This window comes from Marmota monax, unplaced genomic scaffold, assembly GCF_021218885.2.
Source record: "Marmota monax isolate L192 unplaced genomic scaffold, Marmota_monax_Labrador192_F-V1.1 WCK01_AAM20220418_F8-fsc00201, whole genome shotgun sequence".
NCBI lineage: Eukaryota > Metazoa > Chordata > Mammalia > Rodentia > Sciuridae > Marmota > Marmota monax.
This window is the reverse complement of record NW_026695150.1, coordinates 78599-343339: the sequence shown is the minus strand read 5'-3', so window position 1 is coordinate 343339 and position 264741 is coordinate 78599. Positions and strand designations below refer to the sequence as shown.

The 264741-nt window shown below is 41.2% G+C and overlaps 1 protein-coding gene and 2 long non-coding RNA genes across 4 annotated transcripts; 2 read left to right on the top strand and 1 right to left on the bottom strand.

Annotated features, from left to right (window-relative positions):
* The first annotated feature begins 49607 nt into the window (after positions 1–49607).
* Positions 49608–58670, top strand: LOC131423566 (uncharacterized). Its single transcript, XR_009225291.1, has 3 exons — positions 49608–49984; positions 53572–53741; positions 55012–58670. It is a non-coding gene; the product is annotated as an uncharacterized LOC131423566 (long non-coding RNA).
* Positions 58671–108333: 49663 nt separating this feature from the next.
* Positions 108334–202295, top strand: LOC124081829 (uncharacterized). The gene is made up of 4 exons (XR_006848151.2): positions 108334–108642; positions 183020–183177; positions 200285–200913; positions 201855–202295. It is a non-coding gene; the product is annotated as an uncharacterized LOC124081829 (long non-coding RNA).
* On the bottom strand, positions 200378–258294 carry Cdh20 (cadherin 20). 2 transcript variants are annotated; one of them, XM_046428191.2, is made up of 11 exons: positions 257886–258294; positions 249084–249378; positions 248436–248555; positions 245603–245770; positions 238217–238404; positions 222816–223069; positions 213929–214065; positions 211722–211843; positions 210335–210452; positions 205149–205400; positions 200378–200883 (listed from the first exon to the last, which is right to left on the bottom strand). In XM_046428191.2, the coding sequence occupies exons 1-11, from the start codon at positions 258129–258131 to the stop codon at positions 200378–200380; spliced, it is 2406 nt and encodes an 801-aa protein (XP_046284147.1). In that variant the 5' UTR covers positions 258132–258294. The 2 variants fall into 2 exon arrangements, with proteins under 2 accessions (XP_046284147.1, XP_058429838.1); XM_058573855.1 differs by lacking the exon at positions 205149–205400.
* Between the last annotated feature and the right edge of the window lie 6447 nt (positions 258295–264741).

The following is a 264741-nucleotide window of genomic DNA, read 5'->3' as shown; positions in this document are numbered from 1 at the left end:
TAGGGGACACAGCAGAAATGAAGACCCTGGGCTGGGTGTCATTCAGCAGTGGAGCATGTGCCAAGCCCTGGGTCCCTTCCCAGGGTTGGAGGGGGCTGTGAATGAGAGCCCAAGGACCCAAGGAAAACCTCGGGTGCTGACAGGTAGTCGTGCACAAGTGTGATTGTAGGAGAGAAGGGAAAGCACTGGTGGTAACAGGAAAACACAGCACGTTCTGATTAGATCCCTCCTGGAGACCTGTGTGGTAGGTATAGGCTGGAACCCTGTCACAGAAGGCTCTTCAGAACGCAGGGCGAAGGTCAGCGTGACCTTCCAGGTTTTTTTTTTTTTTTTTTAGAGAGAGGGAGAGGGAGAGGGAGAGAGAGAGAGGATTTTTTTTTTTTTTTAAATAACATCTTTGTTTGTATGTGGTGCTGAGGATCGAACCCGGGCCGCACACATGCCAGGTGAGCGCGCTACCCCTTGAGCCACATCCCCAGCCCCAACCTTCCAGGTTTTATGGCCCACTTCATGGAAGAGGACGAGGGGACTGTTTCCATGGCTGGCTGCAGGAGAGTGGGTGGGAGAAGAGCAAGACACCCTCCTGCTCCTGCCGTTTCCTCAGCTTCCCTCGGTTCCAGAACACTCAGTATGCCACGGGGTCACCTTTGGAGCACTATGTTCTGAGCGATTCATGGAGGCCTTAGAGTCTGGCGGGAAATGCAGGCATCGGTGACAATAAACAGATTTTCATCCCTGCACAGAGCTGAATGCATGCACAGGGAAGAGGCCCACTCCCCTGATTCGGGTAAGGAGTATAATCAGAAAAGAATTTCTGGAGGAAGTGGCTTCTAGGATAAGACCTGAAGGGTGAGTTGGGGTTAGGACTGTTTCTGGAAACATGTTCAAGAGGGAAAATGAAGAAGGCATGTGCTGTCTGCTTCTCCTGTTAGGCTTCCCGTCATCCATACTTTGTCTTGTGTAAATGATGCGCCATTGAAGTTTCACCATTGCTCCGGGTCCCCAAAAGTACCTGTCACTCTGGTCTGAATGTTTGCTTCTGCCCCCAATTTACATTTTGATTAGATCTTGGATTCGTGCCCTTATACAATGGGCCCCGCAAGCTGCCTCACCCTCTTCCACTATGTTGGGATGCTACTGAGAAGGTGCCATCTGTGAACCAGGACAGGGCCCTCGGCCAGAGACTGAATCTCCCAGCACCTTGATCTTAAACTTCTCAGCATCCAGAACTGAGAGAAATAAATGTTTTGTTTATAAGCCACCTAGTTTGTGGTATTTTGTTATAGTAGCCCAAACAGACTGAGGCATCCATAAAAAAAAAAAAAAAAAAAACGTTTTACTAAAGCGCAGCCACGGGGGCTATTTCACAGGGAGATACTATATCATAATGCATAACTGCCTGTGTAACCGGCTCTACAACAGACATTTTGCCTTATATAATATGATCTTATATCTTTCTGACCATGTCCTGAACAGAAGAAAAGAATGTGTGGAAACTTGTCCTCTTAGTTTCTGAATAAAACAGACTCAGGGTCCAATATTGCTGACATGGGCTACAGATAAATCTTGAAGGTACAGCACTTTCCAAGCTGTTTTGAGGTAACATATTATATAAAAAAGTGTTTTGTGGTTAAATAAACTGGGGAAATACTGGGTTGAACAGTTTTTTAAATTATAGAATTTTGCAGAGTCTTTAATTTTGTATATTAACTAGTGTTCTCTAGAGAAAACAGTGGGCAGGTGTGTGAGGAGAAAGGGAGAAAACAGGGGTGGGGGGGTAAGATTTTAAGGAATTGTTTATGAAATTGTGGAGGTGTAAGTCCAAAATCGCCATAAGTCAGCAAGCTGGAGACTCAAGGAAAAGATGACGTTGCAGGTGGAGTTCAAATTCTTCTAGTCTCCTGGAAGACTTCTCTTCCTTAAGGGAGATCAGTCTGTCTTCTTCTTAAGGCTTTCGACTAGTTAGATGAGACTCACCCACACTACCAAAAGTGATTTTCTTCACTCAAATTCTACTGATTTAAATGTTAATTACATTTAGAAAATATCTTTACAGCATTTCAGACCAGTATTTAACCAAATTATCATATAAAATTAACCATCATGGGGGACTAAAGATGTAGCTGTGTGGTAGAATGTTGTCTAATATGTGCAAGGCCCTGAGTTTGATCCCCAGCACTGAACATCAAACAAACAAACAAACAGACAAAAAATTACAATATACTAAAGGCCTAGCAAATCTATAGAAAGGGAAAATAATAAACATTGCTTTCTCTCAATTTATTTAAGTAAAAAAATCCACCATTTTCAGAATGTCAATTAACATCTATTAAAACTTAGTTGGGGGAATCTTGATGTTTAATGATGATTATTCAGTTTTACCCCATTTATTTTTGTGCTGAAGCAATCATCAAAGCCTTGCCCCAAACAAAAGAAAACAACAACAATAAAAACACACATTTTCTTTTTTAGGAAGTAGGATTAAACCATTAGCTCATGTTTGCTTTTTTGATTCCAAAACAATATCATGTAAATATAAAATAACCCAATAATTGCATTTGATTTACCTTGATGGTATTTTGTAAGTAATTTGCAAGTTAAAGTCGTGCATTGCACGAATTACCAAAGAAGTGTTGTCACATAAGAAAATTATGGGGGGAATATACATACATCTGCTTTAGCAATAAGGGTATGGATGATTCACACTTGAACACATTGCATGCATATCAGAGTCTAGTTTTGGAAAATTATAGCCTAAAAATTCATAAATATTCATTACTACATATTGTGGGGTTAAAAACAACCCATAACAAACTAAATTGATTATGATGAGCAAAAGCAACAATTTGTTATTAAGCAGCAAGAAGAACAGCAATTAAAAAACAGGATCAATTCAAAGCAGTACTACTAATAAGTGTCTTTCCCCAAATGATGGGAATGTCAACTATTTGCATATGCACTTATGCAGGAGAATTCTTGCAATGTCACTAAAGCTATGAATTAGTAAAATACTGAATTAGAGCCATCTCTATACTCCATAAACATTTTTTTTAAAAGCACTAATTTGATTTTAAAAGTGCCAAATTTAGCAAAACATGAAGGCAGTTATTAACAGGTTGATCTCATTCAGGCATTTAAAAAGTTTGGGGATTGGTGGGCAGTCCATTAGGCAGAACCTTTAGCCCCCACCTCCACCCCAGTGAGCAGACAGCCATACTTCAGAACCACTGCCCAGAGGATTAGGTGAACAAGACACATACATTTAAAATAAAGCAATTTTCTATTCCTTTCTTTTTTGCTGTAGATGGACACAATGCCTTTATTTGTTTTTATGTGGTGCTGAGAATTGAAGCCAGTGCCTCACACATGCTAGGCTAGTACTCCACCACTGAGCTACAACTCCAGCCCTCTATTACATTTTAATAGGAATAAATTTCACAGAATGAAATCAATAGTTGTAATATTTACTTTCAAATATGGGCAATATATGGGCAATATAAGGACTATCTATGCTTCTATAAATTCCAATCCATTTTTATACCAGTTTATGAAAACTCTCTCACACACACACATACACACACACACATTATGGCCTGAAATGTAAATTACTTTGAACCTATCCATTTTTATGTGTTTTAAGGATGTAATCTCTTACAGAGCATTGGTTAAGTACCTTCTTAAATGACAGCCCCACCCCACCATCCAGGGCATACTACTTTTTTTTTTTTTGAAAAAAATTATTTTTTAGTTTTAGGTGGATACAATATCTTTATTTTTATGTGGTTCTGAAGATCGAACCCAGTGCCTCATGCATGCTAAGAGAGCACTCTACCACTAGCCACAACCCTAGCCTGCATACCTCCTTCTTAACTTTATGTCAGACAACAAGAAATGGTCCCAATTTCATTCCATACCATCCATCCCTCAATCTTGGGAAAGATAAAATTCACTCCAAAGGGAAATGATTGTGCCTTCTGAAGTGTCAGCCCAGATCCACTAGCCTTTTACAGAGAAAGTGGCTGGTGGTTTTGATCTGTATGGAGATGGCTATTAATTTCAGGATGACTTCTATTTACACAAAATGGAAAAATGGTGTTTTGCTTGAAAAAAATGGGACAGACTGAATATATCAATGTTGGAGAGCCACAGAGTTAGTGAATGTAGGGTTAGGGAAGCCTTCCTGCAAGACATGTGGAGCTAGGTGCCACTCTCAGGAGGACCTGTTGTCCTTCCTGCCTGGCATCTGTCCCCAACAGACTGCATTGGACCACACTTTGTACTCACCATTGCACCCCACAGCCTGCTGCTCAATGAGTCTGAGTTGTCTTGTCTGCTGAGCTCATTCAGGGACTTCAGGCTCCCAGTGCACTGACAGTTTTGGAGTATGAGGCTTGGTTGGGCTCTCTTTGCAGATCTTATCATTTTTTTTTGCACTTAGAGTCTTGTTTTTGCTGTGGAGAGTAGTTCGCTTTCTCCTTCCTGCCCATCAAACCCATTTTAATAAGCTGTTCCTGTTCAGCTGTCTTCTTGCAATAAAGTCATATCCTTTTCTCAAAATGTTCATACTCAAGGCTGATCAGCCGGGCAACTCTGCCTGTTAATCAGAATTAACTGATGTCAAGATCTGCCGACCCTCTGGCTTTGACCACCTACAGGTGTGCATTTCCCAGAATCCATAGATTTGAACACAGAACCACACTCCATCCTGTTATGTTAGTTATGGTTTGTGTGGGGTGGGGAGGGAGGGAGGAGACAGGGCCTGGACTATGGTGAAGCAGGTAAGGTACCCAGGGTGGAAATCTAGAGGGGAGCTCAACCTCTGAGAAGCCCGCTGTCCACACCCTAGTCTCAGCTCTGCCAGGGAGTTCAGGATAGAAGTGTCAGCATGCATGTTGTTCTTCCTGAAGCTGGATCAGAAGTAAGATCAGCTACACCTCATTGGTTTCCCTAATAATTGCCAACACCGTCTTCCAAACTAGTGGTGCTCAGTGAATACCATATATGCCAGAGTATCAAATGACCCAAATTACAAGGTGATCATCGTAAATTCTCAGATCTAAAAGAGGAAAACGTGACTTAGGCCAACTTGAGTATATAAACTTGTAGAGACAGATGCCACATGTCCACTTTAAATAGAACTCACCTGTGTGTTTTAAACCTTCTTTACGTACTTCTTAAGTAAACCAATTCTATCAGATGACCTCTATAAAAAATCTGAAACTAGCAGTTTCCTCCTATTATAGTGGAACCTGATTTATAGGGTTGTTGTGAGGATTAAAAAAGTTAATGCAGATAAAGAATTAAGGTGGGGTATAGCTCAGTGGTAGAGCAAGTGCTTAGCATCTGTGAGGCCCTGGGTTTAATCCCCAGCACCAAATGCAAGGAAGGAAGAAAGCAGGCAGGCCGACAGGCAGGAAGGGAGACTTGGGACAGTGCCTGGTAAGTTGTGAGGTCTCAACAAGGATTGCTACATGACATTGTGTGTGTGTGTGTGTGTGTGTGTGTGTGGTGATGGTGGTACGCATGAGCACATATTTGTAGTCCCTGTGTCCAACCTGAGTAGAACTTCATTGTTCAAATTTAATGACCCTCACAATAGGAAAGGCAAAAATGATGTGAATTGGGGCTGCTTGCTGCTTTCTTTTTATGTGATTTTTTTTTTTTTTTTGTGGTGCTGGGGGTTGAACCCAGGGCCTTGCGCATGCCCTCCAGCAGTGCTCTACCACCAACGAGGCACTGCCCAGCCCCTGGGGGGCCATACTGGGAGGGCATATACAGAGTAAACAGTATTTATCCAGTAGCAAACTCACTGACTCCACTTGAAAGGACCTGCTTTCAAATCTCAACGGAGGTTCTGGGGACAGAGGCTGAAGTGAGGCTTCAGAAAAAGGCAGTGGGGAGACAAAGCCTCAAGAACAACAAAGCCAGTTCTCTGCAAATATGACTCTCTTTCTTGAATTTTTCATGCCTTTTGAGTGCGTTCCCCCCCCCCCTTTACTTTCCCTCAAATAAAAAGCCCGTTTCTCATTTCATTACCATCTCCACTTTACTCTTCAAGACTGAGTGACTTTAGAAACGTCTAATTCAACTGGATTTATTTGAGACTCTCAGGAACTAATTTATTTATTCCATTTATTTCTACAGCATGCCCATTACCCAGGGATCCTGGGCACATATAAATGATCTGCTCGGGGCTGGCAAACAGGAGCTGGTGATAGATGGAGAGTAAGCCCAGCCCAAAACCTCAGTCAGAAGGGCTCCTCCCTTCTAGAAGGGCCTGGCCGAGCAGCTTGTGCTGGCGGATTCGAGGGTTGTGACATCTTAGGCTCACGGGCTGCTGGCCCGCTCTGCAGAGGTGTGGGTTCTTTCCCTGGAGGGACATTAGTGATTCACAGAGGGGAAAGCTCTGGGGCTGATAATTGGGTGTCCTTGAAAGGTCTCTAGGAGTCTTGACCTGGATTCAAGGAGGAAAAAAGAAAAACTGCTAGTTCCCACGAAGGAGGGAAAACCGAGTGGAGGGGCTTCGGATTCCCCCTGAGGAGGCCACACTGACTTGGAAGGGATAGAAAGGACCAATGCTGTTGCCCCTCTTTCTTTGAAGTCCCTCCTCAGCTAAGCTGGAGGTTTTGGTGGCCTCTCTCTGGGTGGTTCAGGGAACAAATGATGACTTGGCTTTCTTTAAGGCTGTTCCCTCTGCCAGGTGGGTCCACAGGCTGTTCTCTGGCTTCACCAGTTCGATGGGATGAAGTAGCTGGTTTTTAAGAGCCTCCCTCAACAATATGGCTTTGAATGGGCCTCTCAGCCCAAAGTGCTTTCCAAATGGAAAATATTATTACAGGACTCATCTCTTTACAGCAGTAAAATACAGACCCGGTCTTAAGGACATGGGTGGAATCAGCCAGATTTAACTCTGAATGGAAAATATTTTTTTGGACAAGTAAGCCTGGGAGCAACAAATAAATATGTACTTAGCAAGAGGTGGGAGATGTGACCTTGGCCTTTTAGAAGGCGCTTGTGTTGGGACATGGGAGAGTGGAGGCACCAGACAGAGTCACTGCCTGATAACAGTCTGAGAGAGCGCGCACCTCTGGGCTCCCACGGCTGCAGAGAAGCCTAAAAGCAAATTAAGCCTAAATAGGTCACCAAATGCTTTTTGGTTTTCTCAGTGATGGAGACAAAAATCGTCATAGCACTGTTAGCCCTTCCATCCGATGCAGAAATTTTATCCAGGCTGTGGGAGGAGGCAAAGGCCTCCGGCCAGGCCCCATGAGTCCCCCTTATTCACTGTGTCAGAGTCACGTCTGTGTATAAGTAGACGCACCGCTTACTCAAAAACAAACCAGAAGCCGGGTGACTGGTGAGGCTGAGGCAGGGGAATTGCAAGTTCAAGGTCAACCTGGGTAACTTAGACTCTGTCTCAAAATTAAAAATTAAAATGGCCAGGGATATAGCTCAGTGGTAGAGCGCCCCTGAGCTCAATCCCCAGTACCACAAAAACTAAATAAATGAATAAGAAAAATAAAGATAAACTAGAAGCAGTCCTGAGTTCTTTCTAGGTTGCCAGGCCACTGTGTCTACATCGAAAACTCTGAGAATTCTAAAGTCTGCCAAAATGTGGGCTTTCTTTGAAAATTTTCATTCCCATGACTGACGACCCCCCATGTGGAACCCACTCACATTTCCTGGGGCGGCATAAAAAGGGAAGGTGTTTTGAGCTGAATGATAGCAGTTCAAATGGGTGGGGAGTGGGTATACCTGGGCCGGAGTAGGAAGATTGGGGTCGGCATAGGCTTTGCTGACTATATAGCCATGGGGAAAATGAACTCACCTCCCTGAACCTCAGTTTCTTTATGTGTAAAAAAGGGACAATAAAGCCTTCTCTTCCTGACATTGCTACTCAAGGGATCAAGCAAAAGAATGAAGCCTGTGCAATGCTTCAGGAACTGAAATGTATAACATAAGTTAAACGAAATGCTTCAGTTAACTGCCAGTGACATGAACCACCCTAAAGACTGATAAAAGAATCGCTATCTTTATTTCTTTTTTCTATGTTCTATGGCCACTCCCTGGTTTAGATGCTCGTCAGAAGGTTTCAGTCACTCTGACTAGTGTCCCTGCCGCCTGCTGTCTCTCTACCGCCTGATTTTCACTAAAGCTAGGGTGTTCTTTCAAAAACCACAGATTCTGAGCATGCCCCTTCCTTGGCTCCTACTTGTCGGTAACACCAGGGATGCTCATGAAACTCCCCCTACCTACCTCTCCAGTCTGTTTTTAGGTGCCAGCAGGGTCAAAGGGTTTTAGTGCCCCAGAGTGCGTTTATCCACATGCCATCTCTCTCTTGCTGTGAGTCTGGTCTGACTGGGAAACTCCCATTCAATTTTTGAAATCCAGCGCAGAGGTCACATGCATACACTAGGAAGCTTTTCTGACCTAATGACAGAAGTCCAGTCGTCCCTCCTCTGTGGCACCCAGGTATCTCTTTTTCTTTTCTTTCTTTTTAAATTATTAGAACTTTATAGTTATCCATAGTAGTTGGGTTCATTCTGACAAACTCATACAAGCATGGAGATCAATTTCAGCTCCTGATCCCCTCCTCTGTCCTTCCTCTCCTCTCCTATTCTCTGTCCTCCACTCTACTTGACTTCCTTTCACTCCTGTATTAATTTATGTTTGACTGGTTCTTTTTATCACCCTATCCTTCTCACCCCCTTTCCTTTATTTTACTCTAGCTTCTGCATATGAGAGAAAGCCTTCGACCTTTGAGTTTCTGGGTTTGGCTTATTTCACTCGGCATGACATTCTCCATTCCCATCCATTTGCCAGCAAATGCCCTAATTTCATTCTTTTTTAATGGCTGAGTAGAACTCCAGTTTCTTAAACCACTCATCTATTGATGGGCATCTGGGTCAATTCCATAATTTAGTTATTATGAATTGTGCTGCTAAGAGCATTGAGGTGGCCGTATCACTGTAGTATGTCAATTTTAGGTCTTTGGGGGAAAATACCACGGAGTGAGATAGCTGGGTCATATGGTGGTTCCCTCCTTAGTTTTTTGAGGAATCTCCATACTGCTTTCCAGAGTGGTTGTACTAGTCTGCAGTCCCACCAACAGTATTCAAGTGTGCCTTTCCCCAAAATCTTGCCAGCATTTATTGTTGTTCGCATCATTGCCGTTCTGACTGGAGTGAGACGAAATCTCAGTTTTGATTTTTATTTCCCTGACTGCTAGATGTTGAACATTTTTTCATAGATCTGTTGGCCATTTGTATTTATTCTTTTGAGAAGTTTCTATTTGGTTCTTTTGCCCATTTGATTTTGTGTGTGTGTGTGTGTGTGTGTTAATTTTTTTGAGTTCTTTGTACATTCTGGATATTAACTCCCTATCAGAGAAGTAGCTGGCCAAGATTTTCTCTCATCCTGTAGGCTCTCTCTTCATGCTCTCAATCCTTTTCTTTGCTGTGCAGAAGCCTTTTAGTTTGATGGAATCCCGCTTATTGATTCTTGGTTTTATTTCTTGCTTTGGGGGAGTCTTGTTAAGGAAGTCTGTGCCAGGCTTATATGATGGAGTGTTGACCCTATGTTTTCTTTGAGTAGTTGTCAAGTTTCTGGTCTAATTCCTAAGTCTTTGATCCATTTTGATTTGAGTTTTCTGCAGGGTGAGAAGGGTACACAGGTATCTTAAGGACTCCTCTTCCTGTATTTATCACTCGCTTGCCTTCCCTCTATAGCCAGGGACAGGGTCTTATTTACCTGCTTTCTCCCACTGTATCACCTTGCACAGTGCTGGGCCTTTGAACAGGGTAGGCTCAGGGTCCCCAGGTTTGTCAGGATTTCTGGGGCTGCCCTCAGCGGCTCCATGGTTTTCCGCTCCAATTCCCACTTTGTTCTCCCCTCTCCCTCTGTTCCTCTGTTCTTTGCTTTTCTCTTTCCACATCTTTCTGCCCAGAACCCTACTTTGAGCCGTCACTGTGATCCACTGGTGTGAGGGTACTCTGCTCCCAGGCGCCTATGGGTGGGGGCCACTGCGGAGCTCACAGGGCAATGTGCCCAGGTTTGCTGCAGTTCGTTTTCTTACCACTCAGTAAGTTTCTTTTTCACCAATCAGTTCCTCATTATAGTTAATAACAAGGACTTATTTGAATGTATTTGCATATTTAAATAGATAAATAATCCTTTATCATATAACCAGTCCCCAAAATAAGTTACTAAACGTTTTCTGAATAAATGGGTGCCACCCTGTTTGTGTCTGTCCAGGTTACATGTGACATTGGACATTAGCATTCCAAAGGATTATTATTATCCTGGCTCTTCAGATAAGGATGCTAAGCCTCAGCAAGGTTAAAGAACTTTCCTAGAGCCAAAGAGGTAGTTAAGGGTGGAGCGAAGGTTCAAATATCGGCTGTCTGAAAATCATAGATTTGGATAATCAGGATCCTTTTAAGAGAATTGAAGCTTTGCATGAAGTATAATTAGGCAGCTTCTATGCTAAAAATATTATCCTTCTTGTATATATTTACAACTAAAATAGAGAACAAGGTAAAAGAAACGTGGGAGAAGGGAACAACAAAATAAGTAGGATACCCACTAAAGCATGGGTGACCTGAGGCGTCACGCTGAATGAAAGAGGCCAGATATGGGACAGATACAGGGCTATTCCACATACATGTCAAGAGTAGGCCATTCTTAGAGATGGACAGTGGAGGTTATCAGGAGTGGGTGGAGGGCACAGGTGACGCTGTGCAATGGATACCAAGTTTCTGCTTGGAATGATGAAAAGGTTCTGGAAATGGTGTGATGGTAGCCCAACACTATTAATATGCTTCATGCTAATAAATTGTGCACTCAGAAACAGTTGGAATGGAGGTTGTATGTGGTGCATTTCCCACAATAAAAGTAGATCCATATATAATTTATGTATCTATATGCACATAGATACATAATTTTAAAAAATATTATGTGCATATGGCTATATATATTTATGTGTATATATACATAAATTATATGTCTTATATAGGTAACATATATATTACGTGTGTGTGTGTGTGTGTGTGTGTGAAAGGAAGTATGGAGGAATGCTTTTTCATTGCAGTGGTTTTGCAGTCCCCCCACCCCGCTGCTCTCCCAGCCTCCTCCTGAGCAGCTACAGAGGCCTGAAGTGTGATTGCAGCCTCTGCCATTTGCTCTCAGTAAAGAGTGTGACTCGTCAGGGCCAACCCCTGTTCAGCAGCTCATCCCAGCATGCCAGAGGCTCAGGACAATTACTGTGGATGGAGTGAGATCATGTGGAGGGGGGACAAAAATCTTCAACTTCCTATTCAAAATTAAGGCATTATGCAAAGTAAGTGCACTGTATCTAATATCACCTTAACCAGGGTTAAGCATATTCTGCAAACGGGACGACCAGAGTCCTTTGAAACGTGAAGGGTTGAGTGCGAGAGGAAAAGAAAGAGCTTCTCTCAGGCTGCCCAGCTCATCATGGATCTGTGTCAGAGCTGCACAGGGGTCGTCCAGTCCCATCTGGACACTGGTTTTACTTGACCTGCAATGATGTTTCTCTCAGTTGACAATTTCTAAAAATCTGGCTGTTTCTTACCATTATCTGGATTTCTAACTTTTTTTGCGGGGGGGGGGGGATCAAAAAGTCTGTGTTACCAGTGACATTGACCCCTCCTTCCCACCCAGCAGATGGGTGGTGCAGGCACCCCCGTGCTGGGTGTGTGGAGTTAATATTTCTCTCCTGTACTTAGTTTCACTCATTGGTGTTCTCTGCTTGGCCCCAGGGGACACCTGGGTTCCCTGTGTCAGCTGGAAGTCTTACCCTTCCTTTATCTCACCTCCTCAGCACACTCTTCCCTGCCTCCCAATCCCCAGCTCGGCAGCTCTTTATTCCTGGAGCACTGGCTGTGTCTAGACCATTCTTGGTCTGAATCACATATTACATTTTAGAATGTAGTAGGCATGACAGCGCTAAACTTTTCTGAAATGGAAAATTTAATTATTTTCCCCATTCTCTCTTTATTTCTGCCTCACAAGACATAGGCATTAAATAAATCTGTCTTATGACCCCTAACTAGGTTGTGAGACTAAGTGCACAGACCACCTTAAAACACTTGGTTTTCTTAGATCGAGCATGGGCTGGTGTCAATAATGAATCGATATGTTTGGAAGGGTTTTAAGAACAAAGATGACTCATGAATTCCAGGGGTTAGAGCTGAACTAATGCTAACGTAGCCAAGAAATGGACTTCATCCCTTGAAAAGTCAATCCATTTATCGTATCTGGTAATCATGGGTCATGACTTATCCTCTCCTTGTTCAAAGGGCAGAATGTGTGATAAACTCACCTCCTTCCTTGGTCTTGGGGAAGGGGGCTCACGGCTCCTGGATTGGCCTAATGACTTTTGCATGAGAACATTGTCCCTAGAATGGCAAAGGCCATTTGTTTTTTAATGCTCATGATGTAGTAGTCTGAGTGGATTGATGCTGAATTAATGATTATAACTCAATAACTGATATGACTGATAGGAAGAATCATGGTTAGGAGATGAAGAGACTAGACAGTCCAGGTGCTGACATAAAGAGAATGAAATTCATTGTTACTGAGAAGTCACAATCACTTATTGGAAAAACATTCTTGATCTTTAAAGAAAAAATAGAATCAAAGAAAACAGGAAGTTGGATTTCCGTGTCCAGCCTTTGCATAGTTTAGTACTTTCTAGTAAAGACAAATATCAGCAATCCTTTCTTTGCCTGTACTATGTTCATGAACACATGTGTATATTCCAATAGCAACTTCATTTGTGAGGTTCCCTTACTCACAGCTAAACAAGGTACTCTATGAACGAAGCACAGCTGGTGAAGTCTAGTAAATTTCCCGTATCTATAAAAATGTGGGACGATCAAGGAAGATGAGAGGGTATTTCGTGATCATTTGAAATAAAGCAGTGAGTACTCAGAGTGATGTCAGACCGACAGGTTAGTTTGCATTGGTAAGTTTGTTTGGACATGTCAAAACTCTGCCTCTCTTCCTTCTGGCTTTTTACACAGCCATAGGAGAACACTTTGTTTGAGTGGGGATGGCTCAATTATGTTGTAGCTATGAACAGCCCCTAAATTTCACGGCTGAGCACCACCATGTTTATTTCTCATGCTCAAAAGTTGTTTGTGGATGCAGGTGACTTGGTCTAGAACAAATGGCTTCCATGCAGCATCTCAGGATCTAGGCTGAACAGAGGGTCCACTGTCTCATTGCCACCTGGAACATGTGGCTTCCTCAATATTAGGGGAAGCTGTGTGAAACACTGACTGTTGAATGGTTTGATTTGGAAGGGGCACAGTTCACTTCCACTCAGGTTCATGGTTAACTGCAAAGAACTGCAGAGCCCTTATCCTCTCCTGTGCCCCAAAGGCAAGCAGACAAAGTTATGGGCACACACTGGAGGTAGCCACTGCACATGTCCACTCATAGTCTGAGTTACTTCAATGAATACTTATAACAAAAATTATCTGGTAAATATTCCAGTTTTTTTTTATAAACTAAAGAATATTTTTGTTCTCTATAAACTTAACTTTGAGCAGTAGGCAATGAGTATCATTCTTATCTAGAGATTGCAATGGTTTGAATGTGTCCCCCTAAATTCATATTGCAACTTGATCACCAGTGCAAGAGTGCTAAGAGGTGAGACTTCGGGAGATGGTAAGAAGGAATTAATGGCCCAATAAAAGAGGCTCATGGAGCCTTGGGTACCTCAACCTTCTGCACGTGAGCTGTAGCAACGAGGCACCATCTTGGAAGCAGACAGCAAGTCTTCACCAGATACTGGATCTGCCAATGCCTGGATGTTGTGCTTCCTAGCTTCCAGAACTATGCAAAATCCATTTCTATTAATGGTAAATTACCCAGTTTGTGGTATTTTGTTATAGCAGCATGAATGGTCTAAGACAGAGAAGCAACTCAGGGAAAACAAAAAAAGAGTTCTTTATCCATCCAACCATCCATCCATCCATCCAAGATTTGTTTGTTTTGTTGCTTTGTATTTATTTGTTTGAGATAGGGTCTTGCTAAGTTACTTGGACTGATTTTTTTTGGGGGGAGTGGGTACAGGGATTGAACTCAGTGGCACTCAACCACTGAGCCACATCCCCAGCTCCCAACTCAGGGTCTCACTGAGTTGCTTAGTGCCTTGCTATTTCTGAGTGTGGCTTTGAACTCATGATCCTCCTGTCTTGGCCTCCCGAGTTGCCGGGATTATAGGTGAGCGCCACCTTGCCTGGCTTCCAGGCTGATCTTGAACATGCCATCCTCATGCCTCAGCCTCCCCAGTATCTGGGATCACAGGCCTGCACCACCACACAAATACTGGTTGAGTGCCCATCATGTACAAGGCATTGACCTAAGTGCTGTGATTCAGCAAAAATCAAAACACACAGAAGAGGCTCAGTCCTCTTGAGCATGTATTTAGTGGGGAAGAGAGACAATGAACCAAACAAGTCACAAAACAGTAGGTATACATTGTAATTTCCATCTTAATTATGTGACACAGAAAGTAAGGCCCAGTGAAGAGATTCAGGGTCTTGGGGGGCTGGTTCATTTTCAATAGATGGCTCACAGAAGGCCATGTGGAGTGTGGTTTTGTAAAAGAGTCCCCCCATTCAGAATGTTTTGGGTGCTAACCACATGGAAGGCAGGCTGGAGGGCGACTGGGTAGGATTATGATATACATTTTGCCCCCAAAGGATTTACAGCGGAGAAAGGAGCTGCCGAGTATTCAAAGGGAATATAATGCAAATTAAATGTGATGTTTTAAAAATAAGAGTTAAGCCAGGCACGGTGATGCATCTTATAACCCCAGGCTGAGGCAGGAGGATCGCAGATTCTCAGCCAAGAAAACAGCACAAGGACTGGGCTATAGCTCAGTGGTAGAGCACTCCTGGGTTCAATCCCCACTACCAGGGTGTTTGGGGAGGACAAGTAATTTGTCTTTGGCTGGAACCGGTGAGTAGGAAAGCTGGGAATAAGCTCAGAAAGATTTGAGGTCAGATCTCAAGAAGGTCTTAAATGTCAGACAAAGGAGTTTGAACTTCGTTGGGGAAAAAAAAAAAAAAAAGCAACAGTCACTGTTGAAGCTTTTGAGCAGGGAAGTGGAGTGGAGAAAGGCTGCTGCTTACCATAAATAAACCGGCCAGCTGTGCAAAGGCGGATGGGATCAGAGAGACCAATTACGGGCCCTGGAAAGGGCAGGATGGAAACCGTGACTTGAGCAGCGGTTTGGGAAGTGCAGTGGAGAGCATCCGTAATGAGCCTGGGAGAAGAGAGTCTGGGAAGAGGGAGGGAGGGATAAAACATAAGTCTAGATAATTCTTTATTTTCTTACAATTTACACTTTGTTTCTGCTTTAACATTTATCTTTGATCCCCAGACAGGAGTCAGATGGGAATTTCACTGCAGACTCTTTTGTGAGGTTCCCTGAATGCCGATGGAACAAAGCTCCTTAAATTATGAGCTAGCTGTAAGGCTTCAAATCTCTCCTCCCAATGAAAATCTCATTAGCCTACCATTTGAAAAGGAGCACATTCAAGTCTGACTTTGTTTGGCTTGTAGGTTTGATCCCTTTAAAGTGATAGTTTTTCAGGAGTGTGGCAGGAAGCCTGAAATTTCAATTAGATTAGCCAGAGGTTTACCTGTTGGAGGGGAGACGGCATTATCTTTCTGTTGCTAGGTGATGGGTCTCCAAAGCAATAGTACAGTCTTAAAGGATCAGAGCTCTCTAAATTCTTTTTCTTTTGAAAACAAACATTCAATTTAAAACTAACCCCAAATGCCCCGCAGACAACCTGCCTGCCCTGAGTCCACCAAACCCTTTGTTCTCCACATTGGCATGGACAGGTATCCTCCATCCCAACTGCAGGAGGTGGGTAATAATAACTATGGTGGAGACTAATGCTAGCAGCCATTTCCATGGCTGTGTTATATCACAGGTCTATAATGCAAGTAAAATCTTACCTCCCTTTAACAGATGATATGATGATAGTTCATTTTAGTGTGTGTGTTTCAATGTGGCTAAGCTATGGCACCCAGTCATTTGGTCAAACAGTACTGGATGTTACATGAAAGTATTCTGCGGATACAATTAACATTTAAATCTGTACAGTTGGAGTAGAGCTGATTGCCCGCCATAGTGTGTGTGGGCCTTATCCAATCAGTTGAAGGCCCTAAAATCAAAGATTGAGGTCTGCCAAAGAAGAAAAAATTCTCAAGATTGCAGCCTAGAAAGCCTGCTTGATTTTCCAGCCTGCTGTCCTGTGTAACTCAGATTCAACACTATCCAATTAGTTCTCTGAATTTCTCAGCTGCTGGATGATTTCTTTCTGATTGGAGACTAACTAGGCTCCACAATTGTGTGAACCAATTCTTTACAATCTCTGTATGTCTCTCTCTCTTAATTGTTCTGTTTCTCTGGAGAACCCTAATATAGATGGAGAGACTGAGGCCTCATGTGTTCAAGGTCACACAGGTAATGAACAACAGTGGAAGCAGGACTTGAGGGCAGTCTGACCCTGAGGAGCAGGGGGTGTGGCTGGGCAGGTGCAGCCACAGGCAACATCCAAAGCACATCTTCAATTGAATCTTATTAAATTGCAAACCCAGAGACATAGATGCTAGAAAAGACTTTTCTCCTGAGTACTCTTTCTCTCTACTTATTGATGTATGTGAGATGGGGTCTCGCTATGTTGCCCAGGCTGGCCTTGAATTCCTGGGTTCAAGTAGCCCTCACACCTAGGCTGGGACTCCTGGCATGCACCACTGCTGTGGCTTCTGATTATACCACCTGTCATTGAGGCAAGAGCTTCCATCGGAATTTGCCCAAGAGGTATAACCAACCTCCCTTAAACAAAGTGGCTAAAAACAACACCATTTTATTGAGCTCACAATTCACCTGATCAGTTGGGAGTTTTTTCTGGAATGGCTCAGCTAAACCCTGTCAGGTGCTTTGTGTGCTACGCAGTCAGCTGAGGGAATGGCTTTACTCACACGACTGGCAGTGGCAGATGAATTGGTGCCCACTGGAGCAGATTCTCTCTGCTCCACACGGCCTCTCGTGCTCCAGTAAGCTTCTTCACTTCCTTATGAGGTGGCTGCAGGGTTTAAGAAAATAGAACTTTTTCCCTGAGCCTCCTGCTTGACCTAATCTCTATGAATTCTTCATCTTTGATCCCCTAAAAGTGGTTCTGATGTGGTTCAAGAAAGAACATAGTTTGGATTTGAGTCTGGACAGAGATATCCACAGCAGTATCATGCGTATCTTTCTCTTCCTTTAAAGACACAGTGGCTTGGTCCCCCTGGAGCTTAGGGTGTATGTGAAATCTATAACACTACTTTAAAATAGGAAGGCCCGGCCCCCTGGGGTGGATCCTAGTACAATCTAGGGAAGGCAAGAGGCATGCACCTCCAGATCTCAAAACTGCATGCCGGGCAATGACAGGGCAAGGCGCCATCTTCCTGGGCTGTATTCACTGGGGCAATTAGAGCTGAGCGATTAGGGCCCCAGGACTGAAGTGGGAATTTCTCCTACAAAATGGCAGCTTCTGAAACATCCCCGCCCCCCGCCGCCATTTTAGTCAGCTTTTCATTGCTGTGACCAAAAAGCCTGACAAGAACAACTTAGAGGAGGAAAAGTTTATTTTGGCTCATGGTTTCAGAGATTGAGTCCACCGCAGGCCAGCCAGCCACATAGCTGTGGGCCTGAGGCGAGGCAGAGCATCATGGTGGAAGGGCATGGGGGAGGAAAGCAGCTCAGGACAGGGCCACAGGAAGTAGAAAGAGTTCTGCTCACCAGGAATAAACATGAACCCCAAAGGCTGGGATGTCCCCACTGACCTACTTCCTCCACCTACATCCTAGCTGCCTACTGTTACCTCCCAGTTAATCCATATCAGTGGGTTAATCCATAGATTAGGTTACACCTCTCATATTCTAACCATTTCACCTCTGAAAACTCTTGCATTGTCCCACACATGAGCTTCTGGGGGACACCCCATATCTATAACTGATAGATATCAGAACCCTTCACTAAATAAAGATACCATTTCTTCCTTCTTCCCAGCAAGTTTCTTTTCTTTCCCCCTCTGCCACCTCCTCCTCCTCCTCCTCCTCCTCCTCCTCCTCCTCCTCCTCCTCTTCCTCTTCCTTTAAGCACTAGGGATTAAATCCAGGGGGACTTTACCACTGTGCCACATTCCTCAACCTTTTTCATCTTTTATTTTGAGACAGGGTCTCATTAAATTGCTTAGGGCTTTACTAAGTTGCTGAGGCTGGCCTCAAACTTGTAATCCTCCTGCCTTAGCCTCCTGAGTCTCTGAGATTACAGGGGTACACCACCACACCTGGCTTTTCCCAGCAATTTTCTAAACCAAGTGTCTATCAACTCAAATAGAGCTAACAGACCCTCAAGCTGTTCACTTTACTAAAGAAACTTTATTTCATTTCTATTTTTTTGTGATTACAGTTTATATTTCAATAATTCAACTATTATAACTCGCCAATATTAAAGGGCTAATTTTTCTTTTTTTGATGACTCTGGGGTATGTATTATTATAGTATATTTTTACACTAATTATTATGAAAATCACACAACACAGACATTATAAAACACATACATATAATATAACAAAAAATTACAAAGAAATATCTAAATAACTACTAATCAGGTTGAACATATGTGAATATTACCAACACCCCAAGTGACTCCTGTGTGCTTCTTTCTAATCGTACCCATTTTCACTTTCCAGAAATAAGTACTATTATGACTCTTGTAATCCTAATTTTTTTGCTCATTGTTATTCATTATATATATGAAAATATCCTTAAACAATACGGATTAGTACTTCCCCCTCTAAATAGTCTATAAATGCTATGTTCTGTCTTCCTTCTTTTGCTCAATATTATGTCTGAGAAAACTTGCCACAAACCTTTGATGCCACCAACATTCGCCCATTTTGCTTGTTGGATGGTATAGTCCACTTTACGAGGGCATAGCAATGTACTTAACGTGTAGTTATGTGGATGGACGTTCGGGTTGCTCTTATAAAGTACTAATTTTTTTCTAAAGTCAAAATTTATCAATTAAGGGTGTTTCATAGTGAATTTGGGGGTTTCTTTTGTATCTTTATTTTGGTGTGATGAAAGGCCAGACTGACGTTACTGTTTAGAATTTGCATAATACTTCACATTTCCAAAAGTACCTGACTAATGTTAGACAATTCCAGCAGTAATTTTAAATGAAAGAGTGTATATTCTCATATGCTGCCAGAATTTAAGCTCTGCATGTTAGTCAACTTCTTATCACTAGACAAAAACCTCAGATAACCAACTTATAAAGAGAAAAGCTTATTCTGGCTCACAGTCTCAGAGGTGCAGCCTATGATTGTTTGGCCTTGTCCCTTTGGGTCTGTGGGAAAGCAGCACATCACGGCAGAGGCTCATGGTGGAGCAAAACTATCTACCTCATGACCAAGAAGCAAAAGAGAGAAAGAGGAAGGGCCCAGAGTCCTGGAGTTCCCTTTGAGGACACGCCTCCAATGACCTAAAGACCTCACATGAGGCCCCACCTCTCATAGCTTCTACCACCTCCCAGGGGCACCACTTTGGGGACCAACCCTTTAAACATGGGCCTCTGGACCCACATCCAGACTACAGCCTCCATAAGAGCAGCTGTATCAGCTGGTGCAGACGCACGCCCGTAATCCCAGCAACCCAGAAGCCTGAGGCAGGAGGATCCCAAGTTCAAGGCCAGCCTCACAATGTAGCAAGACCCTGTCTCAAAATAAAAAATAAAAAGGGCTGGGGATATAGTTCAGTGGTAAAGTACTCCTGGGTTTAATCCCTAGTACCATTAAGGAAAAAAAAAGGAGCAGTCATATTGCTTATTTGACCCTGTGTTCATCCACAGTACCCATTATTTGGACCATAGTAGGTGCTCAAGACATATTTTTAAATGAATGATTATGGACCCAAAACGTTCAGTAAGTGTATAGCTCCTTTTTAAGTACTGTAAAACATTTTTTTCACATTTTCTATTCTTTAATCAAATAGATTGCTGCCTTCATTCTGCTTAATTTTCCTTCCAGGATACTTACTAATGTTTAAAATGTTCAAATTACTCCTTTTTAGAAGTACTATGGTAATTTCTCTTAAGCTCGGCAAATCATCAACCATTCCAAAAGAGCTCTAGACTGCTACTGCTTGTGTTATCTCTATTTATATTCCCTTTAATCTGACAAGGAAGAGGACCTTCCAAGACCCAATAACCCATAAGACCCTTCATCATGCGACTGAAGGCACAGGCCACAATGGGGACCACGGTCCTCTTCTTTGGAGTGGATGCCAATCATGTTCTTGAGCATGGGATAGTCATTAAGGAAAGGTACTGAGAAAATCTGAGCCTTTGGATTGTGTTTTAATCAGAAATTATTTTTTAAAAGGCTGTTGGATTCTAGTTGTGTAGGAATTGTCCAACAGTGGCACTAAAACTGAGTAGCCTTGCCTTGACTTTTTGAATCACTACATGTTTAAAAAAAAATCTGTATGGTATTTGAGAATGGGCATATAGGTACTCTCTGTACCCCTTGCTTAATTTTTCTGTAGACTTAAAACTTCTCTAAAGTTTCTTCTTTTTTGAAAAGAAAAAAAAAGATGCCCCCCCTCCCCATCACACATTTCCTACACTAAATCAGATGAATCTGAATTTCTGAGGCTTGGGCCCAGGCATTAGAATTTTTTAATGCTTGCTAGAGGCTTCTAAGGTGCAACCAGTTTTGAGAAGATTGCTTTGAAGGTCCTGCAGGTTCTCTGACTAATGGAAGTAGCCCCTTTGTGGCGAATGGGTAAAGGCGCTTGATTTTGTTTTAAAAAATCTAATAGCTGTTGAGTGGATATTATGTACAGAGGTGATGTGGGTCCAGAATCGTGCTAATGGCTGGAAACAGGGAAGCACTATTAAGCAATGCATTAATCACTCTTGTGCCGCACTGGAGTGATCTAAGAAAGAGCATTGTGGGAATCAGCAAGCTGGCTGCCTGTCTGTGCAAGATAATAGACTTGAATTTAGCAACTAAGAGCACAACAGGTTCAAGGAGACAGGTCCCCTCCCATATGTTTATGGTGAGATAGTCTAGGGGTTGGCTCAGGGTCCTAATTACAGTAATAACCGCTCATCCTTCACAATAAACTGCAGGCAGGACCCTAATTAATGAGCTCAATTCATCTGAAGCAAAGAGTCCACCTACTGTGCATGAGAGACACATATCCATCAAGCCCAGGTGAGACGCGGGGCCTGCAGAATGTGTTCTATTAATGCCATTTAACATCCTTTATCAGTGCCTACAGAGCACTTTATAAACATTAACTCTCACTGCGCTCATGGGGAAAGTTCTGGTAACATGCTGCCTGGCAAGCAAGCCTGGGCCTTGGCTCAGCCCAGGAGATCCGGCTCCCCAGCCACCAAGCGCTCAGGAGCCTGAGGCTCTGCTCACTGCCTGGGCTGAGGGAGGCCAAGGAAGGACTAAGCCATGGTTAGTAGGGAAAAGGGTGGAAATGGTGTTTCTGGGCTACAGTCCGACCTGAGGTGAGGCTCAGACTTCAGAGTCTGCATTGAGAATTAAGGATGATGTCTTTTCTTCCATTGGAAAGGACTGTTTGAAGATAGGTGCCCTGGCCCTTTTAGGAATTCTGCTGGCTCCGTTCAAGCCCTGAAATGTGGTTTCCCCCTGAAATATTATGTAAAGCCTGTGAGTTAACCAGACCTGGGTTCAAATTCTAGCTGTTTGGCTTTAGGCTGATGACTCAGCTTCTCTGAGCTGCATTCCCTCCGTAGTCCAAAATGAGTTTTATAGTGCTACCCATCACATAGGACTGTTGTAAAGAATAAGTTAAGGTGGGTCAGGATCCTCATTAGGATTCTTTTTTTTTTTTTTAATTTTTTATTGTTGGTTGTTCAAAACATTACAAATTTCTTGACATATCATATTCCACACTTTGATTCAAGTGGGTTATGAACTCCCACCTTCACCCCATACACAGATTGCAGAATCACATCAGTTACACATCCATTGATTTACAAATTGCCATACTAGTGTCTGTTGTGCTCCGCTGCCTTTCCCATCCTCCCCCCTCCCCCCTCCCCACCTCTCCCCTCCCCTCCCCTCCTCTCTCTCTACCCCCTCCACTGTATAACCCTGAGGGTCTCCTTCCATTTCCAAGCAATTTCCCTTCTCTCTCCCTTTCCCTCCCACCTCTCATCCCTGTTAAATGTTAATCTTCTTCTCATGCTCATTAGGATTCTGCCTGCACTTTACACACAATGTTAGCTGCTTAGGACAGTGGCAGAAATATGGGTCTCAATATATGTGACTATTCTTAAGGTCCCCCTTTCCCTTGGTCTAAGGTTGGAGTAGGCAGACTTCCAGGAGACCACTGAGGACCCAGGTAAGATGTCATGGCGGCCTCACTGCAGGAAGCAGGTGGTCTGAGAGCTATGTGAGACACAGGGCCTGTGGGCTGCCATCCAATCTGTGTTTCTGTCCCACCCAGGGATACGTCACTGAATTCGTTTCCTGGAGCAGCTGTAACAAAGACGCACAAAGTGGGTGGCTTAGAACAACAGAAATGTATTGTCCCACAGTTCCAGAGGTCCAAAGTGCAAAATCAAGGCTTCCTTTGGGATTCCATGGGAGAGTCTATCCTATGCTTCTCTCCTAGCTTCTGGTAGCTTCTGGCAGTCCTTTGTGCTCCTTGGCTCACATAGACAGATGTATCAGATTACTCTTGGCTCTGTCTTCACCTGGCTTTCTTCCCCATGTGAGAGTCTCTGGGTTCAATTTTCTCTTTTTATAAGGACATCCATCGCTGGTTAGACCTTCTTGCCATCAGCATGGCCTCATCTTACCTCCATGATATCTGCAAAGACCCTCTTTTCAATTAAGATCTCATTTACAGCCTTGTAAGGAGAGGAGGAGACGAGAGGGATGCTTGTGCACAGAGGAAGGGCCTCGTGAAGACACAGTGAGGAGGCACCCACCAGAGAGCCTAGGAGACAGGCCTCTGGAGAAACCAAGCTGCCAGCTCCTTGGTCTTGGCCTCAGGCCTCCAGGACTGTGAGAAAATTAATTTCTCTTATTTATTCCTCCCAGTCTGTGGTATTTTGTTTTATTATTATCCTAATAATGCAGGATTGTAAAAGCCAACTGTGTGAGGACTTTCATTTGAGAATGTTCAAGAGATTTCAAGGAATAAACATTAAAAGGATTTTTCCATAAACTTGGAATGGAACCACCATTTGACCCAGCTATCCCACTCCCCGGTCTATACTCAAAGGACTTAAAATCAGCACACTATAGGGACACAGCCACATCAATGTTTATAGCAGCTCTTTTCACAATAGCTAAACTGTGGAAGCAACCTAGATGCCCTTCAATAGATGAATGGAGGGCTGAGCGGTGGCTCAGTGGCAGAGCGCTTGCCTAGCATGTGTGAGGCCCTGGGTTCGATTCTCAGAATCACATTTAAAAAAAAAAATCCATCGACAACTAAAAAAAAATTTTTAAGAAATAGATGAATGGATAAAGAAACTGTAGTATATATACACAATGGAACATTACTTCGAATTAAAAGAGAATAAAAAAGCCAATCCCCTAAAAAACAAAGGCCAAATGTTCTCTCCAATAAGTGGATGCTGATACATAATGGAGGGGGGGAGTGCATGGGAAAAAATGGAGGAACTTTGATTGGGCAAAGGGTGGAAGGGAGTAAGTATGGGGGCAGGAAAGATGGTGGAATGAGATGGACATTATTACCCTGGTACATGTGTGACTCATATATGGTGCGACGCTACATCATGTACAATCAGAGAAATGAAAAGTTGTGCTGCAGTTGTGTACAATGAATCAAAATGCATTCTGCTGTCATATGTAGTTAATTAAAATAAATAAATAAATCTTTTTTAAAAAAGAATTTTTCCTTCCTGGAATTAAAAAAAAAAATCACATTCACCAGACCCAAAGGTTAGGACTTGGATATCTTTTGTGGGGACATAGTTCAACCTACAATACTCTTTAATAAGTTTCAGTCACGACATGAAAGATAATTCAATAGGCAAGCTCTCTATCACTGAGCTACATCCCCATCCCTTTTTTTGTTTGTTTTTGAGACAGGGTTCCTCTGGGTGGCCTAGGCTGCTGCCTGCCCTCAGGCTTGGCAATCTTCCTGCCTCAGCCTCCTGAGTCCCTGAGATGATTGGCATGTGCCACTAAGCCCAGCACCAGTGGTGTTTTGCTTTCATGGAATTTATTGCTGTCACTCCCTAGGCGGCTTCTCCACCCCAAGTAGGCAGGAAAGGCGGGTCTTTGTAGGTAGGGTGAAGCAGTCCTCCTTGGGAGGCTCTGGGTAAGCCAAGCATTTGAACACCAAAGGGGCGCTGAGAGTCTGGACCAGCCTCCAACAGGCACTCACCCATTGAGCAGCCTCACAGATAAGTCCAGCTGACCGCTCCCTCGCTATTTTGTCAGGGGTTTGGGGCTTTAAAACTGATGCTTTATCACCCAACAGCAGATGTTATTCCTGGGGCTTCTAGAGACAACTTATCACATCCACCAATGTTAACACACGCTTTAACAACAAATACAACTGAAGTGCTTCAAAAGCAGGCTTCTAAGAACATACCCAATACCAGCGATACTACATCACCCCCAAATATTTCTTTATTATCAATGAATGTCAACTCATTTCAATACTTAAGTCCTTTTTCCTAATACCCAGATCACACCTCCTTTAAAACACTTTCTTTTACACACTACTAAGCTTATCCATGGCCTCCCAGATGAACAGACCATCATAAAGTTTCTTCTTAGGGACACTGGCCTACCTGGGGATTTTCTAATGCTCAGGGGAGGTCTAATGGACATGGTTATAATGGGTGGAAAGTGGGCCTAAGAGAGGGAGAAGTGAAAGATGAGATGAGCTTTCTGGTTTGGGTATTGGATGGCACTTCTGCCATTTCAACGAGTGGCGTGTTGGAGGAGAGCTGCTACGTGTGTGGTGCAGAGGGGCCAAAGTGAATTCACATTCAGGTTGAGTTTGAAACGTACACGGGACACACATGGGGAGACTCCCAAGAAGCCAGTGACTCTGACATTCTGATGTGGAATCGCTCCTTCGATGTTGACTTAGGCCCAAGAGGGGATGTGATCCCTTGGAAGGTGTTCAGAGCGGAAATAAAATTAAAGCCAGGGTGGAGCTGGGGTTGGAGGTGGACACTGGCCGCTCCGCACAGAGGATGAGCAGCCCATGACACAGAGACCTGAGGGCAGGGGACAAGGGCAGGGTGAGACCAAGAGACAGATCCGGAGTCTGGTGTGATGGAAGAGGATGGAGACAGCTAAGAAAGGAGGTGTCGGTGGACAGGATAGCCCGCTGCTCCGTTGTCTGGCCAGGTAAGGATTGAAAACATCTGATGGGTTTTAGGGAGTGGCTGGTAGGGCAGACAGGATGCAGGTGTCAAGGTGGTAGTTGAGGGATGAAAAAGTAGATCACACAAAGTATAGAAAATTAGTTGAAGAAAGTTGTCTGGGAAGGGATAAGAGAAAGAGAGGACAGTGGCTGGAGGTGGACAGGGGATTTCTTTCTTCTCAAAAAGGTGAGGTTCAAGGATTTTCAAGTGCAGATGGGCGGAAACTAGGAGGAAAGGAGGGCTTGAAGGTTCAGGGGGAGAGAGAGAAGGACAATAAATAAATGAGTGAAGTCCCTGACAAGGCTGGGGATGGTGGGATCCAGAACCTGGAACTGAGGAGTCACGTCTTATCTTTATACGAAGGTGACTCCGTACCTAGGCCCAGCCTGGCACCATTCCTGCACTTGAGGCCCACGTCCTGAGCCACTGGGCTGTTTGCAAAGAGCCTCTCCGCTTCCCTCCTCCCTCCTCTCCTCTGTGCCTCTTTACCTTATTATCCCCTGCACATCTGCAGGGCTTCTCCGTATCTCCCACCGTGTTAGTCAGCTTCCTGTTTTGGCTCATGGTTTTAGAGGTCATGGTCAGCTGGTTCTATGGATTTAGGCCTGAGGAGAGGTAGAGCATGATGATGGACATGGTGAAGAAAAGCTGCCCTTGGCAGCTGGGAAGGAGCAGGGGAGATAAGGGACAAGATATGGTACCCAAAGTCATGCCCCCAATGACCTACTCCTCCAATCATGCCCCGCCTGCCTTCAGTTTCCACCTCCTGAAATCTACCTAAGAGGCTAGATCCCTCATGATCCTACCACTCCCCAAAGCTCCACGTCTGGACGTTGCTTGGGAACTAAGTCTTCAAACTCATGGGCTTTAGGGGACGTTCCAGACCCAAAACATAACACCTTCCTACTCAAGAAATCCCAGGACTTGCCTATTTCCTGCATGGAAAGGGAACTTTCTAAGTTATTTTTCAATGTCCTCCTGATCAGATTCCTGGTTACCTTTCCAGTCAGTCTTACACTCCCGTGTTTTTCCTCCCTACAAGTAAATTATTGTCCCCTTTAGAAGACATGTTTGTCCTTACCTCGATTCCATTCATTCTGCTCTCCCACTTTGAAATTACCTCCCATATGCCCCAGCCTGAACAAACCTACCCTTTAGATAGTCCAACTCAAGAGTTATCCAAATCCCATTTCTTCTATGTTTGTGTGTGTGTGTGTGTGTGTGTGTGTGTGGTGCTGCGGATTGAACCCAGGGCCTATGCATGCAAGGCAGGCACTCTACCAAGTGAGCCATATCCCTAGCCCCTCTTCTATGTTTTAATAAAGTTGCCCCAAACACTGTGCCATGCTTTTCTCTCTGGTCATCTCTTCACCACACAGATTGGCTCTTGCTTTCCTATGGGTGAGAACCATCTGATCTGTGGGTCGGATTATAAAGTCCTTGAGGGCAGGGCCCATGTCTTTTGATACCTCTCCTGCATCCTCTGCCCTATTTAGAACATCTGAGGGACATGGTCAGCCATGAGGTAAACAAATATCTCCTTGAGAAATAGGAAAGAGATTAGTTTAGTCTAAACAGGTATGTAATGGGCAAAAGGCTAAGGCTGGAAAGGATTATTGAGTTTTATGTCCAGAAAATTAAGTAAGAAATTACTAAGGTGTTACAGTTATTTAGTGGAGGGGCTAGGACTGGATCTCCCGACTCCCAGCTGGCTGGCTTACTTTCTCTTTTCTTTTCTTTTCTCTTTCGCATTGCTGGGGATGGAGCCTGGGGTCTCCCATATGCTAGGCGAGCACTCTATCCCTGAGCTACACCCCCAGCCCAGACATCCTGGCTTTTGAACCAACGCTTTTCTCCTTATACCACATGGATGAATATTTGGCTGGCAATATTAGTGATTTCTGGCTGAATTGGCTTCAACTTGAAATGGCAGTTCATAACTCGGATTGCTCTTTGTGTCCACATTCTCCAGCCACTTGAGTATCTTCAGCTCTAGCTATGTCATGTTCATCTTCCCTCAGGGAATGGGAACCAGTCTCCAAGGTGCTCCTATGGATCCTTAGCTCCTTCTTGAATACCTCCCTCCCTGGGCTGCTTATGCCCTCCAAGAGGAGGAAGACCTCTGAGGCCACCTTATTAACTATGGAAAGTGAGTCATCAACTGGGTTGGAATTCCACAGTCTTAAGGGACTTGTTTTAGGAAGGTGGTGAGCGGTGATAATCTGGTTAAGCAACCATTATATAATTAGAATGGGTTTTCATCATTCCCACTGCAATGAATACCAGTTGCCAGTATTACTAGATTAAGCTTATCACTGTTTGAAGCGTAGCTCACCTGTAACCACCTGCTCTTGGAGAAGCTGTATGTTAAGGAGTCCTCAGCGGAATAAGCCAAGCTGGGTTAACATAACAGGTCTGTATGTTTGTTCAATAACTTTTTAATATTAAAGAGTGACAGAAGTCACCATCAAATAAAAACCTCTAGAATTATTTAATGCTAAGTCAACATTTGACTTAATTCTTTTAAACAAATGATGATTTCCCCTATTTTCATATTGTCTTATTTTTCTATAGCTCTTATTTTTTAAATTTTTATTTATTTTTTAGTTTTTTGGTACTGGAGATTGAACCCAGGGTGGCTTTACCTTTGAATCACATCCCCAGCCTCCCGCCTTTTTTTTTTTTTAATTTTGAGGCAGGGTCTTGCTAGATTTCCCAGGTTTTGAACTTATTCTCTCCTGCCTCAGCTTCTGGAGTAGCTAGGATCACAGGCATCCACCACCATGCCTGGCAGACAATTCATCTTTCATAAGTTTTCCAACATCCAAAATATCCAGCATACCTTCTCCACCTTAAAACAGATCCACAACTGAATCATTGTCATTTCTTATCTCAAGCCTTGTACAGCACATAAGTAAGCAAAATTTTGTAGTCCACCCAAGAAAAAATATTCCAATTTCATTATTCCCTGCGAGATAGACAACCTGCCATAAAATAAAAGTTCAACCTTTTTTGCTAGTGGGATAAGATCATTGTATATCACATAAGTTAATAATGCTTAATCTTATTCATTTCCAATACCTTCTCTTCTACCAAATTACCATAAATCTGAGTTTTCCTATGGAAAATTGTCAAAATTATGTATATATAGACACTGCCCCTCAGATTAAAACACAGTGACCACACATTCTAATCCCATTACCTATAAATTGGGTATTACAAATTATATTTAGACCATAATTTATTTCTAGAAATTATTGTCATAAAGTGTCTGTCATAAAGCAAGCCATATTTTCCCATGAGAACTGTGCTATAATTTTGGGGTTGCATTTCTGATCCTGGATGTAATATAAAATAAATAATGGATATATGAAATATGTGCCATAAAATCAAATATACAAAACGATTAACCTCTTCAGTTAATTAAAATAGTAAGGTCTATAACTTGGGCATAAATCTACTGTGCACATTATACCACAGGCTCCTAAAGGGCTATAAAGTGCACAAATAGCACATAAAAATTATGAGTGGCCAAATCAAAGATGTGACCTAAAATAGAAGCTGAAGTTCACTTCAAATCATAAATCACCAACACTTTTCTGTTTTTTATTAGGCTATGGGAAAAGTTCCTTTGGGGTGGGTATTTGCACTAGAAAATAATGAAAATAATTTCAGAAAACAAGACTTGGGTTGTGTGAATGGTGCTTTCAGCAATGGCGCTTGAGACAGGCCTGAGATTCAGACCTCTTGAATTGAACCCGGTACAAACCAGGCAACGTACAAGGTGCAGATTTGAGGTTTCTGGGTCTCAGCCTCCTTAGCTTTTGGATGAAATGTTGAAGCCATGCCCTCTAGCTCTAAACCTCTGTAGTCTTTGTGGGTATGGGCACCAGATGAGGTTGAGCAGTAGGATATGGTCTCTTACTGAAAAGTTTACTTACAATGACAAGAGAACACAAGTGACTTCCTTTTACATTTCACATCCACTTGACTTAAAACTACACAGGTTGCTGCTTAGATCCAACCATATACAGGCATTGGAAATCAATAAGTCCTTTAAATTATTTTACTGGACACATGTTTGAACATTCTCAGATAATTCACAAATACAAATTAAAACCAAAATGAAGACTGGGAGTGTAGCTCAGTGGTAGAACACTTGCCTACCATATGCAGTGCCTGGGTTTGATCCCTAGTAGTGCAAAAACTAACACCCCCCCCCCAAATAAAACCAAAATGAGATGCTACTGTACATCTATTAGAATGGCTATAATTTTTTTAAGTGACCATACTTATGTTGACAAAAATGTGGGGAAAGTGGAATTGGTGATAAAAATGATACATTTTGGAAAACACTTTTGCAGCTTTTAAATAGTTGAATATACTCCTATCCTGTGTCATTCCATTCCTATGTCTTTATGCAAGAGAAAGAAAATATATGCATGTTACATGAAGACTTGTGCAAGAATGTTGACAGCGTATTTATAACAGCAAATACTAGATACACCCAAGGTTCATCATCAGGTGAAGAGATTGTGGTATATTTATTGGAAACCACTCAGAAATAAAAGGAACAGACTATTGACAGATACAATAACATGAATCAATCTCAAAATAAATATGCTGAGTGAAAGAAGTCAGATCTAAAAGACTACTGAATCATTCCATTTTCATAAAATTCTACGGAAAGGAAACTAATTTATAGGTAGAATAAATGGATTGGTGGTTGCTGGGGTGGAGGAGGCATGGATTATAGAGAAGCACAAAGAAACTTTGGGGTGGTAAAAAATGTTCCATATCTTCATTGTGATGGTGGTTTCACATGTTTCTTATGCCTGTTAAAATAATGGAATGGTAGATTTATGTGCGATTTATAACACTTAAATTATACTCAAATACTTTTGCAAGTAGAAAACAAAACAAAGGCAAACAAGAACATGTTAAGCCCAAAAAATAAAAATAGTTAAAGACTTTCAGATCTGGGGGCTTAAACATGGACGTGTGCCTGAGGAACTTCCGGATCCTAGAGCCTAAACATGGATGCCTGAGTAACTTTGGGATCCGGGGGCCTAAACATGGACGCCTGAAGCACTTCCAGATCCAGGGGCTTAAACATGGATGTGCGCCTGAGGAACTTCTGGATGCTGCGGCCTAAACCTGGATGCCTGAGGCACTTCCGGATCCGAGGGCCCGAAGATGGATATGCACCTGAGGAACTTTCGGATCTGGGGACCTAAAAATGGATGTGCACCTGAGGAACTTCCGGATCTGGGGCCCTAAACATGGATGCCTGAGGAACTTCTGGATCCTAGAGTCTCAACATGGACGTGCAACTAAGGAACTTCCGGATCCGGGGGCCTAAAACTGGACGTGCACATGAGGAACTTCTAGATGTTACAGCCTAAACATGGAGGACTGAGGAACTTCTGGATCCAAGGGCCCAAAGATGGATGTGCACCTGAGGAACTTCCAGATCTGGGGTCCTAAAAATGGACGTGCACCTGAGGAACTTCCGGATCCTGGGGCCTAAACATGGATGCCTGAGGAATTTCCGGACCCGGGGGCTTAAACATGGACGTGTACCCGAGGAACTTCCGGATCCGGGGGCCTAAACATGGACACCTGAGGAACTTCGGGATCCTAGAGCCTAAACATGGACTTGCACCTGAGATACTTCTGGATGCTACAGCCTAAATATGGATGTGCGCCTGAGGAACTTCCTGATCCGGGCGCCTAAACATGGATGTGCACCTTTGGAACTTCCAGTGCCGGATCCAGGGGTCTAAACTTGGATGTCTGAGAAACTTCCAGATCCAGGGACCTAAACATGGACGCTTAGGCACTTCTGGATCCGATGGCCTAAACATGGACGTGTCCCTGGAACTTGTGGGTCCCTGTGCCTATAAAGGGCAGGGTGTGACTCTCAGAAGGGACATGGCCCATGAAGGGGAGTGGAGTATGGAGCCTGCTGGGGGGCAGACTGAGCTGTCGCACCCTGAACTTGAATGTGACGGTGGCCTCATTCCCCGGACTTCCCCCTGGGTGTCACTTCCTCCCCTTCCAGTCGGTGTCAGGGAGGAAGTGAGACCAGACGCAGGGGCCATGCCCTGAGGAGGGACACTGTCTTTCTCCTCGCTTAGCCAGGTGGCCGGCCTAGCTGGGGACAGGGACGTCTTGTGACACTGGCTGCCTCCTGCATCCCTGCCCCAGGATCTCAGGGACCACAAGCTGGGCCAGTTGTTGACATGATTCTCCCCTGGATGCTGACCCTCAGCCTTGGGGTCTGCCCAGGGAGAGCTCTGTCTCCCAGAGGGTCAGGAGGCCCCTGTGACCTGCTGCTCCTTACCCACAGTTATCCTGGGGAAGCACAGGTCAGGACGCTACTGAGAGTGACATCTCCTGGATGAGCGGCTGGGGACTTTGCCTCTGTCCCCAGGCAGACACCGGATGATCCCCACCTAGAGACAGAAAATAACCCCACACTGCCCAAGGCTTATTTTTAAGCTTTGGATTCTGAAATTTTCCTGCTGCCACCTTCTTTGTGAAGCCAGTTTTTCAACAGAGACAATATTCCAGGGGAAAACAACAACAACAATATGGAGTCAATCAAACCAAGCTGACACACACAATAAATACTCTGATGTTAACTCATCAAATTATTTTTGATGAGTGCTTGGCTCATAGGAAAACTGATTCTGTTTTATGGAATGAAGTGTTACCTGATTTTAAAGTTAAAAATGAAGCCAATAAAAAAAATAATCTTTTCCTTCAAAAAAAAAATAGTTAAATTAACAAATTAAAAACTTTGGCCAAAAAATGTTCTGAAAGATCTTCTTTAGCCAGAAGGAAATGGAAAATGATCTTATATTGAAGGTGTGACAGGAAATATGGAATAATCAGCACCACGGTCAATATTTGGGTAGATTAAACAATCGTTAATAATGTAGAGGAAAAGCGGTGATGTTTGGTTTGGGGGTTAGTGTAGAACTAAACACCATTCAAGCGTGGCCCAGCTCAGGAGGAAGGGGACAGAAGGTGGTGGCTTTCCGTTCCTTCCTGTTAGGCACGAGGAGTGTGAAGATCAGGAAGGATCTAGACTTTAAATCAATTCAGAATTTTTTGGTAAGTACTAAGAGAATATAAATAAAGTATAGAACTTCCAAACTGGAAAAAATTAAAAGATTAAACCATGATCTGTTAAAAAATGAAGGCAAGAAATCAGAAAGGAAAAGAAACAGAAGGGGGTCGAGGTTACAGCGGCGCATGGGAGGTACCTTAGCTTCATTTGGCTGCTATGATCCTTGCCACAAGTTCAGTGGCTTAAAACAATACAGACGTATTCCTTCACAGCCCTTAAGGTCGGCCGTCTATGGTCGGCCGTCTAAGGTCGGCTAAGACCAAGGCATCGGCAGGGCCACATTTCCTTCTGGAGGCTCCAGGGGAGATTCCATTTCCTTGCCTTTTCCAGCTGCCAGAGATGCCCACCCCCCTCAGTGCACGGCCCCATTCCTCTGTCTTGGACAGCAACACTGGGCCAGGTCCTTCTCATGCTGCATCCCTCAGATTCTCCTTCCTTGCCTCCCACATCCACTTTTAAAGGCCTTGCAATTACATTGGGCCCACAAGGATAACCCAGGATAATCTCTTTATCTGTCAACTGATTAGTGATCTTGATTTTTTTCTACAATCTAATTTTCCCTTGCGATGTAACGTAACCTAGCCACAGATGTGGGGATGAGGACATAAACTTTGGGGACCTATTGTTCTACCTACCACAATGGTGTGTGTAATTTCCAGTGTATTGGAAATCATATAGTACATGTAAATGGACAAAATAATTCACTTAGGGGCTGGGGATGTGGCTCAAGCGGTAGCATGCTCGCCTGGCATGCGTGCGGCCCGGGTTCGATCCTCAGCACCACATACAAACAAAGATGTTTGTCCACCGAAAACTAAAACAATAAATATTAAAAAGTTAAAAAAAATAATTCACTTAAAAAGATTGACTTTCAAATTGAATTGATAGGCAAAATTTCGTTACATATTGCTTATAGGAGACAGAGCTAAAGAAATCTTGGTGGTAAAGAAAGAAAAAGATATACCTACAAATTATAATCAAGAGAAAACTGGTGAGCTATATCAATGTTAGACTAAATTGACTTGAGGACCAGCAAGTATTACCAGAAATAGAAACATTACAAATGAGGAAAAACTCATCCAAAAAGTATAAAAAGTCTAAATTTGTATTAGCTGGTTATAAACTTGCAAATATACAAGTCAAAATTGATGTAATCAAAAGGAAAAAATGACAAATCTGTTATCACTTTGGGAGATCGTAACATATCCTTTCAAAAAATAGACAGAAATTAGTAAGGATATAGAAAACTAAAAACATTTAACAGACTTGACCTTATAGAACACACACACACACACACATAAACACACACACACACACACACAAATACACATGCACAATTACACCCAATAAGACCCAGCAAGTTAAGTACACATATTGTTTTCAAACCAGGTCAGAATATTTACCAAATCACAAATGGCTCATATAAATCAAAGAGTTAGTTTCCTATAAGCAATTTTCTCTGACAATAGTCTGATGACTTTAAAAATTTAAAAGAAATGAAGCATGGTGGTGTTTGCCTGTAATCCCAGCTACTTAGGAGGCAGAGGCATGAAGATCACAAGTTCTAGGCCAGCCTGTGCAACTTAGCGAGACCCTATCTTAAAATAAAAAATAAAAAGGACTGGGGGAGTAGCTAAGTGGTAGAGCACCACTGGGTTCAATTGCTAGCACCAAACCAATAAATAAGTAAATAAAGCAATGAAAACAACCTAGAAAAATCTCACATACTTAAAACATACATCTTACAGAAATGGCAGAATGTGATAATTGTTGACATTGGATTCAGAGTCCATAAGGCCTTATTATACAGGTCTATTTTTGATGTCTTTGAAATATTCAAAATGAAAACAAAATTAAATTATACATATGCCATAAGATAACCTAGATCAGGCAAAAGAAATCATAGAAAATGCAGATCATCGAATGATGATTATATTGCACATCAAAACTTGTCACCGTGTTACTTGCAGGGGAAGATTTTAGCTTTCTATGCTTATGTTAGAAGAAAGACTCATTAACATCCACAATCTGGTGCCTAATCTAAGAATTAGAGAAAGAATGACAAAGAAAATAGAAAATAGGGTAAAAGTAATGAGGAGAGGAGAGTAGAAAACAGAGCAGAGGAGATTACGAAAGAGTAATCAAACGGAACGACTGCTGGGAAGATTGATTATGGCAGGGTGAACGGGGGCCAGCGCGGCACTGCCAAGAAGTGCTTCAGCTGGGGACTTGGTTCCCGGGCTGTTCTGCAGTCCTGTGATTGCAAGTGTGAGAAAAGCTTCTATGAGCAGGAAACAGCCCTGGGCAGGCAGTTCACCTGGGAGTGGTCTGAGAGCAACAGAAGTTAGCATCTCTGACCCTATGGAGTGGGATTTGGGCCACTGAGGAAGGGACCCTGGAAATCGAGGGTAGTTGTAGCACGATCCAGGGAGGAAGTGGGAGCCCTTTCAATGCAGCACCCATTTTCAGGTAAGCTGAGCTCCTAGGCCCTTCCTGGATTGTCTAATCCCAAATGCCCCTTACCACAGCGAGGCAGGATAAAAAAAAAGATAAAGACAAGTACAATACTAGGAATATGAAAGGGGACATAACTATAGGCACTTTAAAGATTGAAAATATAAGACAATAGAATGAAAAAGACTTATCCTACTATATTTGAAAACATAAATAAAATGGACATGTTCCTAAGAAAATATAACTATACAGAAATAGCTAAAGGGTTTATCTAGTGCACACATTTTTCTTGCTAAGGAGCATTGCCGCCTTCCTGGGCCTAGGAACACTGGACAGCACCTTGGCACTCTGCTTGGGACCATTTAAAAAGTCAAACACTAATAAAAAGCACAAAGATGTGGAAAATGTGGCATTGAATGGGCCATGAAAAGGATGGTTATTCCCAGTATGAGTGCTGAAACTGGGCAGAGGTGCCTGTGTTTGTCCTCAGCGAGTGGCCTGCGTGTTGGGTGGCTCTCATTTTTCCCCTACTCTGCACATGTCCATGTCCATACATGATCCTGAAAGAGCAGATTTGGGTGTTATAAGCAATTTTTAGCAAATAGGTGAATTTGCAAATACAAAATCCATGACTAAGGGGGACTACCTGGATTCCATTTAACATCAGAGATAAGACAATGGAGGGGAGTGAGATTTGGAAAAGAAAAGACATAATTCTATTTTATGCAAATAAAATGAACATGGGAAACCCAAAACAAACCTATGATAAATTATTATAGCTAATTGGAGGTTAGAAAGATTGCTTCATACAAAATCAATTTTAAAAAGTTAATTGATTTTCATACATCATCCATAAACATTTGGAAAATATAATTTAATAAAAGATGCCATGTATGTTAGTAGTAAAAACATATAAAGTGCCTAGACAGAAAACTCTCAAAGGAAGAGAAAGGTCTTTATGGACAAAATGATTAAACCTTTTATTGAAACAGAGTTAAGAATAGGCTAGTAAATGACTATATTATGTTAATGGATAGGAAAAAAACATTTTAGCAAAGAAATCAGTTATCCCCAAACCTACCCATAGGGTATGTAACTACATAAGACACCAGCATGTTTGGGTTGTTTTGTTTGAACTTGATTAGTTGATTTGAAAATTTATGTCAAAGAGCAAGAGACCAAGAATAGGTAACATGCTGCTGAAGAGGAACTTAGGTGCCTTGTTGACCAGAAATTGATCAAGTTCTGATAGTGCTGGCTACATAGAATACATGGACCAGTGGAAGTGAGTCCAGGGTTCAGAAACAGACCTAGTATACCCAGATGCCCTGGGTGCTCCTGGTTATTGGGAAAAGGAATGGACCATTTAGAATGGTACTAGGGCAACTGTTCACTTGACACACACACACACACACACAGAGAGAAAGAGAGAGAGAGAGAGAGAGAAAGAGAGAGATTGAAATTATATCTCACCCTACACAACAATCCATTCCAGGTGGATTAAACACTTAAAAGTGAAAGACAAATTCATAAAACTTTGGAAGACAAGGTTGGAGAATATTTTTTATGAACTTGTTATAAATAAATATTTCTTAGATAAGAAATCTAATCTTGATATGAAACAATTTGAACATATACTGCTTGTATATTGTGGTGGGTATGTAAATTTGTGTAACTACAGTAGAAAATAATTGGCAATGTTTAATAAATTTGAAAATTTGTACATCCAATAGTCTAGCCATTTTGCTCCTAGGTATATACCTTAGAGAAACTTTGGCAGGTGTGTAACTGGAGATTCACATAACATTGAAGCTTTGTAATAGAAAAAAAAAAAGCAACTGGTATTTCCACTGACCACAGAATGATTAAATAAATTGTGGTATACACATGTGACAGAATACAATAAAGCAGTGATAGGTGATGACTTATAGTTACACAGCAATGGAGATGACTCCATACTGAAAAAAGAAAATCTCAGAAGAATAGCCACAGTATGATTACATTTATAAAACATTTCGAAGTGTTAATTTAGATACATTGCAAAAGGATACAAATACTTCATGAAATTAAAACTATAAAAAAGTCAAGGGAATGACTCCCAAATTAAAAATAATCATTTAGCTGGGGGAGGGGATGTGTTGGGGGGACTCAGGATGTTTCCCAGGGAACAGAAACTTGTTCTCAAACTGGCTTATGGGTTACTCATGGGTTATTATTCTTTATGCCTCACACACTTGCATGCATTTTTTTTTTAGTATATGTAAGATGTTTAATTAAATAACTAAAAGCAAAACAAACAACAAAAATTAAATCTTTCAAATAATTGCCAAGGTAGGCAATTCACCTATGGGCCTTGATAAGAAGGTTGACCTTGCATAAATCCATCTCTCTTTTACTTCAAACTTGGGCTTTCGTTAAAGGATAAATCAGGTGGGGAAAACGAAGGTCTGCTCTCGTTCAGGCGAGAACAGGCCTCTTTAATCAGCAGAGAGGCCAAGCACACACCCTGTCACTGCAGTCTGCTCGTGGCAACTTGCCAAGGGAGAGAGAAAACAGATTTCAGAGAAATGGAGGCATTTTAGTCCAAGTAGATATGTGCACCCCCAGGAAGGGAGACCCTTGGAAAAAGTAAACAAAATATGGCACAGCCTGGGAGCCAGGAAGCATGTGTCCCAAAGGTTCGTGTGAAGCTTCAAGGTGAGTGATGGCCAGCACTGTATCCTTGGCCCCCTGTAAGGTGGCAGAGTCAGTCCTAGGCAAACCCAGCTGACGCTGCAAAGGCAAAGGCTACAAATCCCTCTGTCCCCAAAGGCTGCTCTCTGCAGATAAGGCTGTGCATCGGAGCCCTCTGGCTTTCAGAGGAGGCCAATTAACATTATTCTTTGGGAAGCCTCTTTTCAGAATTTAGTCTTTCAGGAGTGAGCTGGAATGAAAGCAACTCCGCAGAGGTGGTTGAGGCATCGGAATTCCACGGGAAGCGGGTATTTCTGATATAGCATGTTTACTGGAAATATTAGAAATGCTTCTTGCTCATTCTTTATGAAAGGTTGTCAAAAACCTTCAGTTTTCACTTTTCTTTCCCTCTGTGGCCCTTTTTATTTCCAATAACCACATCTTCTAAATTTGGCACTAAGGAGTGAAGGTGTGACATTTCACAAAATCATGGCCTTAACACACTTGGGTTTTGAAATGACACCTGTGAAATATTCAGTGCTAAATCTTTCAAGCAGCCAGTTGCCTACATTAGCCAGGCAATAAAACCTCAGGTTCTATATTAGCTAAATTCTTTGGATTTCATTTCTATTGTCTGCTGACATTTCTTTCAAGGTAAAACAATCCCTTCCTCCCCCAGATCTGGGGTGGTAGTGGGCTGCACTCAGCCTCAGTCTGTAGATCTTCCTTCCCGTATTTTTCTTACTTCCAAAAATCCATTAAAACCCTGGTTTCCTTCACGATCACTAACAGTGCTTTACTCTGCTTCACACCGTATAACTGAGCTTTCTGGATGAGAAGTTGCACCTCAGACATTTAGCTGTGGTTTTCACAGTCAATAAATGAATAAATTGAAGAGCTCTCTAACAGCTGTGGTTTCTGAGGCTAAGAATCAGTTTGCCTTGGTCACGCGGTTTCATTTCCCACCCCTCCTTTCTAAGGTTGCAGCAAACTTGGTGGGTGAATCTAGTTTCCTCTTTTCTTATTTGAATTTGAAAATGAATCATTATGGTCAATCAACCAAAAATAATTTCTTCATGGTAGCAATTTTCATACTTAGAGAATTAAGATAGAGCCCAATGGAACTATGGGAATTTCTCATGTCTAGCCCTTCATTTTTTTTTTTTTCTGGCAGGGTGGGTACCAGGGATTGAACTCAGGGGCACTCAACCACTCTGCCACATCCCCAGCCCTATTTTGTATTTTATTTAGAGACAGGGTCTCACTGAGTTGGTGAGGGCCTCACTGTTGCTGAGTCTGGCTTTGAACTCGTGATCCTCCTGCCTCAGCCTCCCCAGCCACTGAGATTATAGGCATGTGCTACCCCACTCAGCTCATTTTTTCCCCTCATTGATAAAATATTCATAATATGGGGCTGGGATTGTGGCTTAGTGGCAGAGCACTTGCTTCACACATCTATGAGGCACTGGGTTTGATCCTCAGCACCACATAAAAATAAATAAAATAAAGGTATTGTGTACATCTACAGCTACACACACACACACACACACACACAATATCAAATGTACCATTTTAGAATCAGTACATTTACAGTGTTTTGGAGCCATTACTGCAATCTATATCCAAAATATTTTATCATTCCAAACAGAAACCCTGTATCCACTAAACAATAATTCCCCACTCTCTTCCTTCCTGGCCCCTGGCAACACTATTCTACCTCTGTCTAGGAATTTGACTATTGTAGGTCTCTCATATAAGTGGAATCAAAATATGTGTCCTTTTGTTTCTGGGTTATTTCACTTAGCATACATAATGTTTCCAAGGTTCATTCATCTTATAGCATTCATCAGAATTTCATTCTCTTTTGTGGATGACTAATATTCCATTGCATGTACCTACCACATTTTGTTTATCCAGTCATCTGTTGGACACTTGGGTTGTCCCTCTCTTTTGATTAGTGTGAATAAATTCTGCTATGAATATTAGCATACATGTATATGAGTCCCTGCTTTCAAATATTTGGGCATATACTTAGAGTGGAATTTGTAGATCATGTGGTAATCCTATGTTTAATCTTTTGAGGAACCAGCCTCTTATTTTTAAACTCATAAGCAGAGAAGCTGGCTGTTGATGTTGAATGATGGCAGACAGGCAATGCCTTGACTCCAGCAAATGAATCTCTCTCTGTCTCTCTAATGCAGAGGATTTTAGAAGCCTGGGCAAGCTAGTGAGAATAAGGAAATACTCCATTTGTGAGCTGACTCAGGGAACACTTCCAAGACCTGTGGTCTCTATCTTTCCTACCTATAGTTAAGAGTGATCTGCAAGCTGAGTACAGCCAGAAGCAGTACATTCCAGTTATCCTTGGAATGCTAGATCCCTCGCTCTTACTTCAACTCAGTAAGTTTGGATAAGATCAAAATCATAGGACAGTGCTTGTCCACAGACTCACAGGTAGCAAAGGGCAGAGCTGGGATCCAATCACTCTATTTGGTAGTTCTATTTACTGCCCTGCCCAAGAGGGGCAAATGAAATACGGAAAGAATGAAGAAATAACATAGTGGTTCACAAACTTCTCAACGCCACAGGTCCCTTAGGAGGCCTCAGTAGAAAAATGCAAGGTGAAGCACTGGACAATGTGTGTCTTATGACTCTTGAGATTCTCCCTGATTTATTTTGTGGATGCCACGTAGAACTAATGAAACAGAGCTTCTGGATATTTCAAGGCAAATGGATCAGTTTCTACAAATACTTTAAGAGCACTGTTACATGACCAGCACAGTTTGACCCTTGCAGGGGCAGAGGGAGAAATAAAGATGAGTAAGACAGGTTCCTCGCCCACCAGAAGCTATATCATAGTCCCGTCAGGTTCTCTGTAATTGGCTTGGACAAATTGCTCACTGCATAATTACATACATTTGCCCCTAAGTAAAATACATATTGTCAATCTGAATCATAATTAGTGGAATAAACTACCACGATCTATGGCATAAACCTGAGATACCATGAGAAGAGGAATTCAAGAAAAAGAAAAAAAATATTTATGGGCTAGGGGCTTGATGGGCCTCACCTCACTTAATTGCAAGTACACATTAATGGCTCCATTTTACAGAGAAATCAAGACTTGGGGAAGTTAGGGGAACTTACCTACAGCTGTGCAACCAGTAAGAGCAGAGCTGCACTGGGAACCTCTCCAGCTCCCTAGCAAGTCCCTCTGTCCCTCCGTTTCCTGCTGCCTCCACACAGAAATTCTCCCCCGGTTTCCCCTGGTCCTTGCTGGGCTACTCTAGTGCTTCTGGACAGGTCGTCGTGATAATGTGGTTAAGTGATGAACGTGTAGATGAGAGAGCCTCTTTGCATATTCCTTTTCTTTGCCTATCCTTCATGAAACTGGTGAGATTTCGATCTGGATTATCACAGGGAAGATGGGGCTTTGTGTGCCCATGAGTCTTGTGCTCTGTTGAATCACCACTCTGACCTAAAAAAGTCATAGTTGACAATAACCATGTATTGTAATAGAGGAAGGGATGAAGCGAGTCCTTACTGGGTGATAACTCTGGTGCTGTTTGAGTGCGTAGATATGTGCTCACAGTAATGATCCCTATTTTTTTAACACTTCTGGGCCATCCATCTTCCCACTCATCCCAAGTGTGTTATGGAACCTGACAGCTGTCAGCCACACAGAAGTAGGAGGTTGCTAGAATATAGCACAGATCTAGTAGGTTGATTTTTTTTAAGCGAATGCCTGAGTGCCACAAATGATGAGAGTTAACTTCCTTAGACACTTAATCTTCACGAGGTAGTTATTACTATTCTGATTTTCTGTTGAGGAAACGAAATTTCAGGAAATGCTTTAGTTTAGCAAATGGCAGATCTGAGATTTCATGGCACCCTCTGGTGACCCCACTCGCTCTGCCAAAAAGGGGTTGAAAAAACACTCAACGTCCAGAAAGCTGAAGGGAATGGATTATTGATGGATAAGTTCCAGAAGGATGGTGGAGCACATGTTAGTTGAACATAAATCTATTTTTCTTTCATTTATTGCCCCTGCTTGTGTAGACCTCTGAGCTCCTTCTTCGAAGGAGAAGGAGCCCCTTCTTTGGGGCCCTCTCACAGTCATCTTCTCCCATGTGGGAAACAGCCCTTCATGTCAGAGAGATGCTCTTGTGGAGCTATCTGGGGCTTCCCTGTCAAGCCCCCTTGGAGTAGTTGCTTAAGTTTTCCTTTCCTCCCTTTCATTCTTCCAGCATCTACGGTATGCGATGCTCTCAAGGAGCTTATGGCCACGCAAGAAGGACAGGCATCTAGACAATTCCATGCAATGTGCCTTACAAAGGCACAACCAGCCATGGATTTCGTATACAGGTGACCCTCCATATCATCGAGGGATTGTTCTAGGACCCAAGGTGGTAGAATCTGTGGATGTTCAAGTCTCTTGTATATAATGGTGTGGTATTGGCATAAATACACACACATCCTCCTGTGTACTTTAAATCATCTGTAGGTTATGTCGAGAACCTAATAAGATGTAAATGCTCTGTAAATGGTTGTTACACTGTTCTGTGTAAAGAATAACCACAAGAAAGAAAAGCCTGTCCATGTTTAGCATGGACAAGACAATGTAGGCCGACTATACTTCCCATGCAGGTCGGTGGTGCTGCCATTCTGGTGCTTTAGTAAGGAGGTTCAGAAGGAATAATGCCACATATAAATAGGCCTGGGCTTTATTTGTAGCTTTGCCTAACATATAAGTGTGATGCCCAGGGCTTTAAGCAGCATAAAAGCATCTTTGTATTCAGGGAAGCAATAACATTTTCACTGATAGGGCCTGGAAAATTCATCTGGCTTGGAGTGGATTTGCGCATTGTAGGGAGACAGAGCTAGGGGGTAAAAGGGAGAATCAGCCACAAGTCCTTCTTTTCACAGTCCCCTGTAGGGTTCTGAGCTGCTGTGGAGTCTTGTTTTCATTAGAAGCCTGGAGCTGTGGTCATGGAATTTTTCTTTTCTTTCTTTTTTTTTTTTTTTTGTCTTTTCTTTTTTGGCTCTGGAGATGGAACCCAGGGTTTTGAGCATGGGAGGCAAATGCTTTCCCACTGAGCTACATCCCAGCTCACGGTGGAAGTTAATAAGAGGATCGAGTGGGTATTGGCCAAATGATCTCCATGCCCTGCTTTTGTCTAAATACTGAGGTTATTTTACAGAGAAGGCAGAACCTACGATGATATTTACTGAGCAAATGCTACCATCAGACTATTCCATGCCAAAAGGCCGTGGAGAGCATGCATTCCTTTCCTTCTGTCCAGAAGGAGGAAGAAGAAATAAAAATAGGGCCTGCCAGGAGGAATGCAGTGGGTTATTTACAGCCTGAAGTCAGGTTATTGCCATTCGTTATCCCTGATTTCCGGAAACAGCCAATCTTTATGAACTCCAAGGCTCACAGCCCAGGGTAGCTGATCAGGGTAGCAGACTATGTTTGGTTTCTTTAGCTGTCACACAACAGCTCTAGCAAGCATGCCTTTTTATTGCTTTCTTTCTTATCAGCAGAATTTGTGATTAATGATATAATTCCTGGAAAGATCTTGAAGCTCCTAGGAGAAGGATATTATTTAAATGAACTACTACACAAAGACTTAAAATGGTCCAAATCTTTCCAATGTCTGGGTCGCTCCTCCCTTGACATGTTTCCTTTGAGAACTATATAAACTTTTAAGAACATAACAACCATCAGAGCATTTCAATAAACAGTGCAATTCATTCATTCAGTCACTCAACAAATATTTATTGGACATCTGTTGTATGACAGACGCTGTTAGCCAGCGGGGTTATCAAGAGCTCTCAAGTGGTTCCTGGACACAGAAGTTCTCTAGTAGGATTTCAGTGTAGAATGTTGTATTTGTCCTCACAGTGACGTGGGGAAGTAGACTTTACTGGCTCTCTTTTCTTGATGAAGAGACTAAAGCTAGGGAAGGTCAAATGCTGTGTCCCAGGACTTGAATGTAAAGCTTACCTCCAAATCTCATTCTATTTCTAAGGCTTCGCGATCTCTTTATATGAACTTTAGTTACTAGATTTTAATCAAAATAGACCAACCAATGTAAATACACAAACTAGACCCTTGGCATTTGTAGACTTAACTTTTCTGGCTTTGACTATTTGCTAAGACTATTCTTGGGCACCAAAAGCAAATGAACTGGAAGAGCCAGGACTTAGGAATTTAATTTTCTAAGACACAATCGGAATCTCTTGTCCTAAGAGAGAGACAGCTAGCTGCTCCTTTTTTGGAGGGGCTTCCCTGGCATTTACATCTTTGTGTGGCTTTGTTTGGTCATGTTCTCCTTTATGCATTTTATAGGGAACACACTATAGTGGCCTGCCTGTTACCAACAGTGTTTATGAATGTTAGAACATCAACAGAAAGTCTCAGGTGTTGGCCACTGTGACAAGAAAATATTAAAAATCGCTACCGTGGAAATTATCAAGTTCAGTTTGGGGATATGGAGATGGCATTTGATGCTTCCAGGGGGCCCTGTCTTCTTGGGCATTTGGCTCACCAGAGTCTCCTGTAGTGTCCTCCCCTCTACGTAGGAAGCGGATGCAGGACTCTGGTTTGTGTCACTTTGGGTGGAATCTGGAGCAACTGTGTCCTGGTGCCTGGCCTTCAGACAGTCCTTAGGGCCCTGCAGACTCCACAGTTCCCAGTGATGCTTCTTCCTCATTTGTAATTTTTATCTGGAGTGGATATTGCAGGAAGAGACAGTTGTGGCTTTGGAGATTTTCAAGCTTTCCGTAATTATCTGTGTGTCCTGAGACTAATAGAATGAGCAGGTCTTTTTTCAGATAGAGCCGCATTCACATCTGCTTTGTGCTCCTTGTCCCTGCTAAGAGTCTAATCCAGAGGGCAGCTCCTGGTCCCAGAGGCTTCATCAAACATTCAATCTCCATAAAGTGCCCCACGTGGAAAATTTTTGATGGGAATGAAATACTCCCAATATTGAATTTAAAAAAATCTCTTTATTTGGAATGGGCATTAGTAAAGTCTATCAGTTATTTTAACAGTAGAAGAAAGGATAAATGAGGTTTTAGCAGGCCAGCTCCAGAATCCTAATTCGAAGCTTGGCATTGGGGGTGGAGCAGAGAGGCAAGAGCTCAATAGCCAGCGCAATCATTGTTTCCAAAATCCATTCCAATGACTGGAGCTCACAGCCTTCGTGATTCAGCAGTACCACGCACTCTGCCAAAAGAGTAGTTTGGAAAAAGAATCTGATTTTAAATATGAAGTCAAGATTCTGTGGAAATATTTTTACTTACTGTATGCTGATATCCTCATAGCTATGGAGTTTTGTGTAACCAAATGTGTAGATGTGACCCTTCTTGGTTGAAACTACACGTAGTGCTTTGATATATTTATCTTAAAATCATCTGCCATGAGTCATATTATACGTAAGAAGTTAGAAATGCTTTTCAGAGGTCAAGACCAAGTCTGTGTCATGGCCTGGCTTGAATCACAGGCCGAATAACTTCTGCTCACCTCCTTCTTTGCCCAAGAGAAGGGAAACCAGAGCTGAGCAAGAAACAACAAAATCCATCTTGGTTTTGTGTGGCAGTGGCCTCCTTCTCAGAGCATTACTTAGTTTCTGTGCTGGGTCTGAGCATTATCAAAAAATTCTTTAAGTGCAAATAAAAACGCTGCTTCTGCAAATGTGAACACCTAAATATTAATCAAAGCTTTGCTGCAATCCTGCAGACATGCATAATGAGATTTCTTAGCTGTCAATCATTTTAATTCTGACAGCTATAATGAGATTCTGGTTTAATGTGTACTTCTCAATGACTTGGGGCCTGGAGCAGGTGTTGTCCTCTTTAAAAGATGACTAGCATACTGTCAACCAATTTCTTCCCATCTGGAAGGGGGAAGTAGCCCAAAGGGGTCTAGCATGAGTGAGACCACACAAGAATTGGGGGTAGCTATGGTGCTAAATTCCTATTTTTTTCTACCTCCATCGCTGTTCAAAGGAATGATGAATTCCAACTGTGACTGGTTTTAAAGAGTGACCATTTAATACAGGATTGTCTAATAAGATCAGGCAAGGTGTTTGAACTTGGTAGCTTTATTCAAATTCCAAGGGAAAATTTTCTAGTAAGAGAAATTAGTTATGAGTGTGTTCTTGGTTACAGAACATACTTTCTATTGGGACCTTTTACCTCCCTTGGGACCGCAGCCATTATTGGGTATTAGCTGAGGTGGCCTTATGGGTTCTTCCAGAACATTTCCGTATACGTGACCTGGCTGGATTGGAGTTCGTGGGCTTTTAGCCCACGCGCGGGCTTTTGACCTTAGCCCCGCCTAATGGTTTAATCTGAAATCTGCCTAGGCCCCTTAGTGATAGTGATGTAACTGCCCCTTATTGGTTCTTGCTACTGTCTCTTCTTACTCCCTCCTTCTATCACTATATAACCTTGTCCCTGACACAATAAAGTTGAGATTACTGCACCTTCACAGTTGACTCATCTCCTGACTCAGTGTGGATTCTGGGCCAGGTTGGGTGGCGGGTCAGGTCGCAACACTTACCCTCTCACTCAGCCCCAGAGACACTAGCTGGTCTAGTGCGCTTCACTACCTCTGTCGGAGGCGGTTCCTACAGCTGGTGCCTCGGAGACGACAGGCTGATCCTGCCTGTCTCCCACGTACCCTTGTCGCAGGGAGCGACACTTTCTGCCGTCTCTTTGAGATAATAAAATGCCATTTAAATTGCCCTCTCTCCCTGGTAAATTTGAAGAGAAAGAAAACTCTCTAAGTTTCTGATTACTTTGCAGAGCCTGAGACCATACCGAGTTACCACTTCAAGTCCCATGAGAAAAGAACACTGGTAGGGAGCCGTTTGGGATTTATAGTGCCACTTATTTCTATAAGCAAAATCAGTCATGAAAAAGCAAAAAGAAAGAGTTCTGGAACCCTCCAGGGTAAGTTCAAGAGGATACTTTAAAATCTTGACTTTTATGGCTCTAGACCAAACGAGGTGCCTTAGCCCATTGCAGGAAAGCAGAACTTCTAGAACGGACGCTGCCACTCAGTGGAGTCTTTGACTTTGTGGAACTCAGATAGGATGGGTGCTCTCTGTCTCTGACTCAGTCACTTCACCTCTGAGGTGGAGCTAGCAGCATCCACCAGGTTCTAGCATTATAACAGGTATCACCTTGGGGCTCTAAAGTTCTGTCAACGATGACCAAGACTTCACTCTAATGCAGAGAAACTAAAAACAAAACTGTAATGTAATTTTCCACATTTTTCATACCCAAATTGCCCTAGGTTATCCTCCTTCTGTGTCTGTGTTGTTCTTCTTCATCCTTTCTTACTGAACACTTGAATTGGGATATCAAAGGCCGGTGGAAGGAGGAAGAAAGGAAGGAACACCAAGTCACTAATATTTGAGCCTTTCTAGGCAACCTTGACCGCGACTCAGCAAAGCAGCCATGGGAAACCTCATTGGCTTGCTCCTATTAGAGAAGAGGCTGTGGTAGTCAGCTTGTCATTGCTGTGACCAGAATACCCAACAAGAACAACTTAGACCAGGGGAAGTTTATTTAGGCTCACAGTGTCAGTCCCTAGATGGTTGATTCCATGGCTCTGGACCCAAGGGGAGACAGAATATCATGGCAGAAGGGTGTAACAGAGGAAGACATCTCAGCTCACTGGGGCCAGCAGAGAAAGGGGAAGGAGCCTTAGAGAAAATGAGCCCTTCCAAAGCACAGTTCCGGTGGGTCACCCCCTCCAGCCACGCCCTACCTGCCTACAGTTACCGTCCAGTCAGTCCATTCAAGCTAGGATGGACTGATGAGGTCACAGCTCTCACCATTCAGTCATCGTACCTCTGAACATTCCTGCATTAACAGGAGTTTCAGGGGACAACTCATGTCCAAACCATAACAGGATACTCCAAGGCACTGGGAAAGGCCAGGTGTGAGGCTGTCGCCAGCCATCGCAAGAGGAGAGATATCTCTGTCCTTTACCTCCCTTCCATCCTTCCCCCTTAGTTTTGAGAAATTGGAGCCTCCTTGTGATCTTGACCCTCCTCTGCACCTTGGAGTCCTGCTCCTATCCCCTGCGCTCCCTGACAGAACCGCACAGCTTCCCACCAACCAGACAACATCACTGGCTGGAACTTGTCAGACACCCACACTGCTGTGCTCCCCCTCCCACTGTGGGGAGCCAGAGGGGGGAAGCCCACAGACCACCCACTGAGGTGCCCAGCAAGGGTCTGGAATGCAGAGGGAACAAGGACTCCTCCTTCTGTGGCCACAATTGTTGGAAAGTGGTTGGGACCTGCTGCCCGCCTTCCTTGAAGGTCGTCTTGCTGTTCACACTCTTGAGGGGCTGCAGTCTCTGTTGACCTTCTGGTCCCTGTTACTAAGGTGAACACTGCTGCTCTCTAGACACCTTGCCCTCACCAGTGTCCATTGAGCACTGTCTCCATGCAGTGGACAAAGCATCTCATAGAATCACCCTTAAATTTTAGAGTCAAAATAGATGGCCAGCGCCCTGCTTTTAGTGCAAGAGCCTGTGCTTCCTGCAAGCTCCTGCAGCCTTGGGTGTTGATCCCTAGAACTCAGAAAAAAATGCATGTTGGAGGATGTCCTCAATAGCTGTTATTTCAATGTTGGAGGAATGTGCTCTACAAATCAGAAGCAGTTGGAAGAACCCTGTTGCCCCTGTTATCTTGGAGTTAAGAGCGGGAATGTGAGGGGTGTGTATGAGGTAGCTTGTCTATTCTTTTTATTCACTGGGAGCCTGTTGCCACCATGGAGTCCCACTGCTGCATTATCCACAGGGGAAACTGAGGCACAGGGGCAGGACGGTCAGGCCAGGGCAGTGAGCAGCAGCACGGTTGGTTAAAAACATGGGCTTCCTGTCTCAGCCCGGAGCAGGCTCCACAACACCTGCAGCCCACAGACAGTTTGTCTGTAGACAAGAAGCCAAATTCTGTGTGTTCCATATAAACAAAGGTGTTTGTGGATACAAAGGCAGAAAATAGTGCTCGGGCTGACTGGCAGCTGAACAATGCGCGGAAAGAGAGACTGGAAATCTGGTGGTGTAGGTAAGGGGTGAGAGAAAGGCAAGGAAAACAAATAAAAGGAGAATTCAGGCTGGGCAGTGGGGGGCTGCTGGAAAACCTCTGAAATCCCCTGTGATGGGCCAGTAATGAAGTGGCCACCAGGCCGGGAGGGAGACGAGGGGACTGTGTGCTACAGGGACTGCTTATTCTTGTTACAACCTGAAATTGAGTGTAGGATCTGGAATATTGGACAAAAACCTTGCAGCTTCCAGACCCATGAGCAGAACTGAGAGGGCGGGAGGGCAGGGAGTGGGTTTCCAATCTGAGGAGGAAACAGAGGAAACATTGGACGAGAAAACAGATTCAAAGACCACCAAGCCTGGAAGAGCTGTCTGTTGACACCTGTCTTTCCAAACGAGGAAGCTGTAGCCCTGGGAGGTTAAATAACACTTTAGAAGGTTGCTGAGAGTTTGCAGAAATCACACTGGATCCTTCCTATTGTTATCCAAGTGAAGTGGGAGAGATAGTATCCCCCCAAAAGATATGTTCAAGTTCTAACCCCCTGGGACCTGTGAATGTGACGTTAGGAAAAGGGCCTCTGTAGATTCAATCCAATTCAGATGTCATACTGCTATGGTTGGGCCCTCAATCCAATATGACTGGTGTCCTTATAAGAAGAGGGCAAGCAACTCAGCATGCTGGGAGGAGAGTCATGTGAAGACAGAGAAATGATTGGAATGCTGTGTTTATAAGCCAAGGAATGCTGAGGATGGTTGGCAACCACCAGAAGCTAGGGGATTGGTGGGGAACAGATCCTTCCCCCTGAACCTCCTAAAGGAACCAACCCTGCAGACACCTGGATTCTGCACTTCTAATCTCCAGAACTGTGAGGATAAGTTTCTGTTGTTTTAAGTCCCCCAGTCACAATACTTTGTTATAGCAGCTCTAGCAGACTAATACATCAGGCTGAGGAAAGCAAGTCCGTGTGAGGCACAGAGCCTCCTTAGAAGGACAGCAGAACCATGGACACATTTGCTGGCTTCCTTCAGAATCTGGATCCACCGATGGATTCACCTCCTACAAGTTCTAGAAAATGTGGAGAGCAACTGAGCAAATGTGGAGAGTGACAGACAACTTGGGGAACAGGACAGAGAGAGCCAGGACCGGGTGAGGGGCCGTGGCTGCTTCCCATTATGGGGTCTGTCTCTGAGTGACTGGCTCCTTGCCCAGGGCTGCTTCTGACCAGGGTCACAGTTCTGCAGGAGAGACTACAGGGCATGATGCCAGTCAGTGCCCACGGCTCTCCTTTCCCTGGGCTCCCCCCCTCTGAGGCAGCTCTGGGCACTTCTTGGATCACGCCTACCTCTGCAGGTTCTTTACCACCACCTCTGCCTGCCCCTCAGTCTAGCCCCATCTGGCCTGTCTGAAAGGAGTTCAGTCACAAGTCTGTCTGAAAAACTAAACGACCAGTAAGCAGAAGAGGGACTCTTAGGAAATAGGAAGGAACTGGGAGAGAGGGAAGAAGGGGAGGGCAAGAGAGGGTGAAGGGGGTGTAGAGATGATCCAGGCACCATACATGCGGGTATAGATATGTCACAGTGAAGCCCATTCCCTTGTACAATTAATATGTGTTAATAATTTTTTTAAAAGTCCTCTCTGGAATGTACGATCCTGGCCCTCCTCCACCTGGGGCACCCAGACTGCCCTACCTCGAGGCCTCCAGTCTGTCCTTGGCACCCGAGTCCCCTCCGTGGAGGAGGTTAGAACAGAAGGGCAAGGCGCTGACACTTCCTGATGCACCAGTAAGAAAACACAGACTCAAGGGCTGATGCAAGGAGGAACAGGCCCTTAGGGCTCCAGGAAATAGCTGCTCCCTCTGGCAAGGGAGCCCCAGGAGCCCCACGACAAGGTGCTTTCCTTCCATCAGGCCTTAGGTGGGGGGCCCAGCCCCTCTGTTACTGCGTGTCTGACCAGGGATGACGTTCCCTTTAGAACTGAGGCTGTTTAGAGTGGTTCTGCAGTCTGATGGGTCCTTTTGGCTAAAATTGCTGATTCCTGAGACCCATACCCAGGGATTCAGCTTTAGGAGGTCTGGAGCAAGTCTGGGAATTTGCATTTGTTAACGGGCATGAGGATGCTGTTGTGGTGGATGATGGATAGACCTCAGATGACCTTGTCCTATCGACCAGCTCAAGCCTTCCAGTGTGCAGGATACTAGGGCAGTGGCAGGCAGTGGCAGCTCAGTCGTTTGTTCTTTCTTTCTTTGGGGACCTCATGCAATGACAATGGGCATTAGCTCAGAGCCAGGAACCTAAGAAGCCCTCCTGGTGGTATCTGAGTAGGGATGCTCAGATGCTGACCACAGTGGTGAGTTATGACGGAGGCAGAGGCACTGAAGGCAGCCGGGCGTGGCCTGGCAGGACGTCCTCTGCTGTTCTGGGCACACTTGCCAGTTCTCTTCTGAGAGCAGGGGAGAAAGAGAGGAAGCAGGAACTGTCAGAGAGAAGGGCAGAGGGGTCTGCACTCTGTGGAGCTGCAGCCCCTCCTTGCTGCCTGTGGGTCCACGATGCTGTCGACAGCTCACTGGCTGCTGTTCTGCTCAGCTGCCTTCAGTTTGGTGGCACCCATCTATGTGACTGTGTTTTCTGTGGAAAGGAATCATCTTTTTTTCTCCCCCTCCCTTTCTTTTTTTTGGTAGTGATGATTTAACCCAGGGACACGTTAACACTGAGACATATCCCAAACCCTTTTTATTTTTATTTTGAGTCAGGGTCTCACCAAGCTGACCTCCAACTTGGGATCCTCCTGCCTCAGCCTCCCAAGTCTCAAGCATGCACCACCATGCCCAGCAAGGAGGCATCACTTTCTATGTCAGAAGCTTGTGTCTACCTCAGAAAGAGACAACAGAGATAAAGAAGGAATGACAAAACCCCCCTCACCTTCTGACTACATCTCACTAAAGCATCTGTCACTGCTCACTCAGACCCACTTCCCTGCTCCAGAAGGGAAGACAGGGAGAGGCTTCCATATTTTGAGAGTGGTAGAGCAGGGGTGCATTAGGTTTGCTCCCTTGCCAGTCCCCCGTTGTGGGTGACAGCCTCTCAGCTCTGAACATGCAGGTCCAGACTCTGGGGGCCACTGTGTCTGGGCACCAAGACTTATCTCTGGATCAAGTCTTGAGGAGGCACCATGGGGTGCTGCTGGATGCGTGGTGTCCTGCTAAGGATGCCCCAAGATCCACATGGGCATCCTCTCCTTAAAACAGGAGGACGAGCAAACACCATCAATATTTGTTCAACTCTTTGACTTCAGGAGTGTTTTCTGTATTCCTTAAAAAAGGGGAATCCAACTGAAATGTAAAGCAGGATACTCACTCGCCAGATTCAACTTCTCTTAACAGTTGCTTCACTTCTGGTCATTTGCAAGGGAAATCTGAACCCTTGCCTGGCTATATTTAGAACTCTGCAAGGAGCATGGTTTGTTGGGTTTAAAAGATACAATTTGTTTCAATTAGACATATGTCTCACAAGTCACCTGGTGCTGACAGCAGTCTCTCTAGGTTTTCTTAGCTCCAGAATGAGAAAGTGAATAAGTAGAAGTTGTCTTTTCTCCTTCCATTTGGCCGGTTGAGTGGGCTTTGTGTTTTGTATGATGTCATTGCTCAGTCAGTTATTTAGACTGGGAAAGCAGTGCAGTTGTTAAGGGTATGGACCCAGAGCCAGACTGGATTTGAATCCTAGCTGTGCTCCTCCCTAGCCTCATGATGAAATTTGCAGCCAGCTAACCTTTAACATACCTCAGTTTTCTCATCTAAAATTTGGGACTATCATAGGACTTTATTCCAAAGGGTTGCTGTGAAGGATAAGTGGGTCAACGATGTCAAGTGCTTGGAGTTCTGCAGAGAGCATCATAAGCATTTAAGATGTATTAGCTTTATTTCAGCTCATGCCATCTTTTTCTGCTTTTAAAGTCACTATCGGCAAGTAGCAGGAGAAGTCACCATCGTCAGAGTTATAAACCATGGTTTGATCCACAGCCCCTGCCTCCCATACCCACAAAGCACTGCTTGAGGAATTCTTTTTGTGAATGTCTGCAAAATTTTTGTTCTTCCTCATAAATACTTCCTGCTCCATTGTAGACTTTCTAAGACCTCAAGGACTGGTAATAGCTTTTATAGGAGGTTTGGCAAAAGTGCATCTTTTTTATCTGTTCCAAAGGGGGCTGCAATTCCGTGTCCTCAGTCCTCATTCCTGGTGTCCTTGAACTTGTGTCTGGTTTTGGATTCAATGGCATCTTGCTCATGAAGTACTAGCTCGGCCCATTTGGACACTCCATGGAGATAGGTTCCCATTCTTTGCTCTTCTGACCTGTTGACCAGCCTTGGCCAGGAACACAGCTGTGGCGAGCCTTCCTCGCTCTGCTCCACGATGATGATGATGACACCAAGACTGTTGTTTTACAAACTTGGTGCCAATGAGCAAGGGGGAAAGAGGTGTGTATGATAAGATTCACAAATAAAATTAGACCACTAAGGCGAAGAAGTACTTGATTTGTGGTCCATGCTCCAGGACTGTGTCCACAGACAGGGAATTTTTTTTTTGCCAATTTGTCAATTTGAGAAGTTACCACAGGAGATGGCAGGTGACACCTCATAATGGTACCTGTTAGCCTGGCTGGTGTTTGAATGGGGAGAGTCCTTTTGATTGGTGGGGTCATAGCAAACGAGATCTGCTCATTGTTCCTTTTACTTGTAGCCGCTGGGTCCCCACCAGAACCAACTCTGGCTGGGTCTGGAGAGCACACAGGGGAAACTCATCAAAGGAAATGGAAATCCAAGTCCTCGCTAGTTTCTGACAACTCTAGGGACTACAGGAAGGAGATGCCACATCCATACTGCTTGGGACTCTGGCTATCAAGCAAGATGGTGGGTGTGCAGGGTTCATGGAAAATGGAACTGTCATTTGAAAACTGTACTGACCAGCTATGCCAAGGAAAGTCATCCTTTATAGCAGTTTCTTCTGTCTTGGCTAATTACTGATGCACTAAGCTAATGATTTGTGGACACCCAGGCCAAGAGGACCTCGCTTCTACAAAGCATTTATTCCAAAGTTGTCCTTTCTGCCTCCTGACTTCCCTTGCTGGCAAAACACTTGCCCCTTTAGATACAGCTGGGGAACTTCTGCACGGGCGGTCTATTAAGAGTGCATGCAATCAGAGAACTCTATCTAAACACTGCAGTTCCCCAACTGCAAGACAATGGGCAGATTTCCTATGCCCTGACCTCCCGCATGCCCTGGCGTGTCATTCAAAGGGAGGGTTGTGAATGTCCACGTGTTTCCCCTTGTCACAAGCTCCAGCAGATTCCCTGCCTCCTATTGTTCCTCCTGGGGAATGCCTTTGCACCAGGCCTCCCAAACCAGTGACAATGGCCCTGGGAAATCAAGCCAAGGAGCCCAAGAGGAGCCAGATGGCTCTTCCTTTCTCTGGTGGCAAAACTGTGGCGTATCTCGGAATGTAAGACTTTCACACAGATGCTAGAAAATTATTACTCAGGCAAAGAAATTGGCCTTCTATGCAGAAAGAATGATGGTTATGGTTAGGTTTTTGCAGTCTATGCCTTTGTGCTAGTTAAGTGGCCCTAGATAAGAACTATGTGGTTATCTACCCAGAAGGGCAAAGAAGCATTGTGACTTCAAAATAGACTCCAGTATATTCTTGGGTAAAGAAACATATTGCTGGATGTATTAGTCCATTTCTGTTACTATAATAAAATATCCAAGACTGAATACTTTATAAAGAAAAGAGATGTGTTTAACCCAATGGTTTTGGAGATAGAATGTCCAGAGTATGGTGCTATCTCTGGTGATGCTTCCTCTGGCTGTATCACATCATGGCAGATGGCATCACAATGGGAGTGCATGTGTGAGAGAGAGAAGTCACATGGTGGGACAAGAAGTCAGAGTGGGGGAGCGAACAGTCTTGCTCTTTCTTTTTCTTTCTTCTTTGGTACTGGGAATTGAACCCAAGCCCAGGGGCGTTTAATTGCTGAACCACATCCACAGCTCATTTTATTTTTTATTTCAAGACAGATTCTCACTAAGTTTCCTAGGGCCTCAATAAGTTGTTGAGACTGGCTTTGAACTTGTGAGCCTCCTGCCTCTGCCTTACAATTTTTTTTTTTTTTTAAATAATAGTTCACTCTGATGAGAACAAACTGGGATCCCATGAGAGGTACCTAATCCCATCCAAGGCCAGTGCCCCCAGTGACCACCCACTAGTCTCTACCTCTGGAAGCTCACTCCACCTTGGTACTGCCACACTGAGGACCAAGGCTCCAACACATGAGCTTTTGGGGGACAAAACGCATGTAAACCGCAGCAGGTGAGTGTGTTTCCTTGAGTCCTGATGAGAACATGAACTCTGAACCCAAACTGTTTATCTCAGCCAGAGACAAAGAGGAGTGACCTATCTGAAAAGCTCTTTAAATGTCTGATAAGAGTCGTGAATCATCTTTGTATATGTGTTTACACTGAAAAACACAAACTGTTTTTACTCACAAAGTGATAACAGGTGCTCTGAGGAAGTTGTGCCCAGTAAGAGCTGGAAATTTCCCGGTTTCAGGCTTTGTATTGAGGTTTCTGGTGCAAAAGGAATGACTTATTCAATTTCAGTTTATACTAAGATTTTCTCAGAAAACTGAAAGGTTTGTTTCCCCAACTTGTATGCAGTCAGGGTGATTTTTGACTGAGGGAAAGGTAAAGCCCCGTAAGAAACATTCCAGAATCAATAACCATCTCCCAGAAGACAATCGGGTAGGGCTGGGGGTGGTGTAGCTGGGGATGGAGCACTTGCTCAGCAGGCTTAAGGCCCTGGGTTCAACCCCCAGTACGGCAAAAAAATAAAATAAGAAAGAAGATGATCAAGTAACTGCTCTAACGAGTAGAAATGAAGCAGAAAAATGCAGAGTGTATTGAATATAAGAAAACGTGGAGAATTAGGGTTATCTTATCAGAGAAATCCTAGCCTAGAAACAAGAAGAGTATAGACCATAAGTCAGCAACTTTTCTGTAAGAGACCAAGAGAGGGTACTAAATGCTTTAGACTTCTTGGGTCCCAGAGGCTCTGTGAAAACTGCTTAACTGTAAATTGTGGCAGAAATGCAACCGTAAATGATGGGTCAAAGAGCAGACATGACTGGTTTCCAGTAAGATTTTATTTGTGGACACTGAAATGTGAATTTCATCTAATTTTCATGTATCACTAAATATTATTCCTTTCTTAACTTTTCAGCAATTTAAAAATAAATAAGCCATCCTTACAATGTAGTCTATACAAAAAATAGGCAGTGGTCTGAGGTGGTGGTTTGTCTACCCTCAGTGTGACCATAAACTAGTGTACAGCAACATCAGCTACCAGATCCAAAGACCTTAAGGTGGGAATTCTTCTTTAGATAGGGTGTTATTATCCAGACTACACATAAAGCTTACATTATATGCAACCATGGAAGTAGCATTTAAACATTCACATTCCAACTCCCATCACACACACAAACACCTGGCTTAAGACCATGAGTGCTTTTTTGTAGTGGTTCTCAAAGTGTAGTCCCTGGACCAGCAGATACTGGGAATTCTTTAGAAATTCATCTTCTCAGGCTCCAGCCTAACCCATTGCATCAGAAACTCTGTGGGATGGGGCACAGCAACCTCTACTTTAATAAATCATCTGAATGATTCTCATATTTCTCAAGTTTGAGTACCATTGAAGTAGGAATGAATGGAGTGACTCAGGCTAGGGTGTTCACTATACCTCTGCCTGATGATGCTGAGCATCAGCCTCAGCTTCTCATAATGGAATCAAGGGAAAAGGTATAGTTATGATTTGCCTATGGCCACTTCTGCTTTATAAAGGAGATTTAACCTTCAAATAAAAGAGAAAAATAATCTTTAGGTCTCTTTCTTCCATTGACCTTGGCTAGAGAAAAAGGAGAGGGGAAAGACTGAAATTTCAAAGTCATGCACCTACAATGCCGTCTACAATGCAGGCAGCTGCAGGAAGCAGAGTGGAAAACACGCGTGAATCTATGAACCGTGGCACCTGGAATCTGGCTCTTAGAAGATCTTCAACAACTGGTGATCATGATTGGCGAAGTGGTTGTTATTGAATCTGCTATGTTTTGAATTACCAAGCTTGTCAATTTTGAGAAGTAATTCCATTTTTTAGACTGAAGATTTTGATGGAAAATCCTGATCCCTCTAGGCTAAGTGTCTCTCTTAGTTAATTATGATCGTAGAGGGCTCCTTGGATCAGGATATGATCATAACCCAAGGGGACCACTTGCCTGGGGGCAGCTAGATTGAAACCCTCTGAGGAGATCATCCTCCTACTTGCACTGAGGTTGAAAAAGGCCAATGTAATGTCACAAAAGTGTCCACAAACTATGGGCCAAATCTGGCCCATGGCACTGCTAAGAATGATTTATATATTTTTAAAGCTTGTGAAAGAAAAAAAAAGGTCACCAAAACCCCAAATCAAGGCATATTTGACAAAGATTATATATAGCCAACATAGCCCCAAATATTTACTATCTGGTTCTTTATGGAAACTTTGCAGTCCTGACTCAGGCCATGGTGGCTCTCAGACCCCATAGTTAGGGAGAGGGAGAAGAACTCAGGGGTTTGTGTGTGTGACAAACACCTGGAGAAGCCCCACATTCAGGGATGTACCTGGTATTTAAACCTGGTATTGTGTTTAGTCCCAGGAAAGGGCTGGGAAGCACGTTATTCTGTTCCTTTCTCATGACCCCACAGCGCCAGGCCCAGGGAGGAGAAAGGAGCTCAGATCTCAGGGTTGAAGTTGGTCCTGCAGATATACCGCTCCGCAGCCCCAGAAGCCCCAGGAGGGAGCCTCTGGCAGGGACAGTTGGCTTAGCCTGAGGGGGAGCAGAAGTGAGGTAACCTAGGAACAAGGTCACTGTCTGTAAGCCAGAGGCGGGCTGTGATCTGAGAGTAGGAGAGGACTCCCAAGAGAGTCTAGTGCCCAAGGCTGAGGTCTCCTCCAGCTCAGGAAGCTGGTCACTTCCTAAGGAAGCCTGAGCTTGGGGTGGGTATTATCCTACAGTGTCCCATTCAGGGCGCCACATAGGTGATCTCTCTGCCCTACCTTCTGCCCGAGCACTTGGTTCACTGCCTTGCTAAGCTGTTGGGGAAAAGGGCAGCACCTTCCCGGGCCCTTCCTTCCTCACCTTCTTCCTGCACATACAACCAGGGGACCTTTCCAATTGCCACATCAGCATGTTTGGGTTCAGGGTAAGACAGATTGTGAGGTGGGAATCTAGACTCCACATCTGATGCTTTGTTTTGAATCCTATGTCTCCCTCACTCCTGTTGGCACAGGGGGAACACCTGCAGAGTGGAATTTGAATAGAGGCGCATTCCTCTTAGGGGAAAAATCCCTCTGCCTGCCTGGCAGAGGCTAAGCCCTTAGGCCAAAGCACCCAGGGTCCCTGGTGGCCCTGCTGATTCAGCAGTCCTACCTGCCCTGGCCCACTTAGGAAAGTCACTTGATGGCCCCCAACATGCTCTAGGTAGCCAGGTAAGTGACTACCCCGGCCCCCTTGAGGGTGCAGATCTAGCATGGGTGATGGGGAGTGCAGGACTGGGTAGTTAGGTAGGACTGAGCAGGGTGGAAAGACCCTAGGACTGCACAAGGGTGGGGCTACCTCAAGATGCCACCTGCTGCCAGGGTCCAAGAGCTGTTGTCTCCTGGCATTTTGCAGAATAGGAGAGGTCAAGTCAGGGGAAGGTTGTTTGGAGCTCTCTAACAAGAGGGACCTTGTCTCTTTGGTTCCCTGCTGAATTCCCACTCCCCCTCACAGTGTGTGCCTCCTGGAAGATGCCCAGGTGCCTGTTGATGTTGGCCATGTTGGAAACCCTATTTTAAAAGGGAAACCAGCTTGTTTTACAAAGAAGGGCCAAATCACTCCCTAGGCAGTGGCTAGTTCAACAATCTATTCTAGAAATTCTTTCTAGACTCAGTCATTAGATGATATTGAGCCCCTGTTGTGGTTTCACCCTGTGCTAGAGACAGAGGAATGGAGTAGACTCAGGCAGCTGTGCTCCAGGTTGGGGTGGTTCATGGACCGTGGTTCAGTCAAGCTCTCAGCTCCAACATGCGTCACCAGGCCTGAGTTCTTCATCTCAGGATCCTGAGATCAAGAGGGGCAGCAGAATTGACCAGAGTCTGAAGTCTTGAAGTCAGAGTGACCTGCGTTCAAATCCTAGCTCTGCCCCTTCCTAGGGCTGGGACCTTAAGCATGTTATTTTAAAACTCTTGGCCTTAGGTTTTGAGCTGTAGAATGGAGGTAATAATGGCATCTGTCTCAGTGTGTGGTTATGAGGAAGAAATGAAATGATGGCCATGATTGCAGATTCCATTTATCATGTACATTGTCTCCCTGGAGGAGGCCTGGGACAGAATAGGAGTTAAGAGATTTTAACTGCTGCTGTTGTTATTATTATTATTATTATTATTATTAATTTTGCAGTACTAGGGATTGAACCCAGGGCCTCACTCATGCTAGGCAAGCACTGTACCACTCCCAGTTCAATTTTTAGTGATTGTTATGGAATTTTTTCTTCTGTACCAGGAATGCTGCCCAACTCCCCAGTGATATCTAAGGCTCGGCCCAGCCATGGATACTCCTTCAGAATGCAGCACTGTGGGGCGCTTCCCCTCTCAGGACAGATTCTTTTATGTTTCCATTGGAACCTGTGCACATAGCTGTCCTTATAGTATTGTGGGTTCCAAGTCTGCCTCTTCTCCAGACTGAGAGACCCTTGGAGCCAGGGCACTTTTTATTTATCCCATTTCCTCCTGGGTTACATGATTTCTATTGTATTAGGAGTTAAAGTGCTGAATAAATGAATCCAAAAGTCAGATTACAACATTTAAGACATAGGGTTGTTACATATAATTGGGTTTACTGGAGGTCAGAGCAAAAGAAGAAATGTACTGAAGCTTATAGCATGTGTTCAAAGGAGAAGAAAGTCTATATATGGCATTCATTCATTATATATTCATTCATAAATTCATACATTGAAACTTAACCCCCAAAGTGGGTGATGGTACTAGAAGGTGAGACCTTTGGGGGGTGATTAGGTCATGAGGGCAAAGCCTGCATGATGGAATTGATGTCCTAATAAAAGATCCCACAAGAGCTAGCTTACCCGTCCCCCATGTGAGGACACAGAGAGGGGTCCCATCTGTGAATCCAAAAGTGGGCCCTTTTCAGACACTGACTCTGCTTGATCCTGGACTTTCCAGTTCATAGAACTATAAGTAACAAATTTCTGTTGTTTACAAGCTATCCAGTTTATGATATTTTGTTATAGCAGCCTGCATGGACTCAGCATTATATTATCTATAATTTCCTCTAAAGAAACTTTAACTAGTGTGTTGATGATGTGTACTTAAAGTTGTTTAATCAATACCCTAAGCATATTTATTTAACATTCCAAGTTTCCTAATCTTCCACTTTAAGGGTAGTTCTGTTACATTTCCACGTCTGATACTAGTGTTTTAGTTACATTTATTCCCTATGAACACCAAAAGTTTTGTTCGATAGCATCCTAGGTGCTGGGTTTTGTTTTTCGTTGGTGCAATGCATGGTGCTTGTTGGCTTGGTCAGTAAAGTCATCCGGGCATCCTTGCCTTTGAACCATCAAGGCATAAGCAGCTCCCACCCTTTGGAATGACTCCTGGGTCTTAGCATTCCACTAGATTCTGCATCCATCTGCTTAAGGAGAATTCTGTCATCTGACCAATTAGCTGAGTTTTGCTGCTAGCTCCTTGTCACATCTGCTTCTAGTGAAAGGACAGAGAGCTGAGACAAACCAGGTGGTCGGATGCTTTGGTTCCTGCAGGCTGATAACCATCTCTGTGTGTCAGACTTTGGTGTGACACTTGCTTTCATTGTAGCAGGCCACCTGTTGAGAGGTGTTGAAACCTGCCCTAAGACTATGAACCTAATGCTGTAACGATGACTGACCATTGGTGCAAGTCAACCGGAAAGAACACACTATGGAAATCAAGAATGTGCTGGAGGGATGCAGAGGCGGACAGGATCAGCAAGATGTGATGGCTGATTAAATATGACCGCCAGGGAGAGGGTGTGTGGAAACAAGGCCGTGTGCACGGAGAGGCAAATGCGTTTACAAAGTACATCCACATGGCTTGTTGGTCCTCACAGCAGCCCAGAGGGATGGATTAGGCAGTTATTAAGAACGGAGGGAGTGACTAACAAGAGTGTCCGCAATGTGCTCAGAGTCACTTGGTAGAGAAGTCATGCTGTTGAGCTCCAGACTCAGGTTTTCAGACCCTTAGTCAATTCCTTTTTCATTATTCCTCCTGCACTCGAAGAGTTTAAGGTTAGAGAAATTGGGAGGTTGGGAGAGAAAAGACAGAGGGTTGAGATAAAGAGAAAGAGCAGATTGTGGGGCTGGGGATGTGGTTCAAGTGGTAGTGCACTCGCCTGGCATGCGTGCGGCCCGGGTTCGATCCTCAGCACCACATACAAACAAGGATGTTGTGTCCGCCGAGAACTAAAAAAATAAATATTAAAAAATTCTCTCTCTCTCTCTCTCTCTCTCTCTCTCTCTCTCTCTCTCTCTCTCCCCCACTCTCTCTTAAAAAAAAAAAAAAAAAAGAGCAGATTGTGAGAGATGGCAGGTAGCTCCTCAGCTGGAGGAGGAGGAGCCCCTCTGAGGGCCTTTAGGCCTCTGTGGATGCTGAATTTGACTCCTCAGTGGGAAGAGGGTAGCTTCTCTGTCCTCTGAGCCTCGCGGGGCTCCCTAAACCTGATGACCATCCTGTCGCTCATTCTGCAGACTGCAGACTTCCTCAGGCCTTCTTTTCTGTTGAGGCCCCTGGTCTCACCTCCAAACTGCCCCATCCAGAAACAAAAATGACCTCCTGCCTTAGAACTTAGCTGGGGACAGGGGGGTGCCATGCACCAAGGGGATGGAGGAAACCAGAGCCGCGGGTCCTGTTTTCCTTGGCTTTGTCACTGTGGGCCCTTGGCGACTCCTCACAGTGTGTACAGCATACCCTCTGGGGTCATTCAGAGCTGCCTAGCTCTGCAGCTTCCTGCCATTTCGAAAAATGATCCAATAAATAAGAGAGAGCTCACATTCTCTCCCGTGGACGCCCACAACGCCACGGCACAAGAGCCAAGGTGGCACCGCACGTTGACTCCTTAGGCGTCATCTTGAATTTTGACCAGTGACTTCCCTGGTCCCAGGGGACCCTTTTAAGAAGGCAGGCTCCTGGGCCTGGTCCAGGCTTGGTGTGATTTTGCAGATTTAAAAGAGACTCTTTCCTCCCGAGAGTTGCCTGTGTTTATGTTTAAGGGACCTTTGCTCCTTTGTCCCGGGACCGGCTACAGGCTTGAATGAAAACAGAACTCCCCTTGTGCTCTCTGCCAGTGTCCATGTGGTCTCATTCCATTGGCACCACCCATCTGATTAGTAATAAATTGCCTTCAGGCCTAGGCTGGCTCTGTTCTCCGCGAGTGTGTCCCCAACATCTCCCTGTGGCTTCAGTTTTCTGTTTCTAAATTGGTCTTGACAGATTTAGAAGGTGCCTCAGAGACATTTCTGTGCCCGGTGAACAACTTGACTTGGCCTGTGGCTCTGGGCCTGGCAACTGAGGGCAGGAGCGTGGTCTGGGCTTCTGAGAGTGGAGCCCAATAGAGAAATCAACCAGGGAGAGACTTCAGTTAAGAAATTTCCACCGGGCATGGTGGCACAGGTCTGTAATCCCAGAGACTTGGGAGGCTGAGGCAGGAGGATCCAAGTTTGAGGTTAGCAATTTAGTGAATCCCTAAACAACTCAGCGAGACCCTGACTCAAAGTAAAATATATGAAAGGGTTGGGAATGTGGCTCGGTAACTGAGTGACCCTGTCTCCCCCGCAAAAAAAGAAAAAATTCCAAGCTTGTCTGAGAGAGTTGCAAGCAGAGTCCAATCAGAAACCTTACCTGCTTTTGAGGCACAAAAAGAGGTTGAAGGAAAGAGTCAGAGAGGAGCAAATACTATTCCCATTTTAAATTTTAATTCTTCCTGCTAAAAACTTAGCTTCCAGTGCAATGTGAATGTCTCAGGGGGAAGGACTGTATAAGTCTCCTTACCCTCTTCACCTCAGTGTTAATGAGTACATTCGACCCTCTCCTGGAATTAGGAAAGAAAGAGAGAACCATGTTTGGGATTTAAAACAAAAAAAAAAAAAACAGAAGGGAGGTGTCTGGGGGCCAGGAAACCACACTCTGGCTTTCCAGCAACTTCGCCTGGATATGGGGAGGGTTTGGGGCCTGGAGGCAGATGTGCACACAGCAGGCTGACGCACAGGGACCTGGGCTGACATGTTCTCTGGGAAATGTTTCACATGAATGCCTCAAGAGGAACGGATAGAGGCGCATCTCCAATTCCTTGAAGTTTATCTTTTTGGCATCCCTTGGTAATGTAGTTTTTTTAAAACACGGAGAAACCTCAGTAGTAGGCTGTATATTATGTGAATTATGCAGGAAATAACACTGACGTTATTGACTCTGGAATTTTTTTTTTATTATAGCAAAATATACATTACATAAAACTTACTCTCACCATTTTTAAATGTGTACTTTGATGGCATTAAGTACATTCACATGGTCCTGTAACTATCACTGCAATCTGCCCTGTTGTCCCAGTGCCTGGTAAGCACTGGCCTGGGGTCTACCTCAATGAATGACTCTAGAATTTGGCAATAGGGTCATCTTTTCCCTTGCCCTTTCCAGCCAGAAAACCTATAATCCATGGGTTTATAAGCAAAGAGTGGATGCAACTGGTTTCTCCCAGGAGTGCCCAGGAAGTCCTGAAAGAGTTCCTGACTGTGCCTTTAGTTACTGGGCCAGTGTGAGCTGCTGCCCCTCTGTTTTCCTTCCTCACCACCTGCTGGCCACAGAATCCTAACAGGCAGTGAGTGAAGGAGCCCTGGTGATTTCTGTGTCCTAAACCCCACCTTTATGGGCTCTGGAGAAACGCCCTCTGTGCTTCTGCCTCCCCTCCTGGTCTGTCAAGTCCCAGCTTCATCTGGGGGTCTCCTGAAGAGCAGGGCCCCGCACCTCACTTGGAAGGGAGTCAGATCAGTTTCCTCCCACTGGGAGGTAAGCGCCTTGGCAGGTGGCTGGTGGGCCTGTTAATCTGATTAGCCTGGAGTCATCCTGGGCAGCCGGGGTTGTTTAGCCACACACAGGATGTTCATGAGCCATTGGATTTTAAGACCACAACAAATAGCAAGGCAGAGCGCTCCGGCTCTGTGTGAATTGGCTCCCTCACCAACCCTCCAGCTCTTAGGGAGAGAGGTTCAAGGTGGCTAATAAGTAACTAGATTGTAATTTTTATTTAGCAACGTGAGCCTAACTGGTAGCTTAATTGCAGTTGCATAAGTGAATCACGTAATCACAAATTGGGCCCTTTATATCTGTCACCTGCCACCAGAAGAAATGCTCAGAGTGGGATCCTTTTTTTTTTTCCTTGGGTTAATACTGAATTAAAGTAAGAGATGTGAGAGGAACAAGCAATTTTTTTAAAATAGAGAACCCTTAAAGATGTAATCTCTCCTGAGCCAATCAGCCTTTCTCTGATTCCCTTTTAGATCCCCGTGTTAGCTTGCCAATGGGTACCTAAACCCCAGCATCTGACTATTGATTAGCCTCCTCATTTAATGACCCAGCACAGTGCACTCTTAACCACTCAATTTTGCTCCTGAAATGCCAGTGTCCTCCTTTGGAAGGAGGAGGGGATCAATGAATCCTTGTTTGCTTTTTAATTCCTGTTCAGAACATAGTACATACACACACAGGTTAATTTTTAAATCCTCTCTCCTCTTACTTAATTCACCCTGGAAACTTCAGTGACCCTAAACCCCTATCAACCTCTCCTTATTGCTTATGTAGTCTCATTAAATTGCTTAGCAAATACCTGGCTCAGTCATTTCCCAGACTTCTGCAGCTAACAGTGGTTCAAAGTCCCTTCATTTTTCTGTCCCTGTCCGAAGTCCTTCGGGGCAGAGGTGTTCAGGTATTGCTGACCCCTGTCCATCCTCACCTTGGGTCAGAAGGAGGGAGGGCTTCTTTCTGTGTCACCTTGGGGCCTGCTTCTGGGGCCTCGTTCTCATCAGCTCCAGCAAATCTGTGAGCCCAGGTCCCTCTGGATTTTCAGGGCTTTGTGAAGCAGGGGTATGTGCTACACTCCGTGGGCTAATAGAACAGAAGATTAACCCTGCACATCAGGGGACTGTATTTGTCTGTAGTGGTCTGAAGGTTGGTAATGATTTTTTTTCTAGATGTGCAGACAAAAATCTCACCCTTTGGGTCTAATGCTGATTTTTACCTAAATTTAGGCTTGAAATGTTTAGCCAATATTGGGCATGATGGTCTGGCCATCAGCTGAGGGGGGTCCTCTCTGAGGAGTGAGTCCCTTTTATTTGTTACACCCCCTCCTGACCCTCCTGGCTGGGGAGTACCTCCCTCTGCCTATGGAAGGCCCGTGCTGGTGTGGCGCTGGTGAGCTGTTTGCCACGTTGGAGCACATCCCTTGCAATGCGGCTTCTTGACTGTAACCCTGAAGTCGAAGATCAGTCAGAAAAGCTCTAAGGAGCTCCACTGGGAATCCTTCACAGCATCTGAGCAGTCTGCCTATATTTGGCTAATGTGTGTTTCCTTTCGCCTGATAGAGTGCAAAATGCCTCCAAACCCAGGCAAGGATCCCCGAGGGACCAGCGCACTCCACTCTTTCCCAGGATATTAATGCTGTGGGACTTGGCCGCTCTCAGCTGCTGAGCAGCACGACGCCAGCTAGGAAGCAGGAGGTCGACCTTTGGGATCTTTGATCTTTTATTTTCCTACTAGGATATTTAATAGGATAACTGAAAATAGACACTAATGGAGACATTTTCACAAGACTGCTTATAAATATCAGAAAGCTCCTAGGAGCTCATGATTTCTAGTCCTTGGAGTATCTGAGAGACAGGAAACTACAAACGGGGCTTCCTGGTCACACTCCCTAGTCAGGTACAGCTGCCCCCAGGTCCCAAAGTCATGACTAGTGCCAATTTTATGAACTTACACAGATTGTTCTAGAAGGTGCTGATAACATGTCAGAGATATGGGAAAAGTTGCATTATGTATGGAAACACATGAAACAGGAGGAGAGACTAATGCCATGAAGATGGGGCTCAGGGGAGACAGCAGCTCCCAGGAGGATAGGCTTTTCGTTTTCAGGTTTCCAGAGATCCTTGGGGATTTCTCTCAGCACCTACTCATGTTATTTTTGGTATGCTTGTGTCTTTACCTGCATATCCTTCTAATCTTGTGCAAGAAGCCACCAGGATAGGACGAGAGTGGAAGGATGTGTGTAAACCTTAGAAAACTGATTTAGAGTAAAAAATTGAATGCTAAGCCCAGAGGAAAGGGGCCAGAGTCCTCCTTTCATTACACATGAAAATACCGGTGATTTCAACAGCAAAAACTATTTTTAAGTGATCTGCACGTGAATGTTCGCATTACAGGTTCTGCAACTTCAAAATCCAGGGTGATAATCTAGCAGTAATTGTGACTTATGCAAACTCTGAGTTTTGCAAAACCATGTGGAACAATTGCATGAATGGGGAGATAACAGTGTTCTGTGACAGGTGGTCAACTGAGATGGAATGAGTCAGTGACTAAGCCAAAGATAGAAAGGCAGGGGGAAAACCCCGACACACACACACACACACACACACACACACTTTTTTGCCTTTTTTTTTTTATATATATATAATCTGCTGGCTCAGCTTATATTCCCCAGAAAGAGGAGCCTGCGAAAGGCTTGCCTGCCAGTAATTCCTAGGTGGGTGCACACCGTCCCCTGGGAGCAGGTGAGAGACAGATCAAGGAAAGCCAAAGCAAAGGCTGCCTCATCCAGGTGGTCACTGCTGCAGGCATCTGGTGCTCCGTTCTGCTGGAACATTCTGAGAGGCCTCATAAAATGCTCTCCGAATAGTTGCCCGAGGCCGGCAAAGGGGGAAGCATTTATCCAAGAGTCCTCCTGCCACTGGTCACGGATCATGCTCGCCCACCCACTCCAGTAGCTCAAGCGAGAGCAGAGCAGCTCCTTGTCAGAGAGGCTGCAGCTGGAGGCAGGAGCTGCCGGGTCAAGTCGGCCTGAGGCCCTCGCTGGCTGTGGGAAGCTGGCAGTGCCCTGGTGGACCTAGCCATGGGATGGCTGGAGCAGGGTGAGGCCAAGGGGGATCTAAGTGATGCCACATATGATGTGCCTAATATCCCCCTTTAGTAGGGAGTGGGGAAGGTAAGACTGAGGGTGGCCGAGGCTTTAGGGTGCAGCAGGGTGGGACTGTCACCCACAGGAGGCCACATCTAAACCCCACTGAGCACATGGTTTGACAAGTATACATACACTTAGAGAGAGAGAAGGTTTATTTGGTGACCGGAAAAGCATATTGAAAATTGAGGCTGTCCTGGAAAAAAGAATGAGACTTGTCCCCTGAACAAAAAGCAAATACTGTCATCTGTTAACACGATCAATCCACCGGGAGCTGGGGCTAAGGGAGAGAGCAAGCGCCGGCCTCACCATGAGAAATCCCCGGGACATCTGCACATCCCCGTCAAGCTGCACCTGTGACCTGAGATTCCTGTCACCAGCAAAACCTGACCTGGACATTGGTCTGCGATACTGAATGTGAACGATGCCTTGGGATTGTGGGACGGCTCTGTCGCTTTTGATGCCTTTCTGAACTTTCTTATGAATGAGGAGAACCAGGGACCTGAGGGGGAAGGCATCTGCCCACGCTCCCACTACCAGCAGCCCAGAGGCGGGAACTGGAACGCGGGTGGTTAGTCGGGGGTTGTGTTCACCAGTGAGAAAGAACCCTGGAAAACACATCGAGAGCCACGTGAGGCTTATCATTCCCACGAGAGGTAGACAGGGCTGGCTTGGCTGGTGGTCAAGGTGCTGGGTGGGGGTCTCTGTGCCCCTCTGGCCTTTCCCTCAGGGTCAGTCACAAGGTGACGGCTGCAGGAAGGGCAAGGGCTGGGAAGCCCTGTCACTGAAATCGGCCTAAGTTCTGTCTGTGAAACTGTGTCCTGTGGCCGTCCTCATCTCTGAGGGAGGCTGGAAAATAAAATTTCTTCATCTCCGTACCTTAAATTGCACTGTGTCTCTGTAAGGAAGAAAGGTAGAATGGAAGAATGCATAGGCAACCAGCATTCTCATTTGCAGTGAGTCTCTAGAAATCTCTTTTTCTAACTCTTTTTCTCCCCTTCTGGATGATTAAGAGATAGGTGTTATGAAAATCTGTAATAAATGTGCTAACCCCTGGCCTGTCTGTGATGCAACTTGGCCCCAAATACCTCTGGACCAATCCCACTAACCACAGGACCTTGCCTTGTGCTTCCAGTAGAAATTCTTATCTATGGGGCTAGTGTTTTAATAGAGCATTGGGTATCATCAGAAACTTTCAGATGGGAACATCTTTTTTTTAAGTTCCTCCAAAGACCGAAAAAGTCAGAGAAACTAGAAGAAGACAGAGGCAATGTTATGACTTCCAGAGGTTGAATTGAGGATAATAAGGTACAATTTCCATATGTGCTGCTTTTTTGCACTGAAACCATATTTTGGGCTAACTCTGAAATGCAGAAACTAGAGTATTTCATTTGCATCAGGAGAGAAACAAACACACATCCCACATACATGTTTCTGACTAAAATGGCAATTGCTATGGAAAGCAAGTAATGCAGCATAGAAAACGGGAATAAATGAAATTCTAGAAAACTAGGAGGTGGAGGTGGAAGCAGGGAGAAGCTTCTTCTGAGGCCAGTTTATGGAGTTTCATAAACTCAAGTTCTCCTGAGCCTGGCTGCTGCTCTGGTTTGCACACTCAGGGAGTCTAAGTTAGCAAATTCTTATTTGTCAAGAAGTAATGCCTTTCTCATGCGACAGACTGGGAGGAAATATTTGTAAAACACATATAAAGGACTTGCACTCAGAGTATTAAAAAGTATAAAAATTGCTCAACAATAAGAAGATAAACAATTAAAACAGAAGATCTGAAAGATGTACAGGTAAGTGAAAAGACACTATCATTCATCATTAAGGCAATGCAAATTAAAGCTACAATGAGTAATGTATGAAATATGATATGTCAAGAGCTTTGTAATGTTTTAAACAACGAATAAAAAAATTACAAAAAAGCTACAATGAGATACCACTACATGCCCACCTAGAAAAGCCAAAATTAAAATGATTTACAATGCCAGGTGTTGATGAGGATGAGGAGCTATTGCAACTCTCATGTACTATTCCTGAGGTACATAAAATGGTGTAGTCACTTTGGAAAAGTATGGACGTTCCTTATAAATTTTAAACACACACTTTCTGTATGACTTAGCAGTTCCACTTGTTCATAACCCTAAACTGCAAACAACTCAAATGTCTGTCAATGGAGAAATGGATAAAAATGCACTGTGATATATGGAAGGTTCCTCAAAAGACTAGAAGTGGGAACCACTGTATGACCAAGCTATACCACCCCTTGGTGTTTATCCTAAAGAATTAAAGTTACACTCTAGCAAAACATGCAGACCCATGTTTATAGCAGCATGATTCACAGTAGCCAAACTACGGAACCAGCCTAGGTGTCCATGGGTGAATGGATGAATGGATAAAGAAAATGTGGTATATTTACACAATGGAGTTTTATTCAGCCATAAAGAAAAATATGTCATTTGCAGGAAAATGGATGGAACTTGAGAACATTATGTTAAGTGAAAAAAGTCAAAATCAGAAGGTCAAGAGTTGTATATTTTCTCTCATGTGTGGAAGCCAGAGAAGAAAAAGAGAAAAAATGTTGGGGGTGATCTCAGGAAAATCAAACAGAGATCAATCAGTACAGGAAAGGGACTGGGAGGAGGGGAGCGAAAGGGGGAAATACAGGGAAATGATATTAGTCAAGTTACATTTTTATATAGTGTGCATGCACACATATGTAACAAAGAATGATGTCACGGGCTGTGTGTGGACTATGTTGCTCATCGTAGCCTACTGAGAGGATAAGTCTGCATTGAGAACTTGCTGTGGCACCTCCATAGGGATTGACCACCTGATGCAGGTGAACTTCCCCCTCAACTTCTGCCAAAGATCCCACACTCCACCTGAGATGGGTGTGACCTACCAAGATATCAGTCAACCTGCTGACTGCAAGACATCATGAAGCAAGACTCTGTCCCTGACACCTTATCTCTGCCTTTGATGTACCCCCTGAAATAAACCACCGGAGCCATCTTTTATTTGTCTAGTCTCAGCACCCACGTGGACTAGATGTATCAGGGGCTGTGCTTTTGTAAGTATATTTCTGACAATTTCTGTTTTGTTCTTCACTAATTATTTAAGACTTTAAGTTTTAGGGTGACTTATACCCTCCTCTGCAGGAATACCTCCCAATGAGATGTTGGCCGTTTCTCCCATTAAAAATCCCATTATGTACAACTGTAATCCACCAATAAAAACATGGAAACCTTTTTTCTATATAAAATATAAAACTTGTAACAAGAATCAACAAATGGGACTTACTTAAACTAAAAAGTTTTTTCTCAGCAAGAGAAACAATAAGAGAGGTAAATAGGGAGCCTACATCATGGGAACAAATTTTTACTCCTCACACTTCAGATAGAGCCCTAATATCCAGAGTATACAAAGAACTCAAAAAATTAAACAATAAGGTAACAAATAACCCAATCAACAAATGGGCCAAGGACCTGAACAGACACTTCTCAGAGGAGGACATGCAATCAATCAACAAGTACATGAAAAAGTGCTCACCATCTCTAGCTGTCAGAGAACTGCAAATCAAAACCACCCTAAGATACCATCTCACTCCAGTAAGATTGGCAGCCATTTTGAAGTCAAACAACAAGTGCTGGCGAGGATGTGGGGAAAAGGATACTCTTGTACATTGCTGATGGGACTGCAATTTGGAAAGCAGTATGGAGATTCCTGGGAAAGCTGGGAATGGAACCACCATTTGACCCAGCTATTGCCCTTCTCGGACTATTCCCTGAAGACCTTAAAAGAGCGTACTACAGGGATACTGCTACATCGATGTTCATAGCAGCACAATTCACAATAGCTAGACTGTGGAACCATCTTAGATGCCTTTCAATAGATGAATGGATAAAAAAATGTGGCATTTATACACAATGGAGTATTACTCTGCACTAAAAAATGACAAAATCATGGAATTTGCAGGGAAATGGATGGAATTAGAGCAGATTATGCTAAGTGAAGCTAGCTAATCCCTAAAAAACAAATGCCAAATGTCTTCTTTGATATAATGAGAGCAACTAAGAACAGGGCAGGGAGGAAGAGCAGGAGGAAAAGATTAACATTAAACAGAGACATGAGGTGGGAGGGAAAGGGAGAGAAAAGGGAAATTGCATGGAAATGGAAGGAGACCCTCATTGTTACACAAAATTGCATATAAGAGGTTGTGAGGTGAATGGGAAAAAACAGGGAGAGAAATGAATTACAGTAGATGGGGTAGAGGGAGAAGATGGGAAGGGAGGGGAGTGGGGATAGTGGAGGATAGGAGGGGTAGCAGAATACAACAGTTACTAACATGGCATTATGTAAAAATGTGGATGTGTAACCGATGTGATTCTGCAATCTGTATTTGGGGTAAAAATGGGAGTTCATAACCCACTTGAATCTAATGTATGAAATATGATATGTCACGAGCTTTGTAATGTTTTGAACAACCAATAAAAAAATAAAATAAAATATAAAACTCTCAGAAAATGCACTGTAGTCAATCCATACAATGGAATATTACCCATTAATAACAAGGAATGAGCTACTGATATATTCAACAACATGGACAAATCTCAGAAGCGTTATAGAAGACTAAATGATGACTAAATGATGCATGATCATATCCAAATTGTAAAGGAAGAAAAATATTTTTTTCTTCAACCCCCCATAGGTTCTTAGTTGCAATGAACCCCTATAACCAAAGACAGATTAACAAGAGAAAAGCCAACAGAAGCACATTAACATTCATATTTTATGTATATGTGAGAGACACCTAGAGAATGAGTAGCTCTCAAAGAGGTGGATTCTAATTCTAGCTTGTATAGCCTCCTCAATAAAAAATAGTAAATTTGTAGAAAAATCACAAGATAAAGGAAAGGACTTTAAATTTCTAAGGGTGTAAACTTGTAGGAAGGCAAATAAATGGCAGATAAAGGCTGATTACTAAAGATTGCTAGTGTAGATTCCTCTAATACTATCTCTGCTCCCAAAAGAGTTTGAAGTTGTCTTCTTGTGTTAACTTTTGTTCTCCCTGGTAGAAGGGGGGTGAGATACTTTCTGTGTTTATAAACCCAATTCCTGTTTTTAGGCAAATAGAGAACAAGGAAACTCCATCTGCTTCTTCTCAATTTCTGTTAGCTCAACAATCCTTCAAATGTGGGTGTGGTGCTTTCTGATCTCCCATTAGGTGAGGTTCTAAAACAGACGAAACTACAGTGTCAGAAAGAGAGCAGTAAGAGAGGCCACTGATTGCAAAGGGGGTACATGAAGGGACTTTTGGGGTGATAGACATGTTCTATGCATTGACTATGGTGATGGTAGATAACTATATCCATTTGTTGAAGCTTCTCAAAGAATATTGAACTGAACTTTAGTGTACATAAATTATACTTCAATGAAACTGATCAAACATGTTTTGCCTTTTTAAAACATTATTTGAATTCTCAGCTTTTGGGTAGAAGGTCAGAGACAGCCATTATCAACTCCTGGGTATGGCCTGGAGACCTTCAAAATTGAGGGTGAGCTTGATCTGGTCCTAAACCAAGAACCATAACTTGGAACTTGGCACTTGGGCATTTCCACACTTTGAAGCTCAGTTCAAAGCTGGGTCAAGGAGGAAGGGACATGCTGGGGAATTCTTGGTCATAAGGTGTTAAGAGATAATTTTCAAAAATGATAAATTCATGACTCTCATAAGGATATAAAATCGAACTCATTTTACTTTAGTCGTAATGAAAACACCAGACAGATGTTATAACTAGTAAGGAATGAGATAATGAATAAAATTAAAAAGAGTAAAAGAATGTTGGAATGAATGTGCAAATGGAAGCAAAATTGGTTTTTCCACAGTGGGGAGAGTGGTTCCTCCGCCAGACAGGAACCATTTGTGTGTCTATAGGCAAGAACATCTGGCATTGCTGCCAGTTACCTCCACCTACGCAGTTATAAGATAGTTTCCATAGAATCAGAATCAGATCATGGGGAAGGGCAAGTTATAGGCCATGTCTAGTTTTTCATGGAAACACAATTATTTCTCTACCTACAGATTTGGAAAAGGCTTCCTAGATCTATGCTAAAAAAGTAACTGCCTCCTTCCTACACTTTGGGTAGATTTTGCTGCTGTTCATCTCTACTCTTAAAGTTAATTCTGCAGTAAAATTTTCTCTCCTGCAGAATGCACCAATTTAAGAACACTTAAGTGGGATGCAGATTTGTTTTTCTGAACACCTTGAATAACTTTGCTGCCCCAAGTAGCAGGTGGCCTCTTATATTTGTGCCTCTTTGGAATATCATCAACCTCAGGAAATAAACAGGTAGAGCTGCCCGGAGCACAACACTTGCTCAAGGTAAGTTTCTGCCTCTCGAAACCATTCCATCCCTCCATTTTCCAGGTCCCAAAGGTCAGGAGAGGCTGATAAATCACACTAATATCCATCCTTTCATGGCTTCAGAACATAAATGCTCACTTGCACAACTTCCATATTTTCTTGGATCGATTTTCATTACCTCTTCCTCCCCATGCTGATAGTACACTCTATACAAGAATAGTTGAAATAATCATCCTGTAAAACTTTTAGAATTACATAGATGCCCCTTAGCCAAATATCTGAATAGAATACAAGTGGTTTTAAAGTTGACTGTGTGTTGTTGTTAGAGTGTGGGGAGCAGGAAGAGTAATCAGACAGGCTTTGGATTAAATCCCTGCTCTGCCACACAGTGTGTGACTTGAGCAAATCACCTAATCTATGCGAGTCTTCTTTTTCTCTGTATCATGGGTTGTTATGAGGATTAAATGGAAATGCACATAAATCACTTAGGATAGTGACTGGCATGTTGAGAAGAGGTGCTAAAATAATCAGCTGTAAATTGCATGAACGGAGTAGGTGTAGGGAGGGCAGAATTAATCTCTTTTGTTCACCAAGCTACCACAGTGCTGCCTGCCTGATTTTTGTTAAAATTTAAATGTGGATAGAATGAATGCTCAATGAATGTTTATATTATTGCAGTCTTATAAATAGTCTGTTGATCTAACAAACTTCATTACCTGTCTAACTCAATTCCTTTCTAAACCAACCCTCAGCAGAAAGAAACTACTGTTTTCCTTGTAGTCTCTGAGACTATAGTCCTTTGTATTCTTATTCTTTATTGTTATATACCTAGTTATTGACACTTCTCCACTTTCATTCATCAAGCTCATGTATTCTGTGTGCCAGGCACTGTGCTAAGCTCTGCAGACAGATAGATGGGTGAAGTATGATTACTGACCTCAAATTCTTCATAATCTAGTGGGGGAAGAAGGTCAAGACAAACAGTGATGACAATGTTGGGTTCTTGGGACTGGCTTATTCCACTTAGCATGATAGTCTCCAATTCCATCCATTCCAGGTACACAAAATAAGTGTGGAAAAAGCAGCACCTCACTGGGAGTGTAGGAGTAGATTCTCAGCCTGGACATATCCTTTCACCATGTGTCTTTGGGCACATGTTTACTCAAAAGTAAAATAAAAGCCATTATGACCATCAAATGAACTTATTCCTCTTGAATTAGGCCAACCTTTGTTGAGTGCCTTGAAGGCACCAGATGCTGGAAAGTCATGGGATCTAACCATGGTCAGGATAGGCACAGTGCTGCCTTCATGACGCTGACCATCTAGCAGGTGTGAAGCTGGCTTGGCAGTAGATTAGAACATGGTCAGTGTGTTAGTTCCTGAGGCTGCTGGAACCAAGTACAGAAACTAGGTGGCTTAAAACAAAAGAAACTGTTCTTTCACAGTTCTGGAGGCTAGAAGTCCTGTCATCAGGGCCAGGGCATCTTCAAAGACTTAGGGAAGAATCCTTCCTCCTAATACCTGTAGGTAAGACTTGTAGGTGTGCCCCTCTGACCCCTCCGTCTTCACATGGCCTTTGTGTATGTGTCTCTGTGTTCAAATGTCCTTCTTTCTCTCTCTTATAAGACTTAAAGATCCTATAAGAGTCTTGGGGTCTTAGGGACCCTAAATCCAGTTTGCATCAGCAAAGACCCAATTTCCAAATAACATCACATTTACACATTACAGGTGAATGTGAATTTGAGGAGGACACTCGTCAACCTAGTGCAGTCAATCTGTAACTTCTGGTATGCTGCAGCACTAACAGAGGATTTGGTGCCCTTGAATCATTGAGAAGGTGACTTGTGTGTCACCCTACTTATTGAGTGATAGACTGCAGTGAGATAGTCACATTTCCATCCAGTGCTAACCAAGGAAAGAGCCAGTAAGGCTCAGGTAGCAGGTTGATATTCTGTGAAGACGTCCCAGTGAAGGCCTCTGGGATGCACAGGCTATGCCAGCCAGGTACTGCAATTCATCCGCTTTGTGCACCAATGCAGAGAAAGGCACGGGCACACAGGCAACATGATAACGGCTTTTCACCTGCTCCAGAGCTGTGGAACCTGTGCTGTAGGATCCGTGGATGAGCACTTCAGGCTCTGGTTCTATTGTCTCAAAATAGAGAACTAGCCTCTAGTATATTCACCAACTAGTTTAACAGTTATCAAGGGATAACTGCCAGGCGAGCACGCTACCGCTTGAGCCACATCCCCAGCCCGAGCAGCATTTATTTAAACTCAGGCAACCTGGCTCAGAGTCCTGGCCCTTACCTGAGTGAAGCTTAATCAACTCTTCCAGAGCCCCTGAAGCTCAGTTCCAGACAACTAGATGCCCCGGACAGTGGGAAACCACTGATGGTACCTTGTGGGCCTGCTCCAGTCTGTGCTGGTGCCTCCTCTGCCAGGTCCCTGCCTTTACTTGGATGCCGGGCAGCACTTCTCAGCATGACAGGTGTCTTCCATGTCTTCTTCACTTTCTGGCCAATTTTACTTCTTTTCTTTTTTTTAATTGAAAATCACGATGTAAAATGATAAGTTTCCATTCAAATAGTCCTTTAGAAGAAATTTGGGCACCTACATCAAATTCATATCTGTTTTACTTAACTTTTATTAGCTCCCGTTAACTCTCTTCCCACATACAGAGAGCTCCAATCAATATGTGAGTACTTTACTCTTAAATATTTAAGATATTTTTTGTCTGTGTTTCAGTTTTGCTTTTTTGTTTGTTTGTTTGTTTTGGTGCTGGGGATTGAACCCAGGGCCTCAAGTATGCTAAACACAGGCTCCACTACTACAGCCCCTTTATTAAGTATTAAGATAGCCAAAGACCACCAGGTATTTGAGGACAGCACTTAACATAAAGAGCCCAAAACAATCAAATAAGAAACACACACACACACACACACACACACACCAGATACAATGCAGGGAGCAAAGAAACCTTTGAAAATAACAACACCAAAACCTTAATACATTTGAGACACATGAGAAGGTATTGAATTTATAAAACAAGATCAGAATGCTATAAAAAAGAACAAAGAACAATTTTAAAATAAAAAATATAAAAATAGTGATTTCCAATAATCAACAGAAAGATGAAAACATGAAATTGGGCGAGGCTAGAGAAGAACAGAGTTACTTTAGATTAGGAAGAGTGAAGTGAAGTGAGGGGAGGGGGTAGGGGACAGGAAGGACAGTAGAAAGAAACAGACATTATTACCTTATGTACATATAGACTGCATGACGATGTGATTCTGCAGCATGTACAATCAGAAAAATGAGAAATTATACCCTGTTTATGTTTATCAAAGTGCATAAATGCATTCTACTATTATGTATAACTAATTAAAACAAACTTTAAAATTTATACAGTAAAAAAAATAAAAAAAAGAGTTTGAGGCTGAGGGTGGTGGCCCACAGCTGTGATCCCAGTTGCTCAGAAGCCTGAGGCAGGATTTAAGTTCAAGGCCCCAGAACTTGAGCAACCTAGTGAGACCCAGTCTCAAAATAAAAAGGGATGGGGCTTGGGGTGTAGCTTAGTGGTAGAATACCCTGGGTTCATTCCCCACTACACACAAAAAAAGGGAGCTTAGAAAGCGCCCTGTCCAGCCTCCCGGAGGCACTCCTGTGGAAGTCGGCAGCATGCTGGGCGGAGGTGGCTGCAGTGGATGAGAAACGACCTCGGCAGACCTGTGGAGGAGGTCCAGTGTGACCTTCAGGAGCAGGGAGCTGGGGATTCAAGGAAGAGGATGTTCCATTCTCTTGGGGAATTGCATAAGAATTGACATTTTTTGAGGAGTTCAGGCCAGTTGTGTTGTAAGAATGACCCTCAACACTAGCCCAAGGGATGAGTGTCTGGGGCTCCCCAAGCGTGGCTCCCAACCCCCACCAGGGTCCTGTGCTCCGTGCTTGGCCCCCCTCCCCGCAGCTCATCAGCCACTTTACTTCCACTTGGTTGTCTCCCTTCAAGCCTTGACACAACTCTGGATTTTAAAACAATAGCCCAAGAACCCTCATTTGCTCCGGTTTACTCCTTTGTTTACTGTCTTATTTCTCCAACCTTATTCTTTCCGGCAGCCTTTACTTCTACATCTTTTCTCTCTGTTACCTCCTTGACCTGTGGCAATTGATTTCTCTCTACCTTCCAAATCACCTGCATCCTTGGAGCCTGCAGGGCCCTCTTCAAGATCACCGCATTGGTTTTTTTTTTTTTTTAAACCACACTCTTTATGTTGAAAATTTTCCTTTCTATAGAAAAACTGAAAGAACAATACATTGAATACTAGCTTGTCCTTCACCTTAGTTCACCTAATTGCTAACATTTTGCCCCCTTAGCTCCTGACCTTGTGTGTGTGTGTGTGTGTGTTTTGCAGAGTAATTTGAAAGAAGGTTATATTTACTGTGGCATTTCACCTAAAAACTTCACTCCAAATACACTATTCTAAATGCTTAGGCTTATATCTCCTAAGAAAGAAAATATTCACTACAGTGTGTCATTGTTCCCAAGGAATCTAACATGGATTTAATGAGGTCATTTAATAAATAGTCCATATCCAAAACTGTCTCCTCAAAGTCTTGAAAATTCTGTGGTTGTTCTTGTTTTTGTTTATTCTAAATCCAGGACTCAAGTAAGTTTTATATGTTATTTTATTTCTTTGGCCTCCCTTAAGCTAGATTATAGAATGTTCCATTCTCTTGGGGAATTACATAAGAATCAACATTTTTTGAGGAGTTCAGGCCAGTTTATTGTAGAATGACTCTCATTCTGGACTTCCTTGATTTTCCCTCATGTTTAGATGCAGGTTAAGCACTGGATTTTGTTTTGTTGGTTTTGGTCTGTGTTTTGGCAAGATTACTACATGAATTATGCTGTGTGCTTCCAATTGCATCACATCATGATGTCAGTTTCTTCCCATTATCTGTGAGGCTAAGTTTGTTTACTATATTGTCTGCCAATGTTCTCCATTGTAAAAGTATCTTTTCCCTTTTGTGGTTAAGAGTAATGTTTTGAGACCTTGCCCATACCCTGTTCCCAACAACTTCCCTCTCAGTGTCCTACCATGCCTTGATTATCCTGGCCTCGTCTGGTGACTGCCATGAAGATTGCAAAGTGAAAGATTTCAAGTTCCTTCTACATGTATTGGATGGTGTTCTTATGTAAAAAAAAAAAAAAGCAATTCTCCATTCCCTTGGTTCAATGGACTCCAGATTTCTTTTCATTTTCCTTCTATTTTGTAATTCAAAGCCATCATTATTCTTTTTGATGCTCAAATCAATGCAGATGTCCCAGGTGGGAGTCCCTTTAAGTGGCTCCTGTCATTCTGACACAGGCTTGCTGAGTCTTTCAGTACTTTCTTGCTTTTAGGTCCCAGATGTTCCAAACTTACCTTTACCTTCCTGAAATTAGCTGTGTCCGCGTGAAGCCCGTGTTTCTTTCAGTTCTTCTGTGTTTTTGTTTTAATGGGAACCCAAGATTGCCATCCCAGCCTTCCCGTTGAAATCTTGAATCACCCTTGACCTCTTACTGCCTTCACATCGGCTCTCTCTGATTCCTTGTTAGGGTCATTCATTTTTTTGACAGATGATGAAATGCTGTGCAAAGAGCCAGGCCCCACCCTCAGGGTGCTCACACTCTAGCTAGGTGGCCTGGTGATTTATCATTCACATAGGCACCTTGAAACTGAAAAAGTGTGCTACAAAGAATTACCCTGAGCTGGGCCTGGTGGTGCGGGTCAGTAATCCCAGAGACTCAGGAGGCTGAGGGAGGAGGATCAAGGCAAGTTTGGGCGACTTAGCAAGACCCTGTCTCCAAATAAAACAAAAAGGGTTGGGGATGTAGCTAAGTGGTAGAGTACCCCACATAAATGTCAAATTTCCAATAGTGAAAAGAACAAAGGAGGAGGAGGATGAGGATGAGGATGAGGAGGAGGAGGAGGAGGAGGAGGAGAGAAAATTGACGCTGGACAGGAGACATGAATTGGTATAGTCCAAGGTGCACCACCAGGAATTTTACCTCCCACTCTTAACTGATCCCCTGGGTCTAGTTTCCATTGTCAAATTTACTTCCTTAAACATAGCATTCATTACGTAATATCCCCCATTCTTCAAAATCTGAAGCCATCTGTTTTCCAGGAAATCACGTCAAAAGCTCTTCTCCAGGCTGGGGGTGTGGCTCAGTGGTGGAGCGTTGCCTAGCATGCATGAGGTCCTGGGTTCCATCCCCAGCACCACAAACAAAGTCTTCTCATTGCTCTGGTGCCTCCACATTTGGTTGCAAGTTTTGCTGAGAACAGGAGCCCTGATGTCTTGTCACCCTCTCCAGCACCTGCACAGTCCCAGCACATTGTAGGTGCTCGCATATAGAAGGTTCAGGAAGGGCTCTGTGCTCCTCTCCTCTGTGCCCCACCTTCCCTCACCCAGCATGCCTTCCCACGTCTCCTATTTACGTCTCACCCCTTCCAAAAAGATGCCAGAGTGAGGGACACATACTCTTCCTTTTACACTCTTACACTCCAGCTGCATAAGATGAAATACGGCTTTGAAATGTTCCCACTCTGAAAAAAGAGGACAACCTCTGGACCTAAATGCAGAGGAAATCCACAGTGATGGGAGCAGGGTGCGGGGGTTCCAGTCACATGGCCTGAGGGACCCATGACCAAAGGTGGTATATTCTGGAAAGTCTGCAGGACCTGACAGACACTGGGATCCCTGAGGGAAACCAGAGACTTGGGTATGAATGAAATAATGCCACTGGAGAGCCAAGAGGCAGCTAGGAGTACGCAGCTTCTGGAAGAAACAGAGGCAGCCTAGCAAAACAGGAGAAGGCTGGGTGGCCCGAGGAGTGCTTCCCATCTAGGGGGCGTCTGCAAGGGTTAATTTAATGTGTCAATGTGAGTAGTCTGTGGTTCCCAGATACTGGTCAAACATTACTGTGGATGTTTCTATGAAGGTACTTCTTTAGATGAGATTGATGTTTAAATCAGTAGACTTTGAAGCAGATTAATCCTCCTTAACGTGGGTGGACCTCATCTAATCAGTTGAAAGGCTTAATCTAAAAAGGCTGGGGCCTCTGGAATAGGGGGGAATCTGCCATAAGATGGTTTTTGGATTTGAACTACAACTCTCTGGGTCTCCAACCTGTTGGCTAATCCCACAGAGTTTAGATTTACTAAGCCTCCACAATCATGAGAGCCATTTATGAAAAAAATCTCTCTTTCCCTCTCCCTCCTGTTTATGCCCTGTTGATTCTGTCCTTTTAACACTGAGAGTAAAAGCTAGAAGAAGTCTTTCCCCCAAGGAAAGCATCATTCAGGAGGGAGAGTAAAGTAGTCGACACCTCCCAACACAGGGGCTGGGGCCTTACTACAGAGTCTCTTGAAAGAACTGCTGTCAAACTGTGTGTTTCCTTTGGAAGGAAAGGATGCCAATGAATATGGAGGGGAGAGGCACCTGTGGACAAAGGAAGTGCTAAAACTTGTTGGACTGAGTACCCCAGACAGCGTTTCATGTGCCTTAAAACTCCCAAGGGTAGTACCCTTCACAAGTGTAGGGAGGATAGGAAGCAGGGGACCATTGGAGAGATGTCAAAGTGTTCGAGGTCCCTGTGTTTGGCAAGGCTAGAGGTTCTGAATAAATTTAGATTTGGTTAGAGAAATACGTAGGTCCTCCTCATTCTTCACCACCTGGGTTGGGTCCTCCCTTCTTCAAGAGCCTGCTCTGATTTCCCAGGACTCTCCCATTCACCCCAGAACTCCTCCACCACTCAGCTCATCCACGCCACCGAGTGCTTAACCAATGGTGTCGGAGTGGTGAGGGGCGCTTGGGCTCTGAAACTGTGATGATGATGTAGGACAGAAGACGCTGCACACCTGGGGAATTTTCAGGAAGCAAGTTTATTTTAAGCTGCAGTGGTCCAGAGGGGGATATTACCTAAAATTCTTTGGACCTTGAGTCTGGAAATTCTTTGAACTTTATACCCAGTGGGGGGAGGGGTTTGAAGGTTTACAGGATAAATGTTTTTTGTTCCATTTTTTTAGACTAGACAGAGATATTACAAGTTTTTGATTTTGTTTTTGTTTTCCTGCAAACCTGACAAAAAAGAGGAAGCTACAAATCACAATGCCCTCTGCAGAAGTTTTTTGTTTTTTGTCATTGTTGTTAGTACTGGGATTGAACTCAGGGGCACTCAACCACTGAGCCATATCCCCAGCCCTATTTTGCATTTTATTTAGAGACAGGGTCTCACTGAGTTGCTTAGCATCTCATTTTGCCGAGGCTGGCTTTGAACTCACGATCCTCCTGCCTCAGCCTCATAAAGCTGCTGGGATTACTGTCATGAGCCAGTGCACCCGGCTCTGCAGAAGTTTTTACTGTGTAAAAGTCTTTCTGACAAGAAGAGAGCCTAGTGCCTCCTCCCATAATTAATGGCGAGAGTACCTGATCTGCGTCAATGAGAACAGCACACCCTATGACCTGGCTTTGACCCTGCCACTACCAGCTTCCTGAGCTTGGACTCATTGCCAGCCAAGATTTGATTTTCTTTTAGTCTGTAAAATGGAGTGACATGGTGCATTGTGCCCTAAGAGCTGTTCCAACACTGAGAATCTATGATCAGTTCTATTTTTTCATGTCCTAAAGAAGGACAGTCCAGAAAGATCATATCATGTGTGTCAATGATAAGGCACAATCAATGGAAAATGTCTTTGTCTCCTCGCTGTTTTGCTGGTAGGGACTCTGGCTTATCTTCCCCATTCAGCTCTGTCTGCCCTGCCTGAGGACTGTTCTGCCGTGGGTTCTTGCTCCGCAGTGAGTCCCAGTGACCTCCCCTAGGCTGAAGCTGCGGGGAGCTTTCCGTCATAGGACCTCTCCTTCTGCTGATTATTGGAATACAGTTGTCCCACACTATCCACAGGGAGCTGGATCCAGGACCCCACGCAGACACCAAAATCCACAGATGCCCAAGTTCTTTATATAAGTGTTATAGTGTTTGCATAGAACCTATGTGCCTCCTCCCATGGACTTCAAATCATCTCCGTGTTATTTGCAATACCACATAAAAGTGAATGCATCATAAAAAGTTGTTACACTGTATCATATAGGGAATAATAACAAGAAGAGTCTGGATAGGTCTAAATATATAGTACATGTCAGTAACAATGTAACCTTTTCTTCTTTTGGTACTGGGGATGAAACCCAGGGGCACTTTACCATTGAGCTACACCCCTAGCCTTTTTTATTTTTATTTTGAGACAGAGTCTTGCTAAATTCTTAGGCTGACCTCAAACTTGTGATTCTCCTCAGCTCCCCCATCACTGGGATTACAGGCATGCACCACCACACCTGTCATAAAGAAGTATTTTTTCTTGAATATTCTTAGTCCTAGTTTGCTTGAATCTGTAGATGCAGAATTTAGGAATATATATATATATATATATATATATATATATATATATATATAGAGAGAGAGAGAGAGAGAGAGAGAGGATCACCAGTATTTCCATGATTTCATTCCTCTATTGCGTACTCTCCTGTTTTCTTGCCTACCCCCCTGATTTCTCCTGGGATTCTGAACTAGAATTTAATCTAATCCACCTTTTTTTTTTTTGGTACAGGGCATTGGACCTAGGGGAGCTTTACCACTGATCTACATCCCCAGTCCTTTTTATTATTTTGAGATAGGGTCTTGTTAAATCGCTGAGAATCTAGCTAAATTGATAAGACTGGCCTTGAACTTGAGATCCTCCTGAGTCACTGGGATTACAGAGATTCAGCCCCACACCCAACTTAATCCAACCTTCGACACCTGCCTGATCTTTTGAGTCTCACCTGGACCCCACACTTCTACATGATACCTCACTTTAGGTGCTTGCTTCTGCCCCACAGTCACCTCCCTGTCCTGGATGGTCAGGCCTCACTTAGCTCTTCAGATCCCAAGTGGTCATTCATTGTACATAATAGAACATGACAGCAAAACCCATATAATTCTTAAAAGTAAAGACTTTAGAAACTATTTGGGCTGCTGGCAGTTGTTACAAAGGTAAGCAGGGTACATCTCTGCACTTTTCTCGATAGCCTCGAGGTCAGTTATTAAGAGGGTCAGTGAGCACCGATTGTGGTGGAGGACAATCAACTCTCATCTTCTCGCAAACCTCACGGCATTGATTTGGTGCTACGCCTCCACCTAGACTCCCTTTGGTACTTTTTTTTTTTTTAAGTTTTTAACCAGAAACAACAGTAGTCTTATTTTCTCACTTGGTGATAACTTTTGATGGGTTAGATTTATATTCCAAAGTAAGAGTTGCAGCAAGAGGCATATAAATTATTGCTATGTAACAAATTACCACAAATGTAGCAATTTAAAACTACATGCATTTGTTATGTCACAGCATCTATGGATCAGGAGTTCAGGCTGGGCTAGCTGGTCCTCTGCTTCTGGGGCTCTCAGGAGGCTGTGATGGATGTGTGGGCCACAGCTGCAATCTAAGATGCAGGCTCAGTTGGGGAGGAAGGACTCACTTCCATGCTCTTGTGGTCCATGGCAGAATTCAGTTCTGGAGGTTGTTGGATTAAAGGTCTCAGTTCCTCACTGGTTGCTAGCCAGAGACCACCCTTGCTCCTGTATGTAAAATAATGGAAGTGAATCCTATCATCTTTGTCATATTCTGTTGGTTAAAAGCCAGTCATGGCTGTACCCAACTCAAGGAAGGAGTTTGCATGTAAAACGGATACCAGGAGGTGGGGTTGGGGGGCCCATCCTTGAGCACCAAAGGCAGTCAAATGTAATGGAAAAGAGATGAGGACTTAGAAATTCATTGCCTGCTTTCAAATTTCAGCTCTATCATGTAGTGTCCATGTTTCTCTGTGCTTCAGTTTCTCCATTTGCAGAACAGGCATAACGGTCATACCTACCTTGTTCAGCTGCTGAGAGGATTCAGTGAGTTATTGTGTTCGGAGTGCTCAGAGCAGCCTACAGTGTTGTTAGAGCCCCATAACTCTTAGGTAATTATTATACTTTCCCTCTGCTGATGTTATTTCTGGAAATGTGGGGGTGGCACGGGGGGTGGCGTTCGGGTAGCGTTTACCTTCTCTGCAAAGATTTTCCACCTTAAGCAATGGTGATATTCAGTCCCTCCCACATATCATGTGCACACGGTGGTTTTAAGATAATGGTGCGTGTTATATATTTGACAAATTCCTTCCTATTGATTTATGTCAGGCTTCTCAAGGGGAAGGTGGGATGCCACAAATGATAAGTAAAGAGAAAGAGCCAACCATTCACATAGAAGAGTCTTTGGGGACAATTTGATGCTATTCAAAGTGGTTTCATCTCTAGGAACTGAGATGGGGCCATCAAATATTAATGGGCCTTTAGTAGGAGCTGTTGTCCTTCAAACTGCTGGTGGAGGCTGTTACCAGAGTTCTGAAGGAAAACTCTTGCTTCCATGTGGGCCTTTGGAAAGGGTCCTGTGCAAAAGATGGTCTTTAAAGATAGTTTAGCTCTGTGGTTAAAAGAGTAGACAAAATCGGTCCCTGTGACCGTCCCCAGGTGGAAATTGTAAGAACTTTATGAAAGTGATGTGGAGTATTAGGAAGGAAAGGAGGTTTAAAATAAATTCAGAAAAATCATACACTATTGCGATATTATGAAGTACATATTTGATTTTTGTTCTTAGCTCCTGACGCACAGCTCCTAAAACCTTTGAGCTCTCCAGAGTGATAAGAGAGTTTTTTTGTGTGTTAATGAGATAACTGGTGGCTAGGGGCTCCTAAATAACTTCAGGATGTAGGCTGGTGGGCCAGAAAGACCAAAGAATAATTAGAGGGTTGGGGCTGTACTCCCCAATCTTGGTCACCAATGGCCAATGACTTAGTCAATAATGCCTATGTAGTGAAGCTTCTATAAAAACCCAGAAGGTCCGAGTTTGGAGAGCCTTCTGATAGCTGAAGATGTGGAAGTTCCTGGAGGGTGTCTCTCTTCATCCAGCTGTGTTTCTGTATCCTTCACAATATCATTGTTTTAGTCAGCCTTTGCCATGCTGTGGCTGAAAGAACCATCCAGCACAGCTGTGGAGGAGGAAAGGCTTATTTAGAGGCTTGCAGTTTCAGAGGTCCCAGTCCATAAGAGGCTGGCTGCATTCCTTGGGACTCAAGGTGAGGCAGGCAGGACATCATGGCCTAAGAGTTCGGCGGAGGGAGGCAGCTCCCATGATAACCAGGCAGCAAGAGAGACTCCACTCGCCAAATACAAAATACATACCCCAAAGCCAAGCCTCCAATGCCCCGTCTCCTCCAGCATACCCTACCTGCCTTCAGTTACTGCTTATTAATTCCATCAGGTGATTCATTCACTGATTGGGTTAAAGCTTTCATAATCATTTCTTCTCTGAATCTTCTTGCATTGTCTCACTCGTGAGCTTTTGGGGGACACCTCACATCCAAATTGTAACAATCATTTATACTAAAAGTGTATATGTAAGTAAGTGTCAAGGAAAATAAAAACGGAGTAGTTGGTTCAAGATGCTTACCATGGAGTCAGGAGGCCATTATTGATCATTTCTCAAGCACAACCACAGTGGAACCTTTGAACAGGGCTGCACATGTCCCACCCTAGGTCTTTCAAGTTGTTAGTCTCAGCTGGCTTTCTGGTTGATGGTCTTCTTTTACAAACTTCAGAGAGACTGACAGCATGCCCAACCCCTCTCTTATAAAAAGACTTAAAACTTGCCAATTCCAATTATAATTCCTGACCCACGAATGATGTAATTCCAAATTCCTTACAGTTTTAAAAGCATAAATATAGCCAACATTTTGAAAATCCTTGGAGCAAGTTTTCAAGATTGTTTGGATTTGTGTTTTCCCTGATGGCAATCCTAATAGCCCCAAATAGATGTAATTGTCTTTGTTTTCAACTAGGTGAACTTTATTCTCAGTTGACAGTGATTTTCTTGAGTCTTGTGAGCTGCTCTAGGAAATTTTTTTTTAATATTTATTTTTTAGTTTTAGGTGGACCCAATCTCTTTATTTTACATGTGTGTGGTGCTGAGGATCAAACCCAGTGCCTCATGCATGCTAGGCGAGCACTCTACCACCGAGCCACAGCCCCAGCCCCTACTCTAGGAAATTGATTGAACCTAAGGAGTGGGTTATGGGAACCCTGATTCATAACCTATTGATCAGAAATTCAGGTCATGGCTTGGAATTTGACATTGGCATCTGAAGTGGGGGTCTTTCTTGTTGTACTGAGCCTTAACCTGCAGGATCTGACACTGCCTCTAGGTAGATAGTGCAGAATTGATCTGAATTAGGGGACAACAGGTTGTGTCTGTTGAATTGCTTGCTTTGTGTGTGGACAAAGCCCCCTACACATCTGGTGTCTGAAGGACTATGTGAGAGTAGGAGTAACACACAATGGTAAGGAAGATTTCAGAATTTAAATAACAAATGAAGTTAGGTCATTGCAATTCACCATTTTCAGGAAGTTTGACAAAGGACAGGTTTTCATCTAGTATTCTAGAAGAAGTGCAGGCCTAGGGAGATTTCAGTCAAGACAGATGCAAACACCTGTGGGTAAGAAAAGTGGCAGGATGACAGAGCTGAGCTGGCAGATGTCAAATGCTCAAGAGTAGGAGAACCCATTCGGATTGCATTTAGCTGCAAGTAACAGAATGCCTAACTGACACAACTTAATCAGGTAAGGGGTTTATTTGTCACATGCAACAGAGATCTGGAGGTAGATGGATCCTGGATAAGTACACCAATCTCAAATGGATAAGTACACCAATCAAGAACAAGTCCTATTATCTTTCTCCTCTCTCTCTTGAACAAGTGAGTTTCATTTCTGTGGTGTCTAGATGGCTGTTGTACTCCCAGGTATCCTAATATTTTAGGAAAGAAAAGGGGTAAGGAAGAAGGGCTGATGGGCAATTGCTAAGAAAATGTGCTGGCCAAGTCTGTTCCCATAAAGAACTTTCTTGAGAGTTATTTCCAGTGACTTGTATTCTATTTCATTAGCTTGTACTATGTGACATAGCCACTTCTGGCTACAATATCATCCTAGGAATTAAAATATTTATCCTTCACAGAGCCTGCCATAGCATAACCTGCAGCTTCAGGTACGCTGGTCACTCTAGTTACATATCAATAGATAAGGGCTGGGGATGTAGCTCAGTTGGTAGAGCACTTACCTTGCATGTACAAGGCCCTGGGTTCAATCCCCAGAACCACCAAAAATAAAAAAAAAAGGAAAAAAAAGTCACATTTTCAAACTATTTATTTGTTTATGGGAAGAAAAGCAGTTGTAGATATTTTATGGGATATCAGAGAATTGAGTAATTTTATGCTTTTAATTGGCTGAACCATGCATATAAAGAAAGACTTCATTTCTGGTCACATCCTTCTCAATGATTGCAAAAGAATTCCTCCCTCTAATCCTGGGTTCAGGCATTTGGACAATGTAACTGTAATAAATTGTGCCTTACTTCCTCATTGTCAAGGGAAATGAATGTAAATATTCTCTTGTCCACCAAAGCCCATTGTTGTAGAGTGGAGACCATTTGTTGTTTTTATTCTTCTAGAAAATTCAGCAGCTGCTTGCTGGCACATGATAGTGCTTGATCAATTCCTGATTCAGCAAGTGTGTGTATCCTTTTCCTCTCATTTCCAGTGGAAGGCAAGATGTGCTCATCAACAAGCCCAGTGTAAATACCTTGCTTCATATGCTGGTCCCGTGCCTGCTCAGCTGTCTGTATCCCTGTATTGCCTGTCTAACACAGGAAGCCTTGGCTAACTTGCTTTGACCATCCTTGTTGTCATTTTGCATAAACAATCAAGGTAACTTGCAGGAATCTCTTGATGCAAAAGTAGGATAGAGAAAAGAAGTTGGAATCTGAGTTTCCTTTGGCAGGGACCTGTGACAAAGGCCATGGAGCACCCAAACATGTCCTCGTCAGTTGGTGGTGTTGGGAAGGAAGAGGGGTTTGATAGGAGGGGGAACTAAGTCTGCAAAGCTTGGGGAAAAAAAATACGCTGGCCTGATTCCCATCTAGGAATATGCCAAGTCTTTGAGGAAAACACCCAGCTGATCACAAGCAATCCTGCAGAGTATGTGTGGGGGGGGGCTGCAGTCATGCGTTTACCTCCACACTTGGTCAGATGGCTTTGACGCTTCATTGACAAGAAAAATAAAATGCTTAACTGAACCTATCCTACATGGAAGGAGAGGTTTTTTGAAATCTGTTTCAAAATTATTATTCTGACAAAATAGTGTTACTTCTCTGGTCCCACCCAGCCTCTGGGAACTCTCATCCTTTAAGGCTATTGATTTCCTTTGCTTTGCCCGCTTTCTCAGGACTCAATTAGAACGTTTTTCCAGTGGGCAACGATCTTCATCATATTAACATTCATGAGATGAGCCTGTGTCCCACTTGTTGTTTAATAAAAGACGTGGAATCCAGGGGTATTATTCAGTCGTAGTAGCCATCACCTTGGGACAACATGACTATTGCAATTCCATTAAAAGCACTAGCAATCGGAAGGGAAGTAGCAATAATAAAAAAGTGTTGCTTTTAGGCAACAACTAGAAAATACTTGCTTGTCACAGATGTCCTCCCTTGGCTATTTAATCAAGAGCAGAAGCTGACACACTCCAGGCAGCTGGGGACACTGCAGTGGCTCAGAAGGAATGAGCAAGGTGACTAGGCTGAAAAAGAAGGAGGGAAGACCCCAGCCTAGGCGTCCGACCTGCCTGGAGCTTCTGTCCTCCTGCGAGGCCGGCTCCCACTCACACACCATCCTCTTCCTTTTTGAACTATCAAGTGAATGTTTTCCCAGACACTGTGCCAGATGCCTTCTATACATTATCTCATTAAATTCTCACCACGAGCCTAAGAGGAAGGTATTATGACCCATTTTATAAATCAGTGTGGTTGCTCACCTTGCCTAGGGTTCTATGGTTAGAAATGGTGGACATGAGGATTTGAAGTCAGATCCTTGGAGGTCATAGAGCAATGGGGAGAGAAATGCTTTCTCTTCAACAGAGTGTAGGGGCAGGAGCTGACAGAGAACAGAGGTGGTTGGAAGCCCCTGGAGAGGCAGGCTGGGAGTGAATGACGGACTCCTGGGGTGGGGGGGTAGCAAAATGGCCACATATATGCAGAGATGTGACCAAGGTCAAGTGGCACTCTTTTTCCTGGAGCTTTACTGTCACTTTTTAGATTCTCACCCTTATGGAAGATTTCACTAAACCTTGCTCCCTGGATTGAATTTACACTTGTGAAGGGTAGGGCCTCTACAAAGATTTGCTCTCTTTAGACAGACTGTGTGTATGAGGGAAAATGAAGATCTGCTCTCCAAGATCACTTCCTTGGCTACAACCACATGTGCTCCCTACACCGAGATTCCTTCTCAGCAGTGAGACATTGTCTCTGTGGCTCATGTTGCCATAACAAAATATCAGACTGGGTGCCTTAAACCCCAGACATTTATTTCTCACAAAGCCAAGGTGCAGGGTGATTCTGTTCCTCACTGAGGGCTCTTTTCCTAGCTTTCAGATGACTGTCTTTTTTTTTGCTGTGACCTTATATGGAAGAAAAAGAGAGAGAAAGTAAGAGCACATGTGCAAACTTTCTGGACTTTTCTTATAAGGGTACTAATCTCATCACAGGGCCCCACCATCGTGATGTCATTTGACCCTAATCACCTTCCAAAGACCCTATTCCAAGTTAACTTCACATTAGGGAAGGTTGTATATATTCTGCCCTTGCTCCTTCATCTCAAAATGTCCCTGTTTTGTGGCATTTTCTTATTGTCAACTGTTTCTCCCTGGGCAATAGGAGAAGGTAGAGTAGGTGCTCTGGAGTTCTTTCACAGGTTCTAAATGAGCCCTTCTTTTTTAAAAGGTGTGAAATGAAGTATCTAATATGTCCTCTCTGGTGTCCCAAAACACTTGGTACAAATCCTTTCTGTCTCCAGCCTTGCTTGCATCTTGAGTCAGACTGAGCCCATCCCTGACCGTCAGCGGAAGTGCTGAGTGACAACAGAGACCAGTCCATCCTGGGACCCCTCCCCTGCTCAGAATCAGCATCCTGACTTCGAGCTGCTCTTCCCCTGTTGCTTCTCCTTGGGTCCATGGCTGCACTTTACTTCTCCTGATCTTTTTCCTGTCTTCTGACTGATGTTTCAACCGTCAAAAAGGTACTGATATCTATATATAATTCACACGAAGAGACCTTGTGCCAAGTAGATATTTGGGAAGGACACGGAAAGCTCAGGACTTTTCATCCATCCTGCAAATGGACTTTTATTTAGAAGAAGGCTTCCCCCACCCTTAACCAAAGAGCACGTAGTTACTGTATTATGAATAATTAAAACGCCTCTTCTCGTGATCAGAGTCAGGAGTCTTTCTATGTTCAAGTTAATCCAGCTCCCTTGGCAAAAGAAATCCCCCTTATAAAGGAAGATACCAATATAGCTTTTCTAGTTAATATGGAATCTAAATTTCTTTTATTGAATGGTTCATAAATGATTATCCTTTCTCTTAACTGGGTTACTGAAAGGTACAGACAAATCTGTAGTAATGACCTTGGAGTTTTCTCCAGGCTAAGAGACTTTGCAGTGGCCACCTCTGTCTGTGGCCATTTGGGGATAATTTGATTCAGTCCCTCAGTAATGAGGGAAGAGGACATGAATAAGGATAGGAACTTGGTGCTTTGACTTAATGAAAATCATTGCTTTCTTACCTCTGTGAGGGTTCAAAGGCCTAGGGTGATTTCCCTAAATGGCTTCAGCTAACCTAATGCAGGAGGGAAGATGAGAATTGATGGCACCCTCACTGGAAGGTTTAAAGTCTAATTAGCTCCCAGGCTGGCTGAGTTTTACTAATTCATCGATGGGATCTGGGAAGGCAGGGAGACCAAGAAGACAGCAAGAGCCTAGTGAGAATGGAGAGCATGGAGAAAGGCAACCAACCAAGGGGATTTGTTCCACATTTTGACCCACCTGGCATGTAAGCCATTACTGACTTGTCACCTTATTAGCAGGCTCCAGGAAAGACTTAGAATAGTGGCCCACTTACACTTCTGATTAATTTTCTATAACCCAGGATGCTGTAAGTAAATGGATTAAAGGACCATTTGATCTTCAAAAAGAGGTTTATGGTTGCTTTGATGATAAGTACCCAGGGGACACAATGGATTATCATGGATAATGGATTAGGAGAAGGAGGATATTAAAAATGAACTCCTCTCCCTGGTCACATGTAGATGGTGCTGAGGTTAAACGGGGACTGGGTTAACCCTGTCATGCATTTGAATAAAAAAGCAGAGATATAAACAGAGTGAACTTGATTACGCCAAGGGAACCCATTTTTTTCCTCGCTCCTAGTTGGAAAATCAAGAGTCCTGTTGGTAGAGCTTTGAGGTATAACCTCCATTATCTCAAGATGATAAGTTCTTGGGAAAATACCTTGCCAGATACAAGTTCCAAGCTGAAAGAGCCCAATGAGAAACATTATCTGACCACAAAAAAATTAAAAAGTATCTATTATTATTTCAGAGGTTAACTGACTCCCAATGAGTCTCTAAGACACAATGTCAACCCATGGAGAACTCCCCAGTTGTGTTAGCCTTTACATTGCTGGGACAAAACAAAACAAAACAAAACGACACCTGGGAAAATCAACCTAGAGAAGGAAAGATTATTTTAGCTCAGGGTTTTAGAGGTTTCGGTCCATGGTTGGTGGATTCCATTGCTCAGGCCTGGGGTGAGGCAGAGCATCATGGTGGAAATGCATGGTGGTGGAAAGTGCTCACCTCATGGTAGCCAAGGAAAGAGAGGGGGTGGGGGGCAGGAGGGAAAGGGGCCAGAGAAAAGATAAACCCTTCATGGGAATCCCTCAATGGATTAACCCACTGATGAGGTCCTAGCCCTCACGATCTAATCACCATCCCTACTCTGAACATTGCTCTATTGGTGACCAAGTCTTTAACACATGACTCCCTCAGCTGGTCCCTCCATCTCCATCCTTGTCTTTGAACTTTAGTGGAGTTATAGGTCACAAATAGAGGGCGGGAAATGGCTGTGTCCCTGAGTGATAGCCATGGTCTGGGGAAGATGGTGGGACTTGTCATGGTGCTGTGAATCAGATTTTCAGCTGGTCTCCTATCAGCAGTGATTTCTCTTGCCAAAGGGAAACAAATTTAAGCTCTCCCATTTATTATAGCTCTTGAAAGAGAACGTATCAGGAATTTGATTTGTCTGACCTTTGCAGACAACACTAACTAAAGGGATAATTTTAAGTTAGGGTATATTTGTTAACAGCTAATTTGTTCTTCGGATTTCTGAATGCAATTTGCAGCTTTGCTACCATGTTCTATTTTTATTTTAATCAAGCAGTTGTTATTCACTGGGCTTAATATTGGGACATCTGGCCCTCAGCCACTATGTGACATTGGGAACTTCTCTGAACTGCAGTAAGATATCTGAAATATCTTATTCTGCCTGACCTTCAGGGTTATTTGCAGAACCAAAATATAAATGAGATCCTACTAACTAAAACATTTTGAAAACTGTCACCTAAAACACACACACATACACACACACACACGGAGCAAATTAAGATATAGTTTCTATTCCTATCAAAATTTGAGCAAGAAGTTTTGTAGAAATATAGATTATTCTAAGATTTATATGGAAAGTAAAGGAATTGGTCCATTTAAAACAATTTTGAAAAAGAAGAATAAAGTGGGAGAAATCACTTCACCTAATTTCAAGATATGATATATAACTACAATGAAGATTATGTGATATTGGTCAGGGATTAAACACAGACAGAACAGATAACTCAAGAATAGACACCCATATATATATGACCAGATCTTATTTGACAAAGGTGCAAAATCAGAACAGTAAAGGAAGGATAGGTTGTCTAAGAAATGTTTTTAGAATAATTGGATACCCATAGGCTTAAGAAAATAAAAAACCCTAAATCTCACACCTTATAGAAAAATGAACCCAAAATGGATTCTAGATTTAAACATAAAGCGTTAAATGCTTAAAATTTTCAGAGGAAAACAAGAAAAATCTTCAGTACACAAAATTTTGTGAAAGTCTTCTAAGCATCATACCAAAAGCATCATCCAAAAAAGAAAAAAATCAATAAATGACATTTTATTAAAATAAAAAATTAAGGCTCTGGGAGAGACCCTGTTGTGAAGATGAAAAAGAAAGCTACAGGTGTGAGAAAATATTTGCAAATCATGTGTCTGATTCATGCCTGGAATATATGAAGAACTCTCACAACTCAATAGTGAAACAAACAAATAATTCCACTAGGAAACAGGCAGTGGACATGGAGAGGTTTTTTTTTTTTTTTTTTTTTTTTTTTTTTACCTACAGAGATGATCAGATAGCAAATAAGTACATGAGAAGTTGTTTAACCTCACTAGGGAAATATGAATTCAGAAAATGATGAGATATTACTACATACCTACTAGATAATCAAAAATAGTAACAATACCAAATGCTGGAAAGGAATCACAGAAATTGAATCTCACACACATTGTTAGTGGGGCTATAAAACAGCACGGCCACTCCACTCTGGAAAACAGTTTGGTCAGTTGTTAAAAGCTCACCCTATGCCTACCATACCACGACTGGGCACCTATCCCAGAATAAAAATCAAAGTTAATGTCCATGCAAAAGCCTGCACATGATCGTTCACAGAAGCTTTATTTGCCGTAGTGCCAAACTGGAAAGCTCCACCAGGTGGATGGTTCCTCAGATTGCGCTCTATCTATACCATGCTTGCTTACTCAGAAATAAGAAGGAATAGACTATTGATAGGCTGATTTGATAGGCAGTTTAATGCCCCTCCCAAAGTTATCCACATCTCAATTCCCAAAACCTCTGAATATCTTGCCTTATATGGCAAAGGGACTTTGCAGATGTGATTAAGTGACAGTGTTTGAGGAAGTTTATTTTGCATTTCCTGAGTGACTCCAATGTAATCACATGTGACCTCAAAAGACGGAGGCAGGAGAATGAAACTAGTGACCCATGCGATGAGGGAAGTAGAGGCCCAGGTGACATGAGGCTGAAAACCCAAAATGCTCTACAAGTTGAAAAAAAGGAAGGGGACAGTCTTCCAGGAGGGGTGACGCTTGGCCAACACCTTGATTTGAACCCAGTGAAACTTATTTTGGATTTTCGACCTCCGAAAGTGTAAAGCAATAAATCTGTGTTGTTGTAAGTCACTAAGTTGGTAGTAATTTGTTACAGGGCAATGGGAAACTAATTTTTAATAGCTTGAATGGCCCTGAAGGCATTATGCTCAGTGAAAAATAAGTCAATCTCAAAAGGTCAAATACTATATGATGGCGTTTAAATGACATTTTTGAAATGGCAAAATTATAGAAATTGAGAACAGATCAGAGGTTGCCAGGGGTTAGGGCTGGTGGGGGTGGGGAGGTGACTGTGAAGGGGTAGCATGATCATGGGAGATCTTAGCAGTGATGGGACAGATCTGTACCTTGGCCATGGAGGTGGTTACACACATCCACACCTGTGATAAGATGACAGGGCTGTGCCAATGTCAGTTCCCTGGTGTTTTGCTACTGGACTGTTATAATGTAAGGTGTGACCAGTGATGGGTTTGTAGGACCTCTGTGGACTACCTTTGCAAACCTTTGTGAGCCTGTAATTATTTCAAAATTCAAAAAAGATTTAGGAAAAAAATGAAAACAATTGAAATTAAAAAGCAAAAATAAAAGCCATGACTATTTCAAAACTTGTAATGAGGCATCTTCTAAAAATATCTTTGATTCTCAATGTGTGAACACATGCATACTGCAAGTTTTGCTATTTGGAATCCCTCAGAGTTACTATGTAGATTGAGTAAGCTCCACAGTGATCATCTTGATTTATGAACACTACACTTTAGTAACTCTTTACTCAGTAGTTTACTGGTAAGTTATTCTGTTCATCTTGACTTATCAAAAGGATCCTGGGATGCCCATTAAAAATCACTGTAAACGGGACATGATTGTGCATTCCCGTAATTCCAGCAACTCAGGAGGCTGAGGCAAGAGGATCCCAAGTTCAAGGCTCGCCTGGTCAACTTAATTCGATCCTGTTTCAAAATTAAAAGAATAAAAAGAGCTGGGGATATGGCTCATTGGTAGAGCACCCCTGGGTTCAATTCCTAGCACTCCTGCCCCCCAAATCACTATGATGAGGGATTTGAGCAAGACAAAATCTGAAGCGTATGGTCCCTGGATTGAATTCAGAAGTACCCATTATTTGTCAACTGGGGCTGCCATAAGGAAATGCCACAGACTTGGGTGGCTCAGATAACAAGTTCATTTATCACCAGTCTGGAGGCTGGCAGCAAGGGCAGCTTCTGCTGAGGACTTCTTCCTAGCTTTCAGATAAGTGTCTTCTGACTATCTGTATGAGGAGGAAAGAAAGAGGGACCCATCATGAGGACCCCATCCTCCTGACTTCATCTAAACCTAAGTATTTCCCCGAGGCTTCACTTCCAAATACTATTACATTGGGGGTTTGAACTTAGCACTTGAATTGCGTGGTGGGGGTTGCAAATTCAGTCCACAGAAGACTGTGAAGTCGGTATTCCAGTTGACGGGCAAAAAGGAACGGAAGATGTAAATCCCTAAGGAAGTAAATAGTTTGACCCTCATTATCCCAAGCAGATTCCTGGGAGCTTGATGAGGGAAAAAAAAATCTATAAGGGAAAATACCTTGGGAATATTTTTAGGATTGAGATAGCTGTACATCTTAAGGAGGATTTAAAATTTAGAAATATTCATATGTTAAATACAAATATGGCAGAATGAGGAGCCTATGAAATTGGACTCTGTTCCATGCATCTTTGGATGTGTTCCTGACCTAGGTTAAGCCTCCCTTCCCAGTTTTGTACAAGGGAATACTGCATATTTGATTGTCTTAAGAGTTAAATGAACTAGTATGGCAATTTGTAAATCAATGGATGTGTAACTGATGTGAATCTGCAATCTGTGTATGGGGTGAAGGTGGGAGTTCATAACCCACTAGAATCAAAGTGTGGAATATGATATGTCAAGAAATTTGTAATGTTTTGAACAACCCACAATAAAAAATTAAAAAAAAAAAAAAAAAAAAAAAAAGAGTTAAATGAGATCCTATATGGAGTGCCTGCGGCATTGTTGAGCACATAGTAAGTGTAATAGATGCTAGTTCCTTTCCTCGTCTTTCCATGCTGTTACCTAAAAAGTAAAGCCCCTTTACTGGAAAATATGATGTATTTTACAAGTAGAAGAATGGTTCAAAGGAATAGAAGAATTATAGTAGGAAGAAAATTGCCAGCAATAAATACTGAGGTTCTGCAAGGTCAACATCTCAAGGCAAGAAGGACTCCTGAAGATTGGAGGGGACAGAGCAGATACAACACTTCCAACCTGAAGTGACCCCCAAACTGACAAGGTCAAAGATTTTTAAAATTACCTCTCCACGGATGATAAATCAGGATACCACCCACAGTAAATTAATCCACTCAAGTTAAATAAGCCACCAGGGCTTGAAAACATTATTTCAGGTCTCAATACATTTTTCCCCCAAAATTTGAAGCAGAAAAGGAAAGTGTTTCTTTCTGTAGCCTTTAAAGCCTGCTTTTATTTCTTGCCTTTGTTTCTTCCAATAGAACATCATTGCTGTTTTCACACATTTTATGGAACCCTTCCCCAGGCAAACAAAAGTGGAGGCGAGTAGAGAAAAGAACGTGAAACGGGAGACGGCCATTTGCTAGGCTGGCGTCGCATTGTACTCTTTAAAAGTTAATCCAGAGTCATGGTGAAACAAAAAAGGGAGAATCCGTTTCCATCTTTTCCCAACCCTCCTGCTTTGGTCAAGCTTGGGGGTCTTGGTCACAGATATAAACAGGCCAGGCGTCCAGAGAGCCGGCAGCACATCTTCCGCTCTGGAATGGAAACACAAAATGTGTCCAAATGAGAAGTTGACAGAACTCCTGTCTGATGTTTTAATCACTTCATTACCTTCGAGTGAATTTTAAAAATTCAGGCCAGGTATCAGCTCAGCTCTTGTAAGAGCCTTCTCTACCCTCCAGTGGGGAGCAGGTTCCTCTAGACAGAGTGGATAGTCAGCAAGTGTTTGATTTGGGTTAGATGAGTGACACATAAAAAAACCCGTCATCCTCTCATCTGGCATTATTTGCACAGAATTTTGAAACATGACCGTGGAGCATCTCTGCTGTTCCTGATGGGGGAGGAGGGAACTGCCGCCTCCCCGGGCCTGTGTTTCCTGGGGGGAGGCTTCATTCTCTCTTCTGTCAGGTGCAAGAGTTAGCTGGAAGAGTTAGCTGGTCAGGGGAAACAGGACCTGTCCTGTTGAGGATTTGTCTTTTAGATAAACCTCTCTTCCCTGAGAGGAGGTGCTGTGAATGGGGTCCATTCTCCATGTGGTGAGTGTCTAGGGAGCGCGGCCCGTTCCACCCCCACGCCACAGACCTTTGTTTTAGCTTCTGAGCTCCCTGTTCCTGTGGGGTCTGAGGACCTTTTAGGCTGTTTTTCTCCATTTGCTCCTGTTTCCTGGGTCCTGTCTTCCTCTCCCTTTTTGTATTCCCTTGTCTCACATGGGTACATTTTCCCAGAAAAGGTTCCTGGATAGTTCAATTCTGAGCTTCCTTGGGTTGTAATTGGCTAGAGGCTGGGTTCACACGTGTAGGACCTGTGCGGTCACACGTGGCCTCTCCCTTAGAAGGGACCTGCCCTTGCTTTAATCCTCTGTTGTTGCCCCCTGGAAGTTCTTGATTTTGAAAAGGGGTCCTGCCAGTTATGCATCTGGTCATGTTGGCTAGATGTAGAAACCTGGGTGGAAATTACTTTTCCTGTCATTGCTCTTCTGCCTTCGGGTACCCAGGGTTGCGTTTGAGGAGTCTGATGCTATCCTGGTTGGTTTTCTGATATATTTGGTTCCATTCTTTTCTCTGTGGAAGCGCCTCCTTGCCTCCCTTTGACTCTAGTGAGTGGGATTTTAGGATGAGCCCTTGGAGGGGTCTTAGTGCTTCGCTTGATACCTTGCTAGCCTAGAGGGCTCTTTAAATCTTGAGGTTTCTGTGCTTGAATACAGAGGAACTTTTCTATATTGCTGTCTTGATGATTTTGCTTTCCACGATTTCCCTTTATGAATTCTCATTAGTTGGAGAACAGATTCCTGAATCGATCTTCTATTTTATTATCTCTTTTTCTTATTGTCTATTGGCTCATTGCCATTCTGCTTTCTAGAATTTTCTGTTGACTTTGACAATGCTTCTATTAAATTCATTATTTCCTCTATCATATTTCAAATGGCCAAGAACCCCTCTAAGTCTCTTGATTATTCCTTTTTTGTGTCTTCTTGTTCTTTTATTATGTGTATGCTGTTTCTCTTACCTGTCTATGTTACTGACTGATTTTTTGAAGTATTCTTCGGTTCCCTCTATTATATATTTCCTCTATGTTATTGCTTGTTTCTTTTCAATTTTGTCTTTCATGTTGTAGACCTTGTTCAAATATCTGCTGTTCCTTGGCTCTCAGTTTATATTGAAGAGTGATAATGAAAAAGCTGATTGAAGGGTGTGTCAATGTCATTGACAGGTGAACTGTTTTAGTCAGCTTTTTTTTGACGATGTGATGAAAAGACCTGACAAGAACAATTATAGGACAAAAGTTTATTTGTGGGCTCATGGTTTCAGAGGTCTTAGTTCATACGCGGCCAGCTCAATTCCTTGGGGCTTAAATTGAGGCTGAAGATCATGGTGAAAGAATGTGGCAGAGGGAAGTGGCTTACATGATCATCAGCAAGGAGAGAGAGAGAGAGAGAGAGAGAGAGAGAGAGAGAGAGAGTCCATTTTCCAGATAAGACCCAACCCCAATTCCCACCTCCTCCAGCCACACTCTACCTACCTTCAGTTACCACTCAATAAATCCCACCAGGGGATTAATTCACTGATTGGGTAAAGGCCCTCATAACCCAATCATTTCACCTCTGAATGTTTTTGCATTGTCTTACAGATGAGCTTTTGTGGGACACCTAATATCCAAACCATAACATAGACTATATACAAAATTATTTGAGAGAGAATTGGTCTTTTCTTGGGAGAAACCCCAAATGCAGCATCCGTAAATCTTTTCTCTCTGACATCCATTTCTCCAGAGAGCAAATTCTTAAAAACCTTCAACTACTAGCATTATAAAAGCAGGAAAGAAAAGAGGGGATGGTATTTCCCTATCCATCTGTGGACTTTCATTGAATGCCCCTATTTTCAAAACCACGCTTCATACCTTCCCTCCATTATGCTTGGTGTTCCCCACTTAGAGCTGGGGGCTCTGATTCATTTTTGAAAAAATAATCTTGAGTCTTCCATGGTTCACCATGGTCAGCTGGAGAAATTTTTTTTTTTTTCTTTTGGTTCCAGGGATTGAATCCAGGGTCCTTAACCACTGAGTCGCATTCCTAGCACTTTTAGTTTTTTATTTCAAGACAGAGTCTCCCTAAATTGCTCAGGGCCTTGCTAAGTTGATTAGGCTAGCTTTGAACTCGCAGTCCTCCTGCCACAGCCTCCCAAGCATAATCCTCCTAAATTTGTTGACAGCTATTGGCAGCTTTCATCCCTACTCCTGCTGTTTTTGTATTTCTGAATTTATACCTTTTTTATTCTTTTACTTTCTATATTAGTGATTTTTCAGTGGCAGATACACATTTCTTTAGTTTACCACATTTAAGTAGAAATCTCGAGTGACCTTCTAAAGTCTTTCTAATACTCTGATTCCAAGTCAACATTGAAGCTGGCAATGAAGTGGCATGGAGAGTATCCAAAAGTGGGAAAAAAATAAATAAAGAGAAAAACAGAATGCTATTGTTTGACAAGGAATGTTCCTAGCTATATAAATAGATCTTTAATGCCAATGACAGATGGGGGACTTTCTTTTGAAGGTTATTCAGCTTTCTAGTTTTTGGAAAAAAATAAATAAGTTTCAATGTGAGCAAAACTCTTCTTTTGTGTGAAATAAATGGAAGAGAAGATGTAGAGGGAATTGGGGGAACTGGGTTGGTTTGGATGAACTTTGGAATTCTGTGTCAATTCAGTTCTTTTGTTTGTTTTGTTTTGTTTTTTTGGTACCAGAGATTTAACTCAAGGACACTGGACTACTGAGCCACATCCCCAGCCCCATTTTGTACTTTATTTAGAGACAGGGTCTCACGGAGTTGCTTAGCACCTTACTTTTGCTAAGGCTGGCTTTGAACTCACAATCCTCCTGGCTTAGCCTCCTGAGCCACTGAGATTACAGGAATGCACCACTGCGCCCGACCTCAATTCAGTTTTAAAAGTATTCATAGAAGTGGAAGAAACTCCTCTTTAATGAAAAACCTGACCAAAGGCTAACAGGGAAAAGAGTGACAAATGAGGATTAGACAGATGTCTACAGTTTCTTTGATGTTTATTTATTTATTTATTTTTTGGTACTAGGGATTGAACTCAGGAGCACTCAACCACTGAGCTGCATCCCCAGCCCTATTTTGTATTTTATTTAGAAACAGGGTCTCACTGAGTTGCTTAGTGCCACGCTTTTGCTGTGGCTGGCTTTGAACTTGAGAACCTCCTGCCTCAGCCTCCGGAGCCGCTGGGATCACAGTCATGCACCGTTATACCCAGCTTACAGTATATTTAGAGGTAAGGCTATCCAGGCTCTTGGTCTGATCCCTACATCCCTAACACTGCACAGAAATATGTAGATAGAGTATGGGGGTAGATAGATTAGAGGTGTGATAAAGCAGTGGACATTAATATTAAAATATTAATTGTTCATGGTAAAATTACTTCAACTTAGTATTTTAAATTTTTAACTGTATGGGGAAAAAATAAAAATAAATGGGGAAAAAAATGAGGCTTGTGGCAATAAAAACAGAGATGAAAGGATACAGTCCTTCCAGACATATACCAGCCAGCAAAGCAAGCTCAGAGAAGTCGCCGTTGCCCAGATTTTGCTGGAGAAACATCCCTGAGTGAACCCTTGTATGAATTTTTCAGTGAAAAAATTGCGTGAATTTCAAATTTCAGCTCTGGAGGCCTGAAGCTGACGCTGCCTCTGATAGTTGGAGAGAGACACAGTGCTGCCCTTTCCTGATACGTCCCTTCAAAGCTAAAATGAAGACAAGGGCCAATCAACTAAGCTACAGGCTCCCAAACCCTGGCCTGAGCATTCAACAAGGAGGACGTGGCATTGATTCTTACGACCATAGTAGGTCAAATTCCTGACTTGCTGGGCCAGGACAATGTTTTCCGATGGTCCACTTTATCATTATGTTGTACCTGACCTTGTGGTTTTTCTTTGGCAAGTTCTGATACACAGAGCATAGTGTTGATGAAATCTAAGGACTCTTGGCCAAATGGCCTTTAGCCTTAAGGAGTGCAATTCTGACTTGCTATCAGAATTATGGTTCACTCATCACACAGACCAGTTTGCTCCATATGAAATCATAACTAATGGGCACCCGTACAACCTTGATCCTAGAATTATCTTTTGAAATTGTGCCCTTTGTGGCAAAAGGGAACTGAGAGAAAGTTTATCTCAAACATACTTATCATCGATTTCAGAAAAGCAATTTGCTTATGGCCATAGGAGATATTTGATGGGATTAACTTCCTAGTTGCAGATGAGCTCATCTGGTGTAAATGATTTTTCTTTTGGAAGGAGACGAAAGTGTTTAAAAAGTTGACAGTATTATTGAAAGAATGCAGAGATATTGCCCCAGGAAACATTTTATACAAATAGAAATATTGAATGTGCAAGTTCATGCATTATATATATTTTCGTCTATTCTGTTGAGAGATATTACTGCTATTATTTGGGATGTTGTGTATAATGTAACATGACTTGGTGTGCAATCAACATTATTGTGTGCTGTAGTCACAGGGCTATAAGAGTTGCTATAACTGCTGGGCTGATGTTTTCACTGATAGGGAGCCTATTCATTAGAAAATAATCTCCCAAGGATCTTCTGAATGTGTTTCTAACTGCAATTCTGCAAGGACAACTCTTTTCATCTTTCTTCAATTGGATTTTTTCAGACTTCAAGAGAACCTAATTTTTTTAAAAAATTATATGAACATTCAAATATGGCATATTTTGAATGATCTTTGTGGCTATTTTGTTTTGTTGTTTGATATCATAGATTAAACCCAGGGGTACTTAACCATTGAGCCACACCCCCAGCCCTTTTTATATTTTATTTTGAGGCAGAGCCGCACGAAGTTGCTGAGGCTGGCCTCAAACTTGCAATCCTTCTGCCTCAGCCTCCCTAGTCCCTGGGATTACAGGTGTGTACCATGGTACCTGGCATCTTTGTGGCTATTTTCACATTTATTAAAGGGAACTATTTCCATGTTTGACCTTGAAGGAAGCATGGTTACTCTAGTGCAATCCCTTCATTTTATACATGAAGGAATGAGGTCCGAGGTCTGTGCCACTTGTTTTGGAGCCCAAGAGGAATGAACACCACAGCAGGCATGAGGTACCAGCTCTCCTGATACTGGGCGGCAATTTTTCACTTCATTACAAGACAGGATGTCTGTCCGGGTTTAAGAACTGTCTCTTTTGAGTTGTTTAGCATCTGGCAGAGTTTCTTTCTTTCTTTAATTTTTTTTTTTGTACTTGGGATTGAATCCAGTGGTGCTCTACCATTGGAGCTATATCCCCAAACCCTTTTTATTTTTATTTTTTTTGTTGCTCGCCCCCCACCCCCTGGCCCAATCAGGCCAAGGACTGAACTCAGGGCCTTGCATGTGCTAGGCAAGCACTCTGACACTGAGCTAAATCCCCAACCCCAACCCTTTTTATTTTGAGACAAGGTCTTGCTAAGTTGCTGAGGCTGGCTTCAAATATATGGTCCTCTGCCTCATTCTCCTGAGTAGCAGAGATGACAGGTGTGCCCCATTGTGCCTGGTGTCATTTGGCAGAGCTTTCTAAGCTCCAAATTAGAAATAGCTTTGTTCATACTTGTTAGGCAAAAAAAAAGTTTTCAAAAGTATTGTTTATAATAACAAGACAAGCAATGCAATTACAAGCAGGAAAAATAGACATTTTCCAAAAGAAAATACATGACTAACCAGTAAGCTCATGAAAAAATATTCATTATCATTCGTCATGTGGAAAATGCAAATAAAAACCATGATGAGATACCCTTACACACGCACTGCAAGGGCTTAAATAAAATAGACTATTACAAGCACCAAGTTTTGGTGAGGACTTGGGACAAACAGAACTCTTATAGTCTTCTGATGGGAAAATGATTATTAGTACAGTCACTTTGGAAACTTCTTGGCCATTTTGTATAAAGTTAGATATGCATTTGGGTACAGCACCCTTGGCCAATAGAAATGAAACTATGTGCACACACAAAGGCTTGAACACAAATGATCATGGCAGCTTTATTTGTAATGGTCAAAAGACTGCAAAGAATTCAAATGACCATCTGCAGTGAGTAGGGAATTAGATTGTGGTATATTCATGTAAAGCTATGTCCAAGTCCTAGCACCTGGTACCTGTGAATGCAACCTTATTTGGAAATAGGGTCTTTTCAGATGTAATGAAGTTAAAAATATCAAGATGACATCATACTGGGTTTAGGATGGGTCCTAAATCAAATGACTGGTGTCCTTTTTTTGGGGGGGTGGGGGTACACCAGGGACTGAACTCAGAGGCACTTGACCATTTTATTTAGAGACAGGGTCTCACTGAGTTGCTTAGCGCCTTGCTTTTGCTGACTTGCCTCAGTCTCCTGAGCTGCTGGGGTTACAGGTGTGTGCCATTGTGCTTGCCCATGCTCATCAAATTTTAAATGGGTGCATTTCAGTGTGCATAAATTATAATCCTTAAGGTTTATTGCTGAAAAGCAAAGGTTACTTCATAAACACATGATCTCTGAAAGTAAAGAAGATAGTTGTGAGATTATCTGTGGGCCAGGTGGTAAATTTGCCTGCCTTTAGCCTCTCCCTGGAGAAACATGGTGGTTTCATTCCTAGTTTAAGAATTAGACTATAGTTGCACAGTCCTTGCCTGGTCCTTGTGTTCTGTAAGAAGGTTAAGTAAATGACAGTAAGAAAAGAGATAGATAATTCACTTTTATGGTCTTTTTTTTTTTTTTTTTTTTTACAAAGTTCAAAGTCACAGTTGGAACATTAAAATTTTTTTTTAAATGAAAAAAAAAAAAAAGCAATGACTCTGTTCATATCAGTTCCACCTGGTTTCTCCAAATAGATCAACAGTGCTCAGGGCAATTGTCTTACTTTCTGAGGAGCAGCATGGAAATAATTTGCAATGCTTCACTGAGGAAGAGCATTTAGGTGCTGTCCGATGAGGTGGCCTTCCTGTTCTTGGATACTTGTAAACTCCTCCAGCAGACCTTTCCTACAAATTCAGTAGCTCCACCCTGGGATCCTCACCCTGAACTGTTTGTATTTCCCCAAACACACCAAAGGATGTGATTCAGAAGCTCTGGAATCTGAATTTTTACTAAGCTTCCTGGTTCTGAGGTAGGAAATCCAGGGAGGATATCATGAGACAGTGTTCTTGAGAGAATTAAACAAGCACTCCTTATTTTATTCTTGGGATTTAAAATTTTTTTTTTTTTTTTTTTTTTTTTGCCAGAACCCTGTTGTGTTTCCATTAATCCTGTCTGGAACTCAATGAACCCCTTCAATCTGCTGGCCCAAGTCTTTCTTCAGACAGGGAGGGTTTTTCCTCTACAATTTATTAAATTATTAACTCCCTTTCCTCTGTCCCCTCTTTTCCTTCTAGATTTCCTCTTCTCCATCTGCTTTCCAGTTTTTGTTTTATCCAACTGTTTCTCTTTCCATTTTGTGTGACAACTTACTTTGTCAAGACTTCTCATTCTTCATTTTTAAAATTTTATATTTGTTCTTTTTAGATATACATGACAGTAGAGTGTATTCTGACATATTATACAATAATGGAGTACAACTTATTCTCAGTAGGATCCCATTCTTGTGGAGTTACACTGATCACGTATTCATATATGAACACAGGAAAGTCATGTCCAATTCATTCTGCTGTCTTTCCCATTTCATCCTCTCTTCCTTGTCTTCATCCCCTTTTGTCTGATCCCATAAAATTCTATTTTTACAACCACTGACCTTTACAAATTGTCTATTTAATAATTAATTTTTTTTGTTTTTAAGTGAAAATTAATATTACTTCCTTTTTTTCCTGTACTTTTCTTGTTTCGGTTCCACAAAGTCTTTTGTATGGCCTAATTAGATCTCTGGACTCTGAAAGAGACTCTCCTCCTGTTAGGCTCAAGTTCTGAGCTGATAAGTCTCTTCTACCTCCTTCAGCTGGGACCATCAGTCATAGTTACGGACTTTCCTCCCCTGCAGGTTGCTATGTGCTCTGATCTCCCTCTGCCTTCCTGGAGTCTCTCTGGCTCAGAAATCAGGCCAGCCTCTTCGAGGCTCTCAAGCAGTGTGAACTGTGTCATTCCTCTGCCTCTCTGAAATTCTGTTTACAACTATGATGTGGATCAAGGACACAATTAGATACAATGTTGAGTTGAGGAGCATCAAGAGAAAGAATCAGAGGTTAAGGCTCTTGTTTCATTGGGGAATATCATCTTTTAGATATTGGACTTTCTAGAATATATATATATATATATATATATATATATATATATTATGGAGGCCAGTACCAGCAACTTTGCAAGAACCTCAGCAACTTAATATGATCTTTCCTCAAAAAAAAAAACGGACTGGGGATGGGACTCAGTAGTAAAGTGCCCCTGTGTTCGATCCCCAGTACCAAATAATTAATAAAAATTATATACTACTGTATTTTTCTACATGATATGAAGATATGCGTATGTGTGTATTGCATTTTATTAAGTGTATCTACAGTTTCACTCTCCATGGTTTCAGTTATCCACAGTCAACTGTGGTCAAAAATATTAAATGAAAAATTCCAGAAGTAAATAGTTTACAAATTTTAAAGAGCTTTTATTGCAGTATGTTGTTCATAATTATTTTATTATTTATGATTATTTTTAATCCCTGACTATATGCCTAATTTATAAATTAAAATCTGTCATGGGAGTGTACAGGAAAAGCAGTGTGCATCGTTCAGTTCTATCTACTGCTGCATTTTCAATCATCCACTGGGGGCCTACTATACACAAAAATCCCCATCTACACACATACGCGCGCGCGCGCACACACACACACACATACACTCTTAGGTATTGTTTCAGTCACTTTTTCTACTGCTGTGACCAAAAGACCTGACAAGAGCAATTTTAGGAGGAAAAGTTTATTTGGGGGCTATTTTGGAGGTCTGAGTCCATAGAAGGCTGGCTCCATTTCTCAAGGCTCAAGGTGAGGCCAAACATCATGGCAGAAATTGTGTGGCAGAAGAAAGCAGCTGGGAACATGGAAACAGGAAGCAGAGAGAAAGCTCTGCTCAAGAAGGACAAGATATATACCCCAAAGGTATGCCCCCCCCAGGAACCCACCCCTCCAGTCACACCCTACCTGCCTACAGTTACCACCAAGTTAACCATTATCAGGGGATTAATGCACTGATTAGATTTATTATTTTGTCTCTAAATTTTCTTGCATTGTTTCATACATGAGCTTTTGGGAGGCACCTCACATCTAAACCATAGCAGATACACACACACACACACACACACAATATGTTCCTTCTTTTTATTAATTCTATGTTGGGCCTAGGACTTTCCTTCTTGGGAAAAGTGCTCTTCCTTAAAAGTTCTCATGGAGGTGTTCAAGAAGGAAGGCGTGAAGGATGAGTGACACATAGACCTTACCTGATCTAGGCAGAAGGGGACCATGTTCACCCCTGGTCTGGATCAGCTCAGTGGATGGGGTGCCACCCCCCCCCAGGGGGGTCGGTTTTACAGTCAATGCCCTGACCAAAAATACTACAGGCATTGTTTGCACACCATCTCGCACATACCCTTTAAGAACTTTCAGCTGCAGTTCAGCAACAGTCAGACAGGCTGGCCTATCTATCTTTTGTGCCTCCTGAGCAACTCTGGCCAGTCCACTGATGTATTTCTCTTCCTTTTCGAAAGAGCTCCTCTTCTCCAAAGTTATAACTAATCAAACAATTCAAAGCAGCTCTTTGGGAAGGGAAGTCTTCAAGAATGGGTACTGATTCTGTAGCTCAGAGGGGTTCTCATTGCTGAGGAAAACAGTAGAGTGAATGAACGGGGAAAAATAAAAACGAAACAACAATCTCATATCTGTGACATCCCTCTCTCTAAGAATGGTAGAGGGGGCTAGGGTTGTAGCTCGGTGGTAGAGCATTTGCCTGGCATATGTGAGGCAGTGGGTTGGATTCTCTGCACCACATAAAAATAAAATAAAGCTATTGTGTTCACCTACAACTGAAAAAAAAAAAAAAGAACGGTAGAGGGAGTCCAATTTAAATCCAGGTAAGAATCAGACTCATTTCCTAGGTGAACAAAATCTTGGAGAAGCTCTTAATGAAGGACTGCAGTTGCTGATTGTTGACCTGATTTTTTTGCATGAACCACAGTTCTGTTTCCAAAACCTGACCAATCTGATCTTTGCATATACCTGAATCAGCAAGTTTACAAGGAAAACATCAGGGTCCTCTTTGGAGATATATTAAGGTTTGAGGTAATAATAAGATTTTTACTTTTTAATTAAAAGAGAATGCTGGCCCGGTCCCTGATTGATCACCAGCTTGGAAGAGAGGACTTTTGCACCAAGGCCTGCTGACTGGAAACATACTAAAAAGATGTCCCCTCTGTAGCCACTTTTCTTTGATTCAGTAGTGGCTTGATTTACCTGGACTTCTAGGCTACTGGGAGCCAGCAGGTGGTGGAAAGATGAATAAAAGCTGTGCTGAATCTGGGGAACCAGCTAGAGCCACAGATTCACCAAAGAGCAAAGGGGAAGATGGTCTAATGTGAGTTGGAATAAGTCTGTGTTTTCTGTGAGCTGCACACTCGCCACGTGAGGTAAGCCATCCTATTTCACACCTGAGAAAACCAAGGTTTAGGGATGCTCATGAGACATCTTGGAAGTAGACCTGGGGGTAGAATCCAAGTCTCTTGGTTCCTAATTTCTACCTCTTGGAGATCTGGCAAGTTGCTTTTAGGGTGATTTGGGATCCCTTCCTAATTTGTCCCTCTGTCTTTTGACTATAGAGGATTATTAATCGATAGTACTGATATGGGATGCTATAAATTTTGTTTCCTAAGGACACTGAGAATAGAATCCTTTTGTCTGTAACCACAAAGGCACAATGGCCTGATACCGGTGTGGCCCAAGTTTGGGGTCTCTTCTGGCTGTCCTCTCTACTTTCCCCATGTCTGACGTGTGTGGATTCTAGGCTATGGCATATGTGGAAGGCACACAGTTATTCCAAAGATGCTCTTTGGACTGTTAATGCACATTGCTCTGGAGATTAACGCTTTTCCAAATTTAAGTATCCCTGGCATCAGTTTCTGCAGTTCACCTTCTCCAGGCAGATGTTGGCTGATTTTATAATTTTGTCCATGGCTGAACTCTAGCAGTGGGTTTTGTACAGATGGAAAAGTAGACTCAGACTGATTTCTCTTCTGACCTTTTCAAACTCAAATGATGGATTCCATAAAATGTCACCAGTGCTTCTGAATCTCTTCGGTCTCCTCAGAAGTGTGACCACCAAGGAAAAGCTTTTATTTCTCCAGCTGCAGGTATCAACTGCAAGGGGTCAGGCAGCCCTGACTTGCATATCACTGAAAGACTAAAGAGGGGAGGGTGACTCCTAGCGGGAGGAGAACGTGAGTTAGCGGAATCCTCCCAGTTAGAGGCTGCCTGGAGGTGCTCAGTGTATCAACCTAACTTCACCTGACAGAGTGCGAAAGAGGCTCAGCCTTATCCCCACCTTGAACCACATTGAACTTGGTGGTGGCGCTTAATTAAACCCAAGTCATCTTACCAAAGCAGAAAGAAATTTTCAGGGATCAAATTTAAAGGATTTTGGGGCGGGTCAGACCTTGCCTGCAGCTATGGAGAGTTTCAGGTAGTGTATGAACTTTCTAGAACTTCAGTTCTACCAACAGGAAAAACTAGTCATCATATTTTCAGAAGGAGGGTTTAAGTGGTGTGGCATGCTTAGAGACACTTGGAGGTAACTGCATTGGTTCTGTTCCATTTTACCTGTACACCCAGCTTATGCCTCAGGAGGGACTGTGGTGATGAGTGGTCACTCAGGATCTAAGGTCCATGGTGTATGAATGGACAGATGTCTAAGTTCTAGAGTCATTTTCATAATGATCCTGGGTAATTCATTTCAATTTCTTGGTTCTCCATTTTCTATCCTGTAAAAAAGAAATGGCACCTTAATCTCTAATATCCTCAGTCTCTGCTTTTTCCCAAAGGATGAAACTTGCTACCTAACTTTGAGATCTGACCTTTAGCTTTGTAGTTCAGCATGTAGCTTCTTGGGTAGCTTGTATTAAAATTGCCAATCTTCAAGGGATGAAAACAGCTCTGAAAAAATAATCCTATCAATTTCTTCCTTGAATTATATTTGATCAAATGCCAAGGCTGAGATGCCACTAAAAAAGAAAAAAAAAGCAGAAAAAAAAATTAGAGAGAATTCTCTGAACTTTCCCCCTTTGCCCTGTGCTTATTTTCATGTTCTAGTTTGTTTCAATGTACAACCAAGTTGTTAATGTTTTCTGTTTAATAAACAGAACATCTGTAAATTCTGCTCCTTATGTTCTGGATCAGCTTGGCTCTTAGCTAATAGAGGACTAGGTTGAGCCACAAGACTCAAGGTCACTTCCACGCATGGTTCTTTCATTGTGTTCTCCATATTAATGCCTGCCCCCCACCCCCTCTCTGAAACACCCTGCTTTAAATATATCATTGCTTTTTCCCTTAGGACCAGGACAAATAATGCAGCCCACACCATATACAGTCCTACGCTGGATTAGCACAATGACTCATATTTGGTGAGCTGTGTTCCTGGGGCTCAAAGAGTGACATTCATTTATACCTTCAGAAATAATCCTCAGAGCCCTGATGAATTAGTCACCAGGCACTGCTGGCTGCTAAATGGCCTACTTTGGCATCTAGACCTGAGAACCACAGGAGTCTTCATGTAACCTGTCCTTTGTTCTGAGCCTCAGTATAGCCTGGGCTGTGCTAAGAATGTGCTGGTTCTGAATTATACCTGAGAGGGACATCTTGAGAGGCCCAAGAGCACTGGTGTCCTATCAGTGGGACTCTTGCTGCTCCCACACAGGACAGTTTGCATGGTTATCTTTGTTTAGTGACCTTTTGTTTAGTTAATAACGGTGTCCAACAAAATCAACACTTGGCGGGACTGGGGTTGTGGCTTAGAGAAAGAGAGCTTGCCTAGCATGGGCGTGAGGCACTGGGTTCGATCCTCAGCAGTACATAAAAATAAAATAAAGGCATTGTATCCACCTACAACTAAAAAAATAAATGTTAAAAAAATCATTTAAAAAAAATCAACACTTGGAGAAGGACGCCTGAGATCCCATCAGATCTGACAGCTTCTCCTGTTCCCATAGTTGGATTTTCTACCCCCAGCTCCTCCCACCCCTTCCCCATCCTCACTCTGAAGTGTCACTTTTTTATTCACTGTATGTTTTTCTTTTTCTTTTTGGGGTACCAGGGATTGAACTCAGGGGCACTTGACCACTGAGCCACATCCCCAGCCCTATTTTGTCTTTTATTTAGAGACAGGGTCTCACGGAGTTGCTTAGCACCTCGCTTTTGCTGAGGCTGGCTTTGAACTCGTGATTCTCCTGCCTCAGCCTCCCAAGCTGCTGGGATTACAGGCATGCACCACCACGCCCAGCTACTGTTTGTTTTTCTTTAGAACTGGTTTTGTTAGAGCATTCATTTTTATGTGTTTCTGTCATTTTGACCTGTTTTAATTTCAGCCTATTGGTTAAAAACCTCAAGGAATTCATAATTACAGTTGAATAATTTTCTACAAGTCTTCATTCAGGTGATTTTCCAGCTTCCACACTGGCCCCAAAGGAGGAATATATTGATACCAACACTCTTGCTTCCTTTTCTTCTGTTTAAGCAGGTGCATTTGGGGGGGCTATTTTCCTTAAACACAAAAATATGGAAGAAAAATTAAATGATCCACAAGGAAGTTATCTGCTGATGACTTTAGGTTGAACATGTAACTGGACATGAAAGAGTTAAGCTGCAAATGAATATAAACACAACAAAATCCATAGCTCACCAGTTGCTGTGGAGGAGGGATTTAGGCAAAAGGGGAATAATGATGTGGCAATGTAAGAAGTAAACACTGGCTAAAGGTCTTGGAGAGCAGATCTGGAACCTAAATTAACTCTTCCTAACCTTGTTTCCTCCCCTTGGCCCATGAGTTTATGTTGAATTGCAAACAGCCCATGAAATCCTTTGGAGACTTTGATCTTTGATAAGCAATCTAAAGATTGAAAGATTATATTTTCTCTCTAATTAAATCTTCCTCTAACCTTGAACTGGGTGCCTGCAAGGTGAGTAGGCGAGACCCAGCTAGCTGTGCCAGGAAGGCTGAGAGAGGACTGGTCCTTCTAAGGAGAGGTCTCCATGATTGTGATTTGCTGCTAGAGTGGCTGAAGCAAAGGTTCTGCATTCACATGGGAAAGCAGAGAGAGGGTGAAACATGCTGATGTCAATGCGCAGGGCCCTAAAAATGATCACCCTCTATCAATTTAGTAGGTACATTTGCATTTAAAAGGACAGTCTTTTGCCAGGACCCAGGTACTCTATCAATATTGTAGAAGAGGCAATTGCAGGCACAAAAACAAAACAATTACAAAATGATACTGTGATTACAGCTCTCTGTAACGGTGGGTTCTAAGCATTTGCAGGAGCTATTTTCCCTTGAGGAGAAAGCAGTCATCCTTCCAAGCTGTCCTCTGTGTCCTTTCCTGTTTGTTGTCTTCCCTTTGGCGTCATTAGCGACTTTAAAGATGTAGAGGTCATCCAGTTCATTTTGAGGAACTGGAAGTCTCAAGGGCTAAGGCACTCCCTCAAGGTCACACAGTCAACTAGTAGCAGAGAGACACACTGCTCTCGGGCCAGGTGGGATGTTTGAGTCCTGACCAGCAATCCTACTGCCTTTGCTTTGCTCTCCTTGTCTTCTTGGTGCAGCTCGTATGCTGTGAAGTGAACAGGAGGAAGAACTATTCTGGTACAGGAAATATTTCTTCCCTTGGCAGGGAGAGCGATGAGCCCTGAGGAGGGGATGCTGTGAGCCCTCCCATAGAGAGGTGATAGGAGGGCTACCCTAGATCCCATTGTATTCGTTTTTCTGGGGCTGCTGTACAAATACCACAGACTGGGTGGTGGAACATCAGGAATGTGTTCTTTCATAGTCAGGAGGTAGAAGTCTGAGGTCGAGGTATCTGAAGGCTCTAAGAAAGAATCCTTCCCTTTCTCCTCCTAGCCTCTGGTGTTGACAGCCCTCCTTCCTGTTCCTTGGTTTGTAGCTCCCTGACTTCCATCTCTGCTTCCCTAATCACAAGCTGTTCCCATGTGTGTCTGCCTGCTTTCCAACCTCATATAAAGACACGTAATTCAGAATGATCTTATCCCAATTCTTATCTTGATTATACCTGCCAAGACCCTGTTCCAAATGAGGTCACTTTGTAAGGTTTTGGGTAGACATGAACTTTGGAAGCTACTATTTTACCTGATACATCAATTATCCCGAACACTCATTGCTCAAATGCTGCACAGGCTGATGATCTACTCAGCATGGCTGGCCTGTGGGAGAACCTGCTGACCACACATCACCTTCACTGCCACAGAACATGGATAGAGGGAGCCCCTGCTGTAAGATACAGTGGAGGGCTGGGGTTGGGCTCAGTGGCAGAGTGCCTGCCTCGCACATACGAGTCACTGGGTTCGATCCTCAGCACCATATAAAAATAAATAAATTATATATATATATATAATATATGTCATTAAATATATATATATTTAATGATTACAGTGGAAAGTGTTAGGGTATGGACACCCAAAGGCCAGTGAGGCATCCAAGAAAGCTTCAACTTAGACCCAAACTGGACTTCAATACCAAACTGGTTTATAACCCACAGAGTCATCAAAATCCATTTCAAGCCAGTCAGGGTGGGGTAATCCCAGCTGTAATCCCAGCTATTCAGGAGGCCCAAGCAGGAGCTTGGCAAGTTCCAGTTTGAGAGCCTGTCTCGAAACAAAACAAAACATTAAAAAATGTATATAAGGGCTGGATGTCCTACAGTGGTAGAGTGCTTGCCTAGCATGCAAGAGGCCCTGGGTTCCATTCCCAGCACAGTAAAATAAAGCAAAACAAAAAGCAGAAGCAAAAGCAAACCAAGTTTACAAATCAGAGAGCAAAATTTAGGAGTTCTCGTGATGCATGATTAGTATATGGTACTTAAAAAAAGGCAATTTGTATCCCAAATTCCTTCTCTTTTCCTTTCCCACTTAATTGATAGCTCATTGTACATATATCCAAATATTTTCTACTCCAACAGATCAAGTTAATAAATGAACAACATACTACACATAGTCTTCAATTTCATTATTGGAGATTTATATTGACTATTATTTTTAAATAAGAATTTTAAAAATTATTTGAATAAATGTGAAAAAAATCTAATTAACAAAATAGCTATATATATTTTTTGTTTGTTTGCAAGTGCATTACAAATGTGAGCTGTTGAAAGACACCTGGGTCAGACAGGCCAAAAGAAGTTCTTTTGATTTGTTTAAAGTTACAATAACAAATGTTTGTACCCCACACAGTCTGCTCTAACTGTACAAATCTTTCATCACTTAGGAGAGTAGTATCTGTCAGGAAACACTGTTTTCCTTATGTCGAGGAAGAAAAATAACCTTGTGGAAATTTCTGCTCACCTCAGAAGCAAATTTCTGCTTTTCCTATTGTAAGCAGCAAAATATTGTTTGTAACTAGGACCCCAAAGTGTTGTGTAAAAAAACATTATATTAAGAGAAAATCTGATCAAGTCCTTATTATGTGCCAGGCACTAGGCTATTCAATTTAAGGAAACAAGGTCAAAGAGGACCTCATTTTGGGTCCCCTGAGTCCTTCATCCTTGCAGGGTACATGTATGCACACAGCCTGACAAATTGATGTCCAGGGATGTGGAGCTACATCAGAGGAAGGATTTAATCCTGGCAGGCCGAAGTAAGAACACTTAACCTATGCTGTTAGTGATTTGGGGGCACTTAGCTCTATGTAACATGAAAATACGGCACCAGCTCAAAGATCAGATATAACAAGAAGGAATTGCTGAATCGAGGCTGGCAAGACGTGCTCACCAACCATGGAAGGTGACCTAGTCATCCAGGGTTTTCCATCTCACTCAAGTGAGAGAGATTAGTGTATGCCTTTTGGGGAAAGACAGGGAGAAGTGTTCTGAAGCAATTGTGCTCAAATGAAAATGACTTTCTTCTTCCTTCCTTTTGGGTTGAGACCTAATTGATTGAACTAACAATAGCAGGCACTTATAGAAGCACTTCTTACCTTTCGGGAGATTTTTAGGGTCATTAACATGAAGTGCTCAGAACATGACTTATGAGAGACATTAGACCCAATGAAGCCGGAGAGGTCCAGGGCCAGGCGTGAACTGTTGACACCACCCAGGGAGCAGAAGCAGGGTCCCCCTTATCTCCAGCTTAGCACCCTTCATAACCTTTGTGTTTCTTCTCATCACCACTCCAGATTTCTTCTTTTTTAATGGGTAAGTCTTTAAAGTGCAAGATGTGCTGGCACCATTTACATTTTAAGAGGCTTAAATTTTTAATTTTCTTTTCCATTTCATTGGAACATTTTAGAAAGTCGCACAGCTTTTTATTAGTTCACATTCTGAACATATCCTACCACTTTGATCCTAACCCCCACCGAGACTGGGCAGGGCTAGACTTTCAGGGAATCAGTAAAAATATCAAGAAGTTCAGCAGGTAGAGAGTGTCCCATGAAGCTGAAGTGAGCCAAAGCCCTCTACCTTGTGAGAGCCCATACACCATGGAGACAGGTGATGGATTTAGATTTCTGGATTCTGATAGCTCAGTGCTCACAGCTTACCTACCATGTCCTCTGCAGCTTAAGCTATTTTCTTGTCTGTCCCCAGAGCGTTGTCAGGTGGCAGTACCCTCTCCTGGCCTCACACTGCTGAATTGCATCAGGCCATGCCTGACACGGGTAGTATCTGTTGAGTTTCCATCTGAGTGACATCCTCATTAGACTTCAAGAGGAACAGTCAGTGGCTCCATCAAAATTTCCTGAATTATTTTGGTTTCTCCCTTAAGCAACTGCTTAACTGGCTCGTGTCCCTTGAGACAAAACATTTTCCTGTGATGGGAGCAAAGGAAATTAATAGCTTCTGGAATGCAGAACAATTGGGTGGGGATTCTGGAAGGAATTCTCCCTTTCCTAAGGTGGTTCTTGGAAGGGAATATTTGTTATCATCTTAGTGGGTCTGAGTCCTGCATTCTAAATATTGCCTGACATTAACCCTGGTGACTTTCAAGTCTATCAGGTAAAGGGGTGAGAAGAAATCAGCGACAATACCTACCATTAAAAGAAATGCGATCTGGCTGGTAAGTTAGTGTTCACAAGCTTAGGCAAAAATTTCTGGGAAAACAGAAACTCACAAATCAACAGCATGTAGCTATTTCTCAGTGGTAATTTCTTTGTCCTTGTCAACAAATCATTTCCCCTTTGGGTTCATGAGCACAAAGAATGTGAACACAAGGGATTTGCACTCGTGAGCTACGATGACATTCCTTCATTTAAGTCTACTTTTGCAGTCTCTATTGTAAGTAGGGTACCAAACATTTAAAGAAAGTGCAGAATTTCTATTTTAAATACTAATGCCTGGTTTTGAATTTTCCTGCATCTGTGGACAACTGGTTAAATATTATCTCCCTCTCCCAGGAAAGTCATTATCCCTGTGGTCAATACTGAGAAATGCTTGTCCCTGCCTCTTCTGTTCCCCTCACAAATCAACGGTACACATTCACTTATTTAATTTTTCAACACATATTTATTGATTCTCTTCGTGTCATATTGTATTCTGCTTGGTGCCAGGTATATGGTGATAAACACAAAACTTAATTCCTATCTCCCTGGAACTTACAGTCTTAAAAGGAAGACAGGCATTTCAAATATTTATCAGGACATACACGTGCATGTCTCTAAGTGCATGTATACACACACATACCTGTGCTTCTACACGTATAACACACGAATGAAAATTGAGATAAATTATGTGAAGGAAAGAAAGACCTAATTTAAATGGGGAATGGTCTTCCTAAAGAAGTAACTTTGGAACCAGGCACAGTGGCGCATGCCTGTTATTCCAGTGGTTCAGGAGGCTGAGGCAGGAGAATTGCAAGTTCAAAGCCAGCCTCAGCAATAGTGAGGTGCTAAGCAACTCAGTGAGACCCTGTCTCTAAATAAAATACAAAATAGGGCTGGGGATGTGGCTCAGTGGTCAAGTGCCCCTGAGTTCAATCCCCAGTACCAAAAAAAAAAAAAAATTAAAATTAAAATATAAAAAATAAAGTAACTTTGGGGATAGGTTAGGTCTTAGAAGGAAAAAATTCCAAGGAGAGGAAAGGGATTGTGTGGAGACCCTCAGAGGGAGTGGCCTGTGTGTGGAAATGAAAGAGGAGGAGAGTGCCCCCAAAGGATAAGCAGGGCCAGGAGGCTTCAAGGATTTTGGACTTTAGCTATGGAAGTGTTAAAGCAAGGCCTGCCATGCCTGGAGTGAGTTAGGTTTAGGATCACACTAGCTGCTGAATGGGGCATTGATTTGAGGAGGCAAAGAGAGGAAAGGTGTGCACCATCAAAATGCAAGGAATCCCAGTTCCCTCCTATTGGGAGAAGTGACAGGACTTGCTGTTGCTTGGCTATGGGAACCAGGGAGAGGGAGGGACACAAAATGACTCTTGCCCTGTGATTTATGCCCTGACTGCTCAGTGAATCTCACTTTAGGTGACCTTTCTCCTGTGACTGCCTAACTTGTCTCACTCTCTGTCAGAAATAAGCTGAGCTGGCTTTTCCATTCTGCTCCAGGGCCTTGACTCCCTGGGTAGATCTCTGGCTGCATCAACACCCGGAGGGAGGGATGTATTAACTCCAGATCTTCTACAAACAAATAACTCAGAATTGACTAAAACCACACTCTCTAGTGCTGATTATTTACCAGCCTTGTGATACATGTGATGAACTGTGAGAGACAGAAGGAGATCTCTCAGCACTCACGAGGCTGAGGTGGAAGGATCACTTGAGTCTACATCTACAAGTTCAAGCCTAGATCAAGTAACATGAAACCCCATCTCATGAAAAAAAAAATCAAAACAAAAAAAGAAATTATGTTGTAAATACCAATTCCTTTTTAATAAGGAAGTGGCTTTACCATTAAGTGTCAACAGAGAAAGAGTTTTGGCCCAGAATTTGTTCCTCCTCCAGGTCTGGAGGTATTTTCCTTTGGCTGGTTGGTGGCACCACATTGACAGACAGCAGGACATCCAGGTGAGAATGCGCATTTCCTGGGTTTAGACCTTTTTCTGCTTGCTCCTGCAAGTGCGTAAAGTGTACTCTGAATATGGCTCTTCATCAGGTGACTGCCACAGGAGGTTTTTTTCGCCTCAAAATGCTTTTGAAATGGTTTATTAGTTAGTAACCACAATAATAAACATAATAGCTGCTCTGCATTGAAAGCTGAGAAACTCTGCTTAGCACTTTTTAGACGGATCTCACTGGTGGGTGTCATTGTCCTCCTTCAAAGTCATGTGGTTAGTAGGTGGTGGATTTGGAATCTGAATCCAGCTGGGGTTGGCTTCAAAGCCAGAGCGGTGACCATGACCTTGGGTGTCTGAGGTTCCCAGTAACCTGAGATCTTCTGTGGTGGCCACACTCCTTGGTGTGACTCATGATAACCTTCTGCTTTGACATGGGAGGACATTTTTATTACCTGAGGAAGAAATATGACTTCTTCTTTGGCACCCCAAAGCCTGAATTTAATTACTTCTGGGTTCAGCATCCCAGAGGTTGCTACATGTCCTTTTGGACTCTTTTTTTTTTCCCCCTTCGGTTTTCTTCAGTTACATTAAAGGGGTGGAGACAAACCCAAGCATTCATTCAGGGGTTGGGGGGGAGATGAATCCTTTCTTCAACTTTATCTTTCTCACTCCCTCTGTAAGCCAAAACAGATGATTGAGTCATCATGATTGATAAAATAAGAGTCAGTGTAAAGCTTAATGAAAAAAAAGTGTGATCTAGGTTTGGTTCTACCATGTAATGATTGTTTCTAATGTCTAATTATGGAGTTCATCAAATAAACCATTAGCTGATTTTGTCATGTGGAAGCACAGTGGCTGGTTCAAACTAGTTATATAATCTGTGTTAGTTGCTGTTGAATCCTGTGTTTGTCAACTTTTTATTGCTATGACAAAGTACTGAGAAAAACAACTTAAAGGATGAAAGATTTATTTGGCTCATGTAATCAGAGGTTTTAGTCCAAAGTCACTTGACTGTATCACTGTAAGGTTGTGGTGAGGCAAATATAATGGTGGAGAGGCCATGGTAGAACACAGCTGCTTACCTTGTGGTGGCCAGGAAGCCAAGTAGGGAGTATAGGCAGGTCAAGGGCATACTCCCTTCAAGCAGGTCCCATCACCTACAGTTCCCACTATTTCCCAATAATGCCATCAGCTATGATGCCATCAATGGATCCATTGATAAGTTCAGAGCACTCAATATTCAATCACTTCTAAAGAGCCCCAACTCTGAACATAGCTGTATTGGGAACAAAGTGGTTTACGTTTTTTAATATTGCTTTTCAGTTTTAGGTAGACACAATATCTTTATTTTATTTTTATGTGGTCCTGAGGATCGAACCCAGTGCCTCATGCATGCTAGGTGAGCACTCTACCAGTGAGCTACAACCCCAGATGGGGAACAAAATTTTTAATACATGAGCCTTTGGGGAACATTCTAGATCTAAACCATAACAAATCCTAAATAAGGGAGGTGTTAAACATTCATTCACCTGACAGAGAGGTAGTGAGGGACCTCTGTGTGCAAGGGACTGGGATGCAAAGATGTTGTTGATATTTTAAAACTCAGAGTCAGCAGACTTGGATTCTATCACATACTAATTGTGAAGCTTGGGAATTGCATTCTCTCTCTGAGCCTCAGGTTTCTTGTACAACAGTTAGGGCTATTCAGAGGGCCTATTTCATAGAACTGTTAAGTGGATTGAAACAGAGTACATAGAAAACACACAGTGTCCCACAGGTCATCTGTGCTCAGTGAGTGTCACTTGCTATTATTATAGAAGGGAAGACCAAGGGGCGATAACTACACCCTCACTGTAAGTTATTTCAGTAAGCATTCAATAAGCACCTGCACGCGTGCTCAGATCTATACACATGTACACACAAGGGGAGCAGTGGTTTTTAGTGTTGTGTAGATAGGTGAACATTTACTCTAAAATGATTTTCAGGAAACTAACCAATATATTTTCTATGTAGCACAAATGAGAGAGACAAACCCAGCAATCTGGTTACTCCTGGAGATACATGAGAGAGCCATGATTTCCAGAATGAATGTGGGAAGGGAAGCAGACCATATACCACAGTTCCTGGAGATGAAGCTTTCTGTTTGTCAGAGGGGACTGGGTAAGGGAAAAACAAACTTGAACCAGAGGCTTTCAACATCCCTTGATGTTTCCATAGTATATGAATATATATATAAATGCAGATTTACAGTTTGATGGAAAATATAGACAGTATGCAACAGTACTGCATTAATTGGATTTTACCAATAATGACAATATAGCCAGGGAACCAAACAGAGAAGCAGGGTAAACCAGGCCACTGCACTGGCGTCCAGTTGAGGTTTGGTGTGATGTCCAGGGCCGAGCAACTGAAGGACACAACAAAGGTCCCGGAGGGCACTCAGTGTGCGGTAAGTGGTAACTGGGCCTAACCCCAGAGGTCAGGATGTTCCAACAGGCAGATAGAGCATGACGGAGGAGAAAGGGGAGGCAATACTCAAAGTCCAGCAGGACTGGCAGCTGACATCAGAGAACTGCATCAGCAGGGAGCAGGGTCCTCATCTCTGGACTTGGCTCAATGAAGGGAACTGGCCAGAGCAAGGAGGGTCTTGTATACAGACCTTGAACTCCAGTCCCTCTTAACCCAGGTTTATGTGGCAAGATTCAGGGCCCAGAACCTATCATGACAACACAGAAGGATCCAAATCTCTCTATATATGAGCTTCCTTCTCTGCCAGTGGGACTGTGCCAGTAGGTAAGAGTCAGCTGTCACTTGCAGTAAGCAGTAGAGAGGCGCAGAGGCAGAGAAACACAGAATTCCTATTGGAATCTGCACAGATGATTCCTGATTTATATTTAATTAGGACTTGTACACCATATTGCTTTAATTTGTTAAAATTTTAATATATGCTATTAAAACAACATCATGTACTTAGCAAACATATGATCTATCATGTTTGGGGCAACTTCAATCTTGTTGTTTACAAATGCATGAAAGTCATAAAAACAGTTATATATATGTTATATATAATATATATATATACACACACACACACACACACACACACACACACATAATTTATTTATTTTTTGGTGGTACTGGGGATTGAATCCAGGAGTGCTACCGTTGAGCTATATCCCCAGCCCTTTTTAAAAATTTTTGAGACAGGGTCTCCTTAAATTGCTGACGCTCAAACTTGCAATCCTCCTGCCTCAGCCTCCTGAGTCGCTTGGATTACAGATGTGTGCCATGACGCCTGGCTAATAATTTTATATGTCTTTTGCTACAAGCGAACAAATGGAAGACATTTTATAGTTTTATAGTTTTGAGTTTACATTTTATAGTTTTGAGTTTTGAAAGCGAGTCTTTAAATAGTACACCATTATTGTACTGGAAAAGTGATCACATCGGCAACATTCTTTGCGTGTGTGTGTGTGTGTGTGTGTGTGCGTGTGCCATTCTTTTTCTAAGGAAAATTGTTTCCAAATTTGCAACAGCCACACTGAAAGTTTCTTCCAGACCAGATCTGTTTGGAATACACCACAGCACTGGGTACAGACCTTCTGTAGAAATGTTGCTCAATAAATGTCAAATGAGGCTGAGGGCAGGGAAAGGTTATTAAAGCAAAGCTTCTCCTAAAATTGAAGCCACTGGCCAGGCGCAGTGGTGCACATCTGTAATCGCTGAGGCTCAGGAGTCTGAGGTAGGACAAAAGTTCAAAGTTCAAAGCCAGCCTCAGCAAAAGTGAGGTGGTGCTAAGCAACTCAGTGAGAACCTGTCTCTAAATAAAATACAAAATAGGGCTGGAGATGTACTCAATGGTTGAGTGCCCCTGAGTTATCACAACCACCACCCCCCCAAAAAAAAAAAATTGAAGCCACTGAGTCCAGGGCACTTTGTCCTTGATATCATAACAGGACCCAGCTTCCATCAGGTAGAAGTGTTCTCTAGGCAAATGTGACCAAGTCAGTTTGTCATCATCTTCTCCTTCAGCCCCTTAGGGCTCTCTTCCTGTATTCCCTGCATAGCAAATGTCACAGCTGTCCTCCAGGGTATGTAAGTCAAAGTCTTGGAGTCATCCTCCTTCAAGGAAGGAAAACTATGCAATGTGTGGAGGAGCTGATTCTATGGAAGCTGTTGTGCGACCCTGAGATGGCATGTGCCTATTAGGATGCAAAATAATTCTTAGCTATAGATGTGCAAATTCTATCCTATCTTGTAGAGGTGCAATTGAGTTCTCTTCCCCACAGTGGAAAAAAGCAAGTTTTGCCTCCACTTGCACATTCATTTCAATATTCCTGATCTATAAATGTGTCTGTTTTTCAATTTCTCCCTTGAACCAGATATAACATCTGCCTGGCTCCTTCTTTATGAGCAAAATAAAATCTTTAACATGTGTTCATTTTATATCTTTATGAGTCATGATTTTACCTTTTTTTGGAAAATTATCTTTTAACGCCACCTTTTTCTCATAGTTTCTCATCCTTCATTTTGCTTTCTCAGTTCTTTCCTCTCTCTTCATGTCTAATGTGTTGAATTCTCTGCAAACCCATTGCTAGCCCAGCTGAGGTCAGTGTCATTTTACACATAGATCATTGCAACGGTGTCCTAATTGGTATCCTGTCTCAAAACTTGAGCCCCCACCATTTCTACTGTACATACTCGAGCTCCTCAAACAATAAGTTCTGTTCTATCCCATTCCTACTAGAGCTCCCCAGGGGTTGGTATCACCCTTAGACCACTGGTCCTGTTAAGAAGTTGAGCCTTCAAAACGCACTGTGAGCTAGGTTCTGCTGCAATTCTCAGGAGGGTTTCCCTTTCCTTCACCTTCTACCCAAAGGTCAATCACAATTCACTTCCTTCAATGTCCCTGAATATCTCACTCACTCCTGGGCCTTCTCCCAAGTCTTCCCCTTCTTCCCTGGGCTAGCTCTCGGGTACCTGCTGCATCTCAACTCACATGTCACTTTCCTTGGGAGGCCTTCTCTATTGTTGGTCCTTTTCTTTCCACGCTCTGTCCTCCAGAAGACTGTAATCCCCATGGTGAGAGGACTGTGTCCTTGACTCTCATAATCACCACTGCTAATGCAGAACTCCAGTGAGTATTTGACAGATGCATGTGACTTGGGCCTGGACACTGAGTGTGGCCCAGAATAGCAGTGGTTGACTTTTTTCTACTAAGATTTTGCCATGTTTATTAAACAGTAGACCTGGGCAGATTCCAGAACCATCCTCCTCAAAACTCTTCTTTGAAACAAAGAAGTTGGGCTGGGATGTAGCTCAAAAGTAAAGCACTTTTACTTTATGAATGAGTATGCTCAAGGCCCTGAGTTCTATCGGCCTCTGAAATTATAACTAAGGGGGGCTGAGTTGCCGAGTCTTGCAATTCCAAGTGTAGTTTATGGGATCAGAGCATCAGGGAGCTTGGTAGAAACACAGCCCCTCAGGCCCCATACCTAGACCTCCTGGTCAGAATCTGCACTTTGGTAGGATGCCTAGGTGATCTGAATGCACAGTGAAATGTGAGACGCCTCTCTAAAGGCTCCAAATTGACTTGCTGTGTCATTCTGGGCAAAGGACCCACACGCGTACTTACATAATTGTAAAATGGGGCTGTTACTTTACACACACCTCCGGGGCTATTATGAGATTAAGCGTTGATACGCACAAAGAGCTGAGAATAATGGCATTTAGTAAGAATTTGACAAATACTAGCTCTTGCTAATGCGGCACCAGACTGAGGAGAAAGACACATCCTTAGGACACCAGACACCTGTCAGCAGGGCAAGATGTGTTCTTGTGAACTACTTGCTCCATGATCCAATTTGGAGATTTTCTTGGAGGAGTTTGTGTCATGAACGTGTGACTGAGTCATTTAGGAAAGAGGCATCTATTTGAGGTCATCTTTGAGCAGGCCACAGCAGTAGCAGCTGAAAGACAAGGCCAGGCCACCCGGCCTTTCTGTGAATAGTTCTCCATGGAATAGGTAGTCCTGAGAGTTTCTTCCTGACTGCTTGAAGTTCTTTGTGCTTCCACATGACTCTCTTCCCTCTTTCCCTCGGCTTCATCCCTCTTGCTTTCCCTCCCCTTTAGCTTCCCCCTGTCTTTCAGTTCTGAACTTTGCCTGGTGCATCACTGGGATCCTGCAGGCTACTAGGCAGGTGGGAGAGCCCCTTCCACTGAGGTGTGAGTGGGTGGTTGTAGGGTGAGGAGAAACCAGAACCAGTCTTGGGGTGGAGGGAGTTCCCACCCCCTAACACTTTTGCTTTCACTGACGTTTTCTGCAGCTTGGCCCTGGAAGTATGACTCGAATTGAACTTGAATCATGATGAAGCAACCAACATTATCCTCTGTAGCTGGGTGTGGGCAAATGCAAAGCCCACCCTCTGCAACAGCACTTACTGACCTTACTGAACAGTACTGACTTACAATCACTGAGCTAGGTATGGGGAATACTAAGATGAATGTCCCAGATCATGACCTTGAAAGGATTGCCCCTTTTTCTGTGGGGCTACATGATGTCTGAAAAGCCTAGCCCAGGTTATTTTTTGAAAAGTTCTGTACCACAAAATAAGATGGAGAAATTTGCACGGTATGTACCATTTCATTTCATACAGTGATCCTGTAACACCTATTTGTCTATTTGCCTTTCTAACTTCAAGAACTTTTTTTTTTAATAAATGGAAACAGTTTATATGTATATATTATTAAGAAACTTGCTTCTTTCATTTAACAATATGTCACAGGATTTTTCAGATCAGTATTTATGGTGACACTCTCTTCTTCTAAATGGGCACATAATATTTATTGAACTGATGTATCAGAACTTACTTGATCATTCCTCTTCTGTATGTGTCAGTGGTACATGTTTAAATATTAGTGTAGATTCAGGTTCTAAATATGGACTTGCTAGGTTACCGGGTAAGCATGGCATAAATTTTAAAGTGCTTTCCAAAAGAAAAAAGAAAAGAAACAGAGAAAGAAAGAATAATTCTGTACCATTTTATATGCCCACTCACATTATATAAAAGTTCACAGTTTTAAAATCAATATAAAGAGAAAAATGCTATTGCTGCAGGCTGGCTGGGCAAAATAACCAGGGGGTGACAAGCAATTTGTGAAGGTTGAAACAGCAGGAGCCGCTTTATTGCGAGACAGCAGAGGTATATATACCTACACAACTGAATACACAGCTTGACTCAATTTAGCATCATCCAGTTACAGGAATCCTCATCATCTTAATAATTATACACAGCTTAACTTAATTAACATCATCTAGATACAGCAATCAGCCAATAAGGAATCTCTATCATCTTAATGGCTTGATGGCGTTACTTCTCAAACCACTCCTCCTGGCAAAGTGCCAGGTGCCATCTTGACTTGGTTGTGGCCCTCAACATGCTATATTTTAGATCTTTATTACTTTATATCTTTTCACACATTTTGGGGACATTTATATTTTTATATGAATTCCCTGTTCCTGTCCCCTATGTTTTCTTCCTACTTTTTTTTGTTTTTGTTTTTTTCTTAGATTTATAACATATTTTTGAATAGTACAACAATTAACCTGATGTCTCATATGTAATATAATATAATATTTTCTCCCTATATCTTCTTTTAATCTGATTTTGCTTATTGCTTCATTTTTGTTATTGATATACATAAGTATTATTATTAAATCTGCAGACTTTTCCTTTATGGCTTATGAGTTTTATGCCTGTATGTAAAGGCTCGACTTCACCCCAAACTTAAAAACCTAAAAAACAGGGCTGGGTTTGTGGCTCCGTGGTAGAACATTTGCCTGGCATGCACAAAGTCCTGGGTTTGATCCCCAGTACTGTGAAAACAAAAACCAATACTGAACATTAAAATTATAAACATTAGGATTATTTGGTTTGCTTTAGCCATAATACTTTATTTAAAAAAAAAAAATACAAGGGCTGGGGTATAGCTCAGTGGTTGAATATGTGTTCAGCATGTGTGAGACCCTGATTTTGATCCCTAGCAATATCCCCCCATAAAGTCACCTAGTGCCTTGAAAGAATAGGCAACATATACTTATTAAATTGTTGAAAGATGTGCTTTTTAAAATTGTTCATAGCTCAATGTTTATTGGTACATCTGTCTGCATCTGTTATGCATATAATGACATGCCTTAAAGCGAGATTTGTTTATCAAAGCCTTTACACTAGATTGAGCTCTTCATGCTTGCAATAGCTCTGTGAATATGTTACCAAATTTTCATCTCAAAAACTTCAAATTTGGTCTTTTTCCCTCTTGAAATTGGAACTCCCTGTGGAATTCACAGAGCCCTTGAGGAGTGGAGACTTTTGTTTGGGGCCAAGAATAGAAGTGGGAGACCAACTCACAATTCCACTTCCCACTCCTCGGGGCTCAGGAGGTTATAGATATAAGGTAAGAGAAATGAGGGGGAGGAGTCTTCATGTTTATTGTGATAGTAAAATTAGAGGTCATCTGGAGGTCACTCTGGCAGCCACCTTAGACCCCACCAGTCTCAGCTAGTGCACCTGAGGAGGAACTTCTGGGCTTTAGAATCCTGTCCTCAAAGACAAACAAGATTAGGGTGGGGTAAAAATTCAGCTAGTCACCTAGGCACTTCAGGACCAGGATGGGCCAACAAGTATTCTCAGTTATGTCATTAGATCTTTTTTTTAAAAAAACGATTCTCTTAGTATCTTGTTGTGCAAATGGGTGTATTGATGGAGTGTTGCTCCTGCTTTCTTTTGCTATGGTGTAGACGTTGGGTTTTCTGCTTGCAGGATTCCCCATCCGCTCCTCTGCCCACACCATGTCTAGGGTTGGGCTTCTCTAGTGAATATTCCTAAATGTTGCCTGGAAATCCAGATGCTGTGTGTTCTGGGACACTGGAGAGGTGTAAGAGGTCTCTGGAGGAAGTGACTATGATAAAGCAATGAGATGGCACCATTCAGGGAAGTAAAAATCAATGACGGATGAAACTGGCTTATTCTAGAAACCAGATCCTAGGTAGAATCAGACCCCTCCATGTCTGGTCCTACGGCCCTGCCCACCTTTCCCCAGGTGGCCTCCTGCCAGCCAATCTCAGCCTTTCCTTCCTGGTTGTCAGCTCTGGCAACAAGGGGGCTTTTTAAAGGCAAAGACCTTTTGAATACTCCAGGGCCTTCCTCCCTGAATATTCCGAAGAGCCTGGAGAAACCAAATCCTGGACAGTTTCAGAAGGTCTTAGGGCTCCTCCCATGACCTAGAAGTCCAATTTAGCAGGTGTGGAAGTGGGCAAGACAAGTGGGCAGGTATAAGCAGGACTTCCCTTCTGCCCCTTTGCACAACTTGCTAGATGTATGGCCTTGGTAGTCAGCATTCCCTTCAGGGGAGTGTGGGAATCAGTCCTAGCTGTCTCAGCACACACTGCCTTCTAAATGCTCAGCACAGCCCTAACCTCAGTCAGCTCTCCCTGGGCCAGCAGAACAGCCGTGGGCATTGCTGCTGAAGTATATCACGTGAGCTGTTGGTAGGGGCCTCCTTCTCCTTCAGGCAGAAAAAGTGGACAGGTTGTTCTTCAAAAGGTGACTTGAACTGGTCTGAAACCCGAGGAGGAAACCAGTAAGTTAATATTTCTCAGGAAGCTGCTGCTTCAACCCAGAGCTGACTTCAGCCTTCGCTTTGGCATTTCAGCACGTCCGATGCCAAATTGAGACCAGCTGGTACAGGAGGGCATTTATTAAGGGGCGTTGTCAATCTTTAAAAATCCTAACAAATCCCAGAGAAGGCTGAACAAATGGTTGCAGGGTAGAGAGTGGGAAGTTTGTTTTGTTTGAACTCCATTTAAGCATGTCTTTTGGGTTTCTTTTAAATAAATACTACGAATCCATACCACTTGGCTGGAATCAACTTCAACAGCACACACAGAAGAGTCTCAGCTCAAAGTACTGTACTTGAAAGGCCAACAACTCTTCGAAAAGCAATTTCCCTCACCAACATGCCTACAGAGGACTGATTTCCATTATTGACATTTTAGCAGGAACACTGTCTCCTTGTTTCACTCAGGAAATAAGAAGCAGGAACTCTTTTAATTAAACCACTTGTGTGTGTGTGTGTGGGGGGGGTTGTTTGTTTGTTCTGTTCTTTTTTCCTGGTGGAACCTGCTCTGAGGGGAGGGTGGGGCAGACACTAGGACTTTGCAGGTGGCATCCCAGCCAGCAGCCAGTGGACGCAGTGGTGTAGCAGGCAGGGTTTTCCCTTCTGAACCTGCAAAACAACTTGACTCCAAAGTCACCTTAGCAAAAGTCGATCTGCCTGGAGGAAGAACAACTTCAGAGATTCAGAGATTCCAGGCACAACTTCTCATGGAAATTCACAGGTGATAAATGCCCCCCAGGAGGGCCTCCCTTTTTCTTTCTTAGAATCTGCACTCAGATTTAGAATAACAAGCCACATTAGCTAGAAGGAAAAATAAATAAGTTCAGGAATTCAAACTCCATTTCCTAATTTACTCGAGAGCCTGTTTTCAGTATATAAATCAGCACTTGGTTTTTTGCCATTTAAAAACTGCAAAAACAAAATATGGAGAGAAATGAAAAAGATGTGTCATTTGGGGGAAAAAACACAACTATTATGTATGTGTGTTGCTTTTAACTAATTTCAATTCAATGATCTTCCATGCTACTAGAAATCATAAAATTTATGTATGTGTTAACACATTTAAGCCAAGAATATTAACAAAGTTGCCATTTGTTTACACTAACCTGATGTGACTCCTGCATGGGCAGCCATACAAGGAGGTGATTCAAGAGTCGAGTTGACTGGAATTTGCACTATTTGGACCCAGCAACTTTTAGGAAGTCATGCTTAGTAGGCTTCAGGGAGACTTTGAACAGTGGTCCCCAAGTCAGCAGAGGAGGCATATGCAGCCTGGGCCAAGATACAAAGAACTAAGCAGGACAGACTGCCAACAAGTGGACACACATGCCCACTCTTGCTCACTGCTTAGCATGACCAGGTGGAACTGGGTTCATTTCAGGGAAACGTCCCTGGCGTCCTGCTAGATTCCATCACGAAACTAGCCCTGGGTATCAATGGGGGGGGGGGCAGGGGGGACCCAAAGCTGCTTAGGTAGGATCAAACAAGAGCTTCCTTCAGAAGCCAGCACCCACCCCACACCGCCCCCCCCCCCAGAGGAGAGAGGAGAGTCTCAGGTTTAACAGTTCATGAGGGGCTTCATTCTTTCTGTCTCTCTAGGAAATGCCCATGCCCCATGTCCTATAGCAAAGAATTCTGTTTAACTTTGAAATGGGTTATAAAATAGTCTTCTAGAAAACAGCAGTCTGCAAAATGCTGTTGGGGGCTGGAAGAGGGGGTTTCCTGAGCTTGGGAAAAGTAACTGCCCCCTAAAAAATAGCAATCTGCACACCCAGGCTGAGAGGCAGCCCTGCTTCTCCTTCCTGCCCCAGTGAGGAAGCAGGAAGAGGAGTCTGAGGGCACCCACCCAGTGGGTGATGGTCTCCAGGATGCAGATTGCCCATGGGAGACCAAGAGGCACCTGCAGTACCTCGAGCTCTCGTCCAGGTCAGCCCTGTCTGGAAGTACGTTCCATGAAGTTTCAGTCAGAAAGGTGAGGAGGGGCCTGTCTGAGCTCTCTCAGAGTGACCAACTCTTCCCCGTTTTAACAATGAAAGTCCTCAGCTTCAGGAATCCCCTCAGACCTGGGGAACCTGCATGTTTGGTCACTTTTGCTGTCTTAGAAAAAAAGCAATGTTTTCAATCCAATCTAGTTCTAAAAAGAAAAGAGGAACTAGAGGTCGCCTGCAAGAGCTGTAAAAGAGAGTCCTTATCACGGTAATTCCCTCTTTGCTCATTTTTGTTACCACATAATCTGTTTCCTGGTAGTAAATCTTCTAGAAGGAAAGTGGACTGTGGGCTGGCTTGGGGCTGGGTAAGGCGTGGCTCCTGGGAAGGAGGCTCACTGAGGCTGGCTCAGGAGAGGGACTCTCCTAAGGCCGGCAAACACAACAGGAAGGGGCGCAGGCCACAGCCTGGGGTCGGGAAAGGAGTGTGGGTGTGGTGAGAACTCAGAGCGGGAGGCCCTTCCCTGGGTATGCTCTGCCCAGCTCTCAGGCTAAGCCTCAGCCTCCAAGGGCCTCTTGCTCCTCCTCGGCTTCAGACCTGCTTCCTCACGAGGCACTGGGTAGAATAAGCCCATGCTTTGCCTGAAATGGGGGTGGGGGGGGGGAGACGGCTCTTTTCACACCATTCTTTCCCTTTTTTTGTTTCCTTCTTCCCTTCCTCGCATTCCAAAGTCTCTCTTTGCTTTTTCTTTGAGGAGGCCCATCACCTTCAAGCCCAAGTGCTGCTGCTGCCCCCTTGTGTTTCTGTGAGGGAAGAACTCAGTCCCAGTCTCACCTGGGGAGAGCAGGAGGGCCAGGATGTGCCAGCAGCTGTGAACCTAGCAGAAGGGTCATGTGATTGAGTGGGGGTGGGCAAAGGAAGGGCACTTCAACTGAGGTGAAATTCAGATGGTGTGGCCGCCAGACAGCCTTAAGAGAGAACCTGTGATCTTGTCTATGGACATGAGCTAGGGAGGGTCTTTATCTTCCATTTTAATGATGAAGGGGGGAAAACGTGACTCTTCCCAGCCCAGGGGATTGTGGCTAACAGGCCTGGGGAGGGAGGACACCAAGCATGGAGTGTGTGTGCCCAGATTTTGCCTCATTTGTCTTTGGCTCAAGTAGGGGGAAGGAAGAAAAATCCAAGGGCAGAGGAAAGGGCTCTTCTAAACCAAGATGCTCTTTAGGACTTTGAGAACCTCTCTGGGACCTGCACATCTCAACCTTGGGAGCAGCCTCCTCTGCCCTTGCAGAGAGGGAGGTTCCAGAATTATCCTAAATGTCTTTGAATCCCTTATGGCGTGGATGCTGAGTTGACAACCAGGAAGCTTCCCGGGAGCACTGAGGAAGAGGGATTTCAGAGCTGAGACTGGACGTGGTAGAGGTCTGTGGGAGCAGAAGGCCGCCAGGCAGGCAGGCCGGGTGGAGGACAGGCTTGGGGGCCAGAGATCTACAGCAGGGAGGGTTGAGGGAATTGGGGGGTTGCAGTTGTGGAATTTGGCCATGAATGTTGGCAAAGCAAGCAGTGTTCCGCCCCCCCCCCCCGCCCCCCAGATATCTAGGCATTGTGTACTGGAGAACCTGAGCAGCTTTGTCTGGCCTTCTGGCTACTTCCTGAAGTATTGTTTGCTTTGTTATAATAGACTGGGTTTAGTTTTAGATTAGTTGGACCTTTAGTGAGAATATTTAAAATCATTAAGATTATGAAAGGCAAATAGGTCCAGGATCATGCCTACGTTGATTCTTCTGTTTTCACTGTGAGTTGTGGGAGTTGTTGTTTAGTTTTGTGGTGCTGGGGGATTGAACCCAGGAGTGCTCTACCACTGAACTACGTCCCCAGGCCCTTTTAGTTTTTATTTTGAGACTGGGGCCAGTGTCTCACTAAGTTGCCAAAGCTGGCCTTGAACTTGAGAGTCTCCTGCCTCAGTCTCCTGGGTAGCTGGGATTACAGGCATGTGCCACCATGTCCACCTTGAATTGTGTTTTTATTACCTCCGTTTTTTGCTTTGGTGGCCTCTTGAAGGTGGTAGCCATCTGTACTAAAGAGGGTAGCTGTGTCCAGGGGCCTCTGCAAGGAAACAAGAATAAGCCAAGTGATGACAATAGCTCATTTGCTAACCACTCATAGGCCTTGCCCACTTCATTTATAAAGCAATCTGAACAGTTCAAATCCCTTATTTACTTATTCAATTTGTTTTGAGAGGCTTTTAAAATTGAGATATCATTCACCTATCATCAAATTCACTCTTGCACTCATATGCGACTGGGGGTGGGACCCAGGGCGGTTTATCACTGAGCTACATCCTCAGCCTTCTTTATTTTCTATTTTTAAACAGGGTCTTTCTAAGTTTCCCAGATTGGCCTCAAACTGGTGATCTCCTACTTCAGCTTCCTATGTAGATGGAATTACAAGCGTGTGCCACCACGCCTATAAAAGTTCACTCTTTTAAAAAAGGAACCAATGCAGTATTTTTTAGTATAGTCACAGAATTGTGCTACTGCCACCACTGTGTAATTCCAGAACATTTTGTCACCCTAAGGAGTCATTCCTCATTCCGCCATCTCAACGCCTGTCCACCACTGATTTGTCTTACATCTCTATAGATATTCTGGACTTTTCATTTAAAGGGAGTCATAAAATGTGTAGGTGTTTTTGTTTTTGTTTTGAGCTAGGAACTGAACCCAGGACCTCACACATACCAAACACAGGTTCTACCACTGAACTACAACCCCAGCCTCCAACGTGTGTTTTTTTGTGGATAACTTATTTCACCTAGCACACTGTCTTTAAGATTCATTCCTTTTTATAGCTGAATAATATTCCACTGTGTGGATGTGTCATGTTTTGCTTATTTGTTCTTAAATCAGTGGACATTTGGATTTTTTTTCCCACTTTTTGGCTGTTATGAATAATGCTGCTATGAACACTGCTGTGTAAATTTTTGTGTAAGCATGTTTTAAATTTTCTTAAATATGTATATATACCTAATCAAAGAAATACTGGGTCATATGTTTATTTTGAGGAACTTGCAAACTGTTTACCCAAGTGGCTACACCATTTTACATTCTCACTGCTGGAATAGAAGTGTTCAAATCTCTCTACATTCTCACCAAGACTTGTTCTGTCAGGTTTTTTTTTTTTTTTTTTAATGATAGCCATCCAAATGAGTATGTAGATAGTATATCAATTTCCACCCCGCACCCACAACCCCTACCCCAGGACTGGAAATTAAACCCAGGAGCTCTACCACTGAGCTACACCCCCAGCCTTTTATATATCTTATTTCAAGATAAGGAATCATTATGCCCAGGCCAGCCTTGAACTTAGGATCCTCCTGTCTAAGCCTCCCAAGAGGCTCTGACTACAGGTGTGTGCTGTGGCGCTGGGGTCAATTATTTTTTTGAAGGTTTCCAATAATTAACCTTTTGAGTGGTTTGCATACATTTCTGCAAGGTTTTATTTTTATTCCTCTTAGCATTGCTTCTTGATCTTATTTTCCTTTTGCTTCTATGGTTTACTATTATTATACTTTTCATGACTCTACAATAAACACTTCTATCTCAACTTTTTAAACAAGAGGCTAATCATTAACTTTATATATGGAGTAATTTTAATTGCTTTGTCTATGAAGCTATTTCTTTATTTTTGAAAGCTCCAAAATAAAGTTATTGCAGATCTCTGGTGATTCCCTCTCTGGTGGCATGGGGTAATTTTTGTGTTCTGTCACACTCTGTATGACAGATGTGACCAAACCTTAACTCTGTTAATAACTTTACTTTTTAATTGAACTTTTCCCCGTCACGGGCTGAGGGGCAGGTTATATAGCTGGTTCTGAGTTAATTACAACTGCCATTATTTTTTATTTTCAGTGCCTGAGCAAGCAGTAAAACAGCAAGTTAAGTCACATTTGCAATGGGACCATGACTCAATTAGTGTTTTTGAATAATAGGCAATAGTAATTAAGGTCACGGCAATCGCAGTAACAGCACGATGTGGGAGCCTAGCTTCAGCTAAGGCTATTTTATTACATGTCTCCAGAGGGGTTTGAAGGGAGATGGAACCTACCAGGAGGAGAGTCTCTTCTGTGTGTCTCTGGCAAACCAGGAGTGGGAATTCTTGAGAATGTCTTCAGTAATCTTTTCAACACTGGTTTGTCCACTTCTGTGTCAGAAGCTCAAAATTCAATGTGAAACTCACAGTCTCTCAAGGGAATGTTTTTAGTCCAGTTAACCTTATCTATTAAAAGCCAGGCTCCTGCGACTGAGAACCATATGCAGACTTGAACATGAACCTGGACTACTGGATATTCAGGGGACATTATTAGCCACTTCAAAACTGACTTTGCAAACTCGAGTCTATAAAATCCCTTCCAGCCAGGTTCAGCCGTGTGTGCCTGTAATCCCAGCTACTTGGGGGGGCTGAGGCAGGAGGATGGCAAGTTGGAGGCCAGCCTGGGCAACTTAGCAAGACTCTGTTTCAAAATTAAAAAAAATATATATAGAAAGGACTGGGGATTGTGCTCAGTGGTTGAGTGTCCCTGGGTTCTACCTCCAGTACTACAAAAAACTAAAAATAAATCAATGAATAAATCAATCCCCTTTCAGTGTGAGCATGAATGTACCCATCTTAAGGATAAGAAGATTGAGGCAAGGTGTGGTCATGTGACTTGGATACAAGTGGTCCCTGAGTGAGGCATCTGATTCTGATTTTAGATTTTAGCAGTTTGTAGCCCCATTTCTTCTGAACTGCAAGTACATACTCTGCTGCTTCTGGTCTGATATTTTATGCTCATGATAGAAAATCTTTTTTTAGGGAATAAAGAAAAAAATTGTAATTCCAACAATGAGATGTTGTGGACATCAGGGTCAGGAAAGGACACAGAAGGCGGAGTTCCAGATTAATGCTGTGAGTACTGTTAGGATGGACACGAAGCTCTCCTTGAACATGAGGAGAGGTTCTTAGAGGAGAGAGTCGAGGTTAGGGAAGGACTAGTTGTGTCTAAGCATCGTTCCCTTTTTCCTACACTCCCACCTCCTCACGGGCCTGGCTGGGCAGTCCTTGTCCAAGTTCAGGGCCATACCGTCATGCACCTAAGTACACTTCTCCTCGGGGGCTCTTGTGGATTCTTCCTCCCCAGTTTGCAAAGTTCCTTTTTGGGATTTCAAGACCCCCCCACCCCACCTAGCCGCCACCATCAAAAAAAAAAAAAGTCTCAATATTCCTCAGCTTCCCCTAAATCACTAGTTCTTACACAGAAGGTGGTATAGATGACAGACTGGGTCCCCGTCCCCTGGGAAGCATCCTTTGACACAGAGAGCAGCATGCAGGAAGTTTATCTGGGAAGGCTTTCAGAATCCATGTGGACGGGGAAAGGGAAGAAGCAGGATGGGGAGAAGTCAGGTTGTGGTGCAGCATGTAGCAGCCTCAGTCCTGAAGACGGCCACGGGGTGCCCTGGGGTTGGGATAGTCCTGTAAGGGTAAAAGAAATTGAAGTTAAAGTGTAAAAGACCGGGCATTGTAAAGTTCCTAAGCTGCAAGGCCTGAGTTAAAAAGTGAAGGACTAGGTATTGTTAAGTTCCTCTGCTACACCCAGAACCTGAAATTCCTGAGGCAGTTAAGACAACGCCCTACTGGCCATTTAGTTGATTAATAGCCTAGGGCCCTGTGCGATCTTGCACGTAGGCATCGCAGGGCCTAAACCAATCAGTTTGAATGTGTACCCTGCTTAGGAGTAACCAATCACCCCCGCCCGACCTGTTCCCGCCAATGAATGAACTAATCATGTTTAGGAATTGTTGTTTGATTTTCCCGCGGTGTATGATGATTTGTTAAAGGAGACTGTGATGTATGTAAAGTCCCCGCCCTCCCCAAGAAGTGTACTTAAGCAGTGCTCAGCCCCTGCTCTGGGCTCTGGGCTGCTCTCCCTTCTTGAGTGAGCACGGAGCCCCAGCGCGCTGGAATGGATCCCCAATAAATCCCCTTCTGCAATTGCATGAGTCAGTCTCTTGGTGGTCTCTTCCTCTGACGCTTCGCCGGACCCTTACATTCCAGGCTACCTAGGAGCCCTGAACCTTCCTATCCCCAAACAAATCAGTTCTTGAATGCAGTCTGCCCTGTGCAGAGTGGAATTTTTAGCAAAGGGTGTGACGTCAGCAAGGTAGCTCCCTTTAGCCAGTAACTCATCTGGAGGGCAGAAAAGCTGAGGGGTACCAACAGTTGTGAGTCGGTGTTCAGTACAGAAGGGAAATCTGGGGGAGAGAAGGAAGAGAAAAGAAGGAGGAAGAGAGAAAGGAGAAAAAGGAGAAGAGAAACACATTTCTGGCCAGCTACTATTGCTTTTTCCAAGGTGTAGACTGACTGTGAAATGTAATTTCGGAAGAAGAATTTCTGAGTTTTCCAGTTGTCCAGAATGTACCAGCAGCTTCCACTATTCCTTTCATCTTCTGTGTTGCTTTGTGGTAATAGTTCTCCCATCCTCTAGATGCGATTTTCCTCTATACTTTCAAAGACGTACTGTTGTTCCATTCTGTCAGGGACTAGAAGGAAATTCTCCTTCAAAGATTAGCCTGACAGCCCCCTGGGAGACATCCTGCCTGGGAGGCATCCTGCAGCTACCTATCTCCCTGGAACATCCTGCGGTTATCAGGATCATCAGACATCTTGCACCTGGCAGTTTTACCACCCACATCCAGCAGTTGTTGATTAGAGAGCTTCCCCATCCCCAGCATATAAATACCCCTGTGTGAACAATAAAAGTTTGCAGCTTGATCAGAATTTTTGTCTTGCTGTCACCTTTCGTGTCTCTTGTCCCTTCATTCCTCCCCATCTAGGTTCGCTGCCCACGTTGATGTGTCCTGCCGGACGGGACACCATTCTGTTTATGAGTGTGAATCACCAGCACTGAAGACGTTGCACACGGACAACTGGATGCCTGGACAAGGGCACACTCAGCATCTTCACCAAGTTCTTTTTTTTTTTTTTTTTTTAAAGAGAGAGAGAGGGAATTTTTTTAATATTTATTTTTCAGTTCTCGTTGGACACAACATCTTTCGTTTTTGTATGTGGTGCTGAGGATCAAACCCGGGCCGCACGCATGCCAGGTGAGAGCGCTACCGCTTGAGCCACATCCCCAGCCCCTTCACCAAGTTCTTTTCTCACTTTTTTTTCTACTTAAGAGTTTATTTCTATTTTCTGGGATGTCAGGACTATCCCTTTTTTCTTTTGATTAGAAAGGAAGGCATGGGGTGGGGTGAGTAATGGTGTGAGTAGAAACAGATAGGAAAGAAAGCAGGTTCAGGAACTCTGATCACAGTGCAGGACAGGAGGCACAAGATAAAAGCCTGCCAAAGGACATCGAGACAGGGTGGTTGAAGACGGTGTCAAGTGCCAAGGTAAAGGCTTGGCACCATTGAAAGATTGTGAGCAAGAGAGGAAGGAAATGCAGAGTAGACAGGAATCTGAAAGCCATGGGAACTACTAGAGTAAGTCCTGAAGCAGATCAGGAAAAGACAGACTATTCCCATGTGCTCCAAGTAAGATACAGAGCTTGACATGGCATTTGCAGGTAAATGGATGGAATTGGAGAATGTAATGCTAAGTGAGGTTAGCCAATCCCAAAAAACCAAATGCCGAATGTTTTCTCTGATTTAAGGATGCTGACTCATAATGGGGTGGGGGGGCATGGGAAGATTAGATGAACTCTAGATAGGCAAAGGGGAGGGAGGGGAAAGGAGGGGGCAGGGGGGTAGGAAAGACAGTAGAAGGAGATGGACATCATTACCCTAGGTACACGTATGAAGACATGAATGGCGTGACTCTACTGTGTGTATAACCAGAGATATGAAAAATTGTGCTGTATATGTGTAATATGAATTGTAATGCATTCTGCTGTCATATATAACAAATGAAAATTTTAAAAAATGAAAAAAAGGTACAGAACTTGGGAGAAGGTTTAGGTTTAGTCAGCTTAGAGATTTTTAAGGAAATATGTATTGTGTGCGTATCATTCCTTTATATCTTCTTGGGGTTTAAAAGATTCTTCTCTCCTCTCCCCAATTTTTTTCTTTTTTCTCTTCTTTCTTTCTTTCTTTTTAACCCTTAGGACTCTTACTTTTTAATTGAATGCTAGAAATCTTTCAGGATGGAATTGATGAGGCTCAGGACATGCTATACCCTGAATGGTACCTTGACATTTTGGATATTTTAAGCTGAAAAAAAATCTAAAGAAAAGCCAGAAGAAGAAGATCATGCTGACCTTCTCCCTGCCTCTTCCCCCCTGAAGTTGGTTATAAACTCTATGAAGGATTTTCTGACCCCTGAAGCAAATCATAAGACCCTCATGTGAAATGTGCTCTCCCTATACCTGAAGGAAAGAAATACCCTTATCCCCTGTGTTAGTCAGCTTTGCATTACCGTAACAAAATACCTGAGAAAATCAACCTAAAGAGAGGAAAAGTTTATTTATTTCAGAGGTTCTAGTCCATGATCAATTGGTCCTGTTGCTTTGAGCATGCAATGAGGCAGCATATAATGGTGGGGAGCACATGATGGAACAATCTGCTTACTGCAAGGTGGCCTGGAAGTGAAAAAAAAAAAGAGACCGGAAGGTGCCAATGTTTCAATATTCCCTTCAAGGGCATGCCCCTGATCACCTAACCTTCCTCCTCTAGTCCCTACCTCTCAAAGGTTCTACCATTTCGCAGTAGCACCATGGGATAGGGACCAAGCCTTTAACATGTGGGCCTTTGGTGAAAAAACTATAGCCTCCCCCAAGGCAAAGAGGCACAGAAGACTCTGAACAACAGACCTTGCTAAGTTTCCCCATCTCATTCCATTAGATCATACCTTTTGCCCTACTATATTTCTCCATGACCATCCACTCTTCATCAAACCTAGTGTAAGAAATATTCCAGAGTAACTATTCCTTTAGGCCTTCATTTCCTTACAGATGTTCTCATGACACATAAAACTTAAAGCCAACCAATTTGCATGCTTCTCTTGTTAACCTGCCTTTTGTGACAAGGGTGCAGCCAATGGGTGAAGGAAAAGGTATTAAAAACTGATCTTATAATTTCTGCAAGAAAGGCCACAAGTCTTCGAGGCCAAAGGTAGAAGGGTGAGGAAAGTTCTCACGCATTTTCCTTAGAGACAGAAAATTTTTCTTGGTTTCTCAAAGAGGATTCCTTCTCATTTGAAACCAGTTCTCTTAGAGACCACACCCTCTTCAACTCTAATAACTACTTATTCTTGAGGGGAGGGTACCTGGGATTGAACTCAGGAGCACTCCACCACTGAGCCACATACCCAGACCAATTTTGTATTTTATTTAGAGACAGGGTCTCACCGAGTTGCTTAGCACCTTGCTTTTTGCTGAGGCTAGCTTTAAGCTCAGCATCCTCCTGCCCCAGCCTCCCGAGCCTCTGAGATTACAGGTTTATGCCACTGTGCCTGGCTATAATAGCTATTTTAATCAGTGGAATTTAAGTGGATAAGTCTATTAGTTTTGCAGAGCTGCAAAACACCCACACAGAATGGGAGGCTCGAACAGCAGTTTATTGTTTCAGAGTTCTAGAGGCCAGAAGTCCAAGACAAGGCGTCAGCAGGGCTAGTTCCTGGTGAGGCTTATTGATGGCTGCCCTCTCACTGTGTCTAAACTATTTTGATTATTCATCTTTATTATAATTTTGAGTATTCATCTTTATCATATTTTTTCCAGCAAATACACCCCTGATGTATTATTCATTTATAAATTATATATAAATATGCCTATATATATACATACACCTACATATGCTACAGTTGGACTATATTATAAAATAACAAAATATTCAAAAATAAGTAAGACATAAGTAAAAACATAAATTTAACTTAAAAATAAACAATTGGAAAATATAATACTCTTCATACTGGAAACCACTGTTCTAGAGGGTGACTGGTTAGCATATGGTGGGGGAAAAAACTTCAATTTGGAGACACCAATTTAGATCCAGATTATTCATTTATCCATTGCATGATCTCCTCTGAATTGTTGAGTTTCAGCACAATAACAGACCCAGGAATTCCTGGATAGCTGCTCCAATAGACTAATAATATTCCTGCCTGAGATTTTTGTCTATTTCTACACCTAATATATTTTGGTGAATATACAATGAACACCGTGTCTTCCAGCAGCCCCAAGAGAAGGCGGCCAGGGGAAAAAGAAGATGACTTATAAATTAACACTAGGAAGAGGGACGACTTGTGACTTTTATTGTTTTGGTCCTGTTGATTGAACCCAGGCCCTTGTGCACACTAGGCAAGTGCTCTAACATTGGTCTCCATCCCCAGCCCATTTTACTTTATTTTGAGATAGGGTTTCATTAAATGGCTCGTCTGGCCTGCAATTTGAGGTTCTTCTGCCTCATCCCCCTGAGTAGCTGAGATTAGAGATCTGAGCCACCAAGCCCAGGCTGATTTTTATCTTTAAAGAGCCTTATTTAGCATTCAGATCCAAACCTTGCCCTTTAGTTATGAAAACTTCTCAGTAGCTACTTCTTGTTGCTGTTAAGGACTCTTAGAAAAAGAGAAGAGAGTTAAATTTAATTTACTTGCAAATGACTCCTGGCTCCAGTGGAGTTAAGATGCAGCCCAACTTGCCAGTCCCTGGGATGTGAATCAAACCTCCTACCCCGGGCCCTGTAGAGGAAACGCCTTCCCTGGGTAACAGAGTTCCGCCTGAGGAATCTTGGTGGGAAGAAAAGAAAAGGCCGGGGCTTCCAGGGGAGGCTTCTATTGTTCTGCTAGTGTGCCTTGAGCAGGGTCTAGTGACACTCCTTAGTCCTTTCTGTCAAGATTTGGATAATTGTGGGGTAAAACTAGGCACCGATACAGATGTAAAAATGAACACCTGGTAAAGAATTTATTTAGGTCAGATATAAGTGCCAGGTACTAGGAAAAGTAAAAGAAACACCAATATATGGAGTATAGGAATGTTTATTATTATTATTAAAACTTCTTTTACATTCGGGAGAGGGAAGTCAATGAAACATTTACCATATAAAACAGAATTTGCCTATCAGTAGCCAATAATTATTTTGCATTACTATCAGTCCTACACAGATTTATAAAATAGCTCCCACAGAATCAGATAGCCCAGAGAGGAGTCTGCCAAAGTCTAGACAATGCACAGATTTCCACTGAAGCACAAATTTGTCCTGATTACTTAATTCCAGGAGTCAGTGTGGATGGAGCCTGTTGGAGTTAACTCAGGGCCCCCATGGCCTTTTGGAATCCAAGTCCCTGATCTCTCCTCCTGTCTTTTCCTTTGTTGTCTTAGAGCATTGGCATCCAGCACAGTTCCCACGCATAGCACCCTCACAAACAGACTTTCTTAAATTCCCAACATTTATAATATTTTTACTTCTCTTAGTTCCCACTACCCTGGGGCACTATTACCGTGTAAAAGGGTCAGAAGGCTCACTGAATGATGAAGTGCATTTGTAGAGAGCCAAGTTGGTGGTAGAAAAACAACATTATTATGATGATGTGGCTGATCAAAACAAACAACAAACAAAAAATGACTGGACTGTTGGCCAACTTGGTTAACAACAAGTAAAGATTTTGTATGGGAAGTTTTAAGGAAGTGTGCTTTGGGCCGCAGATGAGTGGGAGCTAGGATAGTCATTAGTTCTGCAGTGGTCTGCTTCTCTAATGCACATTCTGATGTTGTCTGAAGATCACCAGACATCTGGATTCTGTAAACCTAAAGAAAGGTTGTTGATTAGGAGGTCTTATGACTGCTATTTCTCTTGTTACTTTTTCTCAGAATAACTGGCTCCAGAAGTTAATATCTTAATCATTCAGGTGTGGCTTTTCTTTAGAACTTACTTAGAATGATGGACAGATGTAAAGTCAACAAAAAGCAAGTTTGCCCATGACAATTTGCAAAGCACAAGTTGGCCCATTAGTTGGTTTCAATACCAGGAGAGGGAAAGCCAGAGAGAAGGCACAGCATGTGTCATTCTTTTGCTATTGATAACCCCTTCTTTGGGTGCTGTATGCGGAGGCTGGAGAGAGGAAGAAGAAGAAAGTGGAAGGAAAGAAAAATTGTTTCCCGGGCTGGGGATGTGGCTCAAGCAGTAGTGCGCTCGCCTGGCATGCGTGCGGCCGGGGTTCGATCCTCAGCACCACATACAAACAAAGATGTTGTGTCCGCCGAGAACTAAAAATAAATATTAAAATTCTCTCTCTCTCCCTCTCTTTAAAAAAAAAAAAGAAAAATTGTTTCCCTCTACTCTTTATAGTTCTTATTAAACTATAAGTAATACTACATTAAACAGAGTGGGGCTTATTTAAGAAGAAAGAGAACTCTTTATAGTTCTTAGTTGGGATAAATTTCCATAACAAGATTGACAAGAGAAAAACAAAAGTGTATTACAATGTTTATGTATACATGGTAGATATGCAGGGGCAAGTGAGAATCTCAAAGATATGGCTTTGAGTTCAAGGCTAAATACCATTTTCAACTGAAATAAAGAAAGAAAGGGGCTAGGGATGTAGCTCAGTTGGTAGAGTGCTTCCCATTTGTTGGAAAAATCCCAAACAAAACGCAAAATCCCTATTCTTTCCATATAAGTCTTTTCTCTTCCGTCCTTTTTTCCTTTTCCTGTTAGTTATATAAACCCTAAATTCTTTTTTTACCCTCAGTGCTGGGTATTGAACCCAGAGCCCAGGGCATTGCGCATGCTAGGTAAAGCCCTGTAAATCCCACATTTATTATCACCCCTTTGGGTTACTCATCGCTGAGTACTCCTGCGTGTGTGCACAGTGGACACCCTTTTCCCTTCCTTTTTTTGGGGAATGGTGGAGGAGCGGGTACAGGGGATTGAACTCAGGGGCACTCAACCACTGAGCCACATCCCCAGCCCTATTTTGTATTTTATTTAGAGACAGGGTCTCACTGAGTTGCTTAGGACCTCACTGTTGCTGAGGCTGGCTTTGAACTTGGGATCCACCAGCCTCAGCCTCCTGAACCTGCTGGGATTACAGGTGGCACCTGTAATCCTGGCTCTTTTCCCTTATTACAGTTTAATTTCCCCTAAGACAATAGAATAAAATGTTTTTACCTCCTGAAAAACTCTTGCTGATGAGATGGTGCAAGGGACAGGTAACTGATTATCAAATAAAAAGAAATGGGCAGATAGCAGTTCCCACCAACCTGTCGCTAACAGCCCCCGGGGGAGGGGAAAGATAGCACTTTCCAACACAAGAAATCACCACCCCCAACAGCTTTCTTCCTGCCTTTTGGTCATATAGGCAGTATGGGAGAGGGGGCACGAGAGGAAAGGAACCCCCCCTCTCCCTCAGGCACCAGCTCTGGACCCCCTCCTCTCTGGAGGACTCTATCTCTGTTCTGTCTTTTAAATAAAATTAACTTTCTGCTCTTGCCGCAGCATTTCCCAGGTGTTTAATCACCTGGGAAAAGAGGACCCAATCCCGATTTTTCAAGAACGGAATCACTGTGTTATTTTTAACTAGGCATGGTGCCATATATTGGAGTTGAGGTGTATGGAAAAAAAAAAACATAAATATCAATAAAATATGATCCTTGCCCTCTCCGAGAAAACTGGAAATTCTTACTGGACGAAGTTGAACTTTGCATGAGTAATAGCCCATTTCAAAAGGGCTGGGGAAGTAGCTCAGTTGGTACAGTGGCGGCCTCACATCTCACATGCACAAGACTCTGATTCAGTTTTCAGCGACAGACACACACACACACACACACACACACACAAATAAATAAATAAATAAAATAGAATAAAAGGATCATCCTTTCAAATCCTGCTTGGAGAACTTAAATTTTTGTTGAAATTTGGATTGAGGAGTCAAGGGTGTGAGGCACAAGGAACATGCAAGATGTCAGGTGAAACGTGGGTGGAAAGAATGCTGCAGGGCTTTGTCAGCTGTGTGAACCCCAAAACCCCAACTACTCAGCCCAGAAATTTATCATCAAACTTCCACATGTGAGGGTTTATGATAGCATGATTGAGCTTCCTCTAATATAGACTAACTCCACTCAGATATGTTGACACCAGAATTTTGATGAGACTGGATTCTCGATTCACCAAATTCCTTCTGGGTTCTTGTTTTGCAAATTTGAAGAATAAAATCTACTGACATTAAACAGAGTGGGACTTATTTAATAAGAAAGAGAACTCCCACAATGTGGTAGGGGCCTGAGAACATGAAAACCCATGTTGGTGTTCGAGCTTAAAGGGTTTATAAGATTTAGGTCTGAGCACTGACGGAAGTCTATGTTAAACAGGCATTGAAAAAGTACCAAGGTTATTGGTTGTATTCTTTAGCCTGAGTTTTAATCCTTCCTTTAACTGGAGTCTGGGTTTACTCCTACCTTTGGTTTTCCGCCTCTCTGGGACAAACGAGTTGGTTAGTGTTCCCATAGATAAGCCTCACGGTATTTTACCTTTGAAAAAGGACTTGACTCATTAACATTTCTACAGGTTAGTCTCCCAGAGTGCTCTCTGTCTTTGAATAATTGGAACTCATTGCCTGACTGCTATCTGTTCTTATTCAATGTCATAGGGTACCCAGAAAGTTCCATCAACAACCTTGCTAGGATTTATATAACTTCTAAAGGGGAGGGAAGAATCTATTTCCTCTTATACAAGGAGTCTTGAGTCTATTACCAGGCACTCAGTTACCAGCCCACAGAGGAAGAAGCTGGGTTACAAAGCTCCAGAAATGCTCAGAGTCAAACTGTTAGGAAAATAGATTTTATTCAAAGCCAGCTTTGAAGGAAGATAGAAGAAACTGATTGTTTCTAAAGTTCCACTTTTGGAATCTCTGAAGGTGAGCTGAGTTTTTAAGGAGAAAAAGGCACATATGTAGATTTAGTTAGACTGGGTGACACAGGCCTAAGGAGGGGCCATCTCTACTCTCTGCTTCCTTGGTGCCTGTCAGGGAAGGGAGTTGCTTTTTTCCATTCTCAGTATGAGGAAGTTGCTCTTAATTCACAGGGGGACCCCAAATTCAGTCTGTTTCAGGACCAGGTTTGGGGGCTGGGGATATAGCTCAGTCGGTACAGTGCTTGCCTCACATGCACAAGACCCTGGGTTCAATCCCCAGCACCAAAAAAAAAAAAAAAAAAAAGACCAGGTCTTGTACCTGACTCCCTTATTAACTTCACCTGACACTTCCACAATAGTGAGGGAAGTGTTTTCTTTCATTACCTTGAGTTTGATGATCAGCAAGAGGACCTTGGGGAAGCTACCACCTCTCACCTGTATATATGTCAGGAACTGCACGTGGGCAAACTAATCTGTGTCAAGAGTAATCTAAAGAAATAATGAACGCAGAGCCAGAACTAAGAGCCTCTAGTGACTAGGTGATTAGGATCATTTGCCCACAAACCTTCACTGGTGAGAAGATGCCCACCAGTCTCTGATAAACCACCCATAAAGCAGGCTCCTGAAAGGTGGCCCTCGAGGGTGAGAGTCTGCCATCTTCTGACCAGCTAGCTCATTTTAATGAGGCTCTTTCTCCAGCACCGCCTTGCCTTTGGGGTGATTGGTTTCCATTGTGGTGAGCAGAGGGATCCTCCACTGTGCTGCAACATTACCGTCTTAGGTTCAGTGACTGGAGCCCAGGAGGCAAACTAGTTTAACTAGAGAAAAAAATTATCTTAATTTCATATGTGTGCACAGGAACTCACAAAGGAAAAAAAATGTGGCTCCAGGAGGTAACCAGGTGATTGAGGTTTATATATTATCTTAAGTTAAACAAAGGGAAGGAGGTTTGGGGATTTCTGAGCAGGAAGGGCAAGAAGCGGAAATGCATGGTGAATGCAGGTTGTTTTGTTATGCAGATAAGTCTGTCAGGTGGTAAGTGTTGTCTCCAGGTGTACCTCTCTTTCTGGGAGGGAGACACATACAAATGTAAATTTCCTTTATAAATGCAAATTCCCTTTACAAAGAGGGAAATTTTTAGTTTCAGGCAGTTAGAGGGAGGTAAAAAGCTTTTCCTGCATCTGCTGGTTCTTAGTTGCTTTTACCTCTAAATAGCCCCTAGGCCAATGCGGCATATTTGAGTGGTGTTCCGGTATACTTTATTTCCAAGCACATCTAGACTCAGGATAGAATATTTTCTCAAATGATGGTGCATTTGACTGACCAGGGGCTAAAGGTGGGCAAAAGACTCTAGGATATCAGAGAAGAGGTTGCAACTCATTCTGGCCTGTGCCCTCCTGACCATCTGTCTCCTGCCTAGGATCTATATCATGTTGCTGATTTAAATTCAAACACTGGCTCCACCTAGGGTTCCTTAGAATTGATTGTCTCTAGGCATGACATAGTATTTTTGTTTGTGTTCCCATGTTCTGCTTAGCGGGAACTCTTCAAGTTGCATAAGACTTGATGGAGCTCATTCTTTAGCAGCCTTATCTCACTGGTTTTTGCATTTTGCTGAGAAGAAGCCAGCTTGGTTCTCTTCCTTTCATGGGTCTTACCAAACAACAACAACAACAAACACACACACACACACACACACACAAACCAACAAAACCCAGAACCAAAGTTACAATGAGAGCAAATATTTGAGAACTTATCTGAAAAAATTGGGTGTGTGGGGGGACTATGCCTTGGGAAAAGAGAGTCCAATCAATATACAGATTAATAACCTAGGACAATATTTTTGATATTTCCCTCCTCCTTTGTTTTTCCTTTAGCATTTTGACTATAGGATTATACCACAAGGGGCAGCAGGTGGTTTTATTCTGACCAATGCAGCCTTGATAGGAACAGAAGATAAAAATTGGGTGTTAAAATGGTGTCAATACCTTAATGGATGCGAAATGAATAAGTTCTTCTGGGGCAGGTACCATGCTTATTCATCTTTATGCCCCCTGAAATGACAGGTCAAGTAACCTGTATACAGCAAATGATTGATAAAAGTTTACTGAACTGAATTATGGAAGATGGCTGAATCTCAGGACTTGACACATGCTCTTAATCTTTTGGAGATATTGTCAAGGACAATCATGAGTCTTTGGAGGTGGGCAATGTGTAGTCATTTTTTACTGTATTTCTGAAGGTTTGTATATGGTTATTTAATCAACATGACATAAAATCTAAGGATGCAGCTCATTTTCATTTTGCTTTATTTAAATCAGACTTAAAGAAAACTTACTCAGATCACTCCATTATTTATAAACAACCACTATAGTCCGAAGAGAGACATAGATACTGGGAGGTGGAGGACAAGTTCTACCAGGTAAACATCTACTATTTTAGTGAATATTGGTTGTTAAATAAAAATCACAGGAGGCTATTGTTTTGGACTAAGTTCCTGTGCTAAACCCCAACAGACCAGGCTAAAATTCAAATGGAGCCTTGTGTGGTGGTGCATGCCTATAATCCCAGCGACTTGGGAAGCTGAGGCAGGAGGATCTTGAGTTCAAAGCCAATCTTTGCATATAAATTTCAGATCATCTAATAATGAAAGACCTAAGCAATTTCATTCTGCTTGGGATCTTATTTTGCTCTGAAACTTAACCTCTGACTTATTGTAGTCCTAAAGTCAGGAAAAAAACTACAGAAAAGCTCTGTGGAAACAGTTCTCTGAAAAGCCGGAAAAGCCGCAGATAGGCCAAGATAACCACATATCTGAAATTCCAGATGGCTTCCACCTAGGTATGGTAACTAGTATCTAAACTAGAAGCCCTGCAGTTTGGCACGTACTCCCCTTGTGACATCCTCACAGTTTAAACCAATCAGTTTAAATGAATCCCCCTCTTGTAGTGACCAATCCCCCCTACCCAACTTGTTCCCGCCAGTGAATGTGCTAATCATGTTTTAGAGTTGTTATTTGATTTTCCCGCGGTGTGTGATGATTTGCTAAAAGAGGCTATGATGTATGTGAAGTCCCTGCCCTCTCCAAAAAATGTATAAAAATGCTGCAAACCCTGAGCTTGGGGCCTCTCAGCATCACCAGTTGCTGTGTGTGGCGCGCACGGAGGACCGAGCTAGCTCGCAATAAACAACTCTTTGCTGCTTGCATCGATCTTGGGTCTCTGGTGGTCTTTGGGGGTCCCGAATTCGAGCATAACAATAACATGAGGCAAAATGGTCTTGGTACATGAATATTCTCTATTATTAGGCCTTTTCTGCCTGTCAACATCCAGGCAAGTTTAGGTGAGGAAAAATCGATTTATCTCTGTCCTTTCTTTTTAGCTGGGAACTCTTAGAGTAAAAGACCACATAAAAAATTAACATGTTTGCTTCATGTAGAGGTGGGAGATACAGAGGGAGAAATGAGTAAATCTCAAGAGATGGCTTTGAGTTGAAACACATCTTCACCTGAATGGCAAGCTGTGGGGAGGCTGGTTTTAGGAAGGTGTCATTATGCAGATTTCTTGGTGCTTTCTTGTGAAAGGAGTCTCCACTGATTTAGTCATCCTTCTCTTCCTGGTGGGGATGGAGACTACCCTGCAGATGGAGAATTCCTTTACAGATGTAAATTCCCTTTACAAAAGGGAACTTTTTGTTTTCAGAGCTTCTCCTGCATCTGCAGTTTCTCAAAATAATCCCTATGCAGGAGAAGCATCTCTCAGGATGGCTTGTTCTGTTCTCTGCATGCTCCTTATATCCCTTACAGGGCTCCTTGGGTTAAATTGTTCTACTGTGTAGAAGGGTCTACCTCTAGTGACATGGCTCTCTGGCTGCCAAGCTACGTAGCTGGACTACTGGTCCCTGCCACGAAGTGACAGTGGAGCATTGGAGTGGTGGCCTGGCATGGGCAGGAAACTCAGACTCCAGCATCCTGGAGCCCACCATGTCAAAGCATGCTGACCTGTCACCCTGCAGTGGCCAGGTCTGGGCACAGTGCAAACACCTGCTGCAGAAGCCAGTCACACAGCACTGCAGTTCAGAACCTGTAACCACAGACTTTCCAGTGACTTCAACCTCCTGCTTTGTGACCTGCAAAGAAAAAATGGACGTAGGGTAGACCTGAATAGAAGTTGGGACTCAAAGTTTGACCCATAGCATTAGTACTTTTCCAAACCCTAATTAGCATAAGTTTGGGCCAATAGCAGTGATCCACAAGCTATCTAAACCCTAGACTAGCACACTTGGTAGGGAAAACCTGCTATTGAGTCCCTCTTAGAGTGCAATAGTTCTGTTCCTGTTTCTATTCTTTAATAAATCCTACTCTTACACTCACTCTTCCTGGTCTGTGGGTTTCGTTCTTTGAATTCATGGGACAAGAACCCAGAAAGAGGAAGAAATTGATGGTGAGCTGCTGGGGTCTGCTGCAATGCTGGAGGGCATAGCCCACTATGAAGAGCTGCAATACCTCTCAGCTGCAGAGGCCAACCTTATGCAGACCCCACCTGCCAGCAGAAGTGGAGAAACTCTGGGGTCACCTGCCAGCAGAAGCAGAGAATTGAGTTTCATCATTTATGCAGACTTTCCATGCATAAATGCTATTTAACAATCTCCTAAGAATCTTCCAAATTTCTCTGGGAGTACCAGAGCAGGGAGTCACTAGGGACCCTTCTAGGGAAGGTGAAATGACAGATTCTGCCTTAGAGATGAGCCCAGGTACCCTTCGGACAGGAAATGGGATCACAGTGGGTGGCCACCAGGAGTCCATAGATGTTGAAGTGGGGAAAGTCAGCAAATGGAGCAAATGGAGGGGATCCAAGAGATGGGGCTTCTGCCACCAGGGCCAGGTGGCACCCAGAAGGTGGGATAGGTGCTGATGAGACAAGAAGTAAGACCAGGTTCTTCCCATTGCCAGCCCATCTCACTGCTTTTCTTTGTTTTTGTTTATATTTTATATTTTTATTTTCACAGAGTGTATTTTGACATATTATACACGGAGTACAACTTCTGATTCTTGTGGTTGTGCATAATGTGGAGTTACACTGGTTTTGTATTCATATATAAATGTAGGAAAGTCATGTCTGATTCATTCTACTGTCTTTCCTAATCCTATCTCCCTTCCCTTCCCTTCATTCCCCTTTGTCTAATCCAATGAACTTCTATTCTTTTTACCCGCCCCCTCTTTTGTGTGTTAGCATCTACATGTCAGAGAGAACATTTGATCTTTGTTTTTTGGGGAGAATTGGCTTATTTCACTTAGAATGATAGTCTCTGGTTCCATCCATTTACCAGCAAATGCCATAATTTCATTCTTCTTTATGGCTGAGTAATATTCCATTGTGTATATATACCATATTTTCTTCATCCAGTCATCTGTTGAAGGGCACCTGAGAAACCAGCCTCTACCTCAGAGCAAAGCCTGTCCCAAGAAGGGGGCATGACCCTTGTCTTTGGAAAGACCCACAGAGCACTCCTAGGCACATACCCACCCTGCTGAGTTGTTTATCTACAAATAACAGGAGAGATCTTTAGAGCCAGGTGTCCCTGACTCAGTCAGGCTAGGTGAGGACCCATAGCAACCCCCTAGCAACCACCAATCATCATGAGACAGGGAAAATACCTGGGATGCCAGATGACCCTCCTGCTGGTAGCAGGCCCGCCCTGGCCCCTGGGGACTCAACCCCCAGTTCTTTGTTATGCATGTCAATGTGGCCAGCTCACAAGGCTGTGACGTGGGCTTGCGGTTCCCTGTTTATCTGCCTAGAGCATATGTGTCTCTTGGGAACATCTTGACCTGTTCGAGCCTCCTGATAGGGGATGGTGACGTGTTGGTAACCCAAGGACGCAGTTATTACTCTTTCCTCCTCACTTTTGAGTAATTTCCCGCAGCTGTTAAAAAGATATATAAGGGGAACAAATTTGGCAATAAAGGGCGCACATGCTCCCTCCTGGATGAAGAACCTTGGTGTCCTGTGTATTTTTTAACCTCGCCGTCCCTCACTGGACTTGGCTCCGTTAGCTGGACGCGGCATCTGGAGGTTCCCACCGAGATCCGGAAAGTAGGGGTAAGCATACGGGGCTCACCTTCTAAAGGTAGAAGGGGGAGGATTGGTTTAAAGATAATTTAAAGAGACAGGGTACGTACCATGGGTAACTCAACAGTGAAGGTTCATCTGGCCAACGAACTAAAAGAGCTGTTAAATACACAAGGAACAGGAATAAAAACTAAGACTGCAACCGAATTCGTTGAAGTTATCGCCCAGGCTTGTCCTTGGTTTCTGACAGGAGGCTTTCTTAATAACAATGATTGGGATTTAGTTTGGCAACAGCTTCGCAGGGCTGTGTTGTCCGGAGGGGATTTTTTGTTGTGGAAAAGTGAAAATCAAGAGAGGTGTCGCGAGCTAGCCCGAGTCAATCAGGACGCCGGCTTCCCACGGCGTAACCTTGAAATGTTAACAGGCTCGGGACAATATGCTGTCATAAATCAACAAATTAATTATGATCCTGGGGGTCTATGCTCAGATAGCCTCAGCTGCGGTCCATGCCTGGAAAGCCCTGCCCGTTTCTAAGACTGGAATGCAAAAATCTGATAACAGGGGAACCCGCTCTAAGGAGTGTTTTAAGTGTGGGAAAGAGGGACATATAAGGAGAAACTGCCCGAAAAGGAGCGAGGGTGCTGGCAGAGGGATGCGTGGAATTTGTCCTCGATGTCATAAAGGAAATCATTGGAGTAGTGAGTGCAGGTCAAAATTTGACATCCAGGGTAACCCAATACCGTCGGGAAACGGGAGCAGGGGCCTGCCCCGGGCCCCGGAAGCCAAAGTGTATGGGGCAGTGCAGGGACGAAACAGTGCCCTGGGGAGTGGGCATCTCCGCCGCCTCCCCCTGACCAACCCCTTTCTATCTGGGAACTCCCCAGGGGAACGCCGGGAAGTGCAAGATTGGACCTCAGTTCCACCTCCCGAGCAGTACTGACTCCACAGATGGGTCCCCAGACCCTGCGGACTGGAGCCTTTGGCCCTTTTGCCGGAGGGAATTGTGGGACTGATACTGGGAAGAGGCAGCACTCTGCATAAAGGGCTCAGAATTCTTACAGGTGTGGTTGATGGTGATTACCACGGGGAGTTAAAAATTGTTGCCGAGGCTACCCAAGGGATCATTATTATTCCTCCCGGAGAACGCATAGCACAATTATTGCTGCTGTTGGCGGCGTCCCTACCCAGCCGCACCCTACAGGCAGCCCGGAGTAATGGCAGTTTTGGTTCCACCGGCACCCCTCAGACCTTTTGGGTAGCACACTTGGACTCCCGACCACAGTTAACCATTAAAATACAGGATAAAATCTTCAAGGGGATATTAGATTCGGCTATCCCTAAAGATTGGCATCTTATTATTTTGGACTAAAAGATTGCTTCTTTTCTATTCCCCTGGCCCCCCAGGATCGCAAACGTTTTGCTTTCTCTTTACCTTCAATAAATTTTAGGGAACCCTATCAGCGGTTTGAATGGACTGTCTTACCTCAAGGAATGGCCAATAGCCCTACTATGTGTCAGTACTTTATAGCAAAAATTCTGCAACCCTTTAGGCAACAATTCCCAAACTTTTACCTCGTCCATTATATGGATGATATATTGTTGGCAGGCCCTGATAGGAAAGCACTTTTCCTGTCTTATGAAGTCCTCTAGTCCCTGTTAAAGGGGGCCGGACTGATTATAGCCCCAGAGAAGGTGCAGATTCAGTATCCTTATAACTACCTAGGATATACTATTAACAAGGTAGGGATCACTCCCCAGAGGCCTCAATTTCAGGTGAACCAGCTCAAAACCCTGCACCAATGGCAGACATTTCTGGGGGAAATACAATGGCTGCGGCCTTCCCTCCATGTCCCTACTGGTGAACTTAAACCCCTGTATGACCTTTTGAGAGGAGACCCCTCACCCACCTCCCCGCGAAAACCTACTCCAGAAGCCTTGAAGGCGCTTAGATTGATAGAGACAGCCTTACAAGAGATGCAGGTGATGCAGGTGGACTACTCCCAGTCCTTGTTATTCATTGTTCTGCAGTCAAAACTCACCCCGACTGGAGTCTTTTGGCAGACTGGTCCTATTTATTGGGTTCACTTACCTGCATCCCCCTCCCGGGTCTTGATACCTTTCCATGATCTGGTAATACAATTAGTTTGGAAAGCAAAATATCTAGGAGATGCCTTGTTTGGGAAAACTTTTGATGTTCTCATATTACCATATAATCAAGACATTCTTTCTAAATTAAGACAGGAACATGATCTCTGGTGTCTTTTCTTCTGTAGTTTCATGGCACAGGTTGACAATCACTACCCTAAAAGCAGGCTCCTTGAAAGTCTAAAGACATGTCCAATAATTTTCCCAAAGATCTTAAAAAAGGATCCTCTCCCGGGGGCACAAACCGTCTTCACTGACGGGGCCAAAAATGGGTTTGCTGTCGTTTCAGATGGGACCCAAGTCATCCGCAAGAGAGTGGCCAATTGTTCGGCCCCAAAAGCGGAGATTGCAGCCTTAATATTGGCCTTACAGACCTATAGCTCGGTGCCCCTTAATGTTTTCACAGACAGTCTCTATATCGCCAGGCTCGCCTCCGCAATTGAGACGGCACCTTATATTGGAAAACAATCCACTATCATGGATCAACTACAAACAGTGCAGCTTCTTATATGGGCTAGGGCAGACCCCCTCTTCATAGGTCACATTAGAAGTCATTCCGGACTTCCAGGTCCTCTGGCGGCGGGCAACACCATGGCAGACGCTGCCACACATGCCACTAATTTTATATATACAATAACTGAGTATGATAAGGCCCTACAACTTCATAATAAATTTCACCTAAACGCACAAACTTTGCGCTTCCGCTCAGGATGTTCCCGGGATCAAGCTTTAAAAATTGTCTCCCTATGTCCTACTTGTGCACCTTTTATCCATTCCCCTTCTCTGGGAGTCAACCCAAGGGGCCTTCAGCCAAACGACATCTGGCAAACTGATGTAACTCATATTCCTAGTTTTGGAAAACTGTCTTTTGTGCATGTCAGTATAGACACGTTCTCTGGTTTTATCTCCACTACTTTACATTCAGGAGAAAAGGCTAAGGACGTGACACAGCACTATGTTAAAACCTTTTCCTTTATGGGAACCCCTCGATGTATAAAAACAGATAATGGCCCAGCTTATATTAGTCAAACCTTCCAAAAATTTTGCTCACAGTGGGATATTATACACAAAACAGGAATCCCATATACCCCCAAGGACAGGCCATTGTTGAACGGGCCCATCAACATCTTAAAACCTATTTACAAAAAACAAAAGAGGGGGAGATATACCAGAATTGTCAGGGACCTCAAGCACTCCTAAGCATAACTCTATTCACTTTAAATTTTTTGCTCACTGACGCCGAAGGCCGTACAGCGGCGCAGCGCCACTTTTCCCCTCCCACCATACAAAAAGCACAGATAAGATGGAAGGATCTGGCTACAGGGAAGTGGTAACCCCCTGCTCCACTCTTGGCTAGAGTGAGAGGAGCTGTATGTGTCTTCCCTCCAGGGACGGAAAAACCCATTTGGGTTCCGGAACGCTGCACGAGACCGGTAGACGCAGACTCGGGAAGGAGCAACGACCCTGGGACTTCAGGGGGAAATTGACTCCTATCTTCAGTTGGCTGGGTGCCAGGGTCAAGTCAGTAAGCCCTCCTGTTGGTGCACTGAAGCCCCCACAGGGGTCTCTGATGGAGGGGGACCCACTGATGCTATCAAACACCTTCAGGTGATTAAGCTTTTAAAGCCGGAGATCCCTAAGCCTACATACCACCCCTTGATATTGCCCAAATCCCAGGTTCCTGATTTAGATGCCAATACATTAGATATCCTAGAAACTACCTTTTCTTTTCTTAACAGTTCCAATCCTACCCTTGCTGGTGATTGCTGGCTCTGCATGACGGCAGGTGCCGTCATGCCATTGGCGGTCCCCATTAATTATACCATTGATGATGACAACACATGTCAATCTGGACTACCCTTTAAGGTGCAGCCTCTAGGTGGTTTTATGTCTTGCCTTCTGGGCATGATGCAAAATAATACCTATGATGTTGATGTTGGAGTCTCTTCCTTTGGGAACTGCTCATTAGTAAAGAATTACTCTTCACCTACTCCGCCCATTTGTCCCCCTAATGGTACAGTTTTTATATGTGGTGGAAATTTAGCTTTTCCCAGGCTCCCAGCAAATTGGACTGGCGGTTGCGTTCTGGCATTACTGCTTCCTGATATCACGATTATCTCAAGAGATGAACCCCTACCCATTCCTAGCCTAGACATCCTAGTTAGAAGACACAAGAGAGCTGTTCAGGCCTTACCACTCCTTGTTGGCCTTGGAATAACCGCTGCTGTGGGCACAGGCACGGCGGGATTGGGTACGGCTATACATTCTTACCACCGTCTATCTCAGCAGCTTATAGATGATGTGCAGACCCTATCTGGCACCATTAAAGACTTACAAGACCAGATAGACTCCCTAGCAGAAGTGGTTCTTCAGAACAGGCGAGGCCTAGACTTACTGACTGCCAATCAGGGGGGAATCTGTTTAGCCTTAGGAGAAAGGTGCTGCTTCTATGCCAATAAATCGGGCATAGTTTGCACTAAAATCAAGGAGCTTCAAGAAGACCTAGAGAAAAGGAGAAAAGAATTATTCGAGAACCCTCTTTGGACTGGGATGAATGGGTTCCTGCCCTACCTTCTTCCCCTCCTGGGGCCCTTACTGGGTCTTCTTTTGATTGCAACCTTGGGACCTTGTGTTGCAAATAGGATAACTCAATTTATTAAGGACCAGATTAACATTTTAACCTCCAAGCCAATACAGGTTCACTACCAACGCCTGGAGATGGACGACTCTGCCCACGAGGTGTACTTACGACCCATCCGGAGATGAGATGTAACTGGACAGGAGCCAATACCTGAGCCCTCCTATGTATGCCTGCTTTTGCCCAGGTCCCTAATTACCCTGCCGACTTGGTGCCGTCATCCCAGACCCTAACGTTCAGAAAGCTCCCTGGTCATAGCTATCCCACTGGCAAAGATGATGACTGGGATCCGCAGTTGTGTCCTGCTGGCCATGACATCCTAACTGAAAAGTGTCCGTTTACGTAGGACAAGAGCTGATCTTGTAGTACCCAGTGACGGGCAACTTCCACGCTTGCACTGCAACCTAAGCCAGGGGAATGGGGCCTCCCCAGAGACGGGTAAGCAGTGCAGGGGCCGTGGACGACCTAAGACAGGGGCTACTTGATTCCCATTGGCATGCAAAAAACAAAAAAGGGGGACTTGCTGGCAGCAGGCCCGCCCTGGCCGCTGGGGACTCAACCCCCAGTTCTTTGTTATGCATGTCAATGTGGCCAGCTCACAAGGCCGTGATGCGGGCTTTCGGTTCCCTGTTTATCTGCCTAGAGCATATGTGTCTCTTGGGAACATCTTGACCTGTTCGAGCCTCCTGATAGGGGATGGTGACGTGTTGGTAACCCAAGGACGCAGTTATTACTCTTTCCTCCTCACTTTTGAGTAATTTCCCGCAGCTGTTAAAAAGATATATAAGGGGAACAAATTTGGCAATAAAGGGCGCACACGCTCCCTCCTGGATGAAGAACCTTGGTGTCCTGTGTATTTTTAACCCCGCCGTCCCTCGCCGGACTCAGCTCCATTAGCCGGACGCGGCACCCTCCCAGTAGTTTATGGTGGTTAATAACATGTTGGGAAACCATGTAGTTCAGCACATACTCCCCTCATGGCTTAAACCAATCTGTTCAAACGAATCCCCCTCTTGTACTAACCAATCACCCTTACCCAACTGTTTCCTGCCGGTGACTGTGCTAATCATGTTTTGGAGCTGTTTTATGATTTTCCCACGGTGTGTGATGATTTGCTAAGAGATGCTATGGTGTATGAGAAGTCCCTGCCTTCCCCAAAGAGTGTATAAAACTGCTGCAAACCCTGGGCTCGGGACCTCTCAGCATCACCAGTTGCTGTGTGCGCATGGAGGACAGAGCTAGCTCGCAATAAACACCTCTTTGCTGCTTACATCGATCTTGGTCTCTGTTGGTCTTTTGGGGGTCCCAAATTCGAACATAACACACTTAGGTTGCTTTCATAGCTTACGTATTGTGAACTGAGCTACTATAAACATTGGTATGGCCTTATCACTATAGTATGCTGATTTTAAGTCCTTTGGGTATATGCTGAGGGGCAGGATAACTGGGTCAAATGATGATTCCATTCCAAATTTTCTGAGGATTCTCCATACTGCTTTCCAGAGTGGTTGCACCAATTTGCAGTCTCACCAACAATGTATGAGTGTACCTTTTCCCCTGAAAAACCAGCCTCTACCTGAGAGCAAAACCTGTCCAAGGAAGGGACATGACCTTAGTCCTTGGAAAAACCCACAGAGCATTCCTAGGCACATTCCCACCCTGCTAAGTTGTTTATCTACAAATAACAGGAGAGATCTGCTGCGCCAGGTGTCCCTGACTCAGTCAGGCTAGGTGGGGATCCATAGCAGCCCCCTAGCAGCCACCAATCAGCATGAGACAGGGAAATACCTGGGATGCCAGATGACCCTCCCAGTGGTTTATGGTGGTTGATAACAAGTTGGGAAACCATGTAGTTCAGCACGTACACCCCTCTTGGCTTAAACCAATCAGTTCAAACGAATACCCCTTTTGTACTGACCAATCACCCCTACCCAACTTGTTCCCGCCAGTGAATGTGCTAATCATGTTTTAGAGTTGTTGTTTGATTTTCCCGCGGTGTGTGATGATTTGCTATGATGTAATGTGAAGTCACTGCCCTCTCCAAAGAATGTATAAAACTGCTGCAAACCCTGGGCTCCGGGCCTCTCAGCGTCACCAGTTGCTGTGTGTGCACGCAGAGGACCGAGCTAGCTCGCAAATAAATACCTCTTTGCTGCTTACATCGATCTTGGGTCTCTGGTGGTCTTTGGGGGTCCCGAATTTGAGCATAACACCCCCACATCCTCACCAACATTTATTGTTACTTTATTCTTGATAATTGCCATTCTGGGGCTAGGGATATAGCTCAGTTGGTAGAGTCCTTGCCTCATATGCACAAAGCCCTGGGTTCAATCCCCAGCACCATGTACACACAAAAGATAATTGCCATTCTGTTTGGAGTGAGTTGGAGTCTCAGTATAGTTTTAATTTGCATTTCTCTAATTGCAAGACATGTTGAACATTTTTTTTTTAAATCTATTTGTTGACCAGTTGTATATCATCTTCTGTGAAGTGTCTCTTCAGTTCCTTTGCCCATTTATTGATTGGGTTATTTGTTTTTTTTTGTTGTTGTTGTTTGTTTTGGTGTTAAGTTTTTTGAGTTCTTTCTATATCCTGGAGATTTTGCTCTCTCTGAGATGCAGGTAATCCATCCCTTGTATTCTAATTTATTTTGTGGAAACTAATTGTTTTGTCTTCTATCATTTAACTTTTAAAACTCCTCCCCCTCCAGTTTTTGTTTATAGGCAAACCAAGCCTCCCAAAGCGGCTTGGTTCTCCCCCCTCCTTCCCGCTCTCCCCATCTGTCTTGCACACGAGACTGCCAACCAGTGAGCTGGGGGTGGGGGGGGGGGCGAGGAGCAGCTGGGAGTCTCTGGTTAAAAAGTTGCTCAGTGTGAGAAGGAAATGTCAGAAGGCTGGGACTTGTGCCCATCAGGAGGTGCGGAACTCTCTCACCCAGACATCCTGGGAAATGAAGGAGAAATAATAGGCAGCTCACGTTTTCAGCCAACCAGCCTGGGTGGTAGTCCTTGAAGTGAAGCCTCACAAATCCCTCCTGAGGCAGGAGCTGGTTTGACAAGTGGAGGATTTGGGTGGCCTGTCTGCTCTTTGGCGGGGGGGGGGGGGGGTCTTGGGAAGCTGAAGCCATCAAATCAGGCTTCAGGCCTTTGCTGAATTGTTTCTGCATGCAATTGCTGATTAAAAACATTATGTGACATTAAAAATGAAGCCATATTTAAAGTTAGGTAGTCAGTGTAGTTAGATAAATCGGGTCTAATATCCAGTGAAATCTAAAATGGAGACCATGCGGAGAATGACTCCTGGAAAACACAGGACAACTCATGGAAGTCCCGAAAAGGCCCTAGGCCAAAGTCCACCTCAAAGAAATGTTAATGAACAGCCCCCAGCAAAAAGGTGCTGACTCAGAAGTCCTTCCTGACCAGATTACTTCTTTGGCCCACCTGTGTCCCACCCCTCGGTCCTTCCCACCTACATTCCATCACTGAAAGAACTATAAAAAGGGGAGACAACATCCCTTCCACGGATTCCACCTCTTGGGTCCCCTTCTTCCTCCGGGAGAAGTCTTTTCTGCTGTCCTTTAATAAACTTCTAATTTCTACTCTGACCTTGCCTCGGCGTGCTTCTTTGGTGTTATTCTTCAACATTGGGGAAGCAAGGACTCGTCACCGGTCAATAGCGGTATCAAAAATGTCAGAATTATCTTCTTTGGTGGTCACTGGCTAAAATCAGACTCCTACCAGCCAGTGACTGACTTGACAGGAAGGCTCTTTGTCCCTGTTTTCAAAATTAAGATCAGTATAATTTGAATTCATTACCTTCTTATTTCTTAGTGGATTCTCTTGAGTTGTTTTTTAAATCTAACCTGGATGTGTTCATAATAAGGATGATCCATTTAGCCCTGTTCTTTGCTAAGGCACATAAATACAGCATTGCAATGGCTTTCTTTGTTCTGGTCAGAATGTTTCAGGTTTAGATTTCTCACTTCAGGGGAAGAGGGATACATGTACAAAGACATTTGGCAAAAGCGGTTTGCAAGTGTAGATGGCTGTGCTTCTCCATGGAAAAGAGTCCTCTATTTTCTTTCTGCCACAGACTGGGAAGACTGTTTCCAGCTCAGACATCACTTGCCAAATTTAAACACCAAGAGGCAAACAAATAAATACGAATTTTTAAAAAAAGTTAAAAACAATACAACAGGAAAGTCAGAAGCAATCTAATTCCAGTAATATTTCAATAAATTAATGGCCTGTATATGAGGCAGCAGACACTTGGAAAAGATTGAGCTGACAGATGGGCACAAATAAAGCCACAGGAAAACTGGGAGGGATGATAAATATTATCTGCAGGCCATTTTTATCCCCCTTGTTAATTAACCACCCTGTTTTTCTTGCCATAACTAAGCTTATTTGCCTGTTTACCCTGAAATTCTTCCATTTCCTATTGCTTTTTTATTTTAACATTCTCATTCTCCTCCCCACTGTAGTCCCCCTCCCATCCCAAATCTCCTTCAATTTTCAAGCCTGTGTTCTCACCCATATTTCCTCCTACAAGGTTTTTGCAGGGGAGAAAGCAAGGACATTTCCTTTACCTCTTGTCAGCTTCCTAACAATTTTCTTTCTATTAATGTCTAACAACTTTCCAGCCCCAGGGAATACACATACCTTTCCTTTTCGGTGAAGGGTTGTGTGCTATTCTGGCTGCCCATCGCTAAAAATACAACATGGCATTATTGATCTCCCTCACCCTCTCTTTTTTCCCCTTAGAAGAATTTCACAGATGAATCCGTTCTGCCCTGTATCTTCTAATGGTTTATGTGTTTCTAATGTCCAGTGTGGCAGCCTGCTTGGAAACAGCCTTCGGTTCATGTTCTGGTGTGTCGTCACTTATTAACTTGGTGACCTTGGGTAAGTTCCTTCATCCCTCTGAGCTAGTGTCTTCTTTCTGATAGCCATTCCTACCACCTGAGCTAGCTGATGGGTCTCAGGAAGGTGCAGTATGCATTTCCCTGGGCACCTCATTTTATTTTTTAGAAAGTGGGGGAGGTCATGACCACTGGAGGGACTCTGGAGCCGATGATTTTTTCCCTTCTGCAGAGTTTAGTTTCTTCTCTTCCTGCCATAAAGAAGCAGAGTTTCTGAGTCAAAGGAACACTTTCTGGTTTTTGAATAGCTTTAACTGAAGCTATATAGGACTCTTGTTTGGCTAGAGGAGGCCAGATTTGAGATCCCATGGTCTGGCAACTGGTAGATCTCTCTGGGTGTCCCATTCTTCCATTTTACTTACCTCTCTCAGAAGGTTATTTTGAGGAGATGAGGAAGTTAGGAGATGATGCCATGGAGTGTCAAAAAGCTATAACGAAGCTAACTGGAGATTTGATTTGATTGAATAATTTAGATCTGAGCCAACTATCACCTCCTCAGAGAAGTCTTCCTGACCATACAATCAAAATATTTCCCCAAGTCACCCTCTAGCTGTCACTCTTTTTCATCATTACGATATTTACCACTGTAAGAAGTTTCTTGCCCATTTCTTGTACTCCTTTATATATCTATTTTTTGTTTCCTCTGCTGAAATGTAAATTCTGTGCTAGCTGGAAACCCACTTATTTTCTATTACAGCCTCATTGCTTAGAATAGTATATGACAAGAGTTGGCCTCCAATGAATACTCAATACATAAATAATTAGGCTATAGATCTTGCTAATGCTGAAACTGACCCTGGCACATCTAAAGGGAGGAATGTAGCAAAAACTCTAGTTCAGTGTGAGCTCGGCTAATGTTAGCTGGTTCGTTTATGTGCCTGTAGGTAGGCTGGGCTTCTCTGGAAGGCACATTTTCTGTCTCAGATTCTCAGATTCTAACTGCATCCTAGTTGTACCCCACAATGAAATGATTATACAAGAGGATCGTGGCTATTACAGTCCCGTTTATATTATAACTGATCCATTCCTCCTTTTAAAACAATTCCTTGGGTTTTCTAGAATGTTCTTCTCTCCTGACTCTTCACCTGCTCTGATAGCACCCTATTTCTGTATCCACACTCGGTCCTTTAATTTCCAAGCCTTGCCTCTCCTCACCTTGGTCAGCATTCATTCTCTAGGGATTCATCTGGTCTCATGGTCTCAAATACCCTTCTGTTCATTCTGACAATCAGCACAGGGAGGTGTTTAGCCCAGACATGGATTTCCCACTGTCTATGTGAGGCTTCCATATGTCTATGTCCATTGGAGGTGACTGCACTATGTCCCCAGCCTTTGCCTTGTGATTTTACATTCCCTCTCTCTGAACAGGTAGGGTCTGGTCTATTCTGCCTGCCCAAAGGAGGAGGCAGAATTCATGGTGTTGCAGAGGGAAAGCAACATTGCTAGAGCGTATGGCTGAGGCCTCCATAACAAAAGACTAACAGGAGAAAAGCATATCAATCTATTTAATGCGATTTTTATGTGACTCTGCAATCTTGGAAACTGACAGGGATACACTTGTGTGTCTTTATGCCTCGGTTTGATGAAGAGTGGCTAGCCATAGAGAAATAGAATTGAAAAACACAAAGGTGTAGACTACTAGTGATCAACTGGGGGAAAGTTAGGTTCTGTGTTCTGCTTCTTCTCTGTGTCTCTGTGTCTTTTTAGAAGTAAGGATATTTCTTTTCTCTGGGTATAAGGCGAGCACCACCAGGCTTTTGACCTGTTTCAGAAAAGAAGGGAAGGAGAAGGTCAGAGAGTGGTCTTGGATTTTGTGACCTGCCTTGGGAGAAAGACGAGAGGAAGGAGGTGGAGTGGCTTTCTGGCTTCTGCTGTTTTCTCAAATGCTGCAGTGGCACTGAGGGAGTGTGTCCAGATCTATCAGTGTGCAGGTCGCAAGCCTTGTCCTCAACAGTGCTTGTGCGTTTCCACTGAATGTCTCCTGTGTCTCTGCTATGAGAAGTTCGAGGTCAGGTGAGCCTTCTGGTGTCAAGAGGAAGATGAGCTTCTAACTAATGGGCCTCAGCTAAGTCAGGTTAGAGCCGATCCTAACCTCTTCCCAGGCACATGAGTGGACCCCACTGATTAGTTGAGGCCAAGTTGGAAGCAGCTGTTCCTCATTTAACCCCCAGACTCACAAGCTATGATAAATAATTATGGCTTTAAGTCTTTGAGTTTTTAAACAATGAATATTAGATTACATTTTTTGTTTTGTTTTGTTGTGCTGGGGATTGAACCGGTGGCCTTGTGCACACGAGTCAAGCACTCTACCAACTGAGCTACATCCTCAGCTCTTCTAAATTTTTTAAGAAAATTTTTTTTAGATGTTGATGGACCTTTCTTTTATTCATTTATTTATATGTGGTGCTGAGAATCGAACCCATTGCCTCACATATGCTAGGCAAGCACTCTACCACTGAGCCACAACCCCAGCCCTAGACTGAATTTATGTATATAAATTGCATACATTTAAAGGGTACAGGTCAATGAGTCTGGACAGTGCGCCCATTGCTGATCTCCAACCCTTGGCATTAACAGTCTTTTTTCCATTGTAACCATTCGGATGGGTAGAAAGGGCATTGCATTGTGGTTTTGATTTCATTTCCCTGATGACTAATGATGTTGACTAACTTTTCATTTGCTTATTGGCCATTTATTTATCTTCTTTTTGTAACTGTCCAAATGAATTCTTTATAGACTCTACAGGTTTGTTTGTTGTATGACTTCTGAACAGCTTTTTTTTTGGGGGGGGTGGGTGGGTACCGGGGATTGATCTCAGGGGCACTTAGCCACTGAGCCACATCCCCAGCCCTCTATTGTATTTTATTTAGAGACAGGGTGTCACTGAGTTTCCTAGCACCTCACTTTTGCTGAGGCTGGCTTTGAATTTGTGATCCCCTGCCTCAGCCTCCTGACCCCCTGGGATTACAGGTGTGTACCACTGTACCCAGTTTCTGAACAGCTTTTAATTTTTTTTTCTTTTATGGATTGTGTTTTTACGTCCTAATTTTGTGGTCGATGTGACTCAGCCATAGCTGACTGAGACAGAAATCTAATAGTTATTTCAAAACTACTGTGTCCAAAACTTCTCATCCACTCACCCCCTTCTCTAACATATTTCTGCCAATTTTCAAAAATTCAGTTGAGGGGCTCTGGATGTGGCTCAAGTGGTAGCGCGCTCGCCTGGCATGCGTGAAGCACTGGGTTCGATCCTCAGCACCACATAAAAATAAAATAAAGATATTGTGTCCACCTTAAAAAAAAAAGCTAAAAAATAAATATTAAAAAAAATTCAGTTGATACTTCTAGTTGTCAGACAAAAATCTCCATTCTCCTCTTCCTTTCCTACTCTGTGTATAACCATCAGTAAATCCCATTGGAAGTCTCCTAATTGACATCCCTGCTTCTGACCCCCTCTCATCAAGATCTATTCTCAACATAGAAGCCAGAATGCTATTTCAAAAATTTTAAGTCTGATAATGTCTGTTAACCGCTCAAAATCTTTCCATGTGTCCATTTTTATTCAGAGTAGCACTCAAAACCCTTATAACAACTCATAATATTCCACAAGGTCTTTACCCCCCGCTGCGTGCTGATATCAACCAGAATGCTCTCTCTTGCCAAGTGCTCTGCTCATGCCTTCCTGGCTTTCTGGTTGTTCCTTCACCTTCTAAGTAAGCTCCTTGGTTGAGGTCCTTGCACCTGATGCTCTCTGTATCTGTATTATTTCCCTCCCATGAATTCATGCCCATGAATTCCTAATATTTGCTGGTCTCTACTTAAATGGCACTTTGGTATCTGGCATCAAGTGACTTATTATTTCTAACTCTTCAATCCACCGGATTCTTCTTTATGCATTTGTTCCATGTTTCTTTTCATCTATTTTTCCTCCACCCTGCCTTGTGTTTAGAATGTAAACCTCATAAGGATAGGGATATTATTTGTTACTCTTGGATCTTCTGGACCTGAAAATTGTAGGTGGTTCAAGAGTATAGTAATAGAGTATTAACCAATATAGAGCAAACTATTTAATTTTAGAATTTCAAAGTCAAAATGTGATTTTTGGCTAAATGAAAAATTCTGAATGTTCTCTACACTTGGAGAATGTTTAAAATGTTGATCTTCTGAAACAGTCTAAATTTTTAGCAAAACAGGAGACCATCCAAATAAGCAGCTATTACAGTTGTTTTTTGGGAATGATACAATATGTAAACATTCTCTGGAATACATTTTTTTATTTTCTCTTTTTTTTTTGAGATATTGGGGATTGAACCTAGGAGTGTTCTACAACTGAGCTTCATCCCTAGCCTTTTTTTTTTCTTTAGTCTTTTTATTCTGAGACAGGGTTTCACTAAGTTCCTAAGACTGACCTTGAACTTGGGATCCTCCCAAGTCAATCTCCCAAGTCTTTGAGGTTATATGTATGCACATTTTAAAAATATATATTTTTTAGTTGTTCATGGATCTTTTATTTATTTATTTATTTATTTTAATTTATTTGCAATGCTGAGAATCGAACCCAGAGCCTCACATATGCCAGGCAAGTGCTCTACCACTGAGCCACAACTCCAGCCCCTGAACATTTTTAAGTAACATAAAAATGATTGATGGGCCAGATACAATGGTACACACATGAATCCTAGCTGCTTGGGAGGCTGAGGCAAGAGAATCTTAAGTTTCAGGGCAGCTTGAGCAACTTTGTGCAAACCTATCTCAAAATTTAGAAAACATTTTAAGAAAGGACTGGGATGTAGCTCAGTGGTAAAGCACCCCAGGGTTCAATCCCTAGGTTTTTTTTTTTTTAAGTGACATTAATAATTCAAAAAGATAGAAGAAAAAAGGGGGAGGGCACCCATATAATTTTAGTTTTAGAAGGTTATTTTCTCGTTGTGTAATAATAGGTTGAATGCGCTTTTTGTGTGTTGTTTTGGATTTTTAAAAACATTTTATATTAGTTTATTTTAAAATAAGCTGGCACATTTCCAGTTGTAGTGCTAACTCCAACTTTGCTCTTCTGTTTGAGAAAGAATAATATGTTCTCCCCACTTCCAATCACAAAAGGGCCTAAAATCTCTACATGGATGGGATGCTTCACTCTGTTGGGAATGACTGTCATAGTTCATTTGTTATTTGCAGCCACCCAGGGGAAGAAGGCAGGTGGAGATAAGCATCATTTGCAGACTCTAAAGTTTGGGCTCAGAGGGAGGGACCTGATCCCCTCACCTCTCTCTGTTGAGCAGTAGCAACAGAGCCAGGATTAAAACACAAACTGATTTCTCCACCTCAAATGCATATTTCTCAGAGATATGGGAGGGGAAAGGTGCTGGAGTTGAACAAGGATTTTGAGTGTAAGCCCTGCAATTCCTGCTTTGTCAGCATGGTATGGAACGAATTCCTCCTCCCTAGATGGTGCCCAGTCTCTTGCATCTTCTGGATCTGTTCATTGGACACCAAGAGCTTTATTGCAATGTCCCTTTCCCAGTCTCTTCCCTGGGAAGGCAGCTCTATTCCATCTCTGGCTCCCATCCTCTGCTGCCCCCAGGCCTTGATATTTCTTCAGGCCATGCATATAGGAAATCAATCTCCATGTACCTGATACGCCTTAGTTCCTCACGGGAGGGCTAGGAAATGTCAGCACCCAACTTAAAAGCGCCCACACACACATCTCTTTGCACTTCCCCTCATTTTCTCCCTCTGGTATTTCTTAATGGCCTGGAGAAAAAGGAAATGAGCACTGTTCATGGGCCCCAGAATCTCAGATGACCTTCATATAGAGTGTCCATATTTAGTGCCTTAAAAATAAAGTGCAAGGAGAGATGAACTTCAGAAGTAATTTCTTGGGGCCATGAGGAAGAGAAAGAATGCTAAAACTGGTGATCACAAGGTGGGCTGGAGCCTTCAATTGTGAAGGCCTAATTAGTTGCCTGATTATCTGTGAGGAAGGCTTGGGGAAGTAGCTTCCCTTCTGCCCTTTCCCAGGAGATAAACACAGAGAAGGGGTGGCTGGAAATCCATCATTATGCTATTTCTCTGTTGTGAGTGACAATTCGGTTGCAATTCCTCCAGAAATATCTTTGCTTCCCCTCCTTTTTTTTATTTTTAAATTTTATTTATTCTTATTAGTTACATATGACAGCAGAATGTGATTCAATTCATATTACACAAATAGAACACAATTTTTCATGTCTCTGGTTGAACACAAAGTAGAGTCACACCATTCGTGTTTTCATATATGTACTTAGGGTAATGATGTCTATCTCATTACACCATCTTTCCTACCCTACACTCACCCCTCCCCCTCCCTCCCCCTATCTAAAGTTGGTCTATTCCTCCCATGCTGCCAGCCCCATCCCCATTATGAATCAGCAACCTTATATCAGAGAAGATGTTTGGCATTTGTTTTTTGGGGATTGGCATTATGTTCTCCACCTCCATCCATTTACCTGCAAATTTGCTTCCCCTCTTCATGGATCATCTCTGTGAGTATTCAACCACATTCCATTATCTTCCACTTTAGCAAACCCCTCTTCAACTCCACTTATCCTCCAACACTGCTTCTATCTTTCTACTATTATTTACACCTAAACTTCTTGAAAGTTACCCATATTCGTTGTTTCTACCCCAACTGAATATCTGAAAGACTTCTCTTGACATGTCATAGAGGAGGAGTCGAGGAATTTTCTGAGGTCAAAGCCAAAGATCAGGATCAAAGTTGAGTAGTTCAGAGAGTTGGAACATCTTCTTTTGAAAATTAACTCCTGCTTGGCACAGTGGTGCAGGCCTGTAATCCTAGCAAATCAGGAGGTTGAGGCAGGAGGATCACAAGAATGAGGACTTGTGAGACCTTGTCTCAAAAAGGGCTGGGGATGTAGCTCAGTGTAGAGTCCTACTGGACTCAATCCCCCATATGTACGAATGTATAAATAAATAAATTTTAAAAATTAATTCTTAAGAAAATGGACTGGAGAATAGAAAGTGGAGTTGCCTTTTTAGGTTTCTCTCCTGCTGGATTCTCTGAATTTCTCATGTTTGTTCTAGATAGATTTAATTTGGCATTTGGTTAAGTCTGCTGTTTCTTCCCTCCTGTGTGTACTTTAGTGCAGAGTTTTTCTTTTTTCATAGACTCTCATCCCAGTATGTGTTTAAATATGCTACTTTCTTATTTTGTTTCAAAGAGGTGATATGCTGCAGTATATTGCTGAGGTCTGGGGTGGGTCAAGACTCCAAGCTTTCTGTCTATACAGTGCCCCTCCAGGAAACTGAGAGGACACACAATTATTCCCAAGGAGTGTGAAGTCACCAACTCAGAAGGACCTAGATCTGGAGGCTGAAGGAAGAGAAAACTTAAACTGGCTAATAATGAACCAGCGATCTCATAATGTGAGGAGTCTAGAGATCAAGTGGGCTTCGGGCTCCACATCTCCAGAATGATTTTGCCTCTGCTTCTTGTGAGTGTTGGTCTAACCCTTAGGTTGGCATTAAGAGGGGTGGTGATGGTTCCAAGCATCATATACAGGCATAACCACATCCAGTGAAAGAAGGACCATTCCCTTCCATCCTTTCACTGTCTTTCTCACAATGACTTTTCTCAGATGACCCTCCCTCCTCACCTTGACTCCAAGCCAACTTTACGTTTTATATAAACAGATGGACATCGGTCTCATGCTTACCCACTGTTAAATACTAGGACTACCAGGATTGTCCCTGACTTAGGACCTTTTCCTGGAGCTAGAGTTGGGTTCACCTTTCTCTAAGTCACATGAGCAACCGAACAAAATTAAGATTTTCTTTAGAAGGAAGAGAATGGGGACAAGAGGTAGAAGTTGGGATAGCAATTGCTAGGTGGGGTGTTGTATGCCTGTAATCCCAGCAACTGAGGCAGCTGGGAGGCTGAGGCAGGAGGATCTCAAGTTGGAGCAGCCTCAGCAACCCAGTGAGACCCTGTCTCAAAATAAAATAAAGAAAGACTAGGGATAGAGTTTAGTGGTAGAGGCTTGCCTAGCATATGGATTTGATTCCAGTACTGGGGAAAAAAATAGTTGGAGTAGCAACAAATTCTATTGGCTATAGAGAGATCCCAGAGCCAGACCTTACCAGGTTTATAATGTAGCATGCCACTTCATCTGGTAAACAGAAATACCAATCTGGCTTTGTAGGATTCTCTAAAACATGTGCTTTTGCATATGATAGGACTCCCACAAATGATTTTTTAGACCTATTATGCTATAATTTCAGCATTCACTATTATTAAGTAAAATATTTAAACAATCCATGACAATGTCATTTAAGTGTGCCCCAAATAGCCATACAGTTGCTCACGCTGAAGAGCATGCCCCAGACCAATAGCTTTTTTTTTTTTTTTTTTAAAGAGAGAGAGAGAGAGAGAGGGGAGAGAGAGAGAGAGAGAGAGAGAGAGAGAGAGAGAACTTCAGTATTTATTTTTTAGTTATCGGCGGACACAACATCTTTGTTTGTACGTGGTGCTGAGGATCGAACCCGGGCCGCACGCATGCCAGGCAAGCGCGCTACCACTTGAGCCACATCCCCAGCCCCCAGACCAATAGCTTTTGAAGGGAAATTATACATGGCAAGATGAAGGGAAAACACCACAATGCAACCTGGTAAAATGTTAATATGGGAGACAGCACTCTGCAAAATATTAGATGTAATTCTGAAGAAAAAGCAGCTTTAAAGCAAAAACGTGTTACAACTTGAAAACGTGACCTGAGAATGCATCTGGCTTTATTTTATATTTATTCCCTTGAGAAAATCATTCTTGAGTTATGCAAGTTCAAATTATACAATGTCTGGCAAGATGCATCTTTTGTATGAAATAAGACCTCCCCACGTTTTTATAACCAGCAATAATCTAACTTCTAAAAAAAAGTCAGTGCTGCTTGGCACTTAAATAAACAAGTTCCAGGTTGTCTTTTTAATAGGAAAAAATGCATTTTTAGGTTATATAATCCATCAGTTTGAATTGCTTAGGAAGTGCTTAGCAAAGCCCCAACTGCAAATAGGTGGAAAGGAAATGTTTTTTGGTGATAAGAATCGGGTAGTTAATATTTGCAAAGCATTTTGCTCAGAAATGGGAAGAGAAATTAATTAAATGCTTAGGAGAAAGCACAGTTATTAATCTAATTCAGCTTCTTATTAGTGCAAAACTCATAGCAATGTCACCGTGTAATGGTCAGCTATCGACATGATTTATGCCATTTATTATTTTTAAAAGGAGGGGTGTTTTGCATTTTTTTATTTCCATGTGATAACCCCTGCAGAATGAAATCCCATTTCTAGTTTCCACTTTGTAATAAAAACAGGTTTGGTTTTTCAAGTTCAGCCATGTGATTTGTGTATGGAGTTTCAATTTGTGATGTGTCAGCCTGTGAACAGCTGATTTAATAACAGTTAAGAACCTCCCCCACGTAGGAATGACTGAAGTGATGTTTCTTTAGATCAATAGCATTGCCTGGTTTTACTGAGGAAATAAATCATTTTGCCACACGGTTGCCAAAATCTGAAGGTTTTTTGGATCAATGACACCAACGTATGTTATCTTAGGCGAGACTATGAAGCCTTAGTTCATCAATCAAATCAACTTTAATTAAATCCGATTTAATGGACTACTGCCTAATAAAAAGAACATTTATAAGAAAGTCAAAGTGGAAGCACAAGGGGCTTTTCTTTTCCCACTAATGCTCCTCCTCCAAAAGGAGGCAACAATCCCGAGCCGCTGGGATTACAGGGGTGCTCCACTCCACCGGCTTCTAATTAGATTTTCAACATTTAAAAATAGGCAGCGCAGCTCTGGAGGCTGAGATGAGGAGGATCGCAGGTTCAAAGCCAGCCAGCTAGCATTGCGCAGCGCTTATCAACTCCGTGAGACCTGGTCTCTAAATAAAATACAAAATAGGGATGGGGATGTGGCTCAGTGGTTAAAAAAAAAGGGCAGCGTCAGGAAATGGCTTCTCTTGTACTTTCTCATGCTACCACTTCTCTCTCTCTTTAATTGTGGTAAAATAAGTATGTAACATAAAATTTGCCATTTGAAGTGTGTACTTGTGTGGCAATTATTTTCACTGCATTGTGTGATCATTATCACTATTTCTGAAATGTTTTTATTATTCCCAACAGAAATTCCGTATCATTTTTAAATAACTCCTTATGCTCCTCCTCTTCAGCCCTTGATTACTTCTCATTTGTTGTCCGTTTCTATGAATTTTCCTATTCTAGACACTCCAGGTTGGTGGAATCATGCATTTTCTGTTCTTTTGAGAATGGCTTCTTTCACTTCAAGTATGTTTTCAAGGTTCATCCGACTTGTGGCATGCGTTAGAATTTCTTTCCGTTTTAAGGTCCTTCCTGGCTTGGTCTGACCAGTCCATGACACACAGTGATGCCCTGCCCTGGTCTGGAGGGCACAGGGAAGGCTTCCTGGAGGTCATGATGGTCGTGATGTTCAGAGACCAAGTTCTGAAAAACGTCAAGTTTATCTAGGAGATGGGGGCGTGAGGAGCATTCCAAGGCAGGTGGAAGAGTGTAGGAGAAGACCCAGAGGCAAAAAGAAGCCTGGGGCCTCTGAAGGCCAGAATGAAGCCGTGGCTGGATGAACAAAGGTTGAGGGTGGTGGGTGAAATTAAGAAGAGGCTGCATGAGAAGGTCTTTTAAAAGCTTCATTAAAGACTCGTGTGTGTGTGTGTGTGTGTGTGTTGTGTACATTTTGAAAAAGGAATTTTCTGATGTTTGAATTACGGATTAGAAGGAGAAGAGAGTGGGTTTCAGAAGATATGGGATTTCGGGGAAGCTGTAATAGTCTAGGTAGGAGATGGACTTATGGGATTACTGCTGATATGTGGAAAAGTGGATGGTCTGATCAAAGTTGCAGAAAGACAGTTGCTTTATATGAATTTCATGTTACATAGTTTTTACCACAAATTTAAATTTTTTTTAAGTTATCCATGACAGTAGAGTGTATTTTGGCATTTTTATACAAACATGGAGTATACCTTATTCTAATTAAGATCCCAGTCTTGTAGTTGTACATGATGGTGACATTCCCTGTGTATATTCATACATGTACACAGGAAAGTTAGGTCAGATTCATTCCACTGTCTTTCCTATTCCTGTCCCCCACTCCTTCCCTTCATTCCACTTTGTCTAATCCACTGAATTTCTATTCTCCACCCTTTGCCCTTGTTGGGTATTAGTATCCACGTATCAGAGAGAACATTTGACCTTTGATTTTTTGGAGACTGGCTTATCTCACTTGGCATGATAGTCTCTAGATCCATCCATTTACCAGGAAAGGTCATAAAGTCATTATTTTTATGGCTGAGTAATATTCCATTGTGTATGTATATCACATTTTCTTTATCCATTCATCTGTTGAAGGGCACCTAGGTTGGTTCCATAGCTTAGGTATTGTGAATTGAGCTGCTATAAACATTGCTGTGGCTGTATCGCAGTAGCATGCTGTTTTAAACTCCTTTGGATATATGCTGAGGAATGGAATAATTGGGTCAAAGGTGGTTTCATTCCTGTTTTTTTGAGGAATCTCCATATTGTTTTCCAGAGTGGCTGCACCAGTCTACAGTCCCACCAGCAATATATGAGTGTATTTCCCCCCCCCCCCCACATCCTCACCAACATTTATTGTCACTACCACAAACTTTTTAATAAGTAACTAAGGCTGTGGTGATTGGATATGGGCAGAACAAAGAAGGAAGCAACGGCTGGGTTCCCAAGGTTTCAGGCTGTGGCAGGAGGGTAATAGACCTCTGGAGGATCCCTGGGTGAGTTTGGGGAAGTTCAGAGCTTAGTTCTGGACACTTGGAGGTACAGATGATATTTATGAAACTGGGTATATAGATTGTGGGCCCAAAGGGAATACTAACCATCTGGCATGCCTACTGACAAAACTGTGGACATCTGACTGGAGTTCAGATACAGGCCTTTATTCCCAGGAAGAAGTGGTTAACAGCAAATGCAGGCATAAGAAAATCCTGTTAGGCAGAGAAGGCTCCAGGAAACAGAACCGAGTTTTAGAATAACAAACCTGTTCTCAGAATTGGGATATCAATCAAAGGCCAGCAACAAACATGTCTATGATACTTACAAACCAGACTGGCTCCAAGCCTTTTAGATAGAGTCCAAGTTTTAATTTCCTCTTTCTAGACATTTGGGGAGACTACTTCCCTCTCCCCCTTGCAGTTAAGATGTGGCTGTTTACCTAGTTTCTGACCAATAGGATGCTGCCAGAAATACTATTCCCATTTCCAGGCCTAGCCCCTAATAGAAATCATGATAATTTGTCTTGTTCTTCTACCCTATACCTAATGAACCTAAAATGTTCCTGGAAGTTAGAGGGTCCTGAGATTATGGAGCCCATGGTGGAAAAGGCCTTAGATTCCTGAGTTATACAGAAGAGAAGCTCCAAGCAGGAGACACCTGAACCAAAATAGACTTGAAAGGTGGGAGAAGTAAATGGTAATTATGTTAAACTTCCAAGGTTTCAGGGTAATGTAGGATGGGAGTTCAAAAATGTTCCAGCCTCCCCTGTCTTGAGCCAAAGATGTCCCAATTTTTATCTCCAGAAACTGTGAGTAGATTAAATTACATGGCTGAGGGGAGAGGGGATTAAAGTAGCAAAGGGAGTTAAGGTTCCTAATCAGCTGACCTAAAAATAAAATTATCCTGGATGATCCTGCTGGGTCTAATCATAGGAGCCCTAATAAGCAGAGAAACTTTCCCAGCTGTTGTCCAAGAGAGATGTGATAAAGGAGGCAGAATCAGGGCCATGTGACACTGTTGGCTTTGATGATGGAGGGAGGGGGCCACAAGCCAGGACATGTGTCAGCTTCTGGAAGTTGACCTTACTTAATTACTTCTTTGAAGGCATATTGCTATCTCCAAACAGTCACATAATGAGGGTAGGGGGTAAGACTTCAACCCAGGAATCTTGGGGTGATACAATTCAGCCCATCACAACAGTACTGTAGACATTTAGATTATTGCCATCATGAAAATGCAAGTCATGCCTTTTTTTTCCCCATGAGTTGGATTTATATTTTGGAATTATTTCTATCATCAACTCATGCCAAAGACACAGAATGGGCAAAGCAGAAGAGCAAGTTCCTAGAGAATTTTCAGGAGGTGGGCATTTGGGGTGTGTGTAATGAACAAAAAATGTTGGGAAAAGGCCAATTCTAAATGTGCCCTTGCGATCAGTTTTGGAATAAACTATTAATCCATGTGAGCAGTGGAGCCTCAGCTTGTTCTCCACTCACTTTCTTGTACATGTTTGTTATAATCTCTTTCTATATTGGTCAGTATAAATGTCCATAGTAGTTCCAAAACACGATAAGATATGCTATTTTGGAAAATGTAAACTGTGGAAAATTCTCATAGGTGTATACTTCTGTAAAGTTATAAATTCAAGGAAAAACCAGCACCAAATTCTAACCATTTTATTATAATAAGTTATATATAACAAGTTAAGTTTTATACAAAAATATCTGTGGCATAACCATTTTATTATAATAAGTTATATAATAATAAGTTAAATTTTATACAAAAGTATCTGTGGCATATAGCCTGATCTCAGTTTTTGCTCTGTGTCCTGGAGATTACGCTATAAAGCAAATTATTGCAGAAGGCAGGGTCAATCTTAAATGCTTTGGAGGTTACACTCTTGTTTCAAAGAAATTATGGACCACTAAGAATATAAAATAAATGTAAAACCACAACATCTATAAACTTTTATAATCATGTAAGTTGTAAAATTATGTTAGAGGTTATAAAATAGGCGTAAATGTACTGTGTATATGGATTATAAAATAGGCACTAATGTACAATAAAATATACCTATGCTATATTAAAAAATAAACTTTACTGTATAATAAACTGGACTCATAATTAACATGTTGTTATACAATCAAATTTGTTTGACTTGATTTTGAGGTGCTACTGAAATGTGCTTTTGATATTCTATTTCTCAAAAATCTTTCAATATCTCTGTTCAAAAAAAGAGGTAAGACTTTTTTTTTCTCTCCCTCATAGAGGTGTCTCTTATAGATAAGCAAGGAGGTGTTATTCTCAGGTTACTCTCAATGTTGAAATAATTCTTTTCATTGCAGTATCTTTACATATAGTCGTATGTCATAAAGAAAATGTGATCAACCGTGGACCTCTCGTAAAATGGTAGTCCCATAAGATTATATCACTAGTGATGTTGTAGTGATGTCAAGTATACTTTGTGATGTTTGCACAGTGACAAATCACTTCACCTCACAATTCAGAACACATTCCTGTTGTTAAGTGATGCATGATCGTATTTAAAGAGGTTCTGCACAAATGGTGTGGATTTTGAGTCAATTGTCCATTGAGTGTGTTTCTCCAGTTTCTCTGTTACCCCCTTTTCTGGCTTGCAACATCAATTACCATACAAGTATCATTTTTCCGACTGCCCCAAACTGCTCCTACTTCCTAGTTTCAAAGCTTCCTCCCATGGTGTGAGTCCTGTAGGGGCAGGAAGTGAAGGGTGGTATGTGGAGGAAGGCGGAGTCCTTCTCTCCACACAATCTTGAGACTAGGAAAAGTCTCCTTTCCCTGGCACTGGACAGCTGGAGTGAGGGGCAGGTCTTTTAGCCTGGGGCTGCTCATCTCCAGTGAGCGATGCACAATGAAGGGCTAGTTGATAAATGGTGCCTTCTAGTGCTCAGAGTCCATGACACCCTTGGCTAGAGTGTCCAATATAAGCAGGGCCAGCAGCCCTGTTCTGGAGCCATTCTTTCTGCTGCTCATCCCGATGGGCTCCTGAGCATTCTCTAAGCCCAGTTCTTTAGCTGTCCTGTGGAGTTTACATGCTACTTGGCAATCTTCCAACAACCTTCCTTTTGCTCAACTTGGCCCTAGCTGATTTCTGGGGCTTGCAGCTATCTGTTGTGTGGGGAGTTTTGGAGGGTGAAACCTGGAGGAGGTAGTGGCATACACTTTCCTGGGGAGTGGAGCAGATGATTGATGCTGAGATACTGGATTCTACTCTTTATACATCGCTGACATTCCTGCAATGGTGATTTTGAGCTTTTTTGTTTCTGTTTGTTTTTAATGGGAACTTCTTTATGTTTTGCCAGGGACCTGAAAACCCAAGGTTCTTAGTGACAGGCAGAACTAACATTTCTCCTGATCCATCCTGTTTACTCCATTATAACTGTATTGCTAGATCAGTTGGGTCCATGTAAGTACCTGCATCACTTGATGTCATATTTGGATCCTGCCTTCTAATGTGCACATCAGGTCCTGGATGTTTGGATCTAGGCCTGAGGTCTGGAACTGTCCTTTCCTTCTTTTGACGAGCTTCCCAACCTGATCTTCCCCCTCTCCTTCTGTCATCTGGTTTCAGCTGGGGAACCCTCAATGTGAAACACCAGTTCAGATCTTACCAAGAAAGGGGAGCGGGCTCAATGACTTTCCTCCCAGGAACCCCTGTGCTCCTGTGCAAACCTCCCTACCCTCACCCTAACTGAAGAGGTGGCTCTCGGGTTATTGTTAAGTCACTAAAAGTTCACTTTTACCATTTATTTAGAGCAAAGAGGCTGGTGTCGAAGCTCCAGAAACTAAGAACTGCAGCAACTCCTAAAGAGCTGATCCTTAGAGAAAATGAAACAGTGACATTTAGGAATCTTGAACATGAACATTAATAGCTTGGGGGGGCTTGGTTCTACCAGCTCTGCTTAATTGCTAGACACAGTGACCTCTTGTGAAGAGGGACAGGTCTGCTTTCCCTTAGAATTCCTGCACCTAGCTCAGAATATCTGCTTAACCATTCTTTGGTGGAATGAATGGATTTTTCCTCTGTTCAGGACAGTTCCAGACCTGTGGCCTAGAATTTGGGATTCTACATCCTTTAATTATCAAAATTGGAAAGGGTTTAGAAGAATGAGGTTTAACCAAGGGGGTTCATGGATTTGAAGTCCAGCAACATTTCTACCTATTCATTAGGTTGTTTCAGATTTGTGTCTTTGACCCTATTTCACATACAAAATTAATCAATGTTGGAATTATATAAAACAGAGTCAATTTATTAATTGACAATGTGTGATTACCTAGTGCAGCTGTCTACAAATGGTAATGCCCTTTCTGGGTATTTCTCAAATAACTAAATTCAGATCAGAACACTACTGGGTGAATATATAACTAGACTCCAAAGGGAGTTGTATGTCCCTGAGGGATATTTCTAACAAGCTATGGTAGCTTAACAGAAGTGCCTTTCTTTTCTCTAGGGAGAAAGAATATTTCTGTTCAGTGATTGTCTGGGAGAAAATAGCAGCTGAAGCTGAATTTGGGAACTTCAAGCTTTTATGTTCTATGGGTTTAATTTTTTTCAATGCCTCATCCTCCCCTGAATTCAGAAGACCTATACTCATCACAGCAATATCAGTTAATAGTTACTTTTATCTTGATATGAATTTAAATTTTTGCATTCTTTGAAAGGCATTTTGTGTTTTGAAACTCATCTCAAAATATGGACTCCAGAGTTGGGGCTGTAGGTCAGTGGTAAAGTGCTTGCCTTGCATGTGTGAGGCACTGGTTTTGATCCTCAGTACCACATAAAAATAAATAAAGATTATATATATATATATATATATATATATATATATATATATATATATTTTTTTTTTTTTTTTTTTTTTTTTTTTTTGTAAATATGGACCCAAAGGTTTGTTCCTATGGCAGGAGATCCCAGGATCAATGGATCAATGGGTACGAATGAAAGTATTGTCTTTTATTTCTTTATTTGGTGTTGAGGATTGAACTCAAGGCTCTGCAGGTGCATACTCTACCACTGAGCTACACCCAGCACTGAAAGTATTTTTTTTGGTCATAGGGCAATTGGTCAGTGTTATTGACTTCATACCATCTGTGTGGACTCCTACCCTGTCTATAAATAAGAAGATTCTGTTTTTGCTTTAAAGATCCAAGACTGTTTGTGTGGAATTACATAACTTTTGGGTGTGTTTTCTGGAAGAAACACTGATATTATTTCTCTGCTATGTTTTTCTAAACTCTATGAGAACATTATCTCTTCTTTGCCTCTTGATTCTTCAACTCCCTAAAGCGCATTTCCATGTCAGGGCTTTTGCCACTGGTCTGTTCTTTCCTTTGCTTAGAAAACTCTTCTTTCTGGTAGCCACGTGGTTCAAACAGCCTCTTCTCAGAGATACCTTACCCACTCCTTATCCAAGATGGCAGACTCTTCCCTCTATTCTCCATATCCTACTTTACCTTATTTGTGGCACTTTTAGCCACCTGTCAATACATTGCACATTTAACTAATTATTATCTTTCTTGCATTTGTTAAATAAGCAAATGAATGAATGAATGCATTAATCCTAGGCTCAGAGGTTATTTCTTCTGGATTATTTTGTCAGCTGGGCCCTTTCTTTGTTTTTCCTTCCCCTTCCTTTTTATTTTTCTTCCTAAAATAAACATTTACTGAGACACTGAAATCCCTGACTGGACAAGGTTAATTCTGGAAGGGTTTTATGGGACCAATAGTGTTATCTATAAGTTCTTATTATCTTCTTTTTCCAGATAGCCATCTTGGGTAGTTCTGATTATAGGTTCTCGGTACTTCAGGTGCTGAAGATCTTAGGTTATATCATCACCCTTTCCATATGGCTTGAAGAATGACAACAGTAAAAAAGCCTGAGCTCAGGAAGATACCATGTGTGCTAGGCTTATTCTTTACTGGGGCCCCAGGGTCTAGCACACTGAGGCATTTAGTAGATCTTTGTAGGATGAGTGGATATGAATGAACGATAAGACACTGGATTGGAAGACATCTATATGAGGCTCTTTAGGGGTACAGTGCACAGAAAAGCCAAATGCCCAGCAAACTAGTTTCTCAAATGCTTATAGATGAGATTCATTTCCTTCCCTTAAAATATAAGATCCTTTTTCTATTGTCAACAAATGTACCAAATGATTGTTTCATATCTGATCATTATCATTTATCTAAAGCATACGCTCTGTAATTCAGCTTTACAGTTACTGAAAGCAAATTATAGTAAATCAGAAATGTATTAATAATAACGACTTTACTTTTCCCCAAGTTTTTTAATTTTAAAAATAACTGATAACCATTCATATGTCAACAAATACTTTAAGATATGTAGTAAAAAATTAAGTCTTTCCCACCCATCTTCTCTTTCTTGTTATGACCCCTAGATTAGACACTATTCCTACTTTCTTCTGCAGTCTTCTATTTTACCCCTACACAAATATATATTTAGCTACTCTTTTTTAAAAATATAAATGGTAGCATATATACTCATTGTTCTTTATCTTGCTGTTCTCACTTAATAGAATTTAGGGATTGTTATGGTTTGATTGTCCCTCCTTCTCCAAATTAACTGATATCCTAACCTCCAAAGTGGTGGTTCAGGGCCTGGGACTTTTGAGAATTAAACTATCTATATAGATAGAGTGTGTGTTAGTGCCACCATGTAAATGTGCAATTGTGTGTGCCAGTGCCACCATTTAAATGTGCAAGTCATAGATATTGAGAGCTTGAGGAGAGCTTATATTATCTAGTTCTTTCCCTGTTATAGGTAAGAAACTAGGTGCAAGAAAACTTGTCATTTGGCTATAACTAACTAACAACTAGGTTCAATCTGGCTTACAATTAAAAAAATGTTTTGGTTCACTCAAATGGAAGCCCAGAGTCAGTGCAGGCTTTGGGGCTGAGGAATCCTTCTAGCCTCACTCAAGGGCTCATATTATTTTTCTTTGATCAAAGGGCAGTTGCCAGGGGGTTGCTAGTACCAAGGAGGTGGTGTAGGGAGTTTCCTTTATTCTCTGCCACGGGGAGAGAAGAGAGTGCTGCTCCTGTAAAGGCTCTTGGAGGAATCCTGTGATTGGACAAGGCCCATCCTCATTATTGAGGATAATCTTCTTTACTCAAAATCACCAGATTGTTAATGTTAATCACATCAAAACATCTAAACTAATATTTGCCAATCAACACAGTAAACTTTTTCTCATACCTCATTTCACACGCCTTCTCCTCAGTCCATCATTGGCAAGAGGATGGGTCATTCTACTACTCCTGAAAGTAGTAGTCAGGTCAGCTTCCATGTGAGGCACAGGGGGTGTTGGGGAGGGTACCCAAACGAAATCATAAGTTAGTTCTATGTGTGATATTATATAAAATAGCACTACTTAATGTCTCAGCATTATTTTAACTTATAAAACATAAAACAGATTCACTTGAAATTTTTATCAGTCAAGGTTCCCTGTAGAAAAAGAACCAATAGAACAGGGATAAACACACACACACACACACACACACACACACACGATGAGAATTATCTCAAAGAATTGGCTCAAACTATTGTGGGGGCTAGCAAAACTGAAATCTGTAGGGAAGACCAGCAAACTAGAAATTCAGGGAGGAGTTGATGTACTTTTGAAGCAGAATTCCTTCTTCAATAAAGTTCAGTGTTTGCTGTTAAGGCTTTCCTGTGATTGGACAAGACCCATCCTCATTATTGAGGATAATCTCCTTTACTCAAAATCACCAGATTGTTAATGTTAATCACATCTACAAAATACCTAAACTAATGTTTGCCAATCAACTAGGCATTATAACCTAGCCAAAATGACACATAAAATTCATCATTACATTTTTTTGTGTGTGTGCGTACAGTGTTGGGGAGGAAAGTGCTATACCACTGAGCTATATCCTCAGCCTAATCATCAATTTTTATTTTCTAATCTTATTTATCTTAATGTTTCTAACTTCAAATTTCTTTAGAGAGGGTGACAGAAGTGTGATTTTGGAAACATACATTATGGTGAGGGTGGGGGCACTGTAGTAAGAAACTACATGAATCACTATATTTTCTGCTAGGCCAGGATCCATACAGTTGTTTCCACAGGTAGAGGGACTCCGCCCAACTCTACACATGAGAACACTTACGCTCTTCAGATCTGATCCATGGTTCTGCTGTGGAAAGGGGGACTGCACAGAGGTTTTCTTTAGTGTCCACAGTCACACTAAGATAGTCCATGTCCCAAAAAATGTCACAAGCAAATAAAAGGGGGGAAAATTAGGGTTAAAAACCTTTAACTATGGACTCTAAGATGGCCTCCTGGTGACAAAGCACTCATCAATGATGATGATCCACTCATTAAACAGAACCAATGATATATACAGTACACTTTTCACATGTGATCTGACAAATATTCTGGTGTGACTTAAGAGGGATTTAGCTCAAGCATCTCTCACACTATTTAAGGACTGTTTTGGGTGTTAGTATAGTTTGTAGATTATTTAAAAATCTGTTTCATAATCTCAATCCTATTGAGGAAAAGGAATACTTTTAACATGCTGGTATCCCCCCCCCTTCCCCCCCCCCACACATGCTGTGATTATTCTTGTTCACCCAAAGTTTAGGAAAAATTTCTAGCCAAAAAAACACTCAATCAAGTAACTAAACCAAAATCATGGGAATCAGTTATGCTTAGGAGGCAATACATACAAACAAATCGCCCATTAGTGCTGCAGGAGAGATTTTGATAGAAGACTCCTGTCAATTTCACCCAGTCCTATCTTAAATACCTTCCTTCTAACTCATGAAGGACAATAATACAGGGTCACAGTGGGTGTGTGTGTTTATATGAGGGTGTGGAGAGAACAAAGGGGACTCTGGAGAGAGCCAATTTGGTGCAGTTTAGGAATTCTTGCCTTGTCCAGAGCCAGCCCAAATAGTTTTCTTCCTTTAGGTAGTTTAAGGATTTCCAAAACAAAAATAAATAAAGGTGGCTGTGATCTCTCTGGTGCCTACTCGGGTCTGGAAGCGCCTCTGCTGCTGTCCATCGCTGGGTCCGCTTAGCTCAAGGGGCACTGCGTCCGGAGATGTCAGCGGGTTACTGCCCCAATGTAAACCCGGCGTGGGGGACAGCAGGGGCAGCCATCTCCACCTGAGCAATCTGGGTTTCTCTGGGCTGCTCTCCCAGTGCAGGCCCCTGGCAATTTTGTAGAGATTATGGGCCACGCAGCTCCCACGGAGAAGTCGGCTTGTTTAACCAAAGGTAAAACGCTGGCCGTGCTGCGTGCAGGGGTGGCGCTGGCAGGCCGCAGCTGGAGGCACTACCCGCCCCGGCAGCGAGGCTCGCTCGCAGGAGCCGGAGGTGGAGGCGCGCCCCCCTGTGGCCGGAAGCAGGACTGCCCGCAGGGAGCGGTTCTGCTGCAGCCTGTTCACCAACGTCAACCGAACCACCCCAGCCTCTCAGAGGCCTGCTCCCCAACTTTCCGTCACTCTCCGTTGGAGAGAGGGTGGTGGACGCTGGGGCAGGGGAGAGGACCCAGGGTTTTTACTTTTCAGCTTTTGTACACCACCAGTCTCTCCGGCAGAGCCTGTGGGAGGCCCACTCTGTGGGGAAGCGTGGTCCACCTCTGACCCGGAAGTTCATCTTGGACCCGGAAGCCTCTGATCTCCTGTATTTGTCAGCACTCCCACAGGCGGAGGAGGCCGTTTCTCTTTCCCCCATGGCTCAGTGGTTCTGCATTACTGCTTCTTAGCATGGACGTTCTGAGTGTTTTCCTACCCAGTTTTATTCAGCACTCTCAGTGTTGCAGGTACCCACAGGGCACGGCTGTCAAAGTTTTTTTTTTTCCAATAACTGCCTTCAACTCTGCTAGAGCATCCTCTCCCACCATGACAGTTTCCCAGTGGGCAGCAAGGCTTTTGAAGACGACTGGATTGTGTTTAGGTTATTATGACAGTCACACTTAAGACATGTCTCTCAAAAATTTATTTCAAACTCCATTCAAAGCTTGTCTTTTTTATTCCCCAGGTTAACTGGTCCTGTGTGCGTGTGTGCGCAGGGAGCATCATGTATGTGTGGCTTTGAGAACCTTCCTTCCCATATTGTCCTAGGTCAGGTTTTTTTTTTTTCTCCCCAAAATGCAATTTTTAAGCCATTGTTGGATCAGAAAACTAATTTAGAGAGTCTTGATCTCTGTTTTTTTTTTTTTTTTTAAAGGAATAGAATGGAATACAAAATGCAGAGTACTTAGCACATATAATGCAGTATTATTTCATAGGAAGCATTGCTTCAGTTGTGTATATATTAAAGATAAAGATGATAGTAGCTGTTGGCTGCCTGGGATGGTGCACATTGTGTCCTAATGTAAAGCTTACTGTGGGTCATGCTCTAGATAGGTCTTCCAGTTTGAGGGTAGACAGAAATGATGCACAGGGGGAGGAGCAAAAGGAGGAATCTCAGCTGATTCTTGTCAGCACATGCCCCAATCTCTTCTCATGATTGGTCATTCTGTCACTTGGCTCAGTGGCTGCCTGGGGAACCAAATAACTTGCCCCACCGCTAACATTTGTGTTCATGGGAATCACTGGAGTTCTCTTCCAGGTCCCCTGAATTTATGCAGTTTACTTTTTATGTGTACTGCACTTCTGTCCCTTTAACCCTCCAAATATCTCTTGCCCACAGAAACCTCTCAGCCCAGAATAGACATGGGTCTCTCTCTTCAGTATACTCTGCAGACATCAATGACAAATATGAAGTATTACCTGTGAAAAGGACAATACATCTCACTTCCAGGCTTCCAGAATATTCCTAAGAGTCCTTCAGCAGGTTGGACTCTACTGGTGAGTATAATATAGCTAACACCTGGTTGGAAAAAAAAGATTACTCTTTTTCCTTCCTGCAGAGACCCTCCCACCCTAAGACTCTACCCTCTACCTTTTTAGATGAAAGAAAAGTCTTCTTCCTCTTTCCTTCATGAGGAAGGGGTCACTCCCAAGGTCAGTCATACCCTTTCCCCCACTTTTCTGGAGATAGAGAGAGGAGGTGGGAGAACTTTCTCTGAGCTGCCCTCAACAAACCCTGTAGGAACCAGGCATGGTGGTTTTTGTCTATAATCCAAGCTACTCTAGAGGCTGAAGCTGGAGGATTGCAAATTCAAGGCCAGTCTCAGAAATTTAGGAAGACCCTGTCTCAAAATTAAAAATTTAAAAAGGTGCCAGGCATGATGGTGCATGCCTATATTCCCAGCAACTTGGTAGGCTGAGACAGGAGAATCACAAGATAAAAGCCAGCCTCAGGAAAAGCGAGGTGGTGCTAAGTAAGCAACTCAGTGAGACCCTGTCTCTAAATAAAATAAAAAAAATAGGGCTGGAGATGTGGCTCAGTGGTTGAGTGCCCCTGAGTTCAATCTCTGCTACCTCCTCAAAAAAAAAAAAATTAAAAAGGGCTGGGGCTGTAACTCAGTGGAAAAATGCCCCTGGATTCAGTTCCTAGTACTGCAACAAAACAAAACAAACCCTGCAGGGAGGTGACTGCCCTGAACTGTTAATGTCTTGATCTTGTAGTATGAAGTAATTAGAGCTCTCTCTGACCTTAGCTATGGGGCTTAGCTTCAGTTCATAGACCAAAACAAAAATCCCACCTAATTGCTTGTTGCACATGTTTTTCAGTGCGATGTCTTCAGTCTTTCTTCATGTATCTTTTTCTCCAGCCATACTGATCTCACTTCACTTCCAGTCCTTCCCACTGTTATATTTCTGGCACTTGAACTATCTTTTCCTATCACCTTGCAACATCCAGAAAGCATTCTCTAAGCAACCAAATGGGAAGTGAACCAAGCCTCTCTGGACCCCCACATTTGGTCTCCTTGCCTAGAATGAGATTTGTTTCATTTTGACTTACAGAAATATGGGTGGTTTCTTTGCTCCTCTGCCTGAATGAATTTCCTACAGGATATAGGTCACATCCTAGTTATCTCTGCATTCCACATAGCACTTTCCACATAGCACTTTCCACATAGTCAATGCTGAAAATATGTTCACAACTCATTGAATAGCAAAAGCAACTTCTTGGACATCTAGGAAAAGTCTTGTAAAATTGTCTGGTTGCACTTTAGGATGGCCATTGTGAGTCCAGAGTTTCAAATACCTTGAATTGGCTTCCACTTTACAAAACGTCCTACCTCACCAGATTACATTTGAAACGTTTGTCTTCATAACAATTGAGTGAATTAAATGGGACCGATATTATTCTCCTTGTTTTTCAGGTAAAGAAAGGATTCAGAGTGTGAGTGGCTTGCCCATGCTTCCCTGGGTAGTGAATCATGGCTTGTTCTGTTTCTTTTGCCTCTTCTCATTTTTTCCATCAAGCCACCTTGCAGGCTTATGCTTTTCTGGCTAAGCAAATGACCTCTAAGTACTTTCCCAGGGTCTTCAATGAGTTGGTTTTGGTCCCATCCCCAGCTGGTGGTGACTCACTGAGTACATGACATTGAGCAAGCTATTAACCTGTACTCACATCTCAGTTCCTTCATCTTGAAAATAAAGATGACAATAGATGCCAGCTGCCTCACATGGTGTTGTGAAGATTAATGAGATGATGCAGGGAAGTGCCCTGAGCTCCTGGGATGAAAAGCTTAGTAAAAGCACAAAGTCTAATTATAATTTCTGAACAGTTTCAGAGGAGCCTCTGGGAAGGCTAGTTCTTGTTTCTAAATTTGGAGAGGGTGTCTGCCTAGCATGGATGATTTTCTCTCGACTGGCAGCTATAGCAGTCTGCTGCTTATGCTGGTCTTCATGACTCTGCTATAATCCAGCACCACTCAGTCTACCCTTGGGTCTCATAAAAATATAAATGAAAGCTCCTAAAGATCCTGCCTTCTATCTTCCCTACTCATAGGAAGACACAAGGATAATTCCTTTTGGACAGGCATCAGATAGGGTTCTATTGGTCTTAAAGAATGTAGATGCAGTCCCTAAGGATGGGATTGTGGTGTAGACTAGTGGGAATGTAAAAAGTGTGCTTGGATCTTACAGGAATGATTTTCTTTTCCTGGTAAGGGCCAGGTTCAGAAGACCTTCTAGCCTTGTTCTCAGCTTTCTGTCTCTGAACACAGTGTAAGATCTGAACTTTGGCACTTCTGTTGCCATCTTGCAACCCCTTGGGAAAACCAAGGGAATTGCAGCAACATTGGCTTGACACCATTGAGTCACTAAAGCAATGAAGCATATGTTGTTTTTATAAAAAGTAATCTTTGCTTGAGCCATCATCTCTCCATTACTCCTGGGCAGATAGATAACTGTAGCTGATAGACAACCATGTCTGCCATTGGGTGGTTGCTCAGGACCACAAGGTATTTACTGGTTTTCTGACCTGGAATGTTTTGAGATACTGAATGTTACCCAGAAAATCTGTGGCTGTACTCATCATATATACTGCTTTGATCTACTTCTGATCACTGTTTCCTCAGATGCTCATCAAATGATCTCTCCTGTGACTGAGGTTGTGGCTCAGTAGTAGAGAGCTTGCCTAGCACGTGTGAGGCACTGGGTTCAATCCTCAGCACCACATAAAAAATAAATACATAAAATAAACTCATTGTGTCTATCTACAACTAAAAATATTTAAAAAAATTATCTCTCCTGAATATAGGAATAGAAAATCAGTACTAGATCCAGCTTTTGAGGAACAAAGAGGTGAGCTTTGACTTTTCACTTTTACCATTTCTCAGCTTCCAGATCAAGACATTCAGAGCCCTCAATGTCCCTGACTATACCCTGTTTCTCACCTCTACTCAAATTTCTCTCTTTCATACCCTAGTTCTTTACAGTCTTAATCAATGTTGGCTCCATGTGTCACCTTCACAGGTGGCACTAGCAAAAAAGAAGAGAACTCTGGGAAAATGTGAAGCTAGGTTTTTGTTATCTTTCCCTTGCCTATTTCTGTTCTATTCTCATAATAATTTTTGAGTATCAATATCTTCTTGATGTTCATCTGGGTCACATTCTTATTTTTTTTTTATTATTGGTTGTTCAAAACATTACAAAGCACATTCTTAATTCTAAGGGACTCAAGTTATCTTATTTCTGAAATAAGGATAATAATATTTTCTCTGATCTGAGATAGAGGATTCATACTCTGATCTCTTTAGATCCTCTCTGGCTCCCTGTTCTTTCTCTACCCAGGGGCCTTCCTGGCTCTAGAGAAAAATTCAGCAATGGAGAAAAAAATATCTCAATAAAGAAGGCTTATGTCCTGCATATTATTTGCATTTTCAGGGAGGATCTGTGGGGAAAATACTGGGAAATTTGAGTCCTTTTCTGGTGTTCAATGTAGAAAGTCAGCCTACTGTACCTTTGCAGTGAGCACATTCCTGAAATGAGTACAACAAATAACCACATCTGGCTTTCAGTTGGATTTCCCTTCTTTCCAATTCACTATGGATCAGGGTATTCAGAATTAGCCAAGACTTTCAACATTTAATAACTAGTCCTAGAAAGGAAATAAGATGATGAACTACTTGTCTTAGAAAGCCATAGAACTTTAAAAGTAGCTATAGATTTCCTAACCACCTCTAAAGAAAGGGCTGCCTTCCTGAGATATGTAAGAAATCAGTAGATATCTCAAGATACTTAAATGATAAGATAGTTTAGTTAATTAAAGCATCCCACAAATACCAGGAACTAGAAAGATAAATGCTTAAAGGGATGCTTCAAGGACTATTTGTTTTCCTGTAAGGAATATGATTTCAAATGATAAAGTTGACTGGAGAATCTCTCCCAGGCATAATGTGATCTGAAGGAAGATCTTAAATAGGTTTTTTCTCTATGCATGGAAAGAAATCTATATTTTGGTTGCATTTCAAAACAGAAACTTAGTTCTTATAAGATTTAAATGTGCTGGTTCTTAGGTAATTAGGAGTTCTTTCCAGCCCAAATGAGACCATTGGCTTTGCCTTATGCTTGGAAAGAAAATGGAGTGTATATGAAAGCCAACAGATGTCTTACCTGTGAGCCAAGTCATTAAGATGAATAACAAATGAATAAACAGAAACTGTTGAGGGATATGCTCTGTGCACACATTCACTGATGACATGGCTATGTGCACATGGAGTCTTCCTCTTTCAGATAATTAGGGTAGTTTTAGCTTTACTTTGTCTCTTAGGTCATAGATTTCTCATTTTGTCCTTACTGATTAATGATCATCTTTTACTTCCAATATCCCAAACTTTAGCTCTAGTGACTGTCTCTTCGTTTGGTTGCCCTGTTGTAATCATTGAAGGTAATGGCACTAATGGGCCATGGAATGGTTGGCATCCATGTGTGGATGGACTGATTCAGATTAACTACCAAAGTGACCTAGTGTATTGCTTCATAATTTGCCATGAAATGAGTCACTACTTTCAGATGTAGTTATTCAGTTCTAAAGCACTGTTGAATATGAGCAATGCCAAAAGAATAGAGGTAATATCCAGTGTTAGTTCTATAATTTCTTAGATATTGTTGAAGCCTTTCTCTGGGTCAGGTGCTGTGCTAGTTTTTAGAAGGTACTGGATAAAGGATATACATTGTTTTGTACATTGATGAGTTTTTATTTGAAGAAAGAAGATTCAAGCTTTATAATCTATTTTACTCAACTGAGGAAGAGGCTTGAAACATATCAAGGAGTACAGGAACCATTGTGTGAAGACTCATAAAAATGCCAACCAGGCTGAGGAGTATGTGCCTATCTCCAAGTTTCTGGTGGTTGCTGGAAATTCTTGGCATTCTTTGGCTTGTAGCTATATAACTCCAATCTTTACATTTATTGTCACGTGGCCATCTTCCCTCTTCACCTATCTCTGGCTCTCTTTTCTATATCTTGGAAGGATACAAGTAAATGTTGGATTGAAGTCCCACAGTACTCTGATATGATCTCACCTTAACTGATTATATCTACAGTAACTGTATTTTAAAAAAACAAAACCTTCTGAAGTTTGAGAAAGGACATGGATTTTGTGAAGACAATATTCAACCAAACATTTTATAAACACACTAACAAGTTCTGACAAAATTAATCAGACAGAATAATGAGGAAATGAATTGATATGTTCCCAAGAAGGAAGCAAAGAGAAATAAAGCACGGTTTTCTTACTCCTTTCTACTGGGTTAAATAGAGGCATCCTGAAAGTTGAAGTAGAACCATAGCAGAAGTGATATGATAATTAATCTCAGAGGGAGAAGTGTGGACATTTTATATTATGAAGTGGATGTTTTCTGCTTTTTAGTGCTACCTGGGGGTTGGGCTTGGCTTTACCTCTGCAGAAACAGAGGAACAGGAAGAGAAGAGAAAGCAGGGAATAGGCAACTTAGGTTTTCTCTAGGCTGAGGAAAGCAGAGAAATAGGACCTTATATGGATGGAGATATATATATATATATATATATATATATATATATATATATATATATATATGCTGTATTTGGACATAATACATTTATTTTGTTTATTTATTTTTATGCGGTGCTAAGGATCGAACCTAGGACCTCGCACATGCTAGGTGAGCACTCTATCGCTGAGCCACAAACCCAGCCCTGGTTCTTTCTTTTTTTAGAATAGATACAGGAGGAGCCATGTATATCCCCCCAGAATAATAATGAGCACTTTGTTATACTTTCCCTGAAAATGTTATGTCCAGAGGGTGGCAGAGTCTAAACAGACAGGCACACAATAGCTACAATACCAGTGAATGTGTGGGTTTCATCAGAAGCATAAAGTCTGCATATGAGAGCTCCAAGGAGATAGGGACTGTCTCTGGATCAGAAGGCTTCATGAGATGGAGCCTGAAGTATGAGTATACTTTTAGTAGGAGGTGGAGATGGGACAGAAAGACCATAGATTACCATGCTATTTTATGTCTTTAGTTGCAAAAATTTGTGTTATTAATTTTGAAGAGAAATAGAAGAAGGTGAATTGGTCAATGAAATTTATTCTTACTCTTGGAAAAAAGATCACGACTGGGAAACGGGTACTTTTGATGCAGCATCGGTAGTCATCATTTATTAATGCCAGTCATACCAGTTGATTAGTTTCTCTCCTTAAGAAAAGTTAACAAATGTTGTTGTTGGATTAGTTGAGATAAGCTAAGTCATTTTGAGGTAATGAACAACTTCAAAATCTATGTAATTTAACATTATAAAAGTTGATGTCCCTGTCATGTGACAGCTATCATTTCTATCTCACGTTAAATACCAGCAGGAGGATCCTCATCAAAACAGTCACTCAACTACTTTAAGATTTCATCTCATTCTAGTTGGAATGGCAGTTATCAAGAATATAAGCAACAGGGGCTGGGTTTGTGGCTCAGTGGTAGAGCACTTGCCTAGCGAGTGAGACCCTGGGTTTGATCCTCAGCATCACATAAAAATAATAAATAAAATAAAGGTATTGTGTTAAACTACAACTAAAAACAAAAAACAAAAAAAAATAAATATAAAATATAAATATAAAAACTAAAAAGAATATAAGCAACAAAAAATGTTGGTGAGGATGTGGGGGAAAAGGTACACTCATACATTGCTGGTGGGACTGCAAATTGGTGCAATCATTATGGACAGCAGTATGGAGATTGCTCAGAAAACTTGGAATGGAACCACCATTTGACCAAGATATCCCAGTCCTCAGTTTATACTCAAAGGACTTAAAATCAGCATATTACAGTGACACAGTCACATCAATGTATATAGCAGCTCAACTCACAATAGCTAAACTGTGGAACCAACCTAGGTGCTGCCCTTCAACAGATGAATGGATAAAGAAAATGTGGTATATATACAAAAATGGAGTATTACTCAACTTAAAGAAGAATGAAATTATGGCATTTGCCGGTAAATGGATGGAGCTGAAAAATATCATGCTAAGCAAAATAAGCAAATCCCAAAAAAACAAAGCCCAAGTGTTTTCTCCCGTATGCAGATGCTAATTTAAAATAAGGTGTGTGTGTGGGGTGCTAGGGAAGAATAGAAGTACTTTGGACTAGGCAGAGGGGAGTGAAGGGAGGGGAGGAGGTATGGGGGTAGGAATGATAGTATAATGAACTGGACATTATTATCTTATGTGCATATGTAACTACATGACCTGTGTAACTCTACATCATGTACAACCAGAAAAATGAACAATTACACTCCACTTATGTATGATGTATCAAAATGCATTCTACTGTCATGTATAACTAATTCCAACAAATAAAAAGTAAAATGTTTAAAAAAAGTTATTTCACTTTGGAAACAAAAAGAAGATATGACTTTTTCTCAAAACAAAAAACAGTCACTCAAGTCTCAGAGATAGAGGTTCTATCTTGGCACAGACTTTAAAAGTCACTGTAGTAGAGGGCTGGGCATATAGCTCAGTTGGTAGAGCTTGCCTTGCATGCATAAGGCCCTGGGTTCAATCCCCTGCACCACTAAAAAAAAGTCACTGTAGCAGGCATATGAGAACATGGCAAAGCCTGCGTTGACTCTTCAGACTCATATCTCATTAGCAAAATTGATTTACACAACCATGACCATGACTTTCAGAAAAGGGTAGATAAATGCAATCTTACTTTGTACATAGATAGATAGTATGGGCTACTAAAACGGAGTACCATAGACTGGGTGGCTTAAATAACAAATAGTATTTCTTATAGTTTGGTGTCTGAGAAATCAAAAATGAAGACTATTTTCCTGTCTTATACACAGCTGTTGTCTTGCTGTTTCCTCACATGGCCAAAATAGTGGGTTCTAGTTGTCCTTCTGTTTTTGTAAGGACAATAATTCCATCATAAGAACCCTGCCCTCATGACCTCATTTAAATCTAATGATTTCCTGAAGGCCCTACCTCCTGTTACCCTCACATTGGGGGTTGGGGTTTCAATATATGACATGTGGGGATGGGAATGTGAAGACTATAACAGAGCAGAACTGAGAACAGCCCTGGTGATTGCCATGATTTCTTCAGTTGTGGATGTTTTTGTTGAGTGTTACTACACATTGGCACTACCATTCTTTTAAGTTTGGGAGAGGGAGAATTCTCCCTATCAGTATGAAACTTTGACTAAACAACTGAATACAGTGGTAAGCAAACTCTTAGAACATGGCCAAGTATAATAATGCTATTTGCAAGCAAATACTTAGAACAGGAAGGCAAAGAATATATGGTCACCCCTTGAATAGTCTTATGATTAGTATTCAATGATTTGGGCTCCCAAGCATGCTAGTTAATATAGAGGAGATAAATCTAATTTATCTACCTAAGCGTGCTATTTATCTAGTTTATCCATTTAGGCCTTATTAGAAAACTTGGCCAAGGATGGGTTAGTAATAGGATTAACATGAACCTCATTTAGAGGGTCACATTTCTCCTATATTGGCATTTTAGAGTCTAGACTATCTTTGACAAGTGGGAGCCTATAGAGAATTCTATGCTATGGATTTCTAGTTTTGCTTACCTCAAATTTCCTTTTGTTTTTTCCTCTTTTAGATCAAATGGGAGGTTTCCGTAATTTTCTTTTTTACTCATAAGAAAGTGTTTATTTGAAAGGGAAACAAGCCAATTAAGGCAATACTAAAGGATGATCCTGAATAAACTTATATTTTAGTGGGGCCTCAAGATTTATGAATGAACAATAATAATGAGGTTGGCACTGAAATGAAAAGAGAAGAAACAAGTGCTAGCCTTCTGTTTCAAGGAGTCAAAAACCTTGTCTTTTTTCCTTTGGAAAAGGGATGCTCTAGTTAATAACAGGACTAGGATTTCCACTTTTGCTGTGCTGCTGTTGTTATCTGCAGTGAAAGAACAACTTTGAATAATGAACCCTCTACCTTCACAGCAGGAAACGGTGCTACAGGGAGCTCCTCAATAATGGTGTATTTAATAATTAGAAATATGAGCAGGAATTGACCTTCCAAGTTGGATGTATTATTATTCACTTTACCTGCTCAATGTCACAGTGGGTGCTGTCACAGAGACTGTGACTAAAAACCCTGATAAAGACTTCTCTGCCAAGTCCCATAAATAATCCATTTGCTAAATGTGCATGCGATGTACATGGCATATGCTTAGATCCATGTAGGAGTCTGGATGTGGTAAGTGGCCTTGAGTTTACAGAGCATTTGTACTCTGTAGGTATGGGACACATTGTAAATATGGCAGTGTGCCAGTGTTCTCTGGAAATAGCTTCCTGATCCTTTGAGAGAAGATTGTCCTAAGTTATATAAGGTCCTGATAACAAAGTTCCATTCAATGACTACTGAATTAAACAAACAAAAAAATAAACAACAACAACAAAAAACCCCTTTATATATTACCATCAAATTATGCTTTTAGTAAAGGACATAAGGATGAAATGTTAAAAGCATGATTGCTTTTCTGCAGATGATCAATGGCAGACATTCTTACCTAGTTTTGCTGTCCACTGTAAAGTTGGTCTTCAGTTCTTCAGGGCTAATGATGAAGAAGGACTTTAGTAACTGATGCTTAGTAATGTCTTCTGAGGTCACTATACACGTTACTAGTCTTGAGGAGCCAATGGCTTCCACATCCAAGTTGTTTCATAAATAGCTTCCATTTCCTCTTCTGGGTTTTGGTCTATGCTTTGCTTATGTTTTAACATAGTAATATATGTGAAAGCATTGAGAACCATGCCTCCATACAGCAGGTGCTCAATAGGTGTTCGTTTCGTTTTCCATTCCCTTTCCTTAACTCTGTAGCTCAGCAGCAGGGATGTCAGCCTGAAGCATGCTGATGAGGCCCTGTTTGCCTCCCTGTGTAATCAATACTCATCTTCAGATAATGCTTCTCATTTGAGAATCTCATCTTGCATTGATCATCATAAACTCTATCAGTCAAAGTTCCAAGAAGTTATTGGCAAATGTGAAATTTTGAGGTTGATGAGGCTAATCCTGGAGGTGAACATCAGGCCAGACCACTAGTGTTCCCAGGAGGCTAGTGAAAAATAGTAATTAGGATGAGCAAACTTCCTTGCATATGGGCCTGGCAGGGAAACTTGGAGGAGTGTGTCAGCCAGGGAACAAAAAGTGTGAGAGCAGAGGAAGCCATGCATACTGCTTTTTGAAGGTTAATTCTTTCACTTTGCCTCATAGCTCCTTGCTACCAGTGTCATGGTAAGTGGGGGATTCATTGGCCTGGTGCATAGGCTCCACATTTGAACTGAGTGTGGAGTACCTTAGTGCTGTCCTTTTGCTGTTGTACCTGGAGACCAATCTTAGTGCTGCTTCCAGCAAGCACAAGCCTCTCTCCAAATTCTCTGCGACCTCTCTGAACAACCACATCAGTGGAGTCACATGAATGGAAGCATCTCTTTTCAGCCATCTGTGATTCATTCGTTGCCTGGAACTGTGAAAAAGCTGCTCACACACTGCCAAGAGAAGACTGCTGCCACCTGTGACCTGCCAGACAACAGTGGCATATTCAGAAGCCCTGTCTATGTGCCCAAACCACGTGTGATAGTTGAGTTGAAATTAAAAACAAAAACCCATAAAATGAACACACTAGTTAATCAATAGGTAAACTGCTGATTTTGTGTGTGTGTCTTAGATTCAAAGTGACATGGCACATAAAGGACTTGTTCTTAAGTTATTTTTTATGTTACAGTTGATTTAAAATGTATTATATATATTTCTATATAAATTATGTAAGTATATATCTTAAGGCATCTGTAACAAACTGGGTGTACAACAGTAATTTATTCTGATAGTTCTGGAGGCCAGAAGTCAAAAATCAAGGTGTTGATAGGGTTGGTTCCTTCTGAAGCTCAGATCAACAATCTGTCCCATACCCCTCGCCCAGCTTCTGGTGGCTGCTAGCAATCCTTGGCATTCCATGGCTTGTATAGGCATCAGTACAATCTCTGGCTCCATCACCTCATGGTATCCTCTCTGCACCTATGTCCCAGTGTTCAAACCTTTCTCTTTTTATAAGGATACCAGTCATTGGATTAGCACCCATCCTAATCCAGTATTATTACCTCATTACATCTACAATAAAGATTATTTCCAAATAACGTCACATTTATAGGAACTAGGGATTTAAAATTTGAACATATCTTTTAGGGAGACACCGTTCAACCAACCACAAAGCTTGATGCAAAAAAAAAATAGCTTTTTTCCCAATAGATGGTGTTAGAACAATTGGATATCTATATGCGAGGAAACAAACAACAACAAAAAAGACCTTGATCATACATAACAATCTACAAAAATAGACTCAAAATAGTATAGACCTAAATGTAAAACCTAAAAGTACAAAACTTGAAGAAGAAAACATGGCAAAAAAATCTTTGTGACCTTGGGTTAGGCAAAGATTTCTTAGAAATGACACTAAAAGCACAATCTATGAGAACAAATTGGTAATTGGATTTCAACAAAATAAAAACCTCTGGCCTTTAAGAGAGATTGTTAAGAGAATGAAAATACCAGCCACAGACTGGGACTATATCTTTGCCAGGTATGTATCTGATTCAGGACTGTGTCCAGAAATATATAGAAATCTCAGAACTATATAAGAAAGCAAATAACCCCAACGGGGACAAAACATCTTGATCCATCACCCTGGAAGATATATGGATGTCAGAGGAGCACACAAAAAGATGCCCAACATTATTGGCCAGTAGGATATTGTAAATTAAAACTACAATGAGATACTACAATGCTATTATTATAATGACTGAAATTAAAAAGACTGACCCCACCAAGTCGAGGACTTGGAACTCTGGTGCATTGCTGGTAGGATATAAAATAGTAAAAAACACTTGGGAAAACAGTTTGGCAGCTTTTATTTTTTAAAGTATATACCTACCATGATCCAGTCTTATCACTCTTACATATTTACCAAGAAGAGGAAATATATGCCCATATATAAAGATTCATACACCTGTGTCCACATCAGATTTACTTATAATAGCCCCAAACTCCAAACAACTCAAATTTCTATCCACATAAAATAGGAAAAAATTGTGATACATTTTATAAGGAATATTATTCAGCAACAAAACAACAAACAATTGATGCAATGATATTAATGAATCTCAAAATAATTGTGGGGTAAAAGAAGTTAGATCAAAGAAAAATGAACATATTTTACAATTCCATTTATATAAAAGTCTAGAAAATGTAAACTATAGTGATAGAAAATCCATCAGTGTTTTCTTGGGGTTGAAGTAGAATAGGTCAGGATGAGAAGGAGATGTTATAGAGGTGAATGAGAGAAATTTGGGGGTATAATCATTATCTTGATTGTGGTGATGGCTTCATGTGTGTGTCAAAATATCAAAATTTTTCAACTGTATAGTCTATGTGCAGAAAATTGAATGTTGATTTTACCTCAATAAAATGTAGTGTATTCCTGGTATGTGTCAGAAATTTTGCTAGTTGTTTTCATGAAATGTTCGTTTACTTGTGAAAGCACAGTATGATAGGGATCAAGCCAACTTTCAGAGAAGAGTAATATATTCATAGAATAAGATGATATTGAATAGAGAAGAGGGGGAGTGGAAGAGGAAATTGTGAGTGGAACCAAGTATGATTCCTCAAGAAGAAGGAAAGAGGCAGTGTAGAAAAAAAGAAGATATAGTGGATTGTATTTTCCAATAATAGGCATATTATTTCCTTTTTGATATGACTCTGAAACTTCTCATTGAGAGGTGGAGTCCATGTTTCCTCTTTGATATGGGAGGTTTGTGACTCCCATAGAGATAACATGATGTGACTTCCAAAGTTATAAAAAACGATTCTACTTCTCTTGGTTTTCTTGTGATACTCCCTTTTGAGACCCAGCTCCCCTGCTTCGAGGAAGTCCAAGCAGCTCTAGATGACCAGTCACTTCATCTGGTCCTAGTTGATAGCAGCGTCAACAAGGACACATGTGGATGAGAAAACATTTGAATGAGTTGGGTCCCAGCCCCTGAATCACCCTTTGACTTTTGGTCTCCCCAGCTGAGGCCCTAGACATTGTAGAGCAGAGACAAAATGTGTTTGAGGGATCCTTTCTGAATTTCTGACCCAGAGAATTTATTTAACACAACCAAGTTGTTTCTCCTCCTCCTCTTCCTCCTTCTTCTTCCTCTTCCCCTTCCTCTTCTCCTTCCTCTTCATGTGGCAATGGTAACTGAAACTGGTGACAGGAAAGAAGGAATGGAAAAAACAAAACTGAAAATAACAACAACAAAACAGGCTTCATTCCTCCTGAAAAATTAGAAAAGATTCTGTAGATAGTTGCATTAGTTTTTTTAGTGTAGATACTCCAGAGAAGTAGTCTTATGGTTTCTGGGGGAGCCCTTGGCATCATGGGCATCAGGAAGGTGGCCACAATAAGCAGCCAGGAAGAAACACCCTTATCCCCAACCAGCTGACCATCATTAAAAACCAAGAGGGTGGCCAAATGGAGCAGGATTTACTAGTGTCTTTTCCCAGGAAGAAAAACCTAAGAAAAATTGTGTTTTGTGTAAAGATTACTCATTAAAAAGATTACTTCTAACTGAGTCATAGTTAATTACATACATAGCAAAGTAGCATTCACTTCTTTGCATAATTTGAATCATAAGAGACATATATAAGTCTTACTAGTAGATCATTTAGAGAGAAGACCCTTTGACTTAATTTTGTCTACTCACTGTATGAGAAAGTTTAAGAATCAAGCATAAGATTCCTAAATCCTGGTATATGTATATAATAATATCTTAAAAAAGTTTTTTAAAGATCTATTATGAAAGTGACAGATGGATTTGAGAATGAATTGATCTGCAGTGAGAATTACTTGTACAGTGTATCCTATGTTCATGTAGTCACAGCCCTGTTTGGCTACACTGTGAATTCTGACATCAAGGCATAGTTCTGTATTACTAGTGAGCTAGTGACAATCTTTAATCAATGTACCAGCTCTGAATACTGTTTTTAGGATTTGCATATTCTTTCTTGAGTAAGTCATTCCATTTTTGTCTTTGCTGTCTGCCATGTTGAAATATTCTCCTTTTTTGATTCAGGAAATTTGTGAATTTTTAATCTTTCCTGTATCCTTATTCAGAATACAGTTTCTCAATGAGTCTAAAAAAATCAAATTGTTTCCTACAGATTCTCTTTTTTTTTATTTAGTAATTTTTAATTTGTGGGGTGGGTGGGCAGATGGATACTTTTTCAAAGCCCTCCACTGCAGATGTTGTCAGAAGGGGAGATTGAGGCACTGTGGAGGAGTGATTATGGGAACAGACTCTGGAGCTAAATATGTAACCTTAGGCAAGTTACTTATCCCTACAGATGTTCTTGTTCCCCTCTAACATATTAATTATTGGCTACCAACTTTACCTGTTAACAAAGAAGTAGTGGAATAATTTTATAGCTCTCTGGCTTAACCAAAGCACTCTTCCTGTTTAGTGGTGATGATTTCCTTTCTCCCCACACCATCCACACTTTTTTTTTTCCCTCCCAGAGGGTATAACATTTGTGGTATACTATGGTAGCAGAAAGGGAATTTTAAAACTCATTTGGAGGGAAAGGGTCTCTTTTAGCTTACAGTATAAGATGAAATGATCTATTTTGTGCTGCTTTCACATTTCTCATATTACACTATTAAATATTCTCTCAGAGACCAGCACATCTAGGAAGTTCTGTATAATCACTTTATGCATTGTCATGGGGACCACATTTGCAGGATGTGGGGCATGATAACCCTGTGGTTAGGAAAGCAGCTGTTCCCAGTTGTAAGACATACAACACAAAGTGAAATAGTCACAAAATTATCCTGAGCTTGTGGTGGAAAGGAAGAATGTCACAGAAGTTAATTTGTCCACTTCACATAATTAGTATGTCCTAGAGTCTGGTTTAGGTTCAAGTTCATGTTTTGTTATTTTCCTTTGTTACATTTATTTTTATATTACACCTTACCCTCAAGGAGGATGCATCAGGGTTGCCTGCCTTCTACAGGAGGAAAAGGTTTGTATGTACAAAACTGAAGACGAGAATTTGCCTGGCTGTTAGTATACTATGCAATATGCACAAAATCACAGCCCCTGGCTCCCAGACCCTCATCTGTCTTCTCAAACCTTTCTTCATCATTCCTGTACACTTCTGCCAAACAGCCCTTTTTAGTAAAGGAGATTGACCACACCATTCTTTTGATAGGGTGGACCTCAAGTGGGCTGATAATCTAATCTTCATGTATTTGAGAGTGAGTAATCATACACCACATGTTCTTGAAATGTGGTCTCTGAACTGGCAGCATCAGCAGTCCTAGGAACTTGTTACAAAGGCAAATTGCTCCAGATCTACTGAATCAGAAATTCTGGGGGAAGGTAGTTTAAGACCTGCAGTTGATTTTGATTTGAGAACCACTTTTATAATCAAAATTCTTAGAAATCTCTCTTATTCATAATTTGTCCTCAGTTGTGAGGATAATTGTGTAGACTATCCTTTAGTAATACAGCATCAAATAAAAAGATCCTGTCATGTACACGCTTGTTAAGCATCTACTGTATGCATAGGATTATGTTAACTACTTTAGTGAAAGAAAAGAAGAATAAAATAAGCTTCTAACCTTCTGGAGCTTATTCTGAGTGAATGAATAAGTGGATCATTTTTGATTTGGTGATACAGTAGAGATGAAAACAACACAGTAGCCTACCTCTTTGTTGGCATTCCGAAATACCCTCTTACAAAATGCAAAATATGGGCTAAATGCCTCACTGTATCATTGATAGATATTACCAAATCACCCCTTGTTCTTTTCAGAGATGGAAGAATAAAGATTACTGATTAAAAGTTTAATCATTTGAACCATAAAGTTCACCTGGTTAGTGACTGAAACAGAATATATGACCTCATACTTCTTTGACATTGCTTCTGCCTTATAAATCAGTCTCGGTCCAATGAATTTGAAGCTAAATCAGAATCAAAAAGTCACCTTCTATCTTCTCAGTGATTAAACAGATTTGCAACAGACTTTCCCTTCTATTTAACTTTTATTAAAAGAAGTGCTAAGGTACTGGGATGAAGTACATCATATTTATTACCAAAATTATTAACAAATATACAAAACTTATACATGTAATTTCTTACATCCATTTATTCTCTATAATACTGATTTTGTTCAAGTAGGTTATCTACAGTATGTAAACATCCCTTGGATTGACCTCACACAGATTAGGAAAGCCCTCTAACCCATGCTTTTATCAGATACTTCTTTTTATTTGGCTTTCATTTGTAGCATCTAATCTCCACATTTGGCACATGGAAGAGACATCTACAGTGCATAAAAGGCAGATTTTCTGGTTTCATTCTGAACACTTTTGCAGGGGCATAAAGAGCTGAGAGGAGAACAGAAGCACTCTAACTCAACGGTACTGGATTAGCTATGCCAACAACTCTATTAAACTTCAGCTATTAAACTTGAGCACAAAGTCCATGTCTCTTCCTTCTCCCCCCCTCCCACCCATCCCCCATGCAAGGCTGATTCAGTCTTAACCTTGTCTCAAAAGGGTTAAAAGAAATTCCATCCATTTCGGAACAAGTAGGTTAACTTCCCCGAAGAACAAATTTTCAGGGTTCTTGTGTGTGGGTTGGTTTCTGCAGTTTGATCATACAGCAAAACTCCTAAGTGGAAAATAAAAATGAATTCGACGTTTTTATTACCTGCGTTCACTTGCCATCTCTGTATTTAAGACACGTACCTTTGTTGTGGTGGCAAAGTGACAAAGGCTTTGGTGAATGGCAGAAAAAAAAAAAAAAGCCAGGCTTGTCTAACACCTTGGACTCCAAGCCTTTGAATATAGTGTCAAAAAAATTAAAGAGAAAAGAAAAAAGATAATTGGAGATCCTGCCCTCCTCTTCCTGGGTTTCCTTTTGATTATTTAAATTAATCTGACCAAGTAAAGCTGATCCAGAGAGAGCTCTGTTCACCCCGCTCACCCCATCCTCACTCTCCAGCACTGTATAGCGCGTGTGATCGGCTGCACCTCGTCCGCGAAGTAGCCTCCGAGAACGTCTGGATTTGGACATGCACCTGCCTCCTGGCTTCCGTTACCACAGGGGCGCGGGCCCCTCCGACGCCCCGTAGAGCTCCGCCAGCTTCCGAAAGCGGGGTCCCCAGTCGGTGAGGAAGTCGAAGCTCTGCTCTGAGTCTGAGGTGGCCGATTGCAGGGAGCTCAGAGACCCCGCCACGGAGCCATCACCCTCGAACATGTATGTCTGCAGGGAGTCAAAGGGTGGGGCCCACAGGTCCATGTCGGCCTCGTAGAGTTTGGCCAGCACGTAGCTGTGGACGGTGCTGTTGACGGCGCACGTCTGAGGCACGTAGCGGGAGAGGCTCTCGATCTCGGGCAGCATGTCCTGCCGCATCTTGGGGGCGGCTCCCGCCTGCGCCTCCCGCGGGTTCCACATGGCCGCGATGTCAAAGGCCTCGGTGTCCTCCTCGCCGCCGCCCTCGTCGTCGTAGCGGACGATGTTTTCATGGATGTTCTCCTCGTCGTCGATGATGTACGGCTGCTTCCGGTGCCGCCTCATGGACAGGATGAGCAGCACCAGAACTGCCGGGACAGAGGAACAGGACGTTTATGGTAAGAGCCTCCGCGTGTGTGTTGTCCCTAGAAGTACCCGCCACTAGCCCCAGGTTCAGGAAGAACTCGGAATGGTGAGCTCAGAGACTGCGCTTGGGTACTCTAGTCCTCAGAGTTAATGGCTACCTACCTCCTCCTCGCTCTTTCTGCCATTGAGATTGAGAACGTGTGGGCGAAAGTTGCCCTGTATTTCTAAAGTTGGTTCAGTTAAAAAGTGAGATATGAAGTCTGCACATCAGCTTGCTGCTTTGATACTGCGTGTGTGTGTGTGTGTATGTGCACCCACCCAATCTAGTGTGAAATCCCACTTAAAAAGCACAAAGCACTATGTCCTGCTGTGAAATAAGCTAAGCATCACTTCATGTATCTGCCCATATAACAGTGAATATACATTTATTTTGTAATGTGAATTATTATGTGGGTGAAATTCTGCTTTCTTATATTAGCATGTTTATAGGATTCTAACTCTAAATATAATCATATATTAATTAATATGCATATAGACACATGAACTGAATATGAACTAAAGTCGTTGTCTTTTTTGTATCCCCTCCAAAAAAAGTAAGAGCATAAATGACCCGTGTGGTGCATTCCTCAGGAAAGCCTTTCATTAGAGAGGTAGCTGTGGCTTTCTGGATCTAGTCATTTTCATGGAAGGGAGGGAATGAGCAGTGACATGTTATATAATTCATCATGTTATCAAAGAAACACCACACTGTTAGATGTGCCCTTGCAGGTTTGGATAAAATTTTATCCCAACAAATGCACCATTTTTTAAAATTTTGTTTTTAAGGGTGTGTTTGCTGGGATTTAGAGGAGAGATAGAGATAATCCCATTGAACTGTTTATCTTTGTGACTGAAAATGTTTTTCCAGGAAGTGTGTTGAGGTTCTAGCTGTAGAACTGCTATTGATTTTTTTTCCTGGTGTGCTTTGTTACAGCTGGTGAATAGTGACAGTTTGACAGCACTGCAAAATAAGACTCCAGTTTATCCAAGGAAAAAAATAGTGGCATATACTCATATTCAGTAAGAGATTACAGACCATATAACAAAGTTCACAACAATGACTTTTAAAGTATTTGAATGTAGAATGAGCTTTTCATATAAATAGCAGTTAATTGTAAATAACTTTTTTGTGATTAACTTGGTTGATAAAATGCACAAATACTTGTATGTATTTTTCCTGTGTGTAAAAACATGAGGTATAGACTAGAACTATAGGATTTCAGGGAAAGAAGCTAGAAGAACTTTAAAGAAGTGGGACTTCGAACTGAGCATCCAATACTGGAATGTAATTTGAATTGAAGGCAGATGGAAAAATGGGAGTCTAAGTGAACATGCTTTATTTGTGGGATTCAGTAAACAGTTACTAAAACCTAAATCTTTGTTTAGGCTCTATGTTAAGCAATGGGAAATAAGATTGGTTATGATATAGTTCCTGTTCTGATGAATTTGCAGGCTAAGAAGAGTATAAACATTGATGATAATACAAATCAGGCAGTAATAAGGGTTATAGGTTCACAGGTGTTACCATTAGATTCCAGAGACATGGTCAGTGAATTCTGGGGCAACAGGAAAGTGATTCACACAAGTAACCCTGGAGTGTCAGTGGTGATATTTTGGAAAATGCTAGGATGCAAAATGAGAAAAATTTTTGAGTAGCCAGGCATTGTGGCATGCAACTGTAGTCCCAGCTACTCTGGAGGCTGAGGTAGAAGAATTGTTTGAGGTTAGCCTGGGCAACATAGTAAGGCTCTAACTCTTAAAAGAAAAAAAATAAGAGAAATAAAAGTCTTTGAGTATCTTCTGGAGGAAATTCTGATGGTGATGGTGATGGAGAATTAGGTAGTGTATGGAACTGGTCCATCTTAATTTATTATTATTATTATTGCCATCTGTCTTATTTTTTTAGGTAATCTGATTTAATAATAAGTATCATATTACACCCTGAAAATCATATTTTGGGAAAAATGGTCCTTAGCTGAAAGGCTCCCCTGATTCCCTGACAGAAGAGAATCAGTTTTAGGTCTGTTTATTCTTGTTAGGCAAGCATGTTACCACTGAGCTGCATCCCTGACCCTTAATTTTTTTTCTTTTAAATTTTGAGACAAGGTTTCACTATGTTGCACAGGCAGACCTCATACTTGTGATCCTTCTGCCTAACCCTCCAGATTTAGCTGGGATTACAGAGGTGTGCCACCATTCCTAGTGGGATACTTACTCTTTATTTACAACAGGCATAGTGAATAGACTTATGAAATTTTCTAAGAACTGGATACATATTTCAGACATTAAAAAATCCCTGCAAAATCAAAACTGTCAAAATTAATGTGTTTGTTTAATTGTCCACAAAATGTAGTATTTTGTTAACAAATCAACTGCAATTCAAATTTTACATGGTTTTATGAATTATATTTAATGTGAGATGTGTACTCTAGAAATAAGAATGCATAAAACCATGTGGATTTTGTGATACCTTTGCTTAACTTAGCTCCTAAAAACTGTTTACTTATTCTGTACAGTTCAAAAGACAAGAAATAATGGGTTTGAGAGGGACGAAATAAATTATCCCTTGCACACCACTTCTAACTTGAGAGCTTCTCTGAGCTACTCTCTTTAAATCAGTCTTTCTGTAATGATGGTTTTTTTTTTTTGTCTGGTCAGAGTAAACTTAGAGAACGTTTTCCAAAGATAGAAGTAAGGGCATCTACTCTTGAAATTTCTCCTAGGCGCAGGTTTTTTCAACAGCTTCTTGCAGGTGGTCCTGTTCTGTACTCAAGGACTCCCGATGCCACCTTATGGACACACAAGGAATTTCAGGCAGGTTTTACTTGCCAGTATACATGGACCAGAAAATAAGTCTCTCTGATTCAGGGATCCAAGGACTTAGGAAGGTTATTCATTTATTCTACTTCTTCCTTCATGTAAGACTGAACTATGTCAACAAAATTAAGCCACATGTTGTATTTTAAAATGTCTTGAGAGGGCTGCTTTACGGGCCTGCCTAGAAAATCAGTCAAATAGACATTTTTTTATAGTGGGGAATTTTCTTCTTTGCTCTGACTCAGTCTCTTGGTGTGTAGGTAAACAAGAGATAGAGGGTGTGTGTAAATATATGCAAGTCTCTTTTAATTGAAATCCCTAGAGCTTTATTTTCTTCCCTCATAGAAAGCTGGGATTTCTTTTATATTAAATAATATTTTTGTATATTAAGTTTGCTTTTCCCCAGGTAAGATGTATTTGCTTTGGCATAATACAATAAGAAGAGGTGGAATATATGTACGGTTATTTTCTTGGCTTCAATAGATGATTTAGGTATTTGTCTTTGAATGTGGAATTCAAAAACAATGACACAGATGGCATTATGTATAAGGGAATTGAGAGGCAGTCTTGCAGTATGACTTGAGAGAAAAAAGTAAGTAACCCCTACCACAATAGTGCTATCCCTCTAGCCTGTCATCTCCTCTTTTTATGTCATCTTCAGAGGCAAACTGGCCCTGTTTAGTCACTGATTTTTATATGATGGCCACATTGCCTAGCAGGGACAATAATGTCACAAGGAGCTTATTCCCCAGAAATCCACGTGGTTTATTTGATCACTTCCTTCAAACCTCTGTTCAAAGTTCTCTTTTTCTGTGAGGGCTTCACTGACCACTCTACTTGAGATGGTATCTAGGCATTATCCCATCTTCCCAGATATACAACTTGTTCCTCTTCTCTGTAATACTTAGCCATCTCCAGAATCTGAAAAAGAGCACTCAGAAGGGCAGTGCTGCTGAGGAGGTACCCAATGTATGTCCTCCTGCATTTCAGTTTGAGCTCTGCCGCTGACACTGGCTTAGGGCCAGTTACTTACCTCTATGTGATTTAGCTACTACTAATCTGAAATGATGGAGTTATAAATGATTATTGTATCTTCTTTTAAATTTTTATTTTTGGCTCTATGGTATAAAAATGAACTTGATTTGAAATAAACTCTGAAGACTGAGACATGTCTGTCTTAATTCTAGCACCTAGCATGGTGTTCCAACCTATTGTATATGCTTGATGAATATATATACACTTCAGGAACTGTCTCAATTTTGTACTTTTCCACAAACTTTACTTAACCACCTTTTCAGTAAGCATGGAGTAGAAGAGCAGTTCTGAGTAGCTGTGTTGGGAGTAACTGACTAGTCTGAGCAAGCGTTTGCAGGACCCACCATGATGGAAAAGAAAGGAACCACCTACTCACCTAAGAGGACAAAGATGCAGGCTAGGATGGCAATGAGGGCACCCCGGCTCAAACTGACTGGGAGCATGTAGGCCTCAGGGCTGCAGGACATGACGTGGCCTTCATCATCACAGCTGCATACCTGGATGGTAAGTGTACCTGTGCTGCTCAGCACTGGCTGCCCACTGTCTGCTATCAGGATGGGAAGGTAAAAGACGCTTTGTTCCTGCTGCCGGAAGCCAGACCTTCTGGTTAGAATCCGGGCAGTGTTATCTGAAGAAGTAAGGAGTTCCAGGGTTGAATAAGAAAAAGGAAAAATTAGAGAAGAAACTGGAAGAACCAACAGGTGAATTAATTTATGGAATAGAGGAAAGCAAGTGGGCAGGGATGGGGATAGGAAAGAAAGAGGCTAGTTTATGTTCCCTGGAACTGTTCATTTGTAGCTACTGTAGGATGGCCTGGGTCAGTATTTGGATTTAGAAACCCAAGATTTTTGCTTGCCTTTAAGCAAAACCCTGAGGCCTAGGAGAGAAACACTTTTCTGAGAACCTGTCTCACCCTTTGTGACATGAAGTGCCTAGGGCGAACTGTCAACCTTCAGATCTAGCAAAAATGTCCCTAGGAAAGCTTGATAGAAGTGAACAATCACTGGCAACTTGTCCCTGTTTGTTCCTACTTAGCAGATCTCCAGGCCCCAGTGCTACTTTATGCCTCCAGGAAAATGCTGAGGAGCCCATGTGGCTGCAGTGGATTGCTTGTTTTTACCACTGTGGCTGGAATTCATGTCTTTTGCTATTTTCTTTTATGCCTCTGAATTGCAGTCACTGACTTCCTGAAGAACCTGCTCATTTAGTAGAAGGTTATTTGAAATCCTCTAAACATCTGACACTATTATTTTCTCCTGGCATAGCAGTCTAAGTTTAAACAGTTAACATGAACTGGTAAAATTTGTTCTTGATCAGTAATATTAGTTATTTTCCCTTCATGTTTTTTAAATAATTTGTTGATAATAATAGTTACATCTTTATGGAGGTACAATGTGATATTTCAGTGGTTTATATATTATATATGATCAACTCAGGATATTTAGGTTATCCATCTGTCATTTCAAACATTTATTTCTTCTTTTTGATGAGAACATTCAAAATCCTCTCTCCTGGCTATTTTGAATTATACATATGGTTGTATAATCACCCTCTGTATAATAGAACACCAGAATTTATCCCTACTGAAATTATTCCTCCTCTAGCCGAATTAGAGATGTTTCTGCAAAGCTGATGAGTACATGGGTTTATTTATATTTACATTTGCCTAATGTTAAGTTTTGAGATTTTTGATTGTTTTATATTCTTAGATTTCCTGGAGTGTCTTTGAATTCTAAAGCAGATATATTTTTGCAAAGCTCAGATCTTTTTAGCAGAGGAACAGTTTGAGAGATGTGGTAAGACATACAAACAGTGCCTCTCTCAAATCTAGTACCATCAACATGGAAGATTTCCTGGATGTGTTTCACATTTCCCATGGTGGGGCTTAGAATTTCACAAAAGCTTCTGAGAGCCTAACCAAAGTAAAGCATTATTAGTGATCGTTAATACTTCTCCTTCCCTTCTTGGACTCAATGAAGGATTATACTTTTTTAACCTCTTAGGACATATCTAAGTGATTTTCTTAGTATAATTGATGAAATATGAGTAAAATTGATTTGTGTTACTACTTAAAGGCAGAAGCTTGAAGGAACTGATGTGTGGTTCTCTTGCCTTGCTGTGATAACTGAAAGAATGTTGTGGGATGGAATCCAAGAACTTTGGGATACTGAGCTTCATATGGTGAACAGTTGTCTTGGATAACTCAGATGTACAGTGGGAGCAAGAAATAAACTTTGGTTGTGAAAAGCCACTGAGATTTTGGTTTGTCTGTTCCTGAAGCATAACTTAGCCTGTTCTGAATTATACACAATTCCTTAATTGCTTTTTCTTCCTCCTCCTTCTGTTTTTTTTTTTTTTTTTTTTTTTAAAATGGTACACATGCTGGTGCTAGTTACATTCACTTTCTGTATAGTATCTCATTTAATCTTATCAAAAATTTGGTGAGATAGTGATAATTATATCCCTTTACAGTGAGAGAATTAAGGCTTATACAATTTTATAATTTGTTCAGTCACTAACCTATTTAGTAGCAGACTGGGATTTGAACTCTGGACAGACTGACTTTAAAACATTTACTCTTCTGGGGCTGGGGATATAGCTGGGGGTAGAGTGCTTGCCTTGCATGCACCAGGCCCTGGGTTCAATCACACACACACACACACACACACACACACACACAATTTACTCTATTGGGTTATACAGTTACTTATTTAGTTTAGTAACATTGCCTGTCAAAAAATAACTTAGATAGTCATGATCTCTTCCTGCTTTGATACAGGCTGTCTTCTTTTTATTTTTTTCTCAGTGAATAAAGATAGTAATTAGTTACCAATATGAGGCTTATAATCATATGTTCACTTAACATACAACCCATTTACCTGCTTTTCTGTTTTTAGACTTAATAGGTAAGTACGATTAATTGTGCTTTGTAGTTTTATTTTTTTTTCCAGAAAACAGGTTTTCCTTGATTGTTATTATTTTTATTTTTTGGTTTAATCCTAACTATGTCATAAGACTAAATTATAAAAAAAGACTGACTAGAAAGCCGGCTGTGGTGGCCCTCGCCTATAATCCTAGCGGCTCAAGAGGCTGAGACAGGACCATTGCAAGTTCAAAGCCAACCTCAGTAACTATGAGGTGCTAAAGCAACTCAGTCAGATCCTGTCCCTAATAAAATGAAAAAATGGGCTGGGGATGTGGCTCAGTGGTTGAATGCCCCTGAGTTCAATCCCAGTACCCCATCCCCTGCAAAAATAAAGACTGACTAGAACAGCATTTCAGAAAAGTAGTATATTATGTCTGCTAACCATGTTTCTTGATCTAAGAGTTATTTAAGAAGAAAAAAAATCAGAGCTTCATATTGCTAAGTTCAGTCCTGGAAGGAGTCTGGCATAAAGTAGCCATTTGAAATTGGAATTTTTTTTTTGTTGAATGTGATAATTGGGGCTTTTATAACCTGTTTGGAAAGAGTATTGTTTCTACAAATATAAATGTGTGTAGTGGGAAGATGGGCCACAACCTAGGATCTGACTTCTAGTCTCAGTCTTAATGCTTGCTCACTCTCTGATCTTAGGTCATTTGCTTACTTTCCCCAGCTATCATATGGAATGATGAGAATCAGAGGGATTAGTAATTTCCTTAAAGCCTTATAGATTCATTGTAAATATCAAAGTAAAGTATGGGAAAATTCTTTTGAAACTGTAAAGTGCTTTGTACCCATAATCCTTCTCATAATGTTTCAAGATTAGAGTATAAAAAAGGCATTTTTTGTGATAATGTCCTGTTGTGTTCATAAAAGGACATGATGATTCAGGCATGGGAGTTGGGCACTTGACATTAGGTCAACCATATCAGATGTTGGTCAATTTTTTAATAAGCCTCAATAAATGATACTGGTGGGATAAACTGTCATGTGGAGATTAGAAGTACATGCTTTCTGTTGAAGATGTACTGACTTCTATTTTGGCAAGCCTTCCAAGAGATGAGTCATATCTGTTTATTGTCGTTTTGTTCCACTGGACTATCTTTGTAAGAAATTGGTTTCATGAATTGGTGCCCTAAGTCATCTTTAATAAATTTGTAGCATTTTGCTGCTATAAATTTCTGTATTGAGTTTGGCAAGTATGAGAGTGACACTTAGCGGGAAATTTGAAAAAACAGCATAAAGTGTTATCTTTCTCACTCTAGGGTTTCTTTTGTAAAATGAACCCTGAGGAGACTGAAACTGCTTTTGTAGAAGGTATTTCCCTATGAAGTAGATAAATGAATAGTTCAAAAGTTTAACCAAATAAAAATCTCAGGATATTTTAATTGTGATTTTTCTGTTGTTAGGATTCATATTATCCTTCCTCCCAGAATTATCATACTGATTTTATGATAATGTGTGGTTTGAAGAATAGTTTCCAGTTAGAACAAAATAAATTTGAGATTCTCAGGTTTTATAGAAGAATATCATATGGGGTTGAATTAATACTTTAAATCTCAAATAATTGATGGTTGAGACGAAGACAAAGCTGCCTAATCATGACTTTTTACTACCCCTTGTTTATGTTGTTACAAAGTCATAATATTTTTGAATTGGAATGAAAATACGGTTACTGCAGCCTAAGGAAATCATGACCTCCTCAAGGTCAGATCACTGTTTGGTAGTGAGTTAACAACATAAGGAGTTGATTTGACAGATTTAATATATTTTTGCAATTGCACTGATCTTTCTTTGGAACAAATCATCTCACTAGAGAACAAAAGTCCCCTTTTTTCCCCATCTTTACTCAAAAAAGTGTGTCTTTAATCTCCTTTGCTTTTCTGAATGCTTGTTGGAGAAGGGCCTAGAAGTACAATTCTAGCAGAGATTGCACTTTCTGCACTAGGACCCTCACCTGGGTATGTATTTCTAAATTATAAATTATAAATTTAGACTTTATAAATTATAAAGTTGTTTCGGTGGTCAAACTGCTTGTTTTCCTCTGTTTGCCCTTTTCTACCTTATTTAGCTGTTGCCTCCCCTTTGTTCTGAGAGATCTTCACTGTTTCCCCCCTTTGATCATTGGTTAGAACTGTTCCCTCAGGATTTTCCTCTTTCTCTAGATCACTGTTTATTATTTTCTCAGGTTATTCCCATGTTTCAGTACATGTAAACATGGCTACTATCTATAGGAATAAAGGAAAGATTTTGTCTTTGTGTCTTGAACAGGGTTTGGCACAGAACAAGCATCTTTAAACATTTGCCAACTGAGTGATGAATGGAAGTTTTAGAGTCAGCAGAGGGCACTCTCTGTTTTTTGTTGTGAAGCTGAACTTAAAAAAAAAAAAAAAAAGAAGACTGTGAAGTAGCATTAATATCCTCCTTCCTGTTAAGGAGCAGGCAAACTTTGACACTGTTTGCATGGTACACTAACTGAAAGTATCCAGCCTAAGCTATCAGATGGGATGATGGGAATCAGAGGGATTAGTAACTTACAAATTCATTATAAATATCAAAGCACAGTATGGGGAAATACTTTTGAAATTGTAAAGTGCTTTGTACACTTAATCCTTTTAGCCATTTATACCCCTTATTACCTTGGTTGTCCCTTACGGTGAAGTTGGGATTGTTAGCAGCCTCTGGAGTCAAGCTGTAGTAGAAATGCTGACCATTGTGTGGGTCATCTTGGTCCACAGCACTTACTGTCTGGATCAGCTGAAGGAGGGATATGAAATCAGGTGAGTTGGAGTCAAAGGAAAAAGCTTCAGGGTCCAGTGAAATCTCAAGCCTTGAAATTCAGTGATAGGTTGTTTTACCTAATGAGAAAGATATCATGATGCTCACCTGAGAAGTTTCCATGCCATCACATAATTCCAAAGTTAATTTTGGTTTAATGTTGGGCCTGAGTATGTTAATAGGCATAGGTAAACATTACCTAAATACCTTAGACCTCAGTATAGCTTACAGTCCTACACCATGGTCAGTCATTTTTAGACAGTATAAATATAAGACTTTGAGTAAAAGAACTGTTTAGTGCCACAAGTTCCTGCTTATCCCCCTAATTTTCCTCTTTGTATCCTATCTTCTTAACATCGCAGGGTGAAAATTCAGGGTTAAATTGTTATCTTTTAGAAACTCTATTTAAGAGTGGTCACTACTACCTAGGAGGGAATTAAGCAGAAACATCATCACTGGTTATGTTAAAGTAAGAGAAAGCAGATGTGAATGTTGGGGTTACCTGACAGTCATATTTTGTTGGTAGGAGGTAGAGCTAGAAAAGATATCCCCAGAGTGGGAACAGACTAGAGTCAGAAGCTAGGGTTGGTGGTGGGGAGAACAAGAGGTGGGATGGCTTCCTGTTGAGCTCTTTGGCCAGGTTTTGTCTGTTCCACAATGTTCTTCAAAGGAATAAGTTTCCATGAAGGCTCTGGAGACCATGATGAAAAAGCCACTGAAGAAAGCAGTGTAAAACAGAATTGCAACGATAGCAGGTGGGGTATGGGCAGTACAGAAAAGGTGGGCAGTATGAGATATAGACATTATTGATGGCTGAGACTAAGATAAGATATAGATAACTAAGATAAGATATAGAACACAAACTTTCCCTATTGCATATTTTAAAGGATTGCGCTATTAGGAAAAGAGCAAGACTCTTACTTCTCTTGATCTGGATGGTGTCTCCCTTCTAGATTGAGAGCAGGTGTTTTATAGTTAGAATGATAATAGTTTTGTTTCAAGATGGGTAGACAACTTACACAGGCTGTCTGTGAATCAAGCCTCTGTCAAAGCCCTGTTTAGATCATAAAAGGTAGTATAGTCTCCAGATAGTTGTCTTAATATGTAAACTGTTGAAAGCTGCTGTACAGAATTTGGGGACGGTTTTTTAAACTGTACTGGTGGAGTGGAAATGTCTTTGATGGCAAATTTGGTTATTTGAAGCAATGTTTCTATACATTGGGGTGCCTGGCTTATAGGCCATCTTACCTGCCCAGCTTTGGCATTCTCACAGACAAAAGCTTCATAGAATCTGGGGAACTCTGGAGCATTGTCATTCACATCTAAGACTTTGATTGTGACAGAAACACTTCCCACCTGGGAGGGATTGTCTAAAGAGAATGCAAGAAAAACTGAAGGTGAGAATTCTATAATGCAGAAAAGTAGCTCTTTGCTGAAAGTAGGTATTTATTGGGTCAGTTTTGTTTGCAAAGAAATGGATAAAATACATGGAAATGGGAATATAAGCATAGGATGTGTGTGTTGCCTGTCAAGAGTGTGTGGCCAGACATAAGAAGCTTGGACAGAAGGAAGTGTCTGCTGAAAGTATATTTAACATCAGGAGTATGAAGGGAAGGGCGAGACTTGAGGGAAGTAAGTGTCACAAAACAGACCTTAAAAAGAGGTTTTGAGTTTTCTGCTTGGTTCATAATTTGTGTTCTGGAATTCAAGATAGGTAAATTCTGTATTCTGGGCTTTAAAACAGCCCATTTCTCATTGGATGCATGCTGTGTGACACTGCTTGGCTTTATGCCTGTGGACTAATCAGTTCTTTGAATTATATTTTTAAAAGGTTTCTAGTTATTTAGTGGAATACAGATAACACAGTATATTTATTTCTGCTTAGGGACTAATGGGATATTTCCAGATTAAACCCACACCAAGTCCATGTCTTTGGCTGGGGCAGAAGCCATAGGCACTCATGGGGAAATGTGTCTTTTAAGTCTGTGTCTTTTGCTTGGCATTGCCACACAAAGACAATTTCACAGCCCCAGTGGTGCTGCTCCTATCTTTTTCTGATTTGTTCAGCACCTAAGGAGACAAAACGAAATTACAAGACAGAAATTTTTCTTAGTAAATAATTTTACTAAATCCCAGAATGCATTGTTCTTCTGGTTCATTTTCTTACTTTCTTGAGAATATTGATGCTGGAAAATATCAACATAATTGGAATTTATGTTTTAATTATAATAGTGGTTCTTATTTGTAGAAGGAATAATAAAAATATCAGAAAAAGCATAAGAGGATGAATATAATCCATAATCCTACCACCTGAGATATCCTTTGTGTATATAATTTAATGTGTGTGTCCAAAAAGATAGGGCTACACACATACACAAAGATATATATACTCAGAATGAAGTTAAGTGAAGTGAAAATATTGAATTCAGAATAATTTTAGGAGAAGACTGTCCTGTTATTGAATATACTTTGAAATCATGATAGTTAATGTCTACGTGATACTCTCATTTGACAGTAGGTTGTACTGTAATTTATTTGGCCAATCTCCATTTGTTAGGTAATTCCCACTTTCTCCATATTTAAAAATAACTCTGCAGTGAACATTTTGTTATATCAGTGTTTGCTGATATTTATAATTTTAAAAAGATGATTACTAACAGTAGAATTCCTGAGAAAAAGAGTATGAATATTTTGAAGAATCTTAATGCATACTGTCAAATTGGCCTTTTGAATAGCTGTGCCTAGTTCTATAGCTAATAAGTTAGGAACTATATTTCCTTGAACCTTTATCATCAGTATATATTATGAAAAAAGTTGAATGTAGTATATAACCTCATTTGTGTTCAGGTCTTTTTTTTTTTTTTTTTTTTTTTTTTAGTGGTGTTGGGAATTGAACTCAGGGCCTTGTGTGTGCTAAGTAAGAACTCTCACCGAGCTACATTCCCAGCACCCCTTTTAAGTTTATAACCTATATCTTAATATAGCTTTTATTAATTTGCCATTCCAATTATAAGTTTATTATGTTAATCTGCCTTTTTTATGAGATGCCTGATTCTTGCAGGCATGGAAATGAGTAGGTGTCTATTTAACAAGAATGATATATTATTGATACTTGTTTTCGTTGAGTAATAATATTATTTATATTATGTACATTTGCAAACTTATTAAAGATTGAAAGCCTTTTAGATTTCTCTGTAACCATTCCTTTTACTCATAGCTACTTGGGATAAGAATGCTATCTTACTGCTTTTGCATGTTTTGTTTGCTTTTTTCTTTAGAACAAAGCTAAATATACAATAGATACTCAAGGTATTTGAGCTGAATACATTCATTTATTTGCATAAAATGTGATTTCAGTTTCTTTTTAAGATTGAATTTTGTTACAAGTTCTAGAAACTTGCACTTTGTGCACACATTTTATCACTACATGGAGACCAGTTTATTATGATACTTACTCATTTCCATGGCAAGGACAGTAATATTATGCCAAGAAAATTCTTCCCGATCTAGCGGTCTTGCAGTCATTAGGGCACCTGTTGTAATGTCAACATAGAAAAATCTTCCAGGATCACTGCTTCTGTCAATGGAGTATCTGCAAAAACATGGATCATGCAGATTATTTGCATTTTGACAAAAATACAATAGCATGATAGAACTGAGTATATAACTATGTGAAACATGGCTCAGTCAGATCTGAGTTATGAATACTTGAAAGACATCATTTTATTATATTCAAAAATCAACAAATACCAAAACCCAAAACAAAACAAACAAAAAAATAAAGAACTGCTTTAGTTTTCTGATTAAAAAATGAAATTGCCGGAGGAGGTGAGGCACGCCTGTAATCCTAGCAGCTTGGGAAGCTGAGACAGGAGAATTAGGAGTTCAAAGCCAGCCTTAGCAATGGCAAGGTTCTAAGCAACTCAGTGAGACCCTGTCTCTAATAAAATTTAAAATAGGGCTGGGGATGTGGCTCTGTGGTTGAGTACCCCTGAGTTCAATCCCTGGTACCCCCCCCCCCCAAATAAATAAATAAATAAACACAGTGCCAAGAATTTAGGGCAGTTTTAAACTACTTAAAGATCAATTTATTCTACTTAAAACCTGATACTTCTCCAAGAATTATACTAAAAACCCCTACATATATTTGTTCAAAATCCAAGTGAATTCTCAAATGCTAATCTGAAACTGGAAAAAAGGAAAAGGTATAGATTAGTGGTTCTAGTTCTTGTAATTAGTATCACTTGTTGGGGAGGAAAGCTTTGTACCAGGTTCTTTGTAAACATGCCAAGACTCACCTTCTGATAGATACAGTAATGGTATTTACCAGCTGAAGATTCTTTCTTTTTTTTTTTTTAAAGAGAGAGTGAGAGAGAGGTAGAGATAGAGAGAGAATTTTAATATTTATTTTTTAGTATTTGGCGGACACAACATCTTTGTTTGTATGTGGTGCTGAGGATCAAACCCGGGCCGCACGCATGCCAGGCGAGCGTGCTACCGCTTGAGCCACATCCCCAGCCCCCTGAAGATTCTTATAGAACACTTTTAGCAGGATGCACCAGGTCTGTCTATGTTATTTATTATAAATAAACCTGAAGTTAACACATTTATAGGATATACCTTGCTGGAAGATGTCATGTAAGCTGTGTAGTTTAGTAGGGTATAATAACTGATGTTCTATAATAAAATTGACTTTTTCTGTTCAGAAAATTAACCTCATCCATTGTTTCAATCTCTCCTGTTCAATCTGGACCAATTTGCATCTTTATGTGGGAAAAAGCAGCAATATACAGGCAGTTGTGCCTGACATTTTCAGACCTTTCCAAGGGAAGTGCTATTGTCTGTATCCTTCAAGTCATTAGTAAACTTGGTACTGGGTAAGCTCTAAAATTCCTGTTGAATCTGATTTGGCAGTCTAATTATTTTGTGTTGTCTCACCTGTATTAGCCCACTTGGTCCTCATGTTGGGAGATTTGTCAAGTATAGAGCGAGGCTCAGGCATCAGTATGTTTAAAATCCTCCATAGGGGATTTTGATGAACAATAATGATTGAGAACCATTATTGAGAACCTTATGTAGTCCTCAGTCTTTACCAAGGACTAGTAATTTTTATTTTATTTTAATGTATTTATCACCTCACATACTTATTATTTCTTTTTGGTAAGAACATTTATTCAACTCTTCCAGCAATTTTGAAATATATAACATCTTATTGTTAACCAGTCACTACGCTTATACAAATGATTACCAGAACTTTTTCCTCCTAACTGAAACTTTGGACCCTTTCACCAACATCTTTCTTTTCTCTCTCCTCCACCCCAAACCCCACCCCACCACTGCCCTCCAGGCACCACCATTTTATTCTGAATTTTAAAGATTCTTCATAAAAGTAAGATCATGTAATATTTGTCTTCCTGTTCCTGATTTATTTCACTTAGCATATGTCCTCAAGATTCATTTATGTTGTTTCAGTTGACAATTCCTTCTTTTTTAAGGCTGAATAATATTCCATTCTTTATATATTCCACATTTCAAAAGTTTTTCTGTTGATGGACACTTACATTGTTTTCCATATCTTGGCTATTGTGAATGATATTGCAGTGAATGGAAATGCAGACCTTTTAATATACTGATTTTGATTCCCTTTGGTTTTATATTCAGAAGTGGAATTGCTAGATCTTATGGTAGTTCTATTTCTAGTATATCAAATAATTTTTATACTCTTTTCCAAAAATGGCATTCTAATTTACATTGCATTAACAGAGTAGGGCTCCCTTTTCTCTACATCTTTGCCAGCAATTATCTTTCATATTTTTGAAAATAACCATTCTAACAGGTGTGAGATGACAGCCCATTGTGGCTTTAAGTTGTATTTTCCTAATGATTAGTAATGTTGAGCATATTTTGTATATTTGTAGGATATCTATATGTCTTTTTTTGGTTATTTGTCCTGATATCAAAATATATTAAAAAGCTAATTAAAATAGCGTGATAGTGGTATAAAACCAGACACATTACAGTGGAATAGACTAGAGAATCCATAAATAAACCCGTATCTCTGTGGTCAATCAATTGATTTTTTGATAGAGATACCAAGAATACATATGTGGAAAGTATAGCCTCCTCAGTAAATGGTACTGAGAAAACTATCTTATCTGACTTCTTACACAAGGATCAACTCAAATGAATTATCGACTTAAATATATAATACCTGAAACTGTAAAACCACTAGAAGAAAACTGTATAGCATTGGTCTGGGTAATGTTTTTTTTCCCCCCCCCTGGTACTGGAATTTAAAGCAGTGGGAGTCTACCCCAGCCCCTTTTATTTTATTTTGAAAAAGAGTCTTGCTAAATTGCCCAAGCTGGGATCTTCTTCCTCTCCTCCCTTAGCCTCCTGAGTTGCTGGGATTATAGGCATGTGCTACTGTGCCCTATTGGGCAATGGTTTTTTGAATATGACTCTAAAATCACAGAGGCAATAAGATCAAAAATAGACAAATGAGATTATATCAAACTAAAAAGTTTTTTTGTTTATACCTTTATTTTACTTATTTATTTTTATGTGGTGCTGAGGATTGAACATATGCTAGGCAAGTGCTCTACCACTGAGCTATAATCCCAGCCCCTAAAGAGATTCTGCACAGCAAAGGAAACAATCTACAGATGTAAGAGAAAACTCATAAAGACTGGGAGAGGGACTCTATTCTAAAAAGGTGAGTAATTATAATAACTGTAATTTATTGAATACCATGCACTTTACCATGTTCTTAATACATAGCTTCTTTTAAAAGTTTGGCAGTGTCTCTGGGACATTATTTTACCAATCATCAGATAAGGAAACTGAGGCTTAGAGAAATTAAGGCACTTTCATACATTACACAGGTAATTTGCAGAACTAAGATTTGAAACCATATATATAGAGTTATAACTATTGTGCTCTTATAACATGTTTAAATAGTGTCCAGGGGATACATTGTGTTCAAAATTCTCATCAGTGACATGGGAGGAATAGATGAATTCTAGATAGGAAAGAGGGATGGGAGGGGAAGGGAAGGGGCAGGGGATTAGCAAGGATGGTGGAATGTGATGGACATCATAATACAAAGTACATGTATGAAGACTTGAATTGGGTGTCAACATACTTTATATACAAACAGAGATACAAAAATTGTGGTATATATGTGAACTAAGAATTGTAATGCAAAAAAAAAAAAGCGTTACCTTAGATTAGTTAGAGGGAAGTGAAAGGAGGGGAAGGCAGGGGAAATGGGGATAAGAAAGGTAGTAGAATGAAACTTATTACTTTATGTATATATGTGACTGTATGACCAATATGATTCTACAATATGTATACTCAGAAAAATGAGAAATTATACTCCATCTATGTATGATATATCAAAGTATATAAGTGCATTCTACTGTCATGTATAACTAATTAAAACAAATAAAAAATTAAAAATAAAGTTGCTCAGTGACTGTAGTCTGTATCTTAAATTTGAGATAGAGCAAAATTATAGTTTTGTTGGGAATAAGTATCTTTAGTGCATTGTTTTTAAACTGCAAGTTAGTAGATTATAAAGTCAGTATTGTGGATTATGAGTTACATTGAAGCAAAATGAATTAGAATGTGTGTGTGTGTGTGTGTGTGTGTTGTGCGCGAGCTTGTGTGTATACATGTGCCAGTCTATCATATGCTGTAAATGTAATCTGATGTAAAACTTTTGTTTCATATATATATAGGTATACAGTCTGTGAATATATATGTATACTCACCCACACCCATATATATATATATATGGGTTGGTAAAATGGCAAAGTATTTTGTTTCAAACATGCACATATCTTTTGCAGAGATTCAGCAAGGCCATTCAGAGAATTAGCAATTAAAGAGATAACCAATGAGAAAGGTCTGAAGAAGTTGGAATTGTTTCAGTTTTGATTCCATAAGAGTTAGGACATTTAATAATATAAATTAATGTCTCATTCTATCTGTGATCCTATTTAACGAACATTTACTGTACGCCATGCACTGCTCAGCACATACTACGTATGTTATCTACATTTAACTTTAAAGGAACACTACGAGGTAGGTTACTATTATGTTGTTTTACAGGTGAAAAAATAAACCCTGAGGTTTGAAGAGGTTAAGTCATTTGTCCAAGGTCACATTGCTGGGAACTGAACCTAAGTGGTCTGGCTTCAGATTCCTTGAACTAACCAACAGACCATGCTGCACTACTGACACACACATTATATGAGCTTGTCTAAGGAAACAGAAATCGACCTCTCCCAGATAAGCCCTGAAGCTAATAGCTGACTTTTTAATAATTAAAAAAATGCCTATACAGTTCATTTAAATTAACTGGAACATTATTTTTTATAACTTATTTTATTTATTTATTCTTTTATGTGGTGCTGAGGATCAAACCCAGTGCCTCATGTAAGGCAAGTGCTCTACTGCTGAGCCACAATCCCAGCCCACATTATTTTTTTTCTAGGCATAATTTGTGATTTAGTTTTAAAGTTTACTAGCTATTTTAAAAACTGAATTTTCTTAGGGGAAAAGAAAACCACACTAGTCAGCTCCTCACACATGAGAAAAGCCCGCCCAGTATTTGGTTCATGGAACCATATGGCAGCTCGCCAAACTGTAGGCATAATGCCAAGGGGAGAGCAGCCTATGAGGAATCAACTTTCTATACTCAAAGCTACAACAGCATAGCAAATGTCACAGATAGTATGGGAGATGGAATTATGGAAATAACAAAGGGCCAGGACCACTGACAGCATTGCCTGGTTGATATAGCAGGACACTGCCTCAAGAAGCCTCCCTCATCAAGAGGAATCCCTCTCCCATTTCTACTTTCCCAGATGAGGTTTGCATTGAGGGCATAATGGCCTCATTTCTCTGAATGGGGCACTGGGCCAATTTCCAGGAGGTAGGAGAACAAATTAAAGGTGTAAAATACAGATGGAAAATGAAGAAATTGGGACACACTTGTAGATTTTGTAGGTGGTTTTCTTTCTCTAATATTCCTGTGTACTATGAGCAGAATAGGTATAGCACACATACAAAACTGCCTTAAGCAAATAGTAATTGGTGTTTGTTTGACTCCCTATTTCTCTGAATTTGGGGTAATGATCATGCTTGGTAAATCCACACACTCCAGATAGCCAAGAGAATAGGCCATTTGTACATTAGCAGAAGCCTATTTCAGTTGCCAAATGGTCAGTAGCCTGATTTCCAGAAATTTCTTGAACATTTATTAAAAATTCAGGGAATCTAAGTGTTCTATTTGTAATATATATATGGCTACATCTGGAGATGCTATTCTAGGGATTATCAGTAATTGACAATCAGATTACATACTTGAACATACTATCAACTTTCTAGAATGAAGATGGTAAAAGTCCTAATAATCTTTTAAAAATGTTAAATGGCCTTTAATGTATTACATTTTAACTTCAGATAAAACATTTATTATTTTCATGATTTAATACGTATTTTATTTTTATGAATATGAATCTTATTTATTCTTCATAACCAAAATTCAGAAGATGAATTAACCATGCAGCATATTCTTTCATTTTGTCTACCTCATTTTGCTTCATGCTAGTAATGGATCTAGAACCTCTGATGTTTCTCTTTTATTCCTGGATATATCCTGAGCTAATGAGTTAGTCTTAAATACTGGATGTACACTCTAGGGTTGTATGTGTGCTGCCTGGCTGTTCAGTCTCTTTGCTTATTTGTTGTTCAGTAGGTCCCTATAGGGATCCTATTAGAAGTCATAGTACTTTACCATATAGGGGTCAAGAGTCACAATCTGGGAAGACGTGGAAGTATCCACAGTATATTCTGACTATTTTAGAATAGGATCTGATATTTTTAAGCTTGTGCTTATAATATTTCAGTTTCCCCCAAAATGTTTTATTCTGTAAAGTTCTCCCTACAGTATCTCCTTTGATATGAATAAATCAATATGTTGTAGATTAATAGATATACAGTTTATAAGTTATAATCATAAAGAATTTTCTTAACCCAATCAGTAAATAGGCCAAGGACCTGAACAGACACTTCTTAGAAGATGATATACAATCAACCAACAAATATATGAAAAAATGTTCATTATTGCTAGCAATCAGAGAAATGCAAATCAAAACTGCTCTAAGATTTTATTTCACTCCAGTCAGAATGGCAGCTGTTATGAATACAAACAATAATGAGTGTTGGCGAGGATGTGGGAAAAAAGGTACACTTACAACACTGTTGGTGGGACTGCAAATTGGTGCAGCCAATATGGAAAGCAGTATGGAGATTTCTTGGAAAATTGGGAATGGAACCACCATTAGACCCAGCTATCCCTTTCCTCGGTCTATACCCAAAGGACTTAAAAACAGCATACTACAGGGACACAGCCACATCAATGTTTATAGCAGCACAGTTCACAATAGCTAAACTGTGGAACCAACCTAGATGCCCTTAAATAGATGAATGGATAAAAAAAATGTGGCATATATACACAATGGAATATTACCCAGCAATAAAAGAGAATAAAATCATGGCATTTGCAGGTAAATGGATGGAGTTAGATAATGCTAAGTGAAGTTAGCCAATCCCCAAAAAACAAATGCTGAATGTTTTCTCTGATATAAGGAGGCTGATTCATAGTCCAGTAGGGAGGGGGAGCATGGGAGGAATAGACGAACTCTATATAGGGCAGAGGGGTGGGAAGGGAAGGGAGGGAACATGGGGTTAGAAATGATGATGGAATGTGATGGACATTATTATCCAAAGTACATGTATGAAGACATGAATTGGTGTAAGTATACTTTGTATACAACCAGAGATATGAATAATTGTGCTCTATATGTGTAATAAGAATTGTAGTGCATTCTGCTGTCATATATAAATAAAAAATTAATTAGATTGAAAAAAAATAATTGTATAATTATAAAAAAGAATTTTCTTGGCTTCTGAAAATATAAATTTACAAGATAATCTCTTTCATTTGTGTTGTGGTTGTTTTGAGGGCAATATAGGTTTACTTGTCTTTCTGTTTTACATTTACAAAGCTTAAATTTGGAATATTACTTTTTAAAGTTTTAACTCAGAAAGATGAGTTGTCCTCAAGAAAACAGAAAAATTCAAACAAAATCATTTTAGCCATTTTAAGGCCTGAACTTGTAAAATGTTTACTACTTGGTTCAGGGAAGCAGATTTCCTCCTAGTGTAGTTATTCTCTAGAGAAAATCATTCTTGTTAAATTGAAAAAGCACATTTTCATTAAATACACAACAGAACCAGGTAAAGGAAGTAGCCACTTGACAGAATAGGCATTTGATAAATTGGAGTGTGTTTAAAATGCGTTATTTGAACTGAGGCCTCAGATTCATTTTACTGTGTGGGTTTTTACAATTAATGTGACAGATGGCCTTAAATAGCCTTGGAATTCTAATCTTTTGTGTTGGGCTTCAGAAGCTTGGCAGTTGCTCTGGAAGGTTGAGTTGTCAACCTGTCCACCAGCTGTTTGCTCTTTGGTTCCAGAGTTGATGAAAAATGGCCATGGTTATAAGAGCAGTTCTCACCTCCTGAGGGGGAAGCATCTTTTAATTTCAGAACATACCTTAGACAGATATGTGAGATTGCCCTGTCTGGCAGTCTGCATTGCTTTAAAAGTATTGGCATCAGGAGTAGTTTCTATGTTGTTTCTACAGTATGTGGAAATACATATAGTTTACTTTTCCCATTTTTTAAAAGTGAAAAATCAAAGGTTTATTCAAATTGAAAGAATGTGCAATGATCACCTTTATATCACCACTAAGAGTCAAGGGTTTAATGTTTTAACATCTGTGTGTCTGTTTTATCTTAATTATAGTTCTCCACTGGGGTTGATTTTGCACCATTGTCCTGGACATTTGTTAGTATAGGGTGGACACTTTAGGTTGTTATGACTTGGTGGTGGTGGGGTGCTACTGGCATTTAATGGGTTAAGGCTGGAGATACTGCTATACATCATTCAGTGCACAGGACAACCTCCCATAGCAACACAGAATTATGTAACCTCAAATGTAAGTGGGACTATGATTGAGAACTAAGGTTGTATGCGTGTATATGTGTTTGTTTGAACCAAATGAAAGTGAGTTTCAGATATAATGATACTTCATTTCCAATTAACATGACAGGTCCATGTTATATAAATAGGAAAAAAACCTCAGAATTTCCAGAGATGGGATAGGAAAGGAAGAAGCAAGGGGAAAATGGGCTAGAAAATCACATTATGGAAAGGGAACATTAATGTTGCAGGATATAAGGAAAAGGTGGAATCTTTGGAAAAACCTGATTGAGTTGTTGGTCACATCTGGGTCCTTGGCAGAGATGATCTGTATGGTTGTTCCAATTGCTACATCTTCAGGCACCTCCACAAAATAAAAGCCAGGTTCAAACACAGGGGGCTCATCCACATCCTCTACACTGATGTGCACTGTTGTTGTGTCTTGAAAGGGGCCCAGGTTTAGAAAACGCATCTCCAGATGAGGATTGGCTCCCTCCACCTTCAAGGTATAGCTTTTCTTGCTTTCAAAACTCAGGGGCTAAAAAGTAATGACAGGAAAATTGGTTAGCCATTATCACATGTGTCCAAGGTCAAAAAGATGTTCAATATTGATGACTGTTACTGAGATCCCCAGATTCATTAAAGTGGTAGGAAAGAGGCAAAGGTAAAAACAAGGTAATTTTTCTTGTTCTGTAGTTTTTAGTTTTAACATCAGATTCAACCTTGGGTAAGAAAGGTAAATAAAATGCTGGAACTTCAGCGTCAGTTAAGGAAGTCAGTGGGATGATAAAGTTATTTACTCATCTATAACTTGTCTATTCTTCTATTGGCATGGTCTTTAGAGAGAGTCCTGGGAACCTCCTTAACCCTGGCCTTGTTAACCTAGGACTGTCCCAGTTTTAACATGGAAAATTTTGTTCCTGGGAACCCATTCTGTTCCAGACAAATCAGGAGAGTTGGTCACCTTATCTATAGATGTGCTTACTCATTTGAAAAGATGTGACAATTAAGAGCAATGGAGGCTTAGGCTTTTGCTTGCTTCCTTAAAAAAAATTCTTTCGAGTTCAAAGGCAATAGTAATTCTTTCTAAGAAACTATCTCAAGTACCGCACAAGGGTTCTTAGGGCACTGTGTCAGATTTATCTTTGTGTACTTAGTTCTTCATAGATGATCCCTTCTAAAAATTCATTTTGAAAGTCCTGCAACATCTCATTTTACAGACCAGAAGGTGCAGAACCTTATACTAAGCTGACGTGGTTATATAGTATCAGACCTGAAATGTTGGCCCAGGTGTATGGATTCATCATCCAGAGTTCATCCAAAAGACTTTAATTTTGTCTAGTAAAATTCCATCGCATAAAATATAATTATTTGGTTGTTTTTTTGATTTATTGATAACGTCAGAATGTTTTATTTCAAAATAAATTCAGTACTTCAGGGCAGAAAGTAAACTTAAATGCTATTTCTGAAGAATAATCCATTTTTTAAAGCTGACAAAAATGTTTAAATGTTTAAAGCAACAGTATTACAAAACATCAATAATAAAAACATCATTGAAAATAAGTCATAAAATAATCACAGTGGATAGCAAAGCAGTTACTAAAGCTTAAAAGTCACATGACAGTATGCAAATGTTTTATTTTAGATATTCACTTATGCTCTTTTCATAAAATATGCTGAATGTCACCATACTTCTTGTTAGAAAGAGGCACATACCCATTTGAAGCAATTGCTTTGCTTTTGAAAAATAAATATCTGTAGGAGTTGCTTTAACTAAATATGTTATTTTCAAGTTCTAGCAAAAAGTTTTTCTGTTCTGTTGCTCTTTTTTAAAAAAAATTCATTTTTTAGTTGTAGTTGGACACAATACCTTTATTTTATTTAATTTTACATGGTGCTGAGTATCGAATCCAGGGCCTCACATGCTAGGTGATTGCTCTACCACTGAGCCACAACCCTAACCCTATTCTGTTGCTCTTGCAACCACTTGTTCAGCATTTACTTAGGGCCAGACATTGTGTTCCGTATCTCATGGATATTCAACCATTTCCATTTAAACCAAGCATCTCATTTGTGCCAGCCCGCCTTCTTAGTTGTTAGACAAAAGGCAAAATTTTGTAAATAAAAATATGCCACTCATATTGTGATCTATTCAAAGGACTAGCTTTACCTATGTATTTATACTTACTCCCTAATTGTACACATTTTTCTTTCCTGGTCAGTTATTTTCTCTTAAAACTTGCCTTATGTATAGATAGCCCAAAGTGGGCGTTTATTTATGTTAGGTTTCAACTAGGCAAATTTGTTTTCTCCTTAATTGTAAGTCATTTTTCTAATTTGGTGTGAATTTTGTATCTTTAAGTTAAGGTGTAATTTACATACATTAAAATTCATCTTTTTTTTTTTTTAGTGGAAAGTTTTGCAGGTTTTGACAAACTCAGTATTATGTCCACCACAATAATGAAGATACAGAACTTCATTTCCATGGCTCCCAGAATTCCCACTTTATGTTCTTGTATGGTCAGCCTCTTCCTGGATATCTAGTCCCTGCCAGTCACTGATCCATGTCCTGTCCCTATTGTAAGAATGTTAGACTACTTTTTCAAGATGGCAGAATAGAGAAGGTTGCTTTCCTGGTTGTGCTGTGGCATGAAACCAAGAAAGCACATAGGCAGCTTCTCAGCAAGGTGGGTGAAAAAAAAAAGGGTGGGGGGCGAGACTTCACTGAAATCTAATACTGGAAATTCAAAGCAGATCGGGGACTCAGGAGGTTGTACATAATAAGGAAGACATTTCCAGCACTACCTCCATTGCTGCCACTGGAGGCACCAGCCATAGCAGTGTCTCTTTGAGCAAAGTGGAGGGATAAGGGAATTAAAGGAACCTGTATTTTTAGGAGGCCTGAGGTGTGTCTTGGGTATGGAGAGTTCAGAGATCAAAGACACTGCCCGACTGAACTGAAAGGCATGCTGCACGATATCCTAGTGCAGGAAAGAAGCCACATCATTCTTGGCTGCCTGTGGAGGAAAGAGGAAGGAGTCATTTTGCAGCTGTGGTGAAGTGGCTGGTGGCTAGCGGGGAACTGATTCCTGGTAAACCTGAGTTTTGCCCAAAATACAGGCCTGGCAAACCCACACTGCATAATGTAGAGTGTGCTTAACTGACCAGGAGAAAATCAAATGTGGAGAGGGGTTTACACAGGGGAATACTGGTCATGGTAACCCACCCACCTTTCCCCCCTTCCCCTCCAATCTAGCTGCTTGCAGGACTGACTGGGAGAGATGCACCTGACTGGTAATTGGAAAGATGCAGGGGTGGGAAAGATTGAGTTTGGAGACTGAATCTAAGAGACAATGAAATGAAGGGACTAAGAATTGGCTCCTCCACTGCATGAGTGGAACCCAGGGGAGATCCCAGGGGTCTCGTCTTCCAGTGTGGACCAGCAGTTGCTGGGTCCTGGAGGTGTGCTGATTTAAAATCTCCAGACCAATTGCCATTCAGTGAAAACCTGGAGACCACCTGTGTCTACACCCCACTTCCATGAGGTCTGCCTACAGGATTTCCTCTCATTTCAGCAACCCCACATTAAGGGTGGAGCAGGCATCACATTCCAGGCCACCCCATCTAGCTCTGTTGAGAAGGGAAGCTGAAAATCTTTTTGAACTCCAACAGAAAAATTCTTTAACTTTTCATCAAGTTTTAAATTTTTTTTTCCTCTTTTTTCTTTGTGATCTGGATGGTTCAAAAACACTTATACATATTCATATTTATTTTTTCCTCATTTTTAGCATTTTTGAAGTCAGTTATTTTTTCATGGATTAGTATTTTGAGGACTGGGATGTTTGATTTGTATATTTCAGATTTGTTTTGTATTCTTTTATTTTTAATTTTTTAAAATTTTACTTTGTATATCTTTTTATCTCACTTGTTTCCTTTGATTCTCTTTCTCTCTTGTTTTCTGCTAATAGCCAATTTCTATTGTTCTCTTTCACTCTTCCTATATTTTTCTATTTCTGTTTTCTTTTCTCCCTCATAGTCATCACATCCCACATCACTTCTGTTCTCTCCCTGTCCACCATTCAAAATTTGTAAACCCTTTTGCAAACTCACTTTTTTTTTTTACTGTGGGCAATAAATGATCATATCACTTTTGTTTATTGTGACAGTTAACATTGTAGATGCATAGAAGGAACTATTTGGACTAATTCTGTGTATGGTTTGCATTGGTTTGTATTATTTGTCTCCTGCCAAATGGTGAGGTACTGGACATCTTCAGGGATACTGCAAGTCCACAGGGTAGAAACTCTACTGCCTCAGATCCATACTGTTAGATGAGTAGACACACATATGAGCAGACAACATGAAAAAGCAAGGGAACAAATCACCCAAAACAAACTAAGATACTTCAATAACAGAATTCATTGACACCACAGTGGAAGAAATATCAGAAAAGGAGTTTAGAATATATGTACTTAAACTGATATGGGAAGTAAAGAATGATGTTAGGAGTGTAATTAGAGAGAATATACAAGTAGTGAAATATCACTTCAATAAAGAGAGAGATTCTGAAAAAAAATCAGAAATCCTCAAAATGAATCAGTAAACCAAATTAAAAATTCAATGTAAGGCATCATGAACAGATTAGACCTCTTACAAAACAGAGTTTTAGGCAATGAAGACAAAAGGTATAATTTTTCTTTTTCTTTTCTTTTTTTTTTTTTAGGTACCAGGGATTGAACTTGTATACTCAATTACTGAGCCACATCCCCAGTCCTATTCTGTATTTTACTTTGAGACAGGGTCTCACTGAGTTGCTTAGTATCTTGCTTTTGCTGAGGCTGGCTTTCAACTCTTTATCCTCCTGCCTCAGCTTTCCAAGTTGCTGGAATTACAAAATGTATAATCTTTAAAGTAGACTATGGATAAAAGATGTTAAGAGATCATGAACAAAACTTCCATGAAATATGGATAACCTGAGAAGATTAAATGTAAGATTGATTGGGATAGATGAAGGCTCAGAGACATAAACCAAAGAAATGCATAGTCTTTTCAATGAAATAATATCAGAAAATTTCTCAAGCCTAAAGAATGAAATGGAAAATAAAATAAAGGAGGCTTATAGGACCTCAAATGTACAAAATTATAACAGACCCACACCAAGGCACATGATTATGAAAATGACTAACATACAGAATGAGGATAGAATTTTAAAGGCTGCCAGGGCAAAATGATGGGTCATATGTAGAGGGAAATCAATCTGGATCTCAGCTGATTTCTCAACCAGGCTCTCAAAGCTAGGAGGTATTGGAATAATATATATCAAGCTTTGAAAAAAATGATGCCAGCCAAGAATAGTATCTCCAGCAAAATTAAGCTTCAGAGTTGATGATGAAATAGAAACCTTCCATGATAAACAAAAATTTATAAGAATTCATATCTAGAAAGCCTGAGCTATAAAACATACTCAATAAGATATTTCTTGAAGAAGAAATGAAAAATAAATGGAAAACCAGCAAAGGGAGGAACTATGCTAGAGTAATAGTCAATCTAAGGAGAAACATTCAAATTAAAGAGCAGAAATAAATGAAAATGACAGAGAATAAAATCCATTTGTCAATAATAACACTGACTATAAATGGCCTAAAGTCATCAATCAAAAGATACAGACTGGCAGATTGAATTAAAAACAATACCCAACAATATGCTGTCTCTAAGAGAATCACTGTAGGCAAAGACATCCATAGATTGAAGGTAAAGGATGGGGAAAAAAAACATTCACATGGGTCTTATAAACAAACAGGTTTCTATCCTCATTTCAGATAAAGTAGACTCAAGCCACAGTTAATCATAAGGGATGAAGTTGGACATTTCTTACTGCTTAAGGGAATTATAAATCAATAAGACCTAACAATCATAAATATTTATGCCCTAAACTATGGAGCATCTACATACATCAAACAAACTCTTCTCAATTTCAAGAATCAAATAGACCACAACACAGTAATACTGGGTGGCTTAACATGTGTCTCCTCACAGGATAGATTCTCCAAACAAAAACTAAATGAAGAAGCTATAGAACTAAAAACTACAATTAATAATTTACACTTAACAGATATGTAGAATATTTGTTCCATTAATGACTGAATACACTTTTTTCTCAGCAGCACATGATCCTTCTATAAAATATACTATATCTTAGTCCACAAAGCAACTCTTAGCAAATACAAAAAGAAATAATATACCTTGCATCTATTAGGTCATAATGAAATGAAATTAGAAATCAATTATAAAATAAAAAATAGAAGCTACTCTAATACCTGGAGATTAAATAATATGCTATTAAATTGCCAAGGGTAGCAGCAGAAATCAGGGATGAAATAAAAAAGTACTTAAAGGTAAATGAGAATAACGACACAACATCAAAGTCTCTAGGACATGATGAAGGCATTCCAAGAGGAAAGTTCATTGTATTGAGCTTATTCGCTAAAAGACTAGAGAGTTATCAAATAAATAATCCAACATTATCACCAAAAGTCTTAGAAAAAGAAGAGCAAATCAACATCAAAAGCAGTAGAAGACAGGAAATAATTAAAAGAGAGCTGATAAAAATGAAATTGAAACAAAAAATTAAAAAAATCAACAAAACAAAAGTTGGTTCTTTGAAAAAATAAAATCCATAAGCCTTTAGCAAAGCTAGTAAAGAGAGAAGATGCAAATTACTAGTATTCATGATGAACAAAGAAATATCACCTTGGACATACCAACATATAGACAATAATCAGAAAATTTATACTCTAATAAAATAGAAATCTTGAAGATATCAGCAAATTTCCAGGGACATAGGACCTACCCAAATTGAATCAAAAGGACATAGAAAATTTAAACAGATAAATTTCCAGCAATGGAATTGAAGACACCATCAAAATCCTACCAAGAAAGAAAACCCCAGGACCAGTCAGATTCTCAGCTGAGTTCTATCAGACCTTCAAAGAAGAACTAACACCAGTCCTCCTCAAATTATCACATGAAATAGAAAAGGAGGGAACCAAAAAAAAGAAAAAAGAAAAGGAGGGAACCCTTTTAGACTCAATTCTATGAAGCTAGTATCACCCTGATACCAAACCATAAGGAAAGAAAACTTCAGACCAATATCCCTGATGAACATAGATGCAAAAATTCATATGAAATATTGGCAAGTAACATACAAAAACATGTTAAAAAGACAGTGCACCATGGTCAAGTGCGGTTTATCCCAGGGATGCAAAGTTGGTTCAACATATGGAATCAATAAATGTAATTCATCACATCAATAGACTTTACAGACAAGAATCACATGAATATCTCAATAGATACAGAAAAAGCATTTGTCAAAATAGCATCCATTCATGTTCAAAACAGTAGAAAAACTGGGGCCAGTAAGACCATACCTCAACATTGTAAAGGCTGTGTATGTTAAACCCAACACCAGCATCACACTAAATGTAGAAAAATTGAAAGCAGTCCCTCTAAAAACTGGAAGAAGGCAGGATGTCCTCTTTCACTATGTCTATTCAACACTGTCCTAGAAACTCTAGCCAGAGCAATTAGATGAAAGAAATTAAAGGATATGAATAGGAATAGAAGAGCTCAACTACTCCTATTTGCCAATGACATGATTCTAGATTTAGAAGACCGACTGGAAAATTTCTAGAACTCATAAATGAATTCAGCAAAATAGCAGGATATAAAATTATCACCTATAAATCCTTTGCATTCTTATACACCATTGATAATCAAATGAAAGAGAAATTAGGAAAACTATGCCATTCACGATAGCCTCAAAAAAAGAAAAATATTTGGGAATCAACCTAACAAAAGAGGTGAAAGACTTCTACAATGAAAACTACAGAACATTAAAGAAATAAATTGAAGAAGACCTTAGAAGATGGAAAGATCTCCCATGTTCTTGAATAGGGAGAATAAATATTATCAAAATGTCCAAACTACCAAAAGTACTGTAAGTACAATTCCTATTAAAATTCCAATGACATTCTTCATAGAATTAGAAAAAGCAGTCATGAAATTCATTTTGAAAAATAAGAGGCCCAAAATAGCCAAAGCAATTCTCAGTGAGAAAATGATGCAGAGGCATCACAATACCAGACCTTAAATTATACTACAGAGCTATAGTAACAAAACCAGCATGGTATTGGTGCCAACAGACATGAAGACCAATGGTACAGAATAGAAGACACAGAGACAAACCCATATGAATACAGTTATCTCATACCAGACAAAGCCACCATAAACATACATTGGAGAAAAGATGGTCTGTTTAATAATAGTTCTGGGAAAAATGGAAATCAATTTGTATTAGGATGAATTTGAACCCTTACCTCTCACCCTGCACAAAAAAACGTGGATCAAAGACCTAGGCATTAGTCCAGAAACCCTGTGCCTACTAGAAGAAAACGTAGGCTCAACTTTCCATTATGTTCACTTAGGAATTGAGTTCCTCAACAAGACTCCTAAAGCGCAAGAAGTAAAGCCAAGAATCAATAAATGGAGTGGTATCAAACTAAAAAGCATTTTCACAGCAAAGGAAATAATCAAGAACATGTACAGAGATCCTATAGATTTGGAGAAAATCTTCACACCAGTACCTCAGATAAGGTGTTAATTTCTAATATATACAAGGAACTCAAAAAACTTAACACCAGAAAACCAAATAACCCAATCAAAAAATGGGCAAAGGAACTGAATAGGCACTTCACAGAACAAGATAAATGATCGGTCAACAAACCCATGAAAAAATGTTCAGCATCGCTAGCAATTAGAGAAATGCAAATTAAAACTACACTGTGATTCCATCTCACTCCATTAAGAATGACAATTATAGACTATAACTATAAATGTTGGTGACGATGTGGGGAAGAAGGACACTCACTCATTGGTGGGACTGCGAATTGGTGCAACCATTATGGAAAGCAGTATGGAAATTCCTCAGAAAAGTTGAAATGGAACCACCATTTGACCCAGTTATCCCAGTATATACCCAGAAGACTTAAAATCAGCATACTACAGTGACACAACCACATCAATGTTTATGGCAGCTCACACAATAGCTAAGCTTTGGAACCAACCCAGGTGCCCTTCAACAGATCACTGGATGAAGAAATGTGATGTATATATGTGTGTATGTGTGTATATACTATAAAGATGAATGAAATTATGGTGTTTGCCAGTAAATAGATGGAACTGGAGACTATTATGCTCAGTGAAATAAGCCAATCCAAAAGTACCAAAGGCTGAATGTTCTCTCTGATATGTGGATGCCAACACACAATAAGTGGGCAGAGAGGGAAGAATAGAAGTTCATTGGATTAGTCAATGGGGAATGAGGGGAAGGGAGGGTGGATAGGAATAGGAAAGACATTAGAATGAATTGGGCATACGTTTCTATGTTCATATATAAATAGACAACCAGTGTAACTTCACATCATGTTCAACCTTAAGAATGGGAAGTTACACTCCATGTATGTATAATATGTCAAAATACATTCTATTATGTATATCTAAAAAGAACAAGTTTTAAAAAATCATTTATTACTAGAAAAAAGGATATCACATAAGTGACGTCATCAAGTATATCATAATTTGCATGTAGTTTTTTTCACTTAGCATGATATATCTGGGATTATCCAAGTTATTATATGATAAGTATTCTTTTTTATTGCTGAGTAGTATTCCATTGTGTGGGTGTACAATAGTTAATTTCTCCATTTTCCACTAGAGGTATGTTTGGGTTGCTTCTAATTTCTAACAATTATGAATAAAGCTTCTGTAAATATTTGCATACAGATTTTTGTGTGAACTTGTTTTCATTTCACTTGGGTAAATACTTAGGATTACAATTGCAGGGTTATATGGTAAGTGAATTTCTTAACTTTATAAGAGATATTCAAATCAATTTTCAAAAGGGTAGTACCCTTTTTTATTTTCTCCAAGAATGTTTGAAAATTCCAGTTTCTCTACATCTTTATCAGTGCTTAAAAGTTTCGTCAGTATTTTGATTTTAACCATCCTAGTGTGTGTGAAGTGGCATTACATTTTGGTTGTGGGTTGCGCAGTGATACATCTTCATATACCTTCTTTTTTTAGGTTTTTTTTTTTTTCATCATATACCTTCTTGAAGTGTTCTTTACATATTCAGGTCCTTTATCAGACATAGAATTTGCAAATATTTTCACCCCCTCTGTGATTTGTCTTTCATTCTCAAAACAGTCTTTTGAAGAACAGAATCTCTTTAATTTTTGATGAGGTCTTACCATTTTTTTTTTTTTGTGAGACTGGGGTTCTAGTATCATTTTGAAGAAAACTTTGCCTTTTCAGGATCATAGAGATTTTTTCCTGTGTTTCCTTTTATAAATTTTATAGTTTTAGTTTTTACATTTAGTTGTATGATCCATTTGATTTTTTAAACTTCTTTCCTTTTTAAAAATTTTTTTCTTAGTTGTTGATAAATCTTTATTTTATTTATTTATATGTGGTGCTGAGAATCAAACCTCACACATGCCAGCAAGTGCATTACCACTGAGCCACAGTCCCAGCCCCCTTTTGATTTTTTTATGAGTATAATTGAGGTTCATATTTTTGGTATCTAATTGTTCTAGCACCATTTGTTGAAAAGACTAGGGTGAGTTTTTAATTATTATCAAAATTTCTTTTAAAACATGTTAATTTTAGGTTATTGCCTCCCTCATGTACACCTTTAAAATTCAAAGAAAACATTGCTCTAGGTACTTCAGCTTTACGTTGCCCACATTTGATGATTTTAACTCTTCCCTCTTCAATAATTTTTGTTCTTTTTTCTAAGCATTAAAGAATTGTTTATTTCTGTATTCATAATGCTAGACCAAAGAGTAATAATGAACCCCAATTCCAAATTCAAGAAATTTCCTAGAGTTGAGGCACATAAAAATGAAAAGTCATTATCTCCTTGAAAGTGGAGGCATAAAAATTATAGCACAAAATACTAATGTAGCTTTGATTATTAATTAAGCAGAATTAGGTATTCCCTCTTCTGTTTCTATATCATTTTACTGTACTTTCATTATAGCTTTTCTTGTTTTGCATTACAAATACTTCTTATTATGTAGGTTGCTTTCCCAGATTCATGGGTGGAGCCAATGACTTAGATTTTTATTCCTCAATACTTAGCAAAGTCTAAAACTGAAAATGTAGCAAGAAAATGGTATATTGGATAGTACAAAAAGTTTCCTAGTATGAGTATTAACATGTACTGTTTGAGTGATGGTATATGTAAGGATCCTATGTTACAATACATAAATAATTTTAAGTGATCCATTTTTTTATATTTTCATACTTTGGAAATATGATTGCTTCTCCAACTGATGACCCCTTAAAGTTGCTGTGGGCTCAACAAGAAATGATGGGATGTAGTTGTTATTGCCTGTATAAGCCAGACCTAGTTAAAGCCATTTGTGTTATATACTTCAGGTGAGTTTTGTATACTTATGGTACTGCATGCATTGAACTTTACTTCAGAAAGATTGTGTTATGACTCAGAATTGAAACAAAACTTGTCTAGGCAGAATGACATTGAGGCATGCCACATAGTAGGAGAATGTTGTTAATTCTGTGTCATACACCCAATAGGTATTACTTTTAGTCATCATTTATAATTCTAGCATGTTATTTATTCTCAAAGAATGAGAATAAAATAAGAAATTACCAGCAAGGATTAAATCTGATATTAGTGAAGCAAATATGTTTAGTTATATACACAAGAGCTCTTCAACTAATTAAATAAGAAATAAGAGCATGTGAGGCCTTGGGTTCAGTTCCCCATCACACCCCCCACCACACCAAAAAAAAATTCTTGTCATTTTAAATTGACAAGAACTTTTTAAAGGGGTACATAAAACAGTAATAATTCATGGTCTCTTATTAGTTTTGATGAAATATAGAATTTTTTCACTGTGACCTGCCTAAGAGGAGAATGGACTTTCAACAATTACTTATTATGTACTAGGAGGTGGAAGACATGTTGAAGACTAGAAAATGATACAACATCATTCACATCTAGAATAAAGAACATTCCAAAAATTGTATTTTTCAAGCATCTAAGTTAAGAGACTGAAAATCAAGTGATTGATTACTTAAAAGCTAAAAAGACTCGGGTACTGGGTAGTAATCAGTGTGGTTTTATGAAGATCCAATTCTGTCAATTCAGTTTAATTTTTCTTTTTGGAAAAGTGTGTGCTTTTGAGACCAATAATAGGCCTAAGGGAAATAAATCAAGAGCAAAACTTTTGTTTCAATTTTATATGACATTATAAATGGCAAATTGGGAAGATGGGTATAGATCAGACGTTTGAGTGAATGTTGTTCCAGAGGTATAGATTAAGCAGTCAGTAGCCTCTAAATATTTCTTATATATGACTAGTCCATTTAACTAACTTATTGACCTCTTTCTTAATTCCATTTTCTGGCAGCACATAACATAAAACAAATCAAAATGACCTTGGACAAATTGGTGCTAGTTTTGATTAAACACAGATATAGTTTTGGTAATGACAAAGAAAGATAGTATTCTGCCTTTTGAGATATAATCTTTTTTCAGGTAAGGGAGTTGAAAAAAAGATATTTTGAGGTCCCTCAAATTTTAATATTAATTAATTTTTAAAAAATGAGTGACTTGTAATATTATGTATGTTATATTGTGATAATTTAACAAGTTATTATTTAGAATTATGTTAAGATATATAATAAATTTTAAATATTGAGTATCCCCAAAGTTATCTTTTTGGTTGCTTAATTTTTGAATAGAATTTTTGTATTAAAGAAATAATAATTATTCAAGACTTTGAGCATTTATAGTTACTAATCATGATGAGCAATATGTTTTTATTTACTTGAGGCAAGCCACATAGTAGAATGTTCTTAATTCTGTGTCATATATCCAATAGGTATTACTTTTAGTCATCATTTATAATTCTAGCATGTTATTTATTCTCAAAGAATGAGAATAAAATAAGAAATTACAATATTTTAATTATATCCAGATTATGAGACAATTAATAAGTTAATCTCAGCATTTTGTGCTGTTTCAAGGTCATTGTGTGCTGGTTATAAAGATTTCTAAATGTGTCTGTTCCTTTGCTGTATTTGCACCTTAAATAATTTGAGAACAAGATGTAAATTCATCCCTTCTTCCCTTTTAAAGCATTGATAATTCAGGTTTAAGAGACAAGAGAGAATAAAGTTATTAAACACATGTTAGTTAACTTGTGCCACATTTTAAGTGATGCTCTTGTTGCTTTTGTAGGGGTCATCAATGACTTCCATGTTCCTAAAGTCTCTGGTTAATTTTCAGTGTTCTTTAATTTTCTAGGGCATTTCTTACTGGTGATCCTTTCACACCACTGTCTTCTTGACTTCTCTTCTGCCTTTCTAGTCTCTGCTCTTTTTTCTTGCTTGCACTTGATCTTCTCATGACTTCTTCGAATTGGGTGCCTCAGGGCTCATTTCATTGTTCCCTTTCTGTCTATACTCAGTCCCTTGGAATCTCATTCTGTTTCATTTGCTTTGACCATCTATACGCTTATGACTCTCAAAGTCATATTCCTAGCCCACAGTTCTTCTCCAGATTCCCAATCCTATAACCAAAGCCACTGTCCCTCTTTCCTTGAATATCTAGCAGACACTGCAGATGTAATATTCAGATGAAATCCCAATACTTTCCACCCCTGCCACCTGCTTTACCTTGTAGACTTCTCCATCTCAGTTAATGGCAGCTCCAATCTTATTGCTCAGTTGACTCTTTTTAAAAATATCCTCATCCAATCTTTTAAGAAATCTTATTGGCCCTACTTTCAAAATGTACCAACCTCTTCCCGTCATTTCCAATCCTGCCTCCTAGGACAACAACTACCATCTCTTCCCTGGATTTTTGTAGTACCCTCTCAACTGTTTGCCTTGTTTCTGTCCTTGCCCCCCGCCTTTTTTTTCTCCTCTGAAACACAGCGTACAGAGTAATTATCAGAAAAGCCTAGTCATGTTGCACATCTTAAAATCCTCCAGTTGTTTCCCACTTTACTCAGAGTAAAAACTGAAGTTCTCATAATTAGTATAAAAACAATCTAGTCCCTTTGTTATTTTTCAGACCTTGTCTCCTGAGAGTTTCCCCCTTTACTCAGCCTTTTAAATCCCCTTGCTGTTATTGAAACACACTAGGCATGGACCCACTTCAGGGCCTTTTCATTAGCTGTCTTTTTGCCTGAAACACTTTCTTTAATACTTCCATGCCCATTCCATACACTTCATGGTGGCAGTGGACACTTTTCACCAAAAATCATTTATAGGGTACCTATACTGTTAACCTGCCCAACTCTGACTTGAAGTCTTTGCCTAAATCTCATTTTTTCTGTGAAGTTAATCCCAATTACTTAAGATATTTGAAGTCATCTTATATCTCCTTATTGATCTAAGTTGTCCATCCACTCTGGCCTTGAACCTGGAATTTTTCTGCCTCAGCTTCCTGAGTAGCTGGGATAATGTTTTATTTTTTTCCCCACATTGAATGTTTGGAACAATAGCTGGTACACAGTAGGTGAGTAATATGTGTTGAATAAATAATATAAGTTATGGATTTAAAAATGTATTCAAAATAGGGAAGAATCAAACCAATGAATCTCTTAAATGTATTTCATCAGATACTTATTTGTAGGGTATTAAAACTTAATTTTTTACAAAACATCATATCTTCCAACTGAGTTTATCCATATGTGCCTTATGCCACAGAAAGAATCAATAGTTTATATTCAGAAAACAGTACCGTATCATGAAACAAAGGAGTTTAAAGTGAAAACAACATTCACTAGCTATGTTTGATAAAACTTAATTTTTTTTTCCAGTACTGGGAATTGAACACAGGGGCCCTTTACCCCTTAGTTACAGCCCTAGTCCTTTATTTTTATACTTTAAGACAGTGTCTTGCTAAGTTGTTCATGCTGACCTTGAAATTGTGATCCTCCTGTTTCAGCCTCCCAAGTCACTGGGATTATAGGCATGTGCCTCTGCACCTGGCTTGATAAGACTTTTGCAAGTTTAATTTGCATTTATAGATCTTCAAGAGGCAGTTAAAAAATCCCTGTATGTTATTTATTGATTTAGAAATAATATTATAATTTGCTTGTTATTTATGGTACACTGCAGTAAAAAAAAGTGTGTGATTCAAATATTGACTAAGTCATTAACATCATTAGAGAATTAAGCTGCAATAATTTTTAAGTTGGCTAAGTAGGAGAAATGACATATTTGTAATATATTTTTATCACAATCTGGTACTCTTTCTGTAAAATGATGGTACAGTCAGCGTCTTCATGTTGGTACAAGGAGTAAGATGAGGTTTTTCTATGTTGCCCAGGTTGGTTTCTAACTTCTCCTACCTTAGCCTCCCCAGTAGTTGGGATTAGAGGTGAGCACCACCATGCCTGGGATATTTGTTTGTTTGTTTGTTTGTTTTTAATTATAGGAAAGAGCTTTTACAAGAGGATTTATAACAACAAAGTTGGTTATAATATTCTAAATCAAAAAATACTTATCCATAGTACAAAAACTCTGAAAATCATTTCATATATAAAGCATCCATGAAGTGATTTGGATAAAGGAGTTGGCTTACCTTCTTCACAGTTATGATACCAACTTGGAAATTGGGATCTGTGTTAATGTCAAAGGCATCTGCACCATCTCCATCCACAATAGTGTATTTCATCTCTGCATTGATTCCTTCATCCAAGTCCTTGGCAAACACTCTTCCCACAGTGGAGCTAATTGGAGCTGATTCCAGCACACTCATTTGATAATGTTCTGTGAAGGAAAGCAAGAACATGCATTGTCACTACAAAATAAATAAAAAAATAAATAAATGAAAAGCCTTGTCATTATCACATCTTATCAGGCATTCTGTGCAAAATATCTTTTTCTTGGTTTAAAATTAAAGCTTCAGTTTTATCAGATGAAAACGGAGGTCCTCAGAGGCTAAACAGGTATAACCATAACCTATACTGAATATTCAATAAAGAGGAAGCAAAATAACTTTTTGACTATAACCCTGAAAGCAGGACAGAATAAAAGCAAAATTATTTCTCATTCTAGTGAATCTACCTACAGAGTGGTAGGAAGTATGCTGCTTCCTAGTCTTTTAGTACTCCACAATGAATGGAAATATTTCCCAAAAGTCAATTCCTTTTTTTTTTTAAGTCAATTCCTTTTGAGAAAGAAAACAACAAAACAGAATAAAAACCCACATGTCACAAATTGTACATATTTATTCTGTTTACATTTCTTTTCTTTTCCTTTTGTGGTAGGATTGAACCCAGGGATGCTTTACCACTGAACCACATCTCTAGCCCTTTTTATTTTTTATTTCCAGACGGGCTGTGCTGCTAAGGATGGCCTTGAAATTGTGATTCTTCTGCCTCAGCCTCCCTAGTAGCTGACTATTTAGTTTGAAATGCCCACATTTTCTTTCATGACCTAGCTGGTGTTTTGAGTACCTATCTCTATAACCACCTGCCTAGAACTGATGTAGACCAGTGATCTATAGAGGAACAGCCACAGAGAGCAAGTTCTACCAGCTCCATTGTAGGGTTCATCAACATTTCTTGCAGCTGGGACCCTCTGTCTGCCTCTTCGTGGACAGACCCTGATGTTTCCTGTCTTCTTGTTCCAGATCAAAAATATCCCCACATATGTAAAAAGCTCGAAGTGGTGATGCTTTGCTTTTTGACTTGACATTTCTGATTTACAATTAAAGTTAGTTCCTTTTCATCTCTATGAAGTTGTATTTTTGTTAACTTACCTTCTTTGGGGCTCAACATTTTTGATGTGCTTCATTATTTTGTCAATTATAGACTGACTAACAAAACAAAATCATAATCACAGTTTTGATATGTATGTGATCTCTTTTATGCATCAAAAGGTCTGGGAAGCCTGGGGCATAAGGGCTTTTTTTTTCCATAAAAATTTGGGGAGGCTGACACCCCAGGTAGCTCACAGCACTCCACCTTGCACAGGAGAAGAAACGATACAATTTCTTACAAAAATGAGTCAGGAAATCTTTGTTGTACTAAGCTTTCAGTCACATGGATTTTATGATCTCTTTCCATTCACTTCCAAAGTTGTTGATGGATTATGCTTTGCTATTGAAGAACTTTTCAGAAAAACAAACCAGCATCTGCCTACAACATTCTCCCACACCAGGAAAGCTATATTGTGTTTAAAAATATACATATACTTTCTACATGTGATGCATTATATTGGAAATAAATAACTTGAGATCTTGATATTTCATTATAAATTGTTCAGTGAAAGGGGACTGAACTTGTTTTAAGTGTAAAAGAGGAGGCATGTCATTTTGTCATAGCTCACAATCAGCTGTGGTAATATTTGTGGAAAAAAAAACTAAATAGAATTTCTACAGTGAGGAATCAAAAGAATGAGGCAGAAGAGTTCATCTAGAAAAATTCATTCAGATAGATTTTTGAAATAGATTGTCTGAACTTAGGTTTAGCAAATAGATGGGGAAATATTTAATGATGAGTTAAAGTAAAAATTTTAAAAAGTCCAAAAGTAACGACCATCTTAGAGGAAGCAGTTAATGTGTGAAAATTACTTAGAGACAAATTTAAATTACTTATGTTTCTCTTTTGTCTTTCATGAAACATATTTCATGCTTCCACTCTATTCCTAGATTCTCCGTTATTACTGAAATTTGAAATAGTGAGTACTCAAAATATATGCTTTAGAATGGCATTAGGATTTTGGTTTGAGAGGTGTTCTTGTCAGGTCTTTTGGTCACAGAGATGAATAATCTGACTAATACAGGAATTTGTTATGGTTTAGATATGTCAACATACTTTATATACAACCCATGTGTGAGACAGTGCAGGAATATTCAGGGGTGAAATGGTTGTATTGTGAGAGTTATAATCAGTGGGTTAATCCACTTTTAAGTAGTTCAAGGATTCTTAAGAATCTACAGTGTACAATGTGTGCAGAGAGTCATTCTGAGCTATAAAGACTGAATACTCAAAAGCCCATGTGTGAGACAGTGCAGGAATATTCAAGGGTGAAATGGTTTTATTGTGAGAGTTATAATCAGTGGGTTAATCCACTTTTATGGATTAACTAGGTGGTAACTGGGCAGGTAGGGTCTGGCTGCAGGAGGTAGGTCACAGGGGTGTGATTTTGGGGTTTATATTTTGTCCCTGATAAGTGGAGCTCTACCTCTGCTTCCTGGTTGCCATTTGCTGAGCTGCTTTCCTTAGCTATGCCCTTATGCCATGATGTTCTTCATCTTGAGCCCAGAGCTATGGAGTTGGCTAACAATGGACTAACTTCTGAGACCTTGAGCCAAAATAAGGGGCTAGACTAAAACTCTAGGCATTGTGCTAAGTGGAGTTAGCCAATCCCCAAAAAACAAATGCCAAATGTTTTCTCTGATATAAGGAGGCTGACTCATAGTGAGGTAGGGAGGGGGAGCATGGGAGGAATAGATGAACTCTAGATAGGGCAGAAGGGTGGGAGGGAAAGGGAGGGGGCAGGGGATTAGCAAGGATGGTGGAATGTGATGGACTTCATTATCCAAAGTACATGTATGAAGACACGAATTGGGTGTCAACATACTTTATATACAACCAGAGATATGAAAAATTGTGGTATATATGTGTAGTAAGAATTGTAATGCAAAAAGTACATGTTTAAAGACATGAGTTGGCGTAAACATACTTTATATACAAAGATATGAAAAATTGTGCTCTATATGTGTAATAAGAATTGTAAGGCATTCCACTGTTGTGTATTTTAAAAAAAATAAGATCAATTATTACAAAACAAAACAACAAAAACCTGTAGGCATTGTATTATGTTATGTTGTTGTGAAACTGCCATGTTTAAGATTACATCCCTCAAAATGTCCAAATCCATATGCATTTGAGCTGTGTTGTGTGTAATAACTTGGTTCTTCTGTCCTTTGTACTTCTATCAGAGATACCTGTTTAATTTCAAATTTAAGAAGTTAAGTAGTTCAAGGATTCTCAAGAATCTACAGTGTTCAATGTGTGCAGAGAGTCATTCTGAGCTATAAAGACTGAATATTCAGGATCAGCAAAATAACAAAAAGCCACCCCATATGATATCCCACAGTCTGTTCCATGATGATCTGTGTTTTGTACTGCAGGCCCAGTCAACTTAGTAGCCTGCTTACTGTACCATATATGAAATGCTTGTCTAGTATCCTGCCTTTTTCTTGCATGAATGCTCATGGGAACTTTGTGTATTCCAGTTGGATGTAAATATTTGAGCTCTCTTCCTGAATTTATATAGCTAAAATTGAAGGTTCACTTATTTGGCTGATTCACAGTGCAGCTATTCAGCTGATAGTCAGACTTGACTCTTTCTGTTTTCAATTTATTTATTTATTTAATTCTTTAAAATTTCCCGGCTAAGACTTTCACCTGAATTGCATCTGCTGCTCTTACTTCCCCAGTTTGCTCCCTTCAGGCATTCACTTTCCAAACGCATGTCTCCATTCCCGGCTTCATCCACTGTCATCGCTCTATACTTCCACCTTTCTGAAGGACACTCAGCCTGATTGTTCTGCTGTCACTTCATATTCAAAATCTGAATCCGTCTCTCTCCTTCCCTGCTGATAGATCCATTTTATATCCTCTATTTCTATCAACAGTACAATCCTTCTGTCAGATTTTAACCATTGTTTTCATTTTTGACTCCACCCTCTGCCTCATATCCCTTAGCTAAGAAATCAAAAGGCAGAAGTTTGTGTTTTCATATTTGTTCCACTCCACGCCTCCTGCTAGTTCCATAGTCTGTCCTATGAGCTCAACTCTGTACCCTCCGAAAGCCTCGTAACACACTCCTCCACTTCTTGTTTTTTATTTGTTCTAATTAGAGATACATGATAGTAGAATGCATTTTGACATGTCATATATAAATGGAGTACTACTTCTCATTCTGGTTGTACATGATGTAGAGTTATACAGGTTGTATAATCACATATGCACACAGGGTAATAATGTCCAATTCACTCTATGTCATTCCTACCCCCTTTCCTCCCTGCACTCCCTTCTGTCTAATTCAAAATACCTCTATTCCCATCTCCCTTATTGTGAGTTAGCATATGCATATCAGGGAAATCATCCAGCCTTTGGTTCTTTGGGATTGGCTTATTTCACTTTGAATAATATTCTCCAGTTCCATCCATTTACCGGCAAATGCCATAATTTCATTCTTCTTTAAGGCCGAGTAGAGTAATATTCCATTGTATATATACATACCATGTTTTCTTTACCCATTAATCTGTTGAAGGACACCTAGGTTGGTTTCATAGTTTACTATTGTGAATTGAGCCACCATAAACATTGATGTGGCTGTATCACTATAGTATGTTGATTTTAAGTCCTTTGGCTATAAAACTAGGAGTGGGATAGCTAGGTTAAATAGTGGTTTCATTGCAAGTTTTCTGAGGAATCTCCATACTGCTTTCTGGAGTGGTTGTACCAATTTGTAGTCCCACCAGCAATGTATGACCCTCCTCCACTTCTAGTCTCTGATTTTGCCATTCCATCTTGTACATGGCTATCAAATTATCCTTCCTTTATGTCTTTTACTCAAAAATTATTCTGTGGGGTTTCATTTAAATTCCAACACATTTGAAAGATTAGGTCTTTGTTTTAGGAGGTTTTGAGCATAAAATGACATAAGCAAAATTTTCAGGCATATATAAAAAACACATGCACATATCTATGTGTTTCTTACTTGCAGAATTTTACTCAGATGAGCTCTAGGAGAGTAGAGAGTTTGTTTCTTTTGTACACCTCCGTGTCCCTCATCTAGAATAGTATCTGGAACAATATTTCTTGAATGAGTGAATGACTTCCTAATTCTGGAATATTTTCCTTCCTTTCTATTAAAGACCTTTGTATTATTCAGTTCTCTGTTCAATTCTTATCCTTCTATGAAGTCTTTATTCACCTTAGTTTCTTATGAACAAAAACCAACTCATATGCATGTCACAAACTGTTTCATGACACTTTATTGTTCTTTAGTGAAGGACCCATCAACTTAATAGCCTCAGTTGGGGAAAAAAAGTATGAAAAGGTTCCATAGGGAGGAAATAATGAAAAGTTTGGGGAACAGAGATTTTAGTGCTATGGAAAGCTGAAGCCCAAAAGGAAACTGGTTGTGTAAGCATTGCACAATGGAACTACACTGAGAATTCATCTTACTCCAACCAGAATGGCAATTAGTAAGAATACAAGTAACAGAAAATGTTGGTAAGGATGTGGGGAAAAGGGTACACTCTTACGTTGTTGGTGGGACTGCAAATTAGTGCAACCGTTCTGGAAAGCAATATGGGGAGTCCTCAAAATACCAGGAATGGAACCACCATTTGACCCAGTTATATACTCCTTAGTACGTATCTAAAGGAGTTAAAATCAGCGTACTTCAGTGATATAGCCACATCAATGTATACAGCAGCACAATTCACAGTAGCTAAGCTATGGAACCAACCTAGATGCCCGTCATCAGATGAATGGATAAAGAAATTGTGGTATTCTTTATTCAGCCATAAAGGAGTTAGAGAAGATAAGATATTCCAAAAAGATAAGATATTCCAAAAAACCAAATGCTGAATGTTTTCTCTGATATAAAGAGGCTGATTCATAGTGGGATAGGGAGAGGGAACATGGGAAGAATAGATGAACTCTATATAGGGCAGAGGGGTGGGAAGGGAAGGGAGGGAACATGGGGTTATAAATGATGGTGGAATGTGATGATCATTATTATCCAAAGTACATGTATAAAGACATGAATTGGTGTAAGTATACTTTGTATACAACTATATATATATATATATGTGGGAGGCCAACCTTACGGGTGACTGAGTTACACTCCCCAGCTGGGTGCTGAGGTGCTCAGTCACAGAAATGGGTGTGTCTTGCTACAGCCCCATGGGTGACGCTATGCTCACCTGTTCCTTTGTAATATAACCCCTTGCCCTGTTTAGGATAGAATCTTCCATGGAAGTGACTTGTGTGTGTCCCCTCCTCTTACTGTGCCCTTGGGTGTGGCCTACCCAGGTGTCAGTCAACCTGCTGACAGTGGACATCATGAAGATAGACTCAGCCCCCTGAAACCTGACCCCCTGCCTCATTTGAATAGCTTCTCCTCAATAAAAGGGGTCAGCACGTGCTCTCTCTCTCTCTCTCTCTCTTTTTCTGCGGACCCTTAAGGTCAGAGGAGCCGTCACAGCAACCCCAAAGAAAAAGGTATTTGTGTCTCTTGTGTGGTTATTTCGTGCAGCCCAGTTAGCCCAGTTTAACTAGAGTGACCCCTGAGCCTTTTAGTCGCGAGAACAGAAACCTGGCATATATATATATATATATATATATATATATATATATATATGCTCTATATGTGTAATATAATGCATTCTGCTATCATATATAAATAAAATAAATAAATACTTAAAAAAAGAATAATGACTTTTTGAGATTCTCTGGTTAATGGATGGATCTGGAAACTATCATTCTGAGTGAAATAAGTCAATCCCCCAAACCAAAGATCTGATTTTCTCTTTGATATGTGTATGTTAACCCACAATAAGGGGTGGGGGAAGAACAGTTCATTCGATTAGACAAAGGGGAATGAAGGGAAGGAAAAAGGGGCCTAGGAATAGGAAAGACAGTGGAATGAATCTGACACAACTTTTCTATGTACATATGGGATTACACCCCAGTGAATCTCACTGTTGTGTACTTCCAGGAGACTGGGATCCTAATTAGAATAAGATATAGTCCATGCTTGTATAAATACATCAAAATAGATTCTACTGTCATGTATAACTAAAAAGAAAAAAAAAAGAATTGCACAATGAGTATAGGGAAGAAATCCAAGAATGATTGCATTTAACATGCTGTCCTTTCTCCTGCATTTCTGTAAAAGATGCATCCCTATGGGTTCTGGTTGGTTAGGTACTCACTCTGGGGGAAGCGGGGTGGGTTATCATTGACATCCGAGAGGGTGATGTTGACTGTTGTGGTCCCAGCTAATCCCCCGAGCTGCCCTCCCATGTCCTTGGCTTGTATAATCACTTCATAGTACTCTTTGGCTTCTCTGTCCATGTTCATGAGCGCTGTCCTAATTACACCTGCAGGATAGAAATGACTTTGTTTTAAAAACAAAACCATAAGTGCAGTTTTTAAAAGATTCACTTTTAGGTTTCTTCCTTGTGCATGGTAAATGCCCAGAGTTGAGATGTATGTCACCTGTTTTATGAAACTCAAGGTAAAAATTCCTGCTTCAAAAAAGTTTCTCTGCAACAAATGTACTGTTTCAGCAGAAGAACAGCTAGTTTCCTTTGGTGGTGACATTACCAAAAGAGAACGGGAGATGGCAGCAATGGTCCTCTTACCACTAGGGGAATTGCAGTTCAAGGAGATTTCAGACTGCTCAGTCTCACCAAAGAAAACTGGGGCTTTGAGTTCAGAAAACAAAGCCTCATATGTCTACACATCTGTGATTTTAGATAATTCTCATTCAGCTGTTTCTCTCTTCAACCCCTAGAGCCCTTGTAATGTGAATAACTCTTTTTAGATAACTTGCTCCTGTTCTGCCTTTTCCTGCCTCCCCACTACCTGTAAGTAGTATTGGAATTCTCATTTGATTTTCCTTTTGTTATATATTTATTCTGTTTTGTTATTTTCTTCTTACCTCTGTGCTTCACTGAATTCTGTGAGCTTGGACATAAAAGATGCTCTGCAAGTTGTTTATTTTTACCTTGTATGAAAATGAAGTTCCCCAGATAGTAAGTAGCAGCATAGCAGTGTGATGATAAGGTTTCATTTAAGAAGAGGGGTCTAAACGAAATCCACTGAAATGTGTTTTGATCCTGGCCAGGATGTACAGTACTGTTGTATCTCCTTTTTAACCTTTCAACTTGGAAAAGTTGATTTCTATGCATTGGAGGCAAAGATTAAGGGCATGTTTGCTGCAGGTTTATGACATGACCCTTGGCTAAATGGATCTCTTCCGTGAAAAGGGAGGGGATTGGGGAAACACCTGTCCCCAGTTTACTCCTGTAGTGTATTTATTCATTTAGTAAGAACAACATTTTAAATATATATATATTTAAAAAATATATATTTTAAATGCCTCATGGGCACAGCAGTAACTATCTTTTTATGTATTTTTGACCTTAACACTATGCCCCCTGGGAGCTGTCAAAATAATATAAGATTTTTCTTAGGATATAAAGGACACATTACCCTCCTCCTGCCTGTATTTTTCCTCCCTGTGGCCACCCCTTCATTCTCTCTCTCCCTGTTAGCAGAATTATTGAAGTTAACTGTTTTACAGAAGTCCCTAACTGTGGTCTTTTCCTTTCCTTCTAGTAATTTATGCTCCTTTGTTTTCTGCTTTTATGATACAGTTTTCTGAATGCCTGGTTACTTTTAGGACTTCTGGGCAAAAAAATTCTATCAGGTTGCTAATAATAGAAATATTTTTTTCTTTCAAATAAAAGAGATGACTTTGAGTATTCAGCATTGACTTTACCTCTGTTACTCTTAAGTTTCTTTACTCATTTCCTTCTCTTAGGTCTCTGTTTTGCCCTATGTAAAATGGGAGTAAAATACTTCCTACGTATTTCACTAGTTCACAAGATTTTTGGGAGACTCAAGTATAGTAATGTTTATGAAAGTATTTTAAAAGAGAGAAGACCTGGCATAGGGTAAGCTAATAATGATATAAAAATTACCCTACCCAACTCAAATATATTTAAGGGAATCCTGTTGGTTTGTCCAACACATGTGTCCTTCCCTGCCATATTGCTCCTTACTCATTCACTTATCTCTGCTTATTTCCCTACTAGAACTTGCCTATCAGAATCTGTCTTTCCTTTTTTTTTTTTGTGTGTGTGTGTGTGTGTGTGATGTTCCTAGTATTATGCTTGGGTCTGAACAGTTACCAAAAGAACATATTTTTTTTTAAATTTTAATGCAATATTTTATTTTTTTTTTAAAATGGATATGGCAATATGTAAATCAATGGATGTGTAACCGATGTGATTCTGCAATCTGTATATGGGGTAAAAATGGGAGTTCATAACCCACTTGAATCAAAGTGTGAAATATGATATATCAAGAACTATGTAATGTTTTGAACAACCAACAATAAAAATTAAAAAAATAAATAAATAAATAAAAAATAAAGAATCTGTCTTTCTTTAGGGCCACATCCTATGTGCTCTTTCCTCCATCATCAAAACCTGTCTGGCCCAGAAGCAACTAATTCTGGCCTTGTGTTCTCTTTAGTACAGGGTGGTTTAGTGGAAAGAATATCAGATCACATGTCAAGGAACATATCCATAACCAGATGAATGTGGTTCTTGATTTCACAGTTTCCTTATCTGTTAAGTAGATGGCAATGCACTGGACCATTCCCCAATGACTCTTTCTGGTTTCAGAGTCTATGATTCTAGAGTGAGTGCAGGTGAATGTGTGTGTCCTCTTGGATCTTATTAAAGTTATAACAGACTTTAGCCCCTGGGAATAAATATATCCATGAACTTTATAGAGGCTAGTAAGATACTTTGCCTTTCTCACCACCCTGCACACTGTGTATGTATCCTGCTGCTCTCACCCACAGGGCAATGCTAGTTTGCTCTCTTAATCCTAAAGCTTATAACAAATCTTTTCTGGTTAACACACTCCCTGGAGAATTCTTGAGAAAGAGAGTTGGGTCTGTCCTAAGTAGTGGTTGCAAAGGATTGTGAAAAAAGCAAACACCTCTGAATTGACTCTTGAATCAGATACCTGTTTTGGAGTCCACGGAGAAATATGGCTGACCCTGGAGAATGCTGTACACCACCCGGGCACTGTTGCCATAGGTCGGGTCATCAGCATCTGTGGCTGTCACCTGGATAACAGAAGTACCTGAGGAAAAGAAGGAGACCTGCTAAAAACTTGATGCAATCCTGAGTCAGTCTTAGAGCATTTGTAGATATTATGTTTGCTTTATAGGCAGAGTCCCCTTTCTAGGTCAGGCTTCCTTAACTCCTACCTTGTACTTGTTTTACAAAATGATAATTATTGTGTTTAAATTCTTAGTAACCAGTCAGTCTTTGGGTCTTCATTGTTTTTTGATAATAGCAAAATGCTTCCCCCTTATGAATCAAATACACACACACACACACACACACACATACACATGCATGTATGTACGTGCCAATCTATTCTTTTGTTTTTAAAGAATCAGAGCTGGAAAACAATTCATTCTTATTATTTACTGTGACTGATTATATGCCTAAGTAGCTTGCTCTCTGCCAAGGGACTTAGTTGTCATTTTGGGTTCAGTTTTGTAATTTGTGAGCTGCCTTGTGCATTGTCTCCTTTTCTGCATCCCCACCACCTGCCCCCATAATGCATTTGCTGTTTGTGAAAGTTAGTGAATCACCACCTTACCCACTGGTGACATTTCTGGCACAGTGGCAACATAAGGTCCGTCTAGGAACTTGGGCTCATTGTCATTGATGTCTTGTATTTTGATGATAAACTCTGACTCTGGCTCCATTGGTCGGCCTGTCCGCCTGTCCAGTGCTTGAGCCCTTAAAGTGTACTGGGCTCTTTCCTCTCGATCAAGCCTCTGAATGGCATGGATGTCACCAGTGGTGTCGTCAATGGTAAACACTATGCCTGCGCCTTCTCCAGAAAGGATATATTTGATGGATCCATCTCCTCTGTCCATATCTGAATGAAGCTGGGAGAAAAAAGCACCAAGATCTCATTGGATATGGACTTAGAACCACCCTTCACCCAGGGATTTTTTTTTTCACTTAAATGTTTAAAATGTCGGTGGGATGGAAAGGGAGAGAAAAGGGAAATTGCATGGTAATGGAGGGAGACCCTCATTGTTATACAAAATTACATATAAGAGGTTGTGAGGGGAATGGGAAAATAAACAAGGAGAGATATGAATTACAGTGGATGGGGTAGAGAGAGAAGATGGGAAGGGAGGGAGGGGGGATGGTAGAGGATAGGAAAGGTAGCAGAATACAACAGTTACTAATAGGGCATTATGTAAAAATGTGGATGTGTAACCGATGTGATTCTGCAATCTGTATTTGGGGTAAAATTGGGAGTTCATAACCAACTTGAATCTAATGTATGAAATATGATATGTCAAGAGCTTTATAATGTTTTGAACAACCAATAAAAAAAATTAAAAAAAAAGTCTGTCTACAAAGAACTAATAAGCTTTGAACATAATTGTATCAAAGAGCAAATAGAGGTTGGTTAATATTTTTTCTGCAACATATTCAGAATCCTGAGCATACTATTTTAAAAGTAATCTTGAGGAATACAGATAGAAAACATCTTGAAAAGTGTAGACTTTTGATGTGTGAATAAAGAAGTCTAGTAGGGAGGAATCTTTTTACTTTTCCATTGAAGAAGAAAAAAATGAAGGAGGAGGGGGTGGAGAGCCTAAATATATTAAAAATTTTTGAAAAATTGCTATCAATTAATTTTTGGAATATAAAAAATTTTAATGTTTGCTGAAAAATTGATGAAGTGATTCATTAAGAGGCTAAGTTTACTATATGGAAATTATTAAATAATTTCCAGGGATTCTTGCAATTCTTTATTTCTCTGACTCCAATTTGGTGGATTTGTTTAGTAGAACTGTGCTTGCCCATGTATTTCACATGTCAAATGGAATTTACCTGCTGGTGAGTATTTTTTTTTTATATCAGTGTATCTCTCCTTTTGATGGGACTTGTCCTTGGATTCATAACTGAATCACTTAAATCTCTGTGTGTGTGTGTGTGTGTGTGTGTGTGTGTGTTTGAGTTAGGGACATGCCTTTATCTTCCCACCAACTATATTCCTCCCAGATAGTTTTATAATAATACTGTAGAGGAGTCTATTTATACCTCTGGCTGAGAAACACATTTCTGCATTAATAATTGTAGGTAATGAGTATGAGTGACAAGAAGCCTAGAATTTTGTGCTGCTTTTAGGTAATGGTCTTTTTATAAAGGGGACAACAAAAATTAGTTAAATTTAATCAACATCACTGAACTCTGTTTTTGCCTGCACTGCTAACACTGCATAGTTCAGTGATGGAGTTTATGAAATTAATTTATAAAACAGACAGCCAGTGTTAAGCTTAGGGCAGAGAGCCAAATATATCTGACCTGAACACTGTCTGTGTCAGTTGTAATCTGAATGCCCTTGACAAATTATTTACTGTCTGTAACCCTTAATTCTTCACATTATAAACAGAGAACAGTAGTAATACTTACTTTGGAGGGTTACTGGGATCATTAGAGATTAATGTATGTTAACACAGTGACTTTCCCATAATAGCAACACTACAAATGGGGCCAGTTACAATGATGATATACCGGCACAGAGAAAAGGGCATTAACATACTCACTCTTCCCTGATTGCATCAGGCCTCCAGGAGTGTAGCCAAGAAGGCAGAGGCAGCTGCAGGCTTTTTAGTTATAGTAGCCTGATGGCTGCCTGAAGCACTGGTGGGGCTGTTTCTCCAAGGACTAACAAGCATGGGAACCGAGAAGACACCTGGAATGTATTCACAACATCCCCAGACAGGGATGGCTTTGGAAGCTGTGACTGGCTGATTGCAAACTGACTTCTGGCCAAGTCCTGCAGGCAGTAATTTTGCTGCCTAAAGGAACTCAGCTATGTCTTATCTAGAAAAGGGAAGTAAGAATAAAACTGACCAGAAAAATAACTGTGTTTTTTTTCTCTAAAAGCATTCTATGTACAATATGAAGTTCTCACCTTTTTTCATTCCATGTACAGTAATTACACGGAATGAAGAAAGGTGAGAACTTATTTTTATTTTTTTTAACAACTCAAATTTTCTCCATGCAGATAAAAAAAGCAGAAGCGCCCAGTTCTTAGTGTGTAGGATAGAAAGATATTTCATTTGGACCTGTGTACAAAGAAATGAAAATCTATTCCATATGGAACTGTGTTCTCTGGTAGAGGAATGGAATTAGGAAAAGGACAAAGATATTGGGATGTTTCTTAAATTAAAGAAGAAAAAAAATATATGTTTATGTGTTTGTTTACTCTGTGTGTGTGTATGTGTGTGTGCATGTGAGAGAGAGAGAGAGAGAGAGAGAGGGAGAATTTTTAAGGCATATGTCATAGGATGTAAAATGAAATAAGCTAATTTAGGGCATGATATATTATTCAGGTTGGGGTGGGGATAGAAGTTGATATAAAGTATGAACTCTGGACTGTTTGAGGAGATCTTTTATCATCTAAAATGTTTTGGCCTGAGAACATTAGAAGGCTAGGAACACTTAGGCTGAGGATGGGTGCTGTGCCCTTGAAGAGTGCCTAACAAACACCAGAAGCTCAGGTCACTGCTCCTGAGGACAGAGTTTTGGTTCCTGGGGTTGATTAGGTTGCTTCATGTCCAGTGTAATCTGGGCTGAATCTCAGCTCTGTTGTCTTTGCTTTCCTCTGTATTGGGAAAGGAATTCCAAGTACTATCTTGACTGTGAATTCCTTGACAGTAGGGCTATATGACCTTCATCTTGGTGTCGGCCCTGACATGTGGTACATGCTCAATAAAATTTTATTGAAAGCATGGTGTTGGGTTAGGGCTAAGGCTTTTTGTAGAGCCATGTTTCCTTTGTTTTAAAAGAGCTATCATCTTTCTGGTGGCTTCTGAGTGTGTGTTTGCATGTTTGCAAGAGAAGGGAGAGAAGGATGAAGAGAGGAAAGATTCCCACAGAGAAGCAGAAGAGGCCTCTCTTGGCCAGGAAGAGCATTAGCTTATGAAGGGGTAGGTACAGACCTTATGCAGAACTGATTTCTGAGGAATAGTTCAGGATTTTGTCAGAGAACAAAACCTACTGTTATTTTAATCAACATCACTAAACACTGAACATTGATTTTGGAGGACTGAAAAGGCAAGAGGGGAACACTGAGGATCAGAATGATAGTAATTCCAGGAAATAACTAAGGCCCCTGTGGCAGAGAAAAGAAGAGCAGGAGTTGGAGCTCCCACCTTTGGAGGAGGCACCTTGGAGGCTGGGCCAGGCTTCTGAGTAGAGAGAGTTGCTCCTGATCTGGAACCTCAGGACTTAGAGGAGTTCACCCCTCTCCAAGTCCTGCAGACTTGTGTCGGGTATTGCTGAGTGGGTGTAATGGGGCTGAGAGTGAAGAAGCCTCCAAACTAGAACCAACTGCTGGGAAGTAAAGGAGCCAGTCCCTTCTTCCATTTCCAGCCTCTCATCCTCCCTCTGGTACATTCTAAGGGTAGAACCTATGGGGAGCCAATTAGAAAAAGAGATTGTGGCTTGCAGAGTCCCATCACACATCACACAGTGGAGTATGAAAAGGTGATTACCAGGGTGAGACACTAACGAGCTTAAAATCAACACAGTAAATATACGGAGTATTGGGGTTTAACAGCCAGAGAATATATATTTGGTTGCAAAAATGCAAAGAGGAACATTAATAGCTTTTCTTAAAGTCACTCAACAAATTGGCAGTACAATGAAAATGAGTTTTATATTTATCCCTATTTAATCTAATTAACATTGAATACTATTCAGAGGAAGCAAGGGTCTTCTTGCACAGTGGAGGTGGAAGCATACAGTTATGTATGTCTTGGGCAACCCCCCCCCCCAAAAAAAAAAATCTAGACAGAATAAGATAGTTGGTATCTTATTTATCCTAATAATTATTTAGATTTAAAAAATTTTTTTTAAATTGTCACTGGACCTTTATTTTATTTATTAATTTATAAATATGTGGTGCTGAGAATTGAATCCAGTGCCTCACACATAGGCAAGTGCTCTACCACTGAGCTACAACACCAGCCCCAATTCTTTAGTTTTTAAGATCTTCATCGAAAGGAGTAGCAAGTGATGGAAAAAAAATCTCCAAAATCTCTATTGATTTAGGATTTTGAAAACTAGGGTGATAAGCCTTGCTCTGGCACATGCCAGCAACTTTGGAGGCAGGGAGATTGTAACTTGGGCAAGTTAGCAGACACTGCCTCAAAATAAACAAATGACTGGAGACATAGTTCTGTGGCAGAACAACCCTGGACCCAGGGTTCAATCTCTAGTATAGTACTGCACCAAAAAAAAGTAAAAATATATGTAAAGAAAACAAATAAAAATTGGTTTTCAGAGTGTTTTCTGATGCTCTGAAAATTTAGAAAGTGCTACAGTTGTGGTTAGTGACCATGTAGTTGTTAACCTCAGCATGACTTGTACTCAGATTCCTGTAAAAGCACAGGCTCCATCTTCTTTTTGCATATGTCAGTGTAATCTAGCCTTAACTCATGCTGCCGGTTCCTAGAAAGCCCAGTGTAGATTTTATAAGGCCACACCAATTATAGTTGATAATTGTTGCCGTGCTCCTTCCTGAAGTAGGCAAATACTCTGGCAGTTTCTCTAAACAGACATGTTTTGGAGCTCAAGGTGAAAAGGTGAATGCCCCCAGGATAAAGAGAATGAAAGGTGGATGAATTTTCTTTCAAAAGAAAGTGAAAGGGGATGTATAACTCTCTTCATGTGGAGGTAACATGCCCAGGGCAGGGTAAAACCTTCCCCCATTACTGGTGTGCTGACTGGACCAGATGACTGCTGAGGCGTGTGGCTGTCCTGTGTTCGGATGGAGGTAGTCAGGACAGGATGAGCACTCAGTCCTCCAGGGTGCTACACAGCTAAATCCTCCGGAGCATCAGTGATAAAGGGTTCAAGAAGCAGTCAGGCTGGTTACATGCCTATCTCCCTGTGTGTCCTCAGGGCTGAGTCTTTAGGTCACTAGCCACATGAAGGGTAATGTAAAGGAAATCCCATGGCTTTCGTGTAAGAGCGATAGATGTCTTGATCCAGGCTTTACCTCCTACTTCGGTATAACTTTGGGCAAGAATGTAACCTTGCCAAGCCTAGTTCCCTAGGTTAATTATACTTATCTCTACTTATCTCACAATATTGTTATAATGATTAAATGACCTGCTTCAGGTGAATGTGACTGAAACAGTACTGTGGTACTGTTTGTGGTAGTCCAATAAAATCTTAGCTACCCTTGCCTTCCTGCTATGGTAGGTCTGGGAGGTGTAGACAAGATTGGGGAGCAAATATCAGTTTCTATGCTTTGAAGGAGGGAAGAGAGTCATAAATTGTATAGACCTACAAAGCAATTACTTGATCCAAATGTATTCTTTTCTTAAATTTATTTTAGCAATAGCCATAAAAGACGTGTCTTAAAAATATCAAAGAGTAGAAGGCTTTGGAATTCTGAGTACTTGGAAGATGTGTTCATGACAGAAGTGGCTTTTAAGCTGAGACCCTAAGGAATCGGAATGTGACTTAAGAGAAGAGATGATAGCATATCCTTGGCAGGACAGTCACATGGGCACACATCTGGGGTGAGTACTGATGGATTGGGTGTGCCTGTAAGGAATCTGGCTTGGGTGCAATGAGTTCCTAATTTGAGAAATTGTGGGAGGGGGTTGGATAAGGGAGGAGGAATCTTTGAACCTGTGCCAGGAGCTTGGCTAAACATTCAAGAGTTGCAATACTTTCTTAATCAGAGGAGCAACGTGCTGGAGAAGGTGCTTTGAGGGGATAAAATGTCCTGGGCCCTGAAAGAAGGGTGTAAGGAACTTCATACAGGGAGACAGGCAGCGTCTGCTCAGTTAATCTAATCACAAAGAATGGAGGATAACAGTAATGACAGCTAGGAGAGGAGGAGGTAACTCTCAGAGAGATTGGCAAGGAAGTATGGACAGATACAGTGACTAATCGTACATGAACGATAAAAAGATAAGAAAAGAGAAGTGAAAGAAACTCAGGTTTTGAGGCCATGGGGTTTGCAGCTGCATTAGGTATGCATTAGGAAGCTGCTAAATTCCCATAATGAACTCCCTACACTGCTGCTGCTGCTACTTATTTCCACAAGGTCATGACGATTAAAATTTTACTCTGGACCAGGTACTGTGCTAAGCATTTTATATACATTAGTTTTTCTAATCTTTACCAAGACACAAGGTGCTCACTTATTTATCCTCATTAAATATCTTTTTGAGCATCTTGTATGTGACAGATGCCACATTAGACCTTGGAGATAAAATGGGAGCAATATCCGTATCGTATTCATCTTCTGGTCTAGTCAGGGACTCCAGACAATGAACATGTAAATGAAAAATAAATATTGTGGGTTGTGATTAAAGCTGTGAAACCAATGATGATGAGAGAGTAAATGAGGGACTCCCCCTGAGAAAGGCCAAGGAAAAGGAGAAAGAGGAGCCAATCATGGGAGAAATCAGAGAAGAACATTTAATTATGGAGTAACAACAGGAAACACTTGACACGTTGTAGGAACTGCCAGAACGTCATGTCTCTGGAACAGAACAAGAGCAAGAGTAGCATAGGTCATGGCTGGATGCCAGAGACAGGCCAGGTCAGTAAACTGTGGGGAGCTTTAGGAGGGCCTCCTTCCCTTCCAATGGGAAAACATCAAAGAGATTTAAAGACTGATGTAATCTAATATACTTGCAAAAAAAATCACATATGGAGAATATGTTGGAAGGAAGTGCAGGTGCATACAAGGAGACTAACAGGTAGGTATTTGCCAGGTGAGAGGTAATTATGGAAGTAGAGATGAGAAAGATGAAGGATTTTGGAATTATTCTGGCATAGAACTAACAGAATTGCAGATGGAGAGAATGTGGCATTTAAGGAAAGGAAAGAGTGACTACTAGGTTTTTGTTTTTTTAAATAGGGTGATGGTAATGTTGAGATAGGGAAGACTGGAGCAGACTAGGTTTGAAAGGAAAAACTAGCGTTCCTCATTGGACATGATATGTTTTAAAGACCTGTGAGTCATAAACATGGTGATATCACATATGTAGCAAGAGTATGATGGGTAGTTTTAGTCAGAGATGGAGATTTTACACTTATTCACATAGAGAAGGTATTTAAAATTACAGGAGTGGCTCATCCACCAGGGAAGGAGTGTGATTGGGGAAGCGCCTAGGTGAATCATACAAACCCAGCAATGATAGAGACCGAAAGAGGGGACCGGTCAATGAGGCTGTGAATATAGGAGGAAAACCAGGATTGTGATGGTCATGATATTGATAGAGGAGAAAGAAACGGGAAGGAAGGATGGGTGAGGATCTTTAAAGCTGTCAGTAAGAGGTTCCATAAAGTGAAGTCATTGGATTGGGCAGTAGGTAGGTCCTGCCGAGTGGTGAAAATAGTGCAGAGGTAGGGACAGAGCCAGGTAACCGGGTTAAGGAGTGAGTGGGAGTTGGAGAAGATCTCAGGCAGACAACTCCTGAGAAGTAGCAACTCTTGAATTCTTTTGTTCTCCTCATTGGACAGTTGAGGAGGCATGGCTAACAGGGCTTGGTGACCTCCAAAGTCTTTCTGAAAGTACCCAGTGAACCCAGGCTTTGAACCACAGGTGTTTGAGTCTGAAACTCATGCTTTTAGCTTTGGGGATAAACAAGTGTTTTAAAGTTACCATTTGAATGAATTATTTATTTTCTAATTAATTCCTTGTCTCCCATTCTCTCTCACTTGGTTGCTTTCACAAAATGGTCTCTGATTAACATCCAAATAAAGTAAACACAGTAGAGAGCCAGGATTAAAAATGAAATTATGATAGATAAATCAAGGGAATTCAAGCATAAAGTTTATAAATATATTCATTGATTGTCTCCATCTGTCCTAAAGCACATGCTAGGATATCCTGAAATGAAGAATGAAGAATGTTTTATTCTTTTTTTTTTCCATTGAATTTGGGCCTTAGGCTATACCTGTGGACATGCTTTGAAAAAAAAAACAAACAAACAACAACAACAACAAAAACAAAACAAAAAAACAAAGCATAAAACCTCTTCTTTCCCCTCCATGTTTCCCTTTTTCTCTTCCCATCCTGTCATTCCCAGGGGGCTGCAGTTGCCCCTGTTGGGACTGGCTCTTGGAAGGGTCTAAGGCATTTCCTCTAAAACCCCCATTTTAGTTTCTGTTATTTGAACATAGGGATGGACAAGGAAAAAAATCTTTCCTTTTTAACTGGTGTCTGACAGAACAAAAGCTATATTTTATACTTGACATGCTAGGGGTCAAGGAACATGCCACTAGTTAGGCCTCAGGCACAGGCTTAGGTGAGCATTTATACTCAGTTTGTATTTATATTCAGTTGTTACATCAGATATGCTGATAATTTATCTTTCTGCTGGGTGCATCTTACCTTGCCAACATACAAAGGGTCAGTCCCAGTGTACTCTTCCAGAACGAAAAATTGGTTCCAAACCCAGCTCCTCTTGGTTCGCTGATGTGACTGTGGCTTGTCTGACAGGAGTGTTTCTAATTCACCTTGTGGTGTTGAGTTGCCTGAGAGAACGGTGGTTGTAAGGTCCATCAATCCCCAGAAGTATAAGGACATGCCAAGTCCAAGCCAGCTCTTTGCATTGCTCATTCTACCAGAAGTCCACATGGGATTGCAGGATTTTGGAAAGAAAACTATAGGACGATAAGCCACTGGTACTCGAGTATTTTCCAAATTAAAAAGTTTATTGGATACGGATGCTTTCCAAATGAGATCCTGATTCAAGTCAGTCTGCTTGAAGTTAACTTCCTGTCAAATTAAGGAAACACAGTGTGATGATGTCAAATTCTTTTCCTATGGGCTGGTTGCAGGCTTTCAAGAAAAGTCAGTAAATATTCAGTTTTCTACTCAATGAATTAAAGAGTTGACTAGAAATGCTTTAGTCAAATATAATATTTTGGTACAAAGAAGACAACATCCCACTCCTTTGGATATGGATTCAGTGGAAATAAAACTAGTGAATAGCTTTCTTCTCAGGACAGCTTAACTGGAGGGTATACTGTATTATTGATTGGTTTGAAAATTAAAAGTACTTTCTTTGAAATATTTGTACTCAGCTAGTCTTCTGAACCCTTAAAAACAGTGTTCACTTCCAAAATTTAGTTAATAACTATATTTCAATTGCTTTTCTTGGCTTATTAAAAAAACAGTGAAATCACCCCCCCTCGCCCTGTTATCTTGTGCCTATCTCTGTTATTGATAATGCTAGGAGTCTCAGGCTTCATTTCTAAGCAGTCATGGATCACTTCTGACTTTAGCATTCTCTGAGCTCATGAGAATTCAAGATTCACACTCTAGTGCTTCAGCTTTGAAGCACTGATAGGGGCTGCTAATGTGACCTTTGTAGGACATTGAATGGTCAGTTAATCATTATATCCTTCCCAACAGACTTCAGAGTGCTATTAGTCACATGCCACATGAGTGAGCTAAGAGTCTATCCAACAAATTCCCTTTCCTGACCTGAAAGACTCATTTAGGCAAAAGGATGTTACTTCTACCCAACGGAGACCTTTCATCAGTCAGACTTCTTTTGTTGCTATGAAGTTGGGTTTAGCTGGTGACCTCACTCCTGGGCTATGACTTCATCAACCTTTTCTTTCCTTACTTGGTTGGGTTTAATGAGGTGGCATAACACTCAAGCCATACTGTCAAAACAACCAAAATGTTTTCATGAGCTAAATATTTTCACTGTTAATTTGAAGAACTGCTGTCATGTATTAGAACAAATATGTATATTTGGGGACTTCAGATCTATGCAACTAAATAATTTTCCTTTTCTGAAAGAGACTTAAAATGAATGCATTGATTCTAATTCATTTCTCCTCTTCCACCTGTCGTCATCAGAACTTGTTTTTGCTTTCTATTATTCACTATTTAAATATATCTTAAAATATACTATTTTAAAATATCTTATACTCATTTTGTACAATATGTTATTTCATTGCTGTGTAAGAGTGCCTAAGTACTCATATCACTTATTTTCTTTGACCAGTTTTAGCAGCTTGCTTTGGATGTGAGTGTGCATTGTGTGTGGGTATGTAAGTGTTCCGTATTCTGTTTCCACTGGCTAAATTTCATGGACAGAATGAATTTTGGGAGATGTAAAGTAGTGCCCTTTATGTTTCCCCATTTCTTACAAACTGTACATACATTCTTACTAATTAAACCCCACTGAGTTTACCTGTAGGTGTGATCTGAGGAGCTCAAGAAAAAAAAGTATTCATTGGAAACTTTGTGATGAACATTTTGTAGGCAGTTCAGTTGCCTCAGCTTTCATCTTCCTCTCTTGCTCACTTGGGCCTCCTACAAACTAATGCAAAGTTCTTATTTTTTTTCCCTTTCACTGAACACATACAAAAGTGGCTTTGGGGTCCATAAGGCCTGCAGATCCCTTGGTGATCCTGTGAGACCCCATGGTCCCTGGACTTCTCAGATTCAGTAACAAAGACTGCTACCTGTTAACTCTTTCTTTCTTTCTTTTATTAGTTGCTCATGACAATACAATGATCTTGACGTATCATACATTTGATTCAAATGGGGTATGAATTCTCATTTTTCCACGTGTACAGGTTGCAGGATCACATTGGTTATACGGTCACGTTTACACATACAGCAATACTAGTGTCTATTTTATTCTGCTGCCCTTCCTGTCCACCCCCTCCCCTCTCCTCCTCTCCCATCACCTCTCTCTACCCAATCTACTGTGACACATTTCTCTCTCTTTTTTTTCTTCCCCCTCACATCGTCATACATGTATTTTGTATAACAAGATCATGGCATTTGCAGGGAAATGGATGACATTAGAGCAGATTATGCTAAGTGAAGTCAGCCAATCCCTGAAAAACAAATGCCGAATGTCTTCTCTGATATAAGGGAGGTGACTCAAAATAGAGTAGGGAGGAAGAGCATGAGAAGAGGATTACCACTAAATAGGGAAGAGAGGTGGGAGGGAATGGGAGGGAGAAGGGGAATTGCCTGTTAACTCTTTCTATGTTAAAGAACTTAATGGAGACATTTGATAGAAAGGATATATTTCTGCTTCCTGAGAGTGAAATGCATGAAAAACACTCCTTGTACACCTTTTTAGAAAGTAAATATTTAGTTATACAGTAATTACTTATTTTTATCACCATTCAAGCTGCTTTTATACAAATGAAGGGAAAAATTAGTTCTATCAGAAACATTAACCAGTTTGCAGGTATTATAAATGATATGGTTCTCATATTCATTTTTTTTGTATGGATATGAATAGATTATGTGTTTGGGGGGTAATTGTTGTTCTTATAAAGGAAGATACTGATCTATGAATATTTGTATATATAGATCTGTTTAGGAAGACTACATATGCCACATGAAGAATACATTAGTGGAAATTGACTTTTGTGTTAAATGAGTCTTTTAAAAGAACCCCCCCCCCCCAAACACACCCTTCCTAAAGAAAGTGAACAGCTTGGTAATGAACACAGTTGGAAGAAATTAAAGTTGCATATAAAGTGTGCTCTCAGTAAATTGTTTATTTTGTTACTTAAATTCATTGTGATATTTAAAACGTAGTGGGGAGAGATGGTTACTGCTTTCTTCTTGAAATGAACTGGGTTTTTATGGTCTTCCTCTGATTTCTTTCCTCATTATTCTAGTTTTACTGAGCTTTTCAATGTTTAGTGGAAGTACTATCTAGAAAAGCTCTAGTGATATCTCTGTAGAAGCAGCCAGCAACTGTTAGCTACTCCTCATGTGAAGGTGGGGTGTTTAAAGTTCTGATATGGCCTAATACCTTCACTAAGGGAAATGTAGATAGTGGTGTCATGGTTTTAGGCAGCTAAACTTCTTAAGCTATCACCTTTACTTATAGAAAGAGCCTCAAAAGTACACTTAAAAGAAAAAAGAGACTTTATGGAAATATTAGATATTACAATGAAACATGTCAGTGTACCATAAGGTACATCAACATCAAATCAGAATACAAAAAACTCTATGTCACAACATTATTCTGCCTCACAATCAAGGATTTTTCTTGAGAAATATGAGCATGTTCATTTTACTTAGGAGTCAAAAATCTTTCAACATAGATTACAGACTCCCAGAGAATGATATAGGTGTCACAGTCTAGATGGGAATGAAAGTTCATGTAATGATAGATAATATTTGTGGCTCATGAACAACAATATCTTCATTGTGGAATTTCATAAAATATATTTTCAGTGCCCCTGTAACTAAACTTTGAGATTACTGGTTTTGTTTACATATATCTGTGTCAATGACCCAGATCTGCCATCAGGGATCTGTTTGGGGAAGGTGTATAATATGATTTTGTATGTTGAAAGGTGAGCTGTTCTTTGACCAGAAGTCATTTCATTTACTGCAGTGGTCCTGTCCATCTCCATTTCTTCCTAGGGGGCAGTCATTAGACGAGGACAAGCTCCATCCCTCATTGTGACCATCAACTCATCAGCCTTCCCAAAGCCACTTATCCGTGAAGGCAGTCAAATTTCAGTAGAGCCAGAAGAGTTACCCAGCTACTAGATTTCCTGTATTTTGAGTTGTGTTCTCACCTCCATTTCCCATCACAGGCCTCACCTGGCTCACAGCATCCCCTTTTCCCAATTTAACACTTCTGAAATGGGGTGTGTTTTAAAATAAGTGTATATATATTTAATGTACCCATATTTTATTCCTTCACCACTCAGAAATTGTTAATTAACTGATGGTGCATATAGAACTGAGGAATTACGATGTTACTTAACAATGAACAAAGAAAAAATGAAGAATACTTAATTTCTATGGTGATTTCTTGGAACAGGTGGTCAAAAGTCTTGCTTATTCAAATTTGGCTACTTAATTCTTTTCTTTCTTCTCCAAGTTCCTCAAAAACTGGAAATACTGAGCCTAGAGATTCAGCTTTCATAGTACTCACTCAAACTATTGTCAGTTTTCTTTCCTGTTCTGACTCCTCTTTGCCCTCCCTTTCTTTCCCAAAACCAAACTAATTTATGGGAGGGAGTGGTGTCTTATAAATGGAACTGTTGGGTTCCTGTGGTGGGGAAAAGGTTCAAGGTGGCTTAATTGAAGTTGCGAAGCAATATCTAGTTTTATGGAAGGATAGGGATATAAGTGTGCTTGTGTGCATATACGGATGAGAGGAATAGAACAAACAAACACAAAAGGAGTAGAAAGCTTGAATTATACAATTAAGAGCTGGCTTTGAAAAACACGATTGGTTCCATCATGAGACCTGCTTTGTGTCTTCTGTGTGCATGTTGACCTGCTAGCTATAAATTCCCTTGCTTGGGTCATGAGTAAAGGCATCCCCACTTTAGAAATCCTCTGCTCAAGTTCATGCTTAATTTCTCTCTGCTCTTCATTCTCATTATAATCACTTTTTCCAGTTGAGGGTACCCTGTCTTTCCTTCCTTAGCCTCCAAGACTGGCAAATAGATTCTTACTGATCCTTTCACACATACTTAGTATCTAGTAAATGTTTTAATCCTCAAGGAGTCAGAAAGTTTTTGACCTACTTTACCATTCCTCTAGTTTTCACTTTTAATCAAGCTTATGAAAGTACAGTCCAGTCCATGGGCAATTTCTTTGACAGCAGTTAGACAAGAATGATCAATTTTGATTTTTGAGAATTGTCCCACATGGTCACTAATGTCTCATCTTATGAGGCATTTATAATTGCATTAAATTTGTGCTTGTTCATTAAAAAAGCATGTATTTGAAACGTAATCCTTTGGCTAATGTTCTTCTTTGATAAGAAGTTGCAAATAATTGCTACTCAGTGTTTTCTCTTTATTACTTTGCCTTTGTATAAAACTTCAGGAAGGTAGGACAATTCTGTAGTCTTTCCTGGACCACAAACATTCACCCATAGGAAGTAGAATTTGGAGAACAGATAAGTTTGCTATCTAAAATTAAGATTTTTAGTATCAAATACATTTAATCAAAGAATGGCTTGAGTTTGCATTTCAGCCATACCACTTACTCTCTGTGCAATCTTGAGCAAGTAACAAACTCCTCCAGTGTTAGTTTGTCATTTACAAACTATAGATGATTATAGACTCTATTCCATAAGGTGATTGTGAGAATTAAGTGAGAAAATAAACATGAAACACCTAGCACAGTGTTTGACAGACAGTTTTGTCCTGAAAAATAGTAGATAAATATTAGTTACCTTTCTCTCCTTCAAGGAGTTTACAGTATCAGGGGAGATATTACCATGAACAGTAGTGATAAAAATAGTAGTAGGAATAGGCTAAGTGTTGCAGCATTACTATCAATGATGATAGTATTGTAGTAGCAGTCGTAGCACAAGCAATAGCAGCAGAAGTAATGGCCTGGAGTGTTTATTCTATGCCAGGCTGTGTTGAGTAATTTATATTTAATTTATATTTTAATATTTATAAGAATTCCATAAAAGGTTCTGTTTTCCCATTTTACAAAGAGACCAACAGTGGTGTGCCAGGGTCACCTCTTCAGGAGACACAATTTGCATTTTTTCTTCCTATTTCCTTGAGTTTGGTGGTGATGTGTTTGTGCCATGGATAATTAATAAATGCTCCCTAGCTGGTAAGAGGATGAACTAGAATTCTTCCCCAGAAGTGACTCCACAGCATGTGCTTAGCACATAACGGATTGTAGTACAGATCTATTTGTGATAAGGGCCACCAGACCCCTAACACAAGATGCCAGTCCAGGTCAGAAGAAAGAGATGTGATTTCTGTGTGGGTGTAAAAGGTTTAAGGTAGCTCACAAACCAGTCCTTGAAAGATAAGAGAGGAGGGCCAATCGAGGTGAAAAAAACTGCAGACCCAAAGTGCAGATACCGAACATCAAGGGCCTATCTGGAAGAATAATAATTCAGTTTGTTTAGACAATATGGTCTATTCAGGAGAGGTAATGAGATATGAGACAGGAAATAAGGGCAAAAACCACTGGCTAGGAGCTTTGGATATTGGAACGAAGTGCTTGGAACATATTTGGTTGTCTAGAGGAGGGGAGATTGGTGCATGTCTGAAACCTGGAGGAAGTAGAGTCACCATTGTTTGCCAACTGACCGGACATGAAGGGAGGGGGGTGAGAAAAGATGAAATAACAATGACATAAACTTTCGTGCTTGGGTTATGGCAGGAAGTTGGGAGGAACCACTAGTTAGAACCAGAGTGATAAATATGGATGCAGAATTAGGGAAAAAACAATCATTATTCTATGACTGATTGTT

Coding starts and splice junctions, on each gene's coding strand:
- Cdh20 (XM_046428191.2), bottom strand. CDS start 258,131: ATGTGGACTTCTGGTAGAATGAGCAATGCAAAGAGCTGGCTTGGACTT. Junction 210,453..211,721: donor AGAATGCCAAAGCTGGGCAG/GTAAGATGGCCT, acceptor TCCCTCCTTCAG/CTGATCCAGACAGTAAGTGC. Junction 205,401..210,334: donor CACCGTAAGGGACAACCAAG/GTAATAAGGGGT, acceptor TTACTTCTTCAG/ATAACACTGCCCGGATTCTA.